This window comes from Macrotis lagotis, chromosome X (genome assembly GCF_037893015.1).
Source record: "Macrotis lagotis isolate mMagLag1 chromosome X, bilby.v1.9.chrom.fasta, whole genome shotgun sequence".
NCBI classification, from domain to species: domain Eukaryota; kingdom Metazoa; phylum Chordata; class Mammalia; order Peramelemorphia; family Peramelidae; genus Macrotis; species Macrotis lagotis.
The window spans coordinates 223897589-224185946 of record NC_133666.1 but is presented as its reverse complement, the minus strand read 5'-3'; the positions used below and the strand labels follow the sequence as shown (position 1 = coordinate 224185946).

Here is a 288358-nt window from a genome sequence, read left to right as displayed (position 1 = left end):
GCTCATTTTACAGATGAGGAAACTGAAGCAAACAAGATTAGTGACTTGTCCAGGGTCACACAGCTAGTTAAGTGTCTGAGGCTCAATTTGAACTGAGGAAGATGAGTCTGCTTGAATCCAGGTCTGGCATTCTATCACTGTCCCATTTAGGTGTCTTTTTTTTTTTTTAGTTTTTGCAAGGCAGATGGGGTTAAGTGTCTGAGGCTGGATTTGAACTCAGCTACTCCTGACTCCAGGGCCAGTGTTCTATCCACTGCGCCACCTAGCCACCCCTGATTCTTCATTTCTAAGTGACATAATGCATACCTGGTCACCACATGTGTCCCCAGTTCGTCTCTAGCTCTATCTCTGAAAATCATAATCAAATTACCATTACCTGGGGCAGCTATGGGGTGCAGTGGATAGAGCATCGGCCCTGGAGTCAGGAGTACCTGAGTTCAAATCCAGCCTCAGACACTTAATAATGACCTAGCTGTGTGGCCTTGGGTAAGCCACTTAACCCCACTGCCTTGCAAAAACCTAAAAAAAAAAAAAATTACCATTACCATTGCTGGGAAGAATATGGCAATTAATTGGTAAGACAGAAATGTTATCTCATTCCAAACCATGCCTCTCCTTAATAGTATGTTAGCTCCTTGAGGGAAAGGATCATGCCACTTCTGTATATCTACGTCTACATCTAGCCTAAGAACATTAAGAACATAGCACTCTGGACACATGATAGGTGCTTAATAAATGCTTTTCCCCCAAACATTCTTAGTTTCTTTGAGAATTTCCTTTAAGAAGCCAGAAGCAAAATATACAAGGGTAGAGTGAGATTGCCTTTTCACTCTGAAATTCTTTGTTTCTATTTTAAATGTCATTATTTTTCAATTATTGCCCATATTTTGATATTTCTATGGTTCTTAAATGATAAAGGTCACCTAAATGACCTCTAGAGATCCCAATGGTAGAAGCAGATTAAAGTTTACAAATAAATGAATTGAAGAGTTGGCAGTTATCCAGTTGATTTGGCTGGGTAGATAGCCAACCTAGACAATTCAGGTCAAGTCCTCTACCCTAGAACTGGAGTTATCTGGATTGGCAGGATATATTGCCCAAATTCTCTGCATTTGCTCCACCTTCTATGTTGTTTTGAGTATAGTTGACCCTAGACAAAGCTTCCAGTATTCATTTTAATAATTCTATCTCTGTGCCTATTGTCTGATGGAGAAAACTGGCAGATTTAATGTTCCAAATTGCTCCATCATTAAAGGTTCCTTTTACACTTCATTTTAAAACCAGGTACCTTAGTGACTAGTCCTATAATTGGGAATAGAGAGCCAAGTTGGATAACTTAGGATCCAAATGTAGTTTTGTTTTTACCTATAGTTTTGTCCCAGCTCTTAACTATATTTATTAAATCTAATAAATGAGGTTCTTTTAAAATGCTCTCATCTTTTCTAATCATTCTTGCAATCTATAAAAAACAATTTTTTGTAAGTCATCTGTCCCACAAAATCAACTTGCCCTAAGTGGGCAGTGATTCTGCATCCTTTCAGGATTCTCTTCAATCTTCTCTTTCTTCTCATTTCCCAGGTAAAGCACACAAACCCATAGAACAGGCTCACGTGAATAAGATGAAGTGGAGAATTGAGACAATTATGGAGGTTAAACAACAAACAAATAATTTTTTTCTCTTTTTGCAGAAAAAAAGACCTAAAGAACCTAAATAATTCTACCTCTTTCTGTTTCAACTAAAGAAACTTATTCAAATTCCTATAAGATCCAAGAAAGGAATAGATTTTCTTTTATACTTTCTACTTCATTTCCATTATTGTCATGCTGTTTTTTTTAAAGTGTGTGTGTGTGTGTGTGTGTGTGTGTGTGTGTATGGGTGTGGATGTAGATGTATGAGAGTGTGAGTATGTGTGTTTACACGCTTACTCTCCTGGCTGAAACAAGATTTATTACCTTTTACAGGAGTTTGATTTTTTTTCACCTGTAGCCTTCATTGTTTGATATGGCTTGCCCTTCTAATTTTATTAAATGTATTCCTCATTTCCCCTTTAAATTCTTATTTTTTAAAATTTTGTTTATATTATGAGAAGAGTTTTGAATCTGGAGCCAATGAAGAACATTTAAACTTTCCAAATCATATCCCCAGGACTAGGAATTCATGTAATCTCAAAGAAGTTTACAACCTCAATTTGTTGAAGAAGTTTTTTGTGGATGAAACAAATTTTGGATGTCAGAAGAGTTCACAGAACAGAACAAACTGAAAAATATGCCAATTAATTTTCTAAAAGTGTGTGTGTATCTGTGTGTGTTGAGTTTGTGAGTAAATCCACACAGCTTGGCTGGTCATTCTGATCTCCAGATGGTCACAAGATGAAGCCAGTAATGACCACAGAACATCCTGAAATAGATCTTCTACTTTAATCACGCAAAATTATTTTTATTAACTCATGTATGGGAGAAGATTTCTTTAAAATTTTGACTAGGTGTTTACTAAATATTGAACTTTATCACAATTATCAAAACTATTTGTTCTGGCTAAGAAATAGAGTGGTGGATCAGTGGAATAGGTTAGGTTCACAAGACACAGTAGTAAATAACTATGCTAATCTCCTGTTTGAAAAACCTAAACACTCCAGTTTCTGGGATAAGAACTCTCTATTTGACAGAAACTGCTGGGAAAATTGGAAAATAATATGGCAGAAACTAGGCATAGATCAACATCTCACACACTTTACCAAGATAAGGTACATGATTTAGACTTAAAAGGTAACACCATAATCTAATTAGAAGAGCAAGGAATCCATTAACTCTTAGATCTATGGAGAGGAGAAAATTTTATGATCAAACAAGAAATAGAGAAGGTTGTAAAATTCAAAAGGGAATATTTTGAATGTATTAAATCAATGTATATAAAACCAATGTATATAAAATGTATATAAAACTAATGCAATCAAAATTAGAAGCTGGAAAACACTTTTTAAGGCAATATTTCCTGTTAAAAGTCTCATTTCCAAAAGATATAGGGAAGTGAATTAAATTAATAAGAATGTGTCATTCTTCAATTGAAAACTGATCATGGGATATGAACAGGCAGTTTTCAGATGAAGTAATTAAAACTATCTACAGTCATATGAAAAAGTGCTCCCAAACACACTAATTAGAGAAATGCAAAGTAAAACAACTCAGAGGTATCATCTCACACCTATCAGATTGACTCATATGACTGAAAAGGGAAATGATCAGTATTGGAGGGGATGTGGGGAAACTGGGATGCTAAGGCACTGTTAGTGGAGTTGTGAATTGATTCAACCATTCTGGAGAACAATTTGGAACCATTCCCAAAGGGCAATAAAACTACTAAATCTGTAGTAAAGAGGTTTTTAAAAAGGGTAAAAATATTCATAGCAGCTCAATTTGAAATTGAGGGGTTGCCTATCAATTGGGAATGACTGAACAAGTTGTAAGATATGAATAAAATGAAATATTGTTGTTCTATAAGAAATGATCAGAAGGTAAATTTCAAAAAATACTGGTGAGACTTACATGAACTGATGCTGAATGAAGTGAGCAGAACTAGGAGAACATTGTACACAGTAACAGCAACACGGTGTGATGATCAGCTATGACAGACTTAGGTCTTCTCAACTGTACAGTAGTCAAGATGATTCTAAATGAATTGAGATGGAAAATGCCAACCACAATCAGAGAAAGAACTTTGTGGTCTGCAGATCAAAGCATGCTATTTTCACTTTTTAAAATTTATTTTCTTGTGGTTTTTCTTTTTTTTGTTCTGATTCTTTTTTTTACAACATGACAAAAATGAAGATATGTGTAACATGATTGTGCATATATAACATATCAGATCACTTGTTTTCTTTTTTTTAATTTTAATTTTTTTCACTTGTTTTCTTAAAGTAGTGAAGATAGTGAGAGGGAGAAAACTTTACAAAAATGAATCTTGAAGGGCAACTAGGATGGCATAGGGGATAGAGCACTGGCCGTGGAGTCAGGAGGGCCTGAGTTCAAATTTGACTTCAGATACAAAATAATTATCTAGTTGTGTGTCCTTGGATAAATCCCTTAACTCCAGTGCCTTTCAAAAAATGAATTTTGAAAACTATCTTCACATATAATTGGAAAAATTAATTAATAAAAAAAGAAAAGTTGAGTTACCCAAAATAATCCAAAAAAGAACTTTATTAAAAAGGGATTGCCTTATTCAAACAATCAACTGGCATTTATTAAGTGCCTAAAGATACAAAGACATTCAATTAGGGAGGATAATATGTATCTGTGTAAATAAATAAATCAAAATCTATATCTGTCTATCCACACAAAATAAATGAAAGGTAATTTTAGGAGAAAGATCATTGTATCTTGGTTGAGGACAGTTGGATGGATTAGGAAAGATTTCAGTAAAAAAACCCAAAAGATTACAGTAAAAAAAAAAAGGGTAGAAGATAATGCTTGAGTTGAGTTCTAAAAGATCCCAAGGATTCCAAGAGACTGAAGTAAAGAGACTGAAGTAAGTGTGACCAACTAGGGCAAAGGCACACTGATGGAAGGGGAAATGGTATAAAACAAGCATGGGAAGTCAGTGGGGAACCAGGTAGTGGAGGGCTTTAGACGCCAAAGAGATCACATACCCTTTTTCAATTAATACCCCTTTAAAATGGATTTGTAATCAGACAATTCCCTGGATTCAAATTCTGACTCCATCTCTTGCTACCTATGAATCCTCAGGCAAGTCACTTTCCTATTTGAGACATTTCCTCATCTGCAAAATGAGTTGATCTGGCTAAACTCTAAGATCCCTTCTAGCTCAGAATCTGTAGTTCTATGTGAACATAGAACCTACCAACCTCACTGAAAAAAAAAAATATATATATATATGTATGTATATATATATATATATATATGTTATATAGAACAGGATAAAGTATATAACTAATTAATATCATAAGTATTCTTAACCTTTCATACAATTCTTTCATACTTTTTTATTTTTTAAAATTAAACTATTTTTTCAGTTATCAAGCATTTACTTTTCCTCCTTCTACTCTCCTCTCCCTCCTATAGGGAAGGGCAGATAAACAACACAAAAGACTTGTAACAAATTTTTATTATAAAGAACAGATTATTATATTGGTCATGTTCAGAAATGTGTGTCTCATTTTGTATATTAGTCTATAAGGAGGTAGGTTACATTCTTCTTTCTTGGTCCTATGGTCTCATGATAGATCATACTCTTTCAAAATTGTTTGTTTTTAAATGTTGATATTATTAGTATAAATTGTTCTCCTGACTGTTCACTCACTCAATTTCAGTCCATATGCATCTTTCCAGGTTTCTCTGAAACTCTCTCTCTCTATTACTTATGGTAAAATTGCATTCCATTACAATCATGTATCATAATCTGATTAGTCATTCCCCAGTTAATGAACATTCTTCTTAGTTTGTAGTTTCTTGCCACTAAAGAGAATATACATATATATATATATGTATATATATATATATATATATATATATATATATATATATATATATATATATATCCCTCTTTCTTTGATTTCTTTGGGTTACAGACCTAATAGTGCTCTTCCTGAGTCAAATAGTCAAATAATATGTGTTCTTTATTAAGTGCTTTCCAAAGTGCTTTCCAGAATAACTGTACCAATATGACTATTTTACAGAGACACTCCAACATTTGCCATTTTCATTTCTTCAAAAAACAAGTTTGTCAGTCTGATAGGTATGAAATGGAACTTCAGTTACATTAATTTGCATTTCCCCAATTATTAATGACTTGGAGAATTATTTCTTAATAGCCAGATAGCCAGAATTTCTTCCATTAAGAACTATCTTTTCATAACTTGTGACTATTTATTAAGGGATTGACTCTTAATCTTTTTTCCCTTTCTTTTTTTTTTTAAGAGGCAGTTGAGGGGCGGCTAGGTGGCGTAGTGGATAAAGCACCTTTTTACACATTGCTTGAGTCTTGTATTTGAAGATCAAATTTTCTGGGCAGATAATGGTCTTTTTATCAGGTAAATTTGAAAATCCTCTACTTTGTTGAAAAATTCATCTTTTCGGGGCAGCTAGGTGGCACAGTAGATAGAGCACTGGCCCTGGAGTCAGGAGTACCTGGGTTCAAATCGGTCTCAGACACTTAATAATTACCTAGCTGTGTGGCCTTGGGCAAACTACTTAACCCCATCTGCCTTGCAAAAACCTAAAGAAAAAAAAACCCTAAAAGAGACAATTGAGTTACTTAACAGTAACCTTCCCAGGATCACCCAGCTAGTAAGTGCTGGAGGTCAGATTTCAATTCAGATTCTCCTGATTCCAGTACTGGTAGCCTATCCTTTGAGTCCCCTAATTACCCAATTGACTTCCAGATATTTCTTATAGTTTGTTGTTATTTTTGTTATAAATTTTGGAGGCAACTGGGGCATGAATGACTCAGAGTGGATGTAAATAGCAATTGTTTCTGTTTGGCCAGAAACTCTGGGTCTTCTCTTGCCAGAGTCTTTTTTGGCTTGTTTTTTTTTTTTTTTGACTAGTTAAGAGAGGTCATTCTTTGTCTCATTTCTTTCTTATCTAGCCTTAATCACTGGATGGGCATTTCCTCAGTCAAGCTTAATGACTTTAGCTAGCCCTGGAGCAGAAAGTAAGGCTGGTGACTCTGTACAGTTCTCTCTCACTTAAATTCAAGTCACTTGCATGTCAAGTCATCACTTCCCTGATGTAATTATCCTATTCAAGAATGAGGGAAAACTACAATGATTTAAACTCAAGTTTTCTTGACTTCAGGGTTGGTACATCATCCACTGCACCACCTAGCTGCCCTAGCTCTTATTCTTACAAATTTTAAGTTATAAGTTCCTTATAACATGTCTTGGAAATCAGCCTTTTATTAGAGAAACTTGCAACAAAGATTTTTTTTTCCTGTTTAACTATTTCCCTTCTGATCTTAGTTGCATTGTTGTTTATACAAAACCTTTGAATTTAATACATTTCCCCCTCAATAAACTAAAATAAAATATTTCCCCCTCCTAAACTCTTTCCTTTCTTTGATTCCCACCTCTTCCTCTCACAGAAGGGTGTACTTAGCATCAATACTCTAAATTTGATGTAATCAGCTTTCATTTTCCTTCCCCTTTTCTTTTTCATTTACTCAAACCACAATCATAAATTCTTACACTTTCTTTCCTCCTCTGAGTTTAGGGTTTTTTTTTTAAATCCTCCAATCCCTCTTTATTTATTTATTCATTCATTCATTCCTTTGTTTGTTTCTTTGTTTATTTATTCCCTTTCTTGGTTTCCTCATGTTTCCCTAAGGAATTGAATATATTTCTACACCAACTGGTGTGTACCACTCTCCTTTGACAATTTCAGATGAAAATGAGCTTAAAGTGACATTTGCCCCTCCCTTTCCTTATTTATATAAACTTCTATTTGTGCCCCCAAATTATGTGAAATATTAAGAACATCCTTCCCCTTTTTGTCTCCAGAATATCCTTTTTCTCCCATTCCTTTTTCTATCTTTTTTAAGATCATAAAAACATAAAACCACATTTTTTTCTAGGCCTTCCATCTTAATTGACTCTCTCTGTGACCTCTGATGACATTCCATTTTTTTAGGGAATGCTTGTTTCATCTCTCCCTCCCTATCAGAATGTAAATACTTCATCCTTATGAAATCTTTACCTCACTTGCTCACTTGTATTTAACTTTTTGCTTCTCTTGACTCCTATATTTTTCAAACTTTCCATTCAGCTCTAGTCTTTTTCTTTTTTTAATTGAATTTTTAAAATTTTATTTTGAATTTTACAATTTTTCCCCCCTGATCTTGCTTTCCCCCCCACCCCCCAGAAGGCAGTCTGATAGTCTTTGCATTGTTTCCATACCATGCATTGATCAAAATTGAATGTTTTGAAAGAGAAATCATATCCTTAAGGAAAAAATAAAATATAAGAGATAGCAAAATTACATAAGAAACTTTTTTTTTTAAATTAAAGGTAATAGTCTTTGGTCTTTGTTTAAACTCTACAATTCTTTCTTTGGATACAGATGGTATTCTCTGTCACATATATCCTAACATTGTCCCTGATTGATGCACTGATGGAATGAACAAGTCCATTAAGGTTGATCATCACCCCCATGTTGTTGTTATGGTGTACAATGCTCTTCTGGTTCTGCTCATTTCAGTCCAGCTCTAGTCTTTTCATAAAAAAATGTTTAGAAGTTCTTTATTAAAGGACTATCTTTTCCTCTTGTAGAATTATTAGGTTTTCTGGGTAAGTTTCTCTTGGTTCTAAGTCTATACCTTTTGCTTTTTTTGAATATCATATTTCATGTTCTTCATTTATTTATAGTGCTTTATAGGACTAAAACTTATGTGAACCTGATTTTCTTTCCTCTATCAATATCTTTTAATTATAATATCATTTTGATCACTCCTTTTTAAAAAAAAAACACAAACTTTTACTATTCTGGGAATTCTTATTGATCTTTTTGGAAAATTGTTTTTCTTTGAAGTTTTGTCTATAGTTGCTTTGGTATTCACTTCTATTCCTTTGTTTACTCATTCTTCTTTCTAAGCAATCTGCTCTGGGCAGTTCAGTATGACTGGTCTAGCTGGGAGCTCTGAGATCTGGGTCTGCAGTCTTGGCTCTACTAAAAGCCTTGCCTACTCTTCACCCCTACCAGCTGAGGTCCTGAAGGTGGGGGGCTTAAACTAAGACTGGCTCTGAGTGAACTGGCACTCAGGAATGTTTGTGCAGTCCATGCTCCCTTTGGAAGATACTAGGCAGTTGGAGCATAGTCCAACATTAGCTCTGGGCATCTTCATGAAACTGGCCTAGGTCCACTCTGAGTCCATGCTCCTGGACCTTCTGAGAGACTCCAACTTGTTAGCCTTGGTTTGGAACTGAGTAAATAAATCTGGGCATCTCAATGCTGCTGGCTTAACTTGAAACTCTTAGCCCTGACTCTCTGATCCCTGTTTCACAGTTCTTGCCTGGTCATTCACTTGTAGACCAGATTTATAATCTTGGATTGGAAAGATGACTGTCTGGAGTTTCTGAATTTCCCAATCACTACTCAGTTTACCTAATTTTTAGATCATGTTAGGGTGATTATCAGAGAGTTGAGCTATACTACTTCCTCCTACTCTGTCATCTCAGGTGGATCCCCCTGCAGCTCACTTTCTTAAATAATAAGAGGAGATTGTGGCTCAGATTTGTTCATGTTCTGCAGGAATATTGTGAGGAGAATGCACAGTAGCAATTTCATCTGAAAACTTCAACAGTAATAACTTCATTGTCAGAATATCTGAAAATTACCAAAATAGTTTTGGATTTGGGTCAGGTTTCATAGAACTCACTATGTGCTAGGACTGAAATGAAACATTTTGGGCCTTCAGGCATTTTTCATCCTTTATGAAAATGACTTTGCTCAGGAATGATGTGATGTACAAGAGGAAGTAGTTGCTGACAAGGGAACAAAGGAGGAGGTAAACACCAGTTAAGTATTCTCCATCTGGCTGTGTTGGAGTTGTAACAATAATTGACATGTCCATTCTGGCTCTATTTTATATTCTTTCCCAGTTGTCATTGACCAAATCTATCCTTAAGGAGGATGAATAGATGGGAAGGGAAGACTGGAGACCAGACCATACAAGGATCAGTAGAAGGAACTAGGAATGTTTGGACTGGAGAAGAGACAACTTAATGGAGACATGATTGCTGTCTAGAAGTATTTGTCATGTGGAAGATATTTATTCTATTTGGCCTTTGAGGGCAGAACTAGGAACATTGAGCACAAATTGCAGGGAGGCAGATTTTAGCTCAATGTAAAGAAAAATTTGCTGATAATAAAGAACTGACCACAAGTAAATAAGCTACAGAGAGAAATGGAGGGCTCCATATCACTGAAGGGGAAGACTAACAGCTTGTTAGGGCTTTTGCAGTGGAGATTCCTGTTTAGGTACATGGTACATTAAGTGACCTCTAAGGATCCTATTACTTCTTCATTTCTGTGATTCTGAGTTATTTAAAAACTCTTGGTAAAAATCACCATGGGGAAATGTTTCCTTTATCATTCAGAAATAGGTTAATACAAAATTTTATGCTATGATTATTGACCCTTATCTTTCCCTGTAAATTATAGCTGCCTTGTCAAAAAAGAAGAGAAAAGGTCTAACTTGACCTTTTGGAGTTTTTTTTTTTACATTTTCTAGAAGTATAAGAAATACCTGTCATTTTTCTATTTTCAGAATATGAGTGTGGAAATATAACATTTTATGAAATGAAGGAAGAATGTGCCAGTGAAACTTAAGAGCTTATCAGATACCCGACTTTTGGCAGAATTCAATTCAGCATTTCAACAAGCATTTATTAAATACTATGTGCATATGGGCTACTAGACATTGGGAGAGATATAGAAGTTTAGATAAGACATGTTTTTGATGCCCATGAAGCTTACTATATAGTGGGGAGGATATGACTCATATATAAATAACAATAATATATAAAAAGAAATGGGAGGGATAAATAAAAGAGGAGAAGAGAAGTCATAAATGGTTTGAGAAATGAAGAAAATCTTTACAGAGGAAGAGATATTTAATTTGTTTTACAGAATAGTTAAGAATTCAAAGGTAAATGAAGGTGGAGAGGAGATGGCATTCCAGAAAAAGGGTGAGTGAAATCATAGACACAGAAAAGTGACAAGTTATTTGGGAATTAGACAGTAAGACAGTTTGAATGAAGCAAAATAGTTCAGGGAGGGAGAAACAGGATAGGAGGCTGAAAAGAGAGAATGGTACCAGATTGTGAAGGGCCTTGAATGCCAAGCACTTGAGCATTACTTAATAGGTAGTAGGGAGCCAGTGAAGTGTTTGAGCAAAGGAGTGACATGCCTAAGGAAGAACAGCAGTTTGTAAGCAGCTAAAAAGGATTTAATATAAATAGAAAAACCTTCCTCTGATCTTATCTTCCCCTCTTCTGCTTTGGGAAGGTGGTAAAAGACTCAACAGGAGACTTCTATCTGCTACAAAGCAACTTCCCATGGTGCCTTCCTGTTTCTCTATCTACAGCCTTAGTTGAGGAGCCAGGTCTTCTTCTTCCACCCCCTGCTGCTTCTGTACCCAAGGAAGTACAGCAAGGAGCCAGGTTGGGCCAAAATCTCAACTCTTGCTGCCAGTTTGATCTACCAAACTTGACAGAGTTTGCTCTTCTGGTGCAAAGAGAAGCAATCCTCTCATTGATCTCAGGCTTGAGGGAAGAAGTAGGGAATGGGACTTCTTCTTCAACTGGTTGTGTTCAATATTCATCTCCTGCTCTGATGTTTTCTGCCAAGTCTCCAGCCTCCAGAAGGAAGAATAGTGAAAAGGGACTAACAATCTGACAGCAAGCTTTCTCTCTCTTGCTGTACTGTCTCTATCCTCCTTTGAAGAGTATTGAATCTACTCAATGATGAACATTCTTACATCCAATCTCAGTCATCGTCCAAACTCCATTCCACCTCCTCCAAGACCTGATTCCTTTGTTTCACCTCTCCAAACTTCCCACTTCTAAACTGAACCAAACACCATACCCTCTGGAATGTCTGTTCCATAGGACAAATGTCTCTTCGTCCTAAATCTTTTCATCTCCCACTCCTTCCATCTTCTAGCTATTACTAAAATAGGGAGAGCCATGAGACATTTGAGGAGGAATGAAAAGGTTAGAAAAACCACATTTCAGGCTGATTGATCAGATCCCCTGATGACACAACCTCCCTGGCTACTCTTTCCAAAACTGATTGCACCTTTATTCATTCTTCTCGGCTTGTTGGTTAAATCTAGGACAGTTGGAACACTCCTTGCTCCTTGCCTCTTCCAGGTTCTCTCCCTTCCTATATAAATCAATAACCTTTCCTCCTTTGAGATTCAGACTTTTACCTCTACACCCAGTCAAAATGCTGGTAGTTATTGTCTGCAAATCCCCCAGGTCACTTTTCTTTTTCTTCAATTTTTCTCACCTCTCCAGTTCCTGCCTTTGTACTAGGGAACTTTGTTCAGTGTACATATTAATTCTCCCTCCATCACCCTAAGTTTCTGTACCTTCTCACTTCTTGGGACCTCAACCCCAGCTCAACCACACACAAAGATGGTCATACCATCAAACTTGTGTTCCACCTTCATGTCACAAGTGTACCATCTTCATGTCAAAAATTCTAAAATTTCTTTATCAACCAAAATCTATTATTTTTTTCACTTTTCCCTTTGCCTTCCTTTATAAAAGTCTGTTGTTAGTTCACACCATGTTCTTCAAACTTTTGACCCCTTGATTTTCTTCCAGGCTATCTACTTTGTACAAGCTACTCTCTCTTCTTCTCTTATGGATACCCTTGGTGAACGAATTCAACTCTGCACTGTCCTCTTGTGGAGTCCCTAGCCCTCTCATCATTTTCTCAGTTGCCCTGACAAGTCTCAGCCTTCACTCCTACACATACACTGAGTGAAGGTGGGGAACATCCTATGGTTGTTCTGGTTCATGTTTCTCAACCTCAAATGGGGCCTCAGGTCCCTATCCCACTCTCCACAGTGGTTTTTTCAACCTTTTCATTCCTTCTCAAATATTTCATGGCTCTCCCTTCCTTATCCCACTTTCCCCATCTCAGTTGAGAATCTATTCACATTTTTTTAAACAGTTGAGACCATTTTCCATGAATTCTCTCCTCTCCTTTTCTTCATCCTCCAGCTCTCAGATGTGTGCTCTCTTCTCCTTTACCTCTGTCTCACATGATGAGGTGTCCTTACTCTTTACTAAGACTAAGCCCCTATTGCTCAAGATTCCATTTCATTTTATCATTTCCAACAGATCACCTCCTCCACCATTCCCACTCTATCACTTATTTTCATTTTCTCCCTGTTTCCTATCTTATTCCTTCCTGCCTACAAACATATACATGTCTCCTCATTCTCATTTGATCATATCATCCCTGTTAACTATCATTCTCTATCTCTGGCTAAACTTGAAAAGGTCTTCCATAATAGATGTTTTCATTTTTTCTCCTCTTGTTCTTTTCCTAACCCTTTACAATCTAGTTTCTGAACTCATCATTCCACTAAAACTGCTCTCTCCAAAGGCACCAATAATCTCTTAGATGCTAAATCCAGTGGTTATTTTTTTAAGTCTTCATTTTTCAAGACTTCTCTGCATCCTTTAACATTGTTGATCACTCTTGTCTTCGATTCTATCTTCTCTCTAGGTTTTCAGGACACGACTCTCTTGGTTCTCCTTCTACCTACCTAACTGTTCTTTCTGTCTCCTTTGCAGGATCCTCATCCTGATCATACCCTTTATTTTATTTTATTTTTTTTTATTTTTTCAAGGCAATGAGGTTAAGTAACTTATCCAAGGTCACACAGCTAGTAAGTATCAAGTATCTGAGACTGGATTGGAATTCAGGTCATCCTGACTCCAAGGCTGGTTCTATATGCACTGTGCTTCTTAGCTACTCTTTTAATGGTGGTGTCTGTGATGGGTTCTCCTCTCTTCTCCCTCTTTACTACTTTAGTTGTTGGTCTACCTGGCCTATCTGGTTCTCAGATCTACCTATCTGGCTCTAACCTCTCTGTTGATCTCTAATCTCTTTTCTTCAACTATTTATTAAGGATCTTGCATTGGAGATCCAGTAGACAACTTAAACTCAACATGTCCAAAATTGAATTCACCCTACCTTTCATATCACTATAAAGGGAAAATTTCCTCCTGGTTACTTAGGCTTGAAACACAATTGTTGTCCTCAATTCTTCACTATTTCTCATATCCATTCTGTTGCCTAGGCCTTTCAATTCCATTTTTTCACTATCTTTCAAATATACCCCCTTCTTTCCTCTGATACTATCATCACTCTAGTACAGATCCTCATCTCATATCTGGGCAATTGCGATAGTCTACTACTACTCAAGTTAGGTCTTTATCTACTCTATTCTCTCCTTTATTTAGCCATCAAAGTGATTTCCCTAAAGCACAGGTCAGAATATGTCAACACCAACCAACCTCTCCCCCACTGAATAAATTCTACTAGCTCCCTAGCACCTCTGTTTGGCATTCAAAAGCCCTTCATAACCTAGTCTCCCATCCTCCAAATTTCTAGTCTCCTTGCATCTTACTTTTGGCCATGAACTTTTCAACCATTGGTGCTGGCCTCCTTGTTCCACAGATGAGACATCCCTATTTCTTGACTCCCCTAGCATTTTCTCTAGCTGACCCCTCATGCTTACTGATTTCCCTGCCTTCCTTTTAGCCCCAATTGAAATCCCAACTTTTATAGGAAGCTTTTATTATTGATCCTTTTTCTTTCTAGTGCTTCCTTTTTTAAAATTCTTTTTTATTCCAGAGGTAGCTTGTTTGTTTAGCTGGCAGCTCCTCTATTCATTGTAAGCTCTTTGAAGACAGGTACTGTCTTTTGCCTCTTTTTGGACCCTCAGCTTTTAGCAGTTACTGACACATGTAGGTATTTAATAAATGTTTAGACTGACCAACGTCCTCATTTCTGTTTGGCAGAAGACTTATCTACAAGGTTAAACTCAGGAGTCATCTTTTACATGAAGCCTGTAGTGCTCTGTCCTTCATTAATTATCTTATATTAATCTGTGTAGATACTATGTCTTTCTCCTCCTCCCATCTGAAGGGGTGGCAGTCAGTAGAGAAGGAGAAATTTTAGAAGAGATGGTTGATAAAGAAACACAAAGCTATTCTTCATCCATCTTTCTTTGACCCTTCTTAGAATATCTATTGTGCTTCATCTTTTTCTGTTTTGCGTGAATTTTTCCCCCCAGTCTCTCAAAATTCTTTTATTTTCAAACACTTTTGATCAGTTTGCTATGACTATTGACAGTGACCACTTACCCCCAATTCCCTAAGATGTAGTCTATTCTATGTGTGAACTTCTTTTTTTTTGCAAGGCAAATGGGGTTAAGTGGCTTGCCCAAGGCCACACAGCTAGGTAATTATTAAGTGTCTGAGACTGGATTTGAACCCAGGTACTCCTGACTCCAAGGCCAGTGCTTTATCCACTAGCCACCTAGCTGCCCCTGATGTAGTCTATTCTAAATCAAGATTCTGGCATCTTAATCCACAATGAAGAAAAATCAAATTTTTCTTTGACATCACCTACATGTCCATCCCATAGTCTCCTTTCTCTTTTTTTTATTTTTAATTTTTTTTACTTAAGGCAATGGGGTTAAGTGCCTTGCCCAAGGTCACACAACTAGGTAATTGTTAAGTGTCTGAGTTCAGATTTGAACCCAGGTCCTCCTGACTCCAGGGCTGATACTCTAATTACTGTGCTACCTAGCTGTCCCATCTCCTTCCTCTTCTAAAGTTTCAGCCTTTTAGTAGAAGAGCTCTGAAAATCACCTGGGTCCCCTTGTCCTTGATTCTCTTTTTCAGTTTCTTCTAGCAACATCTTCTATTCCCATATGAATTAGCATAATTGGAGAGCCATCTATGGGTTTGATGAATAGTGGCCTTGTCAATGAATATTTATAGAAAGATAGAATTTTAGAAATAAAAAGAATCTTAAAATTAATCAAGTACATCATCTCTCTGAACACAGGTATATTCTCTACAATATTCTTGACATATGGCCACACAATTTTTCTTGTGATCCAATTCAATTTAACAAACATTTTATCAAGTTCCTATTTTGTGCAAAGCAAGAGGTGGTGTGGTATTGTGGATAGAGAAATCTGAGTGGAGACCTAGGACACAACTCAGTTAAAGCTTCTTGACTGTATTGCCTGTGTAACCCTGGGCACAAAACTTAATTTTTCAGTTTTTTCAGAAAACTCTGTACTGTAAATTACAGAATGCTGAACTGCATTGATAGAGGGAATTTTCCTATTGTTCTTTGCATGGATAAAATCATAGGCCTAGGTCCCTTATTTCATATGGGACCCTACTCAGTCCTCTTATAGAAGGGTCATAGATTTGGAACTGGAAGGTAAACTAATCTTCTTTTCCAATCCCCTCATTTTACAGATGAGGTATCTGAGACCTAGAGATGTTAAGTGACTTGTTAAAATCACACAGCACTAAGCAGCAGAGTAGTTTGAATCTAGTTGCTCTGATGCTTTTCTTTATTCGGTTAAAATTCAATTCCTATCATTTCCATCTATTTGTGCTAGTTGTAACCTCAGCAATGACATACTGTCTTAATAAGCTTTTCCATCATTTGTATTTTTCAGATGTTTGAAGATAGTTTTTACACCCTACATCAGGCTTCCCCCCACCCCCAATATTTTTATCTCCAGGCTATAAATAGTGTAACCAGCAGATAGTTCTGTGAGGCAGGGTCTGGGTTATAGATAAGGGAATAGCTGTCACCCTTTGGAAGGGAGTGGGGTGTCTCCCATCCATGGGAACCTTTAGTCTACCTCTCACTACCTGACTAGGAGAAGTGGGATAGGGAGAGGGGAAAGGGGAGAACTTCTCTTTGTCCTATGGCTCTGTAGCATAGGAATCAATGATCCTAAGTTATGTGGTTCATCTACATCTGCTATTTAGGAGCTTGTAGGAGTCACTCTTTGATTCAGCTCTGCTTCCACAGAGGAGGGGAAAAATAATTCCTTTTCCTGCCAGCCTGAAGGGCCTTTATCCCTTTGGTTATCTAGGTATCACAAAGCTGTTCCCTGACTTCCTCCTATGCAATTCTTCCTGTGGGCAATTAATGCATAGATATGCATCAGAGAAGTTTGATTATTTTATATGAAACCAATTAGAATTGGAAAGAGTTTAAGCAAATAGAGAAAATCATGTTGTAATGTCTACTTCTTTTGGGATAGGAGGTGGGGGAGATCAACTTTCATAGTCTTTTTCCCTTATCTCAAAAGGAGTGACAATAAGCAGTAGCTGCAGTTCCAGAAACTCCCATCAGTTTTTTGGGTTTTTTTTTTTTTTGCTTTTTTTACCCCTGATGTGCTGGGAGGGGTTGGTTGGGCCTCTGGAGCCAACCATGTTTGCAACACCCAGACTCTAGTTATTAAACTCAGCAAATTTCTAAAAGGGACTCTTCTGTCTGTCTGTCTGTCTGTCTCTGACTCTGGCTCTTCCTATCTCTCCCTCTCCCCCCCACCCTAGCCACTCCTCCTGCATCCATCACCTGCCATTATGTCCTTACCTTTGCTTGTTCCCTCCCTCTCTGCGGCTCTGCCTTAGCCTCCTCCGAAATCTGTCTAAACATAGACTTCCAGGAGAGTCTCTCTCAGGGGAAAAAGATCATAATGCCTCTGTCCAGGATTACATTTCCCTGAAAACACAAAGATTTCAGAAGAAGTCTAAGTAACCAGTTACAACAAGGATTATAGACCTAAACTGAAAGGAACCTTCAAAACCATTAATTCCAATTCCCTTTGTTTTACACAAGAGAAAATTATGCTTCATGGAGAAGATTAAATGACTTGCCCAGGGTTATTTAGGTAGTAAGAGTCATATATGGATCTGAACCCACTTCTTATTAATTCCAGTGGCAGTTTTATTCTCACTATACCATGATGTCAAGTTCATTGAATTATTTTTCATGTGACATGGTTTTCTTCATTCTCCTTTGAATGGCTATAGGTTTTCAACATTCCCCTTATAACAGATACAGTATGGATGCCTTTTGTGAGTCCATCCAATGCAGAATAGTCACTGGATCAACTATTTAGTTAACAAACATTTATTAAATGCTTATTGTATGTGCTAAGAACTAGAGATACAAAACAAAAAACAGCCTCTGCCCTAAGTAAGTCCCTTACATTCTTTTTTTTAAATTTTATTTATTTAAGGCAATGGAGTTAAGATTGACTTACCCAAAGTCACATAGCTAGGCAATTATTAAGTCTGAGGTCAAATTTGAACTCAAGTCTCCTGACTGCAGGGCTGGTGCTTTATCTACTGCACCACCTAGCTGCCCCCCAGTCCCTTACACTCTAATAGGGAAGCCAGTTTGTAAATAATTGGGAACATACATGATATATCCTGAGTAGATGGGAGGTAATCTGAGTGGGGAAGGCTTTAGCAGAAGATCCAGGAAAGATCTCCCTTAGAAGACAGGGTCATAGATTCGGAAGCAGAAGCAGCCTTACAGGGTATCTAATCAAACTCTCTCCGGCTACAGCTGAATGAACGAGTTCAACTAAAGGTAAGACTTTTCCAAGGTCATTTAAGCACTAAGATTTTTTTGTTGGTGGTGGTGGTCCTCCCAACAACTCTTTGATATAGATGTTATTATCCCCCTTTTACAGATTTTTACAGGTTTTTTTAGATAATTATACCATAGAGACTCTTAATAAATGCTTTTTGATTGATATGCCAATTCAAAAAGTCAGCACAAGAAAAATGGTTGGTGCTTTCTTATTGATTGGGACAACAGAATTGGAATTCCTGATCTCAAAAAGACCTCTCTGGTTATGGATATTTCATCCAACAAAACAGACTCCTACCTAATATCTTAGTAAACAACTGCTCAGAGTGGCTCTGATTCTTGGGCAATGGTATGTTGCAGGACTGGACTTGAAATCTTTCCAGCTTGGTTAAAGCAACCAGGGTTTACTCTCCATTGGCATGGTATTCTAAGGAACACAGGGTCACTTCCAAATAACCAGGAAGCATCAGAATAGGACTTTAGTGGAGGATCTCAGAACATGCTGGGAAAAATACAAGTTTTTGAGGCAGAACCCTCATTTCCTTCATTGCCTGATAATGAATAATGAAAGCATTCTAAATATTTTGCAATTTATTTCCACCTTAAGTCACATATTTAAAGTAGTAGAGTAGCTTTGGCAAATATTGAGTGTTAGTACAATTTCATAAACCTAATTCTGGGGTTCTTCCTATTCTTCCTCACATAAACCAAAGCTTATAGTTCTATTCAACTGAAAGGGTTACCCATGTATTGTCCTATTTGATTCCTAAAATAATCTCACGATAGAGGTGTGGTGGGTATTATTCACCTCCTTTAGGGGATAAGGAAACTGAGCTTTCAGAAGGGTTAAATGATTTATCCAAGGGACTTTGGCTCATAAATGGAGGAGTGAGAACTTGAATCCAAGAATAAGGATTCACAATACAGAGTTTTACCCCTATTCTCCATTTACAATGCTTCTCTTAGTTTAGTCTAGCTACAATGGACAATTTGATTTGTAAATGTAACTACCTATATGTGCTGGGATGTTGGACCAAGGGGAAAATAGGAATACGTTATGGCTCACTTAGCAAGGAAATGAGCTGCTTAAACAAACAGAGCTTCTAGTAGTTTTCCTCTTGTGTTGATGTATAATAATTTATTCTTCTATTAAAATAGTTGTTCCTTGAACTTTGGGGGAAATACTGTTATTGATGATTCTTTGTTACTTTAAATGCATGTTATTTATTCCATATGGCAGTAGGAAAGGTTTGAAACATGTTTTCAATATATACATTAAATACTTTTAAAACTATTCTCCTCTAACTTGGCAGAAAACAAGCAAATATGCCAAAGGATATTGGTATCATCATAGTGAACACAGAGTTCCATAGAATTTCTTAGGGATATTAATGTGATGGATAGATGAAAAGTGCTGTAGTTTCAAAAACCAAACAAATCTATTTCTCTCTACCTGCTTCCAGAACACTTGTAGGTATGTCCATAAATCCTCAGGAAAGAAATATTTGGTAAAGTCCTAGCATGTTTCCCTTGTAGAGAAAAGTATTGAACATTGTATAAAATGTCCTTTCATTTATTTTACTGGAGCTATATACTAACAAGAGGATTGTTTCTATCCTTCTATAGCCTCTATTTCCCTCTTGTTATTGTTCAGTAATGTCTGGCTCTTTGTGACCCCATGAACACTACACCAATACAGACCATGGTGCTTTCTTGGAAGGGATACTAGAGTGGTTTGCTTTTTTCTTTTAGAATTGATTTAGGCAAATAGAAACTAAGTGACTTACCCAAGGTCACACAGCTAGCAAGTGTCTGGAGCTGAATTTCTTGACTCTAGGCCTGGTACTCTATTCATTGTACCACCTAGTTGTCCCCATAATAATAGTGTTAATATAATGCTTTAAGGTTTGCAAAGTGCTTTCCCAATCTTATACCTTTTGTCCTTTTAACAACCCTTATAAGTGGCTGCTGTTATTATCCTATGTTGCAGATGAGGAAACTGAGGCAGATAGAATGACTTATCCTGGGTCTCACAGCTAGTTAAATGTCTGAGGTGGGATATGAACTCAGGTATTCCTGACTTCAGGTCCAATACTCTATCTACTGAACTGCCTCCTTTTCCCTCTTGTTTCCTTTCTATTCTTTGCCACGAAACACATTCTTGAAACCTGGACAAACCCATGATGCCCTAGACAACCTTTCCACCTTATTCCAGAGCAAATACCTTCTCCCATCAGCTCTTCAATCCCCTTTTAGATGTCTTTTTTGGGTTGTTTTGCCCCATCAGATTGTAAACTTGATGGCAAAAAAAAAAATTCTTTTTTTTTTTTTGATCTATAACATTAGCAGCACTTAGCACAATGCTGGCACCAAATAAGGGTCTAATGTTCTGTCTACTTATCTATCTGTTGGTCGGCTTATCTCCCTCTTCTCATTGATGCTAACTTCTTTCATTTTCATGATGAGCCTCATTTACCACTCCTCAGGCTTCTTTGCTGAATTTTCATCCAAGTCATTCCTGCTAAAAATGAACATCTCTCAAGATGTCAAGTCCTTCCCCATTAAGTCTTCCCTGTTAAATCCTCTCCTTTTTCTGTGGAGGCACCACCATCCTCCCAGTCACCCAGACTCACAAGTTAGGTGTCATCTTCAACTTCTCCCTCTCTCTGCCTTGACCATGTCCAATCTCTTACCATGATCTGTAGATTCTACCTTTGAAACATCTCCAGTGTGTGCTCTCTTTTTTCCATGGATCCTATTACCATCTTATACTTAGGCAGATTATCAAGAACAATTCCTCAAGTCTCTTCCCACTCCAGTTCATCCTTCAATCAACTGTCAAATTCATCTTCCTGAAGTACAGGTCTTACTGTGGCACCCCTATTCCTTGTACTCCAGAAAGCTGTCTATCCCCTCTGGAATCAAATAAACAATTCTCGTTTGGTCTCTAAAGGGTCTTCCTAAACCTGCTCCTCCTCTACCTTTCCAGCTATCTTATACCTTTGACTTCTTCACCTATGCTTGGCTTCCTAGCTGTTCTTCAGAGATGTCCCCCCCCCCATGCCCCCCACACCCCCAGCTTCTGGCTGCCTGTCCCTATGTTTGAGATTTCTTTTCCCCTCTTCATCCACACCTTATGGTTTTCCTGGTTTCCTTCAAGTCCTAGTTAAAATAACTTTTTGCAAAGAATCTTTCTGTTCCTCTATGATGCTAGTACCTTCCCTCTGCCAGTAATCTCTGGTTTCTCCTCAATATAGTTTGATTGTGCAAAATAGTTTTTGTGTTGTCTCCTCTTTTAGATTGTCAGCTACTGAGATCTGGGACTGTCTTTGCCTTCTTTAGCACTGCCTGGCAGATGGTGGGTTCTTAATAAACACTTGTTGACTTGTTTCCTTGGCCTGATGATCTCAAGAAGGCCGTTAATGAGGCATTTGCCCTTTGTATCTTGGTATAACTTTCACCCCAAACTTTCTTGTAAGACACTCATTCAGAAAAAACTGCTTTAGTCCCTAGTAATTCTTTTTTTTAGGTTTTTGCAAGGCAAACGGGGTTAAGTGGCTTGCCCAAGGCCACACAGCTAGGTAATTATTAAGTGTCTGAGACCGGATTTGAACCCAGGTACTCCTGACCCCAGGGCCAGTACTTTATCCACTGCACCATCTAGCTGCTCCGTCCTTAGTAATTCTATCCAATGACTTATCATCATGGAAATTTCTCAGTTTTCTTTGGACTTGTTTAAACAAAAGTGTAAAATATGTGAAATTTGTCTTCTAGTTCCCCACTTTTGCCAGACAGCTGATACCCTTAAAATAAATGCTTTTTTTTTTTTGGTATTGTCACAGTTTTCAATTACATTCAATACTGGCAATAATCTTGCAGGACAAATATATTTCTCATCTTTAAATAAAGAAATTAGTCTCAAAGAAGTGAAATGCATTGACCAAGATTACAAGGTTTATAAGTGACCAAGTCAGGACTTGAACCCAAGTCTGTTGAATTTTGGACCATTAACTAAAAGCATCATCCTACTTGTCCTCTTCCATGCCATATGTATTCTACCCTTAATAATACTTAACCAACAGACTAGAAGCATTATTTTTTTCAGGTCTACATTATATCTGAGATAGGTAGTACAAATATTGATTTTTTAAAAATTCTAATTATTACTATATTGTGTTAAAATAATGAATGTATACCACATTCATTTCTGACTATATCTTTAACTGCCTCCTATCAGGGAGTTAGTTATCCCTTGTGACCAGATTTTTTTTAAAAACAAGGGGAAAAAAACAATTCAACAAAACCTATAAGCATCTCAACTTTGTCTAACAATACATTCAATATTCCACACTGATATTTCCCCACCTCTGCAGTGAAGTGAGGGTGATATATTTTCTTACCTTTTCTTAGAGTTAACATAGTTATAGTGCAAGCATTGTAATCCTTATTTTACAATCTTCTCATAAAGCCCTCCTCCATAATCTCCTTATGTGCAAAAGGGAACATGGGGTCTTGAAAATTGCTTACACTACAAGATAAATCTTGGCAAGTATTGCTACCAAACTTGAAAGACTTGGAGTATTGACCTGGAGATAAGATGGGAGATTACAAGGTAATACAGAATGTATTAGTGAAAGGAGTCCTCAAACTAGCAAAACTTTAGATAATTTTATAAAAAAGGAAACTGAGGCTCAAAAATGACTAAGTTATTTGCTCATATTGAATATTTAGTGAGTATCTAAAGAGAAGATTCATATACACATCAGATCTAGTGCTTGTTCCATTTGGCCATCTATTATTATTTGAATAGAAGCCAAAGTTATCTCCTGTCCTATTTTCTCAAAGCTGAGATGCTTTGTGTTCCAAGGTGATTATTGTTAGCTAATCAAAGAAGCTAGTTCATACTAATCAAATCCTACCTACTCCAAAACACCTTTCCTAGCCTGAATTAACTTTGAGATTACCTCCAATTTATCTTGTTGGTACATACTTTTTAATTATTGTTCCCCTCCACCCACGTGAGTTCCCTGAGGGCAGGAATTGTTTTCCCCTTTTTTTGTGTCTCCCAAGGCTTAGTCTTTTGTTCAGTTATTTCAGTCCTGGATGGGATTTTCTTGGCTAAAATGCTAGAATGATTCTGCATTTCCTTCTCCAGCCCTAGGCCATGTAGCTAGTGTCTGAGCCACATTTGAACTCAGGATGCTAAGTCTGACTCTGGACTGGGCACTCTATCCACAGTGCCACCTAGCTGCCTGCCTGGCTGGCAAAATAGTGAGCACTTCAAAGTTGCTTGTTGACCTGATGTGTACCTAAATTGAAAGGTGTTCATGGAAATGGATGGGGCCTCAAGTCTCCTCCCCTTTCTATTTGTACTTTCATATGGTCTCCAGAGGACAAACCTCTGCTCCTTTGTCTAAGCCATTTGTGATGTTGATTGCTATGAGGGGAAATTGAACTGTCAAGCCAGAGGAAACCATTTTTCAGCAGGCAGGGTTGAATTACCTGTAAAATTGTCTGGGCTTTACAACCCCCTACACAGTGAGATTGCTGGGGAACCACAAAACCCTGCCATTCTGAAAGCCTCTTCCCCTTTGGTTTAACAATAAAAAGGGAATATTCTGAAAAACATTGTTTCTTTGAAAGTTCTGCTAAGCCTTGAACTCTTTGGAGCAAAGGTGTTTTAGAATCCTAAGCAACTAATGAAAATATTTTATGTTGTTTTGTGGATTACTGCATGCTTAGTACATAAAGATGTGGACAGGTTGTACGTTCACTGGCATGACCTTTTCTACCCTATGTACTTTCTTGTCTATCAAGATCAGTTGGGCAATCCTTGTCTGTAAGCAAGTTTCTTAAGAACTGGTTGGAGCCAGTCATCATGGTAAGAGGAACCAATTATGAAACCACCCCTGGAGGATATTTACTTTTCTGTAGATTTTCAAGATGCACTAAAAGACCCAACCACTTGAAAATAAAAATGTTTCTCCTCTCTTTCTCTCTGATCTGGTTACCCCAAAGGCAGTAGTTATTTGTTAGCTACAGAGGCACAGGGGCTGGTCAAGACTATTTTATATTTCTTTCTTTGAAGTTGGTCTAATTTTTGTAACTAAGCGTGCCTACAATTTTCAGCCGGCTAGACCCAAGGTAGCATCTATTATATGAAAGACTAGGGTAGAGTACAGGAGGGTTAGAGGTGGTTATAAAAGACATAAACTTTCAAGGTCCATCATATACATACATATTCAAGAACTGGAAGGAGCTTTAGTATTAATCTAGTCCAATCCCCATACAGATGAGAAAACTGTCAGATTATGGAGTACAATTAAACAATAATCCAACAATCATTCACTAGGACCAGAGAGCCATGGGACATTTGGCCAATCAGGATCTGCTCTTCAGAACAGCTTCTGGTGATGTTTTTATCCAAACCGTTATGTTAGAATCAAGGGGCCTCTGTTCACTTTAGGGGAGCTAAAGATTGTTACCCAGCTATTGGTGTTTATTAGTAGATATCTACCATGGGCCAGTTATGATAGGTGCTCAGCCATAAAAGCTCACATTTTTATGGGGTCTTCAGGTTTATAGATTTATTTGTTTATAAATAAAGGACAGAGAATCCAAGTGAATTTCCCTGAGTCAGTCCAAAGCTAGGATTCAAATCCAGGTCTTCTGCCTTCAAGACTTTCCTTTGCTATATACCACACTGAATCTAAGACCACATACAAATTGCTAAAAATATAATACCCATTCAAAGAAATTGTAAGGGAGATATGTGTGTGAAGAAAAGGGCACGAATAGAGGGAGAAATTTTTGCTGCTAACAGAAAAACATGATAAAGGCCTGGATGCAGAGTTAAGTACAAGGACTTTGCTCCCTTAGGTTACTGTCCGTTTTCAAAATTATATAGTCATCTATAACAGAGAGCTTTTATTTCTGTCTAGACCCTAGAGGTTCAAAAGGCCTCATCTTGGTCTGGGGGCACAATGCCTGTTTTTGTTAGTTGGGTATGGTGCCTATGACTAAAGATATGTCTGCCAGTCCTAATCAGAGAGAGGTTGTAAATTAATAATAATAAAAATAGTTTGTTGTTGTTGTTGTTTAGTCATTTTTCAGTCATGTCTGACTCTTTTTTGTCCCCTTTTGGGGTTTTCTTAGCAAAGATACTGGAGTGGTTTACCATTTCCTTCTCTACTTCACTTTATAGATGAGGAAACTGAAGCAAACATGGTTAAGTGACTTGCCCAGGGTCACACAGCCAGTAAGAGACCTGATTTGAACTCAGGTCTTCCTGATTCCAGGCTGAGCACGCTATCTGTCTCCATAATAATGTTTAAGTTTTGTACAGTGCTTTTTCAATACTATCTCCTTTTGTCCTTACGACAACCCTGAGATATAAGTTGCTTCTATTACCCCCATGTTGCAGATGAAGAACCTGAGACAGGTAGAGTGACTTGTCCTGGGTCCCACAGCTAGTAAGTGTCCAAGGAAGGATTTGAATTTAGGTCTTCTTGACTCCAAGTTGGGCACTTGATCCATTGCCCCACCTCGCCACCTCTAAATGATAAATGACTGAAGGGCTGTCCCTGAAGAGATAACACTGGGAGTTAGTAACAGGGAACCACAGAGGGTGGAGCATCTCTCTGCGGAGACTGGAACCAAAAGAAGAACATGAGACCCATGAGATGAGTTAGTGGTGACCCCGGAAAAACAGCCACACCCAACAGAAAGCAAGGCCAGTGAGAGCAGAGAATGCCCTAGATGGAGGGAACAAAGTGTTTCTAACTTGGCTCTTATAAATGTGTCTGTGTAAACTGTAAATGCCTTGTAAACTATGGTTTTGAATGGGTGTGGACCTTCAGATACCTTGAACCTGGATGGTTTTTCTGTTTGGGGGCTCTATAGGTGACAGGGAGTATCCTGTCTATATAGAGTAATAGAACATAATAGAACAAAATCTATTATGAAGTAACATGTAAAAGTATTGGGAAGGTAAAATTTTATAAGGTTATTATAGTTAGAAGGGGAAGGAATTAGGGATGGGTTCCTGTCTATAATTAAGTCTCTGGATGGTAAGGCATCTGGATAGATGACAGTCTCTTTGGATCTGGCAGAACAGCTCACAATGGAAGGGGAATGGGGGAGGTTTTCCCTTTTAGGATATAGGTGGTGATGAGGATGTGAGGTATGGAGTGGGGAAAGCCTTGGAACAGGGGGGGGGGGGGCCCTAAAAAGTTCCTATAGCTTCTGCCTCAGTTGGGCTAGGTCACTTTTATAAAAGTATGCAAAAAAACGAACAATATTTGAAAAGTGTAACAAGGTATCACTCTACAGTGAGTGGTACAGCCTAGGGGCAGTGTGATGAATAGTTTGAGTAATGGTCTTGAAATCAAGATCTAGGTTCAAATTCCACCTTCAGATGCTTATTAGCTCTGAAAATTTGGGCTGCTCACAACCTCCTAGTATGGTGTAAAACAAAGGGTTTGGACACAATGACTCTCAAGGTGTCTTAGTTCTAATTCTGTAATCTCATGATTGAAAGTTAGAAGGAAAGAAATAATGTCAGGAAAAAACTTCATGGGCAATGTTAAATGAACGGTGTAAGCAGAGCCATATTATAAGTGGAGAGCTGGTGTAATGAAGGGATGAAACATGTGAGCCGAGAACTATGTTGAACACTGAGCATACAAATACAGGCACCACAAACCCTTCCCAGATGAATTTTTTTTTTTGCAAGGCAATGGGGTTAAGTGGTTTGCCCAAGGCTATATAGCTATCGAAGGTAGGATTTGAACTCAGGTCCTCCTGACTCCAGGGCTGGTGCTTTATCTACTGTGCCACCTACCACCACCCCCCTACCCCCCTGTGAAGCTTTTTACAATCTAACAACAAATTAGGCAGCTCTGGAAAGCAGAGAGGGGGACAAAAATGCAGTGCCCTCAAAAGAGATTTGGAGAGAAAGGAGGATGATATCCTCAAGAAGGGAATTTCTAGAAAATCAGAAACTATGGGACAAATAGGAGACAATACTTTAAACAGCCCAAAAGAAGCAATTTAAATGCAAAGAAAGTACATCAGAATTACAAGGATTTATCAGCTTCAACATTAAAGAACTGAAAGGTCTGGAATATGATATTTCAGAGGGATTACAACCAAGAATTCACTACCCTGAAAAATTCAGCATATTCTGTCAGAGGAAAAGATGGATGCTCAATGAAATAGAGAATCCCAAAATTTCCTGACAAAAAGACCAGAGGACATGGGAGACCTAGACCCCAGAAAGAAAGGGCAAACAGCTCCCTTATCAGAAACCAAGGAGTTGGTATGTACTTTAGGTTTTTGGTGTGATAGAAGAGGACCTACTGAGAAGACCGCAGAAAGGGAGTTTTTCTTACCTTATCTGGAAGGTTTGGATCAGACTGAATTCTAAGTTAAAGACTCTGAATTCTAGATTACAGGAAACGAGGAAACACTGACATTTATTTAAGCAGAAGAGAGAAGTGATGAAAGAAACTTATTTAAGACAATCTTACATTTGGAACACAGTATGAAATAAAACTGGGAGGCAGCTAGGACAGTCTGGTCAGAATTAAAAAAAAAACTTATTAAGTACATGAAGATTTTCCCAACAACAACATTGTGAGAGTGGTATGCATAGATTAATTCCATTTTACACATGAGTTAACTGAAATGCAGAGCAGTGAGGTGAGTGAACAATACACCTGCTCCCATGCTGGTATGTGGGAGAATCAGGATTTGAACCACTGCTTTCTGGTGCTGAGTTTAAGTGACTTTCCATTACAAAATACCTGAGCTGACAAGATAGAAGGATGTCGAAGGTGTTTCTGAGACTTCAGTCCTAGTGCTTGGCTACTACTGAGAGCGATAACAGCTAGGAGAGGAGACTAATTTTGGTAGAAAAATGCTAAGTTAAGTTTGGCGATATGTTGTTGAGTTTGAAGTGACAGCAGCCCCCAAAAGTCCAGCATTTGGAAATATAGGAAAGAAGCTCAATTGGAGAAGATACCAAGAAAAGAGGAAACTCTGCTTAGCCCAGATTCTCACCCTAAAGAAGAATTGGGAACCTTGGAGGGAAATGACCACAGAGGAAAGAGAGACAATGCTTTAAAAAGAGAAGCCGCAGGGTCTTGTGGGTGAATCTGGGCTTCTGTTCCTTGCCTTTTTTAATTTCTTCTTTCCTGTGTTAGGGAGAGGAGATGCAAGATGGTCATGACCTTTTGAGTGGTGAAAGGTCAGGAGAGCAAGTTTGCAAACACTTGCCAAGGAACCTAATAACAACCTTTGGCAAGGGGTGGCTGACCACATGAATTCCTGGGATTTGTAGTTCTTCCCAGTTTGTGAAGAGAGCAAACTAACCGTGAGATCAGACCTTGGCAACTGACTGTGGGAGTTTAGGGACTCTCAAGGAGAAGGAGGAAGGGAAAAAGTGACGGCAGGCAAAGTTCCATGGCAACCACTCTACTGTGGCAGCAGCTGGTGTCTACCACATGGTCAGTTCTCTTCTTGAGATCCTGAGAGATGATTTCTAAATGGATAGACTGGGTGTGTGACTGTGTGTTTATCATAGGCACTCATGTCTGTAGCAGGAGCTCGGAGGGGAACAAGTCAGCCCAGAAGAACAAATAGGCAGGCCCTACTCCACCCTGTCACTACTTCTACTTGATTGAGTTTTAAAATTTATTTGGTTAAAGAATACATTTGCCAGTCTGAATATTATTTCTTATAAGGTCCTGTGGTTAAATCTCTCCTTCGTTGTGTGTCCTTTTGCTTACTACGGCATGAGGGCACAGTGGAAACCACATTAAAGAATCTTTCCTTATGCAAGGCTGGGAGTACAAACCCTGTCCATTGTAGAGAGATTTTCTTCTCTTACTGGGGGTATGAGCATGAGGGATTTCATAAGCACCCTCATGGCCCTAGCAGTAGCAGAGATGCAGACACCTCCATCAGTGCCACATTGGGAATGGAATTTATGGGATTAAACACGATATAAAAATTGCACTTAGGACCACAGTGTTTTGGGGTAGTGCATGTATTCTCAGTTGTGAGGTAGGGGAATCCTATGCCTCTGTTTTTTCTATATCTCATTTCTCACCTGGTTACTCTTTTTTTTTAATTTTTAAAAAATGTTTTATTTAAGGCAATGGGGTTAAGTGGCTTGCCCAAGGTCACATAGCTATTATTAAGTGTCTGAGGTTGGATTTGAACTCAGGTCCTTCTGACTCCAGGACCCATGCTCTATTCACTGCACCACTAGCTGTCTCTGACTACTCTTTTTAGGGTCTTCAGTGGGTTTTTTTTCCACCTTGTACCAGGAAGCTCATTATTGGGCAAGAACATTGAACTCCAAAATCTCTGTTTAAGAAAGGAGGTCATTTCAGAATATTTCATTTCTTATCTAGTTGACTTCTGGGACTTCTCTGACTTTTCCACCCTTCCCTGGCCTTGTGTACCTACCCTGGTTCCCCCTTCCCCTTTGCATATCATCTTCCCCCATTACATTGTAAGCTCCTTGAAGGTAGGAATGGTCTTTTTCTTTTCTTTCAATATTTGTATCCATAGTGCTTAACACAGTCTTAATAAATGTTTATTGACTATTTTCGAAGTAAATATTGCCTTTATTAGCAAATTGGTGCTAATAGTTAAAAGGGGAATACATCCTAATTGGGGATAGGGGAGCTCAAGCTAATAGTAATTGGTAATAACAATTTTTAAAGAGTGGTCTAGGGTTTCTAGGGCAAAAATTATTTTGGGGGTGGTGGTCTTTTTTTTTAAAGCACATTAAAGGGATCTTGAGCCCAAGAAGTTTAAGGACCACTAGTTTAGAACAAGAGTTTCCAATTCACTTGAAGAAAATTGATAGGCAGGAAAAAGCCAGAACAAGAGCAAGGCCTGGTTGCTTTTTAAATGCTCCCCAGTTATAACATAGCCAATAGAAGATTCATTTTACCATGTGGTTAGTGGACCAGAGCCAATTATAGAATGTATAGAGTCCATGGGGGGAGTGGCATCTGCCAAAAATCTGGTATATGCTTCAGATCAAGGAGCAGGGCACTTCTGTTATGTCATCCTGTTTCTTCCACACAGAAATTGTGGGCTGTGACTGCCTCCCAATCTAACCTCCCATCTCCAAACACGAACACACACACACACACACACACACACACACACACACACACACACACACACAAGTAGAGCTGGTAAGCTCCAGGTCAGTGAGGCCGACTTTAATTTTGGCAAAAATCTAAAATGTATTACTATTATAATAGAAGTAATTATGAAATGCCTAAAAAAAAAGAAGAGAGATTTAAAAGTGAGCATGGTTTAATCTAGAAACAGGCTATGTCAATATAACCTCATTTTTGATTTTTGGACAGGATGAATAAATTGGTAGGCTGGAGAATGGCATAAATGTAGTTTACCTTTATTTTCTTTAAAATAAAAATCAGTTAAGGTCAGTGATAAAAAAGAAAACCTCATGGGACAAGATTCTCCTCAGTCATGGGAATCTACTTCATTACTGCCTTTTGTTCCTTTAACCCAAGGGTAGAGCCATAAACTCCAAACCCTCTCTCCCTACCCTCCTCAGAACATCTTACTTCTCACCTGGCTACATTCTTCTGGGAGTTCTCTGACTTTCAGAAATGAATTAACTCCCATGTGTTGTAACATGATAATAACCAACATTTCTGTAGGTTTATTTTTCACTTTTGGAAAGTGCTTTATATATATATGACCTTCATTTGGCTTTTAAGACAAATGGTGAGGATATGTGATTGTTGAGTCCATTAGATGAAACTGAGGCTTAAAGAGATTTAGTGTCCAAACAACATCTTCCTGATTCTGATTCTCTTTCATCTGAACCAGATATCTCATCTATTGAGATTTTGGCAAGTTTTTGTTAGGATTCTCTCAAATTGCCCTTGTGAAAGACAGGAAAATGGGACATGGCCTCCAAAGAGTGGTCATGGTAGTTTGGTGTCCATTCAAAAGGATCCTTATTTCCAGTGGCATGTCCCAGAAGTCAATGTTTGGCCCCATTTAACATTATCAATGATTTTGAGTCTCAGATGATGTAAATTTGAGCCAACACATTGGATAACAAGAGAAAGGATCCAACAGGATCTTGACAAACTAGATAAGGAATCAGCAAACTAATCCTGCAGGCCGAATATATCCCACTGCCAAGTTCTGCATTGCAGGTCCTCCAGCTAGGAGTTGCTATTAAATGTGATAGGCTAGACCAGGGGTCAGCAAACTACACTGGGGGGCTAAATTGGCCAGGGTTTGGGATGATTATTCATTTTTGAATACAATAAAATTATTTTAAAAAGTTAAAACTATTCTTGGTCTACTGCTGCAGGACCATAAACAAACAAATAAACAAACAAAAAACAGATTGTAGGAGCTCTTAGGTCATTATTTTCCTGACTCTTGTGTTCAACTATTGGGCCAATTCTAATAGAGTGAAATTGAACAAGCATAAATACAAATAAAAACCCTACACTTGACTTTTTAAAAAATCAACTTCACAAATTTCTTCATCTGTAGGAATTGGATGAGTAAACAAATCATTTGAAAAAGATCTGGGGTTTGTAGTGGACTTGAAGCTTAATCTGCTTATAAGATATAATTCAAAGTTATTGCATGAAACAGCATTTCTATATATACTGTATTATCAACTTCCAGGAAGCAATAATAGAAATGGAAATCATTTTCCAAGTGACTCTAAAATTCAGTATCTGGGGGATTCACATACCAAAATACACAAAAGACTTGCAATTACAAAATGTTCCTTAATGAAGTAAAGAACAACTTAATTATCTGAAGAAATATTCAGTGCTTTTAGATTGGCTGTACCAAAATAATAAAAATGATACTACTACCAAAGGTAATTTATATTTTTAATGCTATATCAAATAAATTACCAAGGTGATACTATATTAAACCTGATAAAATAATAACAAAATTCATTTGGAAAGCTATTGCAATCTTAAGACTTTGTTAGAAGGGCAGAGTGTATACCTGCATTAGAGAGGTGGTTGTCTCATTATCTTCTGTCTTTGTCAGAGCTACTTTCTGAGCACCATGTTTTATAAAGGTCAGTGAGGGGAAAAAAGAGTCCAGAGGAAGACAACTAGTGAAAGACCTTGAATCCATGCTAATAGAGATTGATTTAAGGAATAGGGGTTGTTTTACTTAGAGTACAGAAGATTTAAGGATGCTCAATTCCAGTATCCAGCTATGTTCTAGAATCTAAAAGACTACCTTGGAAAAGGGATTAGATTTATTCTACTAGGTCAGAGAGGGCAGAGCTAGGTACTTTGGGTAGAAATTGCGGAGTTGAATTTTGCCCGAGGTAATGGAAAACTTGCTAACAATGAGAATGGAATGGACTGCTTGGATAAAGAGAATTGTCCCCTGTATGTCTTCAAATAATATCTAGGTGATCACTTATCAGGTATGTTGTAGAACAGTGGTTTTCTATTTTGTGTTTCTTGAATCCTTTGGAGATTCAACTATAGTCCAAAAAGCTCACACTAAAAATTCTTGAATAAAACCTTAAATAGTAAATAATTGCAAAATATTAATTATACAAAATTAAATAGCCCTGATGGTTCACAAAACATTTTTTGTTGCTGGTTTGAGGAGTAAAAATATTCCAACAAAAATGTTGGAATCTCTATTGTAGAGGATATAACTTTTTCAGTTAGAAAAGAAAAATTATAGGCATATAGTTTTTTTTCCTTGTGGTTTCTCCTACAAGTGAAAACAGGGACTGTTTTTGCCTTTGTAATCCTTTGCTATGCTCAGAATAGCTTCTTAATAAATGCTTGCTAAGTGATTCTTAAAAATCTAGCAAAATTTCAGAATGATAAAACCCAGTTTATGCAGCTAAAGGTAAACATTTTGCTTCATTAAATAGAAAAATAATTACTTAATCTTTCAAACACACCCCTCTGACCACTCCCTTAAAGACTGAGGGTGGAGGGGGTAACCCTCCGACCTGCCACCCACAGATGACCAGAAGTAAACAAAGAGACCTACTCCCTCAGATCTTTTTTTAGGAACTGGGACTGCAGGCTCAGCTTTTGTTGGGTCTTTAACCCTTTCAGAAGGTGAGGAAATGGCAATGACCTTCACTAGTCTCCTTCTAGGTTTCTCACTCTTTATCCGTTTTCTTGAACCTAAACTTTCCTTCTTAATCTTTTACATTTTCCTCAAAGAAGGGTTTAGACCTAAAGGAGAAAAGGATTTACAGAAGGTTTAGTTTCCTGAGAATTTGATTATATATATATGTATATATATATATATATATATATATATACTGATAAAATTTCCATCCTGGAAAGGTCTCAGACCTTAGAAATGTATTTCTTTCTTTTTTTTTGTGGGTATTTTTTTGTTGTTGTTAAACAGTGAGAGCAAAATAACTTTCTGGATGTAAAGATAAAAGTTGAGTGAGCATGCCACCAATGGAGAAAACAGATATTTTCACAGAACCAGTTTGTTTTTCCCCTCCCCATCTCCATTTGATGTTGATCAAAACATACCATCGGCCATTTAGTTTAAAAAAAAAATACGCATTATGCCTGTGCACATACACCGGTTACTTTATGGACAATAAAGGAATGGGGGAAGGGAATCAAAGAAGAGAGGAAAACCATACTGCAGAAGTCAGGATGAGGATGAACCAAATCTTGGTTTTCTAATTGTGAATGTATTGTTCCTCTTGGGAGCACAGTTCTGGAGTAGAGTTGCAGGGTCTCTTTTTAGTGAAGACCTCCCGTCTGCTGCTGGAATACATCCATTGCAGCTTCATCCTCCAGTTCCACCTGTGCAGGTGTGTCTGTTTCATTGATAGGTGGCCCGTCAAATCGGAGTCTGACCTGCCTCATTGACAAGCTCTGTCGTTCACAATAGGCTTTCATTCGTTCACTAAGTGGTGTGTGCCATCTTAAATTGCCCCACCGACCCATCCTGCCCTGCCACCTTCAAATGAAAGTGGTCGTTGTGCTCAGTCTTGAGTCCTTCCTTGGGCTTTTCGTGGGCCACGGCGGGTCCGGGGGGTCTCCTCAGCCGCTGCTCCACAAAAGAGGCACCAGGAGGGTCCGTCCTTGGAACGGGGTGGGGGGGAGTGTGGGGAGTGGGAGGGAGTGGGGGAGTGGAGGGTGGAGGGTGGGGGGTGAGGAGAAGCAACAGCAGCAGGAGGAGGAAGGTGATGGTGGTGATGGTGAAGATGGTGAAGAAGAGGAAAAGAAGGAGGAGGAGGTCGAGGAGGAGCATTTCTTTTTTTTAAAGTTTTTGCAAGGCAATGGGGTTGAGTGACTTGCCTAAGGTAATCATTAAGCATCTGAGGTCGAATTTGAACTCAGATCCTCCCGACTCCAGGGTCACTACACCACCTAGCTGCCACCTAGCTGTTTTCAGTAGAAATGAAAAATTTAAATTATAGTTCCACATTTGTAGTTTAGATTATTACAAAGAGTAATAATCAAATGATTAATTTTTATCAATTGTTAATTAATTAGTAAATATAATAATTAATTAGTATAGCTCTTAGATTCTAGAATTTTGTGACATAAGTTTTAAAAAATATTTGGAACACATCTACAAAACAGTGATAGGAAATAAAGAGAGAGAGCATTCTAGGCATGGGGGATAACCGTTGTAAATTTGGGGCTTAGGGGAAGTGTAAAGTGCAAGAAAACGGGAAGGTTAGGGGAGGTGGTGGATGGGATTAGATTACAAATAGCTTTGAACACCAAAGACAATTTTCTGTTTGCAACTGGAGGTCATAGGGAACCACTGATGAGAGAAGGGACTGTCTTTTATCTTTCTTTGTACCCCAAAGTTAATAGAGTCAAAAATGTTTATTGACTATACATATATTAAGATACATATATTAAGAAATTAGACATTTGAGAGTAATGATAATTCCATATTAGTCTACATAGAGGTTGTAACTACACTGGCACTGGGGAAAAATACCTATAATAAACAGGACCAATTAAATCAAATTCAACTATGATGTGCCAATTATGATCTTTTCCTACAAGGAAAAAATATTTGTCAAACTTTTATTTTTTTTTATTTTTTTGCTGGGCAATGGGATTAAATGACTTTTCCATAGTCACACAATTAGTACATATTAAAGTGTTTGAACTCAGCTCCTCCTTTGAACTCAGCTCCTCCTGAGTCCAGAGTCAGTGCTCTATCCATGGTGACACCTAGATGCCCCCTGTCAAAGTTTGCTCTTCATTTTCTTTTTTTGCTTAATTTTTTTCTTTTCTTTTTTTATTTAAGGCAATGGGGTGAAGTGACTTGCCCAAGGTCACAGCTAGGCAATTATCAAGTGTCTGAGGCTGAATTTGAACCCAGGTCCTCCTGACTCTTGGGCCGGTGCTCTATCCACTGCACCACCTAGCTGCCCTTGTCCTTCATTTTTGAAGAAGACTATGACATGGGGGGGGTGATACTATGATATGCATGTGATTTGGATTTGAGTGAGGAGATACTGTGCTAAATCACCAGTCTCACTTTCTCCTTCAGAGCTATCTGGGGTCCAGGGGCCAGATATGAATCAGGATGATTGGAGATAGTCCTGGATGTGAGGCAATCAGGGTTAAGTGACTTGTCCAAGGTCACACAACTAAGTGGAAAATGACTTTGAACTTAGATCCTTCTGAGTCCAGTGCTCTACCCACTGAGCCACCTAGCTACCCCTCTCAAACTTTTATAACAAGTTATTCTCTAAATTAAAATAATGACATATTTGGGCCCTGACATCTATCCTTGAATTTGTAAGAAATGGCACAAAAGAACAGGAAGATAGAAGAGCACCTGGACTAGACCTGAGGCTTCCCAAGGAGCCTAGTTTACCTGATGTTCTTCGAAGTCTTTTTCCCCTGTGAATTCCCAGGGCAGTTCCTGATTCAACCATGTCACTTGTAGCCCTCTGCCTTTGCCCCAGCATCATTTCTGAGGCAGCCCAGCTGATTGTGGCCTTTTCACTCCTGAGTCTTCCTAGGGTTCTCTGTGGTCAGCCCTGGATCCAGGACTAAGACTTCTGGTTGTTTCCACACAATATGCATGTTGGATAGATGATATAGATGGAAAATGTACTTAACTTAGTGTAGATTTTAGCATTTTACTCAACCTCTCCTCCTCCTGTCCCTATTCAGTAAATTCCAGTGGCTTTCTCTTACCTCTAGGATCAAATATAAAATCTTCTATCATTCAAAGCCTTTTACAACCTGGCCCCTCCTACATTTTTTAATACCTTGCTCTCTCTTGGTCTCCCTTTCCCCAAACCCTCCTCACTCTACAATTCGGTGACAGTGGCCTCTTTTAAAAAAAAAATTAAACAGTATTTTATTTTATCTAGTTACATGTAAAGACAATGTTAAACATTTATTTAAGAAAATTTTGAGTTCCACATTCTTTCCTTCCTTACTTTCCCCTCTTCCTAAGATAGCAAGCAATTTGATATGTTATATATGTGCAATCATGTAAAATATGTTCATATATTAGTCATGTTGTGAAAGAAGAAACAGACCGAAAGGGGGGAAAAAACAAGAAAAAATAGAGTGAAAATATTATGCTTTGATCTGCATTGAGACTCAGTTCTTTGTCTGGATGTGGATATGTTTTCCATCATGAGTCCTTTAGAATTATCTTGTATCATTGTATTGCTGAGATTAGCTAAGTCATTCTTAGCTGATCATCACATATACCACTCCTACTGTGTACAGTGAGATTCTTCTGGTATTGCACATTTCATTTTGCATCAGCTCATGCCAGTCTTTCCAGGTTTGTTTGCTTTTCTAAATTTTCCTTCTCATCATTTCTTACAGCGCTATACTATTCCATTACATTCATACCTCACATCTTGTTCAGGCACTCTGCAATTGGTGAGCATTCTCTTAATTTGCAATTTTTTTTGCCACCACAAAAAGGACTGCTATAAATATTTATACAAATCTAAGTCCATTTTTTTCCCTTTTTTTGTGATCTCTTTGGGATACAGATCTGGTAGTGGTTTTGCTGGAACAAAAGGAATACACAGTTTGATTGCCCTTTGGGCTTAATTCCAAATTGCTTTCCTAAATGGTTACATCATTTCACAGTTCCACAGTGCATTGACATTGATCTCTTACATGTTCCTTGCATAAGATATTCTATTTCCTGATTTTGGAATTTTTACTGACTGTTTCCCACGGGTGGAATAACCTCCTCCCTCATCTTCACTTATATTTCCTCTGTCTTTCTTCAGTCAGAATCCTAAAATAATCCTTTCCAGATTTCCTTTTAATGTCTTTTCCTTTATTGATTACTCACATTTATCCTTTTTTGTTTTTTTTGTTATTTTGTTATTTAATATTCTCATTTTGTACAAATAATTTTTTTACATTAATAAAATATTCTTCTTTAAAAGTAAATGAAATACCCTCCTCCCCCCTAAATATAGACTTGCTTGAGCGATAAAGTAAAGGGGAGAGAAAAAATTAAAATTAAAAAAATAATAGTAATAATTGTAGGTATGGCCAGGTGGCTCAATGGATGGAGCACCAGCCCTGGAGCCATGAGCACCAGAGACCACATCCAGCCCCATACACCCAACAATCACCTAGCCATGTGACATGCAAGCCACCCGAACCCCACTGCCCTGCAAAAACCAAAAAAAAGAAAAAAAGACCCAAAATAAAATAAAATAGTAATAATAGTAGGGGTGGCTAGGTGGCGGACAGAGCCTTGGCCCTTGAGCCAGGAGCACCAGGGTCCAAATCCGGTCTCAGACACCCAACAATCACCCTGATATGTGGCCCCAGGCAGGACACCCAGTCCCATTTGCCCTGCACCTCCCCAAAATAATAATAAAAAAAAATGTGCTTCAGTCTTTGTTCCAACACCAACAACTCTGTTGTGGGTGGATCACATTCTTTATGATAAGTCCATGGCAAAAGTTACTTCCATATTTTTCCACCATTGCCATTGCTGATCACAACTCCCTCCTTTCATATTTCTCCACTACCATGTACTATATTTTCTCTCTCCTTTCACTCTGACTCTGTTGTAGGGTAGCTGAATGGCACAGCATATAGATCCCTGACTCTGGGGCCAAGAGGCCCTGAGCCCCCATACCACCCCTTAGGCCGCATCCACCTGGCCCTATGGTCGCGGACAGGCCATCCAATCCTCGCCCCTTGAAAGAAGTAAAAAAGAAAATGTGTTATATCTGGCCACTCTGCCCCCATGGTCCATCCTCTCCTCCATCACTCACATCCTGCCCTTTCCCCCCTGCTCCCCACTCCTTCTTACTCCAGATGTCTATACCACATTGAGTATATATGCTGTTTCCTCTCCTAGCCATCTCTGATGAGAGCAAAGGTTCCCTCATTCCCCCTTGCCTCCCCCCTTCCATATCATTGCAATAGCTTATTGTAATAAAGAAAAATCTTATATGAAGTATCTTGGCCTATTCCCCCTCTCCTTTTTCTTTCTCCCATTACATTTCCCTTTTTTTCTATTGACTCTATTTTTACACCATATTTTATCTTCAAATTCAGCTTTCTCCTGTGCTTCAACTATAAAAGCTCCTTCTACCTGCTCTATTAACTGAGAAAGTTCATATGAGTATTATCAGTGTCATTTTTCTATACAGGAATACATGCAGTTCATCCTCATTAAGTCCCTCATATTTTCCCCTTCTCCTCCAATCTCCATGCTTCACCTGAGTCCTGTATCTGAAGATCAAACCTTCTGTTCAGCTCTGGTCATTCCAACAGGAACATTTGAAATTCCCCTGGTTCATTGAAAGTCCATCTTTTCCCTGGAAGAGGACATTCAGCCTTGCTGGGTAGTTGATTCTCAATTGCATTCTAAGCTCTTTTGCCTTCTGGTATATTATATTCCAAGTCCTATGAGCTTCCAATGTAGTTGCTGCTAAGTCCTGTGTGATCCTGACTGCAGCTCCACGGTATTTGTACTGTGTCCTTCTGGATGCTTGTAATATTTTCTCTTTGACTTGGGAGTTCTGGAACTTGGCTATAATATTCCTAGGGGTTGGTTTTTTGGGATCTCTTTCTTGGGGGAATTGGTGGATTCTCTCCATTTCTATTTTGCCCTCTGCTTCTAAAATATCAGGACAATTTTCCTGTAGTAATTCTTTGAAAATGATGTCAAGGCTCTTTTCCTGATCATGACTTTCAGGTATTCCAATAATTTTTAAATTATTTTTCCTAAGTCTGTTTTCCATATCAGTTGTTTTTTCAATGAGATATTTCACATTTTATTCTAATTTTTCATTTTTTTGGTTTTGAAGTATTGATTCCTGATTTCTGGTAAATTCATCAATCTCCCTGAATTCTATTCTTTGTCTGAAGGATTTGTTGTCCTCAGAGAGTTTTCTTATCTCTTTTTCCATCTGACCATTTTTGCTTTTTAAAGCATTCTTCTCCTTTGACCTAAGCTGGTTTTTAGCATGCTATTTTCTTTTCTTTTATTTTTTTAGGTTTTTTTTTTTGTAAGGCAAACAGGGTTAAGTGGCTTACCCAAGGCCACACAGCTAGGTAATTCTTAAGTGTCTGAGCCCGGATTTGAACCCAGGTACTCCTGACTCCAGGGTCGGTGCTTTATCTACTACACCACCTAGCTGCCCAGAATGCTATTTTCTTTAGCATTTTTTTGGATTTCCTTGACTAGGCTGCTGACTTCATTTTCATGGTTTTCCTGCATCTCTCTCATTTGTTATCCCAGTTTTTCTTCTAGCTCCCTCATTTGATTTTCAAAGTCTTTTTTGAGCTCTGTCATAGCCTGAGCCCAATTTCTGTTTTTCTTAGAGTCTTTAGATGCAGGAGCTTGTGCTTCCTCATCTTCAGACTGAGTATTTTGATCCTTCTTGGGCTCATATGCAAAATATTTCTCAATGGTGTTCCTCTTATTTCTCTGCTTGCTCATTTTCCCAGCCTGAGCCTGGTTTTGGGGTGCTTCCTGAGCTTTTGGGACACTCCCACAAGGGTCTCAGTGTGTGAGGCTCTGTCCTCCCTCCTGGTCTGTGAATGACCATATGTGCCCCCCTCTGCCATGGGGCTGAGGTGGGGGGGAGCTGCTGTTCTATGTGGGGGGCGTAGACTGCGATCAGGATCTGAATGAGGTCAGAGCTCCAGAGTCCAGGGGCAGAGCTCAGCAGTCTCTTTCTTCACTCCCCTCCCTCAGCTTAATGGGCTCATGCCCTGGGGGCTTCTGCTTACCAGCTCTGCTTGCTTCTGTTTCTGGGTGTGGGCTGTGGAAAGACCAAGCTACTGGCTGTGTGCCCTGAGGGCTGGGCTCCACCTGCTTGCTCTGGCAGAGGTCCCCCCCTTTCCCCCAATTTGTGCCCGGTGCTCCCTGGGGTGTAGCTCAGGAGACACCCCCACACACACACCTCTCCCACCCACCCCCACCCCCCGCTGCTGTGAGCTGGGGCTCCCAGCACCCTGGGTTGCTTCCCTGAGGCTGAAGTTCTTTCGCTCTGGCGGGCCACCCCTCTGGTGGCCGCCCCTCCAACCCCGGGGAGCAGAGCCTTTCTGCTCTTTTCCAGGTTACCTTGAGTAGGAGAACTGCCTCGCTGGGTCCCTCTGTGGGTTCTGTCTCTCGAAAATTTAGTTAGAGTCCTTACCTTATGAGTTTTATCAGAGAATGCCTAAGACAAGATCCTTTCTTGTCGCCATCTTGGCTCTGCCCCACATTTATCCTTTATATATCTTCTTTGAATGTGATTGTTTGCAAATTGTTTTCCTCATTAAACTGTGACTCCTTTAGAACAGGGACTGTCTTTTGCTTCTTTTTTTTTTTTTGTATCCCAAGTGCTTAGCACTTATTGACTGACTTCCAAATAATTCACTTAACAAATATTTACTAAGTGATTTTTAAGGTTCTCAGTATCTTTCTATTTGGTCAGTATTCTCTATTACTTCAAAAGATTGACATTCTCACCAAAATGGTCACTCCCTTCATTGATACAAACTGCAACCATCCATGCCTTTTCAGTCAATTTAATTTTTGGCAACAGAATTATAGGATCATATATTCAGAGCTGCAAGTTCCATAGCTTGCAAGTTCAATAGCTCCTCCACAGAGGAGAGACCCAATGGAAATAGAGGCCTTCCCCTTGTTCCTATGGAAAGCTCATCACATGCCACCTAATCAATCCACTTCCTTTTCTGAACATACATTTCCTCACTGACATCTTTTATACAAGTTCTTAAGCAAAATTAATTATTGAAAATAGGTTGCAACCAGCTTGCTCTCACCTACGTCCTCTATTGCCTCATGAGTCAACCATAACTTACATTTCCTAAAAATTATAACATTCTAAAATTGTCAATTCTAAAGCATAAGTGGGAGGACATTTGTGTTAAAAATATGCCTTGGATAGCAACTTGACCTTTTTAAAGCACTGCACGTCTTCCTAAATGAGATTCAGTTCATTTTCTGCCTTTTAATCAATTCTGGGATGAACTCTTAGTCCATCTGCAGTGCCTGTCCCAGGCTGACACAATTCAAATATTATTTTCTTCCCATTTTACAGATGAATAACTTGGAGTTTCTAATGGTGAATTGACTTGTCTAAGATTACATTGATAGTAAGTAAAGAACCAGGATTTTAAACCCAGGATTTCTGAATCCTATATAGTATGTATGTATGTATATGCTATGCATGTCTATTGAAAATTACATACATACATATATATATATATATATATATATATATATATATATATATATATACTTATGTGAATATAGTCACTCCTAAACAGTCATATTACCATGATGCCTCTTCCCTGAAACATTTGAACCCAGGTCTTCTGTTGTTTAGTTATTTCAGTTATGTCCCCTTTTGAGGCTTTCTTGACAAAGATACTAGAGTGGTTTGCCATTTCCTTCTCCAGCTCATTGTAAGATGAGGAAATTTAGGCAAACAATGTTAGGTGATTTGACCAGGGTCACACAGCTAGTAATGTCTGAGCCTGGATTTGAACTTAGGTCTTCTGACTTCAAGTCAAATGTTTCTCGGTTAAATGATTCTCAAAATGTCATGTGAGAAATGGTTTGAACAGTCTATATTTAATAAGGAAAAGTAGTCTACAAGAGAAAAACACTAACATGAGTGAGGACCAAATCAAGTTAGTAAGGTTGAAATATTTTCTTCATCAGTACCTTTAGACAAGTAAGTATAGACAAATAAATATATTGTAAAATCAAAGCAAAATGGTGGAAAAGTTCAAATACAGTCAAAGGATAGATAGGAAGACAAGAGGATTAAAAATATTGATGAGAGGGAATTGAATGTGTTAAGTGGAGAGTTGGGGCAGCTAAAGGCATGAGAAGGAGGTTTACTCAGTATGAGAAGGGTAAAAATGGATGGAGCACCTATTTGGGGATCAGAAGACCTGTGTTCACTTTGATTAATTTAGGTTTGTGGATTTGGGTATGCAACTCTCTGAGCCTTGGGTTACTCATTTATATAATGGGAATAATTTATAGTACCTTGGTCATATTGTGATGAGGAGCAAAGGAGGTGAGACATATACATTTTGTAATTAAAATATAAATAAATATAATTATTATTTCTATTTTTATGAAATAATATTGTGATCATTATTATGCCCTAAAGCATTAGCTGGGAAGAGGGTTCAATCATGGGACAAGTATAAAAATATATGAGTTATTGGGAAAGAAGTGTTTGAAATCAGTGTTTTGTTTTGTTTTTTTAGGTTTTTGTAAGACAAATGGGGTTAAGTGGCTTGCCCAAGGCCACACAGCTAGGTAATTATTAAGTGTCTGAGAACCAATTTGAACCCAGGTACTCCTGACTCCAAGACCGGTGCTTTATCCACTGTGCCACCTAGCCACCCCTAAATCAGTGTTTAATGTTCTTAAGGTTCATAGGTCAGGTATGGACTGTAATCACAAGTTCTGGGGGCGAGTAGGGGACATCAGGTATATGAAGATGTCATCAAGAATGAATAAAATAGAGTTATCACTGTGGATAAGGGAAGAAGTAGTAGAGAAGAAGGAGGTTTGGAGTGTTCAGGGAAATTAGCATTGCTGCTATGAGAGCTTGCCAAGACCTTTGCACAGCTGCCCATTCACCTTTGGTGTAGATCTGGCATCCAACTCCCACAGTGGCTCCAAGAAGCTGAAACATGTGCAGCAGCCACATCCCAGGAAACCATCTCTACTGATGGGCTGAACCAAGTTCAAATAAGACTCAAATTCTTTTGTGAATTAAGGGAATATTTACTCCAAGTATGTAAAGACTTCCACTGGGAGAAGAGATAAGAACAATTTATTCCAAAAACCATTAAGTAGCTGAAGTAGGCACTGTGGTAAGTTTAGAGCTTGGTCAGACATTGAAAATGCCAAGGTCATCCACTACATTCCAAGTCATTGACAGTTTTCCTGACTTTTGTTTTGCTATTGGACTCTGATGGCTCTGAAAGAGATAGTGAGGCTGACAACTTGTGTGATTCTGCCTTACTTAAAACAAATTCATATACATATTAAGACATCATTAATCATTGGTCCTCTTTGAAAATGAAGGACAAATGGGGCAGTTAGGTGGTACAGTGGATAGAGCACCAGCCCTGGAGTCAGAAGAACCTGAGTTCAAATCTAGCCTCAGATACTTAGTAATTACCCAGCTATGTGACCTTGGGCAAGTCACTTAATCCCATTGTCTTGCCAAAAAAGAAAGAAAGAAAATGAAGGGCAAGCAATAACAATAACAACAAAAAAGAGAGAAAGGAAAGGTGAACTCCAAGAATATGAGTTATTGCAATGGATCAATCTAATAATAGAATTTTAGAATTAGAATGGACATCTGTGGTCATCTAGTTCAGTCCAATCACTTCTACAACATTCCTCACAAAGGTCATCCAATAAACTCCCTAAGAAAAATCTCCAGGTCCAGATGGATTTACAAGTGAATTCTACCAAACATTTAAGGTATAGATAATTCCTGTTCTACATAAACTATTTTTAAAAATAGAAGAAGGAGTTCTGCCAAATTCCTTTTATGACACCAACATAGTGCTGACACCTAAACCACAAAGAACCAAACAAAGAAAATTATAGACCAATCTCTCTAATGAATATTGATGCAAAAATCTTCAATAAAATTTTAGCAATGAGACCACAAGTAATTACTAGGATAATAATACCATGATCAGGTAGGATTTATACCAGGTAGACAGGGATGGTTCAATATTAGGAAAATACTCAACATAATTGAATATATAAATGGCAAAACCAACAGCAATCATATATTATCTCAATAGATGCTGGAAAAGCTTCTGATAAAATACAACATCTAATCCTAATAAAACCACTGGAAAGTTGAGGATTAAATGGAGTTTTCCTTAAAATAATAAATAGTATCTATCTAAAACCATCAATAAATATTATATGAAATAGGAATAAACTTAGAGCATTTCCAATAAAATCAGGGGTAAAACAAGAATGCCTATGATCACCATTACCATTCAGTATGGTATTAGAAGTGCTAACTGGAGCAATGAGAAGAAAAAGAAATTGAAAGAAACAGAATTGGCAGTGAAGAAGCAAAAGCTTTCACTCTTTGCAGATGATATTATGGTATATTTAGAGAACCTGAGAAAATCATTCAAAAAACTCCTTGAAACAATTAACAAATTCAGGAAAGTAGCAGGATATAAAATAAACTCACATAAAGCAACAACATTTCTCTATATGAACAACAAAGCCCAAGAGCAAGAGATAAAGAAATTAGAATTAAAGTAAGTATAGACAGCATTAAGTACTTGGGAATCTAAAGCACTTCTCCCCAAATAAAGTTAGATCTAAATAATTGGAAAAATGTCAATTACTCATGGTTAGGTAGAACTAATATAATAAAAATGACAATTCTACCCAAATTAAATTACTTATTCAGTGCCATACTAATCAAACTACCAAATAACTATGTTAACAAGCTAGAAAAAAGAGTTAACAAAATTCGTCTGGAACAACAAAAGTTCAAGAATAGCAAGGGAACTGATGAAAACAATGTAAAGGAAGGTGACCTAGCTCTACCAGATCTAAAACTATAGTATAAAGCAGATCTAAAACTATACTATAAACGATAAACTTCCAGATCTAAAACTATACTATACTATAAAACTTCTTGGCACTGGTTAAGAAATAGAGTAATGGATCAGTGTATTAAGATAGGTTCAAAAGAAACCACAGTAAATGAATACAGCAATCTACTACCTGACAAACCCAAAGACATTAGCTCCTGGGATAAGAATTCATTATTTGACAAAAATTCTTGGGAAAACTGGAAAATAGCATCGCAAAAACGAGGCATAGACCCACTTCTCACTTCTTTATACCAAAATAAAGTCAAAATGGGTTCAGGATTTAGACATAAAGGGTGACACCATAGATAAATTAATAGACAAAAAAATTATCTATCAGATCTATGGAAAGGGGATAAATTTATGACCAAAAAAGAATTAGAGTACATTATAAACTGCAAAATGAATGATTTTGGCTAGATTAAATTAAAAAGGTTTTGCACTAATAAAATCAATGCTGTCAAAATCAGAAAGAAGAAAGCTGGAAAACCACTAGGAGTTCTGATAAAGGTCTCACTTCTAAAATATTCTACAGTACTGAGGAATGAAAGTGTCAGAATCTTGAAGATCACACAAAAATATAATAATACATTATGAATACATCTTCTTCAAGAAAAGAATGAGGTGATGGACATGGTAAGCACCAAATAATATCACAAAAATGAAAGTGTACTCTTTTCAGAAAACAATTTATTACTGACGTAAAAGGCATTCCTGATTTAGCTCTTTGTGTACAGTCAAACAACTGACATGTTAAAGCAAAGATTAAATTCATATAAAGCTCAAAGAAAGAATAGAAATGAGAAAAATATAGTGTGCAATGAAAATAGCTCCAACCTGGCCTATTTAAAAAGTTACCAATGCTGAAAAGTGGGAAATGGATGAAAGAAAGTCTATTAGAACAATTATAGTACTTTTATATAAAAGTTTAATTGATGTAAATCAATTACCAGAACAAGGAGAACAAAAGAGCCTAAAAACTATCTTAGGCATTAAATACTTGATTTACTTGCCATGTGTAAAGAAAATGGAGTTAAAGGCAACTCCGGTTTAGAATATAAACCCATTTATAAGATGGAGGATAGTCGAAGATTGTAAACAGTGTTATGCCTCACCTGCAGCAACAAAGAAAAAAAAGGGAAGGAAAAAGAAAAATTTAAGAAAATTTGATGAGAGGCATAACTAAGTAAATATATCTTGACACTATTTAAGGATGAAGTTTAAAGGCCAACCAATAGATTAAAGATGAAAGGGAAAAAAAAGGAAAAATTACATACATACATACATATATATATATCTCAAACTCCTCACTATCAAGGACAGTAGAACCACCATATTTTAACTAATATCATAGTCCCAGGTTGGTTTAAGTAGAAAGTGGAAATGATATTCCAGAGAACAAAGATAGAAAAAGCCCCTACCAAACATTTAAGGTATAGATAATTCCTGTTCTACATAAACAGGTTATGAGGACACATTTTTCAAATTTCGTGGTATCTGAAACAGGAGAATAGATCAAAAATGTAGAAAGATCTTGTATTTTACTATTACTCAAAATAAGGTAAAGAGAATATAAAGTTGTTTCCTTTCCCTTCTCTGCAAAATTTTTTGAGAATAATCCATACATGTATTGTAGGTATCCTTGATGAAGGTATTAGAAGGGAATATGCAGACTTTTACAAGCAATATTCCATAGCAGACATCATTGTTTTTTATATGACATCAAGGAGGTGATACCAGAACATGAAAGTGAATTAGATTTAAGTGAGGGAGGACTGTACAAAGTTACCAGCCTTACTTTCTCTTCTGGAGCCATGTGAGTCCAGTAACCAGAAAGGCATCAGGATGACTGAGGATTGCCCTGGATGCAGAGGGAGACTTGGGTCTTTTTAAGTTAAAAATCTTTAACAGATCTCAGTTTGACTCAGACACTACCCATTCAGTGATTAAGACTTGGTAAGAAAGAAGTGAGGAGGAGCGGCTACGTGGCACAGTGGATAGAACACCTGGAGTCAGGAGTACCTGAGTTCAAATCCGGCCACCGGCACTTAATAATTACCTAGCTGTGTGGCCTTGGGCAAACCACTTAACCCCATTGCCTAGCAAAAACAGAGAGAGAGAGAGAGAGAGAGAGAGAGAAATGAGGCAGAGAAAAAAAAAGTCAGTCTGGGAAAGGAAGACCCTCAGGGGATGGGCTGGGATCTACTATTGACAAATCAATGATAGCCAGAGTGATTTGGATTTAAGGCATGATTCTTAAGAAAGAAATCTAGTCAGTTAACTCCAAGATATTTTGTGAGGTTCCAGTGATCAAAATGTATATTCCTTTGAGCAGAGCATCAGCAGATAAGTGGTATATTACCCTATGTGGACAAAGAAAAGTGAAGAAAAAAGAAAGACGAAAGGAAGAAAGGAGGCTTTCCCCATCATAATATTAACTGGAAGACTGTAGAATTCAAAGTCCTTGTGCTTTAATTTTGTGTTTGTTTATTATAAATGTAGTCATATGTGGCAGGCCTAGGGTAAAACTGTCCCTGGGATATAATTGACCCTGCCTTCCTTTACCACATTTCTTGGATGTCTATGAGCCACATGGAAAATGGACCTCTTACCCTTGCTGGTATCCTCAGTAGAACCTTGAGAGTCACCATGCCGGGAACTGCTGCATTTCCAGATGGAGAGAGGGAGATCACATCCAGAGAAACTAATTATCACAGTGTCTTTGTTGCATATTCTTGCTATGTTAGGGCAAAGTAAACTTTCTTTGTAAAATGTTCCCCTCCCCCTTCTCCACCAATTACAAATGCAGCTCTATATTCTGGGACTCTCTCAACTTCAAGAATTGATCCCAATACAGGGTATTTGATTTAATAGTGCTAACTGCCATCTTAAAGGTTTTCCTCCAATGAAGTTTCTTCCATGCATATGTCCAAGTGTAAAATTCTTTTAAAGATATAAGCAATGAGCTAAGTTAGGGAGAAATATCCTGTCAGAGGCAATCTAGTACAGAACACAAATTGAACCTGGATGTCATCTAGATGTTTCTGTCTGAGGATGACATTGCATTATACTAATTACACCAAGCCCCAGAATATTGTTGAGACTTTGCAGTGATATTCATAATGGTTCTAAAAAGTTTAGCCTAACCATCCACCCAGAAAAAAAAAACAAAGAGGATGAAGAATTCCCACTTTCCAGACTATTATATATAATTGAAATAGAAAATCTACTGAGTCCATTCATCTGCATACATATCTTGGGCAGACACCATAAATGCTCAATGATTTGGGCCCAGAATTGAACAGTAGTAGGAGAATGAGATAGATAATCTTTGGGAATTTCCCAAATTATTTTAATGACTTGAAGTTTCTCTCTAAAAAGGAAAGTAACTGGAGTTACTGTATGACTGAAAGTCATGGAACATTATAGCCTCCAAAGAATTAAAAGTTAAGATTATCCAAAGAAGAGAAATGTGATGGAGTTAAAATTTGTTCTCCTTGATGATGAAGAATTTGCTTAAAAAAAACACAAAACTTTGCAATGTTTTCTTTCATCTTTGATCTCTTTGCCATTCTTGTGATTTCATCCTTCATCTCCTTAAGTGAGAGACATGTGGTAGGGATGAGCAGTTTGTAATTAAAAACATGAAATTTCAGAGAATGATTATGGTATCATCAAAGAAATGTATGAGCAAAAAACCAGTGTGGTTTTCTCACTATTTGAAGTGAGATATAAATGGTGAAACTTCCAGCCAAGATAGTTTCTGAATGGAGGCAGACTCCCTATTCCTCCATACTTATACAGGGAAACTCTAAATTTTGTACTAGATCAAATAATGATTGAGAAATAAAATGAGAAACTCCTGTACATGAATTCTTCAACTTCAGAGCTGCAAAAACAGTTAGCTAGTAGCCTATAGGCAATGGGGACCCCCAGCAAAATCAAATAAACAGTCTTCAAGCATTTCCAGAGTGGAGCAGAGAACCTACAAGACTATGCTCTGAGAGAAGACAAGACAGCTTCTCTTCCCTTCCCTCTCCTACTTCCATCCTGGAGAAAGCCTAGTGCGACATCATGACTCCCTAACATTAGTGGCAAGGAATAAGGAAAAAAAGTTTTAGCAATCATCAGTCTTCAGAATAGAATCACAAGCCCTATTAGAGTTGTCACTTTTTCCTCCTTAGATATTTCTTCCTTTGCTATCTCACATTTAGATGGAGGTAATTTTGACTTCTCAAAAGCTGTGCCCTTGGAACACAAGTTTGGGATGTTCAACCAACTTAGAAACTGTTTAAGAAGTACTAGCCAAACATCCTAGAACATTGTCATCAACATCATCATCTACAACACCAATAACAATGCAAGGTTAAACCTGTAATAGCCTTCACCTGAAATAAAAGGACAGATGCAGAGACAAACTACTGAGGACTATGTTCTTCTTTTACCATAAAGTAGGAAAAAAATATTACTGATATTTCTGCTGCTAGGGAGGTTGAGGTTGGGGAATCAATTGAGTTTGGTAGTATTGAGTAAAGCTAAAAAAGATATTTGTGTGGATATCTGGCACCAATATGATGAACCCCTGGGATTGGAGGTTCACCAGGCTACTTAAGGTGGGAGAATTGGCCCCCATCAGTTGGAGCAGATCCAATCCTTTATCAGTAATGGGATGGGATTCACGAATCCCAATCTAAATAAGGTGGGGAAACTCAGTGGTCAAAAAAACAAAAACAAAAACCAAACAAAAAAGAGAGAAAGGTTAAATTCTGAATCACTAATGTCTTTTGGATGCTTCCCAGTCATTACTGACTACACACAGCCAACCAAAGAAGTTCATATTCACCAACTGTTTAATAGACTGGAACTGGTTACTGAATAAACACATGATCCAAATTCCATGTGAGAAATGTAGAAGCTGAGTATTTTGCACAAACTCTTAAGACCAAAGCTCATTAGCCTATATCCCATTATAATTACCTTCCCTAGGTAGGATGAGGGGAACCATTCCCCTCGTATGCTGCAGTGGCACAGGGAACTGCAAACTGGTCACTTATGACAAGTGTTGCCCCAAAGCTGATTGGTGACAATATGATCTAGGAATGTATTCTTTTCAGAAGGGCTGTTTTCTCTGTGGTCTATTAGAGCTTTAGAAATGCATTCTTCTCTTTTTGGGGTACTTCTCTTGTGATCCTTTTCTAGTATTTTTTTCCCCTCTCATAAGAAATGGCAGTTTGGAGCAGAAGCATATAGCTGTAGGAGACTTGCTTAATTAGACAGAGATGGACATTTAGTCTCTGGCTGCTTTCTTTTTTTTTCCATTTCAGTTTCCTGCTGTAATACCATTATAATAATTAACTCATTTAAAATGTAGGAGCAAAAATGTCCTTTTCTGGTTAGGGAGTTTAAGTAAAAATTTAGGAATACAATCACAATTGCTTTGAATCCCCACCTGGTAAAATTTCCAGCATTTTGGGATTAGAGTTTTGGGGTTTTTACCCTAATTTACATTTATATTTATCTCAAGTTAACTCCTAGATTCTTTGTTGTTAAGGCAAAATCCAGGTTACCAGATTTGGGTAACCATGAAGCATAAAATTATATTATAATATCTGCTATTAGACAGGAATGAGGAGATGAAGATGGATCTTCTTTTGGAGGGATTTGATTCTTAAGGAGGTAGATGAAATTTATGGCAACAGCAGGCATCTTCTTCTTCTAAATGTCTATTGGGGGATGATTTTCTTAAGATCTCTCTTCTTTGTTACAACTCAGGCCTACCTTTTTTTTTCCTTTCCCCTGGTTGTCCCTGGGTTGCTGGTTACTTCTGGCTAAAGGTCTGATTGACTTTTTCTTTCTCTCTGCTTCTAGCCCCTTGGAATCTCTATGTGATTCTAAGATACAGACATGACCCCAGGACATGACCAACTGTCTCATACAATGGTTTTGATTGATTCACTGAGATATTTAGATCCTATTCACACTCAGTTCAAATTGATTCAATCAAGAAGTGTTCTTATCTAAGATAATTACTTTTTAAGTTGGGTAGGATAATCAATGGATAATCAATGGAACTCTATACTTACATTTGCAAATCAGTCACTGAGGATCCTGAGAAATGAATACTAAGTTACCTTATATGTTGAGAGTGCCTGAGTTTGGAATTTGAGCATCAGCTGACTAGAGGAAGTGATTTATTTTAACAGCATAATTCTCAGAGGAAAAAATGACCACTAACAGAACTGTCCTATTGCTGAGGGAAAAAGAAAGTCATACTGGCTGACCAAATATAATCCGAACTTCATGAATTGTTTCAGTAGTGTGGATCTAAGGTCAATATGAAATATCTGTTCAAGTAGTCAGAATAGCAGGAATAGAATTGGTTTTTATGGGAGAAATGCTTTGTTTTCTGTATTTTTTAATGTACAGGCCTATGAGACTTCTGTATCTTGTGCAGAATCTATGATGCAGGCATTGCTTTAGAGATTTCACTGCAATTAATTTCAGGGTAAGGGCAGAGCAAGATAGAGAAGGGACAAAAAAAAACTGAATTTTGAAGTTAGGGCACCTTATTATAGATCTAGTCTATGTAATCTGAGATTCCTTTGTAGAAGCCTTCTAGGGTGCAGGACACACACACACACACACAGACACACATTTATTTATTTATTTGTGTACATATTTGTTCTATCCTACAGCAGGATGCAAGCTTTTTGAGAGCTTATATTGTTATCTTTGCAACCCCACTACTAAAGGGACCCCACCACCTAGAGTGATGCTTTGCCCTTATATTTCATTGACTAGAAACCATGAAAATCTTTAAATTTTCATTTTAAGGAAATGAAAATACTTCAAAATTATCCTAACAGAAACTTTGCTGGTGAATTCCAAAATATCATCATTCAATTGGAAAAGAGACCTAACCTGATTTTCTTCTTTTATGTGTAACAAAGTATCTTGTTTTGTAGCTTCTTCTGGACCATGTAGAGAACTAGGGAACTTGATTCTAGGCCCAGTTTCTGGGTCTGCTAGCCAACTATGTAACTTTGGGCAAGTTCAGTTAACTCCTCTGGCTCTTATGTGTGAAATATAGGAGCTTGGACTAAGTGATATGGATATCCAGCCCTTGATTCTATTTTTTTTTTTAGATTTTTTTCAAGGCAATGGGGTTAAATGGCTTGGCCAAGGCCACACAGCTAGGTAATTATTAAGTGTTTGAGCCCGGATTTGAACCCAGGTACTTCTGACTCCAGGGCTGGTTCTTTATCCACTGCGCAACCTAGCCACCCCCAGCCCTTGATTCTTTTGAGGTATTTCTAAAGAAGTCTCTAAGTTCATATGATGTAGGACTAAAAGGGACCTTAGGGATCAGGTTACACTGGATAGAGTACCAGGTCTGGAGTTAGGAAAACTCTTCTTTGTGAGTTCAAGTCTGGCCTCAGGTACTTTCTAGCTCTGTGATCCTGGGCAAGTCACCCATTTTCCTCAGTTTCTCATTTGTAAAATGAGCTGGCAAATGAAATGGAAAACCATTAGAATGTCTCTGCCAAGAAAACCCCAAATGGAGTCTGGCATGCCTGAAAAATGACTTAACAGGTCCTATTATTTGGATGAGATAAACTCTCCCACTCTTTTTTTGTTTTGCAAGGCAAATGGGGTTAAGTGGCTTGCCCAAGGCCACACAGCTAGGTAATTTTTAAGTATCTGAGGTAGGATTTGAACCCAGGTAGTCCTGACTCCAGGGCCGGAACTTTATCCACTGCACCACTTAACCGCCCCCATCTCCCACTCTTTTCAATCAGTGTCACAAAGTCCCATTATCAGTTGCAATAACAGACTTGAAAACAACCATTAAAATGCATTGCTAGGGAACAGAGCCAAGATGGTGGAATAAAGACAGGGACTCCTGCAAGCTCTCCCCCAAATCATTACAAATACCTTTAAAAATGACTCTAATCAAATTCTAGAGTGGAAAGAACCCAGGGAAAAGACTGAGTGAAGCAATTTTCCAGTTCAGCACAATTTGGAAGATCTGCAGGAAGGGTGTTTTACCAGGGTTAGAAAGGGTCCACAGCGCAGCCTGGGCTGTGCCAGAGTGAGCAGGCTCCAACTATCCAGAACACAACACAAGGAGCCTGTATCTGTGGCAGCAGTAGTGGTTTCCAGGCCTCTCAACCTAGGGATTGCAAGGACAACTTGTAAGTTTAGCAGGAAAACTCTGCCGCACAAGAGTGAGAGGGGAGCCAAGTTCAGTGAGGGCTTCAGTGAAGCTCTGGCCCCAGAGAACAAGAAGATAGGGGGCTACCTGGCAGGGAGTCACCCACCTAGAAGTCACCTAGAAGCTGCTTCCAAAGTGCTCAGCCCATGATAATGGTAAGAGGATTGGAGGAGATTGAAGAGGTTTCTGCTATCCCTGAGGCAGGACTCTTTTGCTTTGCCTATACTCAGATCATAGTCTGTTTCAGGCAGAAGCACAATAGAGCTTTCTGCCTTAGCAGAGCAGGGACTCTCCTCACAGTTCCAGGGTAGAAAGGAGTGCTTGTGGTCATCCAGGTCAGAAGCACAGGTCAGGAGAGCAGTCATAGCCTCTCTTTGGAGAAATCAAAAACTTGTAGTCCCTGGAGGAATCTCTGAAAACAGCTGCAAAAATCATCAAAACCTTGGGACAGTGTATCCTTCACCCTGTAAGCAGAGTCTTAACAAAGAGTTAAAATCAAGTCATCAGCTGGGAAATGAGCAAACAACAGAAGGAAAAAAAAATCCAACCTTAGATAATTGTTTTGGCCCTATGGAGGATCAAAATACACATAGAAGAAGTCAAAGCTTTGGCATCCAAAGCCTTCAAGAAAAATATGAATTGGTCTCAAGCTATGGAATAGCTCAAAAAAGATTTTGAAGGTAGAGGAAAAAGAGAAATGAGTGTCATGTGGGAAATCATAAAAACTGAGTCTGCAACTTGGTGAAGGAGATACCAAAGAAAATAACATCTTAAAAACCAGTTTGAGTCAAATAGGAAAAAGCAACCCAAATGGTCAGTGAGGAGAAGAATACCTTAAAAAGCAGAATTGACCAAATGAAAAAAAAAGAATACAAAGGCTCTCTGAAGAAAATACCTTAAAACAGAGAATGGAGCTAAGGGAAGCTGATGATTTGTGAGAAATCAGGGAACAATAAAAGAAAATCAAAAGGATGAAAGACTAGAATAGAATGTAAAATATCTTCTTGGAAAAAACAATTGACCTAGAAAACAATCCAGAAGATATTATTTAAAAAGTTTTGGACTACCTGAAAGTCATGATTAAAAAAAAAAGAGCCTAAATGTAATTTTTTCAAGAAATTCTCCAGGAAACCTACCCTGATATCATAGAAGCAAGAAAGTAAAATAGAAATTGAAAGAATCCACTGATCATCTTCTGAAAGAGATCCCAAAATGAAAGTTGTCAGGAATGCTATAGCCAAATGTCAGAAATCTCAAGTCAAGGAGAAAATATTGTAAGCAACCAGAAAGAAACAATTCAAATTTCATGGAGCTACAGTCAGGATAACACAAGATTTAGAAGCTTCTATATTAAGGGATCATAGGACTTGGAATATGATATTTCAGAAGACAAAAGAGCTAGGATTACAGCCAAGAATCAACTACCCAGCAAAAATGGACATATTTTTTCAGGGGAAAAGATGGATATTCAATGAAATAGAGGGCTTTCAAACTTCCCTGATGGAAGGACCAGAGCTGAACAGAAAATTGATCTTCAAATATAAGACTCAAGTGAAGCATAAAAAAGGTAAACAGGAAAGACAAATCATAAAGGATTTAATGATGATGAACCTCTTCTATTCCTGCATGGGAGCCTGATACTGATAACTCATATGAACTTTCTCATTTATTAGGATATTCAGAAGGAGCTTATATAGACAAGACACAGGTAGGACTTGAATTTGAAAGTGTAATATATTAAAAGGATAGAGTTAATGGGGGAGAAAGGGAAAGGAGAAGTAAAAGAGGCAAGAAAAAGCTTTTGTACTAGAGTGGAAGAGGGGGAAGGTGAGGGGGAGTTAGTGAACCTTACTCTCATCAGAATTGGCTTAGAGAGGGAATAACATACACATTCGATTAGGTATAGAATTCTATCTTAACCTAGAGGAAAATGGGAGAGGAAAAGGATGAAAGAGGAGGTGGGAGAAAGAAGGAGGGGAGTTGTGGGTGATAGAAGGGAAGGAAGATCTTGGAAGTAGGTAGTAAGATGCAATACACATTTGAGGAGGGTCAGAAAGGAGAGAGAGAGAGAATAGAATAAATAGGGGTAGGAGGGAATAGGATGGAGGGAAATACAACTAGCAATAGTAATTGTGGGGAAAATATTGAAACCAGTTTCTGATAAAGACCTCATTTCTTAAACATAGAGAACTGACTCAAATTTATAAAAAATAAGAGCCATTCCCCAATTGATAAATGATCAAGAGATATGAACAGTTTTCAGGTGAGTTTATCAATGCAAACTATTTGAATATATTTTTTTTAAATGTCCTAACTCACTATTGATAGGAGAAATGGGAGTTGGAACAATTCTGAGGTACTACCTTATACTTATTAGATTGACAATAGGACAGAAGGAGAAAATGACAAAGGTGGAAGGGCTGTAGGGAAATTGAGACATGAATACACTGTTGGGAGAATTGTAAAATGATTCAACAGTTCTGTAGAGCAATTTGGAATTATCCCCAAAAGAATATAAAAACCATGCCTATCCTTTGGCCTAGCTGTGACACTGCTAGATTTATATTCCAAAAGAGTTGAAATATGGGAAGAAAAGAATATATATATATATATGTATATATATATATACATATATATATATATGTATATATATATATATAGGAATATTTATAGCAGCTCTTTTCTGGTGGTAGGGAGCTGGAGATTGAGGGGATGTCCAGCAGTTGAGGAATTGCTGAACAAATTGTGATATGTGACTGAGGTGAAATATTGTTCTGTTATGAGAAATGATGAAACGGATGAACATTTATATGAACAGATGCAATGGGAAATGTACCTTATATAAAGTAACAGCAATGTTATAGGATGATCAGCTGTGAATGAGTTACCTTTTCTCAGCAAAGCTATGACCCAAGAGAACTTTGAAGTACTATGATGAAGAATGCTATCCATCTCAAAGACAGAATTAATGGTGTTTTCATATAGAGGTGTACTTTTTTTACTTTATTTTTCTTGAGGTTTCCCTGTTTTTGTGTTTGGGGTTATGTTTACTTTTACAACAATACTATTGTGGTAATGTTTTTCATGACCACACATTTTTATTTTTATTTTTATTATGTAAATATTTTATTTGTTTTTACAACTACATACAATGGTAGTTTTTACCAATCATTCTTTTTGTAAGGTTTTGAGTTTTATCATTTTTATCCCTCCTTCCTTTCCCTCCACTCGCCACCTGATAGAAAGCAGGTATATATAAGCTTCTGATTTAGGCTTCACATTTGTATCCAGGCTAAACATAGATTAAATCAAATGTGCTGTGAGAAAAGAATCAGATTCAAAAAGAAGAAAGAAAGCATTAGAAGTAACAAAATGACATAATAACATAAGACAATTTTAAAAAATTGAAGATAATAAACTTTGATCTTCATTTAAACTGCCCAATTCCTTTTCTAGATACTGATAGAGGGAAACAATCCTCATCTCAGTCAAAGCAATTGCAAAAATAGATCTTATTAAAAGAGATAAAGAAACTATATCACAAGTTCCTTATAATTTGATCATCAGCCTATGTTGTTCCTAGTGTGTATGATATTATTTTGGTTTGGTTATTTCATTTAGTATAAATTCATGTAAGTCTTTACAGGCTTTTCTGAATTCCCATTCTCCGGATTTTTTTTAGGTTTTTTTTTTTTTTGCAAGGCAAATGGGGTTAAGTGGCTTGCCCAAGGCCACACATCTAGGCAATTATTAAGTGTCTGAGGTCGGATTTGAACTCAGGTATTCCTGACTCCAGGGCCAGTGCTCTATCCACTGCTCTACCTAGCTGCCCCCTCATGATTTCTTATAGAACATTAGTGTTCTAGCACATTCATATATCACAATTTGTTCAGCACTTCCCCAATTGATGGGCATTGCCTCAATTTCCATTTCTTTACCGCTACAAAAAAGATCTATTATGAATATTTTTGTAAATGTGGAATTTTTACCCTTTTTCATCAGCAGTAAGATTCTGGTTTTTATTCCACTTTTCTATCTTCTTCCATTTTATGGAAGGGTTCATCCCATTCACATTCAAAGTTATAATTACTAACTCTTTATTGCCCTCCATGCTTTCTCCCCTCTATTCTTATGTTCCCTCTTCTTTCATCTTATCCCTCCTCCCCAGTATATTTGCTTTGACTTCATTTTCATGTTTTTCCTGCGTCTCTCTCCTTTCTTTTCCCAGTTTTTCTTCCAACTCCCTCATTTGATTTTCAAAGTCTTTTTTGAGCTCTGTCATAGCCTGAGCCCAATTTCTGTTTTTCTTAGAGTCTTTAGATGCAGGAGCTTGTGCTTCCTCATCTTCAGACTGAGTATTTTGATCCTTCTTGGGCTCATGAGCAAAATATTTCTCAATAGTCTTCCTCTTATTTCTCTGCTTGCTCATCTTCCCAGCCTTGGCCTGGTTTTGGGGTGCTTCCTGAGCTTTTGGGACACTCCCACAAGGGTCTCAGTGTGTGAGGGTCTGTCCTCCCTCCTGGTCTGTGAATGACTATATGTGTCCCACTCTGCTACGGGGCTGAGGTGGGGGGGCCTGCTGTTCTTGGGGGGCCTAGACTGGGATCAGTATCTGAATGTGGTCAGAGCCCCAGAGTCCTGTTCCAGAGGCAGAGGACAGAGCTGGGCAGTCTCTCTCTCTTCACTCCCCTCCCTCAGCTCAATGGGCTCATGCCCTGGGGGCTCCTGCTTACGGGCTCTCCCTGCTTCTGTTTCTGGATTTGGGCCCCGGAAAGACCAAGCCTCTTGCTGTGTGCCCTGAGGGCTGGGCTCCACATGCTCGCTCTGGAAGAGGACCCCTGCTGTTCCTCCAATTTGTGCCCGGTGCTCCCCGGGGTGCAACTCAGGAAACTCCCCCGCTGTTGTGAGCCGCAGCTCCCAGCACCCTGGGGCTGCCTCTGGGAGGCTGAAGTTCTTTTGCTCTGGTGGGCCGCCCCTCCAACCCAGGGAGCAGAGCCTTTCTGCTCTTTTCCAGGTTACCTTGAGTAGGAGAACTGCCTCAATGGGTCCCTTTGTGGGTTCTGTCTCTCAGAAGTTTAGTTAGAGTCCTTAGTTTCAAGTTTTATCACAGAGCGCCTAAGACTGGATTACTTCTTGTCGCCATCTTGGCTATGCCCCCCAGTATAACTCTGGTCTTTTTATCTGGAAAGATTGAAAGTCATCAATTTCATTAAATGTTTATCCTTTCAACTGAAAGAGAAAGTTCAGTTTTGCTGGATAGTGAATTCTTGGTTGTAATCCAATCTCCCTTGCTCTCAGAATATCATATTCCAGGCCCTTTGATCCCTTAATGTTGATGCAGCTAGGTCCTTGTGTAATCCTGACTGTGGCTCCTTGGTATTTGAATTGTTTCTTTATGGCTGCTTGCAGGATTTTCATCTTGTTCTGATAATTCTAGAGTTTGGCCACAATATTCCTTGATGTTTACATTTTGGGATCCCTTTCAGGAGGGGATTGATGTATTCTTCAATGACTATTTTGCCCTCTGGTTCTAGGATATCAGGACAATTCTCCTTAACTAAATCCTCAAATATGGATTCCAGGCTTAGTTTTTTATGTTTCTGTGTTTCAAGGTTTTCAAGCAACCCTATGATTCTTAAATTGTCTCTCTTGGATCTATTTTCTAGGTCAGTTGTTTTACCAATGTGATATTTTAACATTTTCTGCTATTTTTTATTTTTTTTTAAATTTTGTTTAACATATTCTTGGGGTCTCATGAAGTCATTAGTTTCCACAGATTCTAATCTTATTTTTTGAGAGAAGAGTTTTCTTCATTCACTTCTTGGTAAACAATTGGCAAATTCTGTTTTTGAAGGAGTTGCTTTGTTTTTCCATTTGCCCAATTGTGTTTTATAAGGGTATCATTTGACCAATTGTATTTTTTCTTTGATGGGCTGACATAATGTCCTTTTTTTATCTTTTTTTGAATTTTACAGTTTTCCCCCAATCTTGCTTCCCTCCCCCCACCCCCCACAGAAGGCAGTATGATAGTCTTTACATCATTTCCATGCTATACACTGATCAAAATTGAATGTGTTGTGAGAGAAAAACATATCCTTAAGGAAAAAAATAAAATATAAGAGATAGCAAAATTACATAATACAATAACTTTTTTTTAAATTAAAGTAATAACAGCCTTTGGTCTTTGTTTAAGCTCCACAATTATTTCTTTGGATACAGATGGTATTCTCCATTGCAGATATCCTAAAATTGTCACTGATTGTTGCACTGATGGAATGAGTGAGTCCATTAAGATTGATAACCACCCCCCATGTTGCTGTTATAGTGTACAATGTCTTCTTGTTCTGTTTATCTTGCTCAGTAACTTCATGCAACTCCTTCCAGGTGTCTCTGAATTCCCATCCCTCCTGGTTTCAATAGAACAATAGTGTTGCAGAATGTACATATATCATAATTTGTTCACAGCCTTTCCCCAATTGATGGACATTTACTCAATTTCTAATTCTTGGCCACCACAAACAGAGTTGCTGTGAATGTTTTTGTACAAGTGATTTCTTTAGGGGTTTTTTGTTGTTGTTGTTGTTGTCTTGCAAGGCAGATGGGGTTAAGTGGCTTACCCAAGGCCACAGCTAGGTAATTATTAAGTGTCTGAGCCTGGATTTGAACTCAGGTACTCCTGACTCCAGGGCTGGTGCTCTATTCACTATGCAAACTAGCCACCCCTACAAGTGATGTTTTTACCCTTTTTCATGATCTCTTCAGGATATAGCCCCAGTAGTGGTATGGCTGAATCAAAGGGTATGCACATTTTTATTGCTTTTTGAGCATAATTCCAAATTGCTCTCCAGAAAGGCTGGATGAATTCATAACTCCACCAATAATGTTCCAATTGTATTTTAAAGGATTTATTTCCTTCTGTCATTTTTTGTTGAAAGATGTTAATTTTCTTCTGAATAGTATTATTTTATCTTATGTTTCTTTTCCCAATTTTTCCATTTGATTTTTAAACTCTTTCTGATCCCTTCTAAGAAATCTTTCTGGGCTAGAGACCAATTCATAGTCTCCTTTGAAACTTCATCCCTTCTTTCCTTATTCTTTGAGCTAATATTCTTATCTCCAAGGTAACATTCAATTGACCCTGCTTTCTGCAGGTCTTTTTTTCATTTTGGGATATTAGCGTTGTCTAGGGTCTTGTGTTGGAGGGAGTTGCTGGTTACAGACTTTCAGTGTGGAGATCCCTTGAGGCGTTGCTTACTGGAGTGAAGGAATCTAGGGGGTTACTCTATGAACTCTCCAATGAGGAACCAGAAGCTTTCTCTCAATTGTCTGTCTTGCAGGTTTCAGTGGCTCGCTCCCAATGCCTGAGGCTAGATCTGGGCTGTCCTTACCCAGTTTGGGCTAGACCAATTGGGCTTGAAAAGCCAAGGGGTCTCTTTGGACAATCATTTCTGTGTTTGGACTGAAGAAAGTGAGACCCTCCCTCAGGAACAACAGGTCTCTGACTGAAAATTTGGAGCTTTGTTGGAAACACAGGAGTTTGCAGGATCTTCCAGGCCAGCTGAGCTGGCTAGAAAGGTGTCTGGGCAGCTGTGCTGGAGCTCTCCCCATCTGCCTGCCACACACATTGCAAGGGTTCTGCCAGGGTTCTCAAGTTAGTTCCCCAGCCTCACCCTGCTGCCCCTGTGCTGGGGTCTCTGTTCTCTGCCCTGGGCTCACCCCCACTCCCCTGTGATAGACCTTACTGGAAGATGCTCCCTTCTATTAAGAGGTTTGATTCATGTCGGTTCTGAGGGAAAGCCAGGAGAGCTTAACACAGTATCTGGCTTCTCTCCACTACCTTGATTGGAAGTCCACTTCATGACTGCACATTTTTAACCTACACCAACTAACTTGTTTTTTCAGTAAGGGTGAGTAGCGGGGAGGAAGGGAGAGAATTTGGAATTCAAAATTTTAGAAGTAAATGTTGAAACTTGTTTTTGCATTTAACTGGGAGAAAATAATAAAAAATTAAAATAAAAAGTATATTGCTAATCTTAAATAAGGTTTCACCTCCAGCCAAACCATCACAAGAGTCATCATTGAGATCTATACACAGAAGTTTACAGAAGAAATATTGAATGCCCTGTGACTAGAATGATCAACATCAAGAGTGAGATGAACAAAGAAATCAGATTCCTATGTAGACTATATTACTTTGTCATTTGTAAAAAATAGATTTGAATATTGTATTGTTTGTTTATTTTCTCGTTATTTTGGGCCCCTTGAGATCAGGGACTCTCTTTTAATATTCTTTGAATCCCTGGGTCGGGGGGAAGGAAGGGAACCAGGCAGAAATGCTAATAACTCATTTGCTCTTTAGTTTAGCACATAGTAGTTACTCGGAAAGAAATTGTAAATGAATTCAAGTGTAAATGAACCTCACTCTCCACACCCACACTCATATAGCCTCAAAATCTTATATAGTCCTGAGAAAATGTACCTCCTTCCCTTATTTCCAGAAGTAGGGTACTATGAATGTGGACATGGATGTCCTATGGATGCTATCAGACTTGATTGATGCATCACTTGATTTTGATGTAAGTTTTTCCTTTCTTTTAAAAACATCTTTCAAGGGATTAGTGCATTTAGTAGGAAGGAAAAAAGATATATTAGGAAATGAAGATGATGAAAAAATAAAAGCTGTCATTAAAAATTTCTTCTAAAACATGCTGGTTGCCTTTGGGCATGTCACTTAATATCTCTGCCTTACTTTTCTCATCTGTAAAATGTGAGGTTTGGCTTTTATGAGTGCTAAGGACCATTCCAGTTCTAAATCTGATTCCTTATATACTAAAACAACTATATTTAAAAATTAAACTCCCTATTGCAAGACAAAGAAATCCTTGGACATAATTGAGCCAATATTTGCATTGGCTTTTTACGGGAAGAAAAGGGAAAAAAGTTAATTTTTTTCTTCTAATTCTTTTCTTCCTAAGAACTCTGTATGAGTTGTTGTGATTGAGAATTCTTGGTATTTTTAACAATTGTTTTAAGAGAGGATCCAAGAATATTTGCCCTGTTCCAGACCTGACTCACATCTACTGACACCTTCTTTGCCAACAAATCTCCCTTTGAAGTGAATAGGCCCACCCTTCATTAATATATGAGAGATATCATTTATGGAAGTAAGGGAGGGCTTCCAGCAGGGAGGGGAGATTCTGTTTAGACCTTACATCAGCTTTCAGACTGCCAAGGAAATGTTCTAGGACTTCATAAATATCACCACGATTACTCACTCAGGTAGAAGGTTGGGAAACTGTGATGTTGTATCTCTACAGGTACCTTTCTGGTGATTTTATGTATCTTCCAGGGCTTGTTAGAGTGCAAATGAAAAAACAAAGCCCTTAAAAACAAATGAGTAAACATGTATAGTGAAGCCAAACAAAGTTTCACATTGGCCATGTCCAAGGAATCTATTTCTTATTCTGCAAACTGAGTTCATCACCTTTCTATTTTGGTTGGTTATTGTCTTGATTAGATTATTTTATTTTCAGAGTTGTTTGTTTTCTCAATGTTGTTTTTAGTATTTATTGTTCTCTTGCTTTTGTTCATTCTGCATCTGTTATTGATGTTGATAATGATGGAGATTATATACATTTATACATTTATAAATGTGTTTGCATTGTGCTAAGTGCTTTGCAAGTATCTCATTTGATTCATACAACACTGCAAAGTATATTCTATTATTACTCCCAATTTACAAAAGAGAATATGAAGCAAACCAATCAAGTGACTTGCCCAAAGTCAAACAGTTAAGAGTGTTTGTATAACTCAGATTTTCCTGACTCCAGGCCTAGCACTTGTTCTACTGTGTCACCACTCCAGTATCTTTGCCACCCCCCCAAAAAAAGTCAAATGGATCCAAAAAGAGTCACACATGACTGAAAAATGACTGAAATTATTTCTTTACATTAATATATTATAATTTGTTCATTTTTCAATTGATGGAGATTAGTTGGCACATGGATAGAGCAGTGGCTTTGGAGTCATGATGACTTGAGTTCTAATATGACCTCAATCACTTGCCATTTACTAGCTTTGTGACCTTAGTTAAGTCACTTAACCCTGATTGCCTCACATCCAGGGCCATCTCTAGTCATCCTGATTCACATCTGGCCACTGGACCCATATGACTCTAGAGGAGAAAGTGAGGCTGGTGACTTAGCTCAGCATCCCCTCACTCAAATCCAGCTCGCATGCTTGTCATGGCATCACCTTTCTGATGTCATGGTTATTCTTCGAGAATGAAGGACAAAACAATATGATTATAATAATAATAATAATAATAATAATAATTATTATTAATTTAATTTTTATTTTTAATTGATGGAGACTAGAAATGCCTTAGCTTCCTGTTCTCTACCATCACAAAAAGAGTTTACATAAATACTTTTTAATGTTTGATGGGACTTATATTCTAATTAAGGAAACAACATAATGTCAGGGAAAATGACCAGAGAAAGGAATTATGGTCTGGAAATTCATAAAGATGAATGAAAGGGCAGTCAACTACAATGGACTTTACAGAGGAAATAGTAGTGTTAATTTGATTATAGTTTTTGAGATTATAGAAAGTAGAAGGGGAGGTGGATGGGTGAGGATATAGAGTAGAGTGGAAAATAAACTACCTTGCCCCGAGTAGAATTGTGAGGTGCAAGAATTTGACCATTACATAAGAACCAAAAGAAACCAAATTGATACGTCTTACATTAAGAAAATGACATGGCTCTTGACTCTATATTTCCCTGGTAAGGGCTGCTTGGGTGTTGATGCTCTCTGCTTCATGGTCCCCACTGATCTTGGGCTCTGATATTTAGAAAGTCACTAAAGTCTTGTTAGTCTCAGTTTTCTCCCCATGCTACAGTCTCAAATTGTTGACAATCTCATTCTGCCTTCTCCCCATGGAGCCCCAGATACCAGTAGAGTCTCTTGTATGAAATCTGCTTGGACCTATTTATTAGTTCATCATCATTTGTAGAATAACTTCCATAGACTTTTTATTTTATTTCATTTTATTGGCAAGGCAATGGAGTTAGGAACTTGCCCAAGGTCACCCAGCTAAGTATTAAGTGTGAAACCGGATTTGAACTCAGGTCCTCCTGACTCCAAGGCTAGTGCTCTATCTACTGTACTACCTAACTACCCCTTCTATAAACTTTTTACTATGGAAATCAGAGTTCTACATTTCAATCTAGGGAAACCCCCGACTCAGAGTCTCTCCTGGCATCTAGGGAGTCAGATGTGCCCACTACCAAAGGGAAGATAGGCTTCTAGGTAAGATGTTGCTGATAATTGAAACACATCTCAAGGCATTCCATTTTGATGATGTCTTAGAGGATACCTTACTGATTTGCAGTAAAGTGCTATGGAAAAAGTTGATTTTCCTAGATTGGATTTTCCTAGATTTCTAAAGTTGAAGGAGAATTGAGTGTGTTTTCTCCCTTCCAGTGACTAAATGTACATAGTTTCATTGGTGAAGGCCAAGACTACACATGTTGTCAGGAATTCTCCTATTACAGATAACAGAGGAGACCATTCAGCAGTTTGAACAACACTGGGGGTGTGGGTGGGGGGCTAAAAGATACCTAATAACCCCATAAAGATTTAATTACTGAAAAAGTCACATGCCATTGTCTTGAAGAAGCAGTCCTTAGAGTTGCAAAATGGAGAGATGACAAAAGAAGTTAGATAGACTCCTTCAGTTGTCTACTCCAAGTATTCCATTCTTCTCCTAAGCAAAATCTCAGAGAATAATTTACTTTACTGCCTTCACCTGATCCAAATGTCAACAGCATGGATTCTAGAAGTGGAGATGGGAATGGAATCTCTTCTGAAAAATGAAACCTTTTTTGGATCAAGAACTTTTGAAAAATCTGACTCCGTTTTCAGAGTCCAGTCCTACAGAGGCACTCAGAAATCAATGAAGGTCAAGTAGACTCAGGATACCAGAATTGCAGAGGACCCAGCAGCCTTCAGGTCACCTAATATGGACCTTGCAGTTATAGAAGGGAAGAAATAATCTCTTTAATCCACCACTTCAAACTAAGGGATAGAAATCTGTTGACTACCACCAGGTTCTAAAGTTCTCTTTTCCTTTGGGCTAAGTTGAACTCCCTGGTGACCTACACTTGCACCATCTTTCTTTTTTAAAACATTCATCTTGCAATCAACATTTGAAAAATGTAACTTATTTACAATTTTCTTGAAGATAATATGCTTAAAGAGATAGCGATTGGCTCTTTCAGTATTTATAGTAAAGTTTGAATCTATTTTTCTTTTTTTCTTTATTTAGCATTTTGTTTTTCCCTAGTCACATGTTAAAAACAATTTTTAACATGTCTTTAAAAATTTGAGTTTCAAATTCTCTCCCTCCCTCCCTCCCTCCCTCTCCAACCCCCCTCATTGAGAAAGCAGGAAATTTGATATAGGTTATCAATAGGAAATCATGCAAAACATTTCCACACTGTGAAAAAACAGAAGCATAGACCCTTCAAAAAAAGAAACCTCAAGAAAAGTAAAGAAAGTTAAAAAAAAAGTATGTTAGCTTGAACCTTTCTAATGAGGAAAGATCTATCTTGTAATGAACTAAAGTTGCACTGAATAGCATCTCCAAGTAGGATTAGGCACAGTTAACTACTTATGTAAAGAACTAGATTGCAGGTGGTTAAGTGTATTAATTACATCTAATTAGACTTTGTTCTGTTTATCTATTTATGTATTTATTTGTTTGTTTGTTTGTTTGTTTGTTTATTATTTGGGGCTTTTTTGCAAGGCAATGGGGTTAAGTGGCTTGCCCAAGTCCACACAGCTAGGGAACTATTAAGTGTCTGAGGCCGGATTTGGACTCCTGACTCCAGGGTCAGTGCTCTATCCACTGTGTCACCTATCCACCCCCTTGTTCTGTATATTTATAAAAAACTTTATGAGAAAATTGGTTTTTGTTAATTGCAAATAATAAATAAATAAAGGACATTTAATTTGCAAAAATAAACCGATATATGTGTAAAGGAGATACTGAGCAGTGAGGTCCTAAGAATATATTCTATATTTTTTTCCCGTAGAAGGTTGAAAGATATGGAATTCTCTTTTCTTAGTATACAAAATATTTCTAATTTTTTTTGTAGGTTTACTGTTTGTCAATGAAAAAAATCTTTTCATTGTGTCCTAAACCAGAACTATGTGTACATATTAAGACTCAAAAACATGAACTCCCTCTCTCTTTTTTTAGGGGGGGAAGGCATTGGGTTAAGTGACTTGCCCAAGGTCACACAGCTAAGTCAGTATTAAATGTCTAAGTTAAGATTTGAACTCAGGTCCTCCTGACTCCAGGACTGGTGCTCTATCCACTGCACTACCTAGCTGCCACCCCTCTCTCTTTTTCTTGATGGATTTAAGCAGGAACAGTTATTGACTTCTGAGAAATACCTGGCACCTATGTTTCTTTTGCCTTTTAGTATTTATTCTTTCTTAATATTGGGTTACTAAGACAGAAAGTTATGACTTCATGAGCATTGAGACATTAAAAGAGCTATCAGAGATCCAGCAATTAGAAATGGTAACAGAATTTGCCCATAGCTATAGCAACCAAGGTTGCTGAGGTGTCTTTCCTGAGGAGCAACCTATTTGACCCAGCTCATCAGTTTAATTCACTGAGAAGCTGAGACAACAATCACAAAAGTAAGATAGTGATTCATCCATCAGTTATACCATTCCCAAAAATGAACCTGGGAAGAATACCTTCTAACAACTTCTTTAAGTTTGAGCTCACTTCCTCCAGAGTATGAGGTGTGTAGAAAAAAGGTTGTGTTTCCCTTTGGGGAGGCTGTTGTACTTTGATATGTTGTCAGTAAATATTCCCTTACAAAAGATAATGTATGCTAATTGGTCAGATAATATTGAGAAAATATTAACTGGCAATTGATATTATGGGGGAACACCCTAGATGGAAGCCTTTAAGGATTATGATTATGCCTAGAACTTTAACAGGAGAAGGAATAGTTATGTATTGGAGACTCGATTTTCAGGCTGAATGAGGGTCAGAAGAATAAGTCCCAGAGTCCATGGCCTAGATATAAAAATTTTACAAAACAAGAATTTTAACAGTCTAGAAGTATTTATTGGTGACTACCTGGTGCTTGAGGCAGCTACGTTGCTCAGTGGATAGAGTTAGGAATACCTGAGTTCAAATTCAGTCTTAAATACTCATTCTCTGCATGACCTTGAGCAAGTCATTTCATCTCTGTTTGCTTTGATTGACTATAAAAGGAAATGGCAAACCACTTCAGTATTTCTGCCAAGAAAGCACCCATACAAGGTCATGAAGAGTCAGACACAGCTGAACAATAACAACAATCTTGTGTTTGGCAGCTTATAAGGTACTTGTGCTTCTGAATGGCGAAGGGGATGGGATGGAAGAAGAATCTCTTCCCCCCACCCCACCCCCCCAGGAGCAGTAGAGAGCAGTGTCTACCTCCAGCAATTTTTCCTGTTAGCCACTATTTTTTCTCTGACTGTTCTCAAAGAAATGGATTGGCAATTTTTTTCCAGACTGTGTAATAGAAAAGTAATAAGAGACAGCAGTTGCTGTAGAGAACCAGAAGCCATAGAAAATGGCAGATTGTGAACTAGTAAAGAGGTTTGATACTTTTGCTCTACAGCAAATGGATTGGAAATGGAAACAGAGAATTTGAAGTATATATTCTATACTTCAATACCTTCATCTTCTTCAGGGGAAGTTAAATGGCACCAGTGGATAGAATTAAAATTCAGTTTCAGATACTTAATAACTGTGTGATTCTGGGCAAGTCACTTAGCTTCTGTATGCTCAGTTTCCAAATCTACAAAATGGAAATAATGGGATAATGATTGTAAAGCACTTAGCTCAGTGACTGACATATAATAGCAACTATGTAAATACTAGCCATTATTATTATTATCCAGGATTATCCTCTAGCTACAAAGTATGAGCTTTTGCTTTCATTGCCACGTTCATTGCTTTTTTTTGTGGAGAAGCTGTTTTTTTAGGGTAATGTGGCTGAGTCAAAGTTGAGATTTTACTTATTCAAGAATAAAGACTGAAATAGGTTTTTTTTCATGCTTTGTTTTTCAATTCTGTCCTAATTAAGTCTTTTATTATTTCAGTAAATATTTCCTACCTAGTCTATTAACTGACTGGTCTGATCTGATATCTTGTATGATTTGTAAAGTTCCTAGTTTCAGACTGATATGGCAGCTCAAGATAGATGAGATTAATCATAACTTTCCAAATTTACTCATACTTTGAACAGGACTCTATGTCGAATCTAGGGTTGAGCAGGATACAAGCTACTCTTGAATATTTTAAATATCTATGATTTCATCCTTGTGGTTACTCTCTCCACCAACACAGACCACAATCACTTCATTAGCTAATAGATATTCTCTCTAAGTTGCTGGGATCAGAAAGGTCATTACTTTGTGGTCAAGCCACTGATAAGCCTTTCTGAAATTTAGTATATTGCTCCTCAGATGAAACATAAAATTTATCACTATCCTCATATTCAAGGCCTCTTCAGTCTTGGAGGACCAGAAAAATTGGCACAGGGCTAACATATTCTTTTTTATTTTAAGTTTGTCTTTTTTTTTTCTTTTTTTTTTGCAAAGCAATGGGGTTAAGTGGCTTACCCAAGACCACACAGCTAGGGAATTATTAAGTGTCTGAGACTGGATTTGAACTCAGGTACTCCTGACTCCAGGGCTGGTGCTTTATCCACTGAGCCACCTAGATGCCCCAGGGCTAACATATTCTTCAAGAACCTGGGGTTACCTACTTGCCATTGTAAGGGTGAGGGTCTAGCCCACTTTAATCAACTAGAGTCCAGACTTCTGTATGGAGTTGATTAATCATTCAAAATGCAAGCTAGATGTGAACAAAACCTCCAAAAGTTTGGCAGGAAGAAAGTAATTTGGTAAAATAATGTTTTGCATTAGTGGGAGGGCTGTATGGAATGTTAAGGGCACATAAATGGGATGTTCAGGAAGAAATAGCACCTCTGGTACTTTTCAGGGCTGCTCTTTCCACCTTTGATATCCACCTTCACCTAACCCTCACCTGTGGCTCCAAGAAACTATAGCACATACAACAGCTAAACTCTGGTAAAAATGGTTTCAGCATATGGGATACACCAGAATGAGAGTAAGCAACAGACTTCAAACCCCTCCATAAGTTAGGGGATCCCTAACCATCCCAAGAATGTGAAGACTATCCCCAGAGGAATAGGAAGATGAGAATAAGGTGTTCCAACAGGAAGGTGACTGAAGCAAGATGACCCGGGTGGGGGGGGGGAGAGAGAGAGAGAGAGAGAGAGAGAGAGAGAGAGAGAGAGAGAGAGAGAGAGAGAGAGAGACTGAAGAGTTTGTGTGGCTCTACCTCACTTAAATCCAATTCATGAACAGGTCAAGGTCAAGACATCACCCAGGATGTTATTAGTCCTTTTTGAAAGGAAGAGCAAACAACAACAATGGTATAACACTCAAATAGAAAAGGAACTTTGTTCTAGCAAATTGACTTAAAAACCCACAAATTAGCATTATCTAAATAATATCATATTTTTATTTATTTATTTAAACACATTTTAATCTGGTTGGACACCCTGGAAGTTTTGTCCTGACTAAAGTGTGACACCTCTGCTTCACAGCAAATGTATTGATATTAGTTTAAAGAAAACAACGTGCTTTAGGTCTATGCATATTATAGAAAGTTCGTTTGGAAGTAAAGATTGCAGCAATAAGCCAGTCTAGTGGTAGTTGAGGCAATTGTCCTCAGTGAGGCTTGGGGTGGGGTGGAGATTGTATTTTCTCTCTGTTCTCCTCCTTCCCTGAAGTGTTCCCCAGTGAACTTTGAAAGGTCAAAAATTTGATTTTCCCATTCTTATTGATAGCACTGTGACTGAAGGATCAATGGATCATAGCAGTAATTAGGCATCAGAAGAGAGAGAAACACTTAGAAGCAAATCAGGTCCACTAAGAAAAAGCAACTTCAGCACTCTTAAGAAAAGTAGTACTCAGAGCAGAAAGTTATATCTTTTATTTTTAATTTTTAAAAATTTTTTTATTTAAGGTAATGGGGGTTAAGTGACTTGCCTAACGTCACACAGCTAGGCAATTATTAAGTGTCTGAGATTAAGTTTGAATTCAGGATCTTCCACTGAACCACCTAGCTGCCTGCCAGAAAGTTATATCTAAAGGAAATTTTATAAGGACTTCAGGAAAGGAGAAAACAATTTTCAGTGACTACAAACTGTGAATTACTCTTTTGTGACGTTCTTCCAAGGGACATTTTGTAGTAAAGAGAAGAGTCTATTCACAATCTGGGAGAGAGGGTTTGTAATTGTTGTATTGCCATATTGGCTGAACGAATATTCTTTTGTAAAATCTGATTGATATCACCTACTTAATTGATATTTGAGGAGCCAAATAGATGGGATCTTGTGAAGGACATGTCTAGAAAAACCTAAAAAGGCTTACAAGAACTGATGCAAAGTGAAGTTAGCAGAACCAAGAGCACATAGATGTTTTGGAAGATTGCAATTATATATTCTTTATCAAATTGCTTTACCCTCCCAGGAAAGGAGGGATGGTGGTGATGAGGGAGTAAGGGAGTAAAATTGGAATTGAAAACTTTTTAAATGAATGTTTAAAATTGTCTTTGCATGAAATTGGGAGGAAAATAAAATATATTTTTAAAAAAGAAAGAAAAATTTGATGCCTCTGGATTTGGTTACCCATAGAATCCTGAGAGGAGAAATTGTCAGTATTCCTCTGGGAACTCCAGCTGACAATACAAGCTGGGAGAGTAGCTCCAGAGGAATGCTATAACATGATTAGATTTTTAGTAGGGGTATATAGTACTAGATAGTTACATAATTTAAAATAGCCTTTGAAAATATTACTTTCAAAGAGTTAATAAATTCATAGAGGAGAGAGTAGAAGCAATGGCAGAAATGTGTTGAGTCGAAATAGCAGGGGAATTATTTGTTGGCAGGCTTAAGAAAGTCTGACTTAATTGGGATAAGTATCCTAAGACAAGTTTTGCAGAAGAAAAGTAATATGTTGTTAGCAACAGGGTTAAATGTAAAGTCCTTGGGCAAATAACTTAATCTCCTTGGGCCTCAGTTTCCTCACCTGTAGAATGAGAGGTTTGGAATAAATGGTCTCTGAGGTCCCTACCCTTCTAGTCCTATGATCCTGCACATATGAGTCAAAAGTCAACTGTCTAAGCAGAGAATGAAGGAGTCAGCTCAATGTAAGTTTACATGAAAAGAAACAAACTCTATTGTTTATTTATTGAACTAATAAATATTTAAGTTCCTAGTTTGTGTGGACAGTTTTCCAGATGAGTGTCAGAAGACTTTGGACATAGTGTGTACCAAATGATATCCGAAAAATGAAATTGGTTAAATTGTAGCATACATGAAAGAATTGAGAGCTAAAGTATGAAGCATTTCTGAACCAGTTGTCTATTGATCCCTTATAGCAAATCACACAATCAGTATTAAATTTGTAGATAAAAATGAGAAGATATTTCAGGTAACCAAGAAAAGTATAGTTGTTGTTGTTGTAAGTATCTAGGTGGTGCTGTGGTTAGAGTACCAGATCTGGAGACTCCTGAGTTCAAATCCAGCCTCAGATACTTACTATCTGAGTGTGTCACTTAACTCTGTCTCAGTTTCTCATTTGTAAAAGAGCTGGAGCAGGAAATGGCAAACCATTCCAGTACCTTTGCCAAGAGAACCCCAAATGGGGTCTGAAGGGTTGGACATGATTGAGATACTTACATAGGCTAGTGTTGCAAAAATGAAAAAAATAGTAAGAAAGAAAGATTAGGAAATGGATTAAAAAAAAGACAGGGCACAGACTATCTCCATTTCCTAAACTGCAGTCAAGGCATTTCATAAACTTTCTTTCTCTTCTACTTCTCACTCGTTTATGAATCATACTGCTGTAATATATGGAAAAATGATGGAAGAATATAGCAGAATCCAGGAATGTGCTTGTGAATGTTTAACAACTGACTCTTGCTTGGCCTGACACACTTTAAGTTTAATTTGTATAATTAACATTTTTTCCATCACTTTCTTAAGGCTACATAATTAACAAAACAATAAATATATCAATCCCTGATTTGCTGACTTTTGAGGTGTAAATGCTCATTACTAAAAATTGGGTCTTAGATGACAGTTTGAGTTAACTCAGCACACAACTAATACGACTCATAAATTATTGAAAAGCAGTAGGGAAAACAGACAAATTTACAGAAAGGAGATTCATTCTTGAAACTCAATATGAAACTCAATACTGGCAGTATTTAAAGAAGAAAACATAAGGAAGACAACAAAGAGGACAGCTAAGTGGAAGAATGAATAGAGTGCTGGGTCTGGAGTCAAGAGGACTTGAGTTAAAATCTAGCCTCCAACACTTACTGGCTGGATGACCTTGGCAAGTCATTTAATCTTGTTTGCCTCAGTTTCCTTATTAGGAAAATGTGCTGGGGAAGGAAATGACAAGCCATTCCAGTATTTTTGCCAAGGAATTTTCAAATGAAATCATGAAGAGTTAGACATGACTGAACGAACAACAGGCAACAAATAGATGAGAAATGCATATAATGGGGATTTTTGTCCAATGAGAAAGCTCTCTTTTATACGCAAAAAAGATGTCATATTTTCCATAACACATTTTTTCCAGTGACAAAGTTTTTGTCCTCCACCATCATTTCAAGGAAGTAAATAAAACTATGGTAAACAAAGACAGAAGAAAAGCTGGACCCAGTATGCACAGAAGTTGGTGTTGGAGAACAGTTTTGAAGATGTTGGGAACTCATTTTTAAGCAATCTGAAAGAAAAGAACATCCTGAAACATCTTTATTACTATAAAAAGATTATCAAGAAAATAATAATTATAAAATATCAATAACTCATTATATTTCACTATCCTTTACAAAATCTTGAGAATAACCTATCAATATAATTAAGATTTTTTTGATGAAGGATTGGGTAGGGAATAAGTTTTCTTTAACATTTTTATATAGCTGACTACATCTTTACCTTTATACTTTTAATAGCCCTATTCTCACTATGCCTTTTCAGATGAGTACACTGAGACTGAGAAGGACTAAAGAACATATCTTTGATATATTCTGGCTTCATGAATTGAACTAAGACTTTTTTAGATCATAAATCCAAATAAGTAGCTAGATGGCCCAGGAATAGAACAATGAACCAGAAATAAGGAAGACCTGAGTTCAAATATGGTCACCTTGTTGTGTTACCTTGGACAAACCTCTATCAGCTTTAGCTTTCACATAGATAGAATGGAGATGATAATAGTACCAATTGGAAGGGTTGTTATGAAGATTAAATAAGATAATTTTGCAAAGCACTTTGCAAACCTATATTATATTTTTGTTGGTCAGTCATTTCAGTTGTGTTTGACTCTTCATTACCCCTTTTGGGATTTTCTTGGCATAGATACTGCAGAGGTTTGTCATTTCTTTCTCCAGGTCATTTTTCAGATGAGGAAACTCCAGTAAACAGGGTTCAGGGACGTACTCAGGGTCACACAGCTAATGGGGCTGGATTTAAACTCGTTTTCCTAACTCCAGACTCAGCACTCTATTCACTATGTCACCTAGTTAAATATAGGTTTATTATATAAATACTAGATTTGATTTGCTATGTATTTAAAAAGCTTCGTTCCAACCATAGCTAGCAAACTTTTGTCCCTCTTTGGAAAGAACATGCCTGGGGTCAAAACAAAGTTTTTTTGGCAGGTGATAGAATGTTGCTGATTCTACAGGTAGCAATTTGTTCAGCAGCTGCTCTTTTAATTGTTACTATTATTTAATTGTTGCTACCTATTATGTACTCACTGACCTATTTTTTATAGCCTTCACTTAATAATGTTGATGGAATTGTTCAACACTTGGCAGAAGCTAGTACCAGGAGTTGTGATCTGGGAAGTGCCATTCTCTACTTTTCTTAGGCCGTTGATGGTTGTTGAAATATTTTATCTTCCATCATTAACAAATCTAGAATCTGTCATGGCACAGAAATTGTATGTGTGTGGTAATTAAAAACACACTCTCACACACACACACAAATTCTCTCATGAGTATAAAGCAGATTCTTTTTGTTTTTTTCTACTTACAAACTTTTCCTTTAAATCTACCTTACCTCATGAGCTAGCATCAACTCGTTTATCTGAGCCAGTGGAAAGAAACAATGAGGTAGAAGGTCTTTATTAGAGACACTTAATAGATGTGTGCTGAATTAAATTGAATGAAATAGCCTATTTCAATATTAAACTATATACCTCTTTCAGGAAATTATATCCTTAATGTTACAGCCTTTATTTTCTCTCCTTAGCATTAAGATTAGCAGAGTCTGTAGAAAAATGAAGAACAGTTACCAATTCAATTGTAATAGATTACATATATGCAACAGAGGTGATTCTTCTCCCCCCACAACTTCTTTTCCCTTTCCACAGGGGAATAAAAACAAAATAGTGGTTCACCTGTGGGGTAGGTATAAAATCTGATGATTGTAGGAGTCATCTGCAGCTTTAGTCCCAAAATATCAGCCCTGCTTGAACAAGATGAAGGGTTTACTTTTCTAGTGATCCATGATGACTAGAGGAAAAAGAAAAGGAAAGGACACCAAAGAAGGAGGAGAGAATAATGTGAACTATTATTATTTTCTGCTGCTGCACTTATGAAGTAAAAATGGTGGCTTACTTTTGGCAAATAGAATTGACTCTGATGGCTAATAACAATAACCATTCATAATTCCAGGGGACCAATGATGAAATATACTGTCCATTGCAGAGTGGTGAAAAATTTGGGGGGGTTGGAATGAAACATACATAAAATGTGTCTGTATGTATGCATATTTTTATAAATTTATATTTGTATAAACTTCTCAGTGAATTTGCTTTGCTTGACTATGAGTATTAAAAGAAATCTGACTTTTTTTCTTTCTAATGGGGTTGGGTTGTGAAAGGGAAAAAATACATTTCTGCTTGTTTGTAAAGAATAGAGAGATGGGAGGGCAGGTGATGCAATGGATGAGAACTGTTTCATGAGCTTTCACATGAAGTCTTATTAATAGTTTTATTAGCTATTTTGCTTTGTTACAAGACACTTCTCATGGGACAGTGGATAGAGCATCTACCTGAACTCAGGAAGATTAATTTCAAATCCAACCTCAGACACTTGACACTTGCTAGTTGTATGACCCTAGGCAAGTCACTTAACCCCAGTTTTCAACAGCAACAACAAAATATACCTCTTATGAAATGAAGTAAATTTTAAAATTTTTGTAGTGTTTAAAAATATCCATAAAACTGAAAGTGTAAATATGAAAAAAGAGAAGAAACAGCCTTTATAGCACAATCTCTCTCTCCTTTATTTTTCTTTCTCTTCTCACTGTTGGACTTTGTCATAGTGGGCCATTTTCAATTTAGGAATGAAGTCAGATTTTATTATAAAAGCTTTCTCTTGTTTTATTTACCGCTCCTGTTTATTACCTAGGGTAGGTGCTGGCGTTGTTGTCTCATTGTTCTCTGAGTAGTTTTAACCCTAGAGGCTGTCTCCTAAACCAGGTCTTGGATGAATGTATTAAATGTTTTTCCAACCAATTCTACCCTCTTTAGAGCTCCCCAAGGGATCACAAGGATCACAAGTTTAGTACTCTAGAATAGTTGTATGTATCAGGAAGATTGAATTAGCATATTAAAACTATGTGGGGGGGGGAGAGGAGAGATGGGAACAGAATACTGAATAGGCTAGGAATGAGAAAGAAAAACCAGTAGCCAATGATTTTTCTGACCAAAAAGAGAAGGAAAGGCTTCCTCTTTTGGTACTATAAAGAGTCAGTTCATCAGGAAAAAAGAAGTAACACCTATAAGGGGTTCTCACTGACTAAAACACATTCACACTGTGTCTCTGTGTCTCTGTGGTCATCAGCTCTCATAGTCTCTCTAGGCAGAGGCAATGGGGAGTCATGTCAGAGTACTGAACTGACTCATGTCTCTCTTAAAGACATAATTCCATCTGCTATTTGAACTCCATGCCCTTCCCTCTCACTCATCTCTCCCTTATCTTCACTGAATTCTCCATGAACCAATTACCCTCATGATACACACACAGATCTCTAAAGTTTTCCTCAAACTTCTGTTGTTTTTATCCTGGAATTTCTATATCTCACAAAGAGGATTACACTCAGTGGTATGTGGGTATGTGACAATGGAGGAAAAAATACCATGATACACTTTTAAGCTTAATTCATTATTAGCATTTTCTCCATTACTTTCTTAATCTAGACAATTAATGAAAAATAAATAAACCTAGCCTGGTATATACCATTTGCTGATTTCTGAGGTGTAAATGCTCATTCTGAAAATTTAACAACCAGGTCTCCAATATACCCCTAAAGTAAACACTGAAACATTTAAGTTCATTTCTGTCCTGAAAAAACATGCTCTGTTTCTAAATTTAATGATGTATTTGATTTATTAGCAGACAAAGCCGTAAGTGTTCTGGATACTAGCTAGTCTCAGAAGTTCCTAGAGTTATCTGGTTGAGAACAAAATGAGACACAGAATTTAGTAATTGTTAAAAAAATCCTTATGGATTCATAAATCCAGCTAACTACAATAGGAAGGAGTTCTAGAAATAGTCACCAGATTAGAAATGAAATAAAGATTATAAGACAAAAAAATTGTACCAGCTTCTACTTGACCTATTCAAATGAGCCAGCAATGCTAAAATTGGGGAAAAAGAAAAAAGAAAACTATTTTAGCCTCTATTATCATCATTTCCTATAAAAACTTAACCACTGTAAAGTAGTGGCCACAAGGAGCAAAACCATAGAAATCACAATATCCTTGTTAAAAGGAGATGCATGAAAAATACACATCAATCATTTCAGAGTACAAACTCATCTGAAAAAAAAATAGAGTATGATGGTGAAAGATTAAGGGCAATACTAATACATAAGAGGAATATTGCACAGAAATGGAAACAAGTCTACAGAACTTGAATTTTGTTTTTAAAAAAGTCTACAGATATGGGGTGACTAGGTGGCATAGTGGATAAAGCACCGGCCTTGGAGTCAGGAGTACCTGGGTTCAAATCCAGTCTCAAACACTTAATAATTACCTAGCTGTGTGGCTTTGGGCAAGACACTTAAACCCGTTTGCCTTACAAAAACCTAAAAGAAGAAGTCTACAGATAAACTAAGTCTGAGACTTAAAATGGGATTCAATGTATATTCAGTGATGGAGTGGGAAAGGAAAAAATATTTATTAAAGTCGGTCACTTAGCTGTGCTAAATGCTTTGCTAATATTGTTTCATTTGATCCTCATAATAACCCTGAAAGGTAAGGTAATATTAATTATCCTTATTTTGCAGTTGAGGAAACCAAGGCATGGAGCAGTTAAGTGAATTGCTCAGGGTCACTTAGCTAAGTAAATTATGTGAGGCCAGATTTTAACTTGTCTTGCTGATTTGCTAGCAGACATGACCAGGAATGTTTTGGATACAAGATGATTTCAAAAGTTCCAAGAGTTATCTACTTGGGAGCAAAATGAGACATAGAATCACTATTCATAAAGCACTATTATGCTTCTAAAACTGAGAGGTTAAATGAATTGTCTTCTGGTCACATAGCAGCATGTGTCAGAGTAGGATTTAAAACCAGCTCTGTTCTGACTTTCAGGCCAACTCTCTAGCCATTACATTATACTGTCTCCTTACTTAAAAAGAAAATCATTTAAGACTCCATGATGATGAAGGGAGTAGATTGGCCATGTAGAGAGGATATATAGCAGATAATGATATGTCATATCATTGTTGTTGTTTTTGTTCAGTCATTTTGACTCTTTGGGACCTCATTTAGGGTTTTCTTGGCAAAGTTCCTAGATTTACCATTTCTTTTTCCAGCTCATTTTCCAGTTCACAGGTGAGGAAACTGAGGCAAACAGACTTGCCCAGGGTCACACAGCTAGTAAATTTCTGAGGTCAAATTTGAACTCAGATTTTCCTGACTCTAGGCCATGCTCTCTGCTCTCTCTCTCTGTATATATATATATACACATATAAATACATAAACATTTATATATGTATGTTTATGAATATGAATTCTACATGTTTGTGCACATATATATGTACATATATAAAAAATTCTCTAATAGATAAATGATCAAAGGTAAAAAGTAAGCAGCTCTCAAAAGAATTACAAACTATTAAGAATCTTTCAAATCACTAATAATAGAAATGCAAATCAAAACAACTCTGAAATTTTGCCTCATACCTACAATGAAGGCAACAAAATGAAGATGACAAAAGATAAGAATAGTCAATATTGAAGGAATTGTCATAATACATTGGTGTGTTCTTAGTGGAATTATAAATCAATCTGAAAAGCAGTGTATAATTATGCAAATTAAGTGACTAAAATGTCTATATCCTGTGACCCAGACATTCTACTATTAGGAGACCACTGATTGGAAGAATGCCCCTATATATGATACAATATTTATAGCAGTAATTTTTGTTATGGCAAAGAATTAAAAACCAAGAAGATAGATGCTCAGTGATTGGGATAGTGGATAAACAAATGGTGGTACATGAATGTAATAGAATATTACTTTGCTGTAAGAAATGACAAATACATGCATGATAAGTATAGAGAAACTTAGAACTGAAGGAAAATGAAGTCAGCAGAACCCAGAAAAACTCAGTTCAATGAGTATAATAATGTAAATGGACAGAAGAACCAGAAAACAATCATAAGTAAATAAAAATTGCAAAAGTGTGACTCCAAAGAAGTGATTTGAGATGTCATTTCCCCCCAACACCCTCACCTCTAACATCCTTTGGCAGATGTGGAACATTTAAGAGGGTGGTAAATTGCACATATTTCAGACTTTTACTGTCTCATAGTAGGGACTATCTTTTGACTCTTTGTATCCCTAGGCAGAAGCAATTAAAAAATGTTTATTCATTGATCAGTGCTGATTTTTTTCTCTTCTTTTTTTCCTTCAATCTTTAAAAAAATTGTTACATGAAATAGTTCTCTTGGGAGCGAGAGGGAGGGGGATGTATACTGGGGAATTTTGGGTGACATAAAAATGCATCAATAAAATTTTATTTTAGAAAAGGAAGGAAGGAATATTATTCTCCTTGCTCCTTGAACTATTTGAAATACTTTTTTTTTAATAATCTTACCTTGTTTATCTAAAATGATATCTTCCTCATCAGCAATTCTGTAGCAGGCTTGCATCTGTTACAAATCACATTTTGTTACAAAATCAAGCTTGTACCAAAGCAGAAACTTTTAAACAAACTTCAAGAAAATTTGGAGATAGGCAGATTTTTTTTTTTGCACAGAAAATTAAAAATGGCTTCATAATTTTGAAGATTGTACTGAAGTAGCACCTTGAGTAATTTAGCTCAGGTTAAATTAATTAGATCTTTTACCTGTTCCAAAAGAACATATATTTTCAAACCCTTAGTTATCTTTCTGGAGATTCCCAGAATCTTTTTTAAGGAAAAGTCTGTAGGCAATAAGGTAAAGGAGGGCCACTGGTTATCATGTAAACATCTACAGAAGTCAGTAGATAGCTCTAGGCTTAGTGGGGAAATCCTCTTTTGAAGGACTACAGTCACAGAAACCAAGGGATCAATTGGTAGCCTGGATACAAGGAAGAGTAATTCTTGCTTGACACTCCATTTCCTGGAGTCTGTCTCTGTATTGGCTGTTCTCCTCATGCCTGGAAAACTCTTTAGATTGCAACTGTGAATAGGGATAACCATTGGACAAGCCTTCCAAACCCAATCCAGATCAAGGTAGAGACAGAAGTGGGTTGGTAGGTGGGACTTAGGGCAGCCGCCTCACTTGGGAGACTGGGAGGGAAACCCACCTAGATCAGTGGTAATGGAGAAATATAGCAAAAGTCCTTGATAGCATTGATTGAAGATTTGGACTGGTCTTGGATAATAAAGCTCTGGCCTGAGATAAATGATATCCTTTCTGGGGCTCAGTTTCTTCATCTGTAAAATGAGAAGCTTGGATTAGATGATTTCAAGAGTCTCTTTCAGGTCCTTAATTTATCTCCTATGACAATCAGTGAACACATCTTTATTAGTTACTTTTGTTGTGGGATATAAAGGATTACAAAGAGAAAGAAAAACCCCACTGTCTCCTCAAGGAGAGCATACTCTAATCAGGGAATGGGAAATATATATATATAGTGTTTATGATGTACCGACACTGTCCTGTGTTTTACAACTATTCTCTCATTTGATCCTCACGATAACCTTATGAGATAGGTACAGTTGAGGAAACTGAGGCAAACAAATATAAAGTGATTTGCCTAGGACACACAACTAGTAAATGTCTGAGGCTGGATTTGAACTCATTCTCTCCCTGATTCCAGGTTCAGTCTTCTAACCATTGTGCCACCTTGCTGTCTGGGAATAGGTTAGAGAACATGCAAATAGCTATATCCTCATAAGATAAACAGAATTAATAGAGGGTAGTCCTAGAGGGAAGGGGAGGGAAGTGGGGAAGGGGGGGGGATGCAGTAAAAGCCTCCAGAAGTAAATAGCATTTAAGTTGAGTGTTGATGAAAGCCAAGAGACTGAGGTGAGAAGGGAAGAGTTTTCCAAGCACAAGGAGGACAGCTGGTGCAGAGACAGACTCAAGAGATGGAGTGCCAGCAAGAATCCTTTGTATCTTAGCTTGCCAGTTGGCCCCTTTGTTTCCATGACTGTAGTGCCTCAAAAGAGGTTTCCCCACTCAGTTCAGAGCAGCTACCCATTGGTAGGATTAAAGAAGAACTAAAGAGAAAAACCTCTACCACCTCTCTCCGTCTTTTGTGGGTTTGTCACTTGTGATTCAGACAGCCTCAAGCTTGGACTTGCAGTGGGAGGGAGCTTCCCGGCCCTTCCTCCATGGGCATGGCAGCATGGCCACAAGGACACATGTGCTTCCTGAGGCAGTGTGAGCCAGAGATGGGCCAAGTCCCTGACTTCCTCTTCAGCTCCCCTCCCTGAGAGATGGCATGTTTAGCTTGACTAGCTACCACTTTATGAATTCTAAGAGGTTGGAGGTTCCTGGCTAAGTGTCCACTGATTGCTTAGTGGGAAGTACTTGGAATATTCTGAGAGAAAATAAAACCACCCCAATTAGGAGAAACTGCTAAGAGATTGCTGTAATTTAAAAGCCTAGGACAGCCCAAGATATGCATTAACTCCTCCCCACATCCCTCACCCTCACCCAAACTTTTTCCTTCTTTTTTGGATAATAGATTGAAAGCAAGGTATATATCATATCCAATGTTTGTATCTCTCCTCTCCCCAACCCTAATTTATTTGGGACATTAGATGAAGTGACCTCAGAGATTCCTTCAGACTACAAATTCTATGTATCTAGTTTCACATGAATTTTTCTAGTTTTCCAAGTTTTATTCACATTTTAACTTCTTCCATCCCAGAGAGTAATAAATGGAGAGTTGTAAGAGTTCTGGGAGGTCATTTAGTACACTCCCTTCTTTTTACAAATAGGAACAGGGAGCCCCAGGGAAGTTAAATGATTTTCCAAGGTCACTCGGGTAGTTAGTGTCAGAGGGGGGAATTGCTGGCAAATTTAATGAACATACTATTATTAGGGCCAGTTCTGACTCGGTTGGGTTCTATGTTAAGATTTGAAGCTGGAATGAAGTAAGACACTTGTCTAGCCTCATCATCAAAGGGAAACACCTCTGGTCATCGGGGCAGTATGGTAGCTCAAGTGGACTTGTGACATACACTGCCTGAAGAGCTCTTCACATGAGAGGATGCTTCTATGACCTTGGTGACCAAGATGTCACATCAATGTGGTCAAAGGCTACCAGAAAGCTATAGCAAGAGAGGCAGCATTTGAAACTTTGCCCCTTGAATCTATTAAATCTTAGGACCAAATTTGTCACCTGTCAAGGAAAATTAGTCTAATTTGTAAGGGGAAAAGGATTAGGATATTGCCCCCACATTGCTCCACCTTTGGAAGAGTTTTAAAATCTTCTAGAGAATCTCCCTCCATTTCTGATAGGGTTATCTATCACTGGGTTAACCTAATCTTGCAGATTCAAGTGACCTAATGTAAAACAGAAGGAAAAAACAAAACTAAGAAGATAGCAAAAAGCAAACAGACACAAAACAAAAAAGTTTAATGCCTCTAAAGGAATAGTACCCAAATGAGGAAGAGAATGAAGATCAGAAAATTTCAGGTCTGTTTATTCTGGTTATTGATTCTAGCCCCTAATTGGTACCTACTATGCTCAGTCTTGTTTTTATGGACTGAGTTCTACAAAAACATGGTCATAACATGTAGGGTAATAAGGCTTGGGGGGTGGCAGAATACTTAACCACCTGCTTTATATTTCCCTGGGCTATAGATTGTTCTAAGGTCCACTTGAAAAAAAAATAGACTTATGGGTGAATCAGTAAATAGGGGCCACATCAAGATACCAAGAAAATTATTTAACTTCTTCCACTTGGGCATTTCTGAAACAAAAGCACCCATCCCCTGGATTGAAACTTCCTTTGCTCCAATGAGCTTCTGAGATCAGTGGGGATTTCAGGTATCAGGAAGAAGGAAGAAAAGTGGAAAGTCTGAAGAGCTGAAATCTCTTCTCAATTTGACTTTCCCTATATGTACATTGTCTTTTTTTATTAGGATTTTTTTTTTTTTTGCAAGGCAATGGCGTTAAGTGGCTTGCCTAAGGTCCACACAGCTAAGTAATTAATTAAGTGTCTGAGGTTACATTTGAACTCAGGTACTCCTGACTCCAGGACTGGTGCTCTATCCACTGTACATTGCCTTTAAGTAGTTTTTATCATTTATTGTATAAACATGAAAAACTATGACTTGACTCTATCTGTCTCCCCATCAATCACTTAACCTATGATCATTACATAGTGTAAATACTTAATCTCATCTGCTTATTGTAAATTTGTTATCTTTTTATTCCCTGTTTTCTGTGTTCATTTTTATCGAAGGTCAAAGAGCATTCTAAGTAATCTTTGTTTATATGTTTACCATTGCTTTCAATGTATATATGTAGAATAATAAAAGTCTTGGTTATTTTTTATCAAAGAAATTAAAGATTGAATTGCTTCATAATTGGATGGTACTGATTATTAAATTTGATAACAGGCTGTTATCTTATACAGACTGTATAAGATTATGAATTAATTAATCATAGACTGTTGTTGGGAGCTACCCATGGCCTGACCTCAAAAGAGGTGATCAGTACAGAATTAGTGCAGATCAGTACAGATCAGTACAGAAACTTTGACCTGCCCTTTTCTGATCTGGGCTAGTTTGCTCCACCTTCAGCAGGTCACCATATCAGTCAAACGTAGCTCAGACTCTTGACTGGCATAGCACATTTCAGCTCCCCATCTCAAGAGATCTTCCAGTCTCATCCTGGCAGAAAAAAAGTATAAGCCTCCCTGCCTGGCTATATTCAGAGTTCTATGTTTGAGGGATGCTTTTCTTCTTTAAATCAGCCATGGTATAGTGAAAAACAGGATTGCATTTACTCTCAAAGGATCTGGGCTTGATCTGCAGCTTCTGTAGCACATTCTGTCTGTACCACTCAAATGGGCATATCTGGCCTTGTACTGCTATTTAAGCATTCATAGAGTGCCTGTCAGCTCCTTAAGGATCAGAGCCAGTTTTATACATACTTTATATCTTGCTTAACACTCAGCAAAGTACTTTACAAACAGCAGCATCTTAAAGAAGAAAGGGAATCAAAAGACCTAGTTCTAACTCTGCCATTTACTAGATATGTGACCTTGGAAAATCATTGATTTTAGAAGGTTAGGCTCTCTAAGTCCTAGTCCCCCCCCCCCTGTAAAATGGAACTTAGAAGATTAACTTTGCTTCTATTACAAGCCTTTTGAAGAGATAAAGTGCTTGCAAAAATACTTTGTGAACTGGAAAATTCCATTCAAATGTTAGAAGGTATTTTGATGATGATAATAATTATGACAGTGATTGTGGCTATTCGATGTCTGAAGAGTCTCATCTTCCGTTCATATTATAGTGTCATTTTTGTTGTTGTTGTTTTATCATTTTCAATCATGTCCAATTCTTTGCGACTTCATTTGGAATTTTTTCTTTTTTTAATATGAATCTTCTCATTTTTCTCTAATTGATATTTTATTTTTCCCATGACATGTTATGAAAGTTTTCCAACATTTATCTACATGCATATGCATATTTTTAAATTACATAATTTCCTTCCACCTTCCCACCCCTCTCTCCTCAGTGGTGAAATCAGGTGAATATTGTACTTGCACATTTGTGTTTTAACATGTTTACAAATTGAGGAAATTAGGATTAAGGGAAAAGAAAGAAAATCATGAGAGAGAGGAAAGAAAAATATGAGAGATATTTTTAAAAAGTGAGTGTAGTGTTCATTGAGATTCTGTAGGGAGGTTTTATTATGTTTTGTTCTCTTCTTCTAGATGTGGATAGCATTGTCCATAACAGGTCTCTTAGGGTTGTCCTAGTCCTCTGAACTTCTGAGAGGAATTGATTGTTGATCAAAGTTGATCAACTCACAATGTTGTTGATAATGTATACAGTGTTAGCTTGCTTCTGTTCCCTTTGCTCAGCATTAGTTCCTATAATTCTTTCCAGGCTTCTCTAGAGGCTGACCATTCATGGTTTCTTATAGAACAATAGTATTCCTTAACATTCATTTATCATAAATTGTTCAACCATTCCCTAATTGATGGGTATCCCTTCAATTTCCAATTCTTTGCTACTACAAAAAAGAGTTGCTATGAAGTTTTTGAAATATATAGGGCTTTTCCCATTTTTTTATGATTTCTTCTGAATATAGGCCTAGAATTGGTATTGCTGGGTTAAAAGGAATGAACTATGAACTATAGTTCCATATTGCTCTCCAGAATGGTTGAATCTGTTCACAACTCCACCAGCAGTGCATCATTGTCCCAATCCTCCCACAACCTCTCTAACACTGATCATTATCCCTTTTTGTCATCTTAGTCAATTTGATAGGTGTGAAGTGGTACCTCATAGTTGTTTTAATTTGCATTTCTCTAATTAATAATGATTTGGAGCATTTTTTCATATAGCTTTAATTTTTTCATTTGAAAATTGCCTATTCATATCCTTTGAACATTTATTAAATGGGGAATGACTTATAAGAGGCAATTTTTTATATATTTTAGAAATGGGACCTTTATCAGAACTCCTAACTGTGGAAATTGTTTTACAGCTCTCTGCTTTCCTTCTAATCTTGTCAGTATTGCTTTCATTAGTGCAAAACCTTTTTAATCAGGGCAGCTAGGTGGTGCAGTGGATAGAGCACCAGGCCTGGAGTCAAGAGTACCTGAGTTCAAATCTGACCTCAGACACTTAATAATTACCTAGCTGTGTGGCTTTGGACAAGCCATTTAACCCCATTGCCTTGCAAAAAAAAAAAAAAAAACCTAAAAAGAACCCTTTTTAATTTAATATAGTCGAAATCATCCATTCTGCAATTTGTAATGAACTCTATTTCTTGTTTGGTCACAGATTTCTCCTCTTTCATAGATCTGATAGAGTATTCCTTAATCTATTAATTTATCTATGGTGTTGCTCTTAATGTGTAAATCCTGTACCCATTTTGACCTTATTTTGGTATAGGATGTGAGATGTAAGTCTATACCTAGTTTTGGTCATACTATTTTCCAAGCAATTTTTGTCAAATAATGAGTTCATATCTCATAAACTATTATCTTTGGATTTGTCAGAGTGGATTACCTGTTGTCATTTACTTCTATTTCTTTTGAACCTATCCTAATCCACTAATCCATTACTCTATTTCTTAACCAGTACTAGGCAGTTTTGATGAGTGCTGCTTTTTAGTATAGTTTTAGATTTGGTAGATTAGGCCACCTTCCTTCACATTTTTTTCTTTTTTATCGATTCCCTTGATATTCTTGATCTTTTGCTGTTTCATATGAAACTCAGTAAGTAATTTAATTTGGGTAGATTTGTCATTTTTATTCTATTAGCTTGACCTAACCATGAGCAATTGACATTTTTTCAATTGTTTAAATCTGACTTTATTTGTGTGAAAATTGCTTTGTAAATGTATTCATAATAGCTTCTGGGTTTGTCTTGGGAGGTAGATTCCCAAATATTTAATATTGTTTGCTGTTATGTTAAATATAATTTCTCTTTCTATCTCTATGACTTTGGTATTCATATATAGAGATGCTGAGGATTTATGTGAGTTTACTTTATATTTTGCTACTTTGCTGAATTTGTTAATTGTTTCAAGTAGCTATTTTAGCTGATTTTATTGGGTTCTCTCAGTATACTAACATATCATCTGCAAAAGAGTGATTTGCTCCTTCATTGCCAATTCTGATTCCTTCAATTTCTTTTTCTTTTCTTATTGCTAAAGCTAACATTTCTAATACAATATTGAATAATAATAGTAATAATAGAGTTTTCTTACTGAAGACACTAGAATGATTTCCCATTTCCTTCTCCAGTTCATTTTACAGATGAGGAAACTGAGGCAAACAAGGCTAAGTGATTTGCCTAGGATCATACATTTAGGAAGTATCTGAGGCCAGATCTGAACTCAGGAAGAGAAGCTGTCCTGACTTTAATCTCTGTGCCAGCTACCTGTCAATTTACATCCAAGTTGGAAATCTCCAAAGATCTGAGCTTTATTAAATATTACTGCCCTTGACTCCATGATCTGTATGCCTTCTGGGGAATGTTAGGAACAAGTTGAGAATATGTCTGGACCCTGCTTTGATACTATGAGATCATAGGAATTTCGATATAGAGTTGTAAGGGACCTTTGAAGTCTTCCATTTCAACCCCCCTCATTTTACAAATATAGAAACAGAAGCCTAGGAAGACAATGTATCAGATATGGGATCTGAACCCAAATCCTCAGACTACTAGCCACCATGTATGCAGGATTACCATGACACTAGGGTAGAGAAAGGACTCTTTTACCCACTTCTTCCTGGTGTCATATCCTGCCTAAAGAGCCACAATGTAGAAAAAGGTTAGCAGGAAACAGTTTCCTCTTTTTTAAAAAGTCCTCTGAGTCTTCAGTTCTTAAAGAGAATTACCAGGGCTAAATTACAACTAGAAACTACTCTTTTTCCCCCTCTTTCCTCCTGACTCTCAGTTCACATATGATCCACTCAGAACAGGCATAGGAAGATGGAAACTAAGTGTGTTTGGGGTAGGATCGGAGGGACAGGAGGGGAGTGAGTCATTATACCCAGTAAAAAAAGGAAAAGGACAACCCAAACTTCGTAGAGAATTAAAAATTTACAAAACACAGAAATTTTACCTTAAAATGTCTCTAATCTGTCCATAGCCAACAATTATTGAAGCTAAATTGGCCTGTTCTTGTTATCTAGAACTTGATTTCTCTATATGGTCAATCCTCAGGAATCATACATAGAGGGTTTAGCACATGATTGTCCTTGCCCAAGGCTTCAGCAGCTTCAAATATCTCCCACCTCACACCAATTTCCAGCTTCCCAGTATAAGCCCATTTATAGGATAGGGAAAATCTGACCTCAGCTAGGTCCAATTATATATGTTGACATCTGTCCCAGCCCAGCTGTCCCTTCCACCCATTTCCTTGCTTTCAAGTTGATGAGTCACAGTCCTTTAAGGAACAGTCCCTCCAAAGCCCCTCGCAATGTTATAGTGTCATACATACATTACACATACAGTCATAGCAACATGTAATTTATGCCAACTGTAAGGGAAGGATTCTTTCACATTGGGTTCTCTCTTAACTTATCCCTAGACCATTAAAGCAGGGCAGAGAAATCACATATTCTGTCTGGGCTCACATTCCTAGTCCTTTATGCTTTCCTTTCACATAATCTAAAAGACTACTTACCACCCCAATAGGTCTCCCAAATCAGAGTTTATTAACTTGGGATCCCTTTGTGGTGGTTGTTCAGTCATTTCAGTTGTGTCTGACTCTTTGTGACCCCATTTATGTTTTTCTTGTCAAAGATCTTGGAGTGTTTGCCATTTCCTTCTCTAACTCATTTTACAGATGAGGAAACTAAGATGAACAGGGCTAAGTGACTTTACCCAAGTCACATAGTTAGCAAGTTGCTGAGGCTGGTTTTGAACTCAGGTCATCCTGAATCTTCAATCTACTCCTCCACCTAAACTGCTTATTAACTTGGGATTCAGAAACATTAATTTTTCTTGATAAATATAATTGTTATTTTATTTTGTGTCTTTTAAAAATAGTATTCTGAGATGGAGTCCCATAGGCAACACAAGATTGCTGAAGAGGTCGATCCAAGAACTCTTGCTGTACTGGAATAGGTATGTGTAAGGTTGCCTGGGCCCCCAAGTCATTTGGTGGTAAGGGTTTCATATTCCACCAACAGTCCTCCACCTCCTTGGAATTGGCTACTTGCCTGCTCATCTATATGTCCCAATCAGCCACGTCCATTCACTGGTGTCCTCCAGTATAGTGATCAACCATGTCTGTCCTGCTTTGGGGAGGGGGAAAAAGAAGGATGTGTTGACTGGAAGGTTGGGCAAAAGAGGAGATCTTGTTCCTCAGATCTCTGGGAAGGATTAGAGCTCTGTTATATTCATGACACAGCCATGCCAACACCAAACAGTCTATTCTCTAAGCCAAATATCCAATTAATGTTGTGATCTCATCATCCCAATTTTACTCATCCAAGTCATGCTTTAGTTTGTCAAATGGACAAGAGGCACGTAGAACAAGGTGCTCCTGCCATGGTTAACCAGGACTTTCTAGTTTACAGAGTAGTTAAAAGTTTTTAATTAATTAATATTTTTTTCAAATGAACATCTACCTTTGTTCCCTCCCCCCCACCTTATATTGAAAATGAAAGAAAAGCAAAACATGTTACAAACATGTATAGTCAAGCAAAACAAATTCCTGCATTAGCCATGTCAAAAAAAAATTCTCAGTGTGTCCTCTGAATTCATCTTTGTCAGAAGGAGGGCTGTCTGATTAATCGTGAGTCCTCTGGAATCTTGGTTGGTCATTGGGTTTATCAGGGTTCCTCGTCTTTCCAAGTTGTTTGTCTTCACAATGTTGTTATTATTGTATAAATTGTCCTCCTCTCTTTACTCACTTTAATGCCAAAGCACTCTTTATTCATTGTCTTTTTAGAATACAACAATAGTCCTATGAGATAGATGGAAAAGTTATTATCCTTGTTTTACAGCTGCTGGTCAATTTGTTCAGTCTTTTCTGACTCTTCATGATCCCATTTGGGTTTTTCTTAACAAAGATTCTTGAATGGTTTGCCAATTCCTTCTCCAGCTCATTTTGCAGAAGATATAGTAACCAGCTGATTCTAAGCTCGGTGCTTTATACTCGGCACCATCTAGCTGACCTCATTTTACAGGAGAGATATCTAAACTTAAGCAAAATTCTCCTCACTTCAAGTCAAATGCTCTTTCCTTTACCCCACAGGTGTCAAAGAGGCAGCCTGAAAACAGCCTATAATACTCTCAAGAGCAATGGCAACTAGATTGAAATATAATTAGGAAATGCTTATCAAAATAAATATGTAATAGAATATAGATAATATTAATGTGATTTTCTAAGTTAAAATACTACCTACAAGGATTTTTATTTACAGATTTATGACCTACATCTCCATTTGAGTTTGTCACTACTTCCTATGCTTTGCTGCCTGTATTTAGCAGGGCCTTGGCTTAAAAGATAGGGCAGGCACTATCTCATTTTCGTATTTGTTATTTCTAGCACTTGGCACAGTGTTCATCACAAAACAGATTTTTACTAAATATTTGTTGGTTGAACTTCAAAATTAGGCCTCAACTGTAGTCTCACTCTGGAATTGCCCTTAGTTTCCTGTATCTCCTCCTAAGGCCTTTATTAGATTAAATTATTCCATGGGAGAGGCCCAGGTCAGTTGGGTGGCTGGGTGGCACAGGGAATAGGATGCCAGGTATGGAGTCAGGAAGACTCATCTTTCTGAATTCAAATCTGACCCCAGACGCTTATAAGCTGTGTGATTCTGGGCAAGTTGCCTCCCCCTTTCTGCCTCAGTTTCCTTATCTATGAGATGGAGAAGGAAATGATAAATTATTCTAGTAACTTTATCAAGAAAACCTCAAATGGTGCCATGAAGAGTTGGACATGACTGAAATTCCTCAACAATAACACTTTTGAGGCAGCTAGGTGACAAAGTAGATAAAGTATTCAGCCCAGAGTATGGAGGACCTGAGTTCAAATGTGGCCTCAATCACTAACTGTGTGACCTGTGCAAGTAACTTAACCTATTTGCCTCAGTATTCTTTTCTATAAAATGAGCTGGAGAAGGAAATGGTAAACTTCCAGTATCTCTGCCAATAAAATCCCAAAAGGAGTCACAGAGATCAGACACTACTGAAAAAGAACTGAATAGACAACCTATTTATTCTCCTGGCTGTGAGTCTGAATCTCTTGGATTTCAACCCTTCACAGGGACCTTCTCCTTTCCCCTTCTCCCTCCCACCCTCAATTTTTTCAGTTCTAAAGGGACCATGGCTTTTGTTTGCTTTGATTTGGGGGTACATTTGTATCTCTAGTACTTAGTGATCAATAAATATTAGTTGCCTTAATTGGTTGGTCACCAAGGATCATGGTGACATTATGACCTTTCTTTTCAGAAGAGGTGCCTCAGAAGAGAGTCTGAAATCCAACCCTAGAAATCTGTTTTGTTTGACAGAAAAATGGGAGCTTTCAGTCTGCTCTGGGTGCTCAGGGACAATAGATACATCACTCCAACAATTTAATGACATGACTGTTGCAAAAGCCTGGTCGTTCTAATGTCCCATCATTGGTTACCATTCATTATCAAAAGTTTTATGGTTCACAGTCATCTAATAAGCTTGGCAGATGGAGTTGAGGGACTAGTTTGGGGAGGTGACTCATCCTACAACCTATAGTTTGCCTCTTTTTACATTTTGGCTTCTCCTTTTCCCAAAGAGTTTGAACAAATGTACCAGGGAGACATAAGATGGAAGCAGGTTGCCAATCCCTATCAGCTCTGTCTGAGACAAAAATCTGGTTCAATATCTTCATGATTCAGTTGTGTCAATCACATCCTCTTTTTCACAAGACAAGTGTGAGACCCTTAATGTTAGAATAACTGTTTTAGGCCTAGATAATACAAAAACCCTCATTCTACAGATGAGAAAACTGAGACCCAGAATTGAGAGATTGGGCTTTTAATCCACATTCCTTGACTCTATATCAAGGGTTTTTTCCCCTCAGCATACCCTGCTGCTTCCAGGGCATGAGGGGAACATCCCAAGGCCTAGACTCCTGCCATAGACCTATTATCCTACTGTCTAACACTGTGGTCAAAGCAAACACAACAAACAGTACCCCTTGCTTTGTGTTCCCCAATGGATATTATTTGTCCACCTAGAGGCAGGAAACAAGATGGTGACCCATTTTTTTTTTTTAGGTTTTTGCAAGGCAAATGGGGTTAAGTGGCTTGCCCAAGGCCACACAGCTAGGTAATTATTAAGTGTCTGAGACCAGATTTGAACCCAGGCACTCCTGACTCCAGGGCCAGTGCTTTATCCACTGTGCCACCTAGCCGCCCCGTGACCCATTTTCTTATTGCTTCTCCTCCCTCCCCTGATATGAATCTATCCTGGGGGATATGAAGAAAGGATTTGTTTGTTTTTCATTTGAATTGTTATCAAATTAGATTTAGGGCTTGTCTATACACAGGTGAGCTGGTAAATATTTAACAACAGGTTGTGTGAAAATAGGGCACACTTTTAAGTTTAATCTGCATTATTAACACTTCTCCATCACTTTATTAAGTCTAGACTAGACAATCAACAAAGCAAAAAACCAAGCCCTGATTGTATATTTGCTGATTTCTAAGGTATAAATGCTCACACTGAAAATTTAGCAACTGACTCTAGGGAAACTACAGGCGCCAGCTCCAGAGCATCCTGCTATGTCCCAAAAATGAAGTTCATATTAACTGTATGAAAGAAATACTTTGCTGTCAAGTGCTTAGAGGTTCCTTGATAATTACATGCTAATGAGCTCCTTGACACATAGGGTATGGTTTATTTCCAGAATTAACCTTTCTAATTCATTCCCTGATGACAACTTGTCAAATTATTGATTGAAGTGTTGAGAATTAATTATTGCCAATAAGAGATGCAAAGTATCTTTTATCAATTTTTTTGCAATTATCAAATGCTAAAATTGATCTACTCTGCCTTATCACTCTGCCTGATTACCACTGACAAGAAATACCTTTCCTTTGAATAAAAACGGAACAAAACAGTAAAGCCCAAACCTCAAATTTGAGTGTTTCTCTCATAATATAAAAAAAGGTAGTAGGATGGAAGGTTGGATTTGGGTCCACCTCATATACCAGTTGTATGGCTCATCTAGTGGTAGCAGTAGTAATAATAATAATGGCTTGCATTTATATTATAATTTTATGTTATATAATATACTTTATACAATAATATAATAATTTATTTTAAGGTATCATATTTATATTATAAATATATAATTTCATGTTATAATATAATATATTTTATATAATTTTAACATAATATATGATAATAATAACTATATTTTAAAGTTTGCAAAGCATTTTAAAATGTTATCTAATTAGATCCTCACATCAAACCTGGGAGTTAGGTGCTATTTTACAGAGGAGGAAACTGAGGCAGATAGCAATTAAATAACTTGCCCAAGGTCACACAGTTAATTAGTAAATGTCTGAGGTTAGATGTGAATCCAGGTCTTCCTGATTCCTGTCTCATTGCCACCTAACAATAGTCTAGCCCCTTTATTTTAATAACTGAGGAAGACATAGCTTAGAGAAGTCAAGTGACTTGTCTTGAGTGATAGAATGAATGACACAATTTGGAGTTAAATTTGGTTCCTATGACTTTAGATAAGATGAATGAATTACAGAGAGGTTCATTAGTTTCACACAGGCAGCAAATGGCAGAGTTAGATTTTGAACCCTCTGATGCCAAAAATCTTGTATTCTTTCCACTATGCCACCTGCCTCTTATATTTGTATTTTCTTGCCATGCCTGCCTCACAGACTTATGGGCATGATGTGAGTCAAACCTTTGCAAACTTTTAAACTCTGCCATGTTAAAATATAAATGGGAAAACATGCATGCATGCACACATTTGTATACATTTACATGCATACATTATACAATCACACATACCCACGTACATACTTATAAAATATTTCCTTTGTTTTAGAGACCTGACTTCCCTGGGGGAGCAAGCTTCAGAGGACTGCTTTGATTTGATCCTCTCTCTGAGAAGATTAACCTAAATAGATTGTGTCATATCTCTTCCTGTGGGCCTTGAAATTTAGATACTCAGGAATCATCTCATATATCTTCCAAATGGCCTTGATAGCTAGACACTGCAATGAGTTTGTTAAAGTCGGTATATCTGTATAGCCTGCCACAGTCCTCTGTTGACTCAATAAAGAAAGGAAAAAGAAACTTAACCAATCACCGTCCAGCATTTTGGAAGCTATAGATGACAGTGAGTATTAATTCTCCAAGGCTAGAGATTGTAGCACCTTGCACTCACCCCTCATCCATATAGGTCTATCCAGATCTAAGTGTGTTTGATGAACCAGACTGAATTCTGAATTGATCGTTCAAATGGCAAGCATTTTTTAAGCACTCATGATGCTAAATATTAATAGCATAGTGGGTAGAGCACTGGTCCTAAAGTGAGGAGGACCTGAGTCCAGCCTCAAATTCTTATTAGATGTGTGACCTTGGACCTTTCCTCTCATCCAGGTTCATCTCCAGTCATCCTGATCCATATCTGGCCAATGAACACAGATGGCTTCAGAGGAGAAAGTGAGGCTGGTGACTTTACACACAGCTCACCCTCACTCAAATCCAATTCACATTCATATCATAGCATTTCCTCCCTGATGTCATGGTCTTCTTTGAGAATGAAGGACAAAACACATTAAGTACTGATGATACAAAGGGAAAAAAACAAATAAATATTAACCAGTTCTTACCCTAATGAAGCTTACATTTTAATGGTGAAGTTCACACATATACCATAAATGTAAATATATGTGTGCACACATGTATAAGTACATACAAAATCTATAAGAGGACTCATAAGAAGTATCTAGGTTATGAACAGTTTTAAATGTTAATAGAGGAACTTTAATTATATTCTGGAGGGCTCTGATTTTTTAAAAATTAATTTTATTTATTTAAAAAAATATTTCCCAATTACAAGTAAAAAGATTTAATACATTTAAAAATTATTTTTGGGTTCCAAATTCTCTCCTTCTTGCCTGCCCCTCCCCCATTTGAGAAGAAAAACAATTTAATATGGTTTGGATATGAAAACACACATGTAAAGTTTGATATATAATGAAGTTTTTGAGTAAAGAGATAGACTATGGACTAAAGAGATTGTTGGACTATGGACAATGGTTTAGGAAAAACACATGATCTGAGGAAATTCTCCCAGATACACAGACCCAGAGCAGGAAAGAATCAGTGCTCCATGTTAGAAGAAGAGATAGCCATTGTCTGGCTATCAGGGCCCATGGGACATGGGACTTAGCTACAAATCTTACTCAGTTAAACTCCAGTGGCTTTCTATGATCATCCCTAGAACCAAATATAAACTCTTTAGAATGGTCCTGAAGTCCATACAATGTGACTTGGTTTTACCTTTCTTTTTTATTTATTTCTTTTTTATTTTTTTAGGTTTTTGGCAAGGTAAATGGGGTTAAGTGGCTTGCCCAAGGCCACACAGCTAGGTAATTATTAAGTGTCTGAGACCGGATTTGAACCCAGGTACTCCCGACTCCAAGGCCGGTGCTTTATCCACTACGCCACCTAGCCGCCCCGGTTTTACCTTTCTTGCCTTATTTATTATACATTACTCTTTATGCATGCAGACCCTCCCATTCTAGTCTTCAGACTTTTGCACTGACTGCCTGCCACCTAAGTCTGAATAATAGAAATAATAATTACAATATAATATAATTAATTAGTAATAATGATAATGATAGCTACCATTTCTATAGCAATTAAGTGCTAAATGCTTTGCAGTTATAACCTCATCTGATTCACAACAATCCTGGGAAGTAGGTGCTATTCCATTTTACAGATGAGGAAACTGAGATGGAGCTTGAAGTGACTTGCCCAGAGTCACACTTCCTTAAAGGCTCAGTTTCCATGGCAACTTTTACAGGAAACTCCTTGATACTTCTTCCCCCGATTTAGTTGCTAGTGTCTCCCCATCCTCAAAAAATGATCTGATATCTATTTTAATATATACCTATATATGATCCTAAGTTGACAGTTCTCGATCTGGAGTTAAGGACACCTGAGTTCAAATCTTGCGTCATATACTTATTAGCTGTCATATACTTATTAGCTGTCTTTCCATCAGTTTCTTCACAAATTAGAGAGATAATAAAATCGCCTCCCTCACATGGTTGTGAGTCTCAAATGAGGATATATAGTGAAAATGTTTTTCAAATCTATATAAGTGCTAGTTATTATTATTTTGTCATCTTTTTATGTATATAACCTGTTATATATATATATGTGTGTATATATATATATATATATATATATATATATATATATATGTATGGTTATAAAAGAAGCAGTTAGAAGATTAAATGGCTAGAAAGTCAGGTTTTGGATTCAGAAAGACCTGAGTTCAATTATAGCCTCAAACTTTCTAGTTCTGTGACTCTGGACAAACCATCTAACTGCTGTCTGCCTCAATTTCCTCATTTGTAAACTGGGGTTAATAACAGAACCTACCTCCCAAGATTGTTATGAGAAAAAAATGTGATAATATTTGTAAAATTTTAGTGTAGGGTCAAAATCATTGCTTATTTTCTTCCTTCCTCTCCTCTAAGGCAAGGGTGACTGTAGACCCAGTGCTCAGCCCTGTCCATGCCTGTTAGCAGAGGTTTGAAGAATGATGGATTCTGGATCGATTATTTTCTTTCTTCTACCTTTGAACAGTTAGAGGCAGCTCTGCCTTTGTCCTCGGGAGATCAAAGGGAGGTTCTTGGCTTTTGCTCTCCCAGCTTCCCCAGCGCCACAGGGATCACACTGAGTCACCGAGGAGCCGCAGAGGGGTGAGGTCTCCAACAACCTACACAAACTCCTAGGCAACTGGCAGAGAGGATGGAAAGTTTTCCCTCTGTAATTTCCTCGGGCCTCCTTCTATAGTTTACGCTATTCATGCTTTCACAGTATTGCCAAATTCTGGGTTTGCTCTCCTATGACCCTAGCAGGAGGATTTTTGCTTCTGTTTTTAACCAGTGAGATCCTGGTCTTCTGAGGTGTCTGCTTTCTTTAAAGAAGAATGAAGAGATTGAAAAGTCAGTGTTAATGACAACTGAAACAAGAAATAAGAGTCTAAAGGTAGCCCTCCCCATTTGTAAAATGAAGAGTTTATGGTGGTTGTTGTTTAGTTATGTAGGACACTCTGGGACCCTCTTTGAGGTTTCCTTGGCTAAGATACTGGAATGGGATTTCCATTTCCTTCTCCAGCTCATTTTACAGATGAGGAAACTGAGGCAAATGGAGCGAAGTGACTAGTCCAGGGTCACACAAATAGTGTCTTCCTGACTCCAGACCTGATACTATATACTACCTCTCCTTGCTTCCCTGAGTCTAGAGATGGAGTGAAGTATTTTCTTTGACTAACAAAAAAGGTTCATGACTGGATCTAAGATTATGAGGGGTATATGATGGAAAGATAACTGTTATTTTATGTTTTTAATTACATGAAAGACAGTTTCCAACATTTCTCTTTTTATAAATTTTTGAGTTCCACATTTTTCTACCTCCCTTCCTTCCCTCCTCCCTCCCCAAAGCAGGAGGCTATACATGATGCAGGTTATACATGAATAATGTTTTACACATTTCCATAGTAGTCATGTTGTGAAAGAGCAATCAGAACTAAAGGGGAAAAGACCTAATTGGGAGAAAAAAAGCATAAAACAAATTTTAAAAAGAGAAAACAGTATGCTCTGATTTGCATTCAGACTCCATAGTTCTTTTTTCTAGATGTGGATTGCATTTTCCATCTCAAGTCTCTTAGAATTGTACTTGATCTGCTGAGAGGAGCTAAGTCCATCACAGCTGATCATCACACAGTGATGCTGTTAATGTGTACAAAATTCTCCTAGTTCTGCTCACTTTGCTCAGTATCATTTCATGCAAGTCCCAAGTCTTTCCATGCTTTTCTGAAGTCAGGCCACTCATGATTTCTTACAGAACAAATAGTACATTATCAAATTCATATGTATCATAGAAGTGACTGCTAGTAAAAGAAGACTGGTTCAGTTCTTGCCCCTACTCCTCATTACCTTTGAATCTTTGGGTAAGTCACTTAATCATATAAGTCTCTTATCTATCAAATGAAGGTACCAGATAAGATTATCCCTTTGGTGTCTTTTCACTCCCAGGAAGAATTATCTTGTAATTTCAAGTTCAGATAAATGGTACAGTCAACGGACTCACCAAGTTGGACTGCTTGCTTCAATTATTAATATGTGTTCTATTTTTAAAATCTATCAAGATGATCATTGGGGAAGTCAAGTGTGAGTGGCAAAGACTTGGGTTCAAATTTTATTCTTCAAGCAGGATTAGGAATCACTCAAGTCACCTCTAAGAAGTTCAGTCAGCTACCCAAGGCTATCTGCTCAAGTCCTTGTCAGGTAAGGCCAGAATTCTCATTCCAAAGACATCATAGAACCTGGATAATAGTGGTCATCATTAAACCTCTGCTATTCGTTTTTTCCATAATGAGGAAGTTGGTTGTGTGTTAATTTATTCCTGTTCTAATCAAAAACTATTGTCTTGCACTAAGCAGGTGATCACACTGTTATATTTATTTTAAGGAAGATTAGATTTGCATCATGCATGAACACTTGAAAAGATGGAAAGATTTTGCTGAAGATTGTAAGTTCCTTAAAGGCAGGGACTGTCTTTTGCCTTTTTTTTTTTTTGTATCCACTGAACTTACCATAGTGGATGCTTCAAAAATATTTATTGATTGATTGTGTGTGTTGGGTGTGGGGGTTACTGTAGTATTTTTTTTTCCAAAAAGCATTAGACAGATCTTGCTGGGATGACTAGTTTATTAATTTTCAGTCATCTTATGATTTAGTCACCTTCTTTGGATAGTGATAAAATGGGATGGGCAGAAGCTGTCAGTGATTAGGTTTGAAAACAATTGTTCCCTTTCAGCTACATAATGATGCTTACATGGGACATTAACTTTATAAATGAAAGGAAAGAATCAATGTGCCTTCTGAGAAGACCAATTCACCTTGAACATCAGTTGATTGTAAACTCCTTGAGGGCTCATCTTTTTTTCCTCTTGCACCTCCAATGGTATATTAAACATTTATTGATTCAGTGAAGAAATGCAGTCTGCTATTATGTACAGAGAAGAAGGGGGATTCCTAGAGTGGTTTAAAAATGAAAGGCTAAGATCACTGAAATAAAGACACAGAAATGCATACAAATATGCGCATATTTTTTAAACATTTACTTAACTAGTATAAGATAGTGTCTTATGAGAGTGTGGAATTTGACAAAGACTGGGTTCTCTGGTGCTTCAGGTGTAGGAGTCCTGCAAATTTACTAAGAGTAAAATCTCTACAGGTCCCCACCAGCATCACATGCAGAGATGTTTATTGGATTATTCTAACTGACTTTTTAATTGTTAAGTAGGGAGGAAGATGTTTATTTTTGAAAAGAGTAAACCTGGAGAGGTGCTTTGGCATGTAGCAGGGGTGACCAACTAAAATAGAAATAGATTCCCATAGGCCACAAATTGACTTAGAAAACCACAAAATAACATTATGCTATGTTGTATTATATGTCTATTTATTTTGTCAAATAATTCCAAGTTACATTTCAAATCTGATTCTGGCTGAACTCTGGAGTTTTTCTAGAAAGAAAAGCACATAAATATATAATTCCAAAGACCTGGGTTTTAGTCTCCATTCTTCTATTTACTAGAAATTTGATCTTGAATGAGTCATCTTTTTTTGTTCTATCAACTAGAAAAGATGAATCAGATTCTTTCAACTCTAATAATTCTAGAGTTTTTTTTGAAAGATAGAATTTGGTAAGAAGATGGGGGAAGGAATTCAGCAGCAGTTTTCTCGACCTTAATATTTACTATTTTTGATCCCAATCTTCATTGTCTCTTTGATTTTATGTTTATTAGCTTTGTCCTCAATCTTCACTATCTCTACAACTCCTCACTTTAAGCTCTTAATGACAAAGCATACTCAAGGTATTCATTAATAATAATTATTAATTCTAATGTTATCATCAGAGATAGTCAAAAGAATGATTTATGTGGTATTGTGATTGGAAGGAACAATCTTATATTAAATGTAAGTGAGGCATTTTATCTTGTTGACCTGTGGTTTAAAGAAAATCTGACTAGGAAGACTATCCCTGTTCTAAGAACCAAAATCTCTTCTGTTTAGTGGTATTAGTCTCAAAAAAATTTGTTCAATGTGGGGCAGCAAGATGATGCAGTAGATAGTGTCTATTCCTGGAGTCAGGAGGACCTGAATTAAAATCTGGCCTCAGATACTTACAGCTTTGTTACCTTGGATAAGACACTTAGCCTTGATTTCTGACATTTGAAATATGGGGCTGTTAAGTTTTAAATTTAATTCTATTAAAATGAATCTTCCTAGCTGTGGCATGATGTTCAAGATTGTTCAGATCTTATTGGAGCCTGTCATTCTCTATATTAACCAACTCTGAAACATTGATAAGAACTTCCTTGTCACTGATGAAAATGTTAAATAGGAGAAAGCCAAACACTGATTCTTGGGCCATTGTTCTAGAGCCAAAGTTAAGATCAAACCATTATTTTTTTTTTAGATTTAGCCTTTCAAACCAGTTTCAAATTTATCTAATTGTGTTATCATCTAATGCAGTACACGTTTCTCCATATTTTCCATAAGAACACAAAAGTAACTATCAAAAGCTTTGTCAAAAACTATACCCATAGTATTTCCCTGATCTACCATCTAGTGACTGCCAAAGAAGGAAATGAGGTTAGTTGGGAATGACCTGTTTTTGTTGTAGCCTTGTTGGCCCTTTATGATTATTGTTTCCAGTTTGTTCCTTTATTCCTTTTTTCTGTGTCCACCGACAATTCTTTTATTTTTCCAGGAATAAAAGTCAAATTCACCAGCCTATGGATAGCAGATTCCATTCTCTTCTCTTTTCCAAAAATTGGAAGAATTTGTTCTTAGTCTATTGGTATCACTCCAATTCTTCATTATCATTCAAAGATTATTGATTGTGCAATCACTTTTGCATTTCTTCCTCTACCCCAAACAACAGTACTTGAGGTCATAGTTTTTCTGGGTCAAGTGACTTAAATTCTCTAGGAGCATCAAGGTGCTCTATGATTATCTTGTTACTTGACATTTTAATTCCTTATTAGTCATTATAGTTCCATACTTTTCAATTCAAAGATCATTTTTCCTTTAAGAGAAAACTAAATCTTAAGAAAGCTTAATACTTAAACTTAAGAACTGAGTGATTTTTGTCTTTTTTTCTATCATTGGTTATCATTGTCCCTTCCACTCAGAAGTGAACCTATCCCTTCTGTATCTTTCCATCTCCTGCAAGATACAGCCAAAAAGCCCTGACCATTTTTGTCTCCTTTAAGCTTTTGTTGTCAGGCTCTTTTGAGTTTTAGCATTCAGACATTATTTGGTAGATATGTGCTCCCCTTTTTTTGTATTCATATTACAATACCTGTTTTTGCTTCCTGTGTCTTAAAAAATCTAACCTGGTCAATGCCCTGTATTGTCTTTGGACAGGCAGGAATCCTGCCTCTGATACTTACTTAACTGATGTGTAATCTAGCTCAAGTCAATTAACCTCCCTGAGTCTCCCTCAGCTTCTTCTCCTGTAAAATGAGGATAATAATGACCCTAGTCCTTAATTTATGGTATTATTATAAGGATCAAATGAAACAAGATGTATTAAAACAGTCACAAAACTTTAAGTGCCATTTAAATGTCAGTTATTATGATAGGAATTATGGGATCTAATAACTAAATTTTTGAAAGACAAGTTGGAAAATTATAATAAGCAGTTTTTGAGGTCAACAACATGGTTCTCCATGTGCCAATTAGGTGGGACAAATGTGATGACAAAGCCTCCTTTTTTTAGATTTTTTAGATTTTTTTTTTTTTTTAGATTTTTCAAGGCAATGGGGTTAAGTGGCTTGCCCAAGGCCACACGGCTAGGTAATTATTAAGTGTCTGAGGTTGGATTTGAACCCAGGTACTCCTGACTCCAAGGCCGGTGCTCTATCCACTACACCACCTAGCCACCCCCCAAAGTCTCCTTTTTACTCAAATTGTTATAGTGGTGGTAGATGAGTCAAGACATCTTCCCTTGAGATTAGGAGAAATAAAATGAGATGGTAAAGGAACCAGAAGGAATTCTTGTCTCATCAGAGGTCACTTAGACTGCCTACCAGAGTTTCATGAATTCAGAGGATCACAGATTTAGAATGAAACTGATTTTTGAGACCATCTAGTTCAACCCCTTTGTTTTCTAGATCAAGAAAGGGGATTTTTAAAAAAAATTAATTTTCAGAATTTTATCTTTATCAGTAAAGATATTAAATATAATTTTTTAAAAAACAAGAGGAACTTAAAATATATTATCTTCATATTAATGTCTAAATTATACAAAAGATTTAATGTGAATATTCCCCATTAATAGTCCAATGTTACTTTTGTGAAAAATTATACAATTTGTGATACAAGTAAAAATAGGAAGGAACTCAAAGCAACAATACTTAAAATTTACTCATGGTAAAACACTTTTTAAAAAAATCACTTCAAAATATGACAAATGGACAAATGGTCATATTTTCCCTTTAAATAGGAAGTGTCATCCATTCCTTGCAGTGGAGACATGATTTACCTATGGTATTTCTTTCCCTAGATTCCAGTTTTTCACTTGTAATTCTTCTGTGTGTGTGTGTGTGTGTGTGTGTGTGTGTGTGTGTGTTGTGTTTGTGGGTATGTGTCTTGAGACTTTGTCCAGCCTTGACTGACTTAAAGAAAAAGAAAATGATTCATCACATAACTTAGGGCCTCTTTTGAAATGGGAACAATTAGAAAGTAGCCTGAGCAGCCCTCTGGGTAATTACTGATTATAGTTACACCCTAAGAATTGTTCATAGCAAACCTAAAGAACTACCAGTTGGGAACTGGACTCAGTTGCATAATAATAATATTGACCCAAACTCGATTACTGACCTATTTTAGAATAAATGACTGGTCAAGGATGGTAAATTTTTAAACAAAAGGAGATTGTGACTCTCCTAGCTAATAGAGCTCAGGCCTTTGAGCACCTGCAATCTGTTCTGCTTGGCACCACGTCATGAGCCTACTTCTTCTGGAAAAGCAGAATGGAGAGCTTTGCCCTCCAGTTTAGAGGTATTCTGTGACTCATTCTACCACATCATGATGGAAAGAGAGAGACTTTTATTTTGCTGCTGAACCAGAACTGAGGGTGTATACAAAAGGCACTACCAATAGGCCAAATCTCTTTATTTTCCTTTCTGATTCCTTCTCTGAAGTCTTTCATTCAATTGAGAATTAAGTTTCTGTACCTGGAAGCAATATTACCAGGCTGTCCTTTCTGATATTGCTAACCCTTTCTGGGGCTGGGACTATATTAGGCTTGTAAACCACTTTCCACACAATTACCTTGGAAGGTAGGTACTACTGCAAGTAGTATCACGAACATTTTACAAATAATAAAATGGATGCTCTGAGGGGTTGTGTGAATTGCCCATGGGCACACAGCTAGTTAACCTCAAAACTTGACATCTACCTACAAGTTCAACTCTCTTCCCCCTATGCTCTATTGTAGGTGAGATAGGTCAAAGAAAGGAAAAATATGTATGTAGCTCTAGCCATACTTCAATAAAAAATATGCCATTAAAAACAATCCCATTTTAATGGAGTCTTTTAAGGTATGATGTTGGTAGTGATAATGGACCTAGATTCAAGAAGACTTGAGTTCAAATTTGGCCTTAGATACTTACTAGTTGTATGACTCTGGACAAATTCACTTAACTTCTATTTTTTTCAACTGTAAAATGGAAATAATAGCAGGATTGTTGTATCAGATGAAATAATTATCAGAAAACCCTTAGCACAATGCCCAACACAAAAGAAATATAATAATATTGTTACTTGTTATTATAACTATTAATGGGTATTGCAATAAAATCACTTCCCTGACTTCGATGACCCTATAGATTGATGTGAGGATAGCAGAATAGGTTGAAGTTGGAGGGGGGGAATAGAAAATGAGAAAAGAGAAGTTACCTCTCCCAACTCTGTATTCAGAACACTGTAAGTCACAAGACTTGAATTCTAATTCCTACTCTATCACCAGCTGTGTGACTTGGCTCATTCATTTAGTCTCTCTGAGTCTCAGCTTCCTCACCTGAAGCATGAGGAAGTTGTCTTAGAAGATTTCTGTCTCTTAGAGCTCTCAATGATCAAAATCTGTGATGTCCTGAAAGAGTGGAGCAAGATAGAAGCCAAGCATGACTTCTAGACCTTTGAAAGGGCATGTGATCCTTCCAGTCCCTTATTGCTTCCAGGACAGAAAAATGCTAGATATTCTGCCCTGGTTTCCTTGGTCACCATCTAGCAGCCAATACAAACTTAAGCTCCTTCATGTGGACAGTCTTAAGTTGAGAGAGTTTTCATTTGATCTTATAATTTTCAGGACAGTGGGGGTTCCTTTCCCTCTTTGGCTCTCTGATTTTTCTTCTTCTAGTTGTTCCAGAGGCCTCCTACCACTGTGAGCAATGCTCACTTCCCTTTCCTTTTCCCCTTGTCCAGGGATACTTGTCTTCTCAAACTGGATGGATGAGGTTGGTGTCTATTCCTTCCATTCAAAGATGGAAGACTACTGGGTCTCACACTCTGGAGCCCTGTCTATCATCTAACCTATAAGGGCCTCTAGGCCAGCCACCTCTTTGCAGTCCAACTTTTAGGACTTCTGGAGACTTTCCTTCTGCTTTTATTTTCCTTGCTGCTTTTACCTCCCTCAATTAGAAAGGGAACTCCTTAAGAACTCTTTTCTATTTATATTCCCAACATGCCTAGCATGGAGTAATAAATTTAACAAGTTTAATAAATGCTCTTTCAGTCATTAATCAATTATTTAATTGCTTCATTAATGGAAAAAGAGTCAGAGAAAAGCCACAAATCAGACCATTGCTGATTAACAGCCATCATACAATGAAAAGAGACTTAAATTTGGAATAAAGGATTTTAATCCTGGTTTAGTTTTTTTAATCTTATTTATTTATTTATTATCCAATTACATGCAAAGATAGTTTTCAACATTCATCCTTTTGAAAGCTTTTGAGTTCCACATTTTTCCATCTCTCTTTTCCCATCCCCCTCCTATGGCAGTAAATAATCTGATACAGGTTGTACATGTAAAATCATGTTTAACATAGTTCTTTCACAACTTGATTAATCTAGAAATAAAACTAAGTTAAAAACCACAAGAAAGAAAGGAAAACATAAAAGAAGTTTTTAAAAAGTGAAATTAGTATGCTTTCAGAATCCATAGTTTTTTCCTCTGAATGTGGATGGCATTTTTCATAACAGGTCTCAGAGATTGTCCTTGATCACTGAACTTTTGAGAGGAGTTGCATTGATCATAGTTGATCATTTCACCATTGATCATAGCTGATTATCTCATTGAATTCAGTTTTTGCTGTTAGTTTGCTATGGGATGCTGAACAAATTATTTTTCCTCTCACAGCCTCACTTTCCCTATTTGCAAAATAAAGGGGTTGGATTATCTCATGTCTAAAGTCCTTTCTACCTCCAAATTCTATGATCCTCTGACTTCTGGATTGTTCTGTTCTGTTCTTGGGATCTAATCCCAGCCAGGTATAGATCTGCTGGGGATTTATATAATCTACATGCTGAGGGGTTCTGGGAATTGAAGAACATTTTGGAGCTATTTTAGGTGCAGAAACTGAAGGTCAAGAAAGAGGTTAAAAATCTTCCTCGAGATCACATAGTTAATTAGCACCAGAATTTGCCTTGGAACCAGGGTCTCAGATGTGGGACACTGCCAAGCTCACCCCCCCACTTTCCCCCAATTTCTCCAGCAAAAAATGCACAAACTTAGACTCTGATTCAAGCTTGAAGCAGACACTTCCAGGGAGGGCTCTGAAAGAGAAATAGTTTGCTTGGAAACACCCTTGCCTAGAATAAGAGACCCAGCAATTTGGAAACCGGCCCAAGCTCAAGGGATACAACAACAAACTTTGTTCAGTACATGCTGTGGGCAGCCCAAATACATTAATCACCTGCTATGCACAGATACAAACATTTGTACAAACAGATACAAAGTTTAGATAAGGCTTTGTCCTTTCTCTCACAGGGCTGAGACAGTCCAGGAAGGAAAATGAGACAAAGGTGCACATAATTCTATAATATTATGTGAAAGGTACATTAGATAGTAACAAATTGGACTATGTGTGTGTGAAAGTCTAAGAGGCATCAAAAAAAGTTTCTTAAAGGAGAAAGAATTTGAGGTGGGGTTTAAAAGATGGATAAGCACTTATTAGGCAGAGTAAAAGGAAGAACAGGTGGTAGAAAGTTTGAGTAAAGAGTGTCCTGGAGACTTGAGAGTAATCTAAATATAAAAGATATCCTTTTTGAAGCAATATGCTAACTCCTGTCCCCATGCCCCCATGGATCACTTTTTCCTTAAAAGGTATTGATACCACCCTCCAACTTTTTTTTTAAGGGGAATAAAGATTCAGGCTCTGGACATCTCCTTCTGGTCTGCCCAGTAGGAAGCAGGAACTCTAAGCCTGGTCTCTGATGTGTGGCTGGTGAAGAATGTTGGTCGACTTAGGCAAGGAAGCTTCATTCAGCTGAATCAGCTTGAGGTGCCCTCAATGCCTACGACTGTTGAATTTACTTCTGCTATTTCAAAGTAAATCTCCTTTTGTTAATTGTTGAATGACCTATGAGTCTTTCATTTCATTGCAGTGACAAACCTAAGTGAGTCTTAGCCCAGAGCACCTGGAAAGGAGTAAAACAAGATTAGACTGGAAAGGTGAGGAGATGCAGGATTATGGAAAGTAGTGAATGTTAAATAGAAAAGTTGGCACTTCATGTGCCTCTGCTCCCTATACCTTGTTTCTTACAGTAATGCATCCACTGATTTGAGATGTAAAAGTAAAGGCAGCAACTTTGAGATAGGGTAGGGTTGACTTTTTCATGTTTACCTTGCTGAAAACATTAAAAACTTATTATTTCCATTAGATTGTGCCGTCCTTGAGGGAAGGGACAGTCTTTTGCTTTTTTAATTTTTAAAAATTTTTTAATATTCTCAGCATAAGTTTTTATCAATAACAGGTAACATTGATGTAGTACCTATTATGTGCCAAGTACTTTACAGTTATCATTTCATTTGATCCTCACAATAATCCTGGAAGGTAGAAGCTATCCCTATTTTACAGTTGAGAAAACTGAGGCAAAGATTAAGTGACTTGCCTAGAGCCACACATCTGAGTAGGATTGAACTTAGGTCTTCCTGACTTCAGGCCCAGCATTCTATCTGCTGAACCACTTTGCTTCTCTCATCAAACTTTATAATCTTTGACTTTATTGAAAAACAGAGTTTCCAAGAAATAGAGATGATAACCTTGGATCCTCTGCCCTAATCAATGATGAAGGACCTTGAGTTTGGTGCAGATAAGAATCCAATAAGAAACTTGGAGTGATTTCAGGAGAAAAGAAGACTTGAGTTTTGGATTATAGTAGTTTAAGTTTATTGAGGACTGTGACCTAAAAATCCACTTTATTTAGTCTCAGTAAAGATGGTGGTAGCTAAGGAGGTAAAGCTAAAGAGGGAGGTAGCTAAGTAAAGGCAAATTTAGACTTAATAGAAGGAAAAGACTTTCTGACAGTGGAGGAGGTACCTCTGAAAGTGGTGGACTCCCTCCTCCTCAGACAGAGGTTTAAGTCAAGTCTAGATGACCATTTACAAGGCATATTTTAGATAGAGATAGAGACTAAGACTAAGTATAGGAAATTCTTGCAGAAGGTCAGTAATTTCTTTGTTAAGCACTGACAGGATAAATGACTTGCCCAGAGTCTCACATGTAGTATGGGTTAGAAGTAAGACTTAAAACCAGGTCTTTCTAGGTCCAAGACCAGCTCTCTATCTACCGTGCCACACTGGCTCTCTTTGTCATATAAAGTATTCTTCTTCAGGTATGATTTGGACTAAAAAGTTCTCTGACCTTTCTTCCTATTCTGTGCTCTTGTGATTCTGTTATTATGGGTAAGGTTATATGCTAAATATAAGTTATATCATTTGGTTGGGAAAATTAGAGAATGCATCAACAAATAATTCTTGAAATTCTCATTGCTTATATTGTTCTTTGTAGCTCTAATGATCAATGCCACAAAAACAAATAAGCAAAAACCTCAGACATTAAAAGAGCTATAGGAGTTTAGAGACAATAAAGATCCTTTTGAACTGAGGTCACCAGGGAACACCTTTTGGAGGAGATAAGATTGAGTTGGGATTTGAAAAAAGGGGAAAAAATTTCAATATGTGCAGGGAGGGCATTTTAAAATCAAAAGAATAGCATCATCAAAAGCAAGTTGGCATATATCATATTTAGGGAATTGTAAGTAGACCATTTAGTGAGAAGTATCTTAGGCAGTCTTAAGGAAGTGAGATGTTGGGAAAGGTTGATGTTGAGTATAGTCTATGGAGGGCCTTTGGTGCTAGGTTAAGGAGTTTGTACTGCAGCTAATTAGGCAATGGAGAATCATTCAGGTTTTTGAATGAGGGTTTCTTTCAGTGGTGTATAGAATTGGCTGGAAAGAAACATGTATAAGGGATAGCTCTCCAGGTGGGAAAAGGAAGAGAGATATATTTGGAAATCAAGCTAATGTACAAAGATACAATCGATAGTTCAAGTATTATAGTAATTTAGGTGTGAACAGATAAGTATCTGACCTAAGACTGTAGAATGGGAATGGAAAAGAGAGAATGAATTTAAGGGCTATTCTGAAGGGATTGAAAAAGATTTGGGGACTGAATATAGTGACTGAGGTCAGATAAAGGAAGGGCTTGAGTCTGGGTAATTGATTGATTGTGACATTAGCAAAAGAAAGGGAGTAACAGGAAAAATCAGTTTAGAGGAAAAATGTTTTATTCAGTTTGACATACTGGGTTGTAGGGAGACATCAATTTGGGCATTATCTTTTCTTCCCAATAACAATTCCTACTCCCTCCTAACCCACTCCACTTCCTGGGAGCAGGTTAGTCAAGCTGAATGACCATTAAAACATCTGACCAGTGATTTGGATGAGTCTTCCTGACTTCAGGACTAATATTCTATAAGGACAGACACACATCCATCCTCCTTTAGTCTTCTTTCTTCCAGCCTAAAGAGCCTCAGTTTCTTTAATTGACTCTCATGTGGATTATTCCAAGGCCCTTCACCATCCAGGTTGGCCTCATTGGATTTAACAATCCCTTCTAAACTTTGGTGTTCAGATGTAGTCTGATCAAAGCACTACAGGATTATCAATCTCTTCCACCTTCTCCTACTCTTTCTGGACACTGTGACTTTTTTTTTAGGTTTTTTTCCCCCCAAGGCAACAGGGTTAAGTGACTTGCCCAAGGCCATACAGCTAAGTAATTACTAAGTGTCTGAGGTTGGATTTGAACTCAGGTACTCCTGACTCCAGGACCGGTGCTCTAGCCACTGTGCCACCTAGCCACCCCCAGACATTATGTCTTTTATAGGGTAAAGCAACTTAGATCCATTTAGTCCCCAATATTCTTAGATATAGTTCTAGGCAGTAGCCTAATCCCACTTAGCTTCTGAAATCTTTAGTTATCAGGCTTTCAGGTTGGTGAAGTATAGCATAATGGAATTTGAACATCAGATCATGTAAGTGCTAACTTTTTTTTTGTTTGTTTTTGCAAGGCAATGGGGTTAAGTAACTTGCCTAAGGCCACACAGCTAGGTAATCATAAAGTGTCTGAGGTCAGATTTGTACTCAGGTCCTCCTGACTTCAGGTTCGATGTTCTATCCACTGCACTACCTAGCTGCTCCATGTATGTGCTAACTTAAAAAAAAAACCTAACAAACCTGAATAACTTAAAAAATTTAGAACAGGAAAGAACTTAGAGATTGTCTGGTCAAATACTTTCATTTAATGCATTAGACGGAACTGGAGTCATTTGTCCAAGGTTTCTGCCATATCTGACCACCAAACCAAGATAGCTCTGGAGGAGAAAATGAAGCTGGCGACTTTGCATAGCACCCCTTTACATAAATCCAACTCACTTGCATGTCCTGGCATCACTTTCCTGATGTCATAGTTTTCTTTAGGAACTAAGGTGAAATAACAAGAACAGCAGCAGGTTAATGGAAGCTCTAGGACTAGTAATACCCATGTCTCCTTGATCTCCAGTGAATTTTCTATCATTTTAAAAACTCATTGATGATAATTCATTTATTTTTTTCATTACCTTTAATTATATATATATACATATATACATGTACATATATATATATATATATATATATATATATATATATATGTATATATATTGCTCCCCCTCTGGTACCCTGCCCAGAGAATTATTTCTAATAAAAATTTAGAAAAAAAGAAGAAAAAGTAGTTCAGCAAAACTAAACAGTACATTAACTGAATCTGACAGTAAATGCATCATTTCTTACTATAGTCCCCCACCTCTGCTATACATTTTCTCCTTATTTTTTCCATTCATATCATTTAATAAATAGTCAATCAAAAGGAGACATAACCAAAGTTCTTCTAGGTCATGTTATTGTTTTGAAGAAGCATGGAAATCCATCTTCTCAGTAGAGAAGATATTCATAATTTCATGCAATGAAAGATCCCAAGAGTTGCATTGATTCTGTTATTCACATTTCCCTTTACTTTTGGGGACACCAGCCACCCTTAGCCTAACTTGCCAGGAAGGCTGAGCTTCCCAGCCATCTGGTGCAAAGCTTTGGAGCAATTCTGGTAAAAGAAAAATATCTTTGACCCAGCAGTATCATGACAATCAAAATTCCTTTCCCACTTCAGTAAGTCATAGGAAAGCTATGAAAGCCCCAAACAGTATTTAGTTGTACCATACGCAGTTAATTAGATTAGTAAGGGCAAAGACCGAGAAAGTTAGCAAAGTTTCTAAGAATATGCATCTGTAGTTCTTATTCGTCAAAGTTTCCCAATGCTTTTCCCTTTTTTCTCTTCATATTTTCCAAGTGCTTTGGCTGATTCAGACTCCCAGAAGAGCAGGGAAGCCTTTTCATTGAATGTTGTCCTTTGTGTTGATGGAAACAAATATCTGGTTTTAGTGACGTCTGAGGTAAGAGATTGTTTTTCAGGATATTCAAACTCATCTTCTGGGTCATTGGTTTCAAGTCTGAAAACTACAAGATGTTGTTTCCTCTTTCAGACTGACTTTTGGAACAAGTTTGCCTCATAACTCTTAGTCCTTGTCTCAGGCAATGAGAGAATGATAATTATGCATTTTAGTTCACAGGAGTTATTTTGCTTATCTCTGGAGAATATGGAGGGCTTTTTTAGCATATGTGAAGGCATCCCAAATGCTGACTTCCAGGAATTATGTTATTATGAATAGATCTTTTAGCACAATGTCTGTAATTTTATTCCCCCCCCCTTTTTCTTTACCCCTTTGAGAACATTTCTTCAACTCTGATGAGTATCTCCATTTTTATTTATCCCCAGGAAAACATTCCATGGACTTTTTCTTTTTATTGATTTTATTTCACTTCCTTTTCCCCTCTCCCAAACCAAAAGTGATAAATCTAAATCTACTATCACTTCCTTATTCTTCATTCCCAGACCATCAACTCTAGTAGACTCTCACCTGTTGTTCAATTGTTTCAATTGTCTCCAATTCTTCATGGCACCAGTTGGGGTTTTCTTGGCAGACTTATTGGAGGGGTTTGCCATTTCCTTCTCAGTTAATTTTACAGATGAGTAAACTGAGATAGACAAGGTTAAGCAACTTGCCCAGGGTCACATAGCTAGTAAGAATCTGATGTCAGATTTGATTCAAGAAGCTGAGTCTTCCTGATTGCAGACTGCACTTTCCTCCACTGCACTACCTTGCTGCACTAGATGCTTATCAGGAGCTTTGCAATAACCTTCTAACCTTTTTCCCTTGTTTCTCTTTCCCTTCAGTCCACAGTACATATCACTGTCAGGTCACTTTTCCTAAAGCAGAACACTGATCTCATACTTTCATTGCTCAAAACACTTCATTGGCTCCCCATCAAGTATTGAAAAGTTCAAACTGCTTCGTCTGACGATCAAGGCCTCCACAATTTGGCTCCAATTTCCTCCCTTTAGGCCACAAATAAGCTAAGAGTACTTTCTATCTTCCAAACACATTCTTCATTTCCCTTATGTTCTTACTATCTTCTCCAGGATCTCAGCTTGTCCATTTGTCCAGCCTCAGCTCAGGGAGAATTCCCTGATTGACTTGGATGAGAACAAGCTCGTCCTTTTCTGAATTCTCCTAGCTCTTTGTTTTGGTTAATAACCCTTAATATTGTGATAGAATGAGTTTTGGGAGCACAGGAGTTAGAGGACTTTTGATCAAATCTCAACTATGCTTCTTATTACACCTTATTGTCACCTTGGACCTTTCATTTCGTTTGTTTCTACAAAATGGAGTATTTGGATTGGATGGACTCTTTGGTTTCTTTTAAATCTGAATTTAGTTCTGCTTTCCTCTTAGAATACTTTATGCATGCACTTTCTCCCACAAAATCCTAAGCTGTTTGAGAAGAATGATTTTTTTCTTCTTTGCAGCCTCTCAAAGATTTTTATATAAAATATATACTTAATTACTTGAATGAATGAAAACCATGAAATACAACCCAGTCAGAAATACTTTATTTGACATTTCACCTAAACTGTCCTTCATACCTGCCCTACATTCCTTACTTTAAGAATATATTTTTTTCAGTTAGCAAAAATATATATATATTTTTTCTCCTTCCTATCTTATCCCAATGGGAGAGGAGTAAAAAAGAAAGAAAAACAAAACCTCTATAACAAATTTACATAGTCAAGCAAAACAATTTCATCAATTGTCCTTATCCTCCCTAAAGTATGTCTTCTTCTGTGCCTTAAGTCCATCACTGCTCTGTTAGGTGGTGGTTAGCTTGCTTCATCACCAGTTGTCTGGAATCATGGTTGGTTATTGCCTTGATCAGAGTTCTCAGGTTTTTCAAAGTTATTTATCTTTTCAATATTGTTGCATTGTATAAATTGTATAGATCATTTTCCTGGTTCTGCTTAGTTCATTCTGAATCAGTTAATTCAAGTCTTCCCAGGGTTCTCTGAAACTGTCCTTTTTGTAATTTCTTTGGGATTATTAATATTATATTAATTCATTAAGTAAATAACTAAATTGGCAACTTTTTCTTTAGTTCCTAGTTTAGCTTCTAATTGAGGCAGCTAGTTGATACAGTGGTGGATAGAGTGCTGGTTCTGGAAACAGGATAGATCAGAGTTCAGATTCAGATTCAGGCAAGCATTTAGTAGCTATGACACCTGTTTGCCTCAGTGTTCTGAATTGTAAAACAGAATAATAATAGCACTTACTTCAAGGATTGTTATGAGGATCAATTGAGATAATATTTGTAAGAAACCTGGCATATGGTAGGAACTTAATACTTGTCTCCCTTTCCAAGTTCTTTGTTTTCATAACTACATATATTCAGTAGAGGTATTACTGGGACAAAGCATTAACATATTTGGGGGCATAATTCCAAACTGCTTTTTAATGTAGTTGTTACTCCATAATAACATGTTATACTCCATCAACAGAGCATTACTGTGCCTGTTTTTCTGAAACTCCTCTAGTGCTGGTCATTTTCCCCTTTTTGGTCAACTTTACCAATCCCATGGGTATGAAATGGAACATTGGAGTCTTTCTAATTTGCATTTCTCTAATTTTTAGTCATTTGGAACATTTTACTTATGATTGTTGACAGCTTAAATTTCTTCCCTTCAAAATTCCTGTTCATACCCTTGTAGTCAGACAGTCAAACAATCAATACACATTGATCAAGTTCCTCCTCTATGCCAGGCTAAGCCCTGGGGATATAAAGGGGAAGCAAAAGATAGTCCTTGCCCTCACGGAACTCCCAATCTAATGGGGTAGACAGCAGGCAAATGACTATATAAAACAAGCTATATAAAGGATCAATTGGAAATAAGAGAAAAGGTGTGAGAATGAAGAGGGATTGGGAAAGGCTTCCAGTAGCTTGGGTAACAAGGGCAGGAAAAGTGGGGCAGAATAAAAGACCAGAGAAATCATCTGGTTTGGTATTGCCATGGCAACTGTAGCCAGGACTTGAAATTCAATAAATCCAGGAGCTTTTTTAAGGTTGAATTAATTAAATGTTGGACCAAATGTAGCAGACCAATTTTTAAGTTGATAATTTTGTATGGCCTGTGAATGATATAAATATTGAAATGGTTCTTGGCAGAAAAAGGGTTCCCTACCCTTGGTAGAAGGCAGGATTTTAACTGGGACTTGAGGGAAGCCAGGAAAGCCAGAAAGGGATAAGGAGGGTATATTCAGGGCATGAATGGTGGTGGTGGGGAACCAGGGAGAATTCCTGGAATAAGGAGTTGTAGTATCTTTTTGAGGAAAAGTAAAGAGGCCAATTTCAGTGGATCACAGAGTACATGGAGGTGCACAAGGTCTAAATAAGTAAGAAAATTGGAAAGGTATGAGCCCTACTGAGGGAGGGGGTCAAATTATGAAGAGCTTTGAATTCCAAACTAAGATTTTCTATTTGATCCAGGAGATGTTAGAGAGCCACTGGAGTTTAGTGGTGTGTGTGTGTGTGTGTGTGTGTGTGTGTGTGTGTGTAATCTATCTGTCTGTCTGTCTGTCTCTATGCATTTCTATTTTTCAGGGCAGACATCTACCTTTAGGGGAAACATGCTTTGCCAGTAGATTGGACTGGAGGGAAAAAGAGAGAGAGAGAGACACTTGTGTTAAGTAGGTCAATCAGTGGGCAAATAGAATAGCCTCTGATTATTTATCTGCTGAAGAATGTCTATAATTCTTATAAATTTGAATCAGTTCTTTGTATATCTTGGAAATAAGATCTTTATCAGAGAAATTTGCTATAAGTTTTAGTTGTTTTTTTCTCTCCGGTTTCCTGCCTCCTTTTTAATTCTAGTGATATGTATTTGCTTAAAACCATTTTTGAAATTTAATCAAAATTGTGGAATTTTTATCAGTTGTGATCTTTTCTATTTATCATTTAAATGGCAATAGTTCTTTTATTCATTATTATGAAAGGTAATTTCTTCCTTGATCTTTTTTGCTTTGTTTTCTTGCAGGGCAATGGGGTTGTGATATGCCCAAGGTTACACAGCTAATTATTGGGTGTCTGAGCCTAGATTTGAACTTAGGTCCTCCTGATTCCAGGACTGTGCTCTATCTACTGTCACCTAGCTGCTCCTCTTCCGTGTTCTTTATAGGTGAGGAAGTAGATCAGAGTCAACACTTGTTTAACTGTGTGATCTTGGGCAAGTCATTTAATTTCTGATTATCTCAGTTTCCTCAACTGTAAAAAGGAAGTACCTACCTTCCAGGGTCATTTTTGAAAATTAGAGGAGATAATATTTGTAAAGTTTAGCACAGTATCTAGCATTTAAATTCCATGCTTCAAGAGAAATATCTCTTGGTCTATGTTGCTCTCTAGACATAGTTTTTAGCTTATCTCTTCTGTCTTCTCAGTAGTTTTTGTCAAATAGTGAATACTCATCCTAAAGTAAGTCTTTGGATTTATCAAATGAAATACTCATTTCTACTTTTTCACCTCTCAGAGTTCTATTTTGCTTCAATGCTCAGTTCAGAGGACATTTATTCCAGTCTCCTTTGCCTTCTTCCTTCAGTCAGTTTTCTTTCCTAAAATTACTTTGCACTTACTTGCAGTGACATGTTTTGTTCTCTCCCTATCCCCAGAATATGTCTTTTTATTTTTCTTTTTAAACGTTTTATACTCTCAGCACTTTCAATAAATATTGGCCAATAACCATTTCTTAAATGCTTAACAGTAATCCCAGGCACTGTCCTAAAAGCTGGGGATAAAAAGAAGGACACTGGATAGCTCTTGCCCTCCAGGAGATTACTATCTGAATAATGGGGAAGATATCAAATAAAAACCGGAAAAGGAAGTTTATTCAGTGGTGTGTAGTAAGAAGTCCTGTAGCAGGGGTGGCAAAATTTGAGAAAACCAGTTTTTAAGAGTTGATTTTATCTTGCAGAAGGATGAGTTCCTGAAGATGACAAAAGTCCAGGACTGATTTTGCCTGTGTATTTACCCATGATTACATTACTCTGAGGCATTTAAACCTGTATGACCTGGGCAAGTCACTTAACTTCTGCTTCAAATTTCTTCATTTGTAAAATGGGGATAATAGCATCTGTCTTGCAGGGTTGTTATGAGGATCACATGAGATAATAATTATAAAGTAAAGTGCAGTGCCCTGACACATAATAAATACTGTGTAAATATTTGCTATTATTGCTATTATTAATTCAGAGAACCATGGAAATATTTGTATTTACTGAAATAGAACCAAAATAATAATAATCTCACAATGACTATAGTAATATTAATGAAAAGAACTCTCAAAAGAAGCTAATCTCTGAGAAATTATAATAGCCAATTTTGGTATTGAAAGACAAACGTTGACTCATGTTCTCGTCTTGACTGAGTAGAAGGGGATGCAGACTATTGTGACCCTTGTATCACCTGCTTTTGTGGAACTGTTTTTCTGGTTCAATTCCAGAGGTTGGGGGCTGGGCTAGGTAGTATTTCCAGAGTTGTTGAGTCATATCAGTCTTGTCTGACTCTTTGTGATCTCGTTTTGGGGTTTTCTTGATGAAGATTCTGAAGTAGGTTCACCATTTCCTTCTCCTATTTATTATACAGATGAGGAAACTGAAGCAATGGGGTTAATTGACCTAAGGTCACATAGTTAAAAGTGTTTGAGGCTGGATTTGAATTCATGAAGATGAGTCTTCCTAAATCCAAGTCCAGAATACTGGGATATAAAAAGAAAAGGTGTCAACAAACGTTAGTTTTATTTTTTTAAAGGAAATTCATACTTTAGATATTAAAGTTGAAAGGTATGAACTATTGTTTGTGGAAATCTGAATTCCTAAGTATTTGTGAAAATATTTTGCCTTATCTCTCAATTTTAGTCCTTGCTTTAATATTTTAATACCATTTATAGCTATGTTAATATGAAGAGAACAGTTTGGAGTAATGGAAGCAATCTTAAAATCAGGGAGATCTGGGTTCTAATACAGTCTCTGATTCGTACTGGCTATCACTTCACACCAGGGGAGTCACTTGAACCTCTCAGTGCTAAAGGCAATTTTCTTTGATACTTAAGTACAAAGAAATTGCTGATCTTCATTGATAGGAGTTCTTTTTGCTGGGAATTATCCACATCAAGATCACAAATTTGGTCTCTAAAAAATCATATCAAGAAAATAAACTGAAATATGATTATAAAACCATGATCAGTTGGTAAAATAAAGCTTTTTTTCAAAGAGGAAACAAAATGGCTCTCTCCCTCTCTCTATATATATATGTATATATACATATATAATATATATAAAAATGGTGTTACTAGAAATGTTACAATGAGAAAAATCAGATGACAATGTCATATGTTGAAATTGAGTAATAAGTAGTAGGTTGAAGCATGTTGTGGACATTTCAGAATGCTCTCTGGAGAAATATGAGAGGCCCTTAAAGTCTTAGCCTGGAGAGCAGGGAATCCCGAGAGGATGGACACTGAATGCTGAGAATGACTGGATTGCAGTCAGGAAGAATGTGGGGAGAGAGAGAGAAATAGAAGAGAATTCTTAGATTTCCATTTTTGTTCTCAAGTGTGAAGGCTTAGAAATGCTAACAGAAAGGGCTAAAATTTACCTAACACAAAGGGTAGCTAAGTGGAAGGGTGAATGGAGCACCAGGACTGAAGGAAGAAGGATCTGAGTTCAAGCTTGCTCCAATAGTAGCTAGGTTCTGGGTCTGGAGTCAGATTCTTTTTCCTGTGCTCAAATCTGGCTGTGTGATCTTGGGGCAAGTCATTTCACCCTTTTCCTCAGACTCCTTATCTGTAAAATAAGCTGGAGTAGGAAATGGCAGGCCACCCCAGTAGCTTTGCCAAGGGTTACAGCCTGCTAGTAAGTGTGTGAGGCAGGATTTGAACTCAGAGATTAGCTTCTTTTGAGGAAACAGAACTCCAGCCATTCCTACCACCTTGCTGCCGCCTGAAAGGAAAAAAAAACACAAATACCATAATATGATTAGATTTAAGCAGAGGAGACAATAAAAAGTCAGAGGCTCAAAAAAAAAAACCTGGAGTTTCTTCAGATACTGGTATAGTGAAAAGAAGAACCCAGAATACCTGGGGTTCCAGTTCTGGCTATGAGAATTTAGGAAAGTCATAAAATGTTTAGTTATCTCATTTGGAAAAGGATCATGCTGGACCTCTAAGACTCCTTCTACTTCACAAAGAAGGATTTTCTTATGAAACCTCAGATAAATGTGAAAGTCTGGAAATTCCCTTGGAGTGCAAACTCTTCCTCTCTCTCTCTCTCTCTCTCTCTCTTTCTCTCTCTCTCAGCTATCATGTTTTCATAATTCTTAAGTTGCAGCACTAATGGACAAGATCCACAACCTATTCTTTCCCTTAAAAGCTGTTGGGGCAAGACTTGTCCTGGGCCAGGGAGCCAGACTCTCTTGTTCCTTCCCCATGCAGTTTTCTAGACTATGGGGTGGGGGCTATGGAACAGGTTCCAGTTCCCACAGATATAGGCCTGGGGGCTGCCAGGCTGAGGCTGCAGGGAGTGCTCTGGCATAGGGTCACAGGGGTCAAACAATGACCACCTGGGAAACCAGAGAAAAAACCCACCACATTGCCACAGGGCAAAGAAAGCCCGGGGCTGCCGGCTCCCAGAACAGCCTCAGGGGAAGCTCCTTTAGCTAGTCATCTGGCAGAAGGGCAGCAGATGCCCTGTCCGGAATACCCAGTTTTCTCCTAAGCTCACTCCAGTGCCTTTTAAGAGCAATAACAACCTTTTAAAGGTTTTCTGAGTCTTAATTTCTCATCAGTAAACTGATCCTTCCCAAAGGTAACTTTGAACTCTTTTATTATTGGATATGATGCAGGCTGGTGGATTGATTGGGTTTAATTCCTATTTCTATATGACCCTGGACAAGCTTCTCCATTTCTAGCCTTGGCTTCCTCATCTATAAAAATAAGCTACATTAGGGAACCCCTGAAGCTTCTTCCTCTGAGTTGATAATCAATGATTATCACAAAAACTTTCTTCTTGTATTTTCTTCATCTTCTGGGAGACTTTCCAGCCAGATCTCCTTAGGCAGAAAGTTAGTTAAGTTTCCCTTTAAGCAAATGCATTTTTTTTCTTGGTGAAGGTGGTATTTCTGTATCAAGGAGAATTTTGACCCAAAATTATTTTTTTTAAAGTAGACATAGTGGTTGTTAGGGCTGTTTATCCTTTCCCTCCTCACCTTGGGTGATTTAGGAGGTGAGGTCTGGCTAAGACAAGCTTGCTTGTGGCCTGGTTGAGGTCCAACCACTACTTAGGCAATGAAGAACTTTGTTTAAAGGGAACTACAGATTGGAAGACAATAGACCGTGGAGAATAATGTCTAAAACCTTAAGTAGGACCTTTCTCATTTCCTTGGAGAGAGGATAGTAAGGGAAAGAATAATAGTAATAGCAGCAGTAATTGTTAGCATTTATGTAGACTTTAAAGTTTACATAATACTTAACAGTTGTTATCCTATTTCACCCTCACAATATTTTCATTTTACAGATGAGGAAATTGAGATAGAGAGAGGTTAAATGAGCTGCCCAGGGTTATACAGCAAATAAGAGTCTGAGACTGGATTTGAACTAACCCTGGACTTAGGTTCACTTGTCTAAAATCACATGGTAAGCAGTAAAAACCTTTGAAGAAAGCCATTGAACATAAGTTCAGCCAACCTATAATGTGTTACATCATAAGTGATTGGAAATTTCTATGATAATGCCACGTAATACTTTGAGGTTTTCAGAGATTTTCCTTAGAGATTTTCCTCTAAACAATTCTGAGAAGTAGGTACCACAAGTCTAATTACACCTATTTTATACACACAAAAAACCCTAAATTTCAGAGATATTGAACAATTGTAATTAGAGCAATATTGGAACTGGAATTTGAACTCAGGTTTCATCATTCCAAATTTGATGCACTAAGCAAAGAAATAAATACTCTTTGGATGATTCATGGGCTCCTAGAGCTGGAAAGAACCCTTTGAAGTCATCTAGTCTGAACAATTCATTTGACAGATGGGGAAATAGGCCCAGAGAGATTGCTCAGATATACTCAGTAATAGGTATGCTAAGTTTTGAATCAGGATTCTGTAATCTTTTTTAATCAATCTTTTGATAAATTATACCCTATCTTCTTTAATACTGTGAACTACACGCCTTCAAAGGGAGTTATCTTAATATAGTAGGTGGTGTCAATCATTTTCCTAGATGTTCTGTGTGGCTTAGGCTACATAAGGAAGAAATGCCCCAAAGTGTCCCTGGGTTCTCTATGTGTCATGAGAACCTCTTAAAAAAAGGATTCTGTGTATATTTAGTATCCAACTGTGTTAATTTACTGAACATTCAGTATTAGGATGCTGGTCCTTTCAAGATAGTGTGATATAATGCTAAGAGTGTTGAATTTGTAGACAGAGGACTTGACTCTGTTACCTGATTTTAGACAAGTAATTTACCCTCTCTGAGCTTCACTTTCTCAACTGTAAAATAAGAAATTTGGATTAGGTGGCCCCTCTAAAGCTCCTTTCAGAACTAGCTCTACAATCTTGTGATGTTACCGGTGGCTACCATGTCAGCAATATTGAGAAGTAATTGGCCTTTCTTGTTCAGTGGTGAGTGATTTTAAAACTATTGCTGTCTGTATAAAGTTCTTTTATAAAAACTCCTAGGGTAATTTGGTGGTCACTTCGGGATCTCAGTTTTTCTGATGATATAAATGGTAAATGATATTTTAATAACTTTCTGTTTCAATGGAAACCTCTGTTCAGTTCTTGCTGTTTAGTTGTTTTTTAGTTGTGTCTGAATCTTCATGATTCAATTTTGGGGTTTTCTTGGCAAAGATTCTAGAATGGTTTGTTATTTCCTTCTCCAGTCAAGTTCTAGATGAGGAAACCAAGTCAAGTAGGGTGAAGTGACTTGCCCAAGGTCACACATCTAGTAGGTATCTGAGACTGGACATGAATTCAAGAAGTGAGTCTTCCTATCCTTAGGCCTAACTTTCTCCACTGTGCCACCTAGTTGCCCACTGGAAACCTTGGCACTCTGCAAATCTATTTATAAAAGTGCATTCATATAATTCATTTGTGATTATGTGATGACATCTTGGACTTTCATTTTTCAATAGCCTCGAATGGAGTAGGCAGAATGCAAACAATTTCTTCCCATGCTTCACATGGCACTGTTATGATATAAGACAGATTACAGGGGTTGTTGAGTCCAAATCTTGTGTAGAACCCATGACCTGAAGATTATAAAGTGGGAAGAAAGACCCCAGATCATTAGATATATGAAATGTGAGTTGTTTCTTTGTTGGGGTTTTGTTTTTTTTTTTTGGTTTGGCTCTCATTCATTTGACCTAAGAAAGACTTCACTGACCTCCATTGATGAGATGATGAGAAACACAAACAACTTCATTTTTCGGGCAACAGCGATGTTATCATCATCACTATTTCTTTAATTGTGGCCACCATTTTATTTATTGTGGGAAGGGCTATTGTCCTAGTGTAAGAAAATTGGTCAAGTGGATATTAAATTCTGGGAAATGAAGGTGTCTTATATCCAACAAATAAATAGCCTTATATATGATGAATCAAACTTCAAAAGTTGTTGAGCTAATGACTTACAAGGTACGAAAGTGAATATTGCACCATGCCTGGACTCAGGAAGACTTAAGTTCAAATTGGGTCTCATATACTAACCAGCTATGTGACTCTAGGCAAGTCATTTAACCTCTGCCTCAGTTTCCTCATTTGTAAAATGGGGATAATAGTAGCATCTTCTTCCCAAGGCTGTTGTCCAGATCAAAGTGCTTTAGTACTTTCTTACTTTATACTAAGTACTCCATAAAAATGTTGGTTGTTATATCATTCATTATATATTATACTTAAAAATTTATAGTTTATAGATGTAAAAAGGACCTTAAGCAATCCTCTAGTCCAACCCATTCATTTTACAGATAAAACTGAGGCCAAAACTACTGACTTAACCAAAGCCACCTAGTTGTACATATTTGAACCCAGACTCTCTGAGTGCTCTTTTGGATCAAAGTCTATTACACTTTCCTTTGGACCACTCTATATTTCCATATTTATGGGCATCCCTAATAGAACAGAAAAAGGACCGTACATGAAGTTATGGATCTCCATTATGTACAGTTTGTTTTTCTTTTCCTTCTCACCTCTACTCCCATTGGAAAAAAAGAAAAATAGGTCTTTCTCACAAATAAGAATTTTTTGCTGTTGTTCAGTTATTTCAGTTACACCTGACTCTTCATGACCCTGTTTGGAGTTTTCTTGGCAAAGATACTGGAGTGGTTTGCCATTTCCTTCCCCAGAACATTTTACAGATTAGGAAACTGAGGTAAGGTGAAATTAGGTGACTTTCCCAAGGTCACATAGCTAATAGGTATTTGAGGTCTTATTTGAGCTCAAGAAGATGAGTCTTCCTGAATTCAGGCTTGACATTCTATTTTGTGTCACCTAGAACCTCAAATAATCACCTTCCTTAAAAAAGGAAATCCCCAAAATACATGGAAAAATGAATTCAGCTATGTTGCTTCTTTGATCTCCATCTATATCATCAAACTCAGCAGAAATAGTCCCTCTGCTCTGACAATTGTTTTTAAAAAGGCTCTATGAGGAAGAGATCTAATATTTTCTTTTCCCCAAATAAGAGAAAAAATAAATATTAATCCTTTAAATTAGGGATTGTTCATTTTGATTCCCTGAAATTAAAAAATTAATAACTTTATTTCAGTATAATTGACTTTATTTGTGAGCTTATGTAGTTTATTTTATACATTTAAAAAAATTTGTCTGAGGAGTCCATAGACTTCATCTGATGGACAAAGGAACATGTTATACATACACAAAAGAAATAATTCTCCCGGTGTTATAGATGAGTAAACATTAACACAATTCATCTGAATTGATAAAAATCTTTTTTTTTGATATAGGTCTGGATCTTGTTATATTTTCAGAATCGAGACTATTCATGTTAGTGATGGAAGCTTGTAAAATTTCAGAGTAATCTGGGAAGATTGGTAGATACTGATGCAGAATCAAGTGAATAGAACCAGGAGGACCATTTTTACAATAACATTATTGTAGTTATTTTTTAAAATAAAATTATCAAATATGTATTTGTCTTCTCTCCAACCACTGGAAAGAAAAAGAAAAACAAACTCCTCAAAACAAATGTGTATAATGAAGCAAAACAAATTCCCTATCAGCCATGTCCAAAAATGACAATAAAAATATTATAAAAACAAACAGCTTTCAAGGAATGAAGAACTCCTATTAAGTCAGTGGCCAATCATAATTTCAAAGGGCCAGCTATGTGACTCTAGGCAAGTCATTTAGCCTCTGCCTCAGTTTCCTCATTTGTAAAATGTAAAAAAAATAGTATAGATAATATATGATATTGGACAAGGTCAATACTGGGGTTTTGGATTTGTCTGTTGGGGTTTTTTTTTGCTTTAATAGGGTATATACATATATATATATATATATATATATATTTATATATTAGGTTTTTTGCAAGGTAAATGGGGTTAAGTGGCTTGCCTAAGGCCACACAGCTAGGTAATTACTAAGTGTCTGAGACAGGATTTGAACTCAGGTACTCCTGACTCCAGGGCTGGTGCTCTATCCACTGTGCCACCTAGCTGCCCCTAATAGGGCATATTTGTTAAAAAGAAGTTTGCTTTTATTTTTTTCCAATGGAAATATGAAGGTGAAAGAGAAAAAATAAATGCTTGCTAGTTGAAAAAAAGAAAATTAGTTTTTAAAACTGTTAGCTTGTGAAAGGGGTATGAATGGAATAATTTTGTGGAAGAAAGACAAACTATTACTTCCTTGGAAATGGTAGTTGAAGAGTATAGGAAGAATAGTCCAGTAATTATAGTAAAATGTCTTTAATTGAACAAGGTCAAAATTAGGAGGTCAGGAACTGGAATGTAACTTGAGGAATGCAAAACAGGGATGTCAGCTTCAACCCATTGTTCCAATGTTGCTAAGGGAAGGTACAGGGTAATATGTATTGCTCAGAAGATAATTTTTACCCCAAACTAAAAGTCAAGTAGCCCTGAGAGGAAGCAAAGTTGTAAAGAAGAAAAACTTTGAACTCTGGCCATTTTTTATGTAGTGGATGTAGCCATGACTCTGTCTAGTTTCAATCCTCTAATGACTGTGATCTCTTAGATATAAGTGTGTTTATCCCTTCCAATAATTCAGATTGCATCTTGTTTCTGAGTAATCAAATAGCTAAACTTCCCCCTAGGGATGGACAATCTCTAAAAAGAGCAATAAGTCTTATCCTTTGAGGAAGAAGTCCTTCAACAGACGGCCACAGTTTAGTAGAAAAAGCAGCCCATTGGAGAAGCAAACCTGGAGTAGGTGATGGTGACAACAGCAAACAGAAGCTTCCAAGGTGTGGGGCAGCAGGGAGACCCAGCTGGCAGCAAGCAGGGAGCCAAGGGCGCTATGGAGTGATGGAACCAGAGGGCCAGCTGTGGAATTCCAGTCTGGATGCAACCCAGGAGTATGAGATGTCCAAGATGAGTTTCATCCTTCTTTCATGCACAACATGGAAACCTGAGGGAGATTTTTGCACATGAGAAATTTCCCTTATTTCTCACACTATTCTCTTTCATCAAATGTCTTTTGCTTTGAATTCATATGTCATCTGGTTTGGTCTGAAAGAAAGGATATCCATTCTCTGGATCTTTAGAAGTATGGTATTTTTCTTTTAAACCATTTTATCAATTCCTTTTTCTTCTATAATACCTTCATTACTCGATATCCTTATTCTCCCTCCACTATTCAGGGAACCAGAGTTCTAAATGAGAGGGAACAAAAAACATTTTCCCAAACTAACCAATAAAGCATCTAATCTGCCAGTATTACCCCTGTCCCCAATAGATCCTCACTGAAAATCATTGAGGGAAATGCCTTCTTTTACATATTTTTTGATGCTAAGTTGTCATAATTACACAATAAGCAATTTTAATATTTTGTTATTGATTTTATCATTTACATTGTATATGTTACTTTTCTGGTACAGCTTACTTCATTTTGCCTTAGTTTATGAGTCTTACCACTCTCAGAATTTTACACATTCACTTTCTTGTTGTCATTTTAGTTGTCTGATTCTGTGACATCATTTGGAATTTTCTTGGCAAAGAAACTTGAGAGGTTTGCCAGCTCCTTCTCCAGCTCATTTTTCAGATGAGGAAACTGAGGCAAACAGGGTGAATTGACCTGCCCAGGGTCACATGACTAGTAAGTGTTTGAGGCCAGATTTGAAGACCCCCAAGCTTGGCACTTGTGCCTCTTAGCTGACCTATCACCATTTCTTATGGTACGATAATAACATTTCTTTACATTCATATAATACTGGTTTTTTTTAATCAATCCCCATTTGTTGGATTTCTGTTTTGTTTCCAGTTCTCCACCATTTCAAAAAAAGTACTAAAGGAATATTTCAGCATATATGGGAAGTTCCTTTTTTGAGACTGAGATTCCCTATTTCACTTGGGTGGAAGTCCAGAGGCTCCTCAGGTCAGAGGCCTCATCTCACCCTTGATAAGCAAGGAATCCTTGACCTGCTCTGTTTCAGACCTTGGCTGGACAGTCAGTGTTGAATCCTTGCTCCTGGGGATTCACTATACTGGTGTTAAACTTAATTATTGGCTTTGCTCACTGCAGGTCAGAATTCCTGAAATCAAGTTGCCATACCTGGCTAGCTGGAAAGTTTCTATCTTTGATATCCATCAGATTGAAACTTGACTTTTGATTAGACAATTTCCTGCCCCCCCCAATAATATTGGGCACAATGGATAGAATGGTGACCTTGTAGTTAGGAGGACCTGAGTTCAGATCTGATTCCAGATACTTACTAGTTTTGTGGTCTCGGACAAGCCATTAACCCTGTTTGCCTCAGTTTTCTCATCTGAAAATAAGATGGAAATGGAAATTTCTCCCACTTCAGTATCTTTTGCAAGAACACCCCAAACAAGGTCAAGAAAAGTTGAATACAACTTAAAAAACAACTGAACAGCAATAATAGCAGAAATTTGGATGTAGTTTTTAGGGAGCTATGTTTAGAGACTCTGGTATATACCATTACTCTAATAGCATAAGTCATTAGTAGGATGATGCCTGGGGTGCCTTATCCCTACAACAGCCGTGGGGCCAGGACCTACTGTTGAAGGCTACTTGCTTTGCTAGTCTGGGGAGACAGAAATTTCACAAGTCACAGATACAGTATGTTCTCTGGCAAGTGGATTTTGGCAGCATGTTCTTATTAAATACTTGGGCCTTGCCTTATGCTCTGATGCTGCTCTGCTGTAAATAATTTGCATGAATTCCAGATCATAATGTTGCTAGCATATGCACAAGATTTACTATTGCTCGGAGTCATTAATCCCCATGTGGGAGATTAGATGAAGGTTTTGGGAGCTGGCGTATAGGCCGTGTGGTTAAGTAGATTTAGATTCTGAAGGCCTGGGTCAGAATCTTAACTTTCTGTCTTTAATCTGTGTGATGTTAGGGAGGTCTCTGTAGTGCTCTGGACCTCAGTTTGCAGATCTGTAAAATGAGGGAATTAGATGAGATGATCTCTAAGTCCTTCTGACTTTAAATCCTATAACCCGGTTCCTAAATTAACACTTATTTGTTTTTAACCAGAGGTTAAGGAAGTAGGAGATAGGACAGTATATGTGGAAAGAGTATTGGGTTCAAATCCAGACTCTACCACTCTCTCACTATATAATCCTAGACAAATTACTTCACTCTCCGATCTTCAAGTTCCTAAAAACAAAAATAACAAAAAAAAAATGAAGAACCTGTACATGGGAGTCCTATGACTTGTATTTCCTCTGTTGAATTATAGTTGCTATTTGTCATAGTGACTTTGAATGCTCTAAAATATCTTCATTTTTAATTAGAAATTCTCAACTCTTTTCTTATTCTGAAAATATTCTGGAATTCTATAGCCTTTGAATTCTTGGACCTGAGGCAATGTTAAATGAAACCTCTCTGTCTCCCCCTCTCCCTCTCCTTCTCCCTCTCCCTCTCTGTCTCTCTATGTATCTTTCTCCGTCTCCGTCTCTGTCTCCATCTCCGTCTCTGTCTCTGTCTCTGTCTCTGTCTCTGTCTCTGTCTCTGTCTCTCCTCTCTCTCTCTCTCTCTCTCTCTCTCTCTCTCTCTCTCTCTCTCTCTCTCTCTCTGTCTGTCTCTCTCTCTGCCACCCTCTCAAGCTGGTGACCCTGTATTCTTGGCCCTGTGTGTTCTGGTAATTTGTGATTCTGAGCACATTTACCTCTAACAGTATATTTCTTCATTTGGGTGGTTGTTAAAAACTGATGGGCTTTGTTCCAGGGGAATGAGTTAGAAATTATGAAATTTAAGATTGGGCCAATGTCTTAAAAATGCTATGTGATCAGAAAAGTATGACAAAGGAGGCAGGGACAAGTGTAGGCTAACACTGTGTTTCTGAGACACTTCTTTAGCACTTCCATGACTTAACTCATTCTTTCACTTCACGGATTTTGGTGGCCTGGTCTCTGGGGCTCAGAAATGTTAAGGAAATCTTCCAAACATCAATGGTCCTTGGACCACAGAAGCACAGTTTATCCTTGGGCTCATCATACTTGAAGCCTTTCCAGATTGTTGAGTCAATTGCTCAATGAACATACATTTATGAAACCTTCTCTGTGTGAAGGAGAGCCAACATGGGATAAAGAAAAATAGGAAAATTTGTCTTTGCACCAGGAAACTTGGGTTCAAGTCCTGACTCTGACACAGGTTGGTTGTGTGACCCTGGGCAAGTCAGCTAAGTATCCAGGGCTTTAGGCAACTCTAAGCTACAAAGAAGGTGCTGACTTGCATTGGCAGAGGGACTTTCCTCACCCAGAAATTCCCTAGACCAATGACATCATGACTAGTCCCTGTCTCTGTCCTTAAATATCAGACACTGTCTTAAGCAATGAAGTTATAAAGACAAAAATTGTAACAGTCTCTGCCCTCAGGGAGCTTGTGGTTAGTGGGGAGACAACATATACAAGTAGAAGTACATAAGGAATAAATGACTATAAAGGCAGGCATTAGCAACTGGGTGGGATGAGGAAGGAACTTATGAGCTCAACCTTTCATCAGAATTTTGAAGTTAACTAGAGGTTTAAAAAGCAGGTGAGGAGAGAGGACGTTCTTGGCATGGGGGTTAGGCCCAAACAGAGAAGGCAAATAGAACATGGCAAAGTCATGTCAGAGCTTGCTAGATGTTGGCATAGCCTTAAGAATCCAGAGTGACTTGAATGCCCCTATGTGGCTATACCATAGGCTTGTGATACTTAAATACTAACAAGCTACCATGTGACAATTGCTTTCCTTTCTTTCCTTCATTGTAGAGTTGATTTAATTTCTTTGGTTTGCTAACATTTGAAATGACAAATTGTTAAGTCAGAATGATACAATGCAATATTATTTCTAATATATTTATTCTAATATATTTAGTACAGGCAAGATAAATCAACCATGAAATGACAGATATATACTTTTTGAGTTCCCTACTGTGGGACCAAATAAGTAAGAGAGTGAAATTTGTAGATCACAACCCTTTGATTACCAAATATATATGGATATACAATTTTGTTCTCACAGCTTGTATGGCTTACGGGGCATTGCCTGGTAATGAGATGTGAAGATTAAATATCTCTTCTTGTTGCTATTATAATCCTTAATTTGGCATTGTTGCATATTTTCAGTCATTCTATAAAGAATGCTAAAGGCTGAACCTTTTGTAGATAACTTTTGCTCAAATGAATTTAATAACATTTTTATAACTCTTTGGGGGTTTTCACAATTTCTATAATATCAAGAAAGGCAAATGAATTATGAAACCTAATTAACTAAGACTTTTAAAAATGGAGACTTTTGTTACCATTCAATAGTAGATCTCATTTTCTATATGTCATACATTTTAATGACAGGGGAATTTTAGCAAAAAGTCTATATAAAAATCTAAAAATGTTTAGAAGATTAATATTAAAAATATCAGTCATTACATTTTTATCAGTCATTAGTTGAGAATAATGGCCTAGCACTAAGGAAATCTAGGTTAGATGGGAACAGTAATGGTACTGCTCTCCTAGGATTGTTGTAAAGATATTAAATAATATTTGTCAAGTGCTTTGCAAACCTTAAAGTTATTACTACTACTACTACTACTATTACTACTACTACTACTAATATAATAAAATGAAAGCCTTGGATTAAATGGTCTCTGAGATTCTCTCCCCTTTCTTATTTCCCAGGTCTAAATGTAGGAACCTATGTCCTTTGGATCATCTAGTGTACCCATGAAGTGAATGAGAAAACAGCTAAAGAAAGATATATCTTCATTTTTCTGTTCAATATACCCCAAAATAGAAAAACCTAATATTGAAGATCCTAGATGTGTACTTTTAATCCTATGTAGAAAACATGTTGAAGCAGTTACATATATATGGAAGAAATCTTTCTGAACTGTAGTAGTAACAGACATTCCTAACCAACTATATGGATAAATGTCTTCCCCTTTATTTATAGCCATACCAAGTGGGAAAAATAACAAGTCTTATAAGATTGAGGACAGTTCTTTCTAAGAATAGTCCTCCCTCAAAGGCGATGCAACCTCTTTCCTTTGTTCGATGGATGTTGTAAGTGGTATGAATTAGTGGGTTTTTTTGGTTTGTTTGTTTTTTAGTGTTTAACATAGTTATTGAAAATGAAACACAAAGCACTAATGATTTCTACATTAATCTATATACATGAAATCATAATATAAATATAAATGCAATATACTCACAATCTAACATTTCAGTGAGTCTGGAAAAATGGAGTTTCCTTTTTTGTATTCTGCCTAATTCTTAGGGAATTTTAAGAAAAAAGTTCATATACATAGAAAACATCTAGAAAAATAATATTAAAATATGCCAGAATATTGGCCTACGAGTAGCAAGGAAATTTAGGTTAGATGGGAATAGTAATGGTATTCCCAGAATTGATATAAGGATAAAATTAAATAATATTTGTAAAGTGCTTTGCAAAGCTTTAAGATTGGTATTGTTATTTAGGATTTTTAGAATTTTAGCAATTTAGGAATTTTTCAAAATCTAGTAGTTCATTTCATTATATTTTTCATCTGCAATAGCTGATTTGGGAATCTAATATGCTCAGAATCCTGGTAGTGGAACAAACTGACAAACCACACACACACACACACACACACACACACACACACACAATCTTTAGGGGTTAGCAGTTGAATTAGTGTTAATGGAGACTGAAGCAGGATAAGGCATCAGAGTAGAATTAGAGGGGTAGATCAGCAAAAATTCATTTGGGAAATTACTCAGAACTTTGAACTGCCACATGATTCAAAAGTTCATCTATAGAGACCAGTGTTTATACTTGAAAGTCATGGGACATATTCACAAGTCTCAAAATCACAGAGGGCAATAAAAATCATGGGTATAAAGTTGCTATCTGTGGTAAAGGATGAATTGTGTATGAAAGTGAAGTAAAAATCCTATTTGAGGACAAGCATTACTGGAAAAGCAAAAGGTTTGTTTGGTCATGTAGCAAGAGTGAAGAAGAGATAGGCAGCCTATGCTAGAGCAGAGATATTTTTTGAATGAATGAAAAAACCTTTATTAAGCACCTACTGTGTGCTTTGAGCCTACTGAGTCTACACTAGACTTAACACAAGACTGCCCCTGCTGTCAACGAGCTTATATATTCCGGGGTGTGTGTGTGTGTGTGTGTGTGTGTGTGTGTGTGTACAGAGGAAAGCTTGAAAACATTGAACTGTTTTGGGGTTTTTTTTTGGAGAATTTGTAGAAAGCCATGAAAAAAAAAACTGCACAGGTAAGAAGGTGTGGATGAGTTGCAACTGTTCTAGTGAAAGGAGTATCCAAAATGTTGAGATAGAGCACAGATACAATCAACTATAGCCATAGTATAGGAAGGGGTTGGATGCAATGGGGAAATTTGGGAGGAATAGGGAAGCTGACCAGTTTTCCTATTCTTTTATAGCCAGGTTTTCACCATGTAGTTTTATCTGTTTTAATCTCTTGAATATGACACATCTATATTAAAATAGACATATAGAAATTTATAATTATATGTAATATGTTTTGAACTATTGATAATTCTTGCAGATGGAAATCTTTACCTTTAAATCATATTCATGGTTTTTCCTTCAAACTTCTAAATTCTTATAATGGGGAAATAATAAGAATTTTCAATATGCCTAAGATAAATTTATTCATATCTTAAATTATAATTACTATGAAACATCTTCCATAGTATTCAAATATCCTTTAAGGATCAAAGAATTCTAGTAATTACCTTGAATTTTGTCCTTTTCAAGTATCTATGCTATCACTGACTGGAATTCTAAATGTTAGAAAAAAATGCAGAAAACACAGAAAGTACTTAAATAGCCCATAAACTCCCTTAGAAGGGGAAATTTGGGTTGTCAACAGGACCCTGACACTCCAGTGAACCTCTCTTTCCCACAGACTCCTGCATCCCCCCCCCCCGCCCCCACCCCAAGAGTCATAGTACCACCCTATGGAAGGTAATCTTTTGGGCCAAACTAACATTCCCTTCCCATGAAACCCTAATTATCCTAAAGTCATTGCCATAGTAGGAGTGGGGTAGCAAAGTTTGCCCTCTATTGGGATGGCTTTGTTCAGGAACTTATAGATCTTTTCTTCTTTTCTTTCTCCAAATGCCCAAGAGGCATTTCTCTTCAGAAATTACTCTTTCTCTAGAAGTTCTAATGCCTGAACTCTTAGGCTTAGGAGTCTTCATCTTGGGGGTCACCCATGAAGCAAACTCAAAGACAGGTGCTGGTCAGGAAAGAAAGGAGAGGGGAACAAGTATCTTTAAGCAGCTACAATATGCCAGACCTACAAATCTGGCCTCAGTTCCTTAGTTACTGTGTGACTCTGGGCAAGTCACTTCCCCTCTGTTTACCTTCTTATTGTTTGCACTTCATTTTTTTTTCAAGGCAAATGGGGTTAAGTGGCTCGCCCAAGGCCACACAAGGTAATTATTAAGTGTCTGAGGCTGGATTTGAACTTAGGTACTCCTGACTCCAGGGCCAGTGTTCTATCCACTGTGCCGCTTAGCTGCCCCTTGTACTTCATTTTTGAAGATCAAACGCTTGGAGAAAGAAATGGCAAACCACTCCATTATCTTTACTAAAAACAAAACCCATGGGAGGGCTAGCTAGGTGGCTCAGTGGATAGAGCACTGGCTCTGGACCTGAATGCAAATCCACTTTCAGTTGCTTGATGTTAACTAGCTGTGTGATCTTGAGCAAGTTACTTAACTCCATTGTCTCACTCTCCCTCTCCCTCAAAAGAAAAAAAACCCCATGGGCTGCATTAGCATGTTATGGACAACAAGGTCATGAAAAGATTGACATGAATTGAACAACAGCAAATTTGGCAGGTACTTGTTTTAATATTTGTTTTACAAATATTATCACATTTAATCATCATAACAATCCTTGGAAGTAGGTGCTATATCCCATTTTACAGGTGAAAGAAAAAACAGAGATTAAGTAATTTGCCCAGGTCACATAACTTGTATGTACCAGAGACTCGGATTGAATTCAGATCTTCCTGCCTCAGGCCCAGAATTCATTCTGTTGGCCACTTAGCTGACTCAGACTGGAAGGCTAGACTCCGGGCTGCTGCTGTCCCTCTCCACATTGGAGGCAGGGATTCATGAGTACTATGTATGAACTATCATCTTGAACCCATAAGGGAGCAAATAGAACTGCTTTTACCATGTACTTGGATGGGAATTCCACCAGTGTCCTACCTCTTGGGCTGAGAAAGCTGGGGATAGTACCCTCTAACTCCCATCTGCTCTTGTCCCAAGGCAGTCATGACCGGTTTGGGAGGTAAGGGTAGACTAGAAGTGGAAAACATGTAAATATTTCTGCAATCCCATGCTGCTTCTGAATTTAGAATGCACAAACCATGGAGAAGGGCATCTCCCTCGAGAATCTCTTTGATGAATCCCTGCCAACCACTCAGTCATCTTGGAGACCACCCCAGTAGTTGGATCCCTATCAAGAGATGCCAGAGTCTTTTAAACTAGGTGCATGTCAGTATTCTCCATGGGGACATATCCTTCAAATATTGCCAAAGGGGCATGTTGTTAAATTCATTAAATGGACTGGAGAGCTCAACAGTCTGATTAGGGATGTCCCAATCTCTGTGCTCTCATTCCCTTATATGAGATTCTATTCTAACAATGAAATCACCACTAAGGAGTGGCAAGCATGTGGCCACTAAATGGAGGAAAGAAAGAAAGGTTTCATTAAAGAGGGAAAGAGATACAAGAAGCATGGGAAAGGAAAAAAAATACAGATCTGACTGTAATAGCTCTGGGTTTTTTGTTTTTTTTTGGTTTTTTTTTGGTGCAGTTGTTTCCGAACGTTTGATTTGTTTGTTCCCACATTTTGCTGTGCTTCCCTGGCAGATGGCCCATCTCACTCTGCACTAGGAGGAAACAGGATGGCAGAATATTGTTACCGTGGGAATTAAGCTTATTTGTGTTAGTCCAGTTACTGCAGGAAACCTTCATTTTGTTTTTCAGAATTTCTATTTTAAAGCATGTCTCATCAAGGCAGGTATCCCTCTTTGTCTTTCCTTGGATTTCCCTGCTGTGCTTTCAGACAGAGACAGTCATCCAATAGAAGTGAAAAAGAAAAATTGGATTACCAGCTTTTCCTCTTGTTCTGTAGACTCTGCTTTATGTGACAATTTATAGTAAATTCAAGAGAATAATTATCAGAAACAGATAATTCAGTTATCTACTAGACTAGTTACTAGTGACCTATGACTCCCATTCAGTAGAAGGGAAGGAAAATCAAAAGGCATTTTGATAATGCCTGTTCTGTGCTGTATAATGTGCTAAATGTTTGCAAATATTATCTCATTTGATCCTCTGAAAATGACCCTGAAAAACAGATGACCTTATTTCCACTTTACAGTTGAGTTACATTTTTTTATTTTTTGCAAGACAATGGGGTTAAGTGGCTTGCCCAAGGCTACACAGCTAGGTAATTATTAAGTGTCTGAGACCAGATTTGAACTCAGGTACTCCTGACTCCAGGGCTCTATCCACTGCACCACCCCAAGTTACATTTTACAGAAGTTTCAATATTCAACAATTCAACAATACCTAAAGTACTGTTATGAAGATAAAATGAATTAACATATATATAGATGAGTGTGTACAGATATACACATATGTATATATGTATATTATATATGTATATCTATCTATTTATATAGAGGCATATGTGATTGTGTGTGTGTGTGTGTGTGTGTGTAGTATAAATCAGCTTCAAAACCTTAAAGTAAAATCCAAATGTTGTTAAGGACTATTTCCTAGGAATCAAGATTTGAGAGCAGCGTTTGCTCCCTGGAAAGAGTGCTTGATTTTGCCTAGCTTCAGATTCCACCTTCACTGTTACCACCATGTGGCTAAATCACTTCTCTTAGGGCCTCAGTTTCTTCATCTATAATGTGAAGAAGTTGAATTAGATGGTTTCTAAGGTCCCTTCTAGCTCTATATTTATAATCCTATGAACCTAAATCCTTTGATGTAAAACCCAGAACTCTTTTAATTATGTACTCTTTTGTCTCTTTTTACTCATCATAGAAAAATGAACGTATCCACTTGAAAACTTTTATTTTAAAACTTCATGGCAAACTGGATCAATGAAAAACAACTTTAAAAAAGAAAATTAAATGGTTATAATGCCTTTTAGTAATGTAGCAAAATTTTATCAAAATTATTTAATTGCTTAAGTTATCATGCAATTATACAAAAGCAAAGTTCTAGATTGTCCAATTAGACAATCACCTCAGAAAATTAAGGTATGCTTATTCTTAGTACAGTCATTTCCAAAGTTTCAAACAAACATGGAAGGCGAATAGTGAATGTGGTTTTATCTTTCAGATATTATCAAAGTTATTCTTGTTGAGTGAGTAGTAGACTTTTAAAATTTGTTGCATACTCATGTTGTGTGAGATGTCTGGTTGTCATGTTGAATTTTGGGGTAGCTAGGTGGCTTAATGAGAGAGCACCAGGTCTGGAGTCAGGAAGATCTGAGTACAAATGTGGTCTCAGACACTTAGTAATCTATGACCCTGATCAAGCCAAGTCACTCTGTTTGCCTCAGTTTCCTCATCTGTAAGATAAGCTGCCTCAGTTTCTCATCTGGAAGATGAGAAGGAAACAGCAAAGCACTCTAGTCTCTTTGCCAAGAAAAAGTCCAAATGGGATCATGAAGAATTGGACATGACAGAAAGCCATTGAACAACCCCCTAAATGTTGAATTCTATACTTTTCTTAAACAAGTAACCGAACTATCTTTCTATTTCCAGGCTAATATTTGACTTTGTGTTTAGGTTTAACTTTACTATTTTGGAGTCTTAAGAGAGAGGAAGACATGGAAAGAAGATAGCTATTGGTAATAAGGAATAGGGTTATGGACTGGACTTATGATTTTGCTGATATAGGGAACTTCTGGGTCAAGCAATTTCAGTTGGAATTTTCTTTGCTTTTTATAGTCTTAGAGTTGTCTATAGCATTGAGAGGTTCAGAAACTTGACTGGGGTTATTTGGTCAGCATGTGTCAGAACTTTCACCTCTTCCTGGTTTCAAGGCTGGTTCTCTGAATAAAACACATTACTTCTCCATTGCTAAGACTGGTCATATATTGAGGTAATTATCATTCTACCATAATGTCTATTGAAGACTTTTGCAGACAAGATGGGCTTTGAGGTCTTTAGAAAATGCTAGAAAATGTCATTCATTCATTGAAATATATAATGATCATTAGATTATAGAAAATGGGCATAGAAAAACAAGAAAGTTTGTAGGAGGGAGTCATAGAAAGAAGAGAAAAGGATAAGATCTCAGAAGTGGGCAACAAATCCCCTAATAATTCAATTTTCAGTTTTTCTCACAGAATTTGGAATAGCGCTTTGGAAAAAATAGTAAATGGTTGTGATTGTTAGTGTTGATAGTAATGAAGAATTAAGATTTAATGAGAACAGCTATCCTGGTCCCTAGCATTTAAACTATTCCTACTTCAGGGGTGGTCTGATTAAATTTTATCATTAATAATTTTTTTTATCAACTGGTCATAAATTTTAAGTCTTGTAAGTAGATATACCATGAAGATATGTGTATAATGTCAATTTGACATGATGTATTATGTGAAATCAGTTAAGGATAGACAGGGAATGATATCCAGAATTTTGAATATTTTAAAATTATTTGAGATCTATGTCACTAATTGACATCCAAATTACATGAAATTAACTATGTTATTTTAATTTTTAATGTTTAAATTTTGAAATTTTATTCCTCTTGGCATTGAGAAGGCAAGTAATATATTAATTATGCACATGAAGTAACACATAATTTACCTTAAATATTACCATATTTCAGCAAAACTTCCTTTTACATGACTCTTAGAAATCCTAAGAATATATATTTTTTTTCTTTAGAAAAGTTTCTTTATCAGACATTACCCTAGAAAATTGCTTTTTGCCTAACAGTAATGGAGTATGTGGAATGTTTCTACTGTAACTCCATAGGAAATTGGTGCAAATAGAAGTTTATCTGAAAAAGTCTGTCTAATCCTCCATTTTGGAATTTGCAAGCTTCCTTTGGAACTATGCTTGAATGCTCATTGAAATTGCAAAAATTACAAATGAAATATAAAAAGTTCAGTACATCATGATTTCTTTTGGAAATAATTTACTTAAAATTATCATGAATAATGTTTGTTTTAGGATAGATTTTTCTGATCTCTTAGTCAAAGATGGCCCAAAGGGAGTTTGAAAAAGACAAAGAAATACTTCCCTCCAACTCACACAATTCAGGTCATGGTAATTTGTTTCATAAGTAAGTTGAAATATTCAATGGAATTATGTGAACTAGAGCAAAAATCTTACATTGAGGAAAAATTCCTGATCTCTCATTTTGGGCTGAACTGCATTTGACATTTTTGATTAAAGAAAATACCAACTTTAGAATGTCTTAAATGTAGATATTGTAGACAATAAACAATGAAATTTGTGGTTTCTGGGTATTAACTTTTGTTACTGTCACTGATCCATAGGATTACTAGTCTCATAATAGGTTGCTTATCATCATGATAGCCTATATACATACATACATATATATATATATATACACACACACACACACACACACACACACACACACACACACACATATATATAGTCCAGGTATTTGTATAATTATTTGGGTATATGGGAGTAATCCATGCAGCACACAATTTAGCTCTAGAAGAAATCCTAGAGATTCTCCAAAGGTTTTTCATTTGTGGGCATGTGTCATGGATTTTTCTAGCAGACTAGGGAAGAAACACATTGGATTAAAAAGGAAATAAGTTATACTAAAATACAGTTTTAAAAATGAAAACCAAGGTCATGATCCCAAGTTAAGTACACCCTACACTTGTCCAACTCTCTTATTTTAAAGTTAGGAAAAGTGAGACAAAAGAGGTCATGTGGCTTTTCTGAAGTCACAGAAGTGTTCTATGACAAGGTCAAGATTTAAATTCACATCCTCTGAATCCTAAACCAATGTTCTTTCCACTATACTAGCTTGTCTTTTTTGTGTTACCATGTACTTACCATTGCCTACCTCCTAACATGGTCCTATAAGCAAATAAACTCAAAATAATATTATTCTCTCTCATAATAGTGAACTCCATGACCTAAGCAACAATTTGAAATAATTCCAATGAATAAACCTTGAGGGGGAGATAGTCATGCCTTCTAACAGACCTAGTAATGGTCAAGTTCTGAGGTGTTAACATTTATTTTCTTTCTAAAGAGGAATGCAAACAGTTTTAATCTTGTTTAGTTTCTTATGATTTCCCACTCATGTTTACCTTTTTATGCTACCCTTGAGTCTTCTGTTTGAATATCAAATTTTTTAAAAATTGAGCTTCTAGTCTTGCAATCAAAAGCACTAGAAAATCCTCTATTTCACTAAATGTTTATTTTCCTCCCTATAGGCTTAAATTCAGTTTTGCTGGATAGATTATTCTTGGCTGTAATTCTAAATCCCTTTCCTTTTGGAATATCATATTCTAAACCCTCTTTTCCTTTATAGTGATAGCCACTATAACCTGTGCAATTCCTGTGGTTTCATCGTATTTGGACCATTTCTTTCTGTTCAGTATTTTCTCCTTACCTAGGAGCTCTGAAATCTGGTTACACCAGGCAATTCTTGGGAGTTTTTAATTTTGTAATTTCTTTCAGGAGGTGACTGGTAGATTCTTTCAATTTTAACTTTGCCCTCTGGTTTTAAGATATCTATCTAGTTTTCTTTATAATTTCTTGAAATATGTTATCTAGGTTGTTTATTTTATTCATGGCTGTCAGGTAATCCATTGATTCTTAAATGTTCTCTTTTCCAGGTCATTTGTTTTTCCTATAAAATATTTCACATTTCTTTGATTTTTTTCACCATTCTTTTGACTTTGTTTTATTGTCTTTTGGTACCTTATGGAATCATTAACTTCTACTTGGCCAACTCTTATTTTATTTTATTTTATTTTAGGTTTTTGCAAGGCAATGGGGTTAAGTGGCTTGCCCAAGGCCACACAGCTAGGTAATTATTAAGTGTCTGAGGCTGGATTTGAACTCAGGGACTCCTGACTCCAGGGCTAATGCTCTATCCACTGTGCCACCTAGCCGCCCCTCCCACTCTTATTTTGGAGAAGTTAATTTTTTTAGTATTATTTTGTGCCTATTTTGCTAAGATTTTTCTTACTTTTCTTTCAGAGGTCTTATTTTTATCAAATTTTCCTCTACCATTCCTATTTGATTTTTCTTTTTCTTTTTTTTAACCCGTTCTATATCTCTTCTAGACATTCTTATTGGGCTTATATCCAATCTGCATTTTTCTCTATCTTGAACTTCCTTTTATCACAGTAAGTTTTTATTGTTAGGTTGCTTTTTTTTCCTTTTGTTTTCCTTATTTTTGCTGCCTGTTTCTTGACTTTGGACTTTGCATGGTATTTGAGCTCTGCTGACCTCTGCTATGGTTAACAGGGTTGCTCTCTGCTTCTTTTACCACCATCTTCACAGCCTACTGCCCCTTCCACCCTCTGAAGTGCTGCTGCTACTTCTGTGTACTTCTGCGTAGTCCTTTCCCTAGCAGCTATAGACCAGTGTTCGCTGAAGTTTCAATAGACTGGGGTAGGGAAAGGGCACACTGACTTTTTCTTGGCTTTTCTGATCAGAATTGGGTTTGGTACACTTTATAGGTCATCATGTAAAGTTTATAGGGGAACCAAGGCAATATTTCTAGCTCTCATTCTAGTGATGATAACTGGCATTTCCTTTTGAATCTCTTGGGTGTATGGATATTTCTTATCCTTTTATTATTTACTTTTCAGGTTGCTACTTAAAATAGTCAATCTCCATCATCTTATATTAGGGTCTCAATAGAACAGGGATTCAGTATTCTGAATATTTTTCAGGAATGGTAGTTTTTGAGGGGAATCCCTCCAACTACTGAATGTACCCTATTTTTGTTGTTATTGAGTCATTTTTCAGTTGTGTTCAACTCTTCATAACACAATTTGGGATTTTCTTGGCAAAGATACTGTAATAGTTTGCATTTTTTATTCTCATTTTACAGATTGAGGAAACTGAGGCAAACAGGGTGAAAGTGATTTGCCCAGGATCACACAACTATTTGAGGTCTGTTTTGAGCTCATGAAAATAAGCTACCTGACTCCAGGTCTGGCATTCTATACATTGTGACACCTAGTTACCCTCTACACTTAATTGTGTCCATGGTCTCTATCCTTTAAGTGTTAACTAGTAGCTTTAGAAATCCTATTTCTGTTCCTAACTAAAGCTAATGGGCAGCCATGTGACTCAGTAGATAGATCACCAAGCCTGAAGTCAGGAGCTCTTCTTCCTGAGTTCAAATCTGACCTTAGACACTACTTGTTGGGATCCTGGTCAAGTCACTTAATCCTTTTTGCCTTGGTTCCTCATCTGTAAAATGAGGTGGAGAAGGAAATAGCAAACCAGTATCTCTGTCAAGAAAACCTCAAATATGGTCATGGAGAGTCAGACGTGACTGAAACAACTGAACAACAACTAATAAGAACTTACTAATATAATTAATAATATTAATAATAATAATCAATAAGAATTTAGCCATTGGAATATTTTATTTTTTTTATTAGGCAAGTCAGACTAAGACAATTTATGCATGTAGCCATGATTTTATCAATTTAGGGATTCCATCCCTGCAGACTTCCATTCCATTGCTTTTAATACATGGTCTTCATAATTTGATACAGTCAAAAAAACAACTCACAGGGACTAATTTTCTAGAGATGAGCCAGGCCAACTTTAAACAGGCAAGTGCTCAGATGATCACAGTCCATTTAACAGTTAATTCATTTGGTCAGTATTTGAAACCTTTCCAGCTTAGTAGTATCTGCCTTGTGGTTTTATGGTCTTTAAGACCTCAGGGTATTAGTATTTATTATCTAGGTATTTACCGGAGACACCAGATGAAGACATCACATGATGAAATAAGAGAACTCTACCTTAGACTCCTACCTGGAAAATCTCTCTATGTCTTGTTTTGCCTTTTGAAAAATGAATATAATTCTTGACATTCACTTTTTTTTCCCAGAAAAGTTCATTCAGTTGATGGAGTGAGTTAGTATAGTAGAAAAGTAACCTATGAAGATAGCATTTTCATCAAATATAGCATTTATCCATTAAGAAATGAGCCTGTTATCATCAAATGGGTTCTATTACTTTATTAATAATAATTATTATTATTACTTCCATTAAACGCTGTTAGACATGCAGATCAATTAAAAAAACTTAATCTATACTTCATGGGATAAGTGCATTCTATTAACTCTTGTAAATTTTTTGGCAGAACAGGTGAGTTTGGGGATTCTGCCAAAATCTACTAATTCTTAGATACAACCCTTTTTGGGTTCACCATCTAGGGACAACTTCCAGTTCTCCTTTGCCTGACTTCATATAAGGGGAGAGATTCAGCCACAAAGGACATGCAACAAATATAAAAATATCAAAATTCTAATTTGACAAAAGGAGTTAGAGGTGAGTATCAGCTATGGGTATTCTTCTCAGTTCCACAATCTGGGAATCTGTCATTGTGCCTCCTTCCTGACTTCCTTGACCAGATTCATTGTCACTGGCATTGAGGCCTGCACCTGAAATGGATAAACACATTAAACATAAATACAAAGCAAAAGATTCATGATCAAAATATATTCTAATATAACTCACTTTCATTCAATTTGCAAAATATGAGCTCTACTCAAAAAAGATGAAACAAACATTTATACCTCCCTGAACAAGTGTTAAAATGCCATATCCTTTTTGGGTGTTGGTCTTCATTTACAAAAAAAGATTTCCTTCCCCATAGCCTCTGTCACAACTTACCTTGAGGTCTGCTTTGCTAGTTGAGTTCAAAGTACTTTAAGATAAGAGGACAATTTTCTTTTTATTTCTATATCATTGGTGTGTACCACAAAATTACTTTTGAAAGAATGCCATTCTGATTGGTGAGTCCCTAGTTGAGACCCCCATTTTATGAAAGGTCTTAATCATCCTCACTTGCTCTGGTTTGACCTGCACCCCCACCCCCACCCCCACGCCCACCCCCACCGCACTTCATTGGTCAGGAGCAACTGTCCCTGCTTTCTTTTCCTATCTCCTATTCTTCTCCTTACCTCTTTCCATCTCCCCTTTCTATTTTCTCTTCTATCACAGTGTAAGCTCCCTGAGCATGGAGACTATCTTGTTTGCTTGTATTTATGTTCCTAGTGTCTGGCACATTTAAAATCTCTTAAGAAATTGTTTCTCACCTTTTCTCACCTCAAACCTACGCTTGAATGATTTCTCTTCTCTCAAGGGAACTATCAATCTCCCAATTACTCATATTTGGAACTCATCTATAGGCCCTATCATCCTTTTTGTCCAGTCACAAAATATTGCTATCATTTTCTTCAGAATATTTCTTCCACCCACCCTTTCCTTTTCATTAGACTCCACCCTGGCTTTACCTCTCATCACCTGCGTCTTGGAGTATTAGTCAGTCTCCAAACAAGTCTGCCTAACTCTATTCTGAGTGACTACCCTTCCAATCTTCCCACAACAGCACCTCTTTCCCGTCATTGCTTCATTTAAGAACCTACACTGCCTTCTATTACATAACGAACTGCGCCTAAAATCCTCTACTAGGCTTTTAAAATTCACCATAATCTGGTTCTATCCTAGCTACCCAAATTTATTCTCCACTCTTCCAGTCAAACAGGTCTTCTAACTGACCCCCTCCCCCACATCTCAATATGAACTCGACTTGGCTTCTTCACTACCTTGAAGATAGATCTTCTACTCCAGCTTCATTTATCCCTTTCTACTTATTCCTGATATTCAGAATTTCAGTTAGGCTGGACTTCAGTGATCATCTTGTGCCTTTAATAATGATTGTTCTATGCCCTTGCCTTAACACACCTACAAGATGTTATCCTGCTCTGATTTGAAGACCTTTAAAGGGACTCACTACTTTACAAGTTTTTTGGATATATGCAATTGTTGTGAAGTATTTCTCTCTAAGTCTAAATTTGCCTCTTTTGGATGGGGGGAGGTAGAGGATAGTGTGTGTGTTTGTGTGTGTGTGTGTGTGTGTGTGTGTGTGTAGTGGATCCCTTGAGCTTCAGAGCCTCACAAGAGGAGTCTAATCTCTCTTCTGTTATCTTAAGTACTGTGCTAAGACCTGGAGATATAAGGAAAAAAAGACAGTCCTACCCTCCATGAGCTCTCACAATCCTATATTCCACAACTCTAGTTTCCTGACTAGGTATTTTCAGTTCCTTCAATTGATCCTATAGAGCATGATCTCAGTCTCCATGTGATCTGCATTATGCTGGCTGTTGAGCTTATTTAAAGTCCACCTTCCCAAAACGTGGTATCCAGGGAGTCACTGTGGCACACATCTGTAAGCCCTCTTACTGAGGAAGCAGAGTGTTGGGTAGTGAATCACTTGACCTTAGGAATTCTGAGCCCCAATCAGGGTTCTGTACAAAATCTGGTCCTAATATGGCATGTCTGTGAGGGAGGAAGGGATGCTAAACTGCTTGGGGGGGGGGGGCAAGCCAGGTCACGTTGGAAATCAAGCAGGACAAAGATTCTGGGCCAGTCAGCAGGGGATTCATCCCATGAATGACACTGTACTTTCAGCCAGGAAAAGATGGGAAGACCCTGAATGAATATGGGACCCTGACCTTTTGGGTCCTACCATAGTAGAATACAATAGGATTATCCTCTCCTGATTACTTAAATATATTTTGAGAGGATATTAGCTTTCTTTATTGTAACATTAGACTTCTGACTAACACATATATGGTCCAACAAAAACCTAGACTCTTTCAAATAAATTGCTGCATGGCCATTGCCCTTCTTCCATCTTGTGGTTCTGAAGTTTATTTTTTGAGCTTCAGTGCAAAATTTGGTATTTATTCCCATTAAATTTTATTTGATTTGCCCTTTCCCCCTCCCCACCCCCATTTTAGATTGGAAATCTCTTTGAATTCTGACTCTCAGTGTGTTGACTATCTCTCAAAAGCTTGAAGGACCAGCTTCCTTCCTTCTCTTTCCTTCCAAATATCCTTGCCTTAGGGTTACTGATTTACAAATCAGTTTGGTATTTAATGATTATTTATTTTATGTGTGTTAGGGGATAGGTGGGGTGATGGAGGGGAGAAGTTCACTTAGAAGGAAATACAATTATATTCAAGTTCCCAGAACTCTTCAAAGCTGTATAACCTTGAATAAGTGACTTAATTTCTTGGAATTTGTTTCTTGACCTGTAAATAATACCCATCGTGCAGGACTGTGATGAAAGTGTTTTGTAAAGTGTTATAAATATAGAAACTACTTTATTAAAGTTATGGGAGAGACTGTGTCTCATCCACTCTCTTATGCACTCATAGCAGCTAGGTGCTAAGTACTTTGTTATTAATGAACATGCTGGAGGAGAGGAGGGAATATGGGTAGGATCCTTGGCTGTAGATTTCCAGCTTGTACTCATCAAACTGTTTTTATGATAAATGTTCTCAGGTTTCATTTTCAATTTTATCTATAAACTGAGGAAAAAGAAAACAAACAAGAAATCCCACCAAAAACTGCATATGGTATATTGAAAATAAAAGTATGAGAGTTGAACCAGCTGCTCTCTAGGGGGACCTTCTAACTCCCTTGCTCCTACTGGTAAGATTTCTGTATTATTAAGAAGGATATGCATCATCTTCCTCTTTGACAGCTTTTGAAATAATTACCTATCCTGATGATCTAGAGTTCACATGAGAGCTCACTGCAAATTAAGAATATGTTGTGTTAGCACAAAGTGAAGAGCTCTTGGGGCTGCTCAGACTTCAAGTCTATCCCTACCCCAACTCTTAAGAATAAAAGGAAAGAGATGTCCTGCCCATAACATCGTTTCATACTTAAAACTACCCTGGTTAGTTGGTATCTTATAGATAAAGAAATGGAAGCTCAGAGCAGTGAAATAACTAGCCAGCTAGTCAGTGTGAGGCATTGGAGAGGACCCTGGGGACTGGAGTCAGGAAAATTGGAGTTTAAATCCAGCCATTGACACCGTGTGAACCTGAAGCAACTCACTCCTCTGCTTCAGTTTCTTCAATTGTAAAAGAAGGGTAATAGCAACAACTTTCCAGGGTTGTTGTGAAGATCAAATGAGATAATAATTGCAAAGTGCTTATCAAAGTGTCTCAAACAGAGTATTATATGTTAGCTATAGCAATATTACTAATTATTATTATTATTGTAAATGTTGGAGGTAAGATTCATATGTAGTTTGTTCTTATTGCTAACCTTTTTTTGCTAGTCTTTATTGATGTCCTTTGTTTTCTTCTATCACCATAGTCCCCTCCCCTCCCCTCCTTTTCCTAGAGAGTCATTTTACATAATAGTATTTTCTAAAAGCAAAAAAAAAAAAATGAAAACATAAGGATAACTGAGTAATACTTCGAAAATGTCTGAAAATATACTGCATTTTGCAACCCTGGTAGATCATCTACTTTGTAGAAGGAGTGAAGTGGGAGTTTCTTCTCATTTCTCTTCTTTTTGAACCACTTTTTTGTTCTTTGCAATCTGGCCACATTCACTTTCCATTTTGTGTGTGTATGTGTGATTATCCTTTCTCTGTACATTGTTGTGGTCATTATGCATGTTTTCTTGGCATAGTTAACTTCATTCTGCAATGGTTCCTATAGATCTTCTCTTGGTTCTCTGTGCTCAATCCATTCATAATTTCTTACTGCACAGTAAAATTTCTGCAGCAGTTTGTTGAACCATTCCCCACTTGATGGGCAACTGCTTTTATTTCCAGTGCTTTGCTATTACAGAAAGGTCCAGCTGTGTTTCTATGATGCCCCTCAGTGTTCTGTATGCTCTTTTCTTCACCTGTTTTTATAAAATTTTCTCTCTTTTGAGGTTCTTGTAATTAGGAAGACTTGAACTTCAATAAGGATACCTTTGCCTTTTTTCCTGTTTTTCTCTATTTTCATGCTAATTCTGCTGTGTTTTTCTGCCATGAAATCTCTTCAAAAGAAAAATAAATGATTGTCTAAGTGAGGAATTATAGCTAGAGGCCATAGTGAGATTCATGGAATATTAAAAAATAAAAAAAAGAGGAAGACCTTTGGAATGGTAGATTTGTGGAAACTCATAGAGAAGAATTAGATGTAATAAGAGAGTATCCAGAGGTTGCAATCTGCACTATAACTTTATACATAACTGAGATCACGGGTCTGTTCTAGTCAGTTAGTCAATAAATATTTTTTTAAGCACTTACCATGTGCCAGCACTGTGCTAAGCAAAATAAATAAGTAAAAAAAAGTTTCTGTTCTCAAGGGGCTCTCAATCTGAGTGGGAAGACCACACCCAAACAACTATGTCAAGATAAACTAGAGAGGAAAAAAAGAAGAGGGAGGGAGAGAGAGAGAGAGAGAGAGAGAGAGAAGGAGTGAAAGCAGAGAGTAGTAGACAGTCTAGAAGTCAGGAAGACCTTGGTTCAAGAATCATCTCTGAAGTATGATGATCTCTCACTATTTTTGCCAGTTGTATAAACCTATTCCCTGCAGAGCAGGGCATACTATAGGTAGAGGATCATGTGGAATTTTGAGGATTCCGAATAAAATTCTCTCACTAGCCTTGCCACAGTGCCTGAAATTCCACCTTTGCATCTTGAGATCTTTTAACTTTCAAGAATGTCTTAATAATATATAAATAACACATGGTAGATGTATCACAGAGTAAACATTATATTCACTAACATCCTATTGTGAATTCATTTACCATATCATCTTCCAAACATGTGGTTAATTGGGAGAAAAGTAATATAGGATTGGGTCACATAGATAAGCTTAGTAGGGAAGCACCAGGAGGAAAGAGAAGAGGGGTGAAAGGAAAGGTGGAGGGCTGCCAGAGACGACTTTGCCTGCTCTGCAAATTTTCCTAGAATTAGACCAGAGAGTAAAGGATCATTAGCCACGTGGTGTACAGACAGGATGGGGCTGGGGTAGAGAGCTATGGCAGTCTGTCACAAGTGACTGACATGCTTTCTCATCCTTCTCTCCTTTCCGGCATCTCTGCCCATTGAAACCACTTTTAAGGGCTTTATCTGATCTGAAATGAACTTTCCTTTCCCAGAGGTCTCATAATACTTTATTTATATCTAGCTCATGCACTTGACCTTTCCCATTTTATATTACATTATAATATATATATCTGCCTCAGTGCTGCTTTTTTAGTACCCTATAGACCTTGGATGAGTCACTTAACTGGGTTTTGATTTTCTGATCCATAAAATAGTTCAGTCTTCTTCTATATCTAAATTCTATGATTTAATGATCCTTACTAAATGACTGTGGATTTCTCAAGCAGATGGAACTAGCTTTTTCCCCCCTCTGTATCTACCATTACTAGATAAGTGCACTGAGGAGAGTAGATGTGTAATAGATTTTCTGAATTGAATTGAATTGACCCTCTCCCTTAAGTAGCATGCCACAGGAAATATAGGGTTCCCATGGAATAGGTTTTCTTGGGAGCTAGAATTTGGACACAAGAAAATATAAGATAGCGTCACGGAAATGGAAAACAATAGACATCATTTATGGCTTTTCTCTTATAATTGAGAAAATTCACTCAGAAATGCTAAGTGAAATCAAACAGTAGATTCCCTCTTTCTCCTTTCCTTCCCTCCCTTCTATTGAGCTATTAGGAGATTTCCTTCTTCCTCTCATTTCTTCCTGTCTTATTTACTTTTTTCCTTTCCTTCCTTCCTTCTTCCTTTCCTTTCATTTTTTCTTCCTTCTTTCCTTCTTTTTTCCTTCCTTCTTTCTATGAGTCTCAGAGGTGGGGGACTTCTGACCCAGGATAGAAAACCCTCAGTCCCAGTCCTGGGAAGCTCTCTAACCGTGACCTAAAGAGGCCAGGCTGCTTCAGCATCACAGCTTCTGACCTGTGCTTTGGAGACATCCCTTTTGGGGGGCTAGAACCCTCACAAGATCACAGACTAGATGAAGTTGTCTGGATCTGTTCCAGTCCAATCCCAGTTTAGGGGTCTAGAACAAAGTCTTTCTAGTGGGTAGGCAGGCTGTTTAGCCAGAGTTAAACTGTGCCTTTTGTGAGGTTCTTCTAGTATAAATGCTGTTACACAGTCCTGGGCTTGTCCAGTGTCAATGCATGCCACATAGGAAGTGTCTATTTCTTAATCTCATAGTATTATACCCTAATTATGGCAACTATCCCCCCACCTTGCTTTTTAAACATGTATTTTAGAGTCTTTGGAGGTGAACTGCTCATTTCCATAGTAAACAGATCAAGACCCTTTCAGTGACATCTAGTGGTAAGCAAGTCATTACCAAAAGTGCTACACTAAATATTTCATGTTGGCTTCATGTTGAGGCCAGGCCCAGATTTGATTTTATTATGCAAGAAATAATACATGTTTTATTTCTGTTGCCAAGCCACTGAAAGCACTCTAGTGGCAACACATTCTTTACAATAATCAAATATACAGCTATAGACTCTTCCCACTTCTACCTCTTACTCTATGTGATTTAGGCAGCAGGAGGATGAGGGCCAGGGCCAGCAGTTCCTTCTTTCAAAAGCTCCTAGTTTTCCCAAGATGTCAAAAAAGTAAACAAGTCGGGATGGTGGTTGTGCTAATTGTGGGATGTGGTGTTTTGGTGGGTGAGGTGGAAAATCTGGGGAAAAAATGAAACAAACAAGAATCTTAACATTTTAAAAACTTGGGGCAGTCATGTATCCACTGAAAAAACATAGCTACCTTTCTGTGTTGGAATGGTCCTGCCCAGGGGACAGTGGTGAGGAATGGAAGGGAAATGTATTGTACTTCTTGGACATGGCCAGCAAAGTCAACTACACAAGACCATTGTCTTCATTTCTTCTCCCTATTGGAAACATTCTGGGTCTTAACAGGCTTGCTTTGTTCTGATCTTCCTTAGTTCAAGGCCTCCAAAGGACTCAACATCTCCAGTCACAGTAACAGGATGTGGCCTCTGTCCCTTCTGCCCCTTTGCAGACTTTCTTAAAAGTTTAGATGATAAACTGCTTGAAGGTAGCGATTGTCTCAGTTGCTTTTACTTGTGTTCCCAGAGCTTAATACTAGCAGACAATGCATTCTTCCCCCCATTTCTCTCTCTCTCTCTCTCTCTCTCTCTCTCTCTCTCTCTCTCTCTCTCTCTCTCTCTCTGTCTCCCTGTCTCTCTATTTTCTCTCTCTGTTTCTCCTACTTCTTTTTTTCTCTTTATCTTCTTTCTCTTACTCTTCTCTCTCTTTCTCATTAGCTCATGAATTATTTGGTGTTCACTTACAATTGGGGAAGTGGGGAATGTCTCGAGTGGGACCAATTAATTACTCATAGTCTTGAAATACAGAAGTGATTAGACCCCTCACTGAGTAGAACTAAAGAATATCCAATCTCTTGATACACAGGGCATTTGTGTATGTTTAGAGTATCCAATAAAGGAGAGGTAAGGGCTTCCAAGACACTTGGAAATTTAGTTTTAGAACTATTAGTCTATTTGGAGTAGGCATGGAGGGAGGGCTTGGAAGGTTGGATCTAGCAAAGGACCTGATGGCCTGGACAAAAAGGCCAGATTCTTTATGGTATTGGGGGGACAGGTGACATTTTTTTCATCAAGAACTGAATCAGCTGAAAGACCTGGCTTATGGAATCTGGTTCAAGAGGAACTGACCAGAACAAAAGGTGAATGAGAGGGTTCCAATGGGGCAGGAGCATAGGGATCTTCAAATTACGGTAGAGGAAATTTCAAAGCCTGAAGACCAGCAGAAAGATAATTTCTTATTATTAATCAAGAAAAATGAAGGATATACTTTTGCTGACTTGCAGATGACTGAGTTGTTGGGAATGGCTTAGAAACATTCCTTTCTGGACCTGGAATCTTATATGTCATCAAATGCCTGGAAAAGTTGATTTCTGAATCAAGAAGGCAGGTCTGGTCACAGAACTGGGATGAAGTTAATATTGAGACATGAAATTTTCTTTAGATAGGAGAGAGTTAATAAGACAAGAGGATAACTATCCTATAATTGAAGAACATAATTAAAACATATGAATTTTATAAACTGTGATCTGTTTACTTTTCCATCTGTTATTGTACCTTACCTCTCCTATTATAGTATATTCTCAACTAGTGCTTCACAGTAAATCCCCTTTAAATACCTAAGAGATAGTAGCTTTCTTCTTGTGGGAGATATGGGATTTAGAGATATTGGTAAACAAGGAGAAGTGGTGGGCATCCTAAAAGTTAAACCCCAGTGATATGAGACCTGTCTTTGTTAGTAGGAAACTACCACTTTCCCAAAGCAATCACCAAATGATGAGGTTAGGGATACAAGGGGCGTCAGCATACCCCATCTCTTATCTATCATTAAATATTGAATCAGTAGTCCTTTTATGCTGTAAATATAATGTGCTTTCAAAACCAGTGTGGCAATCATTGTTATGATTAGAATTTCACTATGTTTATTGCCAAATGTGCAAAGACATAAAGGCAAATGAGGACAAATGAGGTCACCTTGTTGGGTGTTTGCAGAATGGTCATAAGAAGAACCATGTAAACTGATCATCAAAAAATGTCCGTAAAACTTCCATAAGGGCTGACCTGGTTAATATATTTAACAAATATTTCTTAAGCTCCTGCCATTTATGAGAAACAGTGGCAAATTCTATGGGAAATAGATGCCAAAACATGATCTCTACCAGTCTCTCAAATATCTAACAGGTAAGAAACAAACTTGGAAATAAAGATCCAGCTTAAGAGATTTCGGAGAAATCATACCACAGAATATATTCTCTGCCCAAAATCCATCTGTTGACCCATCAATACTGGTTTCTTCTGTTTTTACATCCTGAGTGCTTAAGATCACTGCATGAAAATTGTAGGAACCTTAAAATAATTTTAAGAATTTCTTTTGAACTTAACAAAACACAACAAAAACTAGTATTTCCATATGAAAAGTAGCTAGGGCAGTCATGTATCTACTGAAAAAATATAGCTACCTTTCTGTGTTGGAATGGTCCTACCCAGGGGACAGTGGTGAGGAATGGAAGGGAAATATATTGTACTTCTTGGACATGGCCAGCAAAGTCAACTACACAAGACCCATTGTCTTCATTTCTTTTCCCCATTGGAAACATTCTGGGTCTGGCATAGTGGATAGAGCACTGGTCCTGGAGTCAGGAGGACCTGGGTTCAAATTTGGTCTCAGACACATAATAATTACCTAGCTGTGTGACCTTGGGCAAGTCACTTAACCTTACTGCCTTGTAAAAACTAAAAAGAAAAGAAAAGTAGAATACGAAAGATTTTACATGAAATCTTATCTATAACATGATATATGGTTGTACATAGCTTTTCAGGATAAGTTATTCTTGCTTATAATCCTATATCTTTTGACTCTTCAAATAATTTATTTCAAGTTCTACTCTTGTTTATAAAAGAAGACACTGGCTTTTAGGTGATTCATATGGTTCTCTGGATTATGCCACCATACCTCAGCTCCTTCCTGACTGTTTCTATAGACCCCTTCTCCAATGGATGTCCTCATTCCAGAACCTCAATTTTGGAAAGAAGTTCTAGAATAGCCATCCTATCCCCATTCTCTAGACTTAGTCATTATGGCATCATCCAAGTATGTTCTACTCCCTTCCCTTCCCTGCTCTCTACTTTTCCATTTTCCTTTATATGTTGTCTTCTCTTCTTTTAAAACTCCTTGATGGCAGCATTTCCTTTTTGCTTGTATGTGCTTCCGTGGTACTTAGGAAAATGACCTAGATATGGTAAGTATTTGATAATTGCTTATTGATTGACTGATTACAGTATTTATATTGGATATGGAAGCTCTGGATCATGGTTATGACATCCTTGTACTTTTTCCTTTTAAGGGTTGTTTTATTTTCAGGAAGTAATCAGTGAGTTGTTCTTATTTTCCTTTTGTCCTCTAGTTCTAATATTTCTGGACAGTTTTGTTAAAAATATTTCTTGAATATAATTTCCAGGTTTTTAAAAAATCATAGATTTCTGGGAGTGCAATGATTCAGAAGTTATTACATGGCTTGTTTTCAGTTTTTTTTGATTGTGAATAATATTTTGTTTTTTTTATTTTTTTCTTTGCTGTCTTATTGAATCATTGATTTCTGTTCAATCTACTCTAACTTCTTGGGAGTCCATTACTTGGATAAAATTCTAGGCTACTTATTATCTTTCTAATTCTTTCTTCAAGACTTTTTATTTCATTATCACTTGTTTCATTTCTCCTATAGACATTGTAGAAAAGTCTCTTCTCCCCTAGAATCTCTGCCTGCAATAGTAATGGAATTCTTTCTCCTAGGTTGAACTTCTGATGTCATGATCCATTATAATTCCTTATAGTGATCTCTATTATTTTTGTGATTATTCATCTGTTCAGCTTCAGAGACATTTTTGGGCTTTCTATCAGAGCTAGGTTTTGGCCCCAGTGTGATTTTGGGTGACTTGGACAATCTTACTTGGTCTTAGGTCATCTAAGTTCCATGGGGGGTGGGGGTGGGGGTAGTATTTCAGTCTGAGTGGTACCATACCCAGACTCATCAATGGTAGTCCTTCATTGTACTTCTCAAACATTATTTGGTCTGGTATAATTTTTAGTTATTTTGCTGGAGAAGGTGCAGAGGAACTAGACTGTTAGTCATTGTTCAGTCTGCTATCTTTTCAAGAAGTCTCCTAGTAGGCACTTCATATATAGATATAACTACATGTATGTATGTATGTATATAGATAGATATTGTTGGAATGATTAATCATGATCTGGAGGATACTTGCTTTCTCTTTTAACTTTTAAAAAATTTTGAATTTAACAAACAAAATAAAATGAGCATTTCTATATGCATTTTAGGACAGGAAGGTTTTGTACATGAGACTACAAATATCTGTTATACAAAGCTTATTTTTGTTTTAAAAATATATTAAATTATTCATGTCCTATTTTTCAAGCTGTCCTATTTGTCAAGCCCGATATTCAATGATTCATTCTGTCTTTCCCTCTGTTCTTGTCTAATTGTACTGATAAGTTATGCTTTGCCTCCCTTTCCTGCCAACCCTCACCCCCAAATTAAAAAGGAGAGAAAAACTTTTGTAATACTTTTGCATTAACAAAATAAATTTTCATAATGATCATGTATAAAAATGTATGTCACCTGCATCTCGAATCCATCACCTTTTTTCAGGAGGTGAGTAGCTATATACTTATTATTATGTAATTATCTAGATTGCAATACACATTTTTAAAAAACTGATATGAACAATTTGCTTCCTATGTGACTTTTCATTTCCATTCTGAACATTCTCTCCTCAACCCTTGAACTAAACCCAAGGCAAACATCTTATCATATTGATTTAAATCAGTCTCTGAATGAAATTAATGAACACAGTGCCTATATTTGGATTATCAGTCTAGAAGATCAGGCCAGTGAAATAGTCCTTCATGAGGAAAATTTCAAAAGCCATTATAAATAAAAACAAATGATCTAAATAAAAAGAGGGTACTATTAGGTAATTAATGCCATTAATTGCTACTAATTAGAGATTAATAAGGCTATTTCAACAAAAGGCTATTCCTTTGATGTATTATGCAACTCATAAAAGAAGTTATAGCTACAATAAACTATACAAAGCAACATAATTATGAAAGCAGAAATCAAGCAGGATTTAACATGAATCAATGGTCAATTTTTTCTAGTAATTTCTCTTAGAAGAATTTTTTAATTATTTGCCCTGAATAAGGATAAAATAGGACAGAATTTCTGGGGATTTCACAGTAATCTTTAATATGTAAATCAGAATTTCTCCTTCTAATGACTAAAAGGATAATGTAAGTTAGCAAAAACAAAACAACCTCCAAACCTCTGCAATTTATTACTAAGCATGTTATGACAAAAATCGTTTTTATACATACAATCATACAATGAGTATATTTAAGAATGAACATTATCACATGTAAAGCTGAAAAGAAAATTTTTGAGAGAGAGAGAGAGAGAGAGAGAGAGAGAATTATTTTAGGAATAGTGGTATTAATTGACAAAGCTGGCTAATAAAATTGTGGACCTCCTTTTTAGGTTTACTAATCTAAAGATTATAGTGGAGGTGCTACAGGGAGACAACAAGAGATTACCATTGTAATGGTACTAGTCCTGGAATGCTCAGATCACTTAACATGAGGTCCTGTTGTGTTCTCTATTATATGAATAGGGGAGCCCCTTTTGAGTGATTTGCATAGTTAGAGGCTGAATCTTTAAAAGTAGCCAGAATGAACAGTCCATCTCTTTCCTGTGCACTGTTTCTTGCTGTTCAACCACACCATGGATGCCATGAAATGAACTGTGAAAGGGGATACTTCCCCTCTTTTCTTTTATTCTGGCTTCAAAAAATGGACCTGGGGACATTTGTTTTTGTTTTGTGTTGTTAGTGATCCCCATCAGTGGGTGCTTGGGTCTTGGCAACTTTGAAGCCAGGATTCCAAGAGGGATGGGGTAGTCAGACAGGTTGGCAGGGTAGCCCCAAGAAGCTAGGGGTCCTGGGACTTGAGCATAGTGGTGGGGGGGAGAGTGGGTTGCACTTGGAGCTTAGAACTGTGAGCTATAGGAATTGAACTAAGTTATGAATGTAATCCTCTTCCCTTCCCTAGAAAGAGTACAAGGGGGAGGGGATGATGACTGCTAACCTGTTTGTAGAGTCCCTAGCACAGGCCATCCTCTGAGGATGGGCCTCTCTTGAAATTATGAGTTTGCTTAAAGTTGTAAAGTTTAAACCCTCACTTCCTGGGAAGGGGTTTACTAAGTACATCATGCTCTAGGATAGGAGTCAAAAGATTATGAGTCAAAAATCATTCATAGCTTGGCAGGCCGTACCAAAGAAGATGGTGGATTAGATTTGGCCCTAGGTACATAGTTTTCAAACTCCTATTCTAGGGGATAATGATATTAGCTGAAAAAGCTGACTGAGAAAATTATGAAATTCCCTTTTATGTTCACTAACCATAGAATCCTAGAGTGGATAATGAACGAATATTAGGTGGTTCTAAAGATAGTTGGATTGTTGAAACCCATGAGGAATAGAGACAGGCCACAATATTGTCTGGTAGGGAATTTAGAGGCACAATTCCGAATGGAAAGGAGTACATCATCAGAGATCTTAAGACCAGCCTGGTGTAGGTACCAATGACCAACAACTGAGGGAAAATAATGAGGGGCAGAAAGGCTTGTGAGGGAGAACAGAGATGTGACACCTGGTGGGGGGCAGAAAGTAGTTCAATAACCTGGGCAAAAGATATTGGCAGTTTTGCAGTGTCAGGGGGTTGAGTTGCTCTTCCAAGTAGGTTTCCTAACCACATTATCTCTCTCCAATATGATCTCTATACCTTCCAACTCTTCCCACTGAAGATCCATCTATCTATCTCTCTATCTTTAGATATATCCATATATGTATTTATCTGTATATATGGGGGGGAATTTTTGTTACTATACTATTTCATCTAATGCTTTTCCTTTGAACTGTGCGTGTGTCTCCTGTCTGACTAGTTCAAGCAAACCCATTAGCGGGGGCTTATAAGTTGTGATTTAAAGAGAATTTTGGCCTAACAAAAACATATAAATTAAGTTTTAGGGGTCCACAAATGAGGTGTGAATCGAGTACTAAAAATGGAAAAAAATAAGTCAAACTGGTTATTTGCTATTGTGTAGACTACAAGGAAAAATATGTTAAAAATTTTTCACTTTTCAAAACAGATGTCCTAGTGAAAACATAGCTCTCTAGTTGAAATGAAGCAGGTCTATTCTAGAAATGTATTAGATAACTACTCAACACTTTATTTTTTTATTTATAGAATATGGAAGTGAAATTCCAAAATTTCAAATGTTTTCTAAAAAATTACTTCTCTGAAAATATTTCTAAAATAGAACTTCCTGATCCCTTCTTTTCCTCTTCATTTTAAAATTGCCTTCTTTTTCTACAACTTTTACTTAACTCACTCTTAGAAACTTGTCTACTTCCTTCTTGTTCTGTGGATATCTCTACCCTGTGGCCTGCTCTCCTGATTGTTGAGTCCAGACTACCATTTCATGAGGCATCCCAGCCATACTCACCTCATTCTCAGCTTCATCCACTCTCTGGGCTTCTCTACTACCTTGCCAGCAGGCTTATGTGACATGGATACCTGTTCCTGCATCCACCCCACTACTCTGAGAAGTTCCTCTTTATATGTTGTCTTATTTCATTAAAATGTGAGCTCCTTGAACATAGGCTTATCTTGATTGCTTGCTTTTGTATCCCCAGGATTTAGCACAAAGTAAGTACTGAATCTAAAATCACAATGTTAGACAAACGGGAGACATTCAAAGTTTAATTAAGATGCAGTATCTGTCTTTATACACTGGTAGCAGAATGAGACATAAATACAGATGATTGTAATACAGTGCAATACATGTATGACATAAGATGCCAAATGGAAAATTCCTCACTCTTTCAAATAAATAGTTATGGGGTCCATTAACTTCTCTGTATTAACTTCAATGTTGATTCTAGTAGTTTTTGGAAATAAAATAATCCAGAATGTAAAATTACAGTCTAGGACAACAATGGAATTCTGAAGCAATACTTGTAGTTAGTAGCATCTCTCCTATTTACTAAAGGGAAAGTGACCTTTATCTCATGAAAGTTTTATCACATTTAGCCATACTTTTTAAGCTTATTATACTGTAATTTATCTTATTAATTAATTTCCTGAAAGATCACTCAATAGTGTCAGTTATTATCAAACCCAAGGATAGTTGGTAATATTATTCAGTTAAGAGTGTATAACATTTGTATTCAAATCTTTCTTAGCTACCTCTTGCTGTCAACTATAATTTTAAATGGGGACATCAGGGGTAACCTGATTACTTGAGAAATCACCCTTCCTCATTTACTCTTACAATAAATAAGATTAATCAGGTCACAGTTGAATATCACCAGGTTTAAATTTTGGAGAACTGAAGTCATATTATTTCAGGGAAAGTTCACACCTTTGTGTGGCTTAGAATGAAATGCTTGTGGGAAAGGCTAAATCCATGGGAAAATTACTAAAGCCATTCTTGTTACAACAGAATTCAGACCATAGCGCTCATCTAGGAGGATTTAATTACTAAAGAACAATTATGAAGTGATATTACCTTATAAGGCACAGGCCCTGGTGTGTGGAAAAAAAAGGGGGAAGAACCCAGGCAATAAGCCAGTGGTCAGATAGAAGCAGAGTCACTTCCAAGGGGAGGTTTGTCAATCTCTTGCCTGCTCAGAATGCCAAAAGGCAATTCAGAATAGTCTTGTGACTAGCAAAATAATAATCTACTACCATAAACATACATATACTCAAAAAACCTACATGCAAAGCAGTCTTATTATTCAGTATATAAGCACATTCCATTTATATAACAAGATGGGCAGATGATATAGGAAGAGATGGAGGCTGAATACCTACCCAGCTCAGAGATCTTTTTTTTTTTTAGTTTTTATATATTTTTTCTTTTTTAAAGATTTTATTTATTTTGAATTTTACAATTTCCCCCCTAATCTTACTCCCCCCCAAAGGCAATTTGCCAGTCTTTACATTGTTTCTATAGTATACATTGATCCAAACTGAATGTGATAAGAAAGAAATCATTACCTTAAAGAAGGAAATATAAAGTATAAGAGATAGCAAGGTCAGACAATAAGATATCACTTTTTTCCCTAAATTAAAGGTAATAGTCCTTGGTCTTTGTTCAAACTCCATAGTTTTTGCTCTGGATACAGATAGTATTCTCCATCACAGACAGTCTCAAATTGTCCCTGACTATTGCACTGATGGAATGAGCAGCTTAGAGATTTTGAAAGAATATTTCTTTAAGGTAGTGGTAATACATTTGACTAAATGCCCTATAAAGCTTAAATTTACTAACATACTACTGGGAAGTAATTTAGAAACTGAGAATAATGCTGATTACTTACTATTTCCTCTCAAAGGCAAGCTTAAAGACAGACAACCTTCAAGCATGGTAGAGGGTAGTTTTGAAAGATGTATGATATGCCAAAAATATATCAGCTGTTTGAAAAATATCACATAAAGAAAAACGTCTGAATATATGGGGTCCAGTAAAAAGCACCCAACACTACTACCAGTGAAGACCTCTAGTATCAGTCTCTGCTGTGGCTTTCATAGATTCTAAATTGTATCATGTTAATTATTATCAAAATTTACTTTTTCCAAGTTTTTGTCTGGTACACAGTAGCACTATCAAAATGTGGTTTTTAGGGTTCCTTGGGTATACTCCAAGACTCTTTCAAGGAGTCTTTGAGGGACAAATTATTTTTATAATAATACTAAAAACTAAATTTCTAATATGGTAAACAATGATAGAGATAATCTATGTAAATAGAAGTTCTTCTGTGGGGAGGATCATCAATAAAATTTAAAAGCATCAAAGGGACCAAAAAAGTTAAAATAGTCTTAGGATGATTTTTCTTGGCATAAATAGTTCATGAGGAAAGCAAACCCTACATATGATAGACCCTGATAATTTGTGGACAAGTTTTTTAAAAAATGACATACTTCAAGAAGGTTTATAAATATGTTACTTATTCAACCAAGTATAAGTTTCAAGAAGATTAGGGTGTCAGAAATTCATTAGAGAATTATAAGTTTCTATGTCTCAACAGAAAGATTAAAATGAAAACGTATGATAAATTCTTGGCTAATTAGATTGGTGGTCTTCACAGAGTTTAAAAAAGTCTTAAAAGAGACAGACTAAGAATTTGTCACCATTACCTTCACAGTCTAGAAGGTCCTCCAATTTAATGTCCTCAAAATGGGAAAAAGCAATTCCTGAAACTGCCAGAGTTTAATGAAAATATCCCTGAATACTATTCAATTTTCTCTGTTTTAATTCTATACTCATGGGGAAGCTAGGTGGCACAGTGGATAAAGCACCGGCCTTGGAGTCAGGAGTACTTGAGTTCAAATCCGGTCTCAGACACTTAATAATTACCTAGCTGTGTGGCCTTGGGCAAGCCACTTAACCCCATTTGTCTTGTAAAAAAAACCTGAAAAAAAATTAAAATTCTATACTCAATAAGTAAATTTCTGATCTGTAATTTGTTGTTCTGAATGAATGTCATTACCAGGAAAGCATTCTTTGTGCAAATGAATGGTAAAATAATCCTGCTGGGTATGTTGTTTTTCCTTTGTTCTTGAAGAAGACTGTGACATCAGGGAGGTAATGCCAAGACATTCAAGTGCATTGGATTTGAGTGAGGGAGGTTTGTTCAAAGTCACCAGCCTCACTTCCTCCTGAGCTGTCCTCCATAGTGACCAGATATGGACCAGAATTACAGAGATGCCGGTGGGTGAGATCTTGGCCCTTTCCAGCTAAAGTCTTCCCCAGGCCGTTGTTTGACGGAGGCAATGCCCAGTCATTGATTAAGGTTAGGTAAGACAGAGATGAAGCAAAGAGGTTAAAAAAAAAAATCAAGCTGGGAGGCAAGACCCTCTGGGTTTTTGTTCTTTTCCTTTTTCTTTTTAAGGTTTTTGCAAGGCAAATGGAGTTAATTGGCTTGCCCAAGGCCACACAGCTAGGTAATTATTAAGTGTCTCAGGATGGATTTGAACTCAGGTACTCTTGACTCTAGGGCTGGTGCTCTATCCACTATGCCATCTAGTCACCTCACTTCTGGGTTTCTTAATGATTAAAGTAAGTAAGAAAGAAAAGAAGCAAAGAGTCTCTTTTGCATAGTCCAGAAGAAAAATCTATCTTGGAGGGTAAGACCCCTAGGGGTTCTGGCCAAAACAGACAATTGCCTGGGATGTTGTCCCAGTGAGGAATTAGAGACACCTTGATTTATATACATTTAGTGTGAATTAATTTTCAGAGCTTGACTGTTTCTGGGTGAACTGACAAACTCAAGTTTCTGCCCTTTCAAGGCAGAGGACCAGGCCTGGGATCAAATCACTCATCAGTTATAAACCATGTCTTACTATGCTACACATGGCAGGTAATATTCTCTTACAATACTTTGATTTATCTCACTGAGTACCATTTTGGAAAGTTCAAATTACCTTCTGGGATTCTGAATGTTGTTTCTTCTAAGTTTCCTTTGAGGTTTAAAAGAGTTACTCAAATTTGCCTTTCTATGATCAACAAATGGCCATGGATCTGACTTCTTTTAATGATGGTTTTCTTTAGAGAAAGAATAATGTCAACTCAGCAGTTGTGATCAGAGGGATCCTATTGTTCAGGGACTTTATAAAATCCCTTAGATGAAACTCTTTAGGAAACAGGGGAGGGAGAGAGAAAGAAGAGAGAGACCACTAGAAAGACAGAGACACAGATAGAGGCAGATAAAGTGAGAGACCACCAGAGAGACAGAGAGATAGAGATAGAAACAGAGAGAGATAACTCTTGTAAATACAGAAACCCATAAATCATGTTTTAAGTCCTTAATATTTATTTCTAAGATTTAAATTTTCTAGTGAAAATAAAGTAATAGTAATACTTTGTTAACTTGCACAGAAATGGACATAGATTCTAGAACACTGCAAGGAGGGGTGAACGAGAGGCCAAAAGACAAGAACGTTACCTGTTTTTAGAGCAAAAATCAGATCATCAAACTCCTGTGATTCTTCATCAGCTATCAGAGATCCCTGACTATAGCCTCCAGAAGTGGGGAAAGAGGCACCATTCTGAGGACCTGGCTTAAAGTCCGGGCTTGCTTGACTTGCTTGTCGGAGGGATGCCCTCTCCCAGTCAGCTGGCACCTTGAAAAAAATGAAACTATATGAATAAAGTAGCAAAATACTTTATTAACTTAAATTATATTAATTTAAAAAAATACAATTTTAATTAATCTACTAAGGCAGAGCACTGGCAAATGAGAGGACTTAGGAAAGACTTCATGTGGCATTTCAATTGACCCTTGAAAGGGTACTGAGATAATCTCAAATGGGGAGATGAGGAATACATACCAGGCAAATGGGACAGCCTGTGCAAAAGCAATGAGGAGATGGGAATGGACTGGATGTTGTCTGAAATACCTTCCAGTTCTATAATTAATCTGACCTAAGACACTCACCAGCTGTGTGACCCTGAGTAAGCCACTCAACTGGGTTTGCCTCAGTTTTCTCATCTGTAAAATAGGGATGATAATAATAGCACCCACCTCCTAGGATTGTAGTGAGGATCAAAGGAGATAATAAATGTAAAGAGTTTAGTAGAGTGCCTATGTAAATGTTAGCTCTCATTGTCCAGTTTCTTGACAAATGTTAGTCCTTATTTAGACAATCTAATGTGGTACCTTTTCACAATATTCCACTGTGGACTATTTTCTGTGGTATAAGGTGGGGAAAATATTCATTTTTTTCTTATATCTTATTTTTTCCTTAGGAGTAAATTCTACCAGAAAATAAGCAAGAGTTGATTTCACATCCATCGACTTGACTTAAATAGTATACTCTGTTTTTCCATGCTTTGTGATCAAAAATGATAATTATTTCCTCACCTTTCTCTAACTCTAAATATTTCCTTCCACCTCACCTCTCCACCCCACCAAGGATATTCATAGTTTCCAAAGTGTCTGACAACACTCTTTGTTAGATGTGCTGGATCAAAGTCAATTCAAATCTGGTGCTCTGCAGGTCAGAGAATATCCTTTAGGAGTATTTTTTTGACAATGCTAGGACATGCTGATTTTAAGTAGTGACTGGTGCCAGCCAGTGGGCTATCACAGCTGCTTTCTTCAAGATAAGATTCTCTAAGTGGTTGCAGGTCAGAAGGTACTATTGAGAGGGTATGTTTTTGAGCAAAGGCAAACTAAGAACTTTGAGAATAATGAAAAAAAAGGAAAAGAGAACATAAAGAAATTTAACTGAGATATTTAAGGTCTCTAGACAAATGCTCAGTATTTTTGGAAAATCAGAAGTTGTTTTTTTTTAAACTTACTCTTCTGGTGCTTTAAAAAATATTCCTATTTCTGGTAATGTCAAAAACCTAGAGTTATTTTCTTCCAACATTGGCCCATTGAAGTTCACATATTTGTGGATGACATAGACCTCAAGGGAGAGACAACCTGGGGCAGAAGATTTGGAGCTAGCCAGGAAGATCTGCGTTCAAGTCCTCATTCTAAAATCTCCTGACTTGATGACCTTGGGTAAGTCACAACATCTCAAAGTTCCAGGTCAGCAGGCCTCAAATTTTTTCCTACTAATAGAATCTTTCAATTAAAACAAAAATTTGAGAGGATGCTCTAAAATTAGTATTTAATGCCTATTAATAAATTATATGATTTATTTAAAAACAGAGCCAGGGATTTTCCTTACAGTAGTCTGAGAAATACTACTCAAGGTAACTCTGTAATAATATAAGTTGAAGAAGAAAAGAGGCTGACTTGCATGGGAGTTCCCTATTCTGAGGAAATCCAGGCCTAGACCCTCTCCTTCTAGTTCTCTCTCCTGTTAAATTGAGAAACTCCTTGAGACTAAGGACTATGTAAGTTTTTTGCCTTTGTATCCCCCCAAAACCCTAGCCTCAGGTCTCTTTAAACTTGTTGGCATTTGTTGCTTGTTCAATTTTACCATGTTAAATTGAATAAAAGATTGTTAATAGTATCCCTATGTTCACTGGTGATATGCTCTTCAGATTCTTTATCTGAGATTTTTTTTAAGTTTTTTTTTTAACAAGGCAGTGGGGCTAAGTGACTTGCCTAAGGCCACACAGCTAGGTAATTATTGTGTCTGAGACTGGATTTGAACTCAGGTCCTCCTGACTCTAAGGACTGGTGCTCTATCCACTCTGCCACCTAGCTGGCCTTATCTAAGATTTCTAAAAATAATAGCCCTATTTATGAACCAGGAACTGTGCTAGGTGTTTTTTTAAATTATTATTTCTTTTGTTTCAGACAACACTCTTGGGAAGTACTATTATAATTCCCATTTTTGCAGATGAGGAAACTGAGTCAAACAGAGGTTAGATGACCTGCACAGGATTACATAGATAGTAAATATTTGAGGCCTACCAGAACTCTGATCTTCCTGACTCCAGACTTAGTACTCTTTCAATTTCTCTACCTAGCTGATCATTACTTTTTTTTTTAATTTTTTTTAGGTTTTTGCAAGGCAAATGGGGTTAAGTGGCTTGCCCAAGGCCACACAGCTAGGTAATTATTAAGTGTCTGAGACTGGATTTGAACCCAGGTACTCCTGACTTCAGGGCTGGTACTTTATCCACTGCACCACCTAGCCACCCCTAGCCGATCATTTCTAAGAAAAACTAAGTTTTTTTCTCTTCCCTTGCTTTCCTTTCTTTTCTTTTCCAACTCCTTCCCTTCTCTTCCTTTAAAACAATTTATACTAGTTTAGCTTCCTCTAGGCAGAGGCATTTTAAAACCAGGGACTGGTAGAAAAAGGGGCTAAGGGTATAAAATGGGGGAAGAATGGAAAGAGAAGTAAAGAAGATATCCATTTCCTATAGCAAATTCTGATTAGGATTTCTATTCAGTGTAATTCACACACCTTGTGAAAGTTCTGAGTCTTTGTTCTGAAACATTTCCTGTTATTTAGATTGAAATGTGTATCTGAATCACTATACTTATTTTCATGATTGTGTGTTGAGTTCAAGGTGAGAAACTCAACCAACTGAGGAAAAAGAAAGAGGTGGTAAAAATATTTTGGACTAAGAAACATTATGGAAACAATTTCCAAAGGTGTTAGACAACCTGATTATGGGTAAATTCATCCTCAGTATTAAGTAGAGTGAGATGCAGAAGCAAGCTATTCTAATTTATTTTTCTTCAGATGAATGGCTACCACAATACAAAGAGGAAGAAGGATGATGATAATAATTTGGTATAATATCAATAAGACTGGATCGAAAATCAGAGTTCTGGGTTTTAATACAGTCCTGGTCCTACCAGTAGCTGTACAGTCTTAATCAAGTTTCTTCATCTCTCTGGTCCTCATTTGATTAAACTGTAAAATGATTGGGTTGGCTTTCAGAATGGCTAATTTCCCAAATGTAAGGTGAGACTTCTCTTGCCTTCTTTACAAAAGAAGACAAATGACAAATAGGTACCTCTTCCATGGCGCTGATGAGATTCTGGGTGGACTTGCTGATCTCCCCCCCTGCAGGCGGCATGCCACTGCCTGCTGTGAAAAAAGCAGAACCTGGCCCAGGGTGCCCATTCATTTCCACAGTGTAGCTGGCTTTCATTGGGCAGCACATCTGGTTGTGCAGAATGAAATACACCACAAAGACATAAAGGCCCTGTAAAGGAAAAAAAATACCACAGGGTCAAAGAACAATTTGCTGGATTGGATTAAAATGTCATTTTTGTAAGTTTATATTTTGTTACAGCAGTCACTCCCTGGTCTTCCCAAGAGAGAGAGTTACAGGATTGTAGCATGCTGGGAGAATAACAAACCACCATTCTAATAGTAAAATTTCAAGCATGTAAAACAACACTTAGAAAATGTCATCTGTTATAGAGCCGCCAAATCACTGAAAATTATTTCCCAATTAACTCCATACAGCTGTAAAATAAAGTCAAGTTAACTAGAATAACACTTCTCAGCAGTCAGAGGAAGGTACCATCTCCCATTTGCAAGACAACTTTTCCTCTGTAATAATCTCCATCCCAGCTGTGGGGAAAAAAAACCCCAGCTCTTTTTCAATGTGTAAATCTCATATACTCTAGTTGTTTTTCCATGGTAGGAATTAGAGTGTTTGTGGTGAAAGGCTCAAAGCTACTTCTCCTGTATCATGTGTCCTCCTCAGACTCCCTCACTTTTTGCTTTTTTCTCTATCTTGATGTGATGGGGTAGAAAGAAGAGTGGGACAAGTATGTAGATATCTAGTTCTTACTCTCAATTCTACTCCTTAGTAGCTGGGCAGATTGGGTTAAATTACTTAAATTCTTCCCACTCCCTCCAATGGAACTTTCTCTTGAAATAAAGAAGGGTAGTTTAAAAAAAAAAACATATTGGTGGAATCTTCTTTTTATTTATTTAAGGCAATGGGCTTAAATGGCTTGCCCAAAGTCACACACTAGGCAATTATTAAGTGTCTGAGACTGGATTTGAACTCAGGTCCTCCTGACTCCAGGGTGGGTGCTCTATTCACTATACTATCTAGCTGCCCTTCACCATCAATTTTTAATTTCAATTAGTCACTGCATTGATGTGAGTCCTGATGCCTGTCAAGGGTCCTATTTTTTACATTATTGTGGAAATTTTTCTCATGGTCTTGATTACTTTGTTTTATATAGTTCATTAGGTCTAAGTTTCTTTGAATTCTTCATTCTTTTCCTTTGATTTAATAACACTCCATTTCATTGTAGTTTGGTTATATCTGACTCTTCAAGACCCCATTTGGGTTTTTTTATGGCAAAGAGACTGACATGGTTTGCCATTTCCTTCTCCAGCTCATTTTATAAATGAAGAAACTGAGGTAAATATGTTAAGTGTATTACCCAGGGCCATCCAGTTGGTTAGTCTCTGAGACCAGATTTGAACTCAGTCTTTCTGACTCACAGTCACTTTATCTGTCACCTAGTTGTTTTAAGTGAGTTGGCCTTCAAGGGAGAAAGATTTAGCATTGGAGAAAGTTATAATGCTAATTGTCTCTTAATTTACAGTTTATTTTGGAATGAAATGAAGCTTTTGGGTGTCATTTGAAGAGTGAACAAAAGAAGATTGAGTTTGCCTTAACACACCAAGGATGTGGTTCCCCTCTCTTCCTCATTGCTTATGGAAATGTGTCTGATCATCAAGGTAAGATATGGTGAAGAAGGTTACTTTTTGGGGGTGGGTGGGGTGGGAATTGCAAGACAATGGGATTAAGTGACTTGCTCTAGGTCACAGGGCTAGGTAATTATTAAGTGTCTGAGGCCAAATTTGAACTCAGGTCCTCCTGACTCCAGGATCAGTGCTCTATCTGCAGTGACAAGTAGCTGTGATTTTTTAAGAAATCAATAAATTAGAGGGGCAATAAATTAGAGCTGCATCAGAGAAGCTAGAATTAATTGGATCCCAGGAACAAGTTTGTCTCTTTTTGGGGGAAGCTAATCCATGGCAGGTAGATAATAGGAAAGAAGATCAGGAGAGATCTGAGTTCAGTCCAGCCTCAGATACTTACTAACTGCATGTCTCTGGGCAAGTCACTTAACCTCTATTTGCCTCAGTTACCTGTAAAATGGGGATATACTGAAAAAGGAAATGACAAACCAATCTAGTATTTTTGCCAAGAAAACTCCACTAATGATGTCCACAGAGTCATGTAGAATTGGACACAACTGAAAGACTGAATAATAACAATCCATGGCAGGAGGAAAGGAGGAGGGTTGGGCCCAGGAGTGGACTGGAGCCAGCTATGATTGTTCAATTTTTAGTGTGACCATTTACACTTCAAAAATTGGCAATTACTACAAATCAGGGCTTGGTTTATTGTTTTGTTGATTGTCTAAAATTAAGAAAATGAAGGAATAAGTGGCTCAGTAATGCAGATTAAACTCAAAAGTGTTTATTCATGTAACCTTGTTTTTTCCCCTGGAGGGATGATTGCTAGATATTTACTAGAACACCTCTGGGTGGGACTAATGAAAGAGGAGGGATACACTAGTAGATATATATTAATCCAAGTGTCATCTCTGGAAAAAACCTATGTGATCCTTGGGCAAATCATTTAATTTTTCCCTCTTTTAGTCAAATCTAAACCTTCTAGTAGCCAAGAAAATGCTGACCTCTTTTGGAAAAATTTCATCAAGGAATTCCCACATAAAATGATGTCATATTTTTATATGTATGAAAATGTTTTTTTCCTATCTTTCTTGGAGTACATACCTGATATATTTCAGGGTGGCACAGTTTAGTGACTTTCCTACGATAATTCTAAATTACTGTTCAGAATGGTTTTATTTATATTTCTAGCTCTGTCCATATTCCCTTCAACCTTGATCATTTTTGATTTTTTTGTCATTTTTGCCAATTTGATGGATTTGAAGTGAAACCTCAGAGTTGTTTTAATTTTTTAATATTATTAGTGATCTGAAGCATTGTTTCACTTGGTTGTGGTTTGTTGACATCATCTTTGACCTGCCTATTCATATCCTTTGACCACTTATCTATTACAGAATGTTTTTTATTCTTATATGTTTACATTGATTCCTTATATATCTTGAATACTTTTCAGAGCTCTTTTCTGCTAAAATCTCCCTGCTCCCAACCAATAGCTAGCTTCTCAACTCATTTAAGTTGCCCTGATTTTGTCCACTGAAAAAGTTTCCAAAATTTTATGCAATCAAAATTATCTCTTTCATTTTTTATGATCACTGACATTTCTTGTTCAGTTAAAAAAAAATATCCCTCCAGACATATATAGATATCAACTTGTCTGAGCTGGTTTCCTTATCTATAAAATGGAGACCATTGTATTTGTCTTTACAAATTTGTTATGAAGATCAAGAGAGATAACATTTGAAAAAGCTTTGAAAGCTATAATATGCCATATGAATTATTATTTATAATTTATTGAGATTATAAAATCCTTGGCCCATGAAATACTGTGGATTGTTTAACACCCAACTTGTACTGTGCTTCTTATTACATAAAGAGCAACAAAGCTATTTTATAGTTTCTTATTGACCTGATGGCCTTTTAAATTTTTTTGCAACTATGTCAAGCTCTTGAAAATTGCCCTGCTTCCGTCACAGATAGCAAAAAAAAAAATTATTTGTTTTCAATTCACTGCCTTCACTGATGGTCTTTTATGATTTTTACAAAGGACTTACTGTATATTTCTAGTGGTTCTTCTTTATAACTTGCTAATTTCGACCTTTATGTTCAGCCAGCAAAATATCTTAAATTATGCCTTTTGTCTCCCCTTTAATTCTGTTACTTAACTTTTGGAAAGGAGTCAGAATTTTTCTAGTCACTGAGATGCTTAATTCCTAAAAAACCCAAACTGCCCTACTTCATAAGTGAAATGAATACTCATGAGGTGAGGCATTAACTCAGAGGATGCTCTCAGCAAATAGAACTGGTTCAATGGAATTTGCATTTTCCCAGTATTCCCATAGTTTCTAGGATACTAGAAACAGTAACATTCAGTAGGTACATTTATAGGTTTAACATTTGTAACCCTAAATAGCTTACAAGAAATTACTCAAAGCTTCAAAGATACTAACTCATGGAAATCTTAATGTAAAACAATTATTCTGGAGAGCAGTTTGGAACTCTGCCCACCGGAGTCCCCCTTTGATGCAGCAATTGTACAACTAGACCTGTACCTCAAAGAGATAAAAGACAAGGACTCCTGTGTAAAAAATGTTCAAAACAGCTCTTTTTTGTTAAAACAGAAATCTGATAACTTAAGGGATGCTCATCACTTGGGAATGATTGATCAAATTATGATATATGAATAAAAAGAAATAAGATTGCAAAGAAGTGTTGAAAGGGATAGTTCCAGAGAAGCTTGGAAAACTTGTATGACCTGATACAGAGTGAAATGAACAGAACTAGGAAATAATTTATTAAATAACACTTTATTAAACAACACTTTATAGTAACTTTGAAAGACTTAACTGAATACTGAAATGACCAATCATGAGTTCCAGAGGACCAATGATGAAGAATTCTAGCTACCACCAAAAGATGAAGCACCCAAGATGTAGAATGAGTTGTAAATTTTTTGGATCTTATCAATGTGAGAATTTTTTTGGCTTGCATATATACATATATATATATATATATATATATATATATATATATATATATATATATTTGTTACAAAGATTTTGATTTTGTTTTTCTTTTATCAGTATGGGTGGGAGAAGGTGGGAAAAAGAAAATAAAAGCTTGCTAATTGAAAAAAACTAAAATTTAAGTCAAAAAACAAAATGAAATTAGTAGAGGATAACCAGATGTTTATCCACATGTATGCATTTATATATATATACATATATATATGTATACCCACGTGTGTGTATGTGTGTGTGTGTGTAAACAAAGACACATATGGAAAACCTCTATAAATTAGGCTTGGCACTATTTCCCACACTGACATAAATTCCCTAGACGATTTTTCTGTAAAAATTAATTAGGATATTTTTAAAAACACATGATTTATTTTTAAGTAATAATGCTTTAAAGTAAAATAATTCATAACTATCACCACCCCACAGTATACTTAACAACACTGATTCTCTTTCTTCTAAATTGTATAGTTGGGAGAAATGAAATTAAAAACCATGTGGGTTAATATTTTTATTTTTATATTATATTGTAAGCAAATTTCATTGTAAACAACAATAGGCACATAGCTTCTAAAAAAAATCTTATGTAGAAAGGAATCTACAGTTTTCATTGTACAACTAATTATTTTCACATGAACATGACCTAATTCTATTGGCAACTATAGTACACAGGCCAGGAATGAAATGAGACTGTCAGCCTTAAAAAATGATGGGGATGACACTGATTTCTTTGAGGAATCCTCTAAGGACAGTGGATGATAGAAAAAATGCCGGACCAGAAACCTAGACTCTTTCTTTAAAATCAATCTCTAAGGACCTGTCGGTTAAAATAACACACGTTCTCTTTTTCCTCTCTCTCCTAGTTTTAAAGTCTAGTCTTTTGTGTTTTCAAAAAGGAGACTGCCTGCCTGCTGCAAATGACTTGCATGTCAGAGCAACATGCCTGTTTTTCTAAGAATCACAGAAACACAGCAAATGTTCTAAGGCTCGATGAAAAACCTGGGGGGATGTGCACACTGCCCCATAGAGAAGGAGAGGAATGCTGGTGCCCCAAACACACAACAGCTGGTAGTGCTAGGCTGGCAAGAAGAAGGGGGGAAGGCAGTTGTGGAACTCTGACCTGGGAGTTGGCTCTGGTCTCCATAAGAAACAGATCCCCATCTCTAATTGCTAATTGCAAATGTCATATTTCCAATATGCCAAGAAGCATCTTAGATTCTCAGGAGCACAAACTATTGACACCCTTCTTTGAATAACATATATATTTATTAATATATATATATATATATATATATATATATATATATCTATGGGGGGGGATTAATTCCTTCTTTAGATTTTCATTTAGATTGTATTTGCTCAGCACCACCTATGACCAGAAGTAATTCAGTTATCCAGACCTGGACTGGCTAGTGCCAATGGTGAACAAAGGTCAGAGTCAGAATCTGAACTCAAGTCCTTGACCTCAGATTGAATATTTTTTTAACTACATCATGAGATTATTAAAGTTGTTAAATGAGATAATGTGAAAAGTGAAGCCCATAAAGTACTCTACAGAAAAGGGTATGCTGGAGACAGCTCCTACCTATAAGCCAATTGTTAAATTTAGGGCTTGATTTATTGTTTTGCTAACTATCTAGACTTAAGAAAGTAATAGAGAAAATGTTAATAATACAGATTAAACTCAAAGTATTTTGCACCCATTTTTTTTTTGGAGGGGGGTAGTCAGTTGTTAAACATGTGTCAGTATGGCTTTGTCTATAGATTAACATTTTTTTTTGTCTTTTACAAGGCAATGGGGTTAAGTAACTTGCTCAAGGTCACACAGCTAGGTAATTATTAAGTGTCCAACGTCAAATCTGAACTCAGGTCCTCTTGACCCCAGGAGCAGTGCTCTATCTACTGCACCACCTAGCTGCCTCTAGTTTAATATTATTTAAAATAATGCTTTTGGTATGTGTGTGAATGTAGGCAAATCTTTGTGGTCTCTGTTTCCTGATCTATAAAATAAAAGGATTGGACTAGGTGATCTCTGGGATCCAACTTTAATCTATGTAAATATGTGAAAGCTGAAATAAGCAAACAGCAAGTCAGAATAATAATAATAATAATAATAATAATAATAATAATAATAATGGTGGTAAATAACAATGATAATTAAGATTTATTTCGTGCTTATCACGTTCCAGGCATCATGTTAAACACCTTCTTTAAAAAAAAAACAAATATTATCTCATTTGATCCTCTTGTCAACTCTGGGAAGTAGGTACTTTTCTTATCCCCATTTAACTGATGGGGAAACTGAGGTGAACAGAGGACAAGTGAGGGGCCCAGAGGCACACAGCTAGTAAGTGACTAAAACTAGATTTGAACTCAGGTGTAGCTAACTCTAGAGTCTATTGACTAAAGGAAATCAGTACATTTTCCTAAAAACCTAATATCTTCAGGGAATAATAAAGATACTGAGAGAATATGGTAAGCTGCCTCATTAATTTGTGTACCATTCCTGAAAAGTGAGAGACAAACATTCATGTTTTCATTCCACAGATACAAAAAAAAGGAAGACACAGCAGTTAAGCTACTTGCCAAAGGTCACATCCTCTCCAGTGCGGTGCAGGTGGAAGCTGCAGATTTCCTGGCTCTTAAGTATCTATCCTTGTCATGACGTTTTTCAGCCTTTTTGATTTAAAGGAGGTTCTGCTTACTATGTACAAAAAGTCCAAATGGGACTGAACAGATTCAAAAGACTGAGCAGAGGTCATAGACAACATTAATGGTGAGTTAACTTTAAGAAAATATCCCTGCCATCTAATCCCCAATGGAATTGTATCATTTAAAAAAAATCTGCTTGAAGGTTTTAGAGAAAACACATCCAAATGGAATACATACACTTTAGCAAAGCATCTGTGCACGTATGGAACAAAAAAAAAAAAAGAAATGAGCAGAGGGATCATAAAAGCAGATGGGAAAATCAAATAGAATAGCTTTGTAACCTGTTTAAAGGATGAACAACTTTGTGCCCCAGTCCTGTAAGAACAAAAGAAAATTTCTTGAAAAAGGGATCTTAAAAAGAAAGCATATGTTCTTAGGAAAATGGAAACATTTAAATACACAAATGTCATACAATATAAAATATTATTGTGCTCTAAAGCAATGACAGATATGAAGAATTCAAAGAAGACTGAACTGATGCTGAGCAAAAAAGGATCAAGGAAGTGCCATTCACAAAGACAACAAAATAAAGGAAAATAATTAAAAAACGAAGTGGAATCATTATGGTCATCATAATGACCAAGCTTGGTCCCAGAGAAGAAGAGATGAAAAAATGTACTTTATTGGGATACTATGGACATAGAATATTGCAGATACTATCAGATACAGTTAATATGTCAGCTAGTTTTGTTGAATATTTATTTTTAAATCTTTGTTTTAAGGGATGGTTCACTAGGGAGAGAATGGGAGAGGAGAGAGATGTTATGAATGGGATATAAAAATTAAAATTATCAATTAGGAGAAAAAGAAAAAAATTGTGTTCTTCAGCTTTGGAATTTTGGATTTAGGTATTTTCCTAAAGAAGACACTTCTGTAGGGTAGGTATGTGAGGAGAGATATGATCCCTACAGTAACCAGGACCTAAATTGAGGGCTTGGAAGTCGCCTGAACTTCAGTGTTTGCAACTGATGAAGTTGTTTACTTTTAGTTTCATTTTTTTTCTTTTTATAAGTTACGGATGCAAAAATCTTTGCTGTTCGGGGTACGAGCCACATGACCATGCTCATGGTGGGGTGGTCTTCTGCTCCCCTTGGATCGGGGGCATTGACCCTGGTGATTTTAGATTCTTCTGCTTAGCATTTGGGTGACTTCTCATGGTGGCTTTGAGTTCCTTTGGCAGCGTCTGGGTTTACGTGCTGCTGCTGGCACTCCTCCTCAGGGCTGCTTCTCACTTGATAGATTTTGCAGCTCTCTGCTTCTGCTCTCTCCCTGATGGACCACCCCCAGGAGTGTCGAGTGGCTGCCTGCCAGCTCTCCATTGCTGCTGGCTACTGAAAACACTTTTTTGGATGGACACTGACTTTGAGAAGCAAGTACAAGCAGATTTCACGCCAGTGAGATATTCTAAGGCTCCTTTCATAGTTTCTCCTGTTGAGGGATCTTAGATTTATAGTAAACACATATACAGCTGTATCCAATTTAAATTAATTGCTATTTTTCTCATTTAAAAAACTAAATGAAATTATTTTCAATGAACATAAAATCTATTTTCTCTCTTTCCCTCATTCTCCTCCTACCTTAACTACCAGCTCCCCTTGAAAAACCACAATAAAAATTATAACCCTTATAACAAATATGCACAGTTAAGCAGAATAGATCCCTACATGGTCCATACCCCAAAACACCACGTGATCAGTCTGCACCCTAGATCTCTCCTCTCTCTGTCAGGAGGTGGCTAAGATGCTGCATCTTTGGTTTTTTGGAAAAATGCTTGGTCACTGAACTGGTTCAGATTCTCAAGTCTTTTACAGTTGTTTGCCCTTATGGTATTATGGTTATTATATACATTACTTTGGTCCTCCTTTCTCCCTGTATCAGTTTGTACAAGTCTTCTCAGGTTTCTCTGAAACCATTCCTGTTATCATTTCTTATGGCACAATAATACTCCATAAAAGATTTATTGGGCAGCTAAGTGATACAGTGGATAGAGCAATAGGCCTGGTATCAGGAAGACCTGAGTTCAAATGAACTGGAGAAGAAAATGGCAAACTACTCCAGGATCTTTGCCAAGAAAATTCCAAATTGGGGGTGGCTAGGTGGCGCAGTGGATAGAGCACTGGCCTTGGAGTCAGGAAAATCTGAGTTCAAATTTGACCTCAGACACCTAATAATTACTTAGCCTTGTGGCCTTGGGCAAGCCACTTAACCCCATTGCCTTACAAACCTAAAAAATATAAAAAAAAATCCCAAATGGGATCACAAAAAATCAGACAACTAAATAACGAACAGATTTATTCACCACAATTTCTTCAATCATTCTCCGATTGCTAATTTATGATTTTTTTTAATCAAACATAAAAAGAACTACCATAAATATTTAAATAGATAAATAACAATACTTTCCCTTTATTCATGATCTCTTTGGAACATATGCCTAGTAGTGGCATTGCTATATCAAAGGCTATGCACTGTTTAGTGACTTTGGGGGCATAGTTCCAGATGACTTTTCAAAATAATTAGCTAATTCACAGCTCCATCAACAATACATTAACATTTCTATTTTCTCAAAACCCTTCCAATATTTGTTGTTAACCTTTTCTGATCAACTCTGCCAATGTAATAGTTTCAAGGCACAACTTCAGGATAGTTTTAATTAGTATTCCACTAATTTTGGTGTTCTTTTAGGAATCTTTTAAAATTTATGATGATTTTCTAAAAATAAGACTTTTCCCCATTATATTCAAAGATACTGTTTTGATAGAACAATGAATCATAGTCAGAAACCTCAATTTCTTTTTTTTATTCTTCTAATAATTTATTAGATGATCTTAGACCAGTCATTTTACTCTCTTGTACCTAAGTTTCTTCATCTGTAAACAAAAAAGTTGGTTACTAGTGAATCTTTTCTGACTTTAACAGTCAGAGATAGTGTAATATAAAAAAAACAAAATCTAAGGTTCATATGTTTAAAAATGAAGAATATAAAAGAAATGAACTTGATCAACAATAATTTTTAAATTTATTTTCAATTACTAGAAACATAATAATAGAAATGAATTTCCTGGAGATGCTCAGGTAATAATAACCTTTCATGTTTTTCCTCAATTTCCTTCCCCTTCCCTGTTTTTAAAAAGGTGTCACTTTTGAAAAGGTGTGACAGTATCACAACTCTGCTAGATTGAGAGGAACTCTGTCTACTTGGACTAGGAGGCTTACAAGATGTTGACACGGTTCAATTTAATTCATTTCAACATTTATAGAACAATTTGTGTTTTTTGCTTGTTTGTTTGTTTTTTAAGTTTTTGCAAGGCAATGGGGTTAAGTGGCTTGTCCAAGGCCACACAGGTAGGTAATTATTAAGTGTCTGAGGCCAGATTTGAACCCAGGTGCTTTATACACTGTGCCACTTAGCTGCCCAGAACACTTAGTTTTTGTAAGGCACCACACCATGTATTAGAAAATGTCTTTGAGGGGCGGCTACGTGGTGCAGTGGATAGAGCACCAGCCTTGGAGTCAGGAGTACCTGAGTTCAAATCTGACCTCAGACACTTAATAATTACCTAGCCGTGTGGCCTTGGGCAAGCCACTTAACGCCATTTGCCTTGCAAAAACCTAAAAGTCTTTTACCTCAGGGAGATTGCTTTCTATAATCTATATGCAAGGAAATAAATTTGAGAAGGGAGAGTATTAAGATCCAGGAAGATCAGAAAAGATGGAAATCACAGGAGCTCATTGGCAGCTAAGCTTAGACATGAAGGAAACGAGGGATTCTAGGATGGTGAGGTGAAGAAGGAGGACATTTCAGACATGTACTAAAATCACAGAGGTGGAGTATGGAAAGTTAAGTTTGGAGAACAGCAAGTAAGTCACTTTGATTGGATTGTAGAGAGTTTGATGAGGAAGACTGTGGAAAATGTCTTGAAAGAGAGGATGGAGACAGATTATAAAGTGCTCTAAATGGGAAACTAAAGAGTTTGCACTTTATCCCAGAGGCATGAATTCCTCCACGGGGGAAGTGACATGTGCAGACCTGTGTTATCGAAGAAGTTTTTGGCAGCTGTATAGAGAATAGATTGGAGAAAGGATGAAATAGAAACTGGGTGGCCAATAGGAAGCTATTGCAAAACCCAGGCTGGCTTCAAGACACTTTTCATCTAAACCATGTGAGATGTTTGCAATATTTTCATAAGTTTGGGTTTTGACTACATGTATTTGAGTTAAATATCACATATACTACAAATGATAGTGAGGAGATTTCTTTTATTCTTTTAAAAAAATTTAGTGAAAAGTCTATCCCTTGAAAGCTTTTGATCATTTTATTATCTTATGAGTGATGAAATTCTTCCTTATCTATATAGCTGCTCCTCTCAATTTAGCTTGTTTTCCTTTTTGTGTGTGTGTGTATGCTCTATATTTAAAGACCATTACTAGGCTATTTCTTGGCTCCAAGATATATAACCCCAATTCTTTTAGCACTACTCATAGGTATGACTGTTTTGGCCTTCTGCATTCTGTGAGGAAGCATACTTCTGTTAAACATATGCTTCTGTTAAGTTTCTCAGCACAAGCCTGTAAGCAGTAGTGACATCTAAAAACCCAAGGGCACTTGATGTGTACACTGAAGATGGTAATCTGGTATTTATAGTTGTGGTGGTGTTGAACAAGAGCATAAGAGAATGCACTATTATTATTAATTATGGACAACAGTGTCATAAATCAGTGTTAATATTATGATTGAATATTTATTAAATATTCAGAGTACACTGCACCAAATATATAAAAATTATGACCCAATCTATGTGAAAATTATGCTAAATAGAAGTCTTCCCTCTCTCTTCCTCTGAAGGCTACAATAAATCCAAATTGTGCCATAAGGAATAATCAGAAAGTAGATTTCTGAGATTATTTGCCATAAAGAATGTTGCTATCCCATACCAAACATGGGTACCTCATTTGATGAAACTACTTTAATTGTTTTAAAATCTTTTTAAAGTTTTCTAGAAAACAGCATGATTTTTTAGTTTTTTAAATTTTTCTTTATTGTATTTTTCAATAAATGAATGAATACTTATTTCTCTTCCCCCCCAACCTTTATTTAAAAGGAAAAATAAAACCCCAAATTATTGTAACAAATTTGCATAGTCAAGTATAATGGAGGTCTAATTCATGTACCAATCCCATCAGTTTGTTATGATGACATTTTCACAAGGAGGGCACTAGGGAACTACTTCTCAGAGAATCATGATGATTGGAACATGCATGGAAATTCTGTAATTGGTTTCGGTTTGACCTGTCCCATAGGTGAGAGTAAACCTTTTTCATTGGCTGTGTAGCCAGAACTGTTGGTATCTTTGAAAATGCAGTGTTTTTGCTGCCTTTACATCCCGGGGTAAGGGGGATTGCTTTACTCACAGGTTCTGGTACTGGGAGCTGGGTCTTTGATCTTGGGAGTTTCAAAGACCAGAAGAATAGTCCATAGGGAATCTGGGAGTTGGGAATACAAGTTATATTTTTCAGCCAATGTAACACTGATGCCCGAGGAATAAGGGGCAAGAAGTCACTCTTCAGGATGGTCTTTTGAACCCCAGCTTAGTGGAAGGACTCTTCTGGAAGCAAAATTGATGGTACCAATGCTATGTACAAACTGAGTGAGCTATGAGCCCAATTTCTACTCCACAACTCTAGAGTGTTGGGGAAAATATTTGAACTTTATTCTTGTTTTATCTTTGAAGCAAATGTTCTTTGTAAGAACCACCTGATGTTTTGTGATTAAATGGATAGAGAATGAGGTGAGGAACATAGTGGGGGGACTTAAACTGATAGCAGAGAAAAAGAGATACCCCAACACTCTCAGGGCAAGTTAGAAGGAAGAAAGATGCAAAAGGAATGGTTCTGAGAAAGAAAGACCGTATCCAAAAATGTATACTTTGTTTTGTTTATTAAGTATATCTCTGTCAGTTCTCCAGAATCATGGTAAATGGAGTTTCGAATCTTGTTTGGTGATAAAGAAAGAATTTCATTATGTCAGTAATTAGACAATAAAAGAAAAAACCTATCAGTGGAGCCTTTCTTAGTAAAACCTTGTTGTCTTTAGAGATAATAAACGATGTAATACATATTTATCTAAAACCAAACCTACCCTGACTTGACTACTTTCTAGCTATGTGACATTGGACAAGTCATTTGCAATTCTCTAGGCCTCAATTTCTTCATCTGTAAAATTAGGATTGGATTAAATGGTCTCTTCCATTTTTATATCCATAGGATATGGATCCCATGGAGATACAGCAATATCACAGATTACTCTGATGTAGAGTTGTTGGAGTTTGGGGGCTAACAGGTGAATTTATGTTCCCACCTTGATCTATGAGGATAGAATTCTCCTCAAACTAACAGGGCTTAAACTTAAATAGAAAATTTGAACTTAAAACTTTAACTTTAACTTAAAGAGTAAAAAAAAATCAGATTGGAAAGAAGATAATTCTCTGCTTAATGCAAAATATGGTTTTTGTGATGATTTTACCACAACTTTTCCATCTCCCTGTCTTAGCTGAAAGCTCCATGATCCATCTCCCCAACCCCATACTGCTCTTTTTTTTTTAAATTTGAACCTTTTTTTCTTACAAGTGAAGAGAACATTTACAAAAATTCCCTCTAACAATCAAGATGGGCAACTGTTCACCCCTGATAATCTTAGAGAGTTGCCTAAGGCACTAAGGAGTCTAATGATTTGTTTAGGGGTCATTAATCCAGTGTCAGAGGTAGGCTTCAATTTAGTTCTTCCTGTTCTGCTATGTCATGGTACCTTTCATGCCCATATTACCTCCTCCCATATCATTATTCTTATTTTGATTAATCTTTTTTCCTTTCCTGGCTCTCCAAAATGAGTCTGACCCATATTTAACCCAAACTACAGAACCATGAGCTTTAAAATAGTTCCCTCTACTTCTCAACATTCTGGATTTTTCCAACCACTACTCCTTCCACTCCTCATTCCCCTGTACCCTCACATGCTTTGTAGCTCTCTGTACCAGAAGCCATTTTCCTATACTCACAAGGCTGTGGGAAAGAATTGGCCTTGTTCCCTGCTCTGGTTTCCAAGAGATTCCTACTTTTATCCTGTAATAATCTTTCTTTTAAAGCCATGTCGTTACTTTATAATCTTCCTTCCTTATTTTTGTCATCTGCTGATTCAAGTTGTTGTTTTCTTTTAGGCTTTCAAGCACCTAGATCTCTATTTTTCTTCTTCGTGCTATTCCCTTGACAATATCTTCAGAGGTTTTTTAATATTAATGTTGATTACCTCTGACCACACACTTTCTCAATCTATTCAACTTTAATGACCATTTTCTGCACTTTTCTGTAGTCCCACATTGGCATTGGCATGGCCATGTCACCATCTCAAGAATCACATCATATCCAAGATCCCAAACTTGGAAATTCCTCTTTTCCTCTTCCATATTTTTCCCAGCCTTTTTCTTCTTCCATATTGTTCAGACAAAGCAAGTTTATTGCCCTTGCCAGGGCCACCAGTTTCTGAACCCCTCCTTGTTCTTTTAGTTCATCTCCATTACAATGGATTTACTTGTCTCTACATTTGCCTTTCCCCAAGATCTTCTATTTTAATAATTTATGAGCCACTGACAAGACAAATGCTCTTATAGACCTATCATACAGAAGACATGGATTTCAGGTCTTTCATTTTATCATGAAAATGCCAAAAGTGAATAAATGGGCAATTGCTTTTTCTTACCTAGATGGATCTGCCACAGTTCTTTTTTACTTTGTATTTGAGATAAAGAGGGAACTAGATGGTATAGTGGTTAAAACATCAGGTCTGGAGTCAAAAAGACCTGAGTTCAAATCCTAGATCAGATACTTAAATGCTTTTCATCCCTGGGCAAGTCCTTTTATCTTACTTGCCTCAGTTTCCTCATCTGTAAAATGAGTTGGGGAAAGAAATGGAGAATAACATCACGGTATCTTTACCAAGAAAACCTAAATAGGGTCACGAAGAATTGAGCACAATTGAATAACAGCAACAATTTGAGACAATCTCTTTTAGCAAGGGAGACTTCTAAAACAAGGAAGAATCAGGTTCATTGTGACAAAAATGCTTTCTGTGAAGCAAGATACCCAAGAGAAAATTAAAAGTATAATTAAACCTGAGCTATTTAGACCAAGAGTGATGTCACAAAATTATTATAAGCCTGAATTACAGGACTTTTTTTAAAGCCAATAATTTAGAGTTAAGTGATACTCAGGTGTCACCTCAGTTTCTGACCATTTTCAGTATCCTGATTACATTATACTTTCTAGGATAGACTGAGTGAAGATATTTTAACACATTTAATTGAAATGTGTAGCCTGTGGTCTTTTTTACATGGTTTCTATGTGTGTACTCTATCCTAGGAGAAGACAAACAAAATTCTTGTGTTATAGATAAAGTTGAATATTTGGAAACAAGACTCATAGCAGAAAGTCCCTAAAATTGCTTCTAACACTCACCTACCCATTTTTCCTGTTCTCTGAAAATATGAATAAAAAATGTTCAAATACCTTTTTAAGTAACTGTTCCACATTCAGATTCTGGGAAGGTACTGGTTTTCATAATATGTAGATTTTTGATACTGTGGACATAATTTGTTGTACATGTATAGTGACTTATAGAAACTTAATAGAAATGTGGCTTTGCTGTTGTGACCCCTTTTGGGTTTTCTTGGCAAAGATACTGGAGTGGTTTTCCATTTCCTTCTCCAGTTTATTTGTCTGATGAGGAAACAGAGGCAAACTGGGTGAAGTGATTTGTCCAGGAACACACAGCTCCCAGGTGTTTGAGGTCAAATTTGAAGTAGGAAGTCAGAAGTCAGAAGTCAGATTTGAAGACCTGACTCCAGGCCTCTGGAGTGTTCTATCAACTGTGCCAACTAGTTGGAGTTTAAAGTAGGACTTCATTATCACAACTGATTTTTCATTTGGTCCATAACCATTCCATCAAGCTTTTTTCATAAGGGATCAAAGCATGGTGCTACCATATTAATCTTATACCACTGTTTCAACCTGGTTAGTTAAATTCATTGTTCCTTAAAATGAGCAGAAGATTTGGAGTCAGAAGTCCTCAGTGTAAATTCCAGCCCTAGCAATTATTACCTTTTACCTAGGAATTCATTTAACCTTTTTTGGAATTCATTTTTCCTCATGTGAAAAAAAAGAGGGGATTGGACTAGTCCTCTAAAGTTCCTTCCAGCTCTAAATTTACAATACTGTGATTCTGGCTAGGAAAGAAGTGAGAAGAAAGGGATAAAAGGATTTAAAAAAAAGGAACAACAAAACATTTGTAACACTCAGAGGGAAGAATAAAACTGTTGGTATAGTTGATTTCTAGTATATGGTAGTATTTAGTTGGTCATAATCAATTAATTTTTTGAATGCATTTTGTTCCCCCTTTCCACAGCAGGGATATAGTTAATAAACCATGTAAGCTATTCATTCAGAACTAATTTTATGGGACCTGCAAACATGTACTTCTTCCTGTTTGCTATATATGTTTCTCAAAGTATGTCATTATGCATTTGCTAATCCCAAAGTGCTATTTTCAGCATATCTGTTCCTTCAATAAATCTGTTTTTCATGTTAATAAAAAAGCTTTAGACTCTGACCTAATCGTCATCCCTTGCTAATTTATTGCCATGCAAGTTATCCGGGGTTAATGAACATTCCAGAGAAAGTAATGAAACTTAACGATCAAGGGATAGACAGAAGGAAAACAAAGATTATGCAGTGTTAAGAAGGCTAAGGACTGACCATCAGAAAGGAGGGGATGGCCAGTGGCATCAAGTGTTATGCTGCAGAAATGTAAAATGAATGGGTAAGTATGGAAAAGAGAAACAATGTTGGATTTGGAATCAAAAAAATCTGGGTTAAATCTCACTTTATTTACTATCTGACCAATGACAAGTTGTAACCCCTCAAAGTCTCAGATTTTTCCATCTGTATAATGAAGATAATATATGTTAACTACTTCATAGGGTTGTTATGAGGTAAGTGCTTAAAGCATTTAAAATGTGAGTTTTGGGAACTGAAAAAAAAATGCCAGTAAACTCAATTTAAAAGTTCCTTTGACCTTGGAGAGAGAAGTTTCAGTAATGTGATAGAGATTCAAATCAGTTTCAAAATATTTCACAGACCACTTCTATACAGTTTGTATTTTCAGTTTACACACACACACACACACACATGCACACACACTCGTTATATAGTACACTTAAGGAAGAGTGCCTCAAGTTTAGGGGATCCTCTGACTCATGTTGGTAACTATGTTAGAGATGAAAGTGCAAGTAGATCTTTCCATATACTCCAATTAATTGTTTCAACAAAAGACTTCTAATCTGCACCAAAACTCCCCTGCTTTCAGGCTGAAACTCTGAATATATTGCCATGATTTGTCTCTGAGAGTCCTATTCTAAATGCATTCATGTAAACTTTACATTCTCCTATGAGCCATAAAGGTCATTTGAGGCTTCTAAATATCATTTAATACCAAGAGCAATTCTGATGGTAGTCAATTTTTGGTGACCATGGCTTATTTATGTCGCTTGCCTAAGCCAGACAGCCAAGAAATCTATCATCTCCCAGATTTAAAAATCTATTGTAGTATTAATACAAGCAACAATATGAAATAAACAAATAAAATCCAAAAAATCCAGGGAAACCTTTGTGAAAGAATTCACCATGCTGCGGCTCATGAGAATTAAATAAAGAAAACTTTGTTCAAGATGATCTCATTTTAGCCACTTTCTCAAGATGTATGAACTTTTAAAATAACATGAATGTCAACTTTGATTAAAAATGTTAGACTTGTTATTTTGCACTTCGTTGAACTCTCTGACAGTAATATCTACAACTATATATCTAGAAGCATCTTTTATGTACCAAGGATATCACATGTGATCTTTTATTGAAAGTGTCAAAACAGCAAATTCTAGGAAATCTTCAGTAGAATGAGGACTCATCAGAAGCTTCATACTCCCTTGAGAAAAAATATTTGTAGAATTCAGATAAAAAGAAATCTATAAAAGTTCAAAGTAGCAAGAACCTGAGATCTAGGTCCTAGACTGCTTGTCACTTTGGATAGAATGTCTTCTCTGATGTAAGGCTGGCAAGATATATATTTGTCTTTGTTCCATGATAATAGTAATGGTATCAATTCAGATTTGCATAGATTTTTCATTGAAAAGAACTTTACTAGTATCATGCAGTTGTTATTCAGTCATTTTTAGTCATCTCTGACTCTCTGGGACCCTATTTGGAATTTTCTTCGCAAAAGTACTGGAATGGTTATAAAGATGAATTTCAAATAAAATGGTTTTTATAGCAGAATCTGGTTTTATAATTTGATAACATGGACAGATTTCAGTTGAAGTATGTTCCACGAGCAAAACTATTGAGTGGGTAATAATCTGCTACTCTAAGAGTTTTTCTAGTCATATTTTCTCTATATATCTAAGACTCCAGGATTTAGAATATTATCCATCCAATTTGGTGTATCTGGACTGATTAGTTTTAATTTAATAACTTTTATCCTATCATTTCTTAGAAAGCTCTTACAAAAATTATTACTTGGCTTCATTACTTTATGGAAAGGGTTATGAATGGTTATATGTAAGGCATTATGCTTTTCTGGTCTTAGAAAAAGCCAGTGGACAGAAGTTTCTACCTTCCCATTGTTCCTTAAGAAAAGAAGGAAGATAAAGAGGTTTTGGATATATCATCTAAGTTTTTCTAAGCTATTTTTTGGTCTAAATAAGTTTTCTCTTTCATTAAAATAATTCATCCATTCATTTAACAAATTTTTACTACTTGACTAGAACATTCAAGGCAATGTGGGCTTATGTACTTAAGTAGATCAGATACACACACACATATATGTAACATAGTACCAACTTGTGAGGAGTTTATGATATAATGTAAGGAGTAAGACATGTTTATGAAAGTCTCCCAATAAGGTGAGTTTTATATCGACATTAAGTTGGTAGATCTGGATCACTTTTAGCTGGAATAATCAAGAAGGTATGGATAAAGGGGTTTGACTTCCCATTACCTATTTTTTCCAGTCAATCTAACTCTACTTTAGCCAAAGTGACCCTCTATATCTAGACTATACTCTTTCCTTATAAAACCTAGAAACCATTCACAAGAACTTTTCATCAAAGAAGATCTAGGGGCAGCTAAGTGGCACAGTGGATAGGGTACCAGCCCTGGAGTCAGGAGGACCTGAGTTCAAATCCTGCGTCAGATACTTGATAGTTACCTAGCTGTGTGATCTTAGGCAAGTCACTTAACCCCACTGCCTTGCAAAAACAAAAACAAAAAAAAACCAAGAAAAAAAATCTAGAAATTAAACAAAATTCTCTTTCAAAAGGAAAGAACATCTAAAACCTTTGGAAATGTATATATGATAGTTGACATCTGGAGTTAAGAGAGCCAGATCAATACAAATCAGAGCCAAAGTTTTACTGAGGCAAGTTCTAATCTTTCTCATAAGAGTTATCAGATAAGCCTGTGGAAGAACTCTTTAAGTCATGGATAGGATATGCCACAGAGACATTGAGGATGGAAGAGGTGACTGAAGTGGAGAAATAGAGGATTCTAATGAACCAGCATTTGATCTGGTGTGTGATCTGAAATCAGAGTACTAGAATTCCATAGTAGGTACTATTATTTTTATTTTTTTTTACAAATAGGAAACTAAGAGAATTTAAATGACTTGTCCAAGGTAGTAAATATCTGAGGTGAGATTCAAGCTCAGGTCTTCTTGAATGCAAAGCCAATGATTTTTTAATCATTGTGCCATTGGATAATGGTTTTAGAATGTCCTTTCTGAGATAGAGAGTCTCAGAACCTTCTTAAAGGAAGTTTAAGAGTAAAATCATCGAAAGCACACATTTCCTATGCATTTTTCTTAATTGTGGAAGAGGGAAAAAAAACCCTGCTATGTGGATGTGAGAATAGACTGAATAAGAGAATGAAGATCTGGGGCGGCTAGATGGTGCAGTGGATAGAGCACTGGCCCTGGAGTCAGGAGTACCTGAGTTCAAATCTGACCTCAAACACAATAATTACCTAGCTGTGTGGCCTTGGGCAAGTCACTTAACCCCACTGCCTTGCAAAAATTAAAAAAAAAAGAGAATGAAGGTCCATTAGGATACTCTGCCATGAATTTAAGAAGCCTTGAACTATTTATGAGATAGTCAGTTCTCATTTGCTGAAGCTACTATTATATTTTTTTGGCAGAGGACAACAGCCTTCGCATGTCCAGCAGGATTCTAACACCATGGACTATTCCAAGTAACCTTGGGGGTGTCTGCCATTTTTCAAATAACTATAGAGAAAGTGATTGGAGATGTGAACTATTTGGAAGTGTTGGTATATCTGAATGACTTCATTGTCTTTGGAAAGATGCTGGAACAACATGAGAAAAGATTAATGGAAATGTTAGCTTGGTTGGGAGAAGCTCATTTGAAGTTTTGTCAATTAACAAGTTCCAGGTTTGCTGAGACTCCAAGTATGTATGAGTACAAATGGAGAAGAGACAGAAATATGCCAGCTGATCATATTAAAAAATATCTATTAGCTAAATACTTTCGTAGGATTTGGTGGCTATTATGGAAAATTTGTAAAGAATTATGTTGTCATCTCTGAGCTACTCAGTGATCTCATTTATGGGTACACGGTTGGGAAAGGATAATCTGGACTGACCCCTTTTGCACTATTTGGAGATGATTGAGATGAGAAGTGTAAATGAACTTTAAGGACTTGATCAAGTGCCCGTTACAAAAGTGCTGGCTTGCATAGAGCCAGTTAAACCTTTTCTGTTTCACAGTGATGGAAACCTGGAAGGATATGGTAGTAGTCTTGTAACAAGAAAGTAATAAGGACCTCATTACTTTTGTCAATAGAGTCTTGATGACCATTAGACTTTATTTCAAACCTAAACTGGAGTTTTGGGATTTAAAGTGGACAATCACTGAGAAGTTCTGAGACTATATTTATGGAGCCCAATCCCTGTTGATAGACATCAATTCACTGACTCAAATTATTACTAGTTGGACATTGCCTGTCAGAGTTGATAAAAGTATTAGCCAACTATGAGTTTAAAATGAAAAAGAGGTCAGAGAAAACATCAATGCAGATTTTCTAACCCATGGTTAGGTATGTCCAAAGTTAGGGTGACATGCAAAGAAGGAATATAGCAACAAATAGGGAGATTAAACTTGGTGATCTCATTAGTTATTATGGGTTCATTTATCCATCTCTACACAGAGAATTTCCAGATCTGTATATCCAGCCTTTGTTTCCCAGCTGCATTTTGCACCTCAGATTGGATATCCCTTAGACATCTCAAACTCAACATGGCAAAATGGGATTCCTTCATTGTCTTTCTATTCCCCAAATCCCTCCCCTTCCCATTTCTCATACCTATTAACCCTTTTCCTGTTAGTTCAGACACCCATCACTCCCACAACCAAGTTTATAAGATTAAAGAGCAAAGTATCTATGCCAGTCAATCAAATTTATTGACCACCTACTATGCAGATATATTTATCACTGGAGTGTACAAAGAAAAGCAAAAGATAGTCTGTTCTCTCCAGGAGTTCGTAGTTTAATGCTGAAAGTTAGGGAGAGATAACATGAATAACTATGTAGAAACAAGTTATAAACAAGATGGAAAAAATCAACAGAAGAAATGAAAGAACTATAGAATTAAAAAGAATAGGGGAAAGCTTCCTGTAGAATGTGGGATTTTAAGGAATTCACAGCAGCCCAAAGGCAGAGATGAAGCAGAATATTTAAGATATGGTGGCGGGGGCGGGGGGGGAATGCTCAGGGTTAGGAGATGGAATTTCTTGTTCTAGGTTCAGCAAGGAGACCAGTTTCAATGAACCAGGAGAATGTGGCAGGTGGTGGGGAGTAAGGTGTGTGAAGAATGGAAAGTAGTCATTGGGGGGAGCCAGTTTATAAATGGCTTTAATGCCAGATGGGATTTCATATTTAATTTCATATTTTATTTATCAAGAAGAGAACAATGTGAGTATGCCTTGTGTCCTTAAGAATTAGTTGTCGAGTATGATTGGTTTAGGTCCTTGACTTTCTTGGTACTTTGACTTGGTAATTTAATCCTTCTCCAAGTTTTATTAAGATTTCTCTTCAAAACTCAGTTTGCCTTCAAGAAGTAGTTTGGAAGAATTGAAAGTCTGGGACAAAGAAAGGTTTTTAGAGAAGTATCAATTTAGAAGAACTAGTTATAGTCAGTGCTTGCTGGGATATCCATGGATACCAGTCTCAAAACCCACTGAACAAAGGGTCTTATCAATTTTAAGGGAGTCATATTGGCAAAAACTGGATGTGACAATACAAATGAACCTGTAGTCCTTAATATTAAGACTATATATGCATATAGCCAGTGACTATGAAGTGACTTGAGGGTCCTCAGCTAATACTCTTAGTACTTTGAAGAACAAAGAAGACTACACCAACCAACAAAATGATTGGAGGCATGAATTGCACAATTATATTTTTTATAGTGAGTAGTACCAGGAATCCTTTCCACTTGCCTTTACCAGAATCATTCCATCCCAGGGTCTGATTTTTAGAATACAAGACTAGTGGAGATGGTCTGGCTACTGTGGGAGTCTCTCAGTCTTAAATGGTTTTGATTCCTCCCATATCAGTAAGGCACCACGGCAATCAATGCCAGCTAAGCAATGCAAATACAATGCAAATTAAGACAGATCCCTGGAATTTTAAGATCATTTAACAAGTAGGATGAAGAAATTATGGGTTTTGTTTGTTTTTGTTTTGACCTTTCAGAGTCCAACAGGAATTCTGCCCTATGGGATTTTCTGTGATTATTTGGAGCAAGTCATTAAGGCAGACATTCAAAAGGACAATGATAAAGTGTTCTCAGGAGTTCAGAGACATTTCTGGATATGGACAAACATACCAATAATATGCCCATTTAATTAGCCAAGGTGCTGCATCAGTTTAAAAAGTCTCCATTCTCACCCCTGAACTATTTATGATGAGCCATAATTCTCTATCTCTGTAGTTTCTAGCACAACAGTATTCAGGTTCAGGCACAACAATGTCCCAACATGGGTCAGAAGATCTCAGGCACAACAAGGGGCAGTTCTGCCTTGGCACAGGTGATAGCACTTGACTTTGACAGAAAAGAAATCAAGCAGAGACACAGGCCCCATTGGCAATGACCAGGAGCAGTAGGAAAAAATACAGATGCCAACAGAGCATTGGGAAGATGTGAAACTGAGCAGAGCTGCCCGGGGAGGGGGGGGGGAGTAAGAAGAGAAAGACTGCAGTCAGTGGACCAACAGCAAGTAGTACCAGAGGGCAGAGGCCAGTAGGCAAAAATGTGGGTTCTGGGGTAGTGGATTGGTGGATTAGTTCCTAGAAGAACTAGCAACCAAAAGGCAGAAGAATGGGTAAGAGGAATTGCAATGGCAAAATACAGATCTACTGTAGCCTACTGGCTACTGTAATGCAAAGCTGCTCATCTCTTCCATATTGCTGCCAAAACAACACCTGGTTTGAACAACTCTTTTGTAAGAAGGGCTTAGAGAACTAAAGGGTGACACTTTTGGCAAGAAGCTTGCTTTCTGGCAACAAGAGAAAGTAAATTTGTTTACCCAATTCCCACAGAAGTGGGGCAAACTCAGAAGCCTCTAATGGAGCAAAGATTTTGTATTTCCTCTCCCTGTGATAGCTTCCAGGGATGGGGAGGTCCTGATAAGTGGAACAAGGAACATTAAGTAGATGATGGTACAGGGTTATTTTCCCTGACCTACAGGAAATGTCATCATCTTTGTGGTAGCTTTGGTGTTTCTGGTGCTTCTCCTGCTTATGGTTACCCTTTTACATTGAGGAACTCACTTCCAACTACAAATATTGGGCATCATCTACCACATGTTCCTCATCATTGAGACCTGGGATCTGGGACTCTTCTACATTTAAGCACTAGTTCAGGGAACTGTTACATTTTATCATTTTGGGTTTTTGCTGTTTGTATTTTAATTTTTTCTCTTCCTCCTTAGCACTGCCAGTATCAGTTTCTTGAATATGGACGGAGGTCAGGGTTGAACAGAAATAGCACCAAAGGCATATTAAATGGTGACTAGGTAGTCAAAGTAGCCTTAAAGAGCTAGCGGGAGAAGACTAAGGTGCTTGGCTGTTAAAGTATAATGGATAATTCTAGCAAAATACAGATGCCTCTCCTGTTGTGGATAGCCTTTCTTTGTGGCTAAATAAATATCTTTTTTTAAAATCATTGTTAAGGACCAAGATACTGGCCTGAGTGACATTAATGCAATTGACATTTATGAAGTATCTACCATGTGCTAACCAGAAGAAAGGCAAAGAAGACAAAAACTTGTTCTCTCCTCTCCCTCCCCCCCACATTTTAAGTTTCATTAGGAAGATGTATAAAAACACTAATATAAAAACAAAATTGCAGATAAAGGAAAAATTGGAGATGATGTTAGAAACTCAATATTTCCAGTAGAGAATTTTAGGTCACAGAAGACCAAAAACCAAAAAAAGAGAGGAAGAAGAAAAATAGAGAAAAGAGAGTCATTAATGAGAATTTTGAAAAACTGACTTAAAACAATAACTTTAAAAATAAAATTGACCAAATGAAAAAAGAATTCAACTCCTCTAAAAGTAAAATTAATCGATTGGAAAAGTAAACACAAAGGCTAACTGAAAAATAATACCCTTAAAAACTCAAATTGGACAAATGGAAATGAATGACTGAGAAACCAAGAGTCCATCAAACAAAATTAAAAGACTGAAAAAATAGAATATAATGTAAAGTAATTCTTAGGAAAAATGATTGACCTGAAAAATAGATCCAAGAAAGATAATTTATAAATTATTGGTTTACCTGAAAGCTATGATCAGAAAAATACCTGGAAAATATATTTTTAGGAAATTATGGACAATTGCCCTAATTTCCTAGATAAAATAGTCTTTGAAAGAATCTATCAATCATCTCAGGTACAACAGAAAGAAATACCAGAATAAAAACTCAAAGGAATATTGTAGCTAAATTTCAGAACTTTTACCTAAAGGAGAAAATACTGCAAGTAGTCAAAAAAAAAAAAGAAGCAATTTAAATTTCAGGGAAGCACAGTCAGAATTAAGCAGGACTTATCAACTTCAACATTAAAGGATCAGAGGGCCTAGAATATGTTGTTCTGAAGGGCAATAGAGCTAAGATTACAACCAAGAATCAACCACCCTGCAAAATTCAGCATATTCTTTCAGAGGAAAAGATGGATTTTTTTTTTAGGGTTTTTTTTTTTTCAAGGCAAATGGGGTTAAGTGGTTTGCCCAAGGCCACACAGCTAGGTAATTATTAAATGTCTGAGGCCGGATTTGAACTCAGGTACTCCTGACTCCAGGGCCAGTGCTCTATCTACTGTGCCACCTAGCTGCCCCGAAAAGATGAATTTTTCAACAAAGTAGAGGACTTTCAAATTTACCTGATAAAAAGACCATTATCTGCCCAGAAAATTTGATCTTCAAATACAAGACTCAAGCGATGTGTAAAAAGGTAAATAGGAAAGAGGAAAAATCATTAGTCAATGAAACTAAACTGTATACATATTTTCACAGGATGACAATACTTGTAACTCTTGACAATTTTATTTCATTTAGGGCAGTTAAAAGGAGAAGAGGCTGTGGGTATAAACTGACTGTGATGTGATCATACATTTAGTTCTTGAGGGTTGTATTGTTGGAGGGACTGTACTTGGAAACAGAATGTAACTATGAATTGATTATGATATAAGGATGTTTATGGATTTTGAAAATTATCCTTCTATCAGGGCAATTGAAAGGAGTATACTTTGATAGAGGGAATGAGTACAAGATAGACATAAAACAATTAGGACATGAAAAAGAGGATTATACTGGGAGAAGAAGGCAGGGGCATTAGAAGAAAAATAATATCACATGAAGAAACACAAAGGGCCTAATATAGTAGAGGTAAATAATGGAGGATGTGAACACTGTGTAAATCTTATTCTCCACAGATTTGGCTCAAAGAGGAAATAATATCCATTTCCAATTGAGTTTAGAATTTTATTCTATCCTACAGGGAAGTAGGTTGGGAAAGGGGAAAGAAAAGAGAAGGGATGATGAAAGGGAAGGGAAAAATAAAAGTTACAAAAGGAAAAAAAGGGGAAAGGGAGAGAGAAAAAGGGAAGTAGGTTAATAAAGGGAGAACAGATTGAGGAGACAGTTGTCAGAAGGAAAACACTGGTAAGGAAGAATAAGGGGGAAAGGAAAGAGAAAAGTACCAAGAAGGGGAAGATAGGATGGAGGGAAACAAAGGAAGGAAATGGTCCAAAGAACACCAACCTCAGAGGGTTGATGTCATGACAAACTTGTGAACTGAATTAGAATGAAGGAATACTGTGCTAAGTCATCAGCCTCACTTTCTACTCCAAAACTATTTGGGTCCAGTGACCAGTTATGAATCAGGATGACTGGAGATAGATCTGGGTATGAGTCAACTGGGGTTAAATGACTTGCCCAAGTCACACAGCTAGTAAATGTCTGAGGAAAGATTTGAACTTAGGTCCTCCTAACTTCAGAACCAGAGCTCTACTCACCATCCAAAAAAAAATTAGAAATCATAACTGTGCATGTGAATAGGATGCACTCTCCTACAAAACAGAAGCAGATAGTAGAGTGGATTAAAATTACAATCCTACAATCTATTGTTTACAAGAAACACATTTGAAGCAGAAAGATACAGTGTAAAAATGGTAAAAGTCTAGAGCACAGCATATTATGCTTCATCTAAAGTAAAAAAAAAAAAAAGCAGGGGTAGCAATACTTATCTCAGACAAAGCAAGAGCACAAATAGACCAAATTAAAAGAGATAAGGAAAGAAACTATATCTTCCTAAAAGGAAATAAAGTAATATCAATATTAAACATATATATGAACCAAGTGGTATGGGCAGATAAATTCTTAGAGGAGAAGTGGAGGAAGTTAGAGGAAGACACAGACAGCAAAGCTATATTTGTGGATTACCTCAATCTCCCTCTTCAGAATTAGATAAATCTAACCATAAAATAAACAAGAAATAAGTCAAAGAGGTGAATGGAATTTTTAAAAAGTTAGCTAGGATAGACCATGGGAAAAATTGAATGGAGACAGAAAGGAATATATCTTCTTCTCTGTAGTATATAGTATCCACACAAAAATTGACCATGTCTCAGGACATTAAAAACCTCACCCTCAAATGCATACAGGAAGAAATATTAAATGAATTCTTTTCAGATCATAATGCAATAAAAATATAAATAATAAAGGGCCATGGAAATATAAGCTAAAAAGGAAACTAAACAACCTAATCTTAAAGAATGTGGACCAAACAACAAATCATAGAAATAATCAATTTCATTCAAGATAATGACAGTGATGAAACATCATACCAAAACTTGTAGGATGCAGCCAAAGCAGTTATTAGGGAAATTTTTATATTTTTAAATGCTTACATGAATAAATTAAAGAAAGAAGAAATCAATGAATTGGGCATGCAACTAAAAAAGCTAGAAAAAGAATGAATTAAAAATCCTCAAATTAGAAATTCTGAAGATCAAAGGTGAAATTAATAAAATTTAAAGTAAGAAAACTATTTAACTAATAAATAAAACCTGAGTTAGTTTTATGAAAAAAATCAATAAAATAGATAAACTTTTGATTAATCTGATTTAAGAAAAAGAAAGAAGAAAATTAAATTATCAGTAACAAAAATGAAAAGAATGAACTCATGATTAATGAGGAGAAAATTAAGTCATAATTCAGAGTTATTTTGCCCAACTGTGTGCAAATGAATTTGATAATCTAAATTAAATAGATGAATATTTACAAAAATAAAAATTGCCCAGATTAACAGAAGAGTATATAAAATATCTAAATAACTCCATTTCAGGAAAAAAGAAATTGAACAAGCTATCAATTAACTCCCTAAGGAAAAAAAATCTCCAGGGACAAATGAATTTACAAGTGAATTCTACTAAACATTTAAAAACAATGAATTCCAGTTCTGTTTAAACTAGGTGAAAAAGTCCTGCCAAATTCCTTTTATAACATCAACATTGTGTTTAAACCTAAACCAGGAAGAAAATTATACACCAATCTCCCTAATGAATATTGATGCAAAAAATTTTAATTAAAATTTTAGCAGAGAAATTACATCACGTTATCACCTAGGATAATATACTATGATCAGGTAAAATTTATACCAGTAATTAATGGATGGTTCAACATTAGGAAAAAACACTCAGCATAATTGATCATTTCATAACAAAATTAATAGAAATCATATGATTATCTCAATAGATGCTGAAAAACCTTTGAGAAACTATAGCATTCATTCCTATTAAAAGTACTAGAAAGTTTAGGAAAAAAATGGAGTTTTCCTTAAAATGATGAGCAGTATCCACCTAAAAACCATCAACAAACATTACATGTAATGGGGATAAACTAGAGGATTTTCCAATAAGGTGGGCAGGGGTGAAACAAGGATATCCATTATCACCTTTATTTTTCAGTATTATATTAGAAATGTTAGCTTTAGCAATAAGAAAATAATAAGAAATTGAAAAAATTAGAATAGACAATGAGGAAACAAAATTCTCACTTTTTGAAGATGATGATAATATAGAGAACCCCACCAAGTCAACTAAACCACTACTTGAAACAATTAGCAACTTTAGCAAAGTTATATAAATAAATCATATGCATTTCTTTACATTACCAACAAAACCCAATAGCAAGAGATAAGAGAAATTCTATTTAAAGTAATTGTAGACAATATAAATTACTTGGGAATCTACCTCCCAAGACAAATGCAGAAACTATATGAATGCAATTATGAAACACTTTTCACACAAATACAGACAGACCCAAAACAATTGGAAAAATGTCAGTTGTTCATGGGCAGGCTGAGCTAATATAATAAAACTGACAATTCTATCCAAATTAAATTACACATTCAGTGCCATACCAATCAAAATACTAAAGAACTATTTTACAGAGCTAGAAAAGTAGTAACAAAAGTCATCTGGAAGAATTAAAGATCAAGAATATCAGGGGAATTGATGAAAAAAATGCAAGGAAAGGTGGTTTACTTGTATCAAATCTAAAACTGTATTACAAAGTGGCCAGATTTATGGAATAGGGAGAAGTTTATGAAAAAAGAGGAAAAATGACTAGTGTTGGAGAACATGTGGGGAAAGTGGGACACTAATGCACTGTTGGTGGCTCTGGGAACTGATCCAAACATTCTGGAGAACAATTTAGAACTATGCTGAAAGGGCGATAAAACTGTGTGCATACCTTTTGATCCCACAATACCACTACTAGGTATATATCCCAAAGAGATCATTAAAAAAAATGGGGAAAGGCCAATATGTACAAAACTATTTATAGTAGCTCTTTTTGTGAAGACAAAAATTGGAAAATGAGGGGATGCCCATCAATTAGAGAATAACTAAACAAGCAATGGTATATGAATATTATGGAGTACTATATTGTATAAGAAATCATGAGCATCTTGGCTTCAGAAATGCATAGAAAGACTTGTATGAATTGATAAGTGAAGTGTGCAGAACCAGTAGAATATTGTGCACATTAACTGCATCACTGTGAGATAGTTAACTATAATGGATAAAACTCCTCTCAGCAGTTCAGTGTATAAGGCCAATCCTTTTAAGCAAATGTCATAAATATCCAGAGGAAAAAACTATGGAGTCTGAATTCAGACCAAAACATACTTTGTTAACTTTAAAAATTTTTTTTTAATGTTTTTTCTTTCTTTCTCATGTTTTTTCCCCTTTTAGTTTTCTTACAACTGCACACGTACAAGCTATATCAGATTGATTGCTGCTGTGGGGAGGTGAGAAGGGAGAAAAATGTGGAACACAAAAGTTTGCAAAAGATTGAATACTGAAAACTATCTTTGGATGTAATTGGAAAATAAACTAAAAAATAGTCTACATTGAATATACATATATATGTATATATGTGTATGTGTGTCTATATAGACACACATACACATACTTATGTCTAATGGGAGCCATTTCTAGGATGGAGGAGGGAAGAGAGAGAAAAAAGAAAAAAGAAATTTATATGACTATTTTATATATATATTATATATATATATGTGTGTGTGTGTGTGTGTGTGTGTGTGTGTGTGTGTGTAATAGCAAATCATAAATAATAGATTTGTGGTTTCATGCACAATTGGTTTTTAATTTAATAATGCTTGTTTTATTTCATAAACTGAAAATAAATGAGTAAAAATTTTAAAAAAAGAACTACTGGAGCTATCTGAGCATATTTGTAGGTAACCAAGAAGAAGCTAGTGGAAAGGTTAAACCTGCAAGAAGTGTAAGAAAAAGAGCTGACTTCTGAAAACTCTTGCAAGAAGGTGTTAAGAAGGAATAGGACTTGGGATGTAAAGAGGGCTAGTGACTAGATCAGTTACTCTATCTGGGACTAGATGGAAGATGCAGAGAGAAGATTATGGTGCTGAGAGGTCTGAAATGAGGAGAGCTAAAAAATTTCTTGCCACATGGCCTTAATATTATTAGTAAAGGTGGATAATTCATCAGCTTTGGTGTAGACAACAGTAACAAGGTTGGTGACAAGAGTGGAGAAGAAAAAATTGGAACAAATATTGTGTGAAACAAGATTAAGTATCCACAGGGATAAAATAAAAGGACTGACAAATAGCGTCAAGAATCTAGATGGTACATAATTTTTTCTTCTTTAATGATCAAACATCTCATAATGCCTCTAGGTTATTATTCACCTAACTGATTCACTGTTCAATAATAGAAGGCTGAGCAAAAACATGCCAAAGTTTTTATTAGTAGGATGCACAATCAAAAAAGGGCCCTTGACAAATAGAAATTAGGCAATTACCTTAAATCCCTCTGGGCAATATATTGACTTAGAAAATCACATATTAATATTATCTGTGTTCTATTGTATTTTTTTACTTATTCTGTTAAATATTTCCCAATTATATTTTAATTTGGTTCAGGGGTACACTCAAGTATAGTGGCCATGTTTGACACCTCTGTCCAACAACTAGTGCAAAGGCAGGACCTTTGGACTCTAGCTAATCCCAAATTCTACCAGAAAACAGTGCTACTGAAGGTGTTTTGTCTTATTGCTATTATGATTGCCCTACACAATCAAGTTGGATAAGAAAATATTTTATTGACTCAACACAGCGATAGGGGTTTCTAAGAAATGTGAGAATTGTGCTTGATTATATTCAAAGGCAAATAGAAGTAGCTCCTATTTAATATTTGGAAAGCATAAATAAATGGAAATCTTTGAAGTTTATGTATAAAGACTTTAATCCTCAGAACATGTTAGGAAAAATCCAGGCAACATTGTAGTGGTGATAGATCATTTCCCAGGCATACCCACCAGAAATCTGTGTACCTCTATGGGGAAGTATTTCTCTTCATACAGCTTCCCTGCCAGGATACTCTCTTACCAAGATGGAGTTTTGGAAAAAAAAAAACTACTCAAGGTGGTGTTGACTTTGGCAGGAATTAGGAACCATACCTTAATACCTTTAGATCCATAAGGCTGTGTTTTCCAACTGTATGTTTGGGACCCTAAGGCCTTAACAGAAAGCTCAGTGTAGTCAACATGTAGCATTTCTAGTGTATGCATGCATTGTTACCAGGAATGATGCCAAAAGCATACCTTTGGACAAGGGCCACATTTACCCATTTAATGGTGCTCCGGAGTTTCAGTCACATTAAAAAAAAAAAAAAAAAAAACCTCACAAACAATATGCTTCTTGGCTGAAAAATAGGCCCATAGAGTTAGTGATGTTTGACTACATCTTCCATATAGTAAGGTGAAAGAATTTTGCTTAAAAATTTGTTGATATTGGGAATACACAAAGTAAATGCAAAGTCTTCTCATACTAAATGGTTGAGAGAATGGACAACTTTCTTGCCAATAAAATGGTTCCAGGGAGTGGTCAGGGCTTTACAATGACAAAGCATTGTCACCACCTATTGAGGAAGTATTTAGTCTATTGAGGAAGCATTCCAATTCCCTAAAGAATAAGAGGATAACAGTGATCTGACAGCCAGGGAAGAGGACTACAGAATCTGCTCTCCAGTTGCATAATCTCTGAGCTTGAAAAGGAAAGAGGGAAATAAACATTTATTAGGCACCTTTTACAGCCCAGGCTCTTTGTCAATATCTCATTTGATTCTCACAACAACTCTGGGAAGTGGATGCTTTTATTATCCTAATTTACAATTGAGGAAACTGAGGCATAAAGGACTTGCCCAAGGTCACACAGCTAGAAGTTTCTGAGGACAGATCTGAACTCAAATTTTCCTGAACTCAGAAAGTCATTTCACTGTGCAAAAGAAGCTGCCCAGGTGATATTAAGTACCTGAAAATAGTTCAAAAGGTGATGATTTAGATGAAGGACAAATTGAACATTAGCATGCAACCAGATATTATCACCCAAAGTAGTTAAACCAGTCTGTCAAAGTCTCAGGGAAACTGTTGTTTCTATAGAATGAGAGGCATCTCTTTCCATCCTGAAACTCCAGTTGTGGAAATAACAACTCTAGACTAGAGCTTGGAGACAGAGCTAGCCAATCTACACCATCTTTAAACTCAGATTTGGGTTATAGGCCATTCATGGATGCTAATAAGCAGACACAATCAGCTATAAAAGAATTCAAAAAAGTTCCTGACCTATTAGACCATTGAAAATAAACAGTATTTAAGGCAGATAAATCTTATGTCATTTTCAGTGGTTCCAGTGAGAGTTAGGATGAAGTTTTAGCTGTAAGATATTACTTAAAATTGTAGTTTATTCATATTCTAATCAGATGTCTGGAGAGAATTCTAATCTAGATGCCCAAAGGAAAAGGAGTCTTCCCACAAAACCAATGTTGTTAAGTGAAGAACTATTTGAGGGAAAGACTTAAACTAGATTTTGAGATAATTGAGATTAACACCTGCAAAGGGTCACACCTAAAAATGTATTTCTATAGCTTGTGGCAGTTAGGCAAATAACTTCTAATGTGCAGTAAAGCTAAAAGTTTTAACAAGGCAAAGGTTCCCATTTTCAAAATATGGAGTTCAGAAGCTTACATTGTGGTAAATTTGAGGAGATCCCTGACAGAATTTTGTACATTGCTAAAGAGATGGTTTATGAACATTTTAGAAAAGAAAATGGTACTCAGGAGGCACCAGCATAGGTGCACACCAAATCATGTCATACCAACCTAATTGACTTCTTTTTTGCAAGGCAAATGGGGTTAAGTGGCTTGCTCAAGGCCACACAGCTAGGTAATTATTAAGTGTCTGAGACCAGATTTGAACCCAGGTACTCCTGACTCCAGGGCCAGTGCTCTATCCACTACACCACCTAGCCGCCCCTCTAATTGACTTTTTATAAAGTGATAACTAAGTAAATCAAGGGCATATGATAAATCCACAAATCTTAATTTTAGAAAGGCATTTGTCAAAGCCTCAGAATCTATCCTTTTCATATCTCCTCTTCCCCTCCCCCCTTTTGGATTGAATCTGTGGTTTCCTTATAGAGGGAGTTTTATGCTTCCTCATAAATGCACTCACAGGCTCTCTTCCACTTGTAGTTTCAGAGTTTCCTTGTGTATTGAGAGTTTAAATGACTTGCCCAGGGACACACTGCAAGTTCATGCTCAAGCTAAGACATCGAGGTCTTCTTGATTCTCAGGCTGGTTCTCTACTATACCTCGCTACCTTATGGATAAGAAGGATGAATATTGTTGAAGGGGAAAGAAATACTAAGGGAAATATTTGTTCTCCCCTGATATATTGGGTGGATGTCTGATTTTCCTCCCATTGTTATCTATCACCTCAACCCCTTCTGAGCTATAAATTAACCATTACCCTTTTTTCAGCACATACTTGTCAATGTACACCTGCCCTGCTCCCTTATATAAACCTGGCTTTTTCCTCTGCTAGCTACTCATCTATTCAAGGGTTAAGTCCAGTTGCAATCTTCTTGCAACTCTCCTTAATTTCCCTCTTTATGCTGCACTCCTTTATGCAGCCCCGCCCCCCCATGGCTATTATTTTTAGCCAAGTTGCCCTTGCAACTAATTTCTCTTCCTTATACTGTCCTCCCTCTGCTGCTGCTCATTCCCTTAGGGGATTAGCCCTCTACATTTATCTTCTCTCTTTTGTAACTTCTGCTAAGGGCTTGTATAAATGTTTTGTCCCTAAATTCTTCAGGACCAGAGAGTCAAGTCTTTTGTGAATTCATCACAAATTGGAACCCGAAACTAAACCACCACAAATTCCTCCATCATCAATTTGATCAAACACTTAATAATAGTTTATGTTATTATTATCCACATAGCACTTCATGCTTTGCAAATTACTTCCCTCCCAACAACTTTATGTGATAGGTAGTAAAAGTACTGTTAGCCATTTGAGACAATACATGAAAAGAGCTTCTGGTCTTGAGGCCAGAGAAAAGTAAGTTTGAACCCTGGATCAGACAACTCATTAGCTATTAAATCTCAGAAAATTATTTAACGCTTTCTGAACCATAGTTTCTTGCATCTATAAAAGAGGGATAGCTGTAACAACTTCCTGTGGCTCTGTTCTGAGGGCCATATGTTCTAATGTTTGGGAAGTGCTATGCCCAATGTCAGTTGCTCTGCCCCCACTTCATTGATGGAGAAGTTGAGGCTCACAGTGAGGGTCAGTCACTTGTGCACAGTTACACAATGGCAGAGCCAGCCTTGCATCTAGCTCTTCTGATTCTAAATTCATTGCTTACCTCACTATGTTATGGAGGCTCATCTTAGAAATACAGAGAAAACATTGATCAAGTTTGCATATGACACTGAGCTGGGAAGAATAACTAATATAATATTTAAGATTCAAAAAATGTCAATGGAGTGGAATGACTGGATAAAAACAACAAAATAGGATTTCACAAGTGTAACTAAATGTAATATTCTGAATTTACTTTCTTAATAAATCAACTGTACTAGTTCAACACAGAGACTTGACTTGATAACAATTAATATGAAAATTGATCATAAACTTAATATGAGCCATTATGACAAAATTGTTAAAAAACGTTAATGTAATCCCAGATTATGATATTGGTAAAAATCTACAAACTATGGAACAAAGGAGATTAAAAACTCCACTTTACTCCTTACTACTAAGATCACACCAAGAGTACTAAGTCCAGTCATGGGCACTTTTTTTAAGGGAGTGGGTAGATGGCATAGTGGATAAAGCACTGGGCTGAGAGTCAGGAAGACCTGAGTTCAAATCCAACCTCAGAGACTTAACGGCTGTGGCAAGTCATTTAATTGTTTGTTTCAGGCTCCTCATGTTATAAATATGAACTAGAGAAGAAATGGCAAACCACACTGGCATCTTTGCCAAGAAAACCTCAAATGAGGTCATAAAGAGTCAGACATGACTAAATGACAACAAGAACAAAACAACAAAAAACTGGAAAACATCTGGAAGAAAGAAACAGGATGGTGAAGGATCACAGGTCTAATAGTTGAGGAAACAGTTGTAAGGTTAAGGAATTTAAGTAAGTTTCTTTAGATATGTGAAAAGTCATCATGTGAAAGACAGCAGTTTTTTTTTTTTTGTGATGCCAAAGGAGCCGGGTGTGATTATCGAGTGGAATTTTAACTGATCTCCAGCTTAGAAATAATGTAGTACTCTGGAACATAAATGCCCTTGAAGAAAACTTTCACAGAAATGCATTCTGGGATGCTCTATCTTCATCTTCATTAGATGGCTAAATGTTCTAAACTTAGTCAACTCTAACAAATATATATAAACAAAAACTATCAACAGGGAGAAAAATATTCATCTATGTAGTTTTTTGTTCTTAGAAGTTGAATTTCCATCACAGCCTAGGGTTAGTCCCAGGCTAACTTTTATAAAGCACCAGAGGATAAGGTCTCATATAAAGGGTTCATAATAATAATAATAATAATAATAATAATAAATAATAATAATAATAGTTAACATTTACCTAGCACTTCAGGTATTATGTTCACTATTTTACAATTATTATTTCATTTGATCCTCATAACAACCCTAGGCAATAGGTGCTGTTATTATCTCCATTTCACCTATGAGGAAACTGAGGCAAGCAGGTCAAATGACTTGCCCAGAGTTATACTGTTAGCAAGTACCTTAAGACCTTTTGGTCTACCCAATGTACCACCTAGCTAAGCAATTATCATACACACACACACACACACACACATACACACACACACACACACACACACACACACACAGACATATATATTAAGTTGCCATTAGAATACTAAGTATAAGAACAAATAACTAAATCATGAAATAGCCTAGTTTCTTACTGTATGCAAATGTGTATGGGATATATGTATATGGGGCAGCTGGTACTAGATGCTAGAAATGACAAAATTTAAAAAAATCATAATCCCCATCCTCCTAGAGTTTGTCATTCTCTTGGGAGAGGCAGGATTTATCAGGTATATAGGCAGAATACAAAGAGGAATAGGATAGAAGAATCAAAGATGAAAACTAGATAAAGTGATTCAGGATGAGAATGAACATTTATGTAGTATCTATTATGTGTCTGGTTTGCAAATATTTATTACCTTATTTGTTCCTCACAATAATCATGTAATGTAGATAGGTGCTGTTATTATCCCCCCCCCCCCCCTTATAATTGAGGAAACTGAGACAAAGGTGGAGTGACTTGTGTAGGGTCACATGAGTCTGAGGTAGGATTTGACTTCAGGTTTTCTGGACTCCAGATCTAGTGCTCCCCCTAGGGAAATTCCCCCTGGGAATATCTGAGGCATGAGAGAACACTCAGTATCAAGAATCAGGAGAAGTTTCTCAGTGGGGAGTACAAGTGAGCTGAACCCTTACAAAAAAGAAGGCTTCTAAAGGTAAATATGAAAAGGAATTCTATTTCTAGCATACAGGAAAGTGTTTGCCTATGAGCAGGGGCAGACAGCATGTGGAGTTCAGGGAGTCCATGAAGCAGAGAAATGTGAGAGATTGCTCACAGCCACAGGAGAGAGGGTCTTACATGTCTGGTGAGGGAGGCCACCAAAGGAGCCAGAAAGGTTTTAAGGAGGGTCATTCCCACTGTCCAGGTTTAGCATTTGCCCCTGAGAAGGAAGACAGTGTTTACAAAACATGAGTTCTTGGACAACTCCCTATTCTCCCTTCAAAAGAACAAGTCTGATGAGATCCTCAGTAATGCCAAGAACTTGGAGCTTGGGGCTACTAATGTACCAGAGAGAAACATTCCCTCATTTATTCATTCAACAATGAACTCCCTCCCCCTCCTTCTCTGGGCTGTCTTCCTGAATTCCTATGCAAGGTCTTTGAAATCAGGGACATTATATCTGACTAGCACTTAATAAATGCTCATTTTTCTCCTTTGTTCAATAAGCATGTATTAAGCATAAAAGTATATACATATGTCAAATACTCTGCTAGATAGGAGATAAAAATATGAACAATTTAATAACTCCTCTTTTGAAATATCTTTAACTATTTTAATCTTTCACTTATACAAAAATGATCTTTCATGATATAGAATCATAGGTAGCCATCATTTTAAACTTTATATTCATAATTTTGATCTAGTATTACAAATTTACAAAAGCTAGAGAATCAATTTATTTTATATACCCAGAACTTCAAACTTATGAATTTTTCAGTTTGTCTTACCTCATGTATTAGCTCATAGCAACTTAGAAAGCACTTAGTTGCCCTAGATGAATAGCAGCAGGTTGACACACCTCAAGGTCCTAAAGGGATTGGCAGATGTGATTATTAAGATACAATCAGTAAACTCGGAAAAAATGGAAAACCAGGAAAAGTCAGAAGGACAGAAAAAAGAACAAATATCTTGATTTTCAAAAACAGGAAAAAAAAGATTGGGGTTTGCAAGTTGCAAGTTGTAAGACAATGAGTCTGATTTCAATTCCTGGCAAAAAATCAGAAAATATGTTTTTAAAGGGATGATTAGTGAAAATGAAGAAACGGAGGAGACATTATGGTTAAATCAAACACAGGTTATAGTAGATGAACCTCGTTCAGTTTTGGGACAGGGTTACTTGGCTAATAGATTAAAAGGATGGTTTAAAAGGATAGTTTACCAGTCTTTAAGTATTTGACTAAGTCTCTTAGGCTGTTCTTGTGAATAAAGGGGAAAGATTGGGAGCTAGACAACAGTCTTGTTGATTGATTCAAAACTGTTTGAAAGTCCAGACCCAAAGAAATATCATTGATAGATAACTTTGGAAGGAGATCTTTAAAGGCCTGTCCCAGGGATCTATGTTTGATAATGACTTGGATAAAGGTACAGAAGGCATATTTATCATATCCTGCAAATGACACAAACGCAGGAGGGATATTAAAGCCACTGGGTGCCACAGTCAAGATTCACAAAGCTCAGGACAGGCTAAGGCATTGTACTCATACTATTTCATTTAGATAGAAGATTAGGTACTGCACCTGTGATTTCACTGAGATAAGGAGCTCTCTTAGAAAGGAATTTTAGCAAAGCAGGTCAGCAGATTTTGTTTACCTTAGAATCTTAAAGCAATGATTTGCTCAGGGTCATGGGTCAATTATGTGTCAGAAGCAGAACCTGAAAACAGGTCTTTCTGGTATTGAGACTAGCTCTCTATTTCCTATACCATGTTACTTCTGAAAGATTAAATTTAATAGATTCAGTTGTTTTCAGTTGTATCTGACTCCTTATGACCCCATTAGAGGTTTTCTTGACAAAGATGTGGGAGTGGCTTTCCATTTCCTTTTCCAGTTCATTTTACAGATGAGGAAAATGAAGCAAATAGGATAAAGCCCAGGGTCACAAAAGTAGGAAGTAATGGAGGCCACATTTGAACTCAGGTCTTCCTGAGTGCTACATGCACAGAGTCACTTAGTTGCTGTAAAAAATGAATTAAGTCAAATCTTATAGCTAGGTTCACCAATGGAGGTCATATTCACAAGATAGGTGTAGTGGTCTGCAAATTGAGCATAAGTCAACTATATGATATGGGCATCAGAAAAGCCACTATAACCTTAGGTTTCATTAAAGGAAGTATGTTGTCTAGGACTAAGATAAGCCTTGATCAGTACACCTCCAGAAAGTGGTATTATATTCAGTTCTGGCTATCAAGATTTAGTGAAGAATATCAAATTGGGGGGGGGTGAGAAAATGATAGGCTGGAGATTGCCAAGAGTTGGGACAACTCAGATGGACAAGCTATAACATTTGAAAGAGCTAAGGATTCAAACCTAAAGAAACAATTTTTAGGGGATGTGGGGAGAGCAGAAATGAAAAGTGTCTTCTTTAAGCTGTTATGTGAAAGGATCTGATTTATTCTGTTTGACAACCCAGAATGTAGAATTAGAAGTAAGGGATAGAAATTACATCAGGAGGCAGATTTTATCTTTCAACTACTCACTAATTTGGCTGTTTCTTCTAATGAAACATTAGTAGAATTATGGTGCAGTGGATAGAGTGCTGAGCCTAGAATCAGAAAGACATAGTTCAAATCTGGCCTCAGACACTCACTATGTGACACTGGAAAAGAGACTTAATCCTGTTTGCCTCAGTTTCTTCATCTGTAAAATGAGCCAGAGAAGGAAATGGCAAATCACTCCAGTATCTTTACAAAGAAAACCCAAAATAGGGTCACAAAGAACCAGAAATGACTGAAAAACAAATTAAATGCATCATATATTGTAGCCCACTCCCACCCACCATTCTCCTCTCCAATCTCAGTGTGATATTCATTTTCAGTTCTTTAGGGATTATTTCATTTCTTGTAACTATACAGCAACACTGGTAAAACACTGGTATTAAAAAAGATGTTCCTTTGATTTTTTTTATGTGAGGACTCTGGGTTCTTTAAAAGAGCTTTGAAATTTTCTTCAAGAGATTGAGTTCGCTTTCTTTCTATTCAATTTTTGTCCCCACTCATTGTCCAGCTGTACCATTTGTCTCAGATATAAATGCTGATGACAAGCTATATAGAGCTCTATAGAGGTTGGCCATCCAAATGTATGCTGAAATATATGCCATTTGTTTGTTAATATACAGATGCCAGCCCAAAGTCCTTTGTGATTACAAATCTCTTCCAGGACACAGTCATATTTCAGGGCCAGATAAAACTAGAACAATGTTATCCATGATTATAAGTATTTGAGGCCTTTTAACCATCTATTTGGAAATCCCTTTTCAACTTTGACTGTGTGCTGGCTCTTCTTCACTACTAAGGTGAACAACTTTAGTGAATATGTATCCCTGATTTATATTTTTCACCTGATGTATATAATCAAAAGGTGCCAAAAAACACAATCTCTGTTGTTATTTTTTTTTAATGATTTTGATGCATGAATTAGGGTTAACCTTGTTGGAAGAGAGCCTTTAAGGTAGTATAAAGTTCTATCAAATCAAGTATTTTCATAAATAGCAAACAATAAGCACAGTGGTATCATATGTTTTATATCTTTGAGTAAGTCGGGTTGATAGTAAAAAAGAGAGCCACTGTGGAACTACAGTCTTATTGTTCTAACTAATAGAAAATGCATTTAGCACATTTGTAGAAGGTTCTTATTAAATTTTTCCTTGGCTGGGAAATTAGGCATATGGGCCAGTAGTTGTGGGTGTTCTTTCCATCACTTTCTGGGTTAGTAGAAAGATATGAGATTTTTTCCAGATCTGTGCTATTTTCCTCTCCTTTAGCTATCTTGTCAATTGACTCATCAATGCCCTCACTATTTATTGTATTGCCTCTCATACAGATCTCTCTACGTACAGGGTCCTATTCTGTTGTCTTTCCTAACTTTATTTTCTTTGTTCTATTTCAACCTTCTCTATAAACTTATCTGGGACCATGAAGATAGAGTCCAAGGGTGGGGATTCTACTATCCTTAATGGAGAAAATTTTTTTCCCTACATTTCTCTTCTTTGGGAATCCTTCATCAGTGAACCTATCTGAAGGTGAAGTAGTCAGTCTTGGTAGTTAGCAGATTCCAGCTCACTGGAAATCTTTTAAAATTTTTTTTTTATTTATTTAAGGCAATGGGGTTTGAATGACTTGCCTAAGGTCAAAAGGTAGGCAATTATTAAGTGTCTGAGACCAGATCTGAGCTCAGGTCCTCCTTACTCCAGGGCCAGTGTTCTATCCACTGCACCATCTAGTTCTCCCTCACTAGAAATCTTTAAGGAAAAACTAGAAGACCCCTTATTGGATGTCTTATGGAAGGGATTATTATTTATATATGGTCTCTGGGGTCCATTCCTTTGACATTTTGAGATTCTATATTCCTGATTTTTGTAATAGGAAACAGCAGGAAAATAATATTCTTCAGTGAAATTCACTTTTTATAGTCAACTTGGACAGAACAAATCTATTTCATACCTGTCTTTTTCTACTATGACTAAAGATGAGGCTGAACTTTCTGGTAGAATCTCTGAATCAATAGCAAATGAAACTAAATCCTCTTCCTTACTTTTTTTTTAGTTTTTGCTAGGCAGTGGGGTTAAGTGGCTTGCCCAAGGTCACACAGCTAGGTAATCATTAAGTGTCTGAGGCCAAATTTGAACTCAGGTACTCCTGACTCCAGGGCTGGTACTCTATCCACTGTGCCACCTAGCCGCCCACCTCTTCCTTACTTTTAAAAATACTTTTTTTAAATCCATCCCTTGTCATTAGAAAAATATGTGCCCAGTATTGGGAACTGTTGTGTATGGGAACACTGTGAATTATCTTCACCTGGTGTCTTTGAACACCAGAGTCTTATCTTTCTAAGTGCCAGGGGAGTGGGAGTAGATTAGAGACCGGAAGAGTATTTAGGCACTAGTGTTTCAGTGAATAAACAAAGCACTTGGAGATCTTGATGGAGTACTTGTCTCCTTTGTCATCCTTGTCTTCTGACCCTCCAATGCTCGCCTGGGGAAGATTGAGAGAATCCAGAAGTGGGACTCAACAGCCTGGTCCAGTAGACACAGGTGTTCTTCAATTAAAGACCATGACTGATAAAACAATATTCATTACATTCACATTTCTGAATAGAAGAAGTGATGCTACTTTTTTTTTAAACCAACAATGATTAAAAACGGATAATGAAGTAAGGGATCAAGAGCGCCTTCCCCAAAACTCTGATGTTGTCGTTACTCATCTACTGGAATTCTACCACCTTAAAATAAAAAAAAAAGTGCATCTACTTTGTCATTTTTCTATTCTGTTTAATTTAATTCTATGCACAGAAAATTCCTAACAGCCAAAGTGCCTGACCACAATACTGCCTTCTAAGAAATGATGCCCTATTCCTGGGCTAAGTGACATCTTTGGGAGTTGGATATTTCACAAGGATAAAAATGACTTTTTCCCAGAACTGAGAGAAAATGTTAATCAAGGTGCCTTTCTGTTCTGAGTTGAGAGCCATATAGTACAGCACAGGGTTCAGTTTTTTTTTTCCCTTCCTTTTATCTTTGGAGATAGAAGAAAGACGAATTGCCTAGGCTCTTTTCTGATGGTGTAAGTTCTGCCTTACTGGTCCTTTTCAAATATGCCAAAGATAATATTGCTGCAGTATTACCTGAGGCATGAAAAGGAGAAAAAAGAAAGCAGTGGGATTTTTTTTCCCATAGATTTTCCAGACAGTTCTGACCTTGCATTTACTGGCATAGAGGAACTTAGAGCTTCCATGCCTGAGGGCTAACCTTTAACTAAAATCTGGGTCTGGTTATATCAATGAGTCAGCTTCCTCCAAACAGGCCACTCAGAAATCATGAAATTCAAAAATAGGGGTATCTTTGTCAGTGAGTCCCTGAATGGTATGAGCTTCTGAGGACCTAAGTAGTCAAATGTATCTAATCACAAACTTTGATGGCTTAACGAAAAGGAGTGAGACCTTGACAACCTTTGTCCTCTCCCCTGCTTGGGACTTTCTATAAAAGTGTCACTGTTGGGGCAACTAGGTGGCATAGTAGATAGAGCACCAGCCCTAGAGTCAGAAGGACCTGAGTTCAAATGTGACCTCAGACACTTAATAATTGTCTAGCTGTGTGACCTTGGACAAGTCATTTAACCCAATTGCCTGAAATAAATTAATTAATAACATTAATAAATAATTCTGTCACAATCATTCATTTAAGTCATATATATATATATTATTTGTATAGTATATTCTCAAAAAATGAGGCACCATAAGTAAAGGGAACAATACATACTTCTACCTTTTAAATTTGTCAGAAATAAACTGGAACTAAGCAAAAATTCTGCCTCTTGTTTAGCTTCTGAGAGTTTTATTCTTAGTTAAGGAGCCTTGCTGTGTTTGTAAGCATGTGCTTAGTTTACCAAATTAGAAAAATTTTGTGGATTCTGTTTAAAAATACGGAACCTTAAAACAAAAAGAAATGGGGCAGCAAGGTGGCGCAGTGGATAGCGCACAGGCCCTGGAGTCAAGAGGACCTGAGTTCAAATTTAACCTCAGACACTTATTGATTACCTAGCTGTGTGATCTTAGGCAAGTCACTGAACCCCATGGCCTTACAAAAACAATTAAAAAAACCCAAAACAAAACAAAGAACCCCCCAAAAGAATCTATGCTCCTTTGGGGGAAATCAATCTAAAAATCTCAAAGTGACTAATTTTGTATGATTACATCCTTGCAATATTAACTGAGATAATCTTGCTAATGAGGCATCCTGGTATGGTAAACTGAAGACCATCCTTAGAATAAAGAAGATCTGGGTTTAGATCATGTTTCTGACAAAGATAGGCTGTCCCTTAACCTTTAAGTGTCCCAGGCATCTAAGATAGTCTTATCTACACGTAGCTGTAGGATTTTCTAAACTGGTTCAGAGCTCTGATAAAATCCTGGGTTTAGACCTCTTTCTCCTCTTCTCCCCCCCAAATAAACAAATAAACACATTTTGTGAGAAGGCAGGCAAAGCTTCCCTATAGCAGTCTTAAAACTTCAAGAGCTATTCATAAGTCCTTCCTCTAGGAAATCTTACAGAGTAAGAGTCTATTCAAAGAGTTCAGGACAATTGGCCTTTGTGCACTTTTGGGTGTTGGGATTCCTCTCTTCTTTTGTAACTCCTTTTTCTCCTCCCTCCCTCAATAAAATCTGGGATGGACGTGTGGATGCTCCTACACAGTTTTCCTACCAGGAAGTGCTCAAGGTCAGTCCATGACCTGGATGCCATGATAGTTGATAACACATTCCACAGACACTTATTAAACCTCTGTCTACAGCATACAAACCATAGAGGCACTTGGGAGCTGATGCAGATTACAAAATTTAGATAAGACACAGTTTCTGTACTCATGGTGTATATAGTCTAGAGTAGGAATAAAATATTAAAATATATAACTATAATACATAATATTATATGAAAGGCAGAACCAGGTTATTCCCATACTTTGATACATAGCTGGTTTACTTTTTAGGCATACAAGTTTATGATGACATTTTTTATATAACTTCTCTGGCACAATTTTTCATTGATAATGCATTGCATCCACTATTCATTCTTATCATGTCCCTTTCCATTGTCCTTTAGGGAACCATAACTTTAATTCTTTATAGACTGATATTCCATCATTTACAACCAGGTAGATTCAGTGAAAGATTATTACTATAAAGAAAATGGGTCTTTATTTCAGGGAGAAGTGTGGGATTACTATTTTCCAAAGGGAGTCTGACCCATTCTTATCTTTCTATTCAATGTCTATGTGCAATAACTGTTTATGATTTATTTGCTGATGAACCAGCTCTATGGATTATCCTTTCACCAGGATGACAGACAACTGCTACCACACAGTTTCAAGAGAACTAGAGAAAGAATGGATGTGAGAACATTGACAAGGAGGACACAGAATGCAAGCACGTATTTGAGATTTCAGAGTCAATGAAATATCTAAGTAGTTGGTAAGCACATTAGAAAGTTGCAAGACAAAGTCCAATGTTAAATCCAGTGGGGAAAGATCACAAACACAGGAGTGTTTTGGAAGAGATATGTGAGTTGACCTATGAATGCTGCATAAGAATTCACTGGGCAAAGACAAGAAAGAAAAAGCATGGACAAATGCAAAAACTATTATAGCTCAGTGCATAGTCAGTGGATAGAGAAGAGGTCAGTTTGATAGAAGCACAGGATATGTGGAACAGAATAATATGAGATAAGAGTTAATAGTAGATTGGAGTCATAAAACTTAAGGCCTTGAATTCAAGGCAAAAGAATTTGAATTTGACTTGGTAGACAATAGAAAAATATTAATGTTTTTTGAGCCAAGGAATGACATATTGGATAAAGAACCAGCCTCACAGTCAAGAAGATGGGTTCAAGCACTAACTTGACTCTGTATGACTCTGGATCAATTATGACTTTTCAGTGTTCTAGGCAACTTCCTAAGTTGCAAAGAAGGTGGGGAATATCATTGGTGGAGGGGATCTCCTTGCCTGAGCATTCTGCATATATCAGGAAAATTCCAGGTCTAATTCCTTACCCTACATATAAAATGACTAGAGGGGGTAGCAAGTGTAGGAACAGTCAAGCAGGGGTAAGGGTCTCTCTACTTGAGTAGAGAGGTAACCAGAGGTATTATAAATCCATAATCAAAATATGTGGTATTTAATTAATTTTGAGATGTGAGAGAAAGGGAAGAGTCAAAGATAATTCCATGCTTTTACATTTGGGAACAGGATTGGTGGTACTACATTCAAAAATAGTCAAGCCAGAAGGAAATCTATTAGAGGAGAAATAAAACTCAGTTTTAGAAATGATACTTTTGAAATATCACTAGACATCCAGGGAGACATTTGGAATAAGAAATTGAAGACCTTGAGGGACATAAGTGATTTTTTCATTACTACTGCTGACTTATGGTAGGTGATTCAAAAGAAGAATGCATGCTATGGGAAGTAAACAGCTGGCTAAGAAGATTGTGTCTAATTATGGAATCTGGGTTTGGGAACCAAGTTATAAAATATAAAAAATGATGAGTTCTTGGCAAGGGATGAAATAAATCTAAAAAAGGTCAGTAAAAACACATTTTTCTAGAGCTGTGTGAATTTAATCAAGGAGGATTTAATCTGAAAAGTGATGAGAAAAGAGAAAATTAATGACATAGATTTGTCAACTCTGGTAACAGTAGAATCACAAGAGGAAGAATAGCAAAAGAGAAAGACAGTAATTCACTAAAGACAATATGCAAGAAGAGATCCAGTAATAAAATTCCATGAATTTAGGTTTATGTATACAAATGCAATGGATAGAAATTAAATTAAATGGCCACAGAATCATAGATTTAGAGTATTAAGGAAACTTAGAAGTTATCTGATCCAAACCCCACATTTATACATGAGAAAAGTAGAGCCTCCAGAGATGAAATGACTCATCCAGGGTCTCCAGTAGTAAAGAACAGAGCTGGGAATCAAACTTAGGTCATTTGCTTCCAAATTCATTCCTATTTCCATCTCAGCATGGGCTAACTAGAAATGTTACTCCAAAGAGGCACATTTGCCAACTCGCCCCATTCACTTATCCATATTCCAAATATCCCTATTTCTGTTAGAAGGACCCATCAATTTTCCAATGACATCAATTAACAACCTTAAAGTCATCCTCATCTTTTCATTCTCCCTTAACTCTTTCCCCCTTCAACATGTCCAGTCAGTTGCTGAGTCTTGTCAGGTCTACCTTCACAACATCTCTTCTATCATCATTCCTTTTGTGACCATCATCCTCATTCAGGTCACTACTTCTCCCCAGGATGATTTGAAATAGCCTCCTAATTGATCTCCTTTATTCCAGCTTCTTCCTTGTCCAATCTATCTTCCACTTAACTATGGGAAAAGTCTTCCTAAAGTTCTGACTATATTGCTTCCTATTGATTCTGAATAGGGAAAAAAATTTAAACTCTTTGGTTTGACTTTTTAAGATCCTTTATAACCTGTCTCCAGGTTTAAAAAAAAAACAAACTACCTCAAAACTTTTTTCATTCTGAACTTTTACAGCGAATAAAGGGGGGGGGTATTTCCATATTTCCATAAATATAGCATAATATCAAAATGTGAATCTATGAATCTTGATTTTCTTTTTTAAAAAAGTATATAAATTCTACCAATTTCTGTCAAAAATGTTCAGCTTGTCTGTTATTTCTCCAGAGCTTCCTTCTGTGCATTAAAAAAAATTCCACTGACCTTTTTTTTTGGGGGGGGGATATCACTATTGTTAATCCTTCCTCCCTTTTCCCCTCCTTGCATCTTACTCTCTTCAATCAACCAAGAAAAAGAAAAACATATCTTGTAACAAATAAGTCTCCAACTCTACTTTTGCAAATTACTGTATATTACTCCCCTTCATACTAGCCAAATTGACTTACTTCCTACTCTCTAAACACAGTATTCCACCTCTTATCTCAGGGCTATCACAGGATGTTCACCAAGACTGTTATGCAAACCTTTCTTACCTTCATGTCCAATTATCCTTAGCTTCTTTCAAGGCTCAGTTAAATCCCAAAGGAATATTTACTGATGCCCCTGACTTGTTAAATTTCTTCCCTCATATTAGCTTGTATTTCCTTATCTATGCAAATGCTACTTCTTCCCAATAGAAAGTAAGCTCAGTGACAGCAGTGACAGATTACTTAGAGTGGTACTTTGCATAAACCAAGCACATAAATATTTGCTATATTAAATTGATCTTACAGGCAGGAGTGTGTGGATAAAAATGAAGGAGCTGGCTCTTAGGGGGAAAAAAGTGGTTGGTTTTTTTTTATGTAAGACACAATTTTAATTTTCACCTGAATTTTCTCCATCACTTTCTTAAGTCTTTAGACAATCAGTAAAACAAATCAAAACTTAGTTTGTAGCATTTGCTTATTTCTGAGGTATAAATGCTTAAAACAGAACATTTAACAATTGTGTATCTCAAAATGGTAAGAGTTAACTCTAGTGTATACCAATCTCTTCATGGAGACTTGGTAGGATGGGATTTGTGACTAGATTATGACTCTGAAAATCTATAATTCATTCAAAAGGAAGAGAATAAGTATAAGAAGATGCAGAGTACCCTTATACATTTGCACTATATACTCATGTGAGGAAATTCAGAAAACTAAAGGGAGAGTATTTGGTTTGGGAAGAGGCAATGTGGAAAAATAAACAATATTGTTGTAGGGGTATTATTTTAGGCCAGATTCAAACTAGTACCCAATATGGGGTCAAAATCTAAAGAGATTATAGAATCAATGAGACCTATAAAATAATAATTTTAAAATTCTCTTTATTAAATATAAAACTTACTTGGGAAAGATCTACAGGTGTCAAGTGCAGGTGTCAAATTTTAGCTACACTTTGGCCCATCAAGTTTTACTTAGGCCTTTTAAAACAGCTCCCAGAAGAACAAACAGTTAAGACAGATCTGAAAAAAAATGCTCCCCCTTTTTGACACTGGTTTATATAGGATATACTCCAAATACTCCTTTATGTATTTAACCTATTCTGTGTTCCCATGACTCAAGTCCATACATGCCCTTTCAGTCATGAATATAGCATGTAGTCACATAGGTCCCAGGGACTAGACAGAGTTAACAAGACAGGTATTTTGTAGACCACCTGAATAGGAGGAGGAAGGAGCTAAAGAGCCTGGAAAAGAAATCACCGACATGCTCAGAAACATGATGTTTGACTATTTGGGCATCTGCAGGCATTCTGTTTCTTCAAAAGAGCAAGAACTAAATTTGTGACTTTACTTAATGATAATCTCATTCTTCAAAAGGTCAACAAAGTGACAAAAGAAACTGCTATTCTAGACCTGATCCTGACCAACTTCAAGTGACTGGTTGTTGATGAAAAAAATAGAATCGGGGAGGGGCAAGTATTTACTCAACTACAGAGTTCATGATTTAAAAAACAATTGAGAAGAGTGGGTCACCCTAGATTTTAAGAGAGCAGATCTCAAAGGATTCAGAGAAAGTATAGGTAGGCCTAACATTTTTCAGTGAAAATCATTTCCATAATTTTAAAGAATTAAATTCCTCTGGTGAAAAAAGAATTAAATTCTAAGACAAAAAGAGATTATTCTGATGAGGGCAAAATGAGGAAACTATAGAATGAAATTTTTGGATTTACAGGAAACTTTCATAAACAAAATTTTTAAAATGCTATATATATATAACATGATGATGATATTTGTCCTTTATTCTGAAAGACTATAAGTATACAAATTGGATTTGAGTGAGGGGGTGCTGTGCTAAATCATCTACCAGTAGCCAGTTATGAATCAGGATGACTGGAGATGGTACTGGATGTGAGGCAATCAAGGTTAAGTAACTTGCCCAAGGCCATACAGCTAATTTATGTCAAGTGTCCGAGGGATTCAAACTCCCAAGGCCAGTGCTCTATCCACTATACCACCTAGTGCAAGAAGGACATACATCTGAGAACAAGTAGAACAAAATAGAAGTCAGATAAGCAGAGTATCAGTGTACTAAAGCTCAGGAGAAGTTAGTTGGTAATGAATGCTAAGAAACAATAAAAAGGATGCTTTGGAATTGGGTAAGCTGATGATAGTTGATGACAATGTGAAGGTTAGCCTACTCAACTTTAATTTTATTTGTTTTCTCTTCCAAGAAGAATAACCTTTGGATAGAGGACAGAACAAAAATGGTCATCAGAAATAGAAACTCAAGGTAAGTAAAGGGGTGGTTAGGTAGTACCTTTGTTTTGTTATTTAACTGTTGTTATAGTCAAGTATGACTCTTCTTTAGGGTTTTTATGGAGAAAATACTAGAGTTGTTTGCCATTTCCTTCTCCAGATCATCTTATAATTGAGGAAACTAAGGCAAACAGGGTGAAGTGACTTACCCAGAGTCACACTGCTAGGAAGTATCTGAGACCAGATTTGAACTTAGGAAGATGAGTCTTCATGACTTCAGGCCCAGAGCTTTCACCACTGTGCCACTTAGCTGCCCCTAGGTAAGTACCTTGCTTCCATCAATGGTTTAAGTCATTGAATCCTGCCAAAATTTACCCTAGAGTTTGAAAAGATGTGATTGCTGAACTCCCATTAGTGATGTCTGAAAGATCTTGGAGAAGATCTACTCCTGGCAATTTTTAGAATTCATTTTAAGGGGATGATTTGTGAGCATTTAGAAAGGGAAGTAGTTATCACTAAAAGTCAGCAAACCTTCTTAAGAAGAGGTCATTTCAGGTACAACTAAGTGGTGTAGTGGATACAGTACCAGCTCTGGAGTCAGGAGGACCTGCATTCAAAGCTGACCTCAGACACTTGATACCTGTAAGCTGACTTTGGGAAGTCACTTAACCCACTGCCACAAAACAAGAATAGGTCATTGCCTTTTTCTGAGGGGGTAGTGGGTTTCCTCTTACAGGAGATCAGTAAGCAGAGATTTGGGAATTCAGTAGAATGGTTCATATTTAGAAAGGACCTGTACTTCTGACCCTAAGGTTTTGTCTAAATCCTCACATTCTGGAAGTCAGAATCAGGCAGGGTGATCAGGAAAATATTAATAGACTTGGTATACTTAGATTTCAGCTAAGAATTTGATATCCTCACTGCAACAAAGGCTAGATGATGATAGATTGATTCTGAACTGGTTGATACTGGGCCCAAAGTACCATTAATAGGATTATATCATCTTGGAAGGAGGTGTCTAGAGTGGGGTTTGGCAAACTATGACCCAGATCTAGCCCGCACCTGTTTTTGTATGGCCATCTCATGAGCTAAAGAATTTTATTGTATTTAAAAATGGTAGAGGGATAGATTTTGCCCTCTGTAGTTTGTTGAACCCTGTTCTATTGAAAAGTTCCAAGAATATGTTCATGGCCCTCTGATGTTTAATGAGTTCATCATTTACCTGAATGAAGACATACGTGTTTGTTAAATTTGTAGATGATGTGAACCTTAAAGACTTATGTAACCTGATGACTGGATCAGGTTCCAGAAAAGTGTAGAAAAGTGGGTCCTATAAAAACAGATGAAATTTGGTAGTAATTAATATAAATTTCTACATGGGTCAAAAATTAAGCCATAATTATAAGATGGGAGAGGAAAAAAACCAAAACCACACCTGGGAGTTTTAGCAGATGACAAGTTCAAAATGAATCACCAGTATTTCAAAATATACCAAAATATAACAAAAAATATCATCAAAGCTAATCATAGTCATCTGAACAAATACAGAAGTTGAAGTCATGGGAGCAAATGAAATTGCCCTAGAAGAGTGTAAAGAGATGAACCCAGGTATCAGAAAGAGAATGAGAGACCAGCAAAGAAACAATGATCAGGTAGAGAAGATCCAGGACAACAAGCCAAGGAAAGGCTTGGTAAACAATGCCAAAAATTCTCTAGAATCTGGGAGGATGATTAAAAAAAGCCTTTGGTTTTGTTAATTAGGATATCATTGCTCACCTTTAATGGAATAACTATTATGGCCTGTTAAGGCTAGAAGCTAGGAGTTTGGAGTGTATTAATGATTGACTGCAAGGTGACAAAGACATCAGGTATAGACAATTTAAAAAAGTAATGAAAGGAAGAGATAACTGGGGGAGATAACTGAATATAGTAGAAGAGTAAAAGGAAAGGTTTTTTGCTTTGGCGATATCTTGTAGAGAAGATAGCTGATAATAAGAGTCTGAAGATGAAGAAGGAATGACTGCTGGAGTCATGTCTGGAAGAAGTAGGAGAGAATTGGATCAAGAGTAAGTTTAGTTCTTCTTATATAAGCACAGAGAGGAGAGGAGAGTGTTGAGTCTGAGTTTTGAGAACTGAAGAGAGTATAGAGAATTCACATCAGATAAATTTATCCTTTGAGGGTTTTGAATTGGTTATCTACTCTAAACATGGGGATGAAAGGCTTCTAGTAGAAAGGCCCTAAATTCAGAAGTTGTCTTCTCGAGGAACTTGGGAAGGATAATCATACATTTAAAATTATGTTGGGGAAGGAAAAAATGCAAAATGGGAAGATTTTCATATAAAGAATGGGTATTGAGAATGTTTCTATTTTGTTTTCTTTCCTGTTTTCTCCTGTCTTCTCTCCTTAACTGGGACTTGCTACCCCAAATGGGCTCACAGAATTGGACACAACTGAACAACACTAACAAAAAATCTTATCTAGACTAGAAGTGCAGGTCACATTCTGGCATAGAAGATTTCAGCTGCCTCATTTCTGACCTGATCTGGTTTGCATCTCATTGGTCAATCTGGTAATCTCTTTCTCCCATTCTCTTCATTATAGCTCAGAACTCTTGAGCTCATGATAGAAATCAGTCTTGACTTTCGCAATAACTAGAAATTTCAAGTTGTGTGTCACTTTTCTCAGACATTTCAATTTAAATGTTTTTTTTTAATTGATTCTATACCATTCCCCTTATGGGCAGACACTATTTAATTTTTGTCTTTGTATTCCCAGTGCTTAGTATTTTGCTTGAAACATAGTGGGTATTTAATAAATGCTTGTTAATTGACTGATTATTTGCCTAGGTATCATAAGTCCATGATTTTGATTTCAGAACTGTTTTTAAAAGTTTCTAGCCTCTAGTTCAGTAAAATTAAAAAGAAACATGGTGAGGGAGTTACCAAAGAATTTCCCTACAAATATGAACTTGTTAATAAACAGTTAATGCTGGGCACAATACTAATAGCAACTCCAACTTGAAGACACATGAGGACAGAATTTGGACACTCCTTTGTCTCTTAAATGTTCTTATTGCTTTAGTGAAGATATAATGTTAGAGAACCATGAAGTATAGTACTGTAATCTGTTTGAATCAACCAGCATTAGAGTCTGCAAATTTGGATATATTTGTTTGAATTTGTCAGAATACCATGCTTGGGGGGCATGAGTGGTAAGAGAAGTTTAAAAAATGAAATACTCTTTTGATCTCTCTCCATTAGTACTAAGAACCCTCCATGTCATTTTATGAATAATATCTAGGATGGTGCTCTTCATAACACCCTCTATTAACATGATTCTGATAAAATTAACAGTCCACCTTGTGGGAAGAGTTCCAAACATGTTTGTTTTTTCCGTCTTTTTCAGTCTTTCTCCTTTATTCCTCTGCTTGCTTATCTTGAGGTCTCTGGTTTTAATTACAGAAGTTTTGTTTTGCTTTTCCAACATGGAAGGCTCACTGAAGTCTTCTTGCCTCAGTGTTTTTTTAATATCCTACTAGGAACTTTGAGGGAACATTTGTTTCTCAATGAAATTTATCCTTCTGAATTTGCCAAGTACTGAAAAATGGCAAAGTATCAGGTATTAAATCAGGAGGAATGTAGTATATACCATTGTAGAAATAGTATGTTTATTATTGGTTTGCTGGGACAGCAGAGAAAGCTCAGGAACTCTTTTTTTTTGGGGGGGGGATCATTTGAAAATGGGAAACCCAGATAAAAGTTTAACATGTTAGGACTGCACAGTTAGTAATCCTGCCAGTACTCTAGGCACAACTCAAATTCCTACTTGTTTCTGGCCTCCTCCAATTGAAAGATAAAGAGATCATGGAAATGGTTCAGAGAAGAGTTGGGGTTAGCACTTATGTGTGACTTTATCTTGGCCTACAGGGTCTTAGTAAAAAGAAAAAAAAAGAAAGAAATTGGGAAATGGGTGGGAGGGTGGACAGTGCATTGAGATTTTCATTCCCATCTGTTTCTCTGTAAGTTCCATGAAGGAAGAAGCCTGTGTCTTATCTAAACTTTGTATCTCCACCAGCAACTCCTAGGAAGCTGTGAACTCAGCAGGATACTTAGTAAATGTTTGTTGAAATGAATTTTCCTTTGTTATTCATAACAATTAAAAAAACTGAGAAAAGCTCAAAAGGACTATATGTGAAACTGTCTTCTGTTCTTCAGTAATTTAAAGAAGAGATATTTCTGGTCAGAAACAACAGGTGGTATCTCTGGAAAGGGAAGCAGGAGAACAAGGCTAACTTACAAACCAAAAAACCTCTGACACCACAGGCTTGTAAGCATGTACACTCACAAGTCAACAATTAAGGTAAATTTTTGATTTTTGTAATGATAACTGCATCCTTCTATTGCTTACTATATGTGAACATGAATGAATTTTTTCATTATAAAGTTATCAACATTATTGTTCATGGGCCAAAAGCACTTCAGTGATCCACTTAGGTTCAACCTTAGTTGCTACTCCTTTCTGTGTGTGTGTGTGTGTGTGTGTGTGTGTGTGTGTGTATTTATTTATTGATTTATTTATAGGGTAATATCCTCTTCCTCTTCTCCAACTTCCTCTCAAGAGTCCAAACTTAAACCCAAATAGGAAATGACAGTGGAGGCATCCACTTCTTGGCCAAGTGGAAGAAGATGAGTGATGTTTGAAAGTACAGGGAGACAAGGCAATGCAAGACAGCATATAATTTCTTTTCATAGCTGAACTACTCCTACTTACACCTCACTGATAATGAACAAGGTGGAAGAAAAGGTTGGAATTATCCCAGAAAACAATGAGGAAAAAGTAAACTGGGAATAGAATTGTTATCTACCACAGCACAATGCATAGAAAAGGAGAAGTATCGAGAGGTGGTCCAGGTTCCTGTTTTCCTATGCCTACTTCCGTTAGATATTGACCACTCTCTCTTCTCCTCCCTAGGCCTTGAATTAAAGGGTTTTTTAGAAAGCCTTCACTGTTTTTCCTATGCTCCTTTGATTACTCTGAGAAGTAGTTATTGTGACAATACTTCTAAACTGTCTTTTCTAGGACTTTCTGGGTTTAGAGTATGGGTTGGATATGTTCTGGGACCTGGAGAAGCTGTAGACACACAGTGATATGGTAGATAAGCCACTTTTGTTGTTTGATTATTTCAACCATGTCCAACTCTCCATGACCATAATTGTGGGGTTTGGGGCAGAAATATTGGAATGGTTTGCCATCTCCTCCAGTTTGTTTTACAGTTGAGGAAAATGAGGCAAACAGGGTTAAATGCCTTGCCTAGCTAGGGTCATAAAACTATGTAAGTGTCTGAGGCCAGATTTCAGCTCAGAAAGACCCATCTTTCTGACTCCAGACCTTGCATTCTATCTTTTGCACCACCTAGTTGCCCATAAATTCTCTTTATTTATCTAAATGCCTGTGGAAATCTGTAAAATGGGCAAGAAAAATACTTCACCCACTGGTCTTTCCTATGTGAATGGATAAACTAAACATCTTTGAATGATTAAAAAAACTCTTCTGGGAGCTCTTGGTTTAGTGGCCTGATGGAACATGAAGGACCTCATTGTCCAAAGGCAATCCCTTTTTGACTTGGATTTTGAACTGAATCTCCTCCATTACTGTAGTGAATACTTTGGCTGGTATTTCTTATGAGAAAGTCATTGAGCAGGATTATTCCTGTTCTCTCTGTCAAGGACTGTTGAATGATCTTTTTTGTATGGATGTAAGAGACTTTGTTAGTAAAGAACCTATACAAGGGCATTTTTTTCCTTTGAACCAAATGCTTTTAAATAAATCAATAAATGATAAACACAAGAGATTTTTAATTTTTTATATATTCCAATTAATTATGAAGTGATAAAAATGTGGGTCACCTAGGTGGTACTGGAATCAGGAAGAACTAAGTTCAAATCCTACTCCAGACACTTACTAGTTATGTGCCTCTGGGCAAATCATTTAACCCCTGCCCTCCTCAGTTTCTTCAACTGTAAAAAAAAAAAATGATAATAATAGCACTTTCCTCACAGGTTGTTGTGAGGATCAAATGAGATAATATTTTAAATACCCAGTCAATGTCTGGCACAGTGCCACAGAGCTGGAGTTTAATAAAGGTGTATTGATTATTAAAACAAACAGATACTCAAAGATATACCCATAGAGATCATCCACTAGAATTCCATCTCCCTAAATACCTGGAACTGGGTCTCAGGGAAGGAACTGAGTCTCAGAGAGATTAATTGATTTACTCAAATTCTATAAAGTGATTAGGTCAAGAAAATCCAGTGTTCATCTCATTAATATGGACACAATACAATAATGTTATCATTTTAACACATTTTCTGCATTATTTGCTAATGTACTAAGGAAACTTTCCCTGGGAGGGTAAGCAAATTTCAAATACTTAATTTGTATTAATTTTTTACTCTACAATAAATAATTAATGGAAAAAACTGGGCATAAGAGAGTTGGGAAAAGGAAGTTGTATCTAATTCATTGAATTGTTCTTCTTGGTCCCACATGGTAGCATTAAAGCACAGAATAGAAAATGCTGAGTCAGATTTCAGGTCAATTTTGTGCATGTTGTTTAATAATCAGAGCTACCTTAATGTGGAATGGGGTGACTTATGTATAGTGTTGTCCTTATTACTGTGAATATTCCAGCAAAGATTGAATAAGTGCTTGTTAGAGATATTGTGGAAGGGACTCTTGATCAGATATGGATTGTGACTTATTGGGATTTACTGAGATTCTATGAATTATCTCAGACCATTAGAGTCAGAAGAGAACTTAGAAATCCCTTTGCCTAGCATCCTCAATAGGTAATGAGAGAAAGAGAGAGAGAGAGAGAGAGAGAGAGAGAGAGAGAGAGAGAGAGAGAGAGAGAGAGAAGCGATTTGTCCAAGATCATCTAGTGATGAAACCCAGGTGTATTGATTTCAAATCCAGGGCACATTCCATGATATATAATGCTTATGATTTCATGAGTGATGCTTTCATATAATATTAGTTTGAGGCAAGACTTGGAGCAAGCTTTGTCCAGTGTTTCTTAGAAGGGGAATGGAATATAAGAGTCTTGCAAATGTGACATTCTTATTGAGTGAGAGAGAAAAGTAAAGAAAAGAATGCCTGCATCTTTGGAGTTACTGAACAAGTATGTTGAGGATGTTATGCATAAATATCTCAGGTTTTTAGGATTCAAAATTTTCTTATGCAAGAAGTGTAAGATATAAATTATCCCAGAAACAGAGTCTGATGTCTCATGTGAAAGAAAGCCTCCTTATTTCTGATACTGATTCTAACATTGCATATAAAGTCTTGCTTTTCCCCTGGCCTGCTTTCTGAATCTGTGGAATGTTTATTCAGCTGAATGGATATTTTTCTAAGGCATAAACTTTTTAAGTACCTTCCTTTGTAATGACCCAAATATCCAGTAATGTTTTTTATTATTTAATAAACACTATACCTTAATGCTTTGGAGGATAGGCGTGGTATAACCCTATGGGAATAATAACAAGTAGCGATCTGAGTCTCTTATATTTTATGTAATCTAGAAAAAAAAAGCTCATCCCTGTTCCCAGGCAGTTTATAAAACAAGATAAACAACTACACCTATAGTCAGGCAGGTTGGGAAAATACATCGGGTATTGTTTCTGGCAGTGAGGTGCGGCAATCTATGGAGTCACTCGGCAAGATTTTAATTTTTTTTTCTGTTAATAAAGAATCTAAAGAATGATTGTACGGATGCCTTTCCAGTATCAGAAACCTATCTAGTTCCAATAGGGTATGTTCCCTATTGAGTTTGTCCCCTCTGCCTGCCTTGGCTTCCCAGTGAAAAATAGCCCTTGATGGACAGAGCCAAGCCATGGAATAAATCCTGTTTCCAGCTCAATACTGTGAATATATCTTAGGTCATTTTCTGGAATACTTCCATCAGGAAAACTTACAAGAACCAAAGCAACTTTTTCAAAGAAGAACAAAATAAACATTTGCTACATGACTTACTTAATTTGGCACTTGGAAACTATGCACTTCCAGTAAACTTAGTGAGCTCAGTGAGGCACAATATAAGCCTTCCTATTTCTCAAGGGCACTAGACTAGTCTGGGATGTGCTGCCTGTACTCTAAACTCATTGCTAAGGCCATAATTCTGAGAACACTATGGGTACCCTCATCTTGCTAAGGACAGTTAATGAACTTAGTTGTCACTGAATATTTCAGAGATGTTGAAGAAATATTTTTAAAAAAACATAATTACTTTAGTTGCACTATAAAGCTGAGAAGCAGCATAGTTTAGGGATTAGATAATGGACCTGTTTCAAATCCTACTTCTGAAACCCACTGGGAAAGAAGTTTCAAGACTCTAGGCAACTCTAAAACTACAAGTTATCCTAACTCACTTAGGTAAAGGGAATTTCCTCATCTAGGAGAGCTATGTAATGATGAAATCAAAGGCTCTATCACTATACAGTAGAATAATTAAGAACCCTACAAATAAAATGAAAATAGAGCTTTAGAATGAAGCTCTGTGACAAAGACAAATCTGATCCATCATTACAGCCAGATATACTATGTGTTTCTGTTAATATAGTGATGGGGGATGCTAACCAAGAGGTTAAATTAAACAACTAGCAACTGAGTATCTCTTATACACTCAAATTATACCAAGAAGATACACAGGCTCAGAATCTCAGTGTGCCCCATCCTCCAAGCCATACAGTCTAATCCAAGTCTGACCAAACTGCCATAACTTCTTTGTGTCCTTGTTAACAAGTGGTCTCCAGCCTTACCTGAACTTTTCCTGTGAGGAAGAACCACATTCTAATTTTTTGGATACATTGATATGGAATTTTTCCTCATATCAAGAGTAATTCTGGGACACTAGGTAGTTCAATGATTAGAGTACCACCCCTGGAGTCAGGAAGAGCTGAGTTCAAATTCGGCCTCAAACACTTGATAGTTACTAGATATGTGATCTTAGACAAGTCATTGAACCCCATGGCTTCACAAAAAAAAAAAAAATTGAATAAACCTGACCTGCTCTAACTTCCATCCATTGTTCTAAATCTTTACTATTGGGACCAAACAGAATGTGTCTGACTGATCTCCCACAGGATAACTCTTTCAAATACTTGAAGGTAGGTGGCATTCCTCCAAAATACTTCCTTCTCTAGGTAAACATTATCAATTTTTTTCCCCACTGATCTTTATATAAAAACATCTCCAGTCTTTTTGTCATCTGGGATGGATTCTGGCTTATCAGTGTTTTTCCTTAATTACTGAAACAAATAATTCATATAGTACCAGCTATATGATATGATATGATATGATGAAGAATAGCTGATGGTAGAACTATCACCTCCCTTCTTCTGGGTGCTATGACTCTTTAATCTAATATTCCAATAGAGTCTGGGGTTATTAAGTTACTCTGTGAACTGGGATTGATCCTATAGTTCTCTAAAAGCTCTGATCTTTTTCACAAGAATCACTGACTAATTCTATTTCCATGACTCTGTATTTGCAGAATTACCTTGGAGTATACAGGAGAATCCCTTGGAATTTGTGTAAGTTGTGGAGATAAGATACATGCTGAGTAGATGCTGTCAAATTCAAATAAAAAGGAGCCACCACTTTGTACATAAGAATTCCTGTAGGTCATATATGACTTAGTTTTAAAATGTAATAGGTATGTCTTATTTTATTTTTAGTTATTTTGCTATACATTTCCCAATTAAATTTTAATTTGGTTTGGAGACAAGAGAGAGAGCCAGTTGCAGGCCACATGTTGCAGTCCTATTTGATTTTTCACCTCTGTAACAATGGGTGTCAAATTTTGTTTTCTTTGTCAGTCAATCTTTTCTTTATAGAGTCATAGAATTTAGATCTAGAAGGGACCTTAAATATTATTTAGTTCATCCACTGATGAGAAAAAGAAGTGAAAAAATCAAGGAAATAACATGTAAATAGTATATTCAGGAAGGTCACACATCTAAGTAGCAACTTGGGATTAAAACTCAGTCTTTTGATTCAAATTCATTGTAATTTAACCAAATCATAATGCTTCTTTCCCAGTTATTTCTGTCATAGGTTGACAATCCATCTTATAGACAATTTTCTCCTTTGAACCTCAAATCCCTAAATCCATCTCTAAGAAGACTGAAGCCTTTTAGCATGAGCTCCCTGAATCCCTCAATTACTCTATATGTTCTTTTTTCCTTAGGTTTTTTTTTTTTGCAAGGCAATGGGGTTAAGTGTCTTGCCCAAGGCCACACAGCTAGGTAATTATTAAGTGTCTGAGACCGGATTTGAACCCAGGTACTCCTGACTCCAGGGCCAGTACTTTATCTACTGTGCCACCTAGCCACCCCTACTCTATATGTTCTAAGTCATAAGTTCCATCTTTCCTCTTATGTCAGAGGATAATGTTTTCCTTACTTTTGTCAAGGCTAAGCCCTTCCATTTGTTTCTTTGATTTGTGTCTCCTCAATGACTTTATTAATTATTAATTAAAAGTAGGATTATCAATCTCACTCAAAATACATGTATAGATTTTGCTATCATAAAAAAATTATCTTACCTTGATTCCTGCTACTATTTTTGTAGATTACACAAGAAGTTTTATTTCTCTGGAATTTTATCCATCACCATTAGGTAATGGAGACCATCTTAGAAATGAATTATGATACTACTACCTTCTTTTTTTCTTTTTTGGGGGGACAAGGCAATGGGGTTAAGTGGCTTGCCCAAGACCACACAGCTAGGTAATTATTAAGTGAGTCCGGGTTTGAACTCAGGTACTCCTGACTCCAGTACCAGTGCTCTATCCACTGTGATACCTAGCCACCCCTCCTGCTGCTTTCTTAAGTTTTCTCTCCATCACCAATGTTCTACAGCATTTTCTATTCTGTATTGCTTCTACTTCCTCCATACTCCCTTACTCCATAACCACCTGCAAGTTGGTTTCTATATTATTCTACTGAAAAGCCAATTTATTGACATTACAGTGGTGTCTTTCTTTCAATCCTCTAATATCAGACACTGGAGAATACCTTCTTCTCTGGAATGCACTATCCTTTCTTTGCTTCTATAATTTTTCTCTCTTGTAATTATCATCCCACTTCTCTGATCAGCTGTCAGTTTTCTCTGCCCATCCCTCTACCTCTGTTTACCCATTAAGTGTGTGTTTTCCAAGCTTCCATCCTAGTCCTTCTTTAGTTCCCTCTTTATCACTTCTATGCAGATAAACTATCAGTTCTTTATCTCCAGAGCCATATTGATTAATTACAAAACAAGGAGAAACCATAAAAGTTTTGGAGAACATGCATCACCTTTTCCTCTATGGCTGCTTTTTGAAGCTTTAAATCAACAATAAGCTAATGGTTCAAGTCTTGGATCTTATTGTATCAAAATGGATTTAAACAAAGCAAGGTATTTCTATTTATGGCCCCATCTGCTGAACTTGAAGCCTCAGAGTCATTCTTTACTTTTCCTTCTTTCAGGCCCTCCAACCAATCAGTTGATTAGCCCATCTGGCCTCACCTTTCATTTTAGAGGGGTGGGGTGGGGGAAAGTGACTTACTAAAGTTACACAGGAACTAAGTGGTGGAACCCAGATATGAACCCATGTTCTTTGACATTAGATTCAACATTCTTTAAACTCTGATATGCTTTTACATCCTCCATGAAGTTTCCCAATCTCCCCAGGTAGATGCTTTCTTCTTCAAATCTCTTTTCTCTTTTTGCTAAACTGCTCCTATGCTCTTTCACTGTAGTTACTTCTAGATATGTCTTCTCCTTTATTAGTTTGTAAGATCCTGGAAGACACAGACTAAGGCATTATTCAACTTTGTTTTTGAGGATTATAAGATCATATGTTTAAAACTAGAATGAATCTCAGAGACTAAGTGGTTCATTTTACAGATGAGGAAACTTAAACCCAGAATGGTGAAGGGCCTTGTCCAAAGTCACACGGGTAGTGAACCCAAGCCCCAGGATTCTAGAGTCAGCATTTTTTCCATTGGTCCGCACACTGTCTCCATTTAAAACACCTGGTACAATTCCCTACACAGCATCATAGTTAATTCTTTTTTTATTAAAGAAATTATTTGAGTTTTACAATTTCCCCCCCAATCTTATTTCCCCCCCCCCAAGGAAAGCAATCTGTCAGTCTTAACTTTGTTTCCATGTTGTACATTGAACCAAATTGAGTGTGATGAGAGAGAAATCATATTCTTAAGGAAGAGACAAGAAGTCTAAGAGGTAAGATATCTGTTTTTTCCTAAATTAAAGGGAATAGTCCTTGAACTTTGTTCAAACTCCATGTCTCTTTGTCTGGATACAGATGGCACTCTCCTTTGCAGACAGCCCAATACTGTTCCCGATTGTTGCACTGATGGAATGAGGGAGTCCTTCAAGGTCGAACATCATCCACATGTTACTGTTAGGGTATACAGTGTTTTTCTGGTTCTGCCCATCTCACTCAGTATCAGTTCATGCCAAAAAGCCAAAAAGCCTCCAGGCTTCCCTGAATTACTGTCCATCCTGGTTTCTAATAGAACAATAGTGTTCCATGACATACATATACCACAGTTTGCTAAGCTATTCCCCAACTGAAGGACATTTACTTGATTTCCAATTCTTTGCCACCACAAACAGGGCTGCTATAAATGTTTTTGTACAAGCGATGTTTTTACCATTTTTCATCATCTCTTCAGGGTATAGACCCTGTAGTGGTATTGCTGAGTCAAAGGGTATGCACATTTTTGTTGCCCTTTGGGCATAGTTCCAAATAGCTCTCCAGAAAGGTTGGATGAGTTCACAGCTCCACCAACAGTGTAATAGTGTCCCAGATTTCCCACAACCCTTCCAACAATGATCATTATCCTTTCTGGTCATATTGGCCAATCTGAGAGGTGTGAGGTGGTACTTCAAAGAAGCTTTAATTTGCATTTCTCTAATAATTAATGATTTAGAGCATTTTTTTTTCATATGGCTATGGATTGCTTTGATCTCCTCATCTGTAAATTGCCTTTGCATATCCTTTGACCATTTGTCAATTGGGGAATGGCTTTTTGTTTTAAAAATATGACTCAGTTCTCTGTATATTTTAGAAATGAGTCCTTTGTCAGAATCATTAGTTGTAAAGATTGTCTCCCAATTTACTACATTTCTTTTGATCTTGGTTACATTGATTTTATCTGTGCAAAAGCTTTTTAATTTAATGTAACTGAAATCTTGAAATCATCTAATTGGTTTTTGGTGATGTTCTCCAACTCTTCCTTAGTCATAAACTGCTCCCCTTTCCATAGATCTGACAGGTAGATTAGTCCTTGATCTTCTAATTTGCTTAAAGTATTGTTTTTTATGTCTAAGTCCTGTAACCATTTGGATCTTATCTTGGTAAAGGGTGTGAGGTGTTGGTCTAATCTAAGTTTCTTCCATACTAACTTCCAATTATCCCAGCAGTTTTTATCAAAGAGGGAGTTTTTATTCCAATAGCTGGACTCTTTGGGTTTATCAAACAAGCAGATTACTATAATCATCTCCTGCTTTTACACCTAGTCTATTCCACTGGTGCACCACTCTATTTCTTAGCCAATACCAAACAGTTTTGATGACTGATACTTTATAATGTAATTTTAGATCAGGTAGGGCTAAGCCACCTTCTTTTGTGCTTTTTTTTTCCATTAAGCTCCTGGCAATTCTTGACTTTTTATTTCTCCATATGAATTTACTTACAATTTTTTCTAACTCATTAAAGTAATTTTTTGGAATTTTGATTGGTAGGGCACTAAACAAGTAGTTTAGTTTTGGTAAAATTGTCATTGTTTTATATTAGCTCTACCTATCCATGAGCAGTTGATATTTGCCCAGTTATTTAAATCTGATTTAATTTGTGTGAGAAGTGTTTTATAATTGTTTTCAAAAAGTTTCTGAGTCTGTCTTGGCAAATAGACTCCCAGGTATTTTATATTGTCTGAAGTTACTTTGAATGGGATTTCTCTTTCTAGCTCTTCCTGCTGTATCGTGCTAGACATATATAGAAAAGTTGAGTATTTATGAGGGTTTATTTTATAACCTGCAACTTTGCTAAAATTGCTAATTGTTTCCAGTAGTTTTTTGGATGATTTCTTGGGATTCTCTAGGTAGACCATCATGTCATCTGCAAAGAGCAAGAGTTTTGTCTCTTCCTTCCCAATTCTAATTCCTTCAACATCATAGTTAATTCTTAAAGGAGCTATTGTTTTACTGGTGTGGGTAATCCCTTCACCAATACAAATCTGACCTTCTTTGTAATTTAGTGGACAGTTTTTCAGAATTAATTTGGCCATACAATTCATGACTTGGAAGCCAATATGGGGGGGAAGCTTCTCTGAGCCTAACTGACCTGATCTATAAACCACAGACATGTAGTTTAATCTTAGTTCCATATTGCCATTGGTTTCATTCAATTGTTTTTCAGTCTTAATTTTTTGTGATTCTATTTGGGGTTTTCTTGGCAAAGGTACTAAAGGAGTTTGTTATTTCCTTCTCTAGATCATTTGACAGATGAGGAAACAAGCCAAAAGATTCAGTGACTTGTCCAGGGTGTCTCAGTTAGTGGCTGAGGCCAGATGTGAATACAGGTCCTCCTTCCTCCAGGGCTACTCTATCCACTGCACAACCTAGCTGCTGTACATTTATCATAGTAAACACTTCATACATGATTACTGAATTAATGACCAAAAGATTCATTCCAATGGGAATTTACATGATTATATGGTTAAATAATGACGAGGCCAGATTAATTTGAAATAATAAATAATCATTTTAATGATCTTCATCATATTTCCTTGAATTTATTACAGCTTTTCTTCTAGCTAGGATAAAACATTACATCTGTATCATCAAATATATCATTAGTTGTAAAAATAACTAACTTTTCTCCTGGAGGAATAAGTTCTAGTATACCATTTGTTAACCGCCACTGTGAAATGTGTTCATTAGGAAATTTTTTCCACAGTTCTGCTCTACTTAAGTATGTATGACAGAAGATACACATGAGGGAAAAATTAAGAGAGTTCCCAACCAGCACTCTGCATTATACTGAACACATACAATTCCATACACATATGCAGAAACCATAGAGAACAGTCTTGTCAAAATGAGTTTTCTCCTGGTTGGTTTTCACAAGCAGTAGAGAGGAAAGAAAAGAAACCTGAGGGGTGGTTCTGATGGTGATCTAGTCTTTCCTCTTTTGGGGTCACTAAAGCTTTCCTGTACTTAGCTTTCTAAGGAGACAAAATGCTTTTGAAATTTTAACTCAATAATAAACTGATGGTACAAATCTAGGTGTTTTGCTTTTTTTCCCTTAAACCAGATTGACCTTTGTCAAGGCAAAAACACAGCCTTTGACATTTTAATGAAAATAAAGAAACACAGTTTAGCAATTTTCAACCAATTGTGGTTAGCTCCAACTTCAAACTTGCTCAACTCTTTCCAGACACAAATGACTTACAGGCATCACATTCTTTAAAAATACATACACATATGCATACACACACACACACACACACAAACAAAAACAAAACCAAAAATGTTTCCTGAGGTATGTTTTTTCTTTTCTTTTCTTTTTTTAAAAACTAAATGTGTCTGCAGCTCATATTTAGTGATGTCATCTTCTCCTTGGGAAAAACAATAATCCATAAACTTTAAAAAAACCGACTTTTTTGCAGCAGGAATACAAGATACAGATGGCATGGGGCACGCAGGTCTCTCCTCCATCCCAAATGACTTGCAGATTTCTGAGTTATAGTTGGGAAGAAATCATCCAGTCACATCTTGGTTCAGCTAGGTCAGACTTTTGCACTTAACTCATGTACCTTAATGAATGTATACTCCAGGAGCAGCTAGGTAGTGGCCCTGGAGTCAGGAGGACCTGAGTTCAAAGCTGACCTCAGAAACTTAATAATTACCTAGCTGTGTGACCCTGGGCAAGTCACTTAAGCCCACTGCCTTGCCAAAAAAATTAAATACTCCATAATCCCTTGCTCTGACATTTTCCTATTGTGCTTCTCACTTCATTCAGGCTGCTCATTCAACTTATACCAGCTTCAGAATGAAAAATATTCAGGTGTTCCCATCATAACAACCAGATTATCTATTGGTCCTGAACTTGGTTCTGGTAAAGATTTTCTCTTACCAGGCCCAATCATTAACTTCAAATATGACTGATTATCTTTTTAGGTTTTAAATTGAAATAGCTCTCTTAGAATTTTGCATTACATAATTTCATTTTTGATAACCCTGGTTTACTTAAGAGTATGCTCTTCTTCTTCTACCTTGTGGTCGTTTTTTGTGTCCTTTCATTCTTCTTCTAACATCTCATTCTTGCCCTGTCTGACAATAGAGCCAAATATTGTAAGGCAGAGAGACAGTATGGATAATTATTTCCTACATGACCCCTATTAGATTTACTAGGACTCATGCCAATCTCATTCTCTTCTAAAAGGATCTCAGAAATGTAATCCTGCCATGCCCCATGTCATTAATGGAGGTCTTTTTAAGAGAATAAGCTAGCTCTGAGTTCATCCTGGGAATTTCAGTCATTTTTAGAGTAGGCCCAGGAAAGAGGTACAAGAGTTCTTGATCATACATGATTGCTCTAAAGCAGATCTAAAATACTGAGATCAATATTGACCTGCTAGATCTACCTTACAGGATTTCTGTACTGTTACAGACCTAGTGTCTGGGGGGGAGGATTAATCTTCAAATAAGCACATACCAAGGACTGAAAACTTGAAGAGAATCAAAGGAGAGCAACTTCCTTGTTTATGGCAATAGTTAATAGGATCACATTTTTAGAGATGCAAAGTCCCTTAGAGAATTTATTAAATGAGAAAACTGGAGGTACAGACAGGCAGCCTATTGCCCCAAATACCCCAGTAGAAAAACTTCAGAGCCAGAAAATGAGTTCAACTTCTCTGACTCCAAATCCAGGGCTCTTTCCCTCACACTGTGCCTGGCAGCATTCAGTTGAATCACGACCAACATTATTCACTCCTATTTTCTCACCTTTCCACAGGTCTCTGAATTCCATCCTTTTTTAGGTTCAGCCTGAGGCTGCTGAAGCCATGGTGAGAGCTCTCACTGCCCATGCCAAAACAGGCATAGAGGGGTAAAAATAACTGCTACTGTTCCCTGCTGTCCATGTGTCTGGGAATCCATTCACTGCTTTGGCTAGGAAGTCCACTTGTGAGAGACGAAGATATATTTTTCAGTTAAGTCTCTGCCAAGATAAAGATGCAGAGTTATGCCATCCAAGGGTAAGAGGGCTGGGGCCAAAGGAGAAGCATGATGAAAGGAGAAAAGTGGCTCAAGAAACAAGCACCCAGGAGGAGATCGACTTGAAGAGTCTATAATAACAACGAAAACTTTCTTTGCTTTAACCAGAGACCCTAGACTTTTCCTCTCAACTCTAACTCTAGGAGAGCTGCCAACTTCTTCCTGTGGAAGGGTAGACACAGCAGGACAGCTGCTCAGTGCTTCAGATCAGGGCTAGTAGATGTGTTGGTAACACCGAGGCCAAAGACAATCAGGACAGATTGTTCAAAAGCTCCTCTGGGGTTCAGCTATGAGACTCTTGTTGACTTTCATAGCGGGAATTCAGTTAGCTTCCATTCTCTACATGTTCCCTCCCCAACTCCCCTATAAAGTTTTAAAAACATAAATAATTGACTTATGGCTCCTCAACCTTGTCATTGCTGGAATTCTAACTCATAGTATAAAGTAGTATAGATCTTGAAGGTCCTTAGTATTTCTGCTCAACCTTTAAGGAATAGATAATTTATTTATTCTTCCTAAAACTGAAGACCCCCACCTCCTTGCTCCAGAAAGCAGTTTGGAGTGCCATGTCATTCACGTGTGCCTTAGAACTTGCCATAATAATAATAATAGCTAGCATGTATATAGTGCTCATGATCAATCTATGAGGTAGGGGCTATTCTCATCCCCATTTTAGAGATGAGGGAACTGAGGCAGACAGTGATGTGCTGAAGGTCATATAGCCAGCATCTGCAGCTATATCTCAACTCAGATTTTCTTGACTCTACATCTCATGCCACCTAGATGCACTATGAACAGCTAAAATAGAGAAAACAGTTCTAGACACATTACATTTTTCCAAAGGAAAAGGCACCAGTGAAATAACAAATTACCATAAAAATCACTAGGGTTATTAATAATAAGGGTGGAGGAGGAAGTGAGAGGAAAGATAAAGTAGATGGATTAAGAAAAAGAATAATGGGTTAAGATGGAAAACAGATGGTTGAGGGAAAAATACCAAAAAAGAAATTTTACATAATGACATAAGAACCAAGGTAAAAAGGAAATTAGAGCCTCCTTTGATGTAAGATTGATACAAGTAAGCATCAGTCGGCTAATGCAATATGCAGTCCAGGTGCTAAGTATTTCTCTAATACATATGTAGACCAGAAAGTAATATGTATTGCATATGATCTATGTGTTTGGCTACTATATACCACCCTGCTAAGTGATGCCATGCTTTAACCATTACACAAGACCTATGTGTTTGGCCTAGAGTATGAAATGTTGCTATATATATGTACTATTGTTATATGTATTATGTATTCTGTGTCTATGTATGGTCATGTTTGCTTACATCATTCTAAAGTTCATGATATGTTACATGCATATCTATTAAATTTTGAGGATCTAGGTGTGATTCCTGATTCTTTGCTGGAAGAGAGGTCTGGGAATAATTTTATGACTGGCAAGAATGTATGACAAAGGCATAATGTAGAAGGAAGGTCACTAGCCTTATCTGGCCTCTTTCAATTTTGCAATCAATCAACTGATCTGTAGGGTAACTTGGTGCATGATTATGTTGAAAGGATTCCCTTTACTTCATTTCTAGTGAGGATCTTTTTTTAGTTTTATTATGATGAATTCCCAGGATCTTCTGACGGGGACCCAAAATAGTGACCTAGGGATATTATATAAGTTCAAATGAATTTGGTGCTAAAATTTACATAAGAATTTAGGTGAAAGTATGTCTAAGAAGCAACAGAAGATAAATTCCAAAGATAGACTTAAAATGCTTAAGGACTCCTCCAGCTAGCTGGCTGGCTAGGTATGACTGCCTGGGGAGGCTGTTTCAAAAAAAGCTAAAGATATCTGTTGATCAAAAAACTAATGACTCTTTCCCCCTGAAGACACACAGTAACTAAAGACCACATATGACATGACAAACATAGACAACTCCATGTCTATGCTCAGGGTATAATCTATGCCTGGAATGTACCCCTTTTCACCTCTGTGTTTTATAATCCCTAGTTCCTGAAAACATAACATGAGTGCCACCTTCTGAGGAAATCTTTTCTGATGCACCCAGTTGCTAGTGCTTTCTTCCAATTATATTGGATCCATTCTGTTGGTTGGTTGGTTCTTGTACTTCATTATCAGAGAAGATCAAAATGATATCACTATGATTTTTTTTTAAAAAAAATTATTTAAGGCAATGGGATTAAATGACTTGCCCAAGGTCACACAACTAGGTAATTATTAAGTACCTGAAGCTGGATTTGAACTCAGATTCTCCTGACTCCAGGGCCAGTGCTCTATCCACTGTGCTACCTAGCTGCCCCTGACATCACTATGTTTGAGACAAATTATAGTGTGTCTAACTGTGGCTGATCAGACCAATATAGACAATCATGTAATAGTCCATTAATTTTGTATAGTTTTATGTATATATATATATATATATATATACATATATATATGTTTCTTCTGTTAGAATGTAAGCGTCTTAAGGGCAAAGACAGCTTCATTTCTGTCTTTATATCTCAGTGCCTAACAAAGTTCTAAGCTTAATAAACATTTATTAGTTTTTTGTTGCCCAATTTTGGGTCCAGCAAAAAGATGAAAAAATGGAACTTTCTCCTTGCAGAGGAGAAATGTAGGACTAGATATATGTAACACTGTACAAGCTATGTACATGCTCTCAATCTGTCAATTGTTTTGATTTACTTTCTTGTTTCTTTGTCATGAGTTAAGATTGACTAGGAGTGGAAAGAATATGTCTGGGAATGATTGTTATACAAAACCAAAAAGTATAAATGACTTTTTTTTAACTAGAGAGAATAAGATACCATATAACTTATAAAAATAGGACTAGACTAGGCTATCTTTCAGAAGAATATAATCATCATGCTGATCATCATCACTGGCATTTACTTAGTAATTAAAAATTTGCAAAGAAAATTATAAATGCTATCTTATTTGACCTTCACAATAACCCTGGAAAATTGATACTATTTTTATAGAGGAATAAACTGAGGCAAATAGAGGTTAAGTGAGTTTCCTAAGATCATAAAGGTAGTAACTGATTAAGGTAAAATTCAAACTCAGGTCTTCATATCTTTATGTCTAGCATTTTATCTACTGTGCCACCAAGCTTCCATATAAGCTCTTGGAGGGCAGAGAATGTGATTTTTTCATTGTCCCAGGTAAGTATTATGCTAAATACTAGTATTAGTATTATTAGATATTTAGTCAATGGTTATTAAATTGAATCTCTTCTAACTTTAACATTTTATTTTATACTCTATCATCTTGACATATGAAGAAATTTACTGAAGCCCCACAAATTTAAATCTAAAGTCACAGAGCTAATTAGCAGCAAAGCCAGGTCACAATCATGGAGCTCAACTTTCAGTGTAATATTCCCCACAGGACATCTCATCCCCTCTTAAAGGATTCATAAGAGATAATAATTTTAATAATATTGCCATCCAACTGATGTAATTGTATCATGTAGTAATAATATTTTTGTTCTTTGGTATTATAGTGGGGTTAAAAATATTTTGGGGGCTTTTCCCCTTGGATGGATATGTTCTACGAGAAATACTCACCCAGCAGAACTTCTTGCAAACAGAAGGCCCTTGATAAGTATTGAATTGAATTAAATTGAAAAAAAAATTGTAGTAAATAAGGATATAGAAGGAGAGAATATTTTGGACAAGTCATTCTACCACTGTAGTACTCAGTATCCCTATCTTAGGACAGCTGGGTGGTTCAGTGGCTAGAGCCCTGGCCTGGTAGTTAGGAGGAAGGAGGTTTAAATCCAGCCTCAGGTGCTTGACACTTACTGGCTATATGACCTTTGGTAAGTCACTTAACCCTGATGGCCTCATATTCAGGGCCATCTTCAGTTGAGCTGATTCATATCTGGCCACTGGATCCAGATGGCTCTGGAGGAGAAAGTGAGATCGGTGATTTAGCACAGCACCCTCTCATTCAAATAAAATTCATGTGCTTGTTATGGCATTATCTACCTGATGTCATGGTATTTTTCAAGAATGAAGGACAAACATCATCAGTATCCCTATTTATAAAATGAGAAGTTTTACTTGATGACCTCTAATGTCCTTTCCAGCTCTTACAAATTATGAATCTTTAAAAATTTGAAAAAGTGATGATGGAAAAATAAATCTTCTTGAAGATCCAGAATAGGAAACAGAATAATTGAAGTTGTAATAGAGGTAAATTTTCAGGAAATCTACAGATAGAACAATATGGAGAGAAGAGATTGATATATCAGTGGTTTAAATGTTGAATGTCCTTTCAGGGGAGCTGGAGGTTAAGAGAATAAGAACTAAGACATCATTGGAAAACACGAATGAGTAAAAGGATTGGGACATAAGTCTTGCCTCTGCTACTAATTTGTTTTATAACTTTGGGTTATTTTGGGGGGGCTAATTTTATTCTCCAGGTCTCAGTTTTCTAAATCTACAAAATGGTGGATTTGACTGCACAGTGTTCAAGGGACCTCCAGTTCTGCTAGTTCATGACTAAACAAGGAGACAGATTGGGAAAATTAGAGTGAGAGGACTAGAGAAAGGATAGTGAATGACTTGAAACAAGGATTATAAAAAGGAATTAATGTCTTTTTTGGGAAGATATTTAATATTATACATCTATATTACTCTGACTCTCTGGGCTGGAGAGATTGAGTAGTATAGGGAGAATGAGGTAACAGTGACTTGAGATACTGTCATGGCAGTAATTACTGATCTTAAGTGCATGTAGCTTGAATGAGTCAGTGACTAAAGAACTTACTAAATTAGTAGATCCAATTCAGCCCTTTCCCTAAATTTAGTTTGCTATTCCAGTTAAAAAAAATCTTATTTTTAATTTTTAACATTTTGCAATGGTCATTTGGTAGTACTTACAAGAGAAGGTATTAAAATGCTCATATGGTCATGGAGTATTTTGTAAATATTAAAGGCTCTTGAAATGTGTTTTTACTTTGGTGGAGATGACTTCTTTATTTTTGATGACTTTTTTTTCCTAATAAAATGTTTGATTTATGCTACTTAATGGTATTTACAAAAACAAACACCATATAGTCTGTTTAAAGAATAAAGCAGTAAATCTTACTGCACTCATAGAAACCTACAAGTTACTAAACATTGTGGCTTCCATCATCTTTATTTAAATAACAACAAACTGAAGTTGGCAGCTTTGCAAGTTCATCTTATTAAAAATAAAGCCACCTTGAGTGATAAGCATAGGGAGCAAAGAAGACTTAAGCAACAAATTCAGGAACTTGTTAAACATAAAAAAAATCTCCAACATCATATGTATCCTATTTATTTATATGTCTCCTCTTCCTCTCCCTGATACTTAATCCAATGTCTAGCACAATGCTCAATAAATACTTCTTGAAATTAATTGACATAATGGTAAAAACATTGGCTATCTTTGGAATAAGACAATCTAGGTTAAAGTCCCAGTTTACTGTGTAACTGTGGTAGCCTGCAAAAGTCACAAGGTTCCTCTAAAATGAGCACATTGTTATATGCTTTATTCATATAATAGAGTTATTGTGAGAAAATACATTCTGTAATAAACCTTAATGCACAAACCATTATTATTTTTGGTGGTGTTTCCCTCTCAGTGGTGCACCATGGATTTTGCAATATGATTCAATGTCTTCTTATTCTGGAACTTCCCTTAACACCTGGAATTTTCTCACTCTTGAATATTCCACTGATACTCTGGCCCCCTTTTCTCTAGGGCTTCCATTTTTGGGAACCAATCAGAATAACCATGCTTCAATTCTCTCCTGGTTATATTTCTGACTTTCTAGACTTTGCCAATATGCCCTTCCCCAAATAGGAACCTTCTCTCTTTCCCCCTATACCCCTTGTTTTTCAGCTCCTTTTTAATGTGCTGTCTTTTCCCATTGGAATGCAAGTCTTTAGAAATAGGAACCATTTTTCTTTTCTTTTTGTTTGCGCCTGGTTCATGTTAACTTATTCAGTGCTTGTTGCCTTGCCTACCTTGAACCCTGATCTGCATTTAGCAAAAGAAGGAAAAGAGATATGAGTTAGACTTATATAAAAAATAACAGATCCACTGTTACCAATAGATTCTTGGCATCTTTAATTTCATCAATCTTATTTCCCATCCAGGGGGACATTGAAAGTGATGATGCAGGGGCGGCTAGGTGGCGTAGTGGATAAAAAACCAGCCCTCAAGTCAGGAGTACCTGGGTTCAAATCCAGTCTCAGACACTTAATAATTACCTAGCTGTGTGGCCTTAACCCTATTTGCCTTGCAAAACCCTAAAAAAAACAAAAAAGAAAGTGATGATGCTTGGGAAAAGGAGTGAGACTTCTGGTTGGGGAGGAAGAGATTCCAAGAAATATGACAGAAGCAAAGAGATGTTTATGTCTTATTTTGATTTGTTTTCTTCAAGAAGGATATTTGGAATGGAAAGGACAGAGTAATTAGGTTGTAGAAAGTTGTTATTCAAGATATAGCAGGAGAGCACCTAGCTGCCTTGATGAGTTCAAGTTACCACACAGAAATGAACTACATCCTTGAATACTGGAAAAAATGGGGCTGCTAAACCACTGTCAATAACTTCTGAAAGACTGTGGAGACCAGAAAAGATACCAATGATTTGTTTTAAAAAGACAATTTTCAACAAATGGAAAAGACTAGAGGGAGGAAAACTGTCATATTCTAGATTATATTGTAGTGGAATTCTAGCACAGGCCCTGATCAGACACTAGAGAGCTGCTTCTGGGAGACTGGAGGACCAGGGCACATACTAACATTCTGAATTGGCCTGCCACAGAGTTTGAAGGAGCATTTTTGGATCTTAGATTGAAAGAACATTGATTATGTAGCAGAAACTATCCATGTCCACAAGGAGCTGAGTCAGCATTAAATATAGCTTTTGTTATATTTGTATCTGTGGGAGTGAGATAACTCCCTCAAGGCTGGTGCAAACTCAGGGCTTTTGAAGACACCAACAGTTTTAACTGCATAATCAGTGGAGAAAGGCTCAAAATGAAGAATGCCCATGAATGTTCCAGTCCTCCAGTCTCCTAGAAGTAGAATCTAGCCTCTTTCTTGTAGATGACACTCTCTTAGGTGGTCTGGAAATATGCCAGTTCTACATTACAAAATTATTAAAGAGATGTTCAGTAGAGATTTAGAAAAAGTAATGCTGATCATTAAGAGACAGCATCACTTCATGCTAGAATAGGTCATGCCAAACTAATATTATTTTCTGTATTGTCATGGTTGTTTTCTGGCAATACTGGGGGAATCTATAGCTATATAATTTATTGAGATTTTTAGCAAATCATTTGACAAAGTCTATTATTCTGTATTTATGGAATAGATGAAGAGAAGTGGGCTAGATAATATGATGATTATACACTTTAGAAATTGGTTCAATGGCTGAACCCAAAGAATAGTCTCTAAAGTTCAAGATAAACTTCAAAGAAGGTCTCTAGTGGAATCCACTGAGGACCTGTGCTTGACTACTATTTTAATAGTTTATTTGATGACGTGGTTAAGAGTATTAATGCCATGTTTATTAAATATGAGCTGGACAGGCTAAAATATTATCAAATAAAATGAAACTTGATTGGGATCAATGTACATTTCTACACTTTATGATTCACAAGTACAAGAAGGGGGAAGCATAGCTAAGTAAAATTTGTCTGAAAAAATATATGTGAATTTAAGTGGACTTCAGGCTCAATATTAGATAATAGTGTGATATACTAACCAAGAAAATGAATGGAATACTAGGCTACATTAAAAAAAATGTAAACCACATTGAAAGAGAGAGAAATGTATATTGTCCTAAAATAAGACAGTGATCATAACTATCTGAGTTTAGTCTCTGCCTCTGACACATAATGGTTGTATAGCTACAGAAAGGTCATTTAACTTTTTAGTGTCTCCAGGCATCTAAGATGATAAGCTTCAGAGCAATGGCCAAAATCTGCAAAGGCAGAAAGTGTTTCCAGGCCAGGAGTTCCCTAAAATCATAAAACAACAGGTTCAGACCTCTTTCCACCACTTTCTAATCATCCCTTGGCAGGAAAATAAAAAAGATCTATTGTACTCTGCTCTTTAACCATACAGGACAGAAGGTTTTCAGTTCTGAGCATTAAATTTTTATAAAGATATTAAACTAAAAAGAATCCAGGAGGGTAGCCAGGATGGTTAAAAAACCTGAGTTCATGTCCTATGAGGATCAGTTGAAGGAATTAGGTGTTTAGTCTATGGAAGAGAAGAGTTGGGAAGGGGGAAGGGAAGACTGAAGACAAGTTGTGATAAACTTTTTAAAGGAAGATTGTTGGGACTTTCAAAAAGTTGGAAGAAAAATTTTTCTTGATCATTTCCTCAAAATGGTGTGGAAAAGAAGAAAAGACAAGAAGAAAAAATGAAAGCAAACAAGGCATTATTCTGAAGAGAATTTTTTTTTATAATTTGTATTAATAGCTCTAAATATCCTATTAAAACAGTAAAAAATCTTGACTGTAGGAAATATGAGGTTCACTGAATAAAATTGCAGAAATGGAGAGTAAAGAATGGCAACAATTGTGGCCTAGTTGAAAGCATGTCAGAAGTAGAGTCAGAAAATCTGGGACCAAGTCTGACTGTCATTTACTACCTGTGTAAATTTAGGCAAATCATTTAACTATCCTTGGGACTCAAATGTATCTCAAAAAACTCACCTAGGTATTATTAATTTTAAAATATTAATTTAGAGTGTGTTTGTTTCCTAAAGATCTATGGGAAATATAATAACATAAGAAAATGATATTGGAGTAGACATCCTAGAAAATTAGAAATAGAAGCAGGAAGAGGGAAAAACGGTCTGACATGGGAAAAACATAACAACTAAAGTTAAAGTTCTAGGGAAAGTAATTTTAAGGTATACTGTATGCTTACAGTTGTACTCAAGGGCCCCAACTTCTGGGCATATATGCAAAGGTGTAATTGAGTGAGGCAATCCAAAAGTCATATCTCTTTTTGGCTCATTTCTTGTCCGCACAGAGTTGTCTCTGGGAAATCTCAGACTACAATTTGAACAAAGCTCCTGTTTTCTCTCCATAAATATAGGATTCTATGCAAGCCCTAAAAGGAATAGAAGCATATACTTTGTTTGGGATAGGACTTTACCCCTCCCACATCAAAACAGAAAATGCATAAAGTTCACACAATAGCTAATAAATAATTAATACAAATTTTCTCTCTCTCCAATGAGTCCCATCACTAATAAATAATTGATACAAATTTTCTCTCTCTCCAATGAGTCCCATCACTAATAAATAATTGATACAAATTTTCTCTCTCTCCAATGAGTCCCTTCACTCCTCAGGTTTCTAGAACCTTCCAGGTACAAAGAACTATTATTTTGAACTCTCTTTTGGTTAAGTCTCATTTTCACTTTTAAGTACCAGTGCAGGTTCCTAGACTTATGGAAATACCCTGAGGACTTTATTCTCCTAAGAAGGAAAATGTACTAGATACTTAAAGGTAAAACAAAAAGTAAATAGACAACTCTTCCCATGAAACCTGCACTGTGTGAGGAACTCAAGGTAATATCAAACCAGAAATTCAGGTCCTTTGATCTCCAATACCACTGTTTAGATCTACTGTGTATCTTCTAGTATATGGAATGCTATATATGATGCTCTTCTCTCTCTCATAAGTTAATAATGCTGCCTTGGAATTCCCTTCTCTCGGGAAGACTGTCTCAAACTCTCAATGAGGAATTTTCTAGGAAAATATCCTAAAGGCTGGTCCTGTCCAAGAAATAGCTCTTCTTCTACTAGAAGGTTACATCCCAAAATTGTATTTTCTAGGAACTATCCTTATTTTATCCAGAAAACTAGGGCTCAAGAACACTTGACATTACTTCAGAAAGGTAGGTAGAATTAAAAATTTTGATCATTCAAACCATGTAGTTTCCCTCTCCCTAGCTACTCTCAATTGACTTTCCAAGACCAAGGCCTAAAATTCTCCCTTGGAGCCATGTAAATAAGAAAGAACATATGCAAGACTCATATGACTCTGCTCTAAGGGAGAAATTAATAGTATCTAGGAAGCAGGGGAGGATGGAGAATCTTGTGTATCCTCCTAACCCTGACTGTGGACTCAAATCCACTCTTAGGTCTGCTATATTCCATCTGTCTTCTGAAAAGGGAACAAAGGTTGGGGCTGTGACTTAAGATTCCCTCTTATAGACTGGTATAAAAAGATAGGTCTTCCAACAAGTCCATTCAAAAATAGTCCAGGTTAACCAGTTCATTCCAAATCACTGAGATCCAACTTCCGTAAGACACTAAAGGGCAGGCACATGCCCTCCACAGGATGTAGTTAAAAATGCAAACAAAAGCTCACCTTGTTGATCAGAAATCTCCCACGATCAATCTTGTACACATATGCATGCATATGACTCTGAAGGGGTCCATGACACTAGTTTGATGGAAGAGGGGTCCACCCTTGATGTCAAACTCAAATAGATTTTAGGGCCACTAATCTGTATTTAACATACTTGTGGATGATGAATTGATAGTTTAAAAATATAATATTATCTATGTCTTAGTGTATTTTTATTAAATTTGTTAACTATTTTCCAATTATATTTTAGTATGGTTCAGGCCACACCGAAGAGTATTGTTAGCAGCACATGACTTGTGGGTCATATATTTGACACCTCTAATGTATACCAGAATTACCTACTCTTCATTTTTTACCCTGGATCTCTGGAATAAGTGAACCTATCCAAAAGCATAGCATTTGTGATTGAAGAACTATATGCAATTTGTATGACCTCCAATTAGAAGGGCTGCAATTACTCAGGCTCACTGAAATGCATACCAGGTTTTAAAGAGAAAAGAAACGTTAAATATAGCCTTCAAGAACATATCATATATTTTTTTACACATGTACACTAACAATTAATTTTTCACTATGCCTGGGTTAGGAGATCACAGATGAAACAAATTCCTCTGATTCTGAGATAGGTGGTCAGATGAAAGGGTATACTGTAAAGCCCGAATTAATCTTCCTTTTTACCATTTTCTGCCTGAGGAATCCCAATTCTTTTAAAGTAATTTTTTTTTCAATTAAAAAGCATTATTTCTTTTTCCTTCCACAGAAAAGAAAAGAAAGAACATTGTAACAAATGATGATGATGATGTTTTGTCCTTCATTCTTTTTTTTAAAGGTTTTTTTTTTTTTTGCAAGGCAACCAGGGGTTAAGTGGCTTGCCCAAGGCCATACAGCTAGATAATTATTAAATGTCTGAGACGGAATTTGAACCCAGGTACTCCTGGCTCCAGGGCCGGTGCTTTATCCACTGCGCCATCTAGCTGCCCCTTGTCCTTCATTCTTGAAGAAGAAAATGACATCAAGGAGGTGATGCCATGACAAGCACATGAATTGTATTTGAATAAGGGGGTAATGTGCTAAGTCACTAGTCTCACTTTTTCCTCAAAGTCATCTGGATTCAGTGGTCAGATATGAATCAGGGCGATTGGAGATGGTCCTGGATGTGAGACAGTCAGAGTTAAGTGACTTGCCCAAGGTCACACAGCTAGTAAGTATCAGAGGTTGGATTTGAATTTCTGTCCTCCTGACTCCTCCTGACTAAGGCAGCTAGATGGTACAGTGGATAGAGCACTGACCTTGGAGTGAGGAGGATAATTGGAGCCAGCTAGGCAATTATTAAGTGTCTGAGGTCGGATTTGAACTCAGGTCCTCCTTACTCCAGGACCAGTGCTCTATCTACTTTCCCACCTAGCCACCCCATTTTCAGTATTTAGTTCATTACTTCTCTATCAGTACTACTGATTGTGCTTTGGAATCATGGCTGGTCATTTTGTTAATAAGAGTTATTGAATCTTTCAAAGTTGTTTGTTTCAATGTTGTTTGTATATAAATTGCTCTCCTGGTTCTGTTCATTTAGCTCTGCATCAGCTCATATGAGTCTTCCCCAGAGATCTAGAATCTTTCCCTTCACCCTTTCTTAAAGTACAGTAATTAACTTTTACATTAATATACCACAATTTATTCAAACATTACCTACTTGATGACCAGTTCTTTGGTGTCACAAAAAGAGAAATAGTTTTGTACACACTTTTTCTCTTTGTTTTATCTCTTTGGATATATATATATATATATATATATATATATATATATATATATATGCGCCTGGTATTTTGTGATCAAAATGTATACAGTTTAATAATATTTTGAGCATAGTTACAAATTGATTTCCAAAATTCCTGAAACAATTTATAGCTTTACAGCTTTATAAATTAATTCGCCTCTGACTTTTTAGCTTCAATTTACTCAGAGAGCTATAAGAATTGTATATGAGGTGAAGAATTTAACTTTGATTACTTAAAATAGCCAGATAATACATAAGGTAACATATAAGTATAAGCTTGAAGAGGGAGGTAGGACTGAGGTTGGGTATGACTGAAGAACTTCAGCAGGAGGTTCATCAACCAAACAAGGAGTAGTACAGACAACAAATGAAAGAGATGCAAGGAGACAAAAGGGAAGCAGGAGAAGGGAAAAGGAATGTCTTAGCCATTCCTTTTTCTCATTATAGTTTCTCATTTCCTGAGGTCAGGGAATATTATAAACAACTGTTCCCAGGGTTAAATATCACTAACTAATCCAAGATCTCTTTTTTTCTTATTTGCAAGCTCATCATGCAAGCTGGCAAGTCTAATCCCAGCTAGTGCTGAGTTTATGATGTGGCTTTGTGTTCATCAATAAACATCAATCACAGAGGAAAAAAATCAACCAGTGAATTCTAGTATTTTGTCTCTTAGAAATTTCATCTGCCATGTGAATCTGGATAACACTTTTAAAATATGGTTCATTTCCTCATCAATTAACTCACATAAAAATAGTCACATATGTTAAATGTACCACCAAATACCAGAGCACAAATGAATGATGGTATATAAAATCTTATTTTTTTTTGTTTCCTTATTCTGTCTCCCAGTTTCCTGACTTTTGACTAAATGTTAGGGTTGGGAATGGGCACTTCTGAAGGGAGGATCTGGTCTAGCCCTGTTGCTAGTTCTTAGAGTATTAAGTATTGTGCTATTTCAGATTCTGAGGGACATCTCAAGCTGAGGATCTACAGGCTTTTACTGTTGGGAGTGAGCAACTGAAGACTGTTTCTGGATTCAGTCTATCAGCCAGCTGGGTAGCTCTGCTGGTTTACTTTTCTTTGTTTGAGGATTCCTGCCCTGGTATTCTTTTGCAGAAAGCTGGGCTATGGGACAGCTAGGTGGTGAAGTGATAGAACACTATCTTGGAGTCAGGAGGACCTGAGTTCAAATCTAACATCACACATAATAATTACCTAGCTGTGTGACCTTGGGCAAGTCACTTACCCCATTGTCTTGCAAAGACCAAAAAAGAAAAAGAAAAGAAATCTGGGCTAGATATAAAATATATAATATATAAAATCCTAAATAGTCTAGATAGAGACTGGTCAATTCTCACCACTGTCAGTCAACAAAGCCTTCTTTAACTATTTCTTCTTAAATTAATCTTTGCTTTTTTTCTTAATTCCTATAAGAAAACAGCACTGTTATTATCCTGTGGATTATTATTATTGTTTGTTATTATTATCATTATTATTCTATTGTTATTAGAAATTCAGTTGGTACAGGAGACTCCTGATCATGATTCTCTACCAAAGTGCATTGGCAACTGTTTTATAACTTGGAGTCTCAAAGAGTTGTCCAGGGATACTGAGAAGCTAAAAACTTGTTTGTGGTCACAGATACTATGTATCAAAGGCAGGTCTTGAAGTCAGACCTTCCTAACTCTTAATCTACCACTGCACATTCTCACTCATTGGTTATTATACTATCTGTATTGTTCTCTTACTATTTTATGTGTTTTCTCTCCTTGACTGGGCTAGTCTTGTGCACTAGGATAGCATATCTATCTATCTATTATATATATATATATATATATATATATATATATATATATATATATATATATATATATATACATGATATGACATGGAATATAGGTTTCCCGGTATTCAAAACCTATACAAACTGATACTGGATAAGCAAATTCTTCTTAGAACTGGCTTTTACCAAATAAGGCAACTGGAGACCATTATTTTATTTCAGCTGTTTGTCTCAAATGAGCTTACAAGATTAACTATAGAAGAAAGTAGGTTCATTAAGAAATGGCACCTAGAAGAGATGTTTTGTTGAGAGTTTTGGGAAAAAAGGAAAGATTCAGATCAGAGGTTGTTGGTAAAGAAGGTATCACAGAGATCTTTAAAGGGAGGTAGCAAGCTGAGTCACTAAGCAACAACAGTAAGAAGACATTAAGCAATTAGAAGTGAGTGATGGCAATCCAGAGATCTTTGACAGAAAAGAAAGGGCCAAGGAGCAAAGAATGGGAGATATAGATACATTTGTCATTTCAGTTTTGTGTAAGGTTGGCCCTGCCTCTAATTAAAATGTTAATTTGATCTGGTTGAGTTCAAGTCACTGGGCTCAGTGAGTGATAGGATACCAAAAAATAACTTAAATATTCTACTTCTTTGAATAGGTTAAGTTAGGGATATACACACTTTAAAAAAAATTAGAGAAGAAAAATACTTCTCACATGAGCTGGCACTTAAGACTAGTTGTAATATTTCTTTTAGTTGTCACCAAGTTAGTTACAAGATTATAAAGATTATCTGTTTACAATACTTTCAAAAAACAGTGAATCTTTTCCTAGATAAATCCATTGTTTGCCTTAGTTCAACAGAGACTTAGAGCATAAGCTAGTCTCTAAATACTCATTATATACACAGACTTTAAGTGCAAATAAACATAACAATGAAATAAACCTTTTTAGCCAGATATGCTTTGTAGGGTTTGTCCAAAGCAGGGAGAGGAAAGAGGGGAGGAAATCTTCAATGTTTTCTGTGATGATACTACTTCCCAATCAGTCCAATTCAACCCCTCAAAATGATTTATTTTCTCATTATTATTAAGTCATTTCCACCTTGTGGAAAAAAAATGATTAAGTGATGCCAGTTTACTATAAAATAGATTTCATGAACAATCTACCATGTCATTGTGAAACATTTCTGAAGGTAAGATGAGTGCTGAAATTAATTTCGAATTACAAGTCAAATTTCCCCCCAACTGCATCAAATTTTCACCAACCTATAGTTTTTGCCTGTCTTCTTCCCTGGGGATTTGATTCTAAAATCACAATGCTCTCCCATATAGACAAAAGCTTAAATGTCCCTTTCCTGAAGCTATGGGTACAGTCTGAATAACACAAATTAGCCAATCAACAGGAGAGTGAGGAGACAAGCGTTAGCTATTGTTTTTCACAGTCAAACTGTGGAAAGTCAAGGTTTTTCACATGGGAGCACAGAGATGTTTCAGGGGCTTAAATTCTAATAGAAACAAAATTAAGGATGTGTAACAGAGAAGTCTGAGCTAAGAAAAAATGCAAGATATCGCCTCCTCCCTGTTTTAGTTTTGATAAGTTTACTTTGTAAAAGTAAATAAATAACTCTAATCTGCATCTATAAAGGCTGAAATGGGATGTGAGGCAATTGAAACCACTCAAACTTCATTGGTTTCACTTAATCTCACCCTACAAGAAACTTGAATCATTTTTTCCCCCTGAACTTGGCTTAGTTCTGGGGTAATTCTATGCTACACCCCAACACCCCCTGACTTTTCTGTGCTTAACCCAGGACTTACTGGGAAAATCTCCTTCCTTTACACTCCTCATGAATAGTTCATATGCTAGTCTCCAATGGAAACCACTGATATTTCTTATTACTGCTAGCTGTTGGAAAGTAATCGCAAAGGAAGTGCATAGAAACAATTTGTCCTCTGTAACTGATTATTTGTACAATGTGTATTTCCCAAGAGCTGTTTATCCTTAAAAGGAAGCAGCCAAGACTAAAAGCAAACAGTATCTAACCAAACACCTGCATGGATCCCCTTCTGGATGCTTACTGTGAATTCTTACAGAATAATTTATTTGAAGACAGAATTTGTTAATTTGCTTCTGTGCTCCATTTTAATCTGACTCTGTATATCTTCATTAGTAGCTAAATGTGTCCCATTTCTCATGAGCCTCAAGAAACTTTTCACTGGGGAAAAACACTTAATAAATAGTGGCTTCAGTCTGAAAGCTGAAACTAGACATACACCAACCACACAACAGAACTAAATGGAAAAAAAAGAAAAGGCTTCACTGTGTATAGACCACTGTAGTAGACACTGTAGAAGGATACAAAAGGAAGAGAAGACACAGATCAGTGCCTTTGAGAAGCTAATTTCCCAGGAAAATAGTTGCTAAAGATGTGAGGCTGGGAATGATCATGATTTTTAACCAGTGCATGCTAATGCTGGCCTCTCAGTTTGAAAACAAGCAATATATTTTTAGCTCCAATTTCCATGTTGTGATTCCCTTCCTGAAATAGAGAATGAGTTTAAAACTGTCATGGAACATCCTGAGACCAGATGTTTGTCTAAATTGTCAATTGTGTGTCAGCCTATTGGAGGAGAACATGCAACTAGTATCCTGCAAACTCAAGTTCTGTTAACTGACTCTGGGAGCAGCATCAAGTTCTAAGACTGTAAAATTTTATGTCTCACAAGTTTATCCATATTGGATGCTATTCCTTTCTTTACAAGAGAAATAGATTATAAATTTTGAAAAAAAAGATTTTGTGATGGGAGTCCTCCCTAAAAATATATATAAGGACATTGTCATTGAATAAATTGATCCGTTATTAGTATTTTAATCATTTGTTTTTAGTAAAGTAGAAAGTTAAACTGTATGACAGTATAGCTAAGGCCAATATTGGCAGCAAAGTACAGTGGAAAAACATTGGATTTCTAATGGACAAAGGGAATGGGAAGGGATTAAGCAATGTTATACTGCCCACTATTTGCAAGGCACTACACTAAGCATTTTACAAATATATCTCATTTGATCCTTAAAACAACCCTGAGAAATAGGTACTGCTATTATATTCATTTGAAGGTGAGGAAAATGAGACAGATTGTTAAGTGACTTGTTTGCAGTATATAACTTTTAAATCCTACTTGAGGTAGGATTTGAACTTGGGTCTTGGGGAGGAAGGGAAGAAGAAGAGTAGAAGAGATCTAAGTCCAAATCCTATAGAATCAAAGGAAAGTCATATAATCTCTATGAATTTTTGTAACCTCTTCTGTAAAAGGGAGAAAATATCACCCATATTTTGTTCATTAGAAGGTTGTTTGGTAAAAGCAACAACTAAATTTTAAAAGCAATTCAGAAATGAGGTATGTTTATTGATTACCAGAAAGGTTAGAGTCTCCTTGGTTACCTTTCTTTTACTCTAAATACTCCAAAAAGCCCCAACATTTTTGTCTCTTTTCCCTGCTGTAAGTTCAATGACATACTCATTTATCTCCCACCCAACCTTTTCTTTTCATTTAGATTGTGTGGAAAAAGAACTCTCAGGGCTCTGGGGGGGAGGGTCTTTGCATGTATAGGGATTGATGTGACATGTCACATGCCATATGATATTTTAGAATGACAATTTTCAAACTTTTGATTTTAGAACATCTTTACATCCTTAAAAATTAAGGATACCAAAAGAGCTTTTGTTTATAGAGGTATCTATCAGCATTTACTATATTAGAAATTAAAACAAAATTTAAATATACTTATTACTTTATTAACATAGCAATAAGAAATTTATTACATGCTAACATGAACCATTTTTTAATAAAAATAACTATATTTCCAAAAAAACTATTTGGTAAAAAAGTAGCATTATTGTACATCTTTTTGCAAATCTTTTAATAACTGTCTTAATAAAAGTTGGATTATCATATCTACTTCTGAATTCATTCTAACAGTGCTATTTTTGGTTGAAGTATTTGAAGAAAATTAGCCTCATATATATGGAGTTGGAAAAGGGAGCATTTTTTTTTTTTAGGTTTTTGCAAGGCAAATGGGGTTAAGTGGATTGCCCAAGGCCACACAGCTAGGTAATTATTAAGTGTCTGAGACCGGATTTGAACCCAGGTACTCCTGACTCCAAGGCCGGTGCTTTATCCACTACACCTAGCTCCCCCTGAAAAGGGAGCATTTTAATAAACACATAACATCTTAGAGTTACTATAAAATTGCTACAAAATTACAAATAATTTGAACTTCATGGACTTGCTGAAAGGGTAACAAGGAACCCTCACAGGTTTTCAGAACTCACTCATGGCATTTTATGATAGAAGCTAGGTGGAATGTCTGTTTGGGTCAAGGGGTGGGAACAATGTCAGAGAAGAGTATGGCTATGTTTGAAGGGTCAACAATTTGAGAGGAAGCAGCTTTAGGAGGTTCACTGTCCCCCTTCTCCATTGGGGTTACTATCTCCATTGGGATTCTCCTAACTCAGACTCTGTCCTTGTAGGAGGTTAAGAAGCAAGGAAAGGAGAAGGTTGTTCCACACAACAATAGATCAAGAAAGGAAGAGGAAAAATGGAAAGAACCTGAAGGTTAGCAGTGTCAAAAAGAACAAGTATTCCTATGGTGATTAGCTCATAGTGGTGGTCATATACTAGCTCTCAAGTCATTCTCCCCTTTTGTCAAACACTTGGCATGTTCCTCTTTTCTCCAACTCCTGCCCTTAAACTAGGGGAACCTTCAGCATAAATACTGATGCTCCCTCAAATTTCTTAACTTAATTCTTCAATTACCATAAATCCTATTGCCTACTCTTTCATGCCACCTCAGTCACATATATGGATGATCACACCCTGGATGTGAAAATGCTAAAAAAAATCCCGTCTAAATAGAACCTCCTATCATTCTCTCTCTCTCTCTCCCTATGTTTCACCTCTTGTAAAGCTAGTCTTTGTCCTGAACTGGAATTTGAAGCCTTCTACTCCTCAATGTTTTCTCAGACCATTATCCCTGCAGTGACTTTATTTTCTTCATTTTCCAATCTCTACCTAATAGTCAGCCATTTCAAGTCTACACTGTGTTCTATTCTCAGATTCTTCACCCTTTTGTTCTATACTTTCCAAACCTAAGTCCAAGGTGACTTTCACAGTGTGAGGCCTCTGTTCCTAGTCACATGACACAGAACAGAGTTGGAGAAAGTTACTCACTGTGCTGTCCAAGGACATTATGAATTCATGTTATCCAAATTCAGTTTGACTTTTATTGCAACAAGGCTATTCTTTTAATCCTTGTTGCTTTCTTTATTCTCCCTATGGAAGCTAGTCCCCTTCAGTCTTTCCACATCTCTTCCCTTTCATCTTGAGAATTATGCCCTTTTTAAAAAAAGGCTATTGGATTTAAGTGACTGACTTGCCCAGGGTCACACAGCTAGTAAATGACTGAGACTCAAGTCCTCCCGACTCTAGGGCTAGTGCTCTATATACTCCACCACCCATTTGACTCATTTAATGAGAACTCTGAGATCACTGAATGGGAACTCCCTCTTTTCCCATTCTTTATTTCAAAACCCCTTGCCATCATCCTCTTCTCTTCTTTTTAACGATTGTTGACTCTTCTTGCCAAGGCCAGCTACTCAACATAGATCTCTGATCCCACTCACTCTCTTCTAAAACAGAAGACTGACACCAACCACCCCATTTAATCGTCAACCTCTCCTCCTTATTGCTTCCTTCACAGCTATCTTCAAATATGCCCAAATCTCCCTAAAGTCATCCCCCACAAATCTTCACTAGATCCTACAATCCCTCAAGCTATCATTCTTTCTCTTTCCCCATTTTCTCGACCAATCTTCATTACTTACTTCCCTTTCAATCTAACTAACTAGCTCTATTATTCATCACACAAGTCACTTCACCTTCCATATTTCTATGTCTTTGCATTGGCCATTTCTGATACTTGGAATGCGCCTTCTTTTTACCTCTGGTAACATATGGCACAAGTACTATTTTCCATTTGCAGCCCTTTCTGGTTCTACCAGTTGCTGGTGTCCTCCATTCCAAACTATCTTGTATTTGTTCTCTTTATATTTATTCTTCATATATCATTTGTGATATATTATATGTAATATAATATCTATTGTCCTTGTCTTCTCTATTAAAATATGAAACACCTTGGGTTTAGGGAGTGTTTCCTTTTTTGTATTTCTATACCAATGCCTAGCACAAAGCCTGAGCATAGCAGGTACTTATAATGCATAATAATAAACTATTAAATTAATAATGCATTTAAATTAAAATAACAGATTAATACAATTAATTTAAAATTTAACTAAATCAATTAACAAAATAAATAAATATAATAAATATTGAATTAATAACTTAATTAAATTAAAATATAAAATTAATAAGATTGATTGATACATTTGTTGGAGTGCCTATTTGGGGTAGTTTTTCCCATAACATCTGTTTGCATGTAAGGCATATTTTGTAAATCAGCGCCTTCCCTCCATATATACACGATACTTCAGCCATTTTAAATGATTTTCATTCATTCTATAAGCCTCATGATTTCCATGACTCTAATTTTTGTTTTTTCCATTCCTTATCCTGGAATGCCATCCTTTACATTTCTGCTTTTCAAAATTCTGCCACTCTTACCTAATACCTGCCTCAAATACCACCTCTTCCACAGAGTCATTCCTGATCCTTCATTCAGAAATGATCCCCCGTCCGCCATTTTGTTCTTTGTTTTCATCTTTTTTTTATTTGCTAATTTTCTATACCCTTCTACCAAAATGTAAGTTCTATAATGATAGGAATTTTGTTTAATTTAATCTTTGGATCCTCAAGCATATAGTTAATGCTTAAGAAGTGTTGAATTAAATTGCTTGATGAATTTATGTAAGCTAGACTGATAAATAGCAGTGATTGCCTGGTTATTTACTGCTCCAAAAATTTTATCTACTTTTAAAATTTTATTCTTTTTTGGTGAACTTAACACTCATTAAGAAAAACAAAGTTCTGAAGAAAAGATGTTCATACAAGAAAGCATGAATTTCTTTTATATACCATTTATTTAAATTTTTTTTTAAGATTTTATTTATTTTGAATTTTACAATTTCCCCCCCCCCCCAATATTGCTTCCCTACCCCCCTACCCCCACAGAAGGCAGTCTTTATATAGGTTTTTTTTTTAGGATTTTTTGCAAGGCAAATGAGGTTAAGTGGCTTGCCCAAGGCCACACAGCTAGGTAATTATTAAGTGTCTGAGACTGGATTTGAACCCAGGTACTCCTAACTCCAAGGCCAGTGCTTTATCCACTGCACCACCTAGCCGCCCCTATATACAGTTTTAAAAGAAATGTATATGTTAAGTTTAACAAAGTAATAATAAAATTACTCTATTAATTTTTGTTTATACATTTCTTTTTTTTTCTTCTAGGTATGCTGTCCCCCCCCCCATCTATCACTATATACTTAATCCCTTTCTCCTTCTTCCAAGTGAATACTCTTCTTTATAAGTGCAGTTAAACAAATCAACACACTGAGGTTATGTCTGAGAATACGTCTCTTATTTTTTCATCTCTAGTCCATCACCTCTCAGTCAAGAGGTGGGAGGCCTGTTTTCATCATCAGTCTTCCAAAGTCTCGATTGGGCTTTGCTTTGATCAAAATTGTAAGGTCTTTCAGAAATGTTTATTCTTACATTATTAATGTGGATATTTCATAAGTTGTTCTCTTCTATTCATTTCACTCTGCATTCTTTCCTACAAATTTTTCCATATTTCATCAAATCTATGATATTTACCATCCTTTACTTTGAAAATTCTTTTTTTGAAAAAAATTCAACATGATCATCTCCATATACAAAGAAAAAAATGGGGAAAACATTTTGTGCACAAAACCACAAATTTCCATTATGTACAGCTCAATTAAAAAACAAACAGTTTATAATAAGTTCTACTTGCTAGTTCTACAATAATTGTCTTGCTTGAATTTTTCTGTCTCTGAAAATCCTTTTGCTCTTTTCTATTTTAAAAATATTTTATTGACTTTTTGCTTCTTTTCTTGGGAATCATTGCTAGCTTTCCTTATCTGTCTCCTCTGACAAAACACCTCACCCATCTCTCTCTCTCTCTCTCTCTCTCTCTCTCTCTCTCTCTCTCTCTCTCTCTTTTTCAAACACATTCTAACAAAGTCAGGAAAAATAAATCCATATCTATTGACAGTACCTAAGAAATTTTATCTCATTCTCCAATCCACCTATTGTTGGCCAAGATGTGAGTTGGGTAGGTAGGGGAGATGCTTAATCTTTGTTCTAGGATTGTGGTTGGCCACTGCATAGTTCAGAATTCTTTTTTTTTTTAATTTTTTTATTTAGGTTTTTTTTTTGCAAGGCAAATGGGGTTAAGTGGCTTGCCCAAGGCCACACAGCTAGGTAATTATTAAGTGTCTGAGACCGGATTTGAACCCAGGTACTCCTGACTCCAAGGCCAGTGCTTTATCTACTACGCCACCTAGCCACCCCTAGTTCAGGATTCTTAAATCTTTCAGATTAAAATGCAGCAATCATTGTTTAAATTGTTCTCTTATGCTGATTCAACTGATACAAGCTTTCTCAGGTTTCTCTGAAAATGTCTCTTTCCTAGTATGCTACTTACATTCATATACTATAATTTGTGCTGACATTTCCCAACTGATGGAAATCCAGTTTTCTTCCAGTTGTTTGTTATTACAAAAAAGTTGCTTTAAGTATTCTGGAACATTGAATTCCTCTTCCCCTTTCTTTGATTTCTTTAGAGATATAAACCTAATAATGGTACCACTGATTCAAAATGAAAAAATAAAAGAATCAGAGAAAGACCTCTACTACAATCAGTCTAAGTGAAATATTTGTGGCAAATTTTGAAAAAAAATCATAGATTATGAAGATATTGGTTAGGTTTTAAATATGCAGTGGTAGAATTATCCAAATATCCATAATAATGAGATAATAATCCCTGAAGTCTCTATGTTTAAGTCTATAGTTACTCTCCATTAAAGTTCTACTCTGACACCATATCACTAGTATGACAGTTTAGCTATAACAGTTCCCATAAAATTAATAAACTTATCCCCATAAACCTAAACTTTGAACTTCTCTCAGTACATATCTAGTACAGCATCAAATTAATAATTTTTGTTTCATTGAATTGATGACAGGAGAGAGTATCCTCAGGAATGAAATTATAGTTCCCTAAGGAAACAGCACATGTATGCTATAGCTTAAGATAAAGTCAGATTTACAATACTACTACTGGGTCTATACCCTGAAGAGATGATGAAAAAGGGTAAGAACATCACTTGTACAAAAAATATTCATAGCAGCCCTGTTTGTGGTGGCAAAGAAGTGGAAATCAAGTAAATGACCTTCCATTGGGGAATGGCTTAGCAAACTGTAGTCTATGTATGTCATGGAACACTATTGTTCTATTAGAAATCAGGAGGGACAGTAATTCAGGGAAGCCTGGAGGGAATTGCATGAACTGATGCTGAATGAGATGAGCAGAACCAGAAAAACACTGTACACCCTAACAGCAACATGGGGGTGATGTTAAACCGTGATGGACTTGCTCATTCCATCAGTGCAACAGCCAGGGACAATTTTGGGCTGTCTGCAAAGGAGAGTGCTATCTGTATCCAGATAAGGAGCTGTGGAGTTGGAACAAAGTTCAAGGACTATTCCCTTTAATTTAGAAAAAAAAACCGGATATCTTATTGTCTGATCTTGTTATCTCTTATACTTTTTTGTTTCTTCCTTAAGGATGTGATTTCTCTCTCATCACACTCAATTTGGATCAATGTACAACATGGAAACAAAAATAAAGCCTGACAGATTACTTTCTGGGGGGGGGGGGGGAGAAAGTAAGATTGGGAGAAAAATTGTAAAACTCAAATAAAATCTTTAAAAATTAAAAATTAAAAAATCAAAAAAGAAAATTAAAAAAGTGATACTCAGATTTTAAATTCCTTGAAAAAAAGTTTGTATTATATTTATCTTTGCTTTCCTACACTTAGCACAGTGCTTTGCATATAGTAAATGCTAAATAAATATTTGCTAAATTGGAATTGTTGAGTTCTTCTGGAAAATAAAAATAAAACACTTAAGTATTTTCATCCAATAAGACATCTATATCAGAAAATAAAGGGTTAACACTGCAGAAATTTCTACAAAGCTAACAGCATTGATTTAAGTTCAAATAAAAAAATGTTAATCTCTTCTGTAGTTAGAGAACACTCTTTTCATTTTACATATTATGACTGGAAATACTCCAGGCCTACACATTTTCATTAGACATGTAAAGCTGGGGAAACAATGTTTATTTAACAGTTGAAGTGAGGAATTACATTCAATCTAGAATCAATCTAAAAAAACATTTTGAGGTTTCAGGGGTGTGTGTTAGACAGAAAATAAAGTCCTTTGAGGTATCATTTCTTTTAGATTTCTTTCACCTTGTGCCAGATTGCTATTTATCCAACCTGAAAACTACCAGTTTTGAGGCCTGTTTTGGATATCACCTATAAAATCCCAAGTTGTCTGTTATTTGGACAACTTTACTAATGCCTAAAATAGGGCAAAGAGTTCAAGAAAAAAAGAAATCTATTTCTTGGGGAAAATCTGGGATCTTCCCTAGGATAATCTGATGGGAATAATACTTAAATTGTTAAAGGTGAATATAGCTAGACTTTGGAAATAATAAAGTATCATTCAAAAGTAACTAGAATCATAGGCCCAGAGTATCATAGCTGGTAGGGACCTTAAAGGTCATCTATTACAACCCCCTTCTTTATAGAAATAAGAAACTTAGACCAGAAAGGTGGAATAACTTGTCCAAGGTCAGATATTATGTGGGCACTTAGAATGTTTCCTTTAATGAGAAACATGCCTGGCTTTGGTGGTGATATGAAAAGAAATTGTTGTTGGTGAGTCATTTCAATTGGATCTGACTCTTTGTGACCCCATTTGGGAGTTTCTTGGTAATTTCCTTCTCCAGTTCATTTTACAGATGAGGAAACTGAGGCAAAGAGTTTTCAGTAACTTGTTCAGGCTCACACACTTAATGTCTGAGGCTGGATTTGAACTCAGGTTTTCCTGACTCTAAACTTGGTGCTCTATTCACTGAACTGCCCCAAGAAAGGAAATATGTTGCAAGAAATCCTCATTTCAACCTTTAGTTTGCATCTCCTTCCAGTGCATGTCTAATTTGTAGATGTGAATCTGTTCAAGTTTTCCAAATTAGCAGCTAATGATAGCTTATTTTTAAAGTTTCTTAAATTAAATTTGCATGCTATTTTGTGGGTATGTTTATTCTTTCTTCAGCTTCTGTGGAATCATATTGTTGTTTTTCAGTTTTGACACTTAAAACAGAACACATCATACAACCTGTCCATCACTCCTACTTGAGGAACTTCATTATCATTCTTATATTACTAAAATATAGAACCAATTATCCTAAGTGGTGAAATGGAAATAATTCTGGAGGAAGAACTACTTTCTAGGCTTATGAAGTGAAGCAGCAACAGATTTGATTGTTCTGTAAACAGAAGAGAGGAAGCCTCCCTTCATTTCTCCTCCATGACTTTTCATGTAACTTTGAAACTGAGTATAAATTTTTATCTAATTAAGGTGAATACTTTGGAATGCAAACATTTTTGATAGATGTACATTACATTTTGAGGAGCAAAGGACAATTAGCATTCAAGGAATTAGTGTCTGTTTGCATTTGAATTGCTAAGTTATAACCATTTGTTAGTTGACCACTACTATGAGCTACTAAATCAAGCAATCAATAAAAATTTATTGAATATACTGCTTTAAAAAACTGTGGAAAAAGATGGGGATTAAAAAACAAAACAAAACAAAACAATGGTTTCCTTTAAAGATCTTAGAGGTAGATGAATTAGCTGGGACAAGCAATCCTTTATCAAAGATTTCACATTCTGATTGACAGCAGTTGGAACATGTATGTGCTTCTACTGTTGACCCAGATTGTTTGACCTTGACAGATGAAATGGGATCAAGTTTTCTCTAACTTTAATTAATTCTTGGTTAGACAAGTGTTGAATTTTATGCCATGTACATATTTCACTATTTGTTGGTTTTTTAATTTTGTGTTTTGTGAGAATGGGAAATGTGAAAAAGTTTTAACATTTAAGAAATACCTTCATTAACTATTAGAGATAGTGCATTGGCTGCTAGTGTAGGGAATTAAAGCATTTGAAGGATCATTTAAGCCTATACTTAAACAGATATGCTGAAGTGCAAAGGAAAGTGGGCCAAAACAAAAAAAAATAACCTAATTAATGTTCAAAAGACAAGCAAATAACAATAGACAGAACTGGTAGTCTGAGAATTATTAATTCCTCAGCAATGGGTAGACTTCTTTAAGTTGGAAGACCAGTGAAAAGATCAGTAAAAAAACAGACAAAAAAGTTGGCTACAAATATCAAGAAAGAAATGTCTATCATGGGAAAGATAATAAAAGTACTATAAATTTCAGATTGCAAAAAAGGTAATTTTTTCTGATAAAACTCAACCTTTTTTTTCATTCAAGGCTAAATGAAATTTCAGATAAATCTAAGTAAGCTTGTAAGATCTAGTAATTTTCATCACTTTGTACATACCCATCTCTCAAAAATATTTTAAAGATATTATTCTTCTAGGAAGCTTAGAATTCTTGTTCCCACTGAAAGATCAGCTCAACATTGATCTATATAAATATCCTTGTATACAGATATCTATTTTCAGAGAGACATATAGGTTTACTGAGAAATGAAATTGTTCTGAATTGGGAAGTTATACTGGCTTTAATGTCAAAGAATCTTGGTTCATCCTGATCACTCACCAATTATGACCTGGTGATACTTCTATAATGTTAATGAGGGTGACAATGTGTGTACAAATACTTACAAGAGGTGCCCAGGGTAGAAGACAGATAATTTCAAAAGGAAAGCCTCACATATGAGAGATTAGGAAAGATCTGTACAAAAGGTGGCATTGGAACTAAATGTTAAAGGAAACTAAAGATAAAAAACATTAGAAATAGCATTTAAATCTCATTTCAATATTGAATATATATGCACCAATGAGACAGCACCCAAATTCTTAGAGGAGAAGCTGAAAGAACTACAGGAAGACATAGACAGCAAAACTCTACTAGTGGGAGACCTCAACCTCCTGCTATCAGATCTAGATAAATCAAATCATAAAATAAACAAGAAAGAAGTTAAGGAGGTAAATAGATTGTTAGAAAAATTACATATGGTAGACTTATGGAGGAAACTGAATGGGGATAGAAAGGAATATACCTTTTTCTCTGCAGTACATGGAACTTATACAAAAATTGACCATGTACTAGGACATAAAAACCTAATGATCAACTGCAGACAGGCAGAAATAGTGAATACATCTTTCTCAGATCACAATGCAATAAAAGTCATATGCAATACTGGGTCAAGGAGATATAGACCCAGAACAAATTGGAAACTGAATAACCTCATTTTAAAAAATGAGTGGACCAAAAAACAAATTATAGAAATAATTAACCATTTTATCCTAGATAATAATAATAATGAAACAACATACCAAAACCTATGGGATTCATTCAAAGTGATTCTCAGGGGATATATTATAGCTCTAAATGTTTACATGAATAAAGTGCAGAAAGAGGAAATCAATGAACTAAACATGCAACTAAAAACATTAAAGAACAAATCAAAAATCCCCAATTAAATACCAAATTAGAAATTCTAAAAATTAAAGGAGAAATTAATAAAAGCAAAAGCAAAAAAAAACTATTGAATTAATAAATAAAGTCAAAAGTTGGTATTATGAAAAAACCAATAAAATTGATAAACCTCTTGTCAACTTGATTAAAAAAAAGAAGAAAACCAAATTGCTAGTATCATAAATGAAAAAGGTGAACTCACCACCAATGAGGAGGAAATTAAAGTAATAATTTGAAATTATTTTGTCCAACTCTATGCCAATAAATTTGATAAACTAAGTGAAATGGATGAATATTTACAAAAATGTAAGTTGCCCAGGTTAAATGAAGAAGAGATTAAATACCTAAACAACCCTATCTCAGAAAAAGAAATTCAACAAGCCATTATTGAACTCCCTAAAAAAAATCTCCAGGGCCTGATGGATTCATAAGTGAATTCTACCAAACATTTAAGGAACAAATGGTTCCAATTCTATATAAACTCTTTGGAAAAAAATAGGGAAAGATGGAACTCTGCCTAACTCTTTCTATGAAACCAATATGGTGCTGTTACCTAAACCAGGAAGAGTTAAAACAGAGAAAGAAAATTATAGACCTATTTCTTTGATGAATATAGATGTAAAAATCCTAAATAAAATTTTAGCAAAATGATTACAAGTTATCACTAGGATAATACATTATGATCAAGTAGGATTTATTCCAAGAATGCAGGGTTGGTTCAATATTAGGAAAACTGTTAGCATACTCAATTATATCAAAAACAAACGTATCAGAAATCATATGATCATATCAATAGATGCTGAAAAAGCTTTTGACAAAATACATCCATTCCTATTAAAAACACTAGAGAGTGTAGGAATAAACGGACTGTTCCTTAGAATAATTGGCAGTATTTATTTGAAACCATCAACAAGCATTATATGCAATAGGGAGAGGCTAGAGGCATTCCCAATAAGATCAGGGGTGAAACAAGGGTGCCCATTATCACCACTACTATTCAATATTGTATTAGAAATGTTAGCATCAGCAATTAGAGAAGAAAAAGAAATTGAAGGAATTAGAATTGGGAAGGAAGAGATAAAACTCTCAATCTTTGCAGATGACATGATGGTCTACCTAGAGAATCCCAAGAAATCATCCAAAAAACTACTGGAAACAATTAGCAATTTTAGCAAAGTTGCAGGTTATAAAACAAACCCTCATAAATACTCAACTTTTCTATATATGTCTAGCAAGAAACAGCAGGAAGAGCTAGAAAGAGAAATCTCATTCAAAGTAACCTCACACAATATAAAATACTTGGGAGTCTATTTGCCAAGACAGACTCAGAATCTTTTGGAAAACCATTATAAAACACTTCTCACACAAATCAGATTTAAACAACTGGGCAAATATCAACTGCTCATGGATAGGTAGAGCTAATATAATAAAAATGACAGTTCTACCAAAACTAAACTATTTGTTTAGTGCCCTACCAATCAAAATTCCAAAAAATTACTTTAATGAGTTAGAAAAAATTGTAAGTAAATTCATATGGAGAAATAAAAAGTCAAGAATTGCCAGGAGCTTAATGAAAAAAAGTATAAAAGAAGGTGGCTTAGCCCTACCTGATCTAAAATTATATTATAAAGCATCAGTCGTCAAAACTGTTTGGTACTGGCTAAGAAATAGAGTGGTGGACCAGTGAAATAGACTAGGTGTAAAAGCAGGAGATGATTACAGTAATCTGCTGTTTGATAAACCCAAAGACTCCAGCCATTGCATTAAAAACTCCCTCTTTGATAAAAACTGCTGGGATAATTGGAAGTTAGTATGGAAGAAACTTAGATTAGACCAACACCTCACACCCTTTACCAAGATAAGCTCCAAATGGTAACAGGACTTATACGTAAAAAGCAATACTTTAAGCAAATTAGAAGATCAAGGACTAGTTTACCTGTCAGATCTATAGAAAGGGGAGCAGTTTATGACTAAGGAAGAGTTGGAGAACATCACCAAAAACCAATTAGATGATTTCAATTGCATTAAATTAAAAAGCTTTTGCACAAATAAAACCAATGTAACCAAGATCAAAAGAAAGGTAGTAAATTGGGAAACAATCTTTACAACTAATGATTCTGACAAAGGACTCATTTCTAAAATATACAGAGAACTGAGTCATATTTTTAAAACAAAAAGCCATTCCCCAATTGACAAATGGTCAAAGGATATACAACGGCAATTTACAGATGAGGAGATCAAAGCAATCCATAGCCATATGAAAAAATGCTCTAAATCATTAATTATTAGAGAAATGCAAATTAAAGCTTCTCTGAGGTACCACCTCACACCTCTCAGATTGGCCAATATGACCAGGAAGGATAATGATCATTGTTGGAAGGGTTGTGGGAAACCTGGGACACTATTACACTGTTGGTGGAGCTGTGAACTCATTCAACCCTTCTGGAGAGCTATTTGGATGCCCAAAGGGCACCACTACTGGGTCTATACTGAAGAGATGAGGAAAAAGGGTAAAAACATTACTTGTACAAAAATATTTATAGCAGCCCTGTTTGTGGTGGCAAAGAATTGGAAATCAAATAAATGTCCTTCAATTGGGGAATGGCTTAGCAAACTGGTATATGTATGTCATGGAACACTATTGTTCTATTAGAAACCAGGAGGAATGGGAATTCAGGGAAGCCTGGAGGGATTTGCATGAACTGATGCTGAATGAGATGAGCAGAACCAGAAAAACTCTGTACACCCTAACAGCAACATGGGAGTGATGTTCAACCTTGAAGGTCTCGCTTATTCCATCAGTGCAACAATTGGGAACATTTTTGGGCTGTCTGCAAAGGAGAGTGCCAGCTGTATCCAGATAAGGAGCTGTGGAGTTTGAACAAAGTGCAAGGACTATTTCCTTTAATTTAGGGGAAAAAAAGATATCTTATTGTCTGATCTTGTTACCTCTTAGACTTCTCTTCTCTTATTTAAGGATATGATTTCTCTCTCATCACACCCAATTTGGATCAATGTACGACATGGAAACCAAGCAAAGACTGACAGAGTACTTTCCATGGGGGGTGGGGGTGGGGGAGAGAAGCAAGATTGGGGGAAAACTGTAAAACTCAAATAATATCTTTTTTTTAAATCTATTTTTTATTCTCATTTTGTACGATTTTTTACATTAATAAAATATTCTTCTTTACAAGTAAACAAAATATCCCTCCCCCCATGAATAAAGATAGACTTGCTTGGGCGAAAAAAGTAAAGGGGAGAGAAAAAAATTAAAATAAAAAAATAATAGTAATAATTGTAGGTATGGCCAGGTGGCACAATGTTCGAAGCACCAGCCCTGGAGCCACAAGCACCTGAGGCCATATCCAGCCTTGTAAACCCAACAATCACCCAGCCATGTGACATGCAAGCCACCCGATCCCCACTGCCCTGAAAAAACCAAAAAGAAGAAAAAAAAAAGACCCAAAATAAAATAAAATAGTAATAATAGTAGGGGTGGCTGGTTGGCAGACCGAGCCTTGGCCCTTGAGCCAGCAGCACCTGGATCCAAATCTGGCCCCAGACACCCAAAGATCACCCTGCTATTTGGCCCCAGGCAGGCTACCCAGCCCCACTTGCCCTGCACCCTCCCCCAAATAATAACAACAAAAAATGTGCTTCAGTCTTTGTTCCAACACCAACAACTTTGTCATGGGTGGATCACATTCTTTATGATAAGTCCATCACAAAAGTTACTTCCATATTTTTCCAACATTGCCATTGCTGATCGCAACTCCCTCCTTTCTTATTTCTCCACTACCATGTAGTATATTTTCTCTCTCCTTTCACTCTTACTCTGCTGTAGGGTCGCTGAGTGGCACAGCAGACAGATCCCTGGTCTTGGGGCCAAGAAGCCCTGAGCCCCTATACCACCCCTTAGGCCCAGAATCCACCTGGCCCTATGGTCCTGGGTAGTCCTTCCAATCCCAGCCCCTTGCAAGAAGTAAAAAAGAAAATGTGTTATATCTGACCACTCTCCCCCCATGGTACATCCTCTCCTCCTTTATTCACATCCCCACCCCTTCCCCCTGCTCCCCACTCCTTCTTACTCCAGATGTCTATACCCCATTGAGTATATTTGCTGTTTCCTCTCCTAGCCATCTCTAATGAGAGTGAAGAGTCCCTCATTCCTCCTTGCCTCCCCTTTCCATCTCATTGTAATAGCTCATTGTAATAAAAAAAATCTTATTATGTGAAATATCTTGGACTATTCCCCTTCTCTTTTTTCTTTCTCCCATTCCATTTCCCTTTTTTCTATTGACTCCATTTTTACACCATATTTTATCTTTGAATTCAGCTTTCTCCTGTGCTTCAACTATAAAAGCTCCCTCTACCTGCTCTATTAACTGAGAAGGTTCATATGAATATTATCAGTATCATTTTTCTATACATGCAGTTCATCCTCATTAAGTCCCTCATATTTCCCCCCTCTTCCAATCTCCATGCTTCACCTGAGTCCTGTATCTGAAGATCAAACCTTCTGTTCAGCTCTGGCCATTCAAAAAGGAACATTTGAAATTCCCCTGGTTCATTGAAAGTCCATCTTTATCCTTGGAAGAGGACATTCAGCCTTGCTGGGTAGTTCATTCTTGGCTGCATTCTAAGCTCTTTTGCCTTCCAGTATATTGTATTCCAAGCCCTACGAGCTTCCAATGTAGTTGCTGCTAAGTCCTGTGTGATCATGATTGTAGCTCCACTATATTTGAACTGTGTCCTTCTGGCTGCTTGTAATATTTTCTCTTTGACTTGGGAGTTCTGGAACTTGGCTATAATATTCCTAGGGGTTGGTTTTTTGGGATCTCTTTCTCGGGGGGATCGGTGGATTCTCTCCATTTCTATTTTGCCCTCTGCTTCTAGAATATCAGGGCAATTTTCCTGTAGTAATTCTTTGAAAATGATGTCAAGGCTCTTTTCCTGATCATGACTTTCAGGTATTCCAATAATTTTTACATTATCTTTCCTAAGTCTGTTTTCCATATCAGTTGTTTTTTCAATGAGATATTTCACATTTTCTTCTAATTTTTCATTTTTTTGGTTTTGAAGTATTGATTCCTGATTTCTGGTAAATTCATCAATCTCCCTGAATTCTATTCTTTGTCTGAAGGATTTGTTCTCCTCAGGGAGTTTTCTTATCTCTTTTTCCATCTGGCCAATTTTGCTTTTTAAAGCATTCTTCTCCTCAATAACTTTTTGAACTGTTTTATTCATTTGTCCTAAGCTGGCTTTTAGCATGCTATTTTCTTCAGCATTCTTTTTTGGATTTCCTTGACTAAGCTGCTGACTTCATTTTCATGTTTTTCCTGCATCTCTCTCCTTTCTTTTCCCAGTTTTTCTTCCAACTCCCTCATTTGATTTTCAAAGTCTTTTTTGAGCTCTATCATAGCCTGAGCCCAATTTCTGTTTTTCTTGGAGTCTTTAGATGTAGGAGCTTGTGCTTCCTCATCTTCAGACTGAGTATTTTGATCCTTCTTGGGCTCATGAGCAAAATATTTCTCAATAGTCTTCCTCTTATTTCTCTGCTTGCTCATCTTCCCAGCCTTGGCCTGGTTTTGGGGTGCTTCCTGAGCTTTTGGGACACTCCCACAAGGGTCTCAGTGTGTGAGGCTCTGTCCTCCCTCCTGGTCTGTGAATGACCATATGCGCACCCCTCTGCCATGGGGCCGAGTTGGGGGGGGGCCCTGTTGTTCTATGGGGGGGGCCTAGACTGGGATCAGGATCTGAATGTGGTCAGAGACCCAGAGTCCTGTTCTAGAGGCAGAGGACAGAGCTCAGCAGTCTCTCTCTCTTCACTCCCCTCCCTCAGTTCAATGGGCTCATGCCCTGGGGGACTCCTGCTTACCAGCTCAGCCTGCTTCTGTTTCCAGGTCTGTCCTGCTGAAAGACCAAGCAGCTGGCTGTGTGCCCTTGTGTCTAGGCTCCACATGCTCGCTCTGGCAGAGGCCCCCAGCTGTTCCCCCACTTTGTGCCTGGTGCTCCCCTGGGTGCAGCTCAGGAGACTCCCCTGCTGCTGAGAGCCGTGGCTCCCAGCGCCCTGGGGCTGCCTCCGGGAGGCTGAAGTTCTTTTGCTCTGGTGGGCCACCCTGTTGGTGGGCTGCCCCCTCCGACCCCGGGGAGCAGAGCCTTTCTGCTCTTTTCCAGGTTACCTTGAGTAGGAGGACTGCCTCACTGGGTCCCTTTGTGGGTTTTGTCTCTCGAAAGTTTAGTTAGAGTCCTTAGCTTATGAGTTTTATCAGAGAGCTCCTAAGACTGGATCCCTTCTTGTCGCCATCTTGGCTCCACCCTCAAATAATATCTTTAACAAAAATAAATTTTTTTTAAAAAAAGAAAAAGCATTTCAATTATATGATAGCCACTGCAAAGAAAGACAGAGTAGATTGAGTAGTAGAGGAAAAATGGGAAAAGAAATTAGAGAAATGCAAAAAGAGGCAAAATTTGTTAAAGAAAATAAACACTTTAAAAACTGAATTGGCCAAATTGTAAAAGAGGCACAACAACTTACTAAAAGATAGAATTCCTTAAAAAGCAGAATAAGCCAAGTGGAAACGGAAGTATAAAAATTCACTGAAGAAAGGAACTCCTTAACAACAGAACTGGTCATTGGAAAAAAAAAAGATGTACAAAATCTCACTGAATAAAATAATTTCCTGGCGTAGTGGATAGAGTACTGGCCCTGGAGTCAGGAGTACCTGAGTTCAAATCTGGCCTCAGACACTAAATAATTACCCAGCTGTGTGGCCTTGGGCAAGACACTTAACCCCAAAAAACCTAAAAAAAAATTCCTAGAAATTTGGGTGATTAGAAGCTAATGACTCTGTGAGATATCAAGAAACAATAAATGAAATTATAAGAATGAAAAATTAGAAGAAACTCTCATTAAAAAAGCAACTGATCTGAAAGATAGAACAAGAAGTGATAATTCAAGAATTATTAGACTTCCTGATGGCCTCAAAAGGTCCTAGAAATCATATTTCAAGACATTATTAAAGAAAACTGTCCTGATGTCTTACAGCCAGAAAGCAATCCTATTCAGAAAGAGATCCCAATTTGAAAACTCCCAGGAATTTATAGACAAATTACAGAACTACAAGGTCAAAGAGAAAATAATACTTAAAGAAGCCAGAAATAAGCAATTAAATATTGTGGAGTCAAAGTCAGAATCACACAAGATTTAATGGCTTTCACATGAAGAGTAGAATATGGAATATGATTTTCCATAAGGCAAAGGAGCTATGATGACAAAAAAGAAAACTATTTAGCAAAACTGAAGATAATCCAGAGGGGAAAATGAATATTTAATTAAACAGAAGAGTTTCAAGCATTCCTGATAAAAAAAAAAACCAAAAACTGAATCAAAAAATATCTGCCATTCTAATGGAAGACTGGAAAAGAATTTTAAAAAGGCCAATATGAAAGAGTAATTATAAGGGTCTCAATAAAGTTTAACTATCCACATTCCTATATGGGAAGATGAGGCATCCCAAGATTTTTATCATTATTAGGGCAGTTAAAATGAGTTTACAGTGACAAAGGTCGTGGATGTGAGTCAATTATCTTGAAATGATCTCCAAAAAAATGAAGGGGATAAAGAGGGATACACTGAGAGAAGGGGGAGGGAGATGAAGAATTGGGGTAATTTTCTCACATAAAAGAGGCATGTAAGAAAAAGCTCTTTCAGTGAAAAGGCAATACTTGAATCTTAATTTCATTGGAATTGTTTCATAGTGAGAAGAATATACACCTATACACATATTTAGTTGTATATAGAAATGTAATTTACCCAATAGGAAAATAAGGTGAGAAGGGAATAAAAGAAAGTTGGGAGGATGATAAAATGGAGGACAGATTAAGGGAGTTAGTGGTTAGAAACAAAATAGGCTTTTGAGAAGGGATAAAACAAAAAGAGAAGAAAACTAAAAGAAGAAAATGAGATGGAGTATACACAACAATCTTAACTGTGAATGTAAAAGGGATGGGTTCACTCATGAAACAGAAGCAGAGAGCAGAATGGATTAAAAACAAGAATCTATTCAATATGTTGTTTACAAGAGATATATTTGAAACATGAAGACACATATAGATAGAAGTAAAATGACTGGAGCAGAATTTAGTATGTTTTAACTAGATTAAAATAAGGCAGAAGTAGCCATCATGCTTTCATTCAAAGAAATTAGACATATTTAAAAAGAGAATCAGTTTGTTAAAAGGAACCATAGACAATGGAGTAATATTAAATTTTTATGCAATTAAACTTCATTTTCCCAAACATATATACTGAGTATAGAACTGAGTCAAATATATGAAAATAAGAGCCATTCCCTGATTGATAAATGGTCAGGATATAAACAAGTGAATTTTGGAAAAAGACATCAAAGCTATCTATGAAAAAATGAAAAAACAGTTCTAAATCACTAGTGATTAGGGAAATGAAAATTAAAACAAACTCTGTAGAATGACCTCATTTATCAGATTACTGGAGGGATGTGAAAAAATATGTACACTAATGTACCACTGATAGAGTTGCAAACTGGTCCAATCATTCTGGCAAACAATTTGGAACTATGACCAATGAGTTATAAAACCCAGCAAAACCACTATCAAAGAGATCAAAGAGAATCAAAGAGAAAGGAAATATGTCCAGAAATATTTATTGCATCCCTTTTTATGGTGGCAAAATATGAAAAATGATGGGACGTTCATCAATTGTGAATGAATCAAGTTGTGGCATATGCTTGTAATAGAGTAGTATTGTGCTGTGGTTTCCGAAAAAACATGGCAACACCTATATGAACTGATACAAAGTGAAGTAAGATGAACTGGAAGTTCATTGTGCACAGAACTGTACACAGTTCATTGTGCACAGCAATGCTGTAATGATGATCAACTCTGATGAAAAAATGCCATCCATCTCAAGAAAGAACTGATGGAATCTGAGAGCAAACTGAATTATAATTTTCTTCCTTTATTTTTCTTGCTTTTTTTGGAAATGTGGTTTATATAGAAATATATTTTACATGTTTTCAAAAGTATAATTACTATCAATATTGCTTGCTTTCTTAGTGGGTAGAGGAGGCTGTGGGAAGGAAGGAGAGAATTTGTAACTCAAAATTTAAAAGGAAAATAATGCTTAAAAACAAAATTTTAAAAATTAAAAAAAAGAATTCCAAAAAAGGAAGCAATTTCTGTGACTACAGGCTATGAAAATACAAGAAAGTTGTTGAAATCTTAATAAAAAGTATTTAACACATTATTATTCACAACACAAGGTTTTAATTTTAATTTAATTTTAATTTATTCATTGGAGAATAGGATGGTATACTTCCTTCAGTGCTGTGGTCCTTTCAGTCTGAAACATCCCTTTACCATGATGTCCCCCTTTGTCCACTGGGGAATCTTTCTGGAGTCTTCCATTTTGTGCATATGCCCAGATTAGCCATGCTTCATTCTCCTTCTAGTTATTCTTCTTTCTTTCTACATGTCTAAACTGCCTTTTTACCCTAAATTTACCCCCATTTATTTGAGATCTTCTCATCTTAGAAAATTCTTCCGTCAAACTTACTCCCTTCTCTCATTATTGAGTTCTAGTAATGAGGATGGGCTTCATTCACCATCTGGCTGTGCTTTAACTCTCTCAATCTCATCACCCTGTCCCTCTGTGGAGTCTTCCACCCATCCCTCTACTAATGATCCACTTTTCAGCTCCTTTTTATGTGTTGTTCCCCCCCACCCCCACCCCATTAGAATGCAAGCTCCTTGAGGTCAGGCAATGTCTTTTTTAAATCTTGCTTATATTTGTATCTCTGATGCTTATCACAGTGCCTAGAAAAGAAAAAGTGTCAAATGCTGCCTGTTTGCTTACTGTAAAGAGTGCTAGTCTCAAAATCTAAATACTTCTATTAGTATCTTATTTTTACTATTAGAACCCCCGACAATCTTTGGAAAGTTAAATAATCTTTTTTTACCTCAATTTCCTCATTTGTAAAATGAGTAGATTGAAATGGATGATTCCTAAGGTAACTTCTAGCTTTTTAAATTTATGATCCTAATAGGATCCCAATTAGGAGGAGCATGGTTTCTTCTATGGTAATAAAGAAGGTTTGGACATGTTATGTTTGAAATACCACTGGAAATCCAGTTGAAATGTCCAATATGCAGCTGATGCTGTGGGACTGGAGAGAAGGAGATCATATAATGCTAGGAATTATCTGCAAAGAGATAATTGAACTTTTGAAACTGATGAGCTCACCAAGTAAAAGCAGAAAGAAAAGAAAGTCTGGACACTATAAAAAAATATGGCTGTTCTTTAATACACCATACACTCTTTGTTACTCTACAAAATTATTTGCATGACTTGTTTAGGAAGTTCCAAGAACTTTAGACAACAATTAAATAACATAATTCACAATGCAATTAAAGACTAGAAGATCAGAATCTAAGATTTGGAAAGGACCTTAGACTCATGCAGTCTAATTCTCCACCCAATGTAAGAATCTCTTCTATAGCAACCCAGAAAAACAGTTATTCAAGCTCTATAGCAATTCAGACACAAAACACATTCTGGCCATCATGCAAAAGACAGATGTTCCATCCATAAATGTAATTTTTCAGAATTATTTACAGAGTTACAAAATCTATCACCTTAAATATTCCTAGAGTGGAGGGGAGTCAAAATCAATTATGTCTGTATGTGTACTTCAGCAGAGACCTTCCTTATGCATGTGTGTGTGTGTGTGTATGCACATGCCTATAAACATAATAAACCTTGAATGAGAGCTTGTTTGATTAGACTGGTAGGCCTGGAGAAAATTCTTTCTATGCTACTGAGGTCATATAAGCTACCTATAGTCTGTCTAAAAAGCTCTCATAAATAGAGTCTGTAGTCCTACTACTCAGGTTCACAAACAACACATAAATTAAGCTGCTTGTAAGTGTACTTGGCAAAGGTATCATCAGTAAACATAAGGCATCACCAGTTCACAGGTGACATCACCTTTACCCTGAAGGATAAGGATTTTCATATTGTTGAAAATATCAGAAATTTAGTTCACTATAAGGTATGTTACATATCACAATGAACACCAAGCAAACGTCTCTGCTACTCTCTTCTCAACCGCCTGCTTGAATCATTGCATGGACGCAATTCAAACAGCCAGCAGAGATTACTGAGACATAGCCAGCAGGCAGTGTACGTGTGGCTACCAGCCATGGGATCGGTGTCTGTATCCTTCAGACACGTTCCAAAGCCCCACTGCAGCAAGCCGGGAGCTGCTGTTCATTATCTGGGAAAATGATAGGGGCAGCAAGCAGAATAGCAGCTGCTCTAGTCACCTCTTGAGAGGTAGGACATGAGGAAGGAAGGTCAATGCTGCTGTGGGACCTTTCCCCTCCTGTCTGCTTCTACAGAAAACTTCCTTCTTCCCACAAGTTGCATAAATACAGTCTGCTGACTATAGATTTAGGAAACTGGGCTCATTCAGTTACGAATATAATGTGTTATTAATATATTTCAATTTTATTTTAGTTTTCAGTTATTTGATGTTACTCTGCATTAGTCATTTCTCTTAAGTCAAAGTTCATTTATTTTTACTTGCAATAATGTAGATTTATGCAAGTAATTGAATATAAAATATAAAAAGTTAATCTGTTAATCAACTAATTATTGTCTTCTGTGACAGATAATGAGCTAAACACCAGGGGTATAAATATAATGAATGAAATAATTTCTACTTGCAAGGATCTGTGCTGTCAGAGAGTAAGATCTTCTCTATATAAAGCAATATCATTAATCCAGATTGTGATTGTAATGATTTCATCTATCCAAAGAATGCTTAGTGAATGTAGTTAATGACAACTGTCACTAATTTTCTTAAAGAATCAAATGAATCTGTGTTCTTACTGATTTAAGAGTTCCCTCTGCTCTAATGATAAAGTTCCCAACCTGTCCATGCCTGCCTGTCTTGTGGGAATTTCATCTGAATCCTTCTACAAATTAACCACAGGGATTCCCCCAACCTACTGAAGACATTCCTCACTCTCTCCCAATATTTTGTAGATGAGCAGACTACTTTGGCTTGTTAACCCTAGCCCATCTTCTCTTCCTATTATGGAATTCCTTAACATATCTTGTTTCCCTCATCAATTCCTGGACTTTTTCAGTTTTATGTTGCATTCTGCTTTAAACCACCATTTGTCTTTCCACTTATTCTATGTATTTGTTCATCTTTAAATATTTAGAAGCAGGAATCTTGCTAGTCCTGCTACTAGGCAGCACCACCAGTAAAGCATATTGAGAAAATTGACCTTTGTAGTAGTAATTATGAAAGAAACAGGATCAACAAAAGAACCCTGAAATTTTCCAAAAACAACCCAAGCTGCACTTCTCCTTTTTCAAGTCTATGCCTAGTTCACTGTCACTCTATATACTGTTGGACAAGCTCTACAGGAATCAATATGGATGCAGGCTGAAATTTGACAATTTAGAAAATAGACACTTTTCATTGGCTTGGTCTTTCATGTATGATCAGATAAGCTCAGGGGGTTATACCAGAGCCAGTTTGAACTGGTTCATAGAAATTAATTGTTACATTTTTCAGCATAAGCAGTTATAACTTAAATATGGGCAAGCATTACAAATAACATCTTGATTTTTTATTGTTTAGACTTAAAGTGATGGAGGAAATGTTAATAACAGGTTAAATTTAAATGTCATGTGAATAATTTTTTTTCTGGAGAACCAATTGTGAAATATTTACCAGCATATCCCTAGATAGGTCAAATTACTTTGAGTGATTACAGATCTATAATAGGAGACTCTATAGTGTCTTGGACTTGATAAAATCAATACAAGGTCCTCTATAAATAGGAGGTCTTCACTGTCCACAGAATATCCTTTCTTAGATTTTGAGGTAAATTTCCTCCATTCAGTAGCAATGATTTTAGCAGAGATAAAATTTCCCTATTACATGCTTCTTCTTTTGAACAGGGTTATTTTTGTTGCTACATCTTCCAAGAAATCTTGAATGATCCTGATATATGGAAATGGGACACCTTTTCATAAAAGAGTATATAAAGTTCCATATTGTAACAAATCAGATGCTTTTTTAGTATTCAACAAAAAGTAAGTACATCTCATATTGTATATTTTTTACATCTTTTGGTCAACTGTGATATGATAAAGATTTGGTTGGGGAAGCTAGGTGGTGCAGTGGATAGAGCATCAGCCCTGGAGTCAGGAGTACCTGGGTTCAAATCTGGCCTCAGACACTTAATAATTACTTAGCTGTGTGGCCTTGGGCAAGTCACTTAAGCCCATTGCCTTGAAAAACCTTAAAAAAGAGGCTAAAGATATGGTCCATTGTTCTACATCATTTGAAAAAGTCTCATTGTTCTCTACCATTGCCCTCCATAAAGATGCCCTCAATTCATACAAGTTAACCCTTAAATATTTTATATAGTTGGAAGAACAGAAATATATTTCTGTATATGTTGATATTCTTATGTTTGCTTCTTCTGGAATCAATAAATTATGAAAGTCTTTTCCATGCCTTTGGTATCCTCTTTTTGCTTTACAATGTTTGTAGCTCAGTCCTGTATTATCTGAACAATTGTCATCTCCAGTTTAGGCCTCTTTTACATAAACCTGATTGAATCATTTACTTTTCCAAGTTGTGCTCTCTTTAGTAGTATATCTATTTCCTTTGTTAAGGACTTGTGATATTAGGATCCAAGGATAGAGTTCAATTATTCTTGAGAGATAAAAGTTTTTGCAAGCAGTTTTTGCAAGTTTTTGCAAATCTTTTCCAGTTTTCCTTTTTTTTGTCAACTCTTCTGTTTTTATCTTTGAATATCCTTGGAATGACTTTGCTTAGCTGGATAATGTGTCATGGCTTCTTTAGACTGGTTTTATTCTCTATCCATCCATTTTTTTTACAGCTTTATGAGTTGGTACTGCTTATTATCATCTATTAACCTCTTCAAAAGATTTTATAGAATAGTTTGTATTCTGAATTGGTGTTGCCTTTGGCAGCCATCTCTCACCATTTGGCAAGAATGCCAAATGTTTGCTAAGGGGTTTTCTGAGCTCTTCCTGGCAATAGGAATTAATTTACATTGGTCTATGCCCCATTTTTCATTTTTAATAGTTTGTTGAAAGTAATTCAAAGTTAAATCTTTTAAACTGTATTATCATATATTTTTCTCATAATAATTTTTCTTTATTATAAATTATGATCTTAGTTATGATTAGCTGATAATCTGATTATGCAAACAAAACCATTCTGCGATAATTCCCATGTCCTTAATGATCTTTTTCCTATCATTTTTGTGATGTTATTTGGTCCTTATCATATTTGAGACATATTAATTTTTTTAGAAGAAAATGTTTAGGACAGAATTGTGAGGCTTCTATATGATTGAGAACCTTTCTCATTTCTTTTGTCTGATCTATACTTTTTTGTACATTCCACCATCCCACCTCATAAAATATCCAATATATGTTAATTTGACTGGAAGTTCTTATCACTGTCTTCAGAGAATTTCTCTTCCTTTTTCATATTCAGTGAATAATGTTATTGTCTAAGTGATCTTAGTGATCAATTTGCAAAACCTTATGCTTAGCACTAAAATATGTGATGATCAACCATTCCATGAAATAATAATTCTTGTGGCTCTAGGGTATATGATAAAACCTGCTCTTACAACTCTTTGTTTGTCTTTTCAAGGAATACCTGTGAACCATCCTTCCATTTAGCTAAAACTTCCTTCTTCAGGTTTTATTTATTAGAATGACAAGATGATTTAGCTCTTCCAGTGATAGGCCTTCTCATTAGTTATGCAATGAGCACATCACATTTAAAATAAAGACAGTTAAATGAATTCTCATGGACAATCTAAAACCTTTGTGATTTTTAGTACCCTCTGATCCCTTTCTTTTTTCTCTGTTATAGAGAAACGGGGGGGGGGGGGGCGCTACATGGAATTGAAAGCCATTTTGGTTTGTTTCATGGGTTGTCACTGCTAGAAAAGTTCCATCATGGATGACCAGTTTATTTATGAGATCCTTTTCCATGATTAACTAGGTTCCTGGAAAAACAGACAATATTTCCAAGAGCTACACTTGAAACTTCACTAACATAGTAGAACCTGTCAGAGCTTGAACTCCACTGGCATAGTCTTTGAGAAAACAGAGGACTTTGGTAGAGGGCTTTTTCTTTCATTCTTTTTTTTTTAAATAAACAAAGACTATAGAAGGCAGATGGTGATGAGAGAACTACCTAGCAATGGCAGTACAATATTGAGGAAGAAATTGTTCCTGAATCAATGAACAGATCTTTACTTAATTTTTCCTAAGTACTCAGCATTGTACTAGGTACTGGGGGAGGTGGTGATGGTAGACTGAAGATGTAGTATAAAATGATCCTTGCCCTGGATAGGGCATCGAATATAGCAGACAGAATAACTACTTTATAAATGGTATAAGACAACATGTTATCAAATGATAAATTCTTTACAATAGACTGCAAAAACTCTATGCATTTAGAGTAAAGGGAGATTGATAAAGTCTAAAATTATAGGGGAATATTTTGGAATAGTTGAAATCATGGGTAGGATTTTAAATTTTGATGTGGATAGGAAAGTATTAAGCTAAGTGAAGCAAATGAGAGAAGAAATAGAGGCAAAAATGAAGATATAAGCTCCCAATTGATATGTATAATATGGTGCATCCATGACCATGCCCTCCATGGGAAGAGAAATGTACTCTACAATAGATTTGAAAAACTCATGCTTTGAGATGATTATAGAAATTCCATATTAGTCCCTTGATAACTGTGAAGATGGAAAGGAAGCATTGCGCCAAAGAGGAATGATGACTAAAAGCCTACTCAGTAACCTTTTTCTTTTTTCTTTTTTTTTCTACTTAGTAAACTTTAAAGGGAGTGGGTGATTCCCACCACACCCCTCTTCTCCTCATTAGTGAGAATTTCTTGAGCCTCAGGCATCATCTCATTTAAGACTGTCAATGAAGGAAAAGGGGAATCCCCACCCCAGGTAGCAATGATGACTACATGCACATTAGGAACTAAGTTCTACCTTCAAATGTCTTTACAATTTCTTCCATCCCACCAATTTCACATATTCTAGTCCAAGACTCCCAGGACACAGAAACAGCTTTTTAACTGGTCTTCTTTGCTTCCTACTTCAAGCTAACTTGGACACCAGTTTTACACTAATCTTTATAAAGCACCATATTTCTCTCATGGCATGACCTTCCTCAAAACCAAATCAGGGGCGGCTAGGTGGCATAGTGGATAAAGCACCGGCCCTGGAGTCAGGAGGACCTGGGTTCAAATTGGGTCTGAGACACTTAATAATTACCTAGCTGTGTGGCCTTGGGCAAGCCAAAAAAAAAAACCCTAACAAACAAAACCAAATCAGAACCAAACCAAAAAAACTACAGTTTTCTAATTACTTCCTGGATCAAGTCTGTTGAGTTCCTAGATCTATCACTGCTTCAGTTTCTTCATGTGTAAAATGAAGAATAGAGACAGGAGACATGAAAATAAAGACAGAGGAAGAAGGAAACAGAAAAGATAAAGTAATAGGAGTAATAGATCACTGGGAAGGAAAATATTTCTAAGGTTGGCAATCTAAAATTCTGCTTTATTCCAAAAACTCAGTCTGATGTTTTGTTTTGGTTTTTTTTAGGTTTTTTCAAGGCAAATGGGGTTAAGTGGCTTGCCCAAGGCCACACAGCTAGGTAATTATTAAGTGTCTGAGACCCAATTTGAACCCAGGTCCTCCTGACTCCAGGGCCAGTGCTTTATCCACTATGCCACCTAGCCGCCCCCTGCGCCACCTAGCCGCCCCCAGTCTTATGTTTAAAGATAGATTCTAGCTCTTCCCTACCTCCAATCAATCAAATATTTAGTGAATACTCATTAAAGGTCTGTTCATTTCAGAATTGTTTCTCATCATAAATTTTCTCCCAATGGTGCAGTGGGTTGAGCACTGACTCTGAAGTCAGGAGGACCTGAGTTCAAATTTGACCTCAGACACTTACTAGCTGTGTGACCTTGGACAAGTCACTTAACCCTTATTGCCTCATAACCAGAACAATTTCCATTCATCCTGATGCATTTCTGGCCACTGGACTCATGACTTTGGAGGAGAAAGTGAAACTGGTGACTTAGCACAGCCTCCTCACTCAAATTCAATTCATGTGTATATCATGGTATCACCTCCCTGATGTCATGGCCTTCTTCAAAAATGAAGGACAGACATTAATACCATGCTGATTCTACCTTCTGAGTCTTTTTTCTTGTTGTTTTTCCTCTTACATAATGGTTTTTTTTGTTCTTCTTCTAAGTAGTCAGAGGAAGAGAGAGTCCAAGTCAGATTTCTTGCAAAGTCTTCATCAAATTCTTTAATGCACACAATTTTGTTTTTGATTATAAATGCCACATTAGGCACAGTGGATAGAGTGCTGTGCTTGAAGTCAAAAAGATTAATCTTACTGAATTCAAATCTGACCTCAGACACTTGTTAGCTGTATGATCCTGGGCAAGTCATTTTACCCTGTTTGTCTCAATTCAGTTTTTTCATTTGGAAAAATGAGCTGGAGAAGGAAATGGTAAATAATTCTAGTATCTTTGCCAAGAAAATGGGTTCACAAAGAGTTGAACTTGACTGAATAATACTAAAATGCTATATCAACCTGAGCTACCAACCCCAGTTACTGTAGGACGATGGAGAATCATCAGGAAGATCTTTCACAGAGAATACATTCTGAATAATAGTTTTCTCCATCATCATATATTTATCAAGTATCTACTATTCAAAGCAAAGAGAATATTTGAGTTGTGGTGAATACATATATAAGGTAGGTTAGTCAAAAATCATAAGTTCTTTATAACAAGCTACACACACACACACACACACACACACACACACACACACACACACACACAAATCCAAAGTGTTTTAAATCGACTAGTCCAACAGGCAAATGCATTATTGTATTTGTTAGTAGTCTAAACTTCTTATATTAAAGTGATCAAGAAGAATGTGAAAGTAGGCAGATGATGCAGAGGATAGCATGTTGGACTTGAAGATGGAAAAACCTGAATTCAAATTCTAACCAGACATAGCTTTATGACCCTATAGTCATTTCCTCTTATTCTGTTTCAGTTTCCTCATCTATAAAATAAGGATAATAATAGTTCTCAGGATTATTATGGAGATAAAAATGAGGTGATATTTGTAAAGTGCTTTAAAATCTTAAAGCACTACATAAATGTTAATTACTAAGATTATGATTATTAACAGTAAAGATGTTAATGCAAACTTTTCAAAGGAATGAACCTTCCTTATATGTTATCCTTACAAAAACATATGTCCAAGTACCTCAGGACACTTCTGATAGCAGAGTTCCTCACAAGAGCACCAAGTTATGAAAAACATACTTGTATGCTAAGGGAGACTGAGACACGGGCAGATTAAAAGGCGTATATAATGATGACATATGAATTGAACAAACCAGGAAAGTAATTTATACTCACTGAGAAGCATTGCTATCGCTAAGTTCTTCCCCACTGATCAATTTTTTTTAAAAAACTATTGCATTATAATAGTATGTTTGGGAAATGACCGAGTTTCTTGTCTCTTCTTATTGTAAATCAAACAATTTGCTACTTTTTTTTACCAAGATGAGAATTTTTTTAAAAAAAGAATTGCTTTTTAAGTAGCATTCTAAATAAGCATTCTTTTAGATAGCATTCTTTAGGTAGCTTCTGAAAGGGTCTAGTGTTGAAATTATATTGAGTTCAAATAAATAAACATTTATTGATCATATTAAGTGCAAAATTTATTATGTCTGAAGATGTTTAATGAATCTCACTCAATTTTGGTTATGCTGTTAATTTTTATATATGCAGTATACATATGCATATGGTCTGCTACATAGTTATACTTGTATATATATTCACTGGTGTTTTAGATTTCAGATATGGTAGCAGTATTTCTACACATTTTAATTATAGGATCCTTAAAGAAGAAAACTGAAAGAGAATTTAGGGATCATCTAGGCTAAATTTTCCATTTTCCAGAAGACTTTAAGAAGTGGAGTGATTTACCTGATGTCACCAAACTAATTAAGAGAACAGTCAGGATTGGAATCCAAGGTTCTTGTCCCAGATGTGAGTTCTGCTATAGTTGCCCTTACAAAGTTTAGCACAGAACTCTGCATATAGATAATCAATAAATACTGCCACATCTGATCTATCTACCTAAAAAATATTGGTATATCTGACCTATAAAACCAACAAATGTTAGTTCATCTGATCCACATGTAAGTTCAACAGTCCTCCAAGGATGTTTGGCCAGAAATCAATTTTATTATTTCTAAACTTGTTAATCTATTTTGAATCCTACCTTTCCCTAATTTCATAATATACTTTGGGCTACTTTATATAATCAATAGAATGAACCACACAATTGAGAGTTTGATAACAATAGGAAGAACAAGGGGCTTGGACCATATTTTTTGCAACATTATGGTCAACATCTTACTCTTTCAAAGATGCCTTGTAAATTCAAGGAATTACAACCTAGGACAGATTTTTTTCCACTTTAGAAATTTAAGAGAAATGCCTTCATTTGTTCCATTTGTTCATTTCAGTGCATAATTTATTTTCCATTTAGCAAGAGTAACTAAAAAGGATAACTTTAATTCCTGCTATGGTTATATAATTTCTAGTTATACTCTCCGAGCATAGTCATGAGACTAATTCAAGTCCCTGAATTGTAGTGTTACAGTACGTGGGGGATGTTAATCATTTTCCACATTGGACCAAAAGAATTTTGTGGCACTCCCACTGTCATGTTTGGAAAGTGACTGCCTTAAACTCTATGAGCATTTTTCATTCTTCAACATATTTATGTTTTTGAGTATTAAGGGCAGAATCTCAATCCTAATATAAAAGTAGAGGCACAACAGTTATAGAGTTGCTTCTGCCAAGTTCTCCAAACACAAAATCAGGTCCCCCATTGTCAGCTGGATTGAATTGAAGATCTTGTAAAAACAGTATAGAATTCTATTGCAGTTTTGGTGGGAAGGGTACTAAAACGCAGTATATTTTTCCATGTAAAGAACAGTTTGGGTTTCAATCTACATTTCAAAAACTGAAGAATTTGCTCCCAGAGGGTCTTTTGACATTGTGTTAGTGAAAATCACCTTCATCTGCCACTTGGCACATCTGAATAAAATTACCAAGTCTCAAGACCATTATCAAGTCATGGATGAATATCTGTTTTCTGGAACAGGACAAGGATTGGGTCTTACCTGCAGGCTGTTAAAAATGACGAAGAGAACCAGCATCCAGAGGTGTCTATAAGCCATGTGTAGTCCTCCCCAAAGCCATGTAATGGAAATCAGGGCAAACAGGTATAAAACCAGTGGGACTTCTGGAAATAAGAAAAATAATTTCAAAATATTGACTATCCATTCTTGGTCCCTTTCTTGTGAAATTGTGGGGATGTACTGAGAATAATAATGGAAGAGAAATACTGGAATTTCCATTTTTAGGCTCAGTGGTGACAAGTTGCATTGCCATATTGGCATCCTTCTTTGCACATGGGTGTGTGAGGAGTTGAGTAGATGTGGAAAGATGGGAGCTGTTCCTCTCCTAGACTACCACCTGCTGGACTAAACACAAAATACCATCAACATTTGAATATAATGAAAATATATTCCAACCCAACTCTAAGAGAGATTCTCCCACAGGATCAGAATCCAGACAGGTAAGAGGGCACCAGTTGCAAGGCTCCCTTCTATTTGCCAGATCTATGTACTGAGAACATAAATTAAAAAGAGATATAAGAATTGTTTCTATTAGGAAAAAAATAATATCAAGCATATCATCTACTCTTCTATTTATGGAGAACTAAGGCTGGGAATAAAGCTAAGAACTCAAAATGGAGATTATTTTAGTATATTTCCCTAGACATTTACGAATATATTTTCAAATATCCTTCAATCCAGCATATTTTTCAGTGCAAATTTCCCTTTTCTTTTCTCTTCTTGGGTGTTTGAAGCTTAAAAAGTAGTTTTAATATTCATGTGGTAGATCACATAGGATTCAGAAAAAGTAGCAGATCTATGTAAAAATGAGGGACTTGAATTAACTGGACACTTTAGCTCTAAATCTATAACTCCATGATCTTAGTACTGATGAACAAAAGTATTTTCCTGTAATGAAATGTCAACTGAATAGACTCTGAAACTGGCAAGTCTTTGGACAGACCTCAAGATCAACATATCTCTCAAGTTCAACCTAGAATCATATGTGCAGTTATTGATGCAACTTTAACATATTTGAGAAGAAAGGGATTTATAGGAAAAGGAAACAAAATGAGGTAGGTGTCTCTGAAAATTACTGATGTTGCTTTTCTGGTTTGTGATTCTCACTGTAAAAATAAGATAAGAATCACATGAGCAAAACCTAGTGTAATTAAAGGAGGTCATCATGGCTCCCTGATAGAAAGGCTAAAAACAATACCTAGAGATAGCTAATTTTCATGTAGGTTTGTTTTTAGTACAAATAAATATTAAACAATAAAAGAACTTCATACATCTGCTTTGACTTATGGCAAAATACTCAAAGTTTGGAAAAATGTCTGAGCCATGGTCAAATAATTTGCCAAAATCAGTTCACAATTTGTGAATTGAATTTGTAGATTGCAAACTTTGGACCCACTATGCACACACAAATTTCTATTTATGTCTCTGTACACAGTACAAAGGGGCATGTACATTTTTGTATGGACAAACAGGGCAACTATCTCTGAAAAATCTGGTCTCTGCTTCTATGAGTGCCTAGAGCAAAGTACAAGGAAATCAGGTACTGGGTGCTGGGAAAGTCCTACTAGGTAATGGCACTTACTATAATGGTACTTAACAGGAGCACTCTTGTTATTTTGGTATTCTGCACAGTAATGATTTTTTATTTTTCAGGCTAGAACCACTGGAATGAAGAAAAGTCTAATAGACATCTTAGGTTTCCAGTCATAAAGTACAGTGCCAAAACAAGTTCCTGAAGGGGGAAAAATAAGTGATTAAGAGCTGATTGACTTCAAGTGTGATCTATTTATACCTTCTTTTGTTTTTTGTTTTTGCTTTTGCAAGGCAATGGGGTTAAGAGACTTGCCCAAGGTCATACAGCTAGTTAATTATTAAGTGTCTGAGACTACATTTGAATTCAGGTCCTTCTGATTCCAGGATAGGTGCTCCAATCCACTGAGCCACCTATCTGCCCTATTTATACCTTCTTAACCTCTAAAGAATAAAACAAACCTGACTAATTCCAAAACGATACACCATTAGATACAAGTGCCTTTGACAGTAGAAAAAGCAAAAAGTTAGAGTAAATTGGGTTTGGAGAATAGATAAACAGTGTATTCATTTAATGAAAATGAAAATGATCAAGTTTTATTATTATTATGGTTATAGAATTTAGAATCAGAAGGGATCTTGGAGAATCTCTAGTTTAATTTAACATATATTCTTATTTGTACTTAAGTCTCACCCTTAAAAGAATGGAAACTCCCTGAAGGCAGGAATGACTTCATTTTCTTTTTTTTTAGGTTTTTTGCAAGGCAATGGGGTAAAGTGGCTTGCCCAAGGCCACACAGCTAGGTAATTATTAAATGTCTGAGACCGCATTTGAACTCCTGACTCCAGGGCCAGTGCTCTATTCACTGCACCATCTAGCTGCCCCAGTGACTTCATTTTTGTCTTTGTAGCACCAGTGCCCAATATTTATTAGGTGCTTGACAAATTCTGACTTAATGGTTGATAGGAACCTGAGACCCAGAAAACTTAAGTAAATTTCTCATACCTTCAGACTGGGCAGACTTGAGAATTTGAATCCAGGTCTTTTGATTTCAAATTCAGTGCTTTTTCCACTACCTCCATTAAAATAAGTATTTCAAAAGAACTGAACTAATACTATGTTTTCTATTGTTTAGATTTTAGCTTAATTTGGGCATTTATAGTATTATAAAGCTAAAAATGATATTGTAAAATGCTATGACTTTTTAAAAATGCATCCATTTTAGAGTGGTATTGGCAAATTAGCTCATTAACAAGCAAAATCTCAAATCAATCTAATAATGATCATTTAAAATAACAGGAAAGAATTCTGTATTTGCTTGAGAAGTGGTATTGAGAAGGCAAGGAAATAAGACTGTCAAGAGAGTCCAATGGGAATCATTTTTAGGAAGGCAGTATTTTCAACATACAATGATGAAATTAAACACAGCAAAATGTTGTGTTGGACAGGTGCCTAACTGTGAGTCACTCATGAGAAAAATAAAACTGGTTTTAAAAGATGGTAGCAAAAACACTTAACTTCTTAAAAATCGCAAAGAAATTCTATCTTCCCATGAGATTTATATGTTAAAATTATATGGAAGAAAGAAACTCAATTAATATTATTTATTTTTACTGTCTACTATCTGACAGAGGGAATAGATGGACTCAAGTTGGAAAATAGGGATAGAATTGTGTTCATTGAATTTTTAGATACAGTCTAATGGAGCATTTTATATTCCCTGTAACTGTTGGCCTGTTATTTTACACCATGGGAATGAGCCCCTCTCCTGCTCCTCTCCGCTTTGAAGTGGAGCATGAAGTTCAACCTGTGATTACCATCATTTCTAAAACTTGTTTTAATTTTACCTCTTTGGTCTTGCTACAGAGGGATGGTAGAAACACACTCTTTAAAGTAACATAGGAGAACCTAGTCTGAATCCCTGAGGGCACAAGATGTAGGACTTCAAGATAAGAAGTGGGGGTGAGTGTGGAGGGGTGTGGAATGTAGCTCCTTCATTTTGAAATTAATATCATTTAGCAACAGAGTAGTTTCAGGGTGCTGAGATTTCTTGATAAGAAAGAAGTTATTGTGCTTCTGGGCTAGCAAGCTTTCTTGACAAGAGTTAAGTATTTAATCAAGTCCTGAATAAACAAGGTGTAGTCACCTACCTGTGTACTCACAGAATAAACCTCAAGTTAAGAGAAAAACAAGACCCAGCCTTCAGGGAAATGCCAGAGCAGCATCAGGATAGTGGGAAAGACAGGTAACACCACAAAGGAAGTATAGGGGAATGAGGTTCTCTACAAACTATCCCCCAAAAAACCCAATTTCAAAAGCTATAAGATCCAGCCAAGATTTCCTGGGCTAGTTCAAATTTCAGAATTTTTCTTTTCATTGTCATTCCTCTAATTCAGTAGAGTGTGTAGGTGGCTGCAGGTCACTCTACTTGTTTCCCTCTCCATCAATTTCTTTTTTAAAGATTTTTAAAAAAAAATTATTTAAGATAATGGGGTTAAGTGACTTGGTCAAGGTCAAACAGCTAGGTAATTGTTAAGTATCTGAGGTCAAATTTGAACTCAGGTTGCTCCTGACTCCAGGGCCAGTGCTCTATACATCAATAATTTCAATGAGTTGTCTCAATAATGTCTATCTTCACAATATTGTCTTGCAAATCTTTTGCAAAGGCTCCTTTATTCATTTACCACTTTGGATATATTTTGGGAAGAACTCATGTTTCTAATGTAATCCTGACCCTGATGAAAACCTGAGTTTTCTAGTTAGAGGAATTCTGGGTATTAGTATTTCAATCTTAAAGGAAAGATAGTTTAAGTGGAAGGTAGTTTGGCTTACACTGTAAGAACTTCATTCTCAAAGATCTATTTCTCGTTCACACCCAGGCTGTAGGATCAGAAGTCCTAAACTGCCTAAGAGGGTCTCCTGAAACAAAGAATGACCCTAGCGTATCTGGTAGGAGGTAGCTAGCAGCAGTGGAGAGAGCACTGGGTCAGGAAGACCTGAATTCAAATGAGACCTCAGACATTTTCTACCTTTTGTGTGACCATGGGCAAATCACTTATCCTACTTAATCCCCTGAAGAAGGAAATGGTAAACCACTCCATTGTCTTTACCAAGATAACCCCATGGACAATATGATCCCTTGAGTCATTAAGAGTCAGATAAAACTAAATTGCACAGCAACAGGATTTCTACCTTTAAAATGAATCATCTCAAAATATCTAAGGTTTCCAGGGACATTGGTTTGAAACTTGTACCATTTTGAGGATTCAAATCTTCTAAAATAGGATCAGAGTAACCAAGAAGTCAAATCTCGGGGAAGACACTAGAAGCTCTTACTCAAAGCAGATCCTAAGGATCCCAAGTTCTATAGAGGCACCATGACCTAGGGGGACCCAGAGGGATGAATCAGGAATAGGCTCAAGGACCCAGGGAAAACCCCAGAGCTAACTTGGCCCTAAGGGTGGTTCAGGAATAGGCTGGATTTTCCAGTATAGGTTACAGACTAAAAAGACCCAGGTAGGTGCCTTTCAAGTCTGAATTTGCAGGCCAAGAAGCAAGCCGGCACTGGCACAGGCTGAGCATGGTTTCCGTGGGCGAAGGAGCAAGAATATAGGGCAAATTCTCACTGGAGTCACTCAATCCACTGAAAACATAAATAGCTTTATGACTTGCCATGGATTCCCAGTGGTTCCATTGCAGGGTGTAGGGAGAACTTGTGTGGATGATTTATCTGACTGAGACTTATTAGAATGAAACATCAGATTAATATGGTACAAACCTAGGATTATGGTCTCATCTTTAAATGGCTAGATATAATTTTCAATTTACAAGCTATAATTTTGTGTCCAAGGAGGATAACCAAGTTAGAGAAGACATACCCACATGGATCTTACATTAACTGTTATTAGAGCAATTCTATTTGAACCACACACTTCAAGACTGCCAACTAATATCCTCTGGAAGGGGCCAAAAAAATCTGTGGCTCTCAAGAAAAGTCAAACATTTTATTTTCTTTAAGTGAGAGAAAATATAAAGGTAGGAAAGGATATTCCTCCTTCATATTCATGGTCAATTTTCAAGATATCAAGTTTCATATAATGCTATTATGAGAATTGTCAGGAAAATACATGGGTTTTTAAAGGCAAAGGTGAAGTCAGCTAACTAATACCCGAATGCGTTTTTTGCTCAGATTGTTGGCCACTCAGAAGTCAGAGGGCTGAACATTCATCTGCATTTAGACATGCTCAGACACTGAACTCGGCCAATTTTCAGTTCACTGCATAGTTTTTGTAATACAGGGAAAATTCATAATATATCTTTCAACATACCTACATCCATATTTAGAATCCCCCTTGGATGTCCTAATCAGAAAGTCTAAAAAAAATGAAGCTTTCTCTGTATCTGATCAGAGGTTATCAATGAGGTATGATTAAGAAGCAGTTTTTCATAAAAATCATCACACAGTACTTTGTAGTCATTGAAATGAAAGGATTTCTTAATAAAAGTCCAAGTTAATAATGCTGAAGTATCCAATTAAATTAGATCAAAGTCTTAGAAAAATTAACACAGAAAAGAATAATTCTAGAGGCAATTACTTTTAGGTTCTTAAGAGAGGTCTAAATATCTGGTGAACCTCCATCTTAACAATTCTTCTCTAGGAATTTGCTCCTGTCTAGTGATTAGCCCTCCAAACATTGCAAAACATTTTTTCCCAATGAGATGGCTGCTGTTTTTTGTTTTTATTTTTTTCATTTCTGCACTCATTGCTATTGGTCTTTGCATTATTGAAAACTTTGTACTCAAAATAAATGATGTCCACTGATTTGCTTTCACCATACATTTTGATACCCATAATGCTAGTATATCAAGAAGCAAGGTTTGAAAATCATGCTACCACTCCCCTAACAGGAAATGGGCTAATGACTCAACCTTTCTGTTGCTTAATATTTATACTTGTAAATTGGGAAAAACAATGCCTCACATCATTATGTTCACAATTACCTAATTTATGTGATCACAGAGACTTGGAAATCAACAGTATTGTATAAATGAATACTATCTGTACATTTAATATCTGACATGGCACTCAATTTCAGACACACACACACACACACACACACACACACACACACACACATACACACACATATATATATACACATATATGAATGAACTAATTATCCCTTCTTAGTAACAACTTTGGATCCACTTCATTATAAGAAAAGAGGAGGAATCTAAATTATGGTAGGTTTAAAAAAAGAAAAGTAATTCTCAGATTAAAAAAAAGTTATGTGGTAGATTCCCCAGACTGAAGGAAGAAATCCTTGTGAAGGAATTTACAATTGAGATAGGGAATTAAGAAGAGACATAGCCTCAAATTACTTTTAGTTTAAGTAATAATATTTATATATTTGTGATGAAAATAATTAAATCAGTTTTCTGGATGTGTGTGTATGTGTATGTGCTTAATGCAAGAACAAATTTATAGTTAAAATTTCCTGAGCCCTTTAATTTGGGGGTTTTCCACCTTTCACTTAAGTGAGGAATGTAAATTGTTACTGTTTATGTTGGTTCACAGGTGTTGTAAGATTAGCAAATGTAAAATAGTTTCTAAACCTTATTTATGCCCAAGGCTTCAAAACTATATGTTACTACATGTTTTTCAAATGGTGGGGTCATGAAGTTATAAAGTTTTATAAAGTACACACCATTACAACAAAACATCTTAAAAACAGTAATAACTGGATTTGTGAAAAATCTGGCATTAGGGAGGAAGGGAAAAATAATCCAAACAACTAATTGGATACATAAATTAGTAAATTTGAGGATAATATATATTTTCTTTTAATTGTCTGTCAATCTTCAGTCACAATGATTTACCTCTTTCTTTATAGGAATGTACAAGTGTTTTAAATAACTATTAATCACCTCATCTTCCTTATGACCTAATATCTACTTTCTATTGAATGCAACATATCCTAATTATAAAGTCAAAATATTTGCTCTCTTGAGGGTTATTTTATTTACTCTGCACTTTTCCTTGGCTTCTGTCAAAGCACATTTAAAAAAAAATCTGTTTAAATATGACCTCTCTCAGTCAATAGAAAACATTTATACTGTGGGTAGGCAAATAGATTTAGAGGGGAAAAAATCAGAAATCAGGCCAATTTTTGTTTTGTCAGACCAATTAAAGTTCACTTTTTAAGGGGTTTAAATTCATTTAGAAAGGAAATGATATTTTATTATATTATCAAAAATCTATTTCTACCATTGAACTTTGAAAATGTATATACTACACAGACCATTACAGCTTACCCATAGACTTGGCAGCTAGGTGGACTGGTGGATAGCTGAGCCTGAGGTCAGGAAAATTTGCATTTAAATACTACCTGAGACACTACTCTGGATAAATATTTTAAACTCTGTCTGCCTTAGTTTCTTCAACTATAAAATGGGGATAATAACAGCATCTACTTCACTGGGTTGTTTTGAGAATCAATTTAATATTTGTTAACCCTCTTAGAATAGTGCTTGTGTATAGTAAGTGTTGAATAAATGTTTGTTCTCTTTCCCTTGCCCAATATGGTCCTAGTGAGTAAGCAAATTCTAGATTTCTAAAGGAATTTATGATTAAATCACAATATCTTGTGGGCAGAGCATTGGATTTGGAATCAGGAAGCTTCACCTTCCTGAGTTCAAATGTGGGCTTAGACACTGACTAGCTGTGTGATCCTGGACAAGTCATTTCAACCTGTTTTCCTCAGTTTCCTCATCTGTAAAATGAGCTGGAGAAGGAAATGGCATACTACAGCAGTATCTGCCACAAAAACTCTACATGGAGTCATGAAGAGACAGACATGACTGAATGACCTGAATAATATCTTGTATAATAACTTCCTATTACATATTTTTAGAGTATTGACCAACCTTATTGTTCCAATTTCTAGATCTTCTTTTAACTGTAAGTTC

At 36.6% G+C, this 288358-nt stretch overlaps 1 protein-coding gene and 1 long non-coding RNA gene across 2 annotated transcripts; one reads left to right on the top strand and one right to left on the bottom strand.

Annotated features, from left to right (window-relative positions):
• Positions 1 to 141192: 141192 nt before the first annotated feature.
• On the bottom strand, positions 141193 to 279959 carry LOC141503001 (adhesion G-protein coupled receptor V1-like). The gene is made up of 4 exons (XM_074208064.1): positions 279841 to 279959; positions 164166 to 164357; positions 160681 to 160858; positions 141193 to 141633 (listed from the first exon to the last, which is right to left on the bottom strand). The coding sequence occupies exons 1-4, from the start codon at positions 279895 to 279897 to the stop codon at positions 141515 to 141517; spliced, it is 546 nt and encodes a 181-aa protein (XP_074064165.1). The 5' UTR covers positions 279898 to 279959; the 3' UTR covers positions 141193 to 141514.
• Positions 151490 to 172740, top strand: LOC141503002 (uncharacterized). The gene is made up of 3 exons (XR_012472735.1): positions 151490 to 151838; positions 165727 to 165862; positions 171388 to 172740. It is a non-coding gene; the product is annotated as an uncharacterized LOC141503002 (long non-coding RNA).
• Positions 279960 to 288358: the final 8399 nt, after the last annotated feature.

What these genes read in the sequence shown, in the direction of transcription:
- LOC141503001 (XM_074208064.1), bottom strand. Translation starts at nt 279,897, where the DNA reads ATGGCTTATAGACACCTCTGGATGCTGGTTCTCTTCGTCATTTTTAAC. An exon ending in TCATCAGCGCCATGGAAGAG is followed by an intron (nt 160,859 to 164,165) that starts GTACCTATTTGT and finishes ATTTTTTTCAAG; the next exon opens with GTGCCAGCTGACTGGGAGAG. An exon ending in GATTTTTGCTCTAAAAACAG is followed by an intron (nt 141,634 to 160,680) that starts GTAACGTTCTTG and finishes TATCCATTTCAG; the next exon opens with GTGCAGGCCTCAATGCCAGT.